Raw genomic sequence first — 227,246 nt, forward strand, 5'->3', positions numbered from 1 at the left:
CTCCTCTCCGTCGGTTGTTCTTGTTGGATCGTCTCGTCAACATGTCGCGCCTCTCGCTGCCTTGCCCTTGTGTTCCCTTGCGCCTCCTCGTGTTCCCTGGTGTTCCCTGGTGTTCCCTGGACTTTGTTCTAATGAACCTGTTTTTTTACAGAAATGGCTGAATCGGTGTTTGGGTCCACCCTGCATAACCCTGACATGTATTCACAGTGAACACTTCCTGCTATTAAGTGCCAGAGAGCTAATGTGCTCAAAGATTTGCACAGTCAATAATTGGAGCATTAAGGCAGTTGTAGGAGCCATTTTATGGGTTTATTGTTTATTTCTGTTTGTATGTGTCCTTCTGATGACTGGCCATTTGTTTTGATTTTGTATTCGCCCACTAGGTGGAGCTAGGGCAAGTTGGAGGTTATAAAGCCTCCACCTAATCAATGCCAGGTGTGCAGGACAGGGGAGCAGACACAGTTTTGAACCGTTCCAGGGAGACGTGTCAGGGAGAGTGGCAGTAGGTAGGAAAGATTAAATGTGGACCATAGGAACTCAGTATTGGGCTGAGTGATTGATGACAGGCATCAACTTTTGGACTGTGGAAACCCTCAATTAAATAAATGGATTGAAATATCCTAAAGGAAACCTACGCATTGGTCCTGATCATTGTTGCCTCTGAACGTGTTCGAAACAGTTCGCCCGTCCTCACCAGAGCAGCACCTTAAATAGGTTAAGGTGCCGCTATAGCAGTGATTATGTAATAAAAAACACAAGGGGTTCACCGCTACAGGCAGCTTCTTTGATGCACACATACTTTCATACTTTGTTTACACAAAAATATCAATTATAGCTGTGAAATTGTGTTAGATAAATCAAGGATTAAAAACATTCCAAAATGCAAGAAAAATGTTGCACCTTTTAATAAACAAAAATGATGAGTATCAGTGAGCGGCACCAGATGAAAAATGAACGAATTAGACACTTCCTGGGTGATCTATCCACGATACTGAGACTCTTTGCCATTTCTGAAGATTTTGTTGAAACTGCTCACCGGAGTTGTAAACAAAATGTTTTAGAGTTTCGTGTTACCGTAACACACCTGCCTTTGGTCAGTCATGTGTAAAACAATGACTATTGTAACATTTGCAATAATAATGAACATTAGCTTATGCTGTCTTTAATAAAGAGTAATTACTTTGCTATTTCACTAAACTCCTGTTTACTAGAGGAGGAGTCGCTCACTAATGTTGAACTGATAACTTCCACCTGCTAGCAACATCAGTGTTTGACTGGAAATATTATGATTGGACTGTATCCAGAGGTTGCTATTAGTTTTAATCTTTCTGAAATCTAGACCGAAGAGCATCTTCCTCCAACTATTGAGCCCCAGCTGAACCGAGTGAATCAATCAGTTGCTGCTTTTGATAATTATGAACTTTCCTACCTAAATCCAAAGAAAGAGCTCGTAACTTTCATCGAGTTTAATTAACTTGCACAACATTGTCTGTAATAGTAATACAACCTGATCTTGTTAAAAGTGTAAAGCCACATTACAAAAGACCTATTTAAACTCTCAACGGTCATGACACTTCCTCTGGAAAACTATAAATCAATATTTACCCAGATTGTCATTGTTGTGATCCCACTGGAACAAAACACTGCAGAGGGCCAAAACCTCGCTTACACTGATAGGGATACACAAACATTCGAAATCACCCAATATGGCTTTGCAATGGTGATGAATATCCCTCCAAAAACACACACAAACAATAAAGAAACAGAGTTCATTCGGCAGCTTCTTTGGGATCTTTGCTCCTCTTGTCTTTCCTCCTCGCTCGGTACAGCTTGATACTCAGACTTGGGAGGTTGTAGAGCTCCTCCACGTGAAAACGCTGCCTGAAACGATCCACAAAGCTGTTCTCGGGGTCCAGACGGAAACGCATCGCCCAAAGGATCTGAGTGTCTTCCTGGCACAGGTAGTCAAAGGTCTCCATCAGCTCCTGCAGGTAAGGGTGGGCGTACACCACGTCAGCCGCCAGGATGTAGTCGAAACAATGCGTGGCACGAGGGAAACGTTGGTCCACACCCTGTCCCCAGACCAGCTCGGTGACCTGGACACAGAATTAACTCGATGAAACACTATTAAACCAAATTATGTCAAAGTAATGAAAAAAAAAAAAAAAAGAAGCCAGGATTTATGACACTGATGTTGTTTATTTGCCAATAATGGCTGGATTTTTAAAGAAAACATTACGTTCACCATGAACCCTACGATATAAAATAGGAGACCTACCAGGGGGGTATACTTGCATCGGTCCTTTGTGTTTCGTGCAACATTGTACTGCAGGTTTCCCAGGACATCTGGAAGGTCTGTAGAAGTCACCTTAGCACCTGGAGAGTGACAGTACAGCTGAATTAAAGGAAATCGGAAACAAACAGCAGCAGAGGGACACATTGTTTAAAGATCAAGTCAAAACTGATTGTTCCCTCTCAGCACCTAACAGGCTGGCTACGATGGTGACGAGTCCAGTTCCAGCTCCAAGTTCAATCACGTTTCTGTCCATCAGGCTGTATTCGTCTCGATTGGTCTCCAAGAAATGACAGAGCACAATGGCCTGTTGATAGAAATGTACAGTTTAGCAGCATGCCTTAAAACGGAGGGACTGTACAGCAGAGGAACATTAGTTTGGTTTCATGGCTGCACCGAGGGCCAGAGCACAGCCCCATAGACGTCAGTCGACTCTTTGATGCGGATTTTCAGGTCTGAAAAGACGTATCCCTCCCAGCACTCCGGGCCGAGGACAGATGGGTGGAACTGATGCGACAGTATGGCTTCGGCTAATTCTGCATCCGCAGCAGCACCTGCACAAACATCCACAGGAAAGACAAACATTCTGTTCCAGTCAAATATACAGTGGGATGTGCAAGATGAAAATACAGGCCTGAAAACACAAACTATATTATATACAAGCAGATAAATATCAAAGCATGTGATGTGTAGGTACCACTCGCAATAACTTTGGGTATATTTTAATGGCTCACTTGAATGCTAACAGAGTTATAGTCAGTTTTATCTATCTTTCCTGGTTTATTTATTTATTCTGGGCTATATACTGGGCCCGACAATGGAACAGGGGTAAACACTTTGGTCTCATTTCTCTCCTGATACCTACAGCTACAAGTCTTTTTATGACTTATGTGTTTTTCTTTATGTATCATTGCAACTGTTGTTACACAAATGGTTGTCCAAAAAGACCTGAGATCACTCTGAGAAATGATGGGTATTTATTGTATTTATGGTATTTATGATGTGGTTTATGGGTCTTTTTCTATGCTTATGGTGTTTTCTAAGTTTTTATGATTGTTTTTACATGAACGACTCATATAAATAAAGTTTCTTGAATCTTGAATCTTGAACCAACCCAGGACCATCCCACTCTAAGAACTGGGCCTAAAGGAAATAAAGACCCTCCAGCTATGTGTTAATATTCTATATGGGTTTTTGTTTTTTTTAAATCAAAGTTGTGCTGAAATCGATCAAAATTTCTTATTTCCTTGAAAACTCCCCCTTTATCATTCCCACGGGTGTGAAATAAAATCTTTAATGAGAAATAATTAACAGCCATGTGGGACTCCAGGGCTGTCGGTGGAAGCTTCTTTCTCTTTGTGCACTGTCGGATCCGACAGGGCAGCCTTTGTCGTTTCCCTCCCAGGACTCATCGCCTCGGAGTGGGACTCCAGCCATGAATCAAACAGATGAGTAATCATATTGTTTTCCTCTCATATTACATTACAGGTGCCGTTTGATCCACTGCCCCATAATACCCCTGTGATCCTGCTGTTTGAAACTCCAGCCATGTGTCACCGCTCATGGCTGCACAAAGCATGCCAACCGTAACTAAAATTTCTGTTATGTAATATCTATTCACAGGAAGGTCGGGGGTGCCCACTGTGCAACAAAAAAGTTTAACAAGGTCAGAAAAACCTTATGCTATATACTTGTCTGTGTATATACATGTTATTTCTGTCACTAACATGCGGCTAGACTTCTACTGCATTTTAACCCTTTGCTGATTTAATTTTCATGCATGCATTTACTTCTTTCGCTGACAAATCACTATTCCCATACTGACTCCACTCCTTTTATTTTTTTCTGCTTAACAACCACAACCTCTCACCTTCTTGTTTGGTCCTGGAGTCCTCCATGGCCTTACACTGCTGATCGTCCATGTGTGAAGGAGCAGATCGAGCATGAAGGAAGCAATGAGCCAAACAGGAGACCTATATCAGCCAACAGCAGCTCTGTGTGCACAGTCCAAAATAAAGTCCTGTGGCTTTGGGTCACTGTGGATGCTGATCTCGCACTGGCACTGAACAATCACCTTCTGTGGTTTTATGTTACACACAAATAAGAGTGCTTCCCCATCGTCTTGTCCAACTGTCCCGCAGTGAGTTTCAACTCAACCTCATATTTCTGGCTCCCTCTTTGGAAATGCTTCCACGTCTATCTAAAGCAGTAAACCTGACCGACAGCCACAGCTGCCATGTCGCTCTGCTGAACTGGATCTGCAGAGGGACGGCGTGAGGTGTAATGTGTTGCAAAATGTCACGTAATGCAAAGGTTTAAGGAAAGGGTTTTTGTTTTCAGCTGAATAGGAGCCTGTGCAAAAAAAAACTGTTAAACTACAACTAGAAAGGAATTTAGTTGTCAATCATCTTTGCCAGGATCAAAATGTCTTATCACACCTCATGTGTAGCACAGCCACCCAACATACAAGATTCCTGAAAGACATATGAATCATTTAGAAGATGCACCGTGAAAGAAAATACTGAGTTGTTTGAGGAACATTGTGAGTAGAGGTCAGACTAAAATGTAAAATAGATCCTCTTGGTCTCTGGATCTGAGGTAATGTCACTATTTGCAGATTTGATCTTGGGGATTAGTGTGGATAATGTAGCTGCACGTGTCTGATGCCGTAGCAGTCTTTCCACTTCAGCCCCAGTCTCAAGCGTTTATCCATCCAGTGTTCTTAAAGGTCTTTGTGTTGCTCTGCTGTCTCATAATGTGTTTGTTGTGCCGACAACACTTTGAACAAATGACGAGTTCTTCAAAAACACAAACCTGAAAAAGTTTAATGCAAAATAAAGACACTCTTCTCACACAAGCACATCTAGATGGTAGAAAATCTTTTCAGAAGTTTCATAGTATAAATTCATGAGCTGGATGACAAAAAAAAAAAAAAAAGTCAGTTCATTTCCTATTCCTAAACATTTCAGCGTTTCTTTGTGTGTGTGGCTTCACTGTTAAAACCACAATTCATGTTTACTTTAAGGTCTTCACACCTTCTTTCCTTGACCTCTTCCTCTTGTGCTTCCTCTTCCTTTGGTGCTTCCTCTTCCTCTGGTGCTTCCTCTTCCTCTGGTGCTTCCTCTTCCTCTGTGGCTATTCTCAAACACAGACCTTGCTGTAACCATGGCAACTTTCAGACCACCATCACTGTCCTCACCAGAGCTGCTGCTGCTGCTGCTGACAGCTCTGGTCTTGACAGGCAAAGTCTGATCAGCCTGTGAAGCGGCTTTTACTGCGACGGACTCGTGGCCGCTGCTGCTGCTGCTGCCGCTGCCGCTGCCGCTGCCACTGCCGACGTCCAGCAAAGGTTTAAGAGGAGACTCGGGAGTCACCTCCGAGCCCAGAAACCCTCCTCCTGCTGCCGGCTTCTCCTCTTCCTTCTCTTCTTTTCTTTTCTTCAAACTCCCTTTCTTAGATTTAGATGGAGAAGACATTTCCTCCTCGCTGTCTTCGTCTTCCTCTTCTCCTCCTCCCCTCTCCTTCCTCTTCATGCAGGTGACGGCTCGCCGGAGTCGCTGGCTGCGGATGGCCTGCTTCTCCTGCTGCTCCATGCGGAAGAAAGAGTCTATTCGCAGCTGAGTCTGAGGAAAAGAAGAGGAAATGATGGAAAATGACAACGTTTTTTTCTTCTTATATTTAAAGAATCTAATTGAAAACATTCAATAGAGGCAGAGTTGAAAACGTCAGACAACACTGCAGCCACATACTTAAAAGCTCAAACTACTATGGTGAGTCGGGGAAAAAAAGAAGAAAAAACAGTTGTAGAGGTTTAAATTGGAATTTCTTACTCGCCAAACTCTTGTGTCTTCAACACAATTTTTTCAACTTGTATTTAAAGTGGTTAATACTTAATGTCACCTGCTGGCAAATAATTACGATTGCATGACTTTTTAAATCTGCCTACTAATATATTAAAAACTAAATCTAAGGTTTGAGCTCTAATTGTGTGTTTGATTATGGGATTTATCAATGAAAACTTTGAATCCCTTTAACTACTTCCAATAATCTATGTTTCAAACTGTGTGTTCATTATGTTTTGGGCCATCACAAATGAACTTTGTCAAGCGCGAAAACAACATTTAGGTAACTAATGACCAACTTACTGAAACTGATTCCTCATACTTTAATAAAGGTATCATTTTTAAAACTAACTGTTGCACACTTTAAGCTCTCAACTAATGTTTCAGCCATTATATATTAATATTTCAGCTATCAACCATTCTGCCTTTATTTAGGTGTCCCAACATGCCTGTTGTTGTGTTATGAATAATGATGGGCTGCAGTAGATGCATGTAATGTTATTTAAAACATAATATCTGAGTGGTCACTCGCTGGTCGAGAGTCTCTCAGTTACCTGCTGCAGGTTGAGCTGTTTAATGACCGGCTGAAGCGTCTCCTCTGTCCTCCGACTGTTCCAACCAAATCGGTTCAGGCAGAATGTAAAAAACTCAATAAGGAACAATTCACATGATCATCAAGACACAAACACACGTCGGCACAAATAGAAAAAGGATATTCTTTGATCATGTCCAGTTGTGGCCGTCCCCAGCTGAAGGAGCCGTCCGACTGGTCGACGGCGGGCTGCAGGTAAGCCTGAGCCACCGCAGGGTTCGGGAAGCCAGGCTGCAGTTTGAGCTCCTTCAGTTTCTTTTTAACCTTCGTGTAGCGAGGATCAGCCACCAGGCGCTTTTTCTCCTGAGCCTCCGACCACCACGCACTGAAGAAAATCAAAATGACCAGTCAGACAGCACCATTGCGTCAACATTCACGGACACATTTATTGTCAATATTGTTCAACATTCAATTTTCTTCTCATGAAGATTCACAGTCGAGCACCTTTAATAACACTTTTAATTAGACGCTTACTGAGGGAAAAAAAAAAACACCACACCTCAACTGTAAGAGTGGCTCCAGTCCCGGTCCTGGAAACTCGTTCAGGATCTCCATACCAGTCACGTATCCGACCCCAGGCACCCCCTCTGTGTAGTCACTTCCAAGCAGGTAGGCCAGATTTATCATTTTGGTCCTGTCCAGGCCTGGTGGAGAGAGGAAGGATGAGCTTTCCGTTTATAACTCAACCATAATGAAAACAGTCCCGACTGTGATGACAGCTGATCAGTCATCACCAGCACAGACACCCACAGCTGATATACACAGTGTGAGCTCATTGGATTCCTGTGGATGAAATGATGAAGTGTCGTTTTTAATCACCATTTCAACTGCTCCCCTGTATCGGCAAGTCACGGAAAAAATCTGAATGGAAATTAGTTTATAAATAAATTGTTTTCAATCATCTTCACATGTCAGTCTGCAAACCAGAGAAGTTTCAACTAGGGGCCAGGGAGCCTTTTGAGCTTCATGAGCCAAACCTTTGGGGGTTTTTCCAGTTACAAAAAAACAAAGGTAAAGTAGATAAACTAGACTGGAATATCCTCGTTTTGCTTGTGTGTTCGGTGATATTGATGACAAAGATGCTATTTGTCAATTTTATGCAGCATTTGTGTTGACTGACTTATCACAATAAAATGTTCTTTGTTCTCCTGCGAACAGTCAACTCAGACTTGAGACGCTTTTGAAGTTTCCATTGCGTTGACGCAGATCGGAACAAATCCAAAGTTCAGTAAAAAGAAAAGTGCTGCAAATTGTTTTTGGTAATAAAATTTGTTTAGTTGCTGTGTAAATCCTGGGAACATACCAGAACGCTCCATCCGAAGACAACACTTATCCCCATTTCCTCAACCACTGTGTTTCAAACAACAGGTACATTTACAACGTGAAGGACTGGGTAGCCCTTGTAATGGCAAATTAGCCAACATTTAGGAAAATGGTCCGTTGAAGAGAGTTTGAACAGATTAAAAGAGAATCTTTGGCAAGAAGATGCAAAGCGACTCGGAAAATGTATCTTTATACAGTACTTAAAGCTTCTAAATAAAATGGCTGTGTCCCATCTGCAAATGAAATACCAGAACACCATAAAAGTACGAGTTCATCGAGAGCACTTTCATACACTGACCCAGTTGATTCTGCAGGTCGCTGTACTGGTAGTGTTGGACGTATTTGTTCTGGCTGAAGAAGTTTTTGTAAACGTGTCGTCCTCCAAACAGCCAAACGTCTGAGTCGTCCGTGATGGTCCCGTTTGTCTGGTCGGCTCGGTCAAGCGCTGCACACTGAGCCTCGGCCTCCATCGGAGCCACCAGGTACGGCACGCCGAACAGCCGCAGCAACTCCTGGTTTCAAAACACCCGTCACTCGTAAATACAAAATAATGTATTCACACCGTCACAGCTCCCAGTCCCAAGCTGCACACAGCGGGGTTACGGTGGAACTGGGTCACATTGCTACGGGTGCTCACTTATTTTAAAACTGCGCCCTAATTGGCCGGGAATTTAAAATAGGTGTTGAACTGCGCTCACGCAATTAAAATTGCTTTCATCTCAACGGGCGCCGGGGATTTTGTGAACGCCTTTGTCATCATCCGACAGCGGCTTTTCCAATTAGTGCCTCATTATCACAACAGCTGGTGGGATTAACAAGGATCAAACAATGTGGATGTTTTGTATCTCAGGTGATTTTGGCGACACACACACACACACACACACACACACACACACACACACACACACACACACACACACACACACACACACACACACACACACACACACACACACACTCAGCCTTAAGATGTGCAGCAAAGTAACACAAACTGCACGTCAGGGTCCTGGGAATGTTTGGCAGTTTGTATATGGGTGCGACGTGAAACTCTATGGTTCGTGTGTGTGTGTGTGTGTGTGTGTGTGTGTGTGTGTGTGTGTGTGTGTGTGTGTGTGTGTGTGTGTGTGTGTGTGTGTGTGTGTGTGTGCGTGTGCGTGTGTGGGTGTGTGTGGCTTCACCTGGCTTTCCAGATACATCTGCCCGGTGACCGAGTTGGCCATCCTCTCCTGCTGCTGCTTCTGCTCCCTCAGGCTGCTCTGCTCGGCCTGCAGCGAGCTCTCCAGCGCCTGCAGCTCGTCCTGCAGCACAGACACTCGCTCAGTCACGTCCCGTGGAGGTTAAATCGATAGAGAGCGCAATCTAATCTGTGGTTGATGAATTAAAACATAGCTCATAAAACATTCAAAACGATCAGGATGCAACGGTGGACAAGGGCGCAATGATTTTGATGAACAGATATGAGTGGATTTATGTTTTTTCTACTCTGTTTATGTGAATTCACCCACAACTGACGTATAAAGCTGAGTGAGAACTATAAATTGGGAGGTTTGGCATCAATGACATAATATTCATGTCCAGCAGAGAGAAGAATTACGAGAAACTTTGTACATATTCTAGTTTCCAGCATTATTTTATAGTAATAAACAATGAATTTATGATGCTAATAAAATGTTGTTTATAGCATGCTTTCTATTCAGAAATGTTAAAGCAAATAAACAATAAATATAATAAACAATAGCAGAAGCCAACCAACACCTTAACATTGTCCACTGGGATCAGCTCTGTAAGCTTGAGTTGGATGAAGGGGTATAGAAGATGAATGCATGAACGAAAAGTAGGCAATGACTTTAAAAAGAGACCGTTTGTAACAATAAGGCATTTTGTGTCCATCTAAAGTTGTGACTTAGATGTAGGTCAGTTTGGAATAGATTTAATAAACAAGTCATATCAAGAAAGAAATATCTCAGGAGGGTTTTTTTGTGCTCAAAAATCTAAAAGAAGTAACTTCATACAAAATACTGGGAAAGACTAAAGTAAACTAGCGAAAGATTTTCTAAACTGTACTACAAGGAGGCTTCATTAACGTCAAAATGATTATTTCTCTTAAATGATGACAATTATGTTGTGAATCAATTAGTTTTTGGAATGTAAATGTCCTATGAAAGTAAACTACAGTTTCTTTTAGAACTTTTAACTACGCTTTTAGTTTGAGTTTTTTATTTTCCTCGTCATATTAGTTTTTTTTACCTTCTTTGAAATGCCTTACTGTGGCACTTGAAAAGTGCGAAATAAAATAAGATTTTAGAGGAAAATGTGACACAAGAGTCACTTTTTTTTCAAGCTCTATCAAAAACAAGGACTGTTTCTAGAAGCTTATCAGAGAGCAACTTCATGTGCAACTATTTGGATTTTTTTTTTATAATTAGTTTATCATTCTTGAGTTATAACATGTTCCTGCATTAAAGCACCGAGGGAAATACCAACCACATCAAAGTGTTCCCATTCATTGATGGCTGGTGTTTCTTCCTCCTTCAGCTCACTCCCTTCATTCTCTTTCTTTGTTTCTTCTTCTTCTTCTTCTTCTTCTTCATCTTTTGAATTCACAGAAGCAGCTGAACAGCCGGGAGCCTCTGACAAGCTTTCCTCTGACTTTTCTTCCACCACCAGGTCAGGTTTTTCTTCTCCAGCTATAGGTGAACCCTCCACTTCCTCCGCTTTCAGTTCATCTTCTGACACCTCAATGAAACTCTCTGAGAAAACACAAACAGGACCATTTCTTTACATCAGGCGATTTATAGTTGATCTACGGATCCATCTTCAGACTGAAGCAGCCGTTACTGTACCTTCTGACTCGCTCTCCTTTCCGGTCTCCGACTTCACTTCATCTGAAGCTTGGGCGGGTGTGTTTCTCGTCTGCTCCGACGCTACAGGTTGGCTTTTAGTCTGAGTTCTGAGAGGTTTCCCACATCTCTGGGGAGAGAGGCTTATAGATACGATGTTCTGACTGGATGCAGTCGCAGCCTTACCCTGCGCTTTGTGATCGGATTCTCGCCTCTCAAGCTGCCCTTCTCTCTTCTGTTGGGCTTCACTTTCTGCACCTAAACCCTCTATTATCTGTCCTTTTCCACTCTTTTCTTTTCTCTCCTTCTCTGTCTTTTGCAGCGCAGCCAGGTGGAGTGCTTTATCTCTCTGTTTGATTACTTCCTCCATATCATCTTCAGAACTACTCTCAATTAAAGCATCATGAGCTGTTAAAGTTTCCTTCTTAAAATTGGACTCTTGCCATTGTGTATCTTCCGTCTCCTCCTCTGAGCTGCTGACGACCACTTGTGGCTTTGAAAGGAGAGCGTTTGCAGTCAGTTTTGTGGGTGAGCTGTTAATACTCGTCATATACTCATCGGCTCCTTCTCCCTCCTCAGCCAGAGCCTGTCTAATTGCCAGCAGCGTACGTGGCGACACGCTCCCGTCCTGCGTACTCTTCCCCGCTTCTTCCTCATCTGATATGTCGTTCATTGCATCTTGAATTGCCTTGAGTGTCCGAGGTGAGGGGGGTGGCGCATCGGTCTGAGGCGGCTTTGAATCCGATGGCTTGGAGCCTTTTGAAGACCCGACCCATAATTTCTGCTCTTCCTCGTGGACGGGACGCCAGAGGGGCTCCGGTTTGTCCGCCGCTCGTCCTCTACAGCCTGACAGAGCGCTTCCAGTCCAGGGTGCAGCTGCAGGCTGGGCTTCCGGGGCAGCCTCGCTCTTTTTGGAGCCTGAGTGGGTCAATTGAAACAACGTTTTAGATATGACAAGAAAATCAAGCGTCAAAATGCAGATTTTCCAACTGAAATGACACCTTGTGATATTTGTTGGCTGGTTTTTTTCCTACATTTTCCAATGTGATTAGTTCTATAACAATGAAACAGAATGAAATTGAAGCTGGTGGGTTGTTCAATACATGTTCTAATGCAGCAGTGACAACAATCTTCTGGTAAACTCAGGTTCATGTTCAAAAATGCTTTATTATCCCACAAGAAACAAATCTGTGCACGTCTGCGGCAGGAAGGAAGCAAAGAGAAGTCACTGAATTGTGAAGGTGAGAGAGTTCGGCCTGTGTTATCACAGCTGTTTCAATGCATTCTTTCAAGATCCTGTATCTAGTCTGGTCCTATTCTTAAAGAACAATGTCCCGAACCAGTAAGAACTCATTCAAGTAAACACTTTCATAGTTTAATGCGAGAATAAAGAGCATCCTCACCTTTAATGAGGATGTAGTGTGAGTGATCCTCTGACACCAGCCGATGCGACTCCACGCTGCGGCTCTGCTGGTCTCCATCCTCTTGGTAAAGCTGCGGCGCCCCGCCAGCGCCCTGCTGGCTCATCTCTTTCTCCACACCCTCCAGTCGCTGGTTCAGTTTGTTCCTCTGCAGCAGGCCGGCCAGCTGGAACTGGGAAAAGTCTCCTGAATGCTGCGGAGCAGTGAAGAGAGCAGTCAGTGTTGAGAGGAGGAGGAGGAGGAGGAGGAAGCGGAGAAGATGTTGAGGTGTGCCTGACAGTGGACTGTACCTCTGGGGGTTTCTGGAACATGGTCCGACGTCTTTTGCAAAACTCTTTCATGTCTTTGAGGATCTCGTGTTTCATTTCAGGAGGCAGGCTAGCAAACTCCTCAGAGTTGATATCCACTGAGTTTGGGTTGTCGTACAACCCTCCCTAAGACAGATTGAGCAGTTATCAAAGAAGGCCTTCATGTAAAGTCAGTGTGAGCAGTACTTTGTTTAACCTCAGAGCACAACAATAAGCTAAAATCTTTCACACAACATCTTGCCTGATTTGTGAAAAACAATTTGTAAAGGAAATTGTAGTTTTACATCAGGATCCTCAACTAAACCAGTGTGAAAATCAAAATTCGATTTTCACTTTTACCATTAACATTACTTTGATACATAATCTCTTTACATGAAGTCATGACTGGCAATAATACGAGCTCGAAGAACTGATCATTTACCTGATATGAGTGAAAACTGCTGCCGATTTCCTCCCATTCACTTGGTTCTTCCTCCTTCACCACCACCTCTTCCTCGTCCTCCGAACTTTAAAGAGAAGCAGTCATATGAGAAAATGTTTCAGCGCCACGTTTATAGCTTCATCAAAAACAAAAACGTGTTATACTTTTTACGGGTTAATGTGAATTTGCCACTAATAATATTTTCCTCCTAAAGACATGAAATCTGAACTTGACTTGACTGGAGAGCTCCACATAATTTACCTTTTTGACAAAGTTTTAAAGTTGTTTGATTCTGTGCGTGTAAATACAATGAGGCAAATCTCAATGGTATGATATCATTGAAAATAATGAAAGTAAACTTTTATCATTATCAATAATAACAAGATTAACCCAGTAAAGTAAGATTATAAAAAACTATAACAAGAATGAAGTCTTTGACTACCCTTGAAAAAGTCCCACTTAATCCAAAATACTGTCTCAAATACAATTTTTTATTTTACATGTCTGACCTGCTGTTGTTCTTCTCCTCTGCAGGAGGCAGTGCAGGCAGAACATACATGTCATCCACTTCATCTCTCCTCACGTTGGAGAGGCTGGGCAGAGGCTCCTTGCTGTAAGATGGACGAGACAACCAATGACCGATGGTCTGATGGATGATAAACTTTAGAGCCAGTTGAGGGAACCACTCGGATACCTCCAAAGAACGTGTCTTACATTTAATTTGTGATCCCTCCACTTACCTGTCATCACCAAGTGCAGCTTTGATTGCTTGTCTCTTCAGAAACGTCTTGAGAAGCTTTTCATTGGTCTGTTTGGACTCAAGAGTCAACTCCTCCTTCCTCTGCCTTCTCAGGACCTGCACGACAGTCCCAGCAGAAGCACTGTTATGTTACCAAATAGATGGAAGGTGTACCATGTCTGTCAGTCTTGTTCTGGAAACATCTACTCATTGAGAATACATAAGACTCACCAGGGTCTGCTTCTTCAGCAGTGGGGCATCCCCATCAAACACAAAAACAGGCTTGATGCGAAAGAAGAGCAGCTTGCAGACGCGGTGGAAGAGAGTGAGGAGGTGGGCATTCTGCATACTGTTGCCATCACGGTCTCTCACACCCTTCACTGCCTGGTTCAGCCATATACTGATGTCTGAAGGGTTTCTGGTTAAGGTTATACATTACCAGAATAATACTGCATTTTAAATACATCTATCATCCGCTGGTTTAATATCTTTATCTAGAAAATGTGGTTGTTGTTTGAAAACAAAATCATTCTAGATATTTATGTGACTATTTTATCTACATCAGAAGTGTCAAACTTAAGACCCATTGGCCAAAACCAGCCTGCAAGAGGCTTCATAGGCTTTTATGATGGCACTATTCTACTGAACTGGCCCACTCAAGATGGAATTTAGTAGTATGTGGCCCCTGAACTAAAATGTGTTGACAGCCCTGATCTAGTTGTTCTAATAAATTTTCTGGAGGATCCAAGAGACTAAAATAGAATAAAAGGCAAATACTCATATCACAGTAATTAAGTCGTTTTAGACTAATGAGGCGACCTGTACTTTTATCATACATTTTTTGAAGATGTGCAACTTTACCCAAACTGAAATACAATTAAAACTATACAATTAATTTATTTTCTATATAAACATCAAACACACACTTAATATTAGTATTGTTTTGTTGTTTGTCTGATAGATGTCTTCTGGACGGAGACATTCTATCAAATTAAAAGTTAATCAAACAGCTCTTATTGAAAATGTATCTAAATTGGGTTAAACGGTAATTAATGTTTAGAATCGTTTATTGTGAAAAAGTACTTTTTACTATAACATGGGTATTTTCTTTTTTTTTATCAACAGCATTTCTACTGGTAACCTGGCACAATCTAAGCAATCTAACAGTAGTTGCACAAATATTTAGAATTCTTTGCAGCTCTGATCACGTTTCATGAGTTTTACACAAACATAAAGGATACCAACAGCGAGGATCTTTCCCTCCAGAGTCTCGGGGTTGATGGGTTTCCCTGTGCTCTCCAGCAGCCTCCATAGCCCGAGCACTCCCATGGTAACGACAACCAAACTCTACAGAAATACTCAAGATCTGTAGTACATTACAACAGTTTCACTGAACTGAGTTCAGTAAACTCCACAGATCTCGAGATTTGAAATAAAAAGTAGACACACACCATCACATCGGTGCATTAGTATTGACAGCCCCGCTGCGCATTAAGGTTCCGTATTTTAAAGACCCGAACAATATATTCTGTAACACAAACCGGATGCACTCCTGTTGGACTTTTCTCGAGGTAAAGTCTGTCAGGCTACAGCGGCAGCCTATTAGCAATTTTCTTCCTCAGACTTAAAATAAATTACTGTTAAATTGCAGTGTTAATTGAAAAAAATTACTTAAAATATGTTTTGAGGGAAATGTCATAAAACGTCACTCACGAGAAGCCAACTGTGTCCGGTGAGCAGGTTTAAGAATCCTACTACGAGGACGCATTATTTACGCTTACCTTTCTTCTGATTTGGCCATTTGTCGCACCACTCAACTCGTTGGTAGCAGTTGATTGGTTGTATAGGGTGAAGATCGACACGGTGATCCAATCAAAGGGAGAAAGGGCGTTTCGTTCGGTCCCCTTAGTAAGATTAGTAAATCAGTGTCGGGTGACAAAATATAGAGCCTGCTGCTCGCTTCGAATCAATCGGAGAGTTAGGATACGTTCTTTTTTACCCGGTATGTTATCAGAAATCCTAAATTTTTTTCTTAAATCAGAGTGAAGGGCGTTGCTTTAACAAAAGCTGTTGTTGAGTCTGAATTTCTAGTTCCACTCGTTGTTTAGGGGGATAATGTTAGCATGTTAGCTTCAGAGCTCTTCACCGTTATCTTGTAATGTTATCAAGGATCAGCTGTTCACTCTGACCTGTGATCAGCGAGCTGCCCTTATCAATGGGATAAACACTGATTGCGGTAACTATTAAACATTTTCTCGGATGTTTTTGTCTTCAGGTTGAAAAGAGGCTGGGGTTTTCCCCAAACAACATACTTCCTTCACGTCTACCAGAGTCTCCACCATGACTGCTGTTGTGAGAGGTTCGTACTGATATTAATGTCTTGTGTTTACTTTACACGTGTACCACAGATAAATACTGATAGATCCTTTGCTATTTCCCTTACTTTCCTTCATTTTTAAATTAACAAATATTAGTTTTTTTTTTATGTGCGTGCATATTGGCCCTGTATGTAAATGCTGCTTTAATGTAATTGGCGAGGAAATAGTTCCATCAATTCATGATATTCTTTCTATTTTACATGTTTTGATTGTTCCTAAAACCAAAAGTCACCTCACGACCTAAAGTTTGAATTGTAATGGTGTTCTCTGTGGTGAAAAGAGGATTCCACGCCTTTCTAATGAGAATTACTCCCAACAATTATCAAAGATGTTGCCTGAATGTAGTACATTATAAAACTGGATGTTTTGGTTTTGAGTTGAATCTGGAAGTATGTGATTAGAAAAGTCAAACTGGTCTGACAACATGAGGTAGAGACTGTTGTAGAGAATGATGTTTAATATCTAGTTTCATTCGCTGTTGGAAAGGTACGGTGCTTACATCTGTGTTATATGTGTGCATCTTTGATTTCCTTTGTTTGATTTCTAAGTAGTTCTTTTTATGATACTGTATATTTAAAGTTGTTATAACTTTGCTGCTAAATATCAACACAAGTATTTGTATAAAAGTGGCATTCTTACAGTTGTTTGTTTTAAAGTAATCACTAAAGAGTAAATTGTTAACGCAGCCGTTCTTTTATGTCCCAGGTTCGGCCGTTGTGCCTGTCCGAGGTCCCGGTGACGGCATGGAAACTGAAAAACCATCTCCTACTCTGGAGGTGAACACAGACACACTGCCAACAGGTCCATCCGAGGTTCCACTTTTAAAGCTCGCTAGCCCAAAGCGCAGCCCCAAATCTGCTCCCCCTGGGCCCATTACTACCCCTCAGTCGCCTGGGGTGCTCCACCTGGGGAAGGTTAATCGGGAGGCGTGTACAGAAGTAGAAGCTGTGCGGATCATCGTTCCTCGGGCCGCTATTAGCCGCAGCAGCCATGTCAGACCTGCTGAGGGGAAAGGGGAGGTCGGTCAACAGGCAGAGGAGCCGAGCTCCCCTCCGATCTCTCAGGTGGAGGACTGGAGAGTCCAGATGGAGAAGCTGCAGAACTCTGAGCGCAGATTGCTGCAGGACAAAGAAGGTCTTTCTAATCAGCTCAGAGTGCAAACAGAGGTACGGTTTCAGTAAAGCTCAACTAAAAACCACTGGGCAAACTAATAGAACTGTTTCACGTGTCAAATGAATAATTTTTTGTGTTTTAATGTAAAATATTGTGACTTTAATACTGTGTTTGTGCTAATAGTTGTCGTGTGATTGGTTCATAATAGATTATAACACTAGTGTCAGAGATAAACATGAAGGAAAACATTTCAGTTTCTGAGACATTCGCCTTTAACCAGACCCTAACAAAAAAACAAACTTGTATTCCTTTTATGTGCCAGGTAAACCGTGAGTTGAAGAAGCTGCTGGTGGCATCAGTCGGTGATGATCTCCAGTACCAGTTTGAGCGTCTCGCGCGAGAGAAGAACCAGCTGATTTTGGAAAATGAGGCTCTGGGCCGTATTTTGGCTCACACTGCAGAACAGCTGGAGCGCATGAGTATCCAGTGTGATGTTTGGAGGAGCAAGTTCCTGGCCAGCAGGTACAAAGTCCACCATGTCAGACAGAAAATGGGATGGATGAAATCATTTATCCCAGAGTCTTTATCTGCTCAGTGCAAAGTATATTTTCATTTATTTCAGAAGACAAATTGAATAAGTAGTTATTGTACTTCTTCATTAGTCTGTAAAACGTGTCATCTGGACAATGCTGATTAACTCCTTGATCACTGGTGTCACTTCAGAGTGATGGCTGAGGAGCTGACGAATGCCAGAGCAGCTCTGCAGAGACAAACCAGAGAGGCACAGGGAGCCATTCAGGACCTGCTCTTGGAGAGAGAGGAGTTCTCCCGTAACATGATGCTCACCCACAGGTAACGTGAATAACGAGGATACTAAATTAAAAGTATCGATTGTACCCTGAATGAATAGACTCGGTTTTAATCGCACATGTTAACAGCAATATGCTGAACCAGAAGTCCCTCGAAAAATGTTATTTCAGAAAGTAAGAGAAGAGGGGACTTCAGTTTGAAACCATGATGTAATAAGTGACACGTGTGTTGAAACGGTTTGTTTTACATATTTGAAGGAACTACCTTCAGCATGTAAACAGCAAGAAATTATTTAGAGATTAAAAATCAGATCAGATTTCCAAAACTCGTTCAAGACAAAAAAAAGTTTAACGCCTAAAGTCTGGTCTGCTGATTCAGGTAAAGACAAGGAAACAGTTTTACATGATTTTTTCTAAACTCTTCTGCTAAAGTCTTTTTACCTGGTTGAATTAAAAATCTATAAACGACTTCAGAATGTAGACGAACGCAGCTTCCAGAACGGGGAACTACGATTATATCTCTGATGTTTGAGCATCTTTACACGGGCACCCACTGTTTTAGAATGAAGCTTTTTCTGGTGACTTTTGAAAGTCTTGATGCTCCTTCATGTATCAGTGACCTATCAGTACATCACAGACTAAAGCGTACCTTAAGATCCTCAAGATGCCTCTTGTCTGTTGCACGTGCAACAGACTCAAAACTTAACAAAGTGCTTTTGTATTCACGCCAACAGGGCTCTTGAACAATTTGCCCGAGGAAATTAAATCAACAAATTCATTGATTTCCTTTTAAATCTCGTCTTAAAATAAACCGTTTGACATTTGGTGTTGCACTCTTAACACAAGTCAGAGAAATGATGATATCAATGTTGGTGTTTTTGTCCCGATGGCACTTTTGTTTCCGTTAGGTCTCTGGAGCAGCTCCTGGTGTCGCTGCAGTGGGGCAGACAGCAGACGTATTACCCCAGCGCACAGCCTCTGAGCACAGGAGAGCTGGCGGCAGCCAATCATAAACTTTCAGATGCCATCAACTCTCACCTGCTGGGCAACACGCGCAGCAGCAGCGTGGTGAAAAGCAGCAACGGCAGTGCGACGGCTCAGCACCCTTGCAGCACGCCGGCAGAGAAGATGGCTGAAAAGGTACGAGTGCTTGAACATGACACACAGCTCACCACTTAAAGGAAAAAAAAAAAAGTGTCTCTTTTCACCAATCCATCTTTTTTATTTTTTTTCAAGGTGCTGAAGATTTTGGATCCAATATCGTGCTCGGAAAACAAGACGGAGGCTCCCCTCGGTGACTCCACCCCCTCAAATTTTATCAACAGCAAGAAGAGCATCGGAAGATTTCACCCTTACACCCGCTATGAGAACATCACTTTCAACTGCTGCGAGCGCTGCACGGGAGACATCCTGGTGCTGTAGGCGCCGCAGAGACGAGACCTCATTGTCTTGATCCAAACACAGCCTCAGAGCTCATTCACATGTCTGCTGGTGCTCAGTGTGGAGAACTCCCTTCAATAAATGTTGAAGGGTGACTGCTCACACTTCAGTTGCTGGCAGAGTTACTGATTGATGACGCGTTTAAGATGTTTCCTCTGGATTTTATTTTTTTTTCCCTCGACTTGATAAAATGTCAATGAGACTGTGCAGTATTTTTAAAGAGAGATCATAATTTATTGAGGATAAAGTTTAGATTTTGGATGACGTTTTACAGATTGGGTTAAACTCATGGTCTATCATGTTTGTCGCTGGGCAGCGCTCAATGTGAGTCAGTGTGAAACAGGAGTCTGCTCATTCAACTTGAACAATATGCCAGTGTTAATAGTTGTATTTAATGTAATAATTCACTGAGCAAGAAGCAGCAGACATGTTTTAGAGCAAAGTGTCGACTTGAGACAAAATGTACCACCTCGGAAATACACAGAGGAGCTCGTCGTACTTGTGACTGTACACAAATCTACGTCAGGAGGCAAGGTCCGCTTCACGATGGTGCTATTGTATTTCTATTACACTGTCTTAACGTTTTAAAAGTGTTTTGTATATTGCACACTTTATAGGCTTTATTGTAATATACAGGGAGTGTTCTGGAAGTAAGCTGATGGTACAATGACAGAAATATGATGTACAGTTGTATTTATCAAAGCTCTGATTACTGTTGACATGTTGGTAATATCAGTTCCTATAAACAAACTGAAGACAGTTTTTTTTGCCTCACAATACCAATGTACTAGTAATATATTTCGTATTGACTGTGATTTGAAAACCAAGCTGTATACTAGTTTAATTTACATCGTCCTTATGAAACCTTGTTGTAGTAATGGCTCCGTTTACTTGTAAAACACACCAAATTATTTTCACATGATAGGATCTTTGTGTCTGGTGAAAGAAAATAAAGACCAAAATAGTTTCTTTTTTCAAAGTTTGTTTCATCTTCAACTGCATTCAAACTACAAAACAGCTTTTCAAACATTTTTTGCCCACTTGTGTCAGATTCACGTCTACATGAACAAATACGGCGACATTGTTGTTGATTTCACTCATCCTGCCACCACATCTTGTTTTTCCCTGAATTCCTTTTTGCTTCCATGACGCTCTTCAGTGAAGACCGAACTTTGGTCGAAGGTGATGCGTTTTCTCTTTTAGCGAACGAACCGGACACTCGGTCTCTCACACTGAACCCAGACTCTTTCCGGGGTTTGGGAAAACTTTGGTCCAACCTTTTAGGGGTTTTACTACCGTTTCTGTCTCTGGCCCACGACGGTCCCTCATTATCCTCTCTTGGTTTGTGTTTTACGTCCCCCCTGATCGTTTGCCCATGCTGCTGGTGGAAGCCGTCGTGCTTTCTCTGAGGCACAAACTTTAACGCCTCCTCCCATTTCCCCGAGTCTTTGAGGGTGAGCATGATGCGGATCATCTGGTCCAGAGTCAGATTTTTGGCTCCAATCTCCCAGTGGAGAAGCTCATCAAGAGGTAACCGGGCGGTGGTCAGCTTCAGGCGCTTTGCGTTGGCCAGCGACAGGCCTGACTGGATCGACCGGTCCACCAGGGCTCCGATAATGTACACCTTGGAGTGATCGAAGGTGCGGAGAACATTGGGCGAGTCGGCAGTGAGGTACACAAGTTGTTTTGTGGGGAAAAGCTCGACGTGCTGACGGTCACTGTCGGTGACGAACAAACGCTCCCACGTTTCTGTGCCGTAACGCTTGAGCAGCTCCTGCTTGTATGGCCCACCTGGCTGCAGGTTGCAGAAGTGGAGGTGGAAAGGATCAGTGGCACGTCGGTTCCACGCTTCCACCTCCATCAGCTGTGACACGGTGTTTTCTATCTCCCGCCTAGACATGTTGGACTCGTAACTCATGTCGAATACCAGCGGCTGACCAAATATCATGGCGCTGGCACACCTCCAGGCCAGCAGCTTGTCAAGGGCACGGCCCCAAAATTGAAGGAAAAGAGTGTTTTTCAATTTGGGTTCATCTTCCCCTTCCTCTGCATCTAACCTTTCTTTTTTAAAGGTTTCCCTCTCAACCCTTTTCCGCTCTTGCTTCGCCTTGCGCGCCAGCTTGTGACCCTCCCTGATAGCCAGGTACTTCAGGTACTTCTTTCGGCCAGACTTGGTGGTGAGCTTTGCCAGCGTTGCCACCTCTTCATCAGAGATCTCTTTGGGCACAAGCTTCCCAGCTTCCCTCCACATCACCACCAGGTCTCGGGTCGCCTCCAGGGAAGAGCCGTCCTTTAGATCGCTATTCACTTCTTGCGTATTTTCCTCATCATCGCTTTCTTCGGCTGCATTGTTCGCTTGTGTCTCTTCAAAGGCAGCTCTGGATCTCATCACAGCCTTCCACCCGTCCAGATCTAATGTCTCCGTTTCGTTGGATTTATCTGATTTCTCTTGGATAGCATCGTTCCACCGTGGGTTTCCAGTGCTCAGCAGGCGGGGAAGGTGATGCTTGGCCAAAAGGAGACTGCTGGATCTCCTCCTGACAGCACAAGACGCCACAAAATGACTGCATTCCCACAGTGCATTATAACTGTTGGCAGCAAAGAGGCGGAACATGGCTATAAAACAATCAAAACTGCTTCAGAAGGTACCGGAACCCGGAGAAAAAAACAGACGGAGTAAAAGACGTCACCCGGGTTCTTCGGGTTTTCCTAATCCGTTAAGATATGGGAATCTTGGTACATTTGTATTCACGTGTTTGAAGATTTGATGAGACGTCAAACCTCACGGAAGGTCACGTTGTTACGCGGTGTCACAGCATAACATGTCGTATAGGAAACGCAAATGGAACAAAGACTAGTAACATTTTCATCAAATATTACAAAAGAAACAAAACTATTTGAATCAAAAGAATTTTTTATTAATTATCTTTGTCAATCATGGCTGTATATATATTTTTAAGTATTTTTTAGGAATGGTGATCCGAGGAGTTTCCAGTCGGACATATTATGTGCGAACACACGGCGTGTTTTCCTCCTCGTAGGGAAGCAGACTTCTTCTAAAATGAGTTTATTTTTGCCCAAATTAACCTGCAAAAAAGACATAGATGAAGTTATCAAAGGGGTGGCGGAGAAAGTAGTAGTCCTGAGGTTTGGCAGAGACGAAGATTCCGTTTGTCTGCAGCTCGATGAGATTGTAAGATCATGCAAATTATATTTAATGAACGTTTCCACGCGTGTTCTTTACTTGGTTTCTCTATATGTTTTCTCCCAGCTGTCAAAAACTGCTCACGACCTGAGTAACATGGCGTCAATCTACATCGTCGATGTGGACAAAGCTCCGATTTACACAAGATACTTTGACATCAGCTACATCCCCTCCACGGTCTTCTTCTTCAACGGGCAGCACATGAAAGTGGATTACGGGTGAGTGAATTTATTCACCATCAAACCGGCTTCAAGACAGACTCGAGGCCTCAGAGTTAAAGACAAATCATTCATTCTGTTTTCCAGCTCTCCAGATCACACTAAGTTTGTTGGCAGCTTCAAGACCAAGCAAGATTTCATGGATCTGATCGAGGTCATATACAGAGGAGCCATGCGGGGGAAAATGATCGTGCAAAGTCCAATAGATAGACAGAATATTCCCAAATATGATCTCCTTTATCACGGGATCTAGAATTACAAGAAAATCTCTGTGTGACGTCCAAAAAGTGGTTTTCAGAAGTCGTGTTTACATGAATTGGCTGTGTAAATCCATTAGTATCTCAGAATTGTGAAATGATTAACTGTTGTTGTTGCTGTGGTGGCTGAATGACAAAGAAAATGTGTTCAAATCGACCTCAGGGACTTATATTTCACTCTGTCTTTACACAGACAAACAAATTACTTTGAAGTGTTTGTTGTTACAGAATTTTACAGTGTCCCATTTACATTTACACATGTGCATCAGTATCACATTGGTGCTAAATTAGAAGCTTGATAGGTTTTTGAATGTTTGTTAAAAATTCAAAAATCTAATTAATCTACAGACAAGCCCATATATTTGAAGTTTTTACAATTTGTCTTTCCTTCATATCCTCCATATTGCACATGCCTGATAGAAAAGATGTGAGGCTCATTTATTGACATGCAGCAACCTTACTCTTGTTTATGCTTACGAAAATGTTGAGTGACTTTTTAATGTTTCCCATGGAAAACAGCTATGATGTGTAACTTATTGAAAAGGCTTTGTTGTTCTAATAAACTTGAATGCCTAATGTTTTTTCTAAGACTCCGTAATGAATAATTTAGGTTGCAGTGACGGGTTATGTGATGAGTTTACTTTTTATTCATGCAAGTTATGTTTATTGGGAGACTTTAAATGCACGGTGTGAATGTGAGTGAAATCATAATCTATAGGTAATTATCTCTGATTACCAACAGTCCTGACCAGAGGTTGGTGGGTGATGTATTGATTTGTTACTTTTGTTCGGCAGTGTGTCTGAATGTAAAAGTAGTCAAATCACAGCAGTCACACAACAATATGCAAGTTATGAAATGACATCAATTCTAAACACTGAAAACATTTTTTTGTGTAATAAAATACAATTTATTGTAACCACAAATCACCACCTTCACAATAACCATTACCTCAAATAATTGTCATGAAGAGCTGATTTATTGCAGGGATGCATTCAGCATTTTAATCAAGGTGTTTGCTGGAAGAACAAATTTCTCATCATTCCACGGTTTATGCTCCTATAAAGTGTTTTCATGTTGGCTTCAGAGTCACTCATGCTCTGATGCTCATTGTCTTTGAATCTGAAGTCGATTTTCTCCATTTACATCCCAGTCTTTGCTGTCTGTTCTCCATACTGAGGGCCCAGGCATGGCATCTTGACAGTGAACCACATTACAAACACTGTCACCGTGCCCGCTCTTTTCTTTTATCCAGACTGCGTACAAAGCGTTGGACCTGCAGTCGAACTGTTTTGGAAACAAAGGCATGTTGGTAAATTATATTTAATACGATGTATTTACTTTTCGTTACAGTCCACACCCATGCTACGAATCAACAATAATTTTGACGTCTCACCTCTGATTGTTTCTCCTCTATCCCACCGTCTCTCTTTGTTTTCTCTAATAGGAGATGAAGTGATTTGACAGATATTTACATTTCATATTTGACTTTTTTCCTCTATTTCATGATTGTTAATAATACTTACTTTTGCATTTAACAGCAGCTGCAACAGCAACACCGAGCAAAACTACACTGAAGACACCCAGAACAGGCCACTGCCACTGGACTCCACTGTCTGCAGAGCTCTCTAAAAATCCAAAAGATTAGAGCTTACATTATAAATATATAACACAGTTGCTCATTCAATCATGCAGTGGATTTGTTTTAGTAAGGCCATTACCTTCAGCCTGTCTTGTGTTATTGTTTCTCACTCCAGAGCGATGGAGACTGTGCTCCCTGTAGTTGTAACCCAGACTCTGTGTGTCTCTGCCCCAGAAGTAGTTGTTGCTACGAAGAGGAAAGAATGGGGCCATGTAGGCCTGCGCTCTCTGCGCCGGGTGAACTTCATCATGGTCAGGATAGGCTGCTTCACTGTGGTCCTGCAGCCACCTCTCAGCAAGCCTGACACCCATTCACAAAGCACAGTGAGCTCAAACACTCTCTAATTAATGGTATCGGAAGCCACCTTGTGTGGGATTTTTGAAAAGAGCAAAGGCAGTGACTCAAAGTAGTTTGATTGGTGGAACTCACTTGTCAACGTAGCTGTGGTGTAGCATGAATATGGGGTCATTGGCTGCTGTTGGGACCAGAGACATGGTGCCATTGAGGTATCTGTGAACCAGGTTGTGCATAGAGCTGTTCAGTCGTCGAGAGTCATTTGGAATTTCAAAACCTGGAAGTACAGATAGCAACTTTTAGTAACATTCGCCAAGTACGTCCACCATTTTAACTTACACTATTCTATTGATTGCTTAGGTCTTTAAAACTCCTTCGTGCAGAAATGACAAATGTGAAGTGAATTCTATCATCTATTAGTCGTCAGCCATTTCTTTCACCTTCTAGCTTGTTTCTGAAGCTGTTTTCTGATGTCATGTCAAATGGACGTGTGTCAAACAGCTGTGTTGCCATTGTGTCTTCAACATCAACAGCAGTTGGCAGTGTTTTAAACGTTGGATCTTTCCCAGGGTTACGGATCAGGTGTGCAGGTTCAGAGGCATTGCTGTTGATGCAGATTATGCCAAGATTTTCCTGAAATGGGCAAATGGTCTGCGGTAGAAGAAACAGGCATTAGTCCAAAAAAAAGTGTACTCCAAAAATTTAGAAAGCCGTAAGAATGACGTCGAACCTTCCACTTTGAGAAAGGCGAAGCACCATCTATGTGCCCGTCTTGGCCCACCCCTCCAAAGTACTTGTTGGTACAAATGTTGCAGTGGTTGGTTCTGGTCCAGTCCCAATATGGGATGTAGAAATCTTGGTTTCCAGTGAGTTCCCTTAGCTCTCTTTCAATAAATAGTAGAAACACTCGATGCCAGAATATAAAAGCAGGACCCCGGTGTGCAGCATTATTTGCAGAATCGGCATAGCTTTTAGCTGAATAGTAATGCATCCATACATACAAATCATAGACACTTGTGTTGTGAAATACATAGTTCCCATCCACTGTTGTGTCGTTGCTTGTAAGGATCATATAACGGCTGCTCTGAGTGTGTTTAGCCAGGTGCAGGGTTGACAGAAAGGTTTCCCTCTCAGAATCAGTCAGATCTGTAATCTCTTTCTTCTCCACGTGGTGCCTTTGTAGACATTGGGGTCCTCTCCAGCCTGGCAGGCACTGGCCACAGTCAGATCCATCATAGTTTCCCCAGCACGTACACACTGAATCGTAAAAAGCGCGAGGCCAGTTCACCCGGTAGTCTACTGGTTTTGGGAGATCTCTTGCGGGATGAGGTGCACAGACTCCTCTTCCTGAGCTGAAGCCACATGGGGATCCATTCCAGAGGGGGCAACACGTGCGGGTCTGAAGAGCCTCCACTGTCGTACAGGGACGTGGAAACTGGGCATCCACTTGTTTGAGAGCAGCCATATATAGCAGAAAGGCCAGCAAAAAACATTTGAATAATAGGCCCATAGTGCAGTGGATTATAGCACTCCTATAGATCCATGAATCTTCTGGAGGCTACCACAAACTCCATACCATCTCGCTGGGAGCTTCATTTTAAAGGCTCATTACGTAAGACTCTTAGACTTTGACATTGAGGTTTCAAAGTGTAAACAAACGTCACATAGGCAATTCTGTCAGTTCTCCAACAGTACAATTCGATGGTCTCTTACACAAGACTGTGCATTACATAATTAAGCATATAATGAAGTGAACTGGTTGGAATTTTTTTCAATTGTATGGTTAATTTTTAAAGGGAATTTAAACTGAAGGGTACAACAGCTGTGTCAAGATCCACAAGGTTATTTAGTTGGGTCTTTGGCATGGTTTTCAGTGACTGTTTGCTTAGGTGCACAAACAGAAAGAGTGATATGGAAGAAACATATGTTATTGATCCAGCCAGTATTTGAACCCACAACCTCCTTGCTGCAATGCAAGAGTACTAATCACTGGTCCAACTAACATCAAATCATACTGTTGTCATTTCTCAAAGAACAACTGTAGTGGTAAAAAGTTGTCTCAGAATGTCAACACCCACCAATTTATTCAATGAAATACAATAATTTTTTTATTTCATATTTCTAAAAAAGAAACATGTTATGATTGTGGAAACTGTACTTTTTCTTTTCTTTTCTTTTTTTTTTTTTTTACCGTTTTATTGCTTGTTTTTTTTTTTTTTTTTTTTACTTTTGCGGTCTTCTATGTGTCAATTCTTATAATATAGAGAGAAACTATAATGATACGAATTTAGTGAGCGGCTTTATTTTAGTTTTATTTCTTGCGTTCATTCATTTCTACGCGTAGCGGAAACACTTCCGGTTCAGGCGGAAGTCGACAGTAATGGTAGCGACCTTGTCTGGCTCGTGTTGCCTATAACAGTGTAAATCCCCCGTTAAAATGTGTATATTAGTATTGAATTAGTATCTCGCGACGTTAAAGTTTTTTGTTTGTATAGATTCTGTTTGTCAGCATCATGATGTCCCTGCTGAAGGCTTCTGTGGGCGGACTGACCGGGATGTTCAGAGTCTACGGTCACCAACAAGGTAACATCAGCGAACACTGCTCGTGTTGTGACTTGATTTACCTGGAAGAGAGATTTTATATCCATGAACACAATCTCCCCTGTTATCTGAGGAAAAGTCACTCTTCTGCATGCATACAGGCATGTCAAAAACAATGACCGCATATAATATGCAACACATACAGTTTGAGACCTAAAGCACGACTGCATAACAACAACAACAACAACATTAATACCAATAATAAGAAGAATAATAAAGCCTCAATGAAAGATCTGCAGAAGTTTGCTTTTAGCAAGGCCATACATCGACACATTGGTTCGTAAAAGATGGGAAAAGAAAGGTTGAAGACTCCAAGTAGAAAGTAGTTTTTATTTTCATTAAACCTTTAATATATGTGGATACGTTAGAAAACACCCGTCTACTTTATAGACATCTGAAGTACTTGCAAGTTAAGAAAATTTAATTTGTATGGATCTTTTCAAGAGTATTTTAAAGACCAGTTTTCACAAGATTGTCAAAAGTACATGAACACTGTTATGGGCCATATATTTAAAGTATAATCTGGGGATTATGACATGATATTGGTTTAAAATGTGTCTGAAATTGATATAATCCTTACTTGATCTCTGCAAGAAGTTTTGATTGTATTCACTTGTATTATTTTTTCTGGTTGCTATCGGGGGCTGAGTCTAAATGCATTCCCAGAAAGAGCATAATCCAATTTTGTATTGTTTTCGGTATTACTAAAATGACAAATCAGTTCAAAAATGTTCAAATGCAACGACATATTGAGCTGCAGTGTTTAAGTGTGAAAAGATTCTTCAAATTAAAACTGCTGTCTTAATAGCAATGGTGGGACCGCGCTAAATCGTATTTGATTTAATTTCTTCTTCTGTCGGTTTACATTTGAGATTTAAAAAACTAAACCCTTTACACCGATTTTCTCTTGAAGCTATTATTTTGCAGAAATCTCCATACCTGAAAAAAACTCTGCGTAGAACGTTTGGAAAAGACCTCGTGCTAAAATGAGTCACCTGTTGTTTTTCTGTCTTTGTTAATTTATTTTTTAATTGATTTTATTCTCCTCAGGACTTTTGCACAGTCACCTGAAAGTCCTCACTGCAGGACTGAAATCATCAAGTGAAATCCCCCCTGACTTCAGTGGTAAATTCGCATTTTCTATGACTTTTAATGCAATTCATATTCCAGTTGTAAGATGTTAACTGCGTGCTATTGGGATTGGATTTAAAGCTTTGGTGTGTAAATGTAATGTCATTTCAGTGCATTAGGTGGTTGTGGGGAGTCACTACACTATGCAGTTCTTCCGAGTGATTTTGGCACTTTTTTATTCTCGCTTATAATTACCAAGAGCTCCAGAGCCTGTTCTTATTTACAACTTTTGTTGTCTGTTGTGTATTTGCAATACACAACAGGCTGTCAGGAATTGTTTTACCAGTGAATGTGGACATTTTGAAATACATTGTAATCAACAACTTGTTGTTATTTGTGTAATAAAGTGTTCTCATTTAAAAGTTTATTTTGACATCTGCTTGCATTTATTCAGTAGAGAATGAAAAGACAACAATGCTCCAAGCCTTCAGTCTCCATATAGTTTCTCTTTTTTCTTACAACCAAATAAGGAGATAATAGTTGTTTACTATTGCTTGTGCTTGTTTTCACCCGATAAGATGTGGTGATGCCAGAGAAAGTCAAGCTGAAGTTTCTGAACAAAGTGCCCAACTTAAATAAGGCGGTAAAAGAGCCGAAGAAACTGCGTGACATCAGAGGCCCGGCCCCAGGAGAGACCACCTTCACGAGTGGACAGTACGGGATTTTGGTGAGTGCAATTATTTTCTGCAGAGAAAGTTGTGTAGAAATATAGCATCTTTGTGTCATCACTATATTGGTTTGTCTCTTATATTCCTGTAGCTATTACATCATACACACTAAATTAAATAATACAAAAACATTGCAAAGTGCATGCTCTGTTAGTTCCATGTGAACTGCTGTTAACGAAAGAGACGATTCATTGTAAATGATAGAGCTCGATTTTAAAAGAACAGGGTGGATCTTGTGTTTCACAGTCAAAGTGAGGTTCTTTCTATTGTGCGCTCTTTGATGCTCAGGCCATGGGAGGCGGCTATATCCACTGGGGTCACATCGAGATGATCCGTCTGACGATCAATCGCAAGATGGATCCACGGACAACGTTTGCCCAGTGGGGCATTAATGCCCCGTACAAGCCTATCACACGTAAAGGTCTGGGTCAGCGCATGGGAGGAGGAAAGGGGGCCATCGACCACTACGTGACACCGGTCCGGAGCGGCCGACTCATCTTGGAGGTCGGAGGGAAGGTGGAGCTGGGCGAGGTTGAGCACATCTTGACTGAAGTGGCTCAAAAGCTTCCCTTCCCCGCTAAGGTGAGATGACCGATTCACTGGATATTCCCTCAATCCAACCTGAAGCCATAGTATTTATTTTACCCATAATTCCTTTTTTTTTTCAGGTTGTGAGTAGAGAGAGCCTTGAAGCCATGAAGAAGAAACAGATTGAAATGGAGCAGAACAATCAAAACCCCTGGACCTTTAAGCAGATTGCGCGAAGCAACATGTTGGGGATCAGGAAGGTGCTCAGTCCTTTCGACCTGCGCTATCATGGACGCTACACAGGCAAATTTCTACTAAAAGGTCGGGTGTGACCTCCCGGAAAGATTGAGCAGACGACTGTAACCCAACATCATTCAAGAGGAAACCAGAAATCTGAAAAGCTTCCATTTGCTCTTGGAATATTTTTCAGTAGTTTTATATTCAAGTTTTGTTTTTGTTTTTTTTCATTTTTATTAAAAGACTTGGTTTTTCTGTTAATAAATAAATTACTTTATGGTTTTCAGTTTCACATTTTGGCTTGTCATTACCTGATTAACTTGTTATTTTAGCAGAAAGTCCAATGAAGTGTGAGATATCGGTAACAAATTAAAACATTTAATTATTCAACAATCTGTTTGAATGTTAAAACTCGTCTCTGGTTGAAAGGTGCAGCTGCAAAACCTATGTGATGATTAGTTTTCTACTGCTTTGATGAATTCCTGAGTAAAAGGAGTCATGCATATGAAATAAACACATATATACCTACTGGGAGTAGAAATGCAATCCAAAAGGAATTTCTGATTCCAGAAAAAGGCTCGTAACTAATGGAGTCCATATTAGTTTCACAATAACAAAAACTTAATATGTGGAGTTAATGACAAGGCATGGCCATTTGAAAAAATAAATTGCAACGCAAAGATATTCTTTTCCAATAATTTCTTTATTAAAAAGTTAAAATCAACTGTTCAACACCCATCTATTGGTCTTGCATGCTGCCATATCCAGTTCAGTGTTACAGGGGTCAATCGCTGTTAACAACGGGCCAAGGCAGGGTACAATCACACACACTCCCATTCACACCTACAGGCAATTGATCAATTCTTTGTGCAACTCCAGGATTTAACATGCAAACTCCATAGGGTTCAGCCTGAACAACACCTGAGCTCCTTGATCGGAGGCAGGATGATAAATAACCTCTACAGTGCAGATCAGGTTAAGATTTCTTTACACAATAGGAACAATTAAAAGCAAAGCTTCATGAAAACGTAACTATTTAATCCCACCCCAAAAATAACAACCGCTGGTTCCTAAAATGTCTACATGGGACAGTTGTTGATTGAGCCCTGATGTTTGGCTTACAGGCAGCATTCGTGACGGTTGAGCATGCCGTGACTATTGTGATTTTCACTCATGAATGATTTAATTGATATATTTGATTGATATCAATATATACGTATACAGATATTATTACAGCTATTTGACCATAGTGACATACTAAGCTCTTACAAAACTTTAAAATAATGCACAGTGTGTGCATGCATGGAAAGAGTTGTGTGAGAGAGTCTCAATTTGTGCAGGCATGCATTTATCTGTGTCTGGAACATTTGTGAGTCGTTGTGTATACAGACTTGTATCTGTGCTTCAATTATTGTAAATATAACAATACAGGTTAAAACATTAGACAAGTTCTTGTAGACATGCATCCACTTTACACACGAAACATTGTTTACTCACATGCAAATGTGCTTACATCTACTTATTTGTGCGGATGCACAAATCTAAGTTTGAACTTATAAGCCATTACATATACAAAAATACTATTCAGATTCACATACTGTATGGTATATATGCACAGTTAACCTAATATTTATGCATCAGGTGTCCAACAATCATTCAGAAGGCTCATTGTCCTGCATGTTTGGTCTCTTCCCTGATGATTAATCATTAGATTGAAGTTGATTTAAGGTCTTCGGGGCTAAACACGTATACGCTCTACTTATGCAATCTTAGACGACTGTGTGGCTGCCTGACGGTCTTCGCTCAGGGTGAAACACCACTAATGCCGCGCATGCGTACTGTGGGCTGACTAGTTCAAAAACAGTACCGCGAATAAGCGAGGTGAGCCGCGGATACAAAGCACGTTTACTTCAAAGTTAACTCGGCACAATCTTTTCCCAACAGTTTATATGGTGTTTAATATTCACATCCACAGTGCTGCTGTTTTCGTGTTTCGGTAACTGACGCTATACTCGAGTCGCGCTTCGACTGCGTCGTTCCGACATGAAGCCAGTTCGAGGCTCCGGGCGCGCGCCCTCAAATCCACCTCAGCAGAAAAACAAGACAACAACTGCAAAGAAACAAACGGCCACAAAGAGTCCGGTAAAGAGCCCGGCAGTTCTTCACTCTTGTGCTGTATTTATGGCTTTCACTCATGTTTACTTTGCACTACAGGAAGAAGAACACGAAGAAGTGTTGCTGCGGAAAGCGCCTCACAAGAGGAAAGGTTGTTTTTCACTAAATCTTCTCATTTTGCATCATTATAAACGGCAAAACGTGTTATTATTTGATTTATTTGTGATGATTATTTTGAGCAAGCAACAACAAGAGCTAAGATCAAATCGTGAGCATAGAAGATTAGTATAACATTATTTTAATCCAGATTAAACTTTAAAAAACAAGATCTAAAAAAAACATCCATATAAAACAAAAAAAAAGCCAATACTCTTCTCCAATTATTGAATATAGATGCAAGGTTAAGAATAGTAACTGTACAAATCAACCATCATAAGCTCGTACTTCACCAAATTCTGCCTTCCACTTGTACCCTTTAAATTTCATTTGTCTTGTTGGATTATTAATTGTGTTCCTCATCCTCCTGATCCTGATAGCCGGTGGCGGCTCATCTGCAGACTTAAACAAAGCCAAAGTTAAGGCCAACTGGAAGCCGATGACCAGGGCCTCCATCACTGTCCTGGAGAACATGATGGACTCATCAATACTGTGAGTCCACCGTCTGGAGTTGCATGTGGACGGTGTGTACATTGATGTCTCCCAAAGGTGTTTATTGGTTCGATAGGTGACGACTGTGCAGCCCATTTTACTACAATAAGGTCTCTTCCAAATTCTACCTTATCGCTGATGAGTTCCTTGTAAAATAAAGTGCTTTATTTGTATTTGTTTATCTATTTGATAGAAAGCTTTGTGACGCCTTTCATTACCCTACTGAGAGTAGATACTGCTACTACACTGTTGTAATCAACATCATTCAATGCATAATCTGTTACAGAGCAACTCTTTCCTCGAGGTCCACGGCAAGGAAAGAGCACCAGGAACATCTCAACAAAATAAAACGCAGGTGAGCTGCTTGTCTGACACTTTCATATGAATCAATCACATGGGCCTTTTTTCTAATAATTTCATATAAACAAATCTTTTTTAGTTGCAAATTATCGATAAGAATCAGCTGATTTGCTTCACATTACACAGCATCTAATGATTCTATCTTTATTTCTTATGCATCGTGCGTGACGAGGTCACTGACCAGTGCAGCCAACAGGACACATGGCGCCCAAGTGGCACAAACGCTCTAAAGTCGTGTTACAAGGTGGCTCATTTATCAAAGGGAGGAAACACTACCCATATGCAGACACAGCGTGATAACTCTAAACTAATGTCGCGTTTTTGATCCGCTCCGAAGTGAACGCCCATCCCCTAAACACTTAGCATATCGTCGCTCAGTGTGTTATTTACACTTGCACAATTAAAAACAAAACAATTCAACAGAAGCGAAACAATAATGCAATAATTAAGTTTAGACATCGTGACACTTGGACAATGAAGAGAATGTGGTAAAAAAAAAAAATGAGAGAAGAGGAAACAGTGATTTTCATTTTTTTTTTTTTTATTATTTATTTATTTATTTTTGTCCAGCTGTGCATGAATCATTGTGAAGAGATAAGTTATGCCTTTTTTAAAAAAATTTTTTTAACGTTGAACAATCACTCAGATTCATTGACAATCAATGTGCAAGATGACACAAGCACACCGAGGGGAACAATTGAGTGTTAAAAATACTTACAGGGTTTTTATTTATTGGGGTTTGGTATGAACATGCAGATTATTCTTTTGGTAGCGTGATATTTATTACGTTTATTTGTAAATCTCTTGCCGTAAGAAGTCAGTTGGTTGATGCCAGGGCTCTGCGTGCGCATGTGACTTATTTCCAGTTAAAGTGGAGAGACTCTCATCAAACTATTGCCCAATGTGAGTTCATATGAACATGACTACAGTACCAGACATGCTGCTGAAGACAGGTCTAGCTTCCTGTTGCAAAAGAGAAACATGATTGAAAGTACTGCAGTGTGCAAAACCACGGTGACACGGAGTTCTATTCCTTCGCATTATTATTCAAGAAAATCAGAAAAACTATTCAAAAATCGACTGAGGAAATATCTTGTGATGATATTTAGTTAACTGTGTTAATTAAATGGAGAGTATTGTTAAGATTATCGTTGTAGAAATATCAACAAATGTAAGTTTACCAATATAGTAAGATTTGTTGTTTACTTAAGTTAATACAACGTATTTAGACACCATGTGCAGCCGATAGTTCACTGTGCTTTTGAAGGAGTCCGGGAAGAGCCGCTGTGGCTTTTGGCTGCAGCAAACGGAGATCTGAATGAATGAAATAAAACACTATATCGCTCTCGCTTTAATTAAAAGCTAACATTTCTGCTCCAATATAAAAAATATGGGCCCTACCATCTTTTCCTTTGAGGTTCCTCGATGAATGCAAAGAGCTCAAGGTTCCTGTGCAGAAACGGAAAGCCTTGCAGGATTCACGCTCCCGCCACCAGGAGGAGAGGGAGAAGTCTGTGGTTGGAAAGAAAACTCTGAGCACCCTGGAGGTGAGAATCACTGTGGTTTCACTTTCAGCCGGACTCTGTTACTTTCATCGTGTTGTTGTATCAAACTGCGATCCGTTGGATGGGAGAGCACAGCTGAGAAGATGCGGGCAAATAAAAAAAAAAAAATCAGGTTCTCCATCACTTCCTGCAGTTTTAGTCGCTGAACTTTCAGTATTGGGGAAAAAATTCTACAAACGTCAACACGGTGAAGTTTTTCAAATGTGTCTTGTGTCTTTCCAGAGAGACTTGAGTGCCGTGGTCAGCGCCCTGGAGAGGATGGAAGAGCAGACGGTGACTTTACAGCACCAGTGCAGCACGTTGAGAAACCAAGTGGAAGAGGAGGAGGAGAAAGCCAAACGGGTGCAAAACCATTGTGTCTTTTGGGAGCCTCTGAAATGAACCACGACGGTTTATCCGGGTCATTTCAACTCATCAGGGGCAAATCAAACATGCTCAAGTCAAGTCGATTTGATCTGACATTAGACAGAAGTATCGTTTCATGAGATACAAATGAGACTTTATTCATTTTTGGCGTCACTCCTGCACATTTCAGAGTTGAGCTGAGCCACAAACAGACATCATGGTTGGCATCTCTCCTCACAAATAAGAGGCCGTTTGACGTAAGAGAGTGGAGACATGCTGCTGATTCAGTAGTACAACATGCTGAGATGCGGCAGTCCTCTTGCATCTGGCCCAACGTCTTCCTAAAAACATGAAATCATCTGCACAGCATGTTTTTTTTGTTTTTTTTCCTCCCCTTAATGATTAGACAGGAAACGTCATTTAAACTTATTTTCACTGTGACCTTTTCTTTTTCTAATGTTCGCACAGATTTTAGAGATAACGGAGCAAGATGTTCTCAACCTTCCTTTTCACCCTCCAAAAAAAGATGAAACGACACTGGAGGTGAGATAAAGCGGTGCACAAAACACATTTACACAATTTGTAACATCTACTTGACTGTGTTACGTATCGCTTGTTTTCTCTGCTGGAGACATTCAGGTTGTCGTATCAGTTGTTTGTTTTTTGTGAATAAGATGTTTTAGTTTTCACTTCCTCTACTATGCAACAGGAAAGTCTTAACATGTTCTCTGTGGTGCAACTTCTCTGCACAAGTGAAATCATTCTTTCGTAACGTGCTGACGGAACTCGATGTTTTCTATTCTGTGTCGTCTCGGTTGATCTAATCAACTGCGGAGAAGGTTTTGTTTTTCTGTTCGGCGAACATTCTACGACTCGCTGTCAAGATACTCCACGTTCACGCCTCTTCCTTCCTTCTTAGACGCGAATGAGGCAGATAATATCGGACAGGGACTGTGAGACCACCGCCAAGAAGCTGGCTGAAGTGCTGCAGACATCGGAGATTACCCAGAATGCTCAGGTGCTGCTTCAAGAGGCACACAAATATGCAGATCAGCTCTTTAATGATTGAATCTTCATGACGTTAAGTCGCGCCTGGTTTAGAGAGAACGTAGCCGACATAACAGTTGTTGTTTTAATTCATTGGGGTTTTCTTGTTTTTTGTTTTTTCAAAAAAGGACACTGTTCAGATTTTTTTTTATTTGTGGTTTGGCGTTTTGCTGTGTGGAGTAACATGTCTTTTGTCTAAATATCACTTCCACTTGACTTTGTGGTTGATTTCTGCTGACATGCAGTGAATCGCTGCCCGGCCTGTTTCCTGTTGCACCTTTCGTTGCCCTCAATGTTTTCATTTTTCATTTTTCATTTCACTACTGTCTATTTTTTTATATGTAGCCTCAAACAACAAATACAACCTATTAAAGTATCTTACAGTAAAAAAAAAAAAAAGAAATACTTTTTTGTTTTTTTGAAGGTCTGTGTCGTGTGCAGGAATATGAACAAACTAAAAATTTATCAGACAAATCTCGTGCAAAATTCTAATCTGGCGGTGGTGATATAGTTTTATTGACGGTTTATCTTTATGTGAGGCTCTGCAGTGGATCTCTGAATAAAGTTCATGGGTGTGTTACATTCACGATGAGATGACTAGCCTCCAGCCGATTTGCTTCGTTACTCATCGGTGGGTAATTAACGGGCACTAGATAAATAATCAGATCAATCCAGACCTGCCTCAATCTGTTAATCCTTTTCCTGGGTTCACCAGATAGGAGTATCAGTCCCAGTCCGGGAACTCGGCCAGACTGAGACGACGCCTGCGTGCTTAATGGTGCGCTATCATGGAGGAATCCATGTAACAAAGGTTAGCCCGGAGGCAGGACTACTGGCATCTGTAGAATGTTGCATCAGCTTTGGTTGGTTTTTCATTACCGGAGTGTTTTCCTACCTGTGAGCCACTGGACAAGACGATTCATGAATTCTTTTTTTTATTTTTTATTTTTTTGACCAATTATGGCCCCGTCTTCAGCGTGCCCAAACAGAAGCAGGTTGTCGTCTTTAGCTGACAGCCGTGAAGCCAGATTCACCGTTTAATGACTCGGGTGCTTTTACTGTTGCACTTATAAGAGCCGCCGAATTAAAAGAGTCTCGAGTTTGAACTGAAAAATGTGTGTTGATTGATTTCAATACGAATGTGCTCGGCCACATGAAAGTGATTCTGATCCCCAAAGGAAAGTGTGTAAAAGCTCAACATCAAAAGATTTACAATTAATATCGACCTATACTCGATCCTGGATGGCAAATAGACAAAGTCGTCACATGTTAGAGGTAAGACATTTCATATGTCGCAATGTAAAAAGTTAGGATGGGATAAGAGTCTGGTTTTATTGATGTTATGAACATCATCCTTAACATATTGGAGTATTTCAACTGGTAATTAGTAAGAGTGTTGTGGTCTCAGGCCACATTAAAAGTTGATTTTCATGCCTTCTGTTCGCAGTATATTTCCAGTATTACATGCACACCGACTGACCTACTTGAGTGATCTCCCATGGAAACAGAATACTTACTGTCATGTTAACCTTTTTTCTTACTATATTACCAAAACTGTAGTAATGACACAAATGTATACATTTGTACAAATAAAAGTCAAAGACCGTCGCCATTTTATACAACTTTAACCCAGCTTTAATATCATCTGTATTTTATTTACAATGCTCATATTTCTGTACATGTGCTGAGATCACCGAGGAGAGGAATGCTTTGTGAATGAGGAAAGAAACGTCACTTAAAAAAAAAAAAAAAAAAAAAAGTTGACCCAACTCCTACATCTGTGAGTTCTTGATGGATTTTCTTCGGATGGACTCCGAGGACTCGTTGTAGAAAAGTCGTTCGATGGACGAGACGATTGAAGCTTTGATGGCGCGGCCGAGGCCTCGGGCGGCGAACACGTACAGTACGGGGTTAAGTGCACTTTTGATGTACACCATGTAGAGTGAGATGTATTTGCCATAGATTGCCGACCTGGAGAGCGTAGGGTTCTCCTGGACCAGGGCCAGCAGGAACCGACAGACAAAATAAGGCACCCAGCAGGTGAGGAAGAGGAGCATGGTGAAAAAGAGCACGTGGTACATCCTGGTCATCCTGCGGCCAAACGAAGGGCTGGAAGACGATGTAGGAGTTGGCGGGGACACTTGTTTAATGGAGAATAGAACGGCCAGGTTGCTTCCCAGGAACACCACCAGAGGGAGGATAAACCCAGCGATGGTTTCCGTAACAAATAAGCCCATATTTAACTTCCCGCTCTCCTCGCACTGGTGTGTCCCGTTTCTTTCCGTCAGGACGGCGAAGTAGATGTAGGGGGCCGACAGGATTGTGGCCACCAGCCACAAGAGGCCGCAGGCCAGAGGAACCGCCCAGGTGGGCCGCCTCAGTCGGGCCCAGACGGGCCTCAGGAGGCACAGGCATCTCTCCAGAGCCACAGCGCAGAGGAGGAAAGCGGAGGCGTACAGTCCCAGGCCTCGCAGGAATATGACCAGGTGGCAGAAGACGCGGCCAAACGGCCAGCTATAGTTCTGGATGAGGTAGCCCAGCATGAGAGGGGTCCGCAGGAGCAGCACCAGGTCAGCCAGGGCCAAGTTGAGCACGTAGACGCGGAAACTGCTGGCGGCACGCGTCTCCTCGTTGCTTCCCCTGCGCACCAGGCGGCGACTCCGAAGTCCCAGGACCCAGACCACCAGTCCATTCAGAGGAACCCCCACCTCGAGGAACAAAGAGAAGCAGCCAACTGTTTTACTTTCTCTTAATGCCTCTCCTGCCAATCCTTAGAAGTGAAAGTCGGCTCCATGCACTGACAAGAACACCCACCCACCAGCACCTCTGTAGCTCACAAAGCAACACTGTACTTCATTTGTTTTGGACGGTCTCCAGGTTATCGCTGCTCTCAGCCCCCCCAAAAAAAGGCCTAATACATAAACCCTGCAAGCGGCAGGATCAAACACACAAAGTAGAAAGTGCTAATGAGAGGGCTTTGGAGGATTTTGCGGCCTTTATACCCAGCTTTGATTTTTAGTTCTCTCTGTTTCCAGTCTTTCAGTGAAGGAACCTGATTGTTCATCTTATCTGAATGGAAAATTGAACTTCTTCAAATTGTGTACTCAGTGCTTAATAAGATCAGGGTGGAGGATAATGTGGTTTACTTGAGCACTTATGTTGCTCTTAAGCTCGTCCCTGCACCTTTAAAGAAAGTTTAAACCCCCAAACTAAAGCGTGAATCCCAGCGGTCGCTCTAGACCCCGTCCTGCAGCCCCGCTGATGCAGCCAGAGAAGATTTCTCACCAAGAAGATGAGCAGCGTGACTGTGATTTGGATTCCTCTGGAGACTTCTGTCTGCCAGGAGCCGCTGGAGGTGGACACCAGCTGGTTCACTGCTACGTTTGATCCATTCATCTCTGCCACGGCGGGGATGTCGAGCTGGAGGTGAACTGAAAAGCAGCCCACACACACAGACAGACTTCATTACATCCATATTACACACTGGCTACTCATACTCATACTTTTAACCTGAAATCTTCCACCAGAAAAGGGCAGTGCAGTTACAAACCGAGGTGGAAAATGTCTCAGACGCCTTGTTACACATGAATATGGATTTCATATGTCCCGATTGCTTAAAAACTTAGACAAACTGATGTCCACATCGCACAGCAAAGTGACACCACTGACTTCCTTCCTTACAGATGCTCAATTTTGCATTTCTGAAAACTCGTCTGTGTCATATTTCACATCGCAAAGACAAATCTGTAGTTGGTTTATCGCATAAAAGTGAGTGTCGTGTTGCAGTTTGTGTCTCATCTCAGAAACACAGCCGAGGACATTTACATCAAGTTGTTTGTTTACATAGTGACCTTTGTAAAGCTTCGAAAAAAAAACCCCTAATGATTGTGCCACCGACAAATGCGAACGTATGAGACAGTTTTTGTCCTTTGTAATAAAACACACAGTCGGTTTGTGGGATGATGTATTAGCAGTAATGATTAAAGAGAATGGAATCTGTTATTGCTCCCTGCAGCCATCACAGTCCCGGGGTCCTTCCCGGGTGTACATCTAGAACAGGCCTGTTGGTGTGCAGCTGCATGCAAAACATTCCTGCGTTAATGAACACACCTCCGCTGGTCGAGAGGCACTGGCCTGTCTCGAAGCTTAATGAAAGCATTCACAATTTACCGGTTAAATACCGATAACTACCTGAAGTAAACCAGAAAGTCAAGAAATCAGGATTTACACTCTATTCAGTTTACTGTTGGAAAATCAGTGTCATGTCATATGGACTCGACTTTAAAAAAAAAGAAAAAAGAAAAGGCTTCTTACCTGCTTTATTGGCCATGTGTGTGAATGAAATGGAACAGCAGATAAAGAAAAAGGGAGTGTCTAAACACTGTTATAACTATAATCTCTCTCTCTCTCTCTCTCTCTCTCTCTCTCTCTCTCTCGCTCTCTCTCTCTCTCTCTCGCTCTCCCCCTTCTTTCCTGTGTGATTGCAACACACCTTACAAGCTTGTTTTTAATACAGCAGAGTCATAAGTTTAGATAACACAAATTTCCTTTGTTAAATTGTACCTTCAACTTCGCCAGGTCCTCTGCACGACTAAACGGTGACTTCAACGCTATACAACAGCAAAATGAACATGAATATATAAAGTCTCAAACTGATGCCCATCCTCATCATCAAAGTTAGTAAGAATTGAAAACATTAATCAGCTATATTTCTGTGTTTCTTTGGTACAAAAGTGCAATGATCCCAGTTTGATTTTAGCCTAACAATGTTTTTGTGTCTTTTTCTTCTTTTTTTTTTTTTTAAAATTAGTTACATCTGAGATAAACACTTTAAATGAATATGCACGTGCAGTCCTTGGAACAAGTATGTTGTATTATCACACCTTAAAATCAAGTAAATATAACTTCTTGCTTTATTAAACAGAATGTATGACATTTCCTGTTATTTATTTCTCTCTGGCTTTCTTTACAGCATGTTCTAAGAACCGCAAGCCAGAAGAATAATATAACTACAGTTTCAGACTGTGGTTTTTAACACCCCAACAGTTTTGAAGAAGCTATTAGTTTTGTGGTTTGGATCATACGTCACACAAAAATTTGGCACATCGTTGCCCCAATGTTCCTTTTTATATGAAATAAATCATCTGCAAATCATGACTAATGAGTGATAATAATACCGACGTCTTAATAATTATAGACAAAAAGGGTTCGCTGTATAATCAGTGTTGTTTTTTGGCCCATGCAAATTTTTCGATCCTAATTCTGGGAAAAAATATCAAAAGGGGCTCATAATTATTTTGAGCTCTTGCAAACTTATCTCCACGAATAATTTCCCAGCCTGTATGTTTCATGTTTGTTCGCACATATATTTGCGCAATTGCACTTGCAAAAGAAAAAAAAAAAAGACATGTCAGTATTTCAACACTGATGTTTCATAAGTTTCAGAGACGAACATACAAACTGAGGATATGTTCAGACATCTGTATCACAAAGTGCCAGGCTGAATGTTGAAGACATGAGATCATGTATTCCAGCTTACATGGACAAGTTTTTACAAACCTCATGACATGTATTTTCTCAGCATGATCTGACTCTGATCCACAAAATTCCATGTGATATCAGGAATGTTTGACATCCTCAGTCTCAGACCATAATAGAAATTCAATGACGCTCATGTCAGATGACGAAAATTAAAAAGTAATTTAGCACTCATCAGTCTTTATTGTCCTTTAACTATCCGTCCATCTGTCTAGCTGGATCTGCAGGGTGGTGGGTTGCTGGAGCCGATCCCAGCCTATACCCTTAACAGGTCGTCTGTCCATAACAGGCCCTGTAATTACTCATTGGATAATTGGGAAATACATTAAATGTGTATTCATCAGTCAAGTCGTGAAAGAAATCTTTTGCCTTAAAATATTTTGGATCCTTCAACCTGCCACTGTTTGCTTCTACTTCCAGACACACACACACACACACACACACACACACACACACACACACACACACACACACACACACACACACACACACACACACACACACACACACACACACACACACACGTTGAACGTTGAGATGCTGCAATAGCAGAGATTCACCAGTAGATGGCGGTGCTGCTCATTTGTTAAACAATGAAGTCGCGTTTCCTCTCGTGATGTGCCTTTTTCTAGTATGAACAACTAGTCACACTTTACATTGAATTGGACAGTTTTTATTTCAGATAGTTTGGGGGATTCGTTGCAGATTCTGATCCATTTTTGAATTGTTTTATGGACTAACTATTTTTGGAAATGAAGCCTTGATATGATAGAATTGGGAGTTTAAAATACTACGTTCTTTTTCATCGTTTAGATTGTATTTGTTCACCACTAATTTGAAGCAAACAAACAAAATCTGTTTCAATCTTTGTTTTAATTTTTACTTAAGTAAAAAATGGCTGAATGGGTAACCAGAATTTAAATCTGAGGGTAAATTATTTCATGGTTTCAGGTCTCTGTGTCTGCCCCTGTGTGTCTCACCTCATGTTTCCAATCAACCAATGATCCTCGCCCTCTGTGTGCTCCCATCGTTGTGTTCCACCTGTGTCTACCCTGTCCCTGTGCATTTAAACTCCTCTCCCTGTGTTGTCCTTGTCGGATCGCCTTGTCAACATGTCTCGGCTCTTGTCATCGTGTTGCTCCTGTGTCCCTGCGTGTTCCTCTTGTTCCCTGGACTTTGTGTCAATGAGCCTGGTTTTTACAGAACTTCTTGAGTCTGCGTTTTGGGTCCACACTGCATAACCCTGACACATGGCAGCAGGACGAGATCTAAAAAAACTATTTTCAAGTCATATTGATTGCAAATTAATTCCTATTTTGACGTGTTTTGATGTCATTTAATATAAGGGGTTCATATACTCACAAAGCTGTCCTGCTACAATCATCTCAGCTTCAGTTTGGATCTTGTTTATTTGACCTTATTTCAGTGAAAATACTAATATTTACTACTTTTATATTCAAATGCACAATAATTTGACGAGTGGGCTACTTAAAAGACAAAAGAAGATCTGACTTGTTATAATATGAATAAAATTTGTCAATGAAGACTTCAAAGTATTTCTGTCCAATTGCTGTGATTGATAGGAACAACATCTGCTCGGCCTGAATGGCTTTCAGTTTGATAAACCCTAGTTATTGCAGGAGGGGAACCCCCTGTCTTCTGTGGGGGGGTTTGGAAGAGGGGACTGTCCTGTTTTCTTTTCACTTTTTGGCTCCTAATTTTTCAGAAAACCTATGAGTCATATCACCTGCAGAAACACAGAGATGACACTGCAGCAGTGCCATGTATGGATGGTGGACATGCTTCCAGTTCTAACAAGGAATGCAGTAATACAAGCTATAAAAGTAATACAGTGGTAAAACTAGAGTCATGAATCTTTAGGGCGTCTCTGACTCCTCAATTCTTTGGTCTCCACCTAAACAAATGGCTGTATTCAAAATTGGTACTGGACTCCTGAGCATAAGTACCCTGAGACGATCCATCCATTTCCTGTACTGCTTCATCCTTTGGTCATGAAAACAACTTTTTTAAAGTTACTCCATGTTTACTAGTATACCGGTATGTCAGATTGTTGCATGCTTTTGTTCATGTTGAAATTAATGTTATACTATCTTCCAAAACCCAGTCTTACAAAGTATATGGATATCGTAGTCTGATTTAAAAGTTATATATTCCTCTGATTACTTTTATTTCTTATTTAATTTTAATTATATGAGATGTGTTATTTGGGAAAGCTGGACATAAATGCAAATTGTGAAGTGTGAAACTTCATACTTTGAAATTTGTTTGATCTGTGACACAGAAGGACTTCTGAGTCAATGCTAGGAGGAACAATAAGCATAAATATCTCTCATAAACACATTCACAGAGGGGTCCAACAAGAATATTTTTATTGTAAAATGTGTGTTTTTTTCAAGTAATGTGTTGTTCAAACTCTAATGTCCCCTTGCAATTTCCACTTATCATCACATGTGGCATTGTATGTGTGCCCCCTTCAGGAGTATTTATATTGCATTGTCTTTGTGTCTGTTATGTTATTTTGTTCAATATACCTCGTTTCAATCCTTCATTATCCAATTCCATGCACAATGGCAGAGAGACAGAGAGATGCTCACACCTGCAGGCAATTTAGAGCTGCCATTTAGCTTTAATTCCATGACTCCCCCCACCCCTCCGTCATGAGCCTTGGAGGGAACAGGAGCACCTTAAGAAAACCTGCACACAGGGAGAACATGCAAACTCAACATAGAAACGCACAAAGTCCAACCTGGACTTCACTCCAGGGATGTTTCTTGCAATGAGGCCTTTGTGCTGCTTGTTTTGCTTTGTTTTGTTTTGTTCCAGTAAAAAAGCCATGAGATGTACTTGTGTGTTGACTGCAACGTAAAACAATTCACAGTGAGAGTAAAAAAAAAAAAAAAAAGAAGTTTTGAAATTAGAAGTTCAGAAAACTGGAATTTCCAGGTTTGTGGCTTATATCTGTGTGACGTCACATATCAGAGATCAAAGCTTCGTGTTTAGTTTTTGGTGAAGCCGATCCTTTAATACCAACCCATTATTCAAACGCGTCACTATTAATCAACCTTAAATATAAAATGAGCAGAGGAAGTGACAATATGTGCAGCACACATTTGTGGCAACATCGTGATCTATTAGTGATTTTCTGAAACAGATGATAGCCTGAGAAATGTGCAAGTATATAAACTAGTTTGTGAAATTGAATCATGACCAACATTGGTCTTTCCACCACTGACGCTCACCCACACTTCCTTTAAACATGCTAAGTTTAGACACAGGGGGTTTTAATCGGGGAAATCAAGTGCCAGTATGTCAGCATGAAAGAGTATGAATGAAAGACAGCTGTTATCATTTGTGTAGAAAGTAACCGTGTTATCTTTCAGTAATGCAAACGGTGTGTGTTTGAAAGTTGAAAATGTCTGAACTATGAAGAAAATGTCAGGCTCCGGGGCTGCACATAGTAAGACAGGATGACGGCATCAAGAGCTGGAAATGCTTTTTGATCATATCAGCTGTACCTCTGTCGGGCCTCTCATGCATTTCCCACGTATGACAGGAAAGCAAGGTGGTGAGGCGCTCCGATGCCCACATGGAAACTAAACTCTAGTTCAACTGAGAGAGAATAGAAAGTGTTCTTCTATTTCATCCCAGTAAATAAACACAAACTCTAAACTTTCGTTTCTAATTCAGAGAGTGGTAATTTTTCGAAAAAGATCGAAAGTAGTTGAGATTGAGTGGCTGATGAACATGATTGAGGAGGATGTTACAGACACAATTGTGTTCTTTGGATATTACTGTCTTTGCCCTAAAAATCCTAGATATGACGCCAATTTTCCTACAAAGAGTCAGATTCACTTTCTTTTGAAACATATATATTCACACCATCTGAAAATTTGATAATGCCAAAAGGAAACTAAAACGTCTCTAAATGGAAGGGAAACTTTGAAACTAGCTTTCTCCCTCGATTTGCATTCTGTAAGAAGTTGAAACAAAAAGAGCCAGACTGAGAGGATTGCGTTTGAAAACGCAATTGTGAATTTCCAGTCTGCGAAGAGGGGGGCCCCCCCTGCTGCATCTGCTTCTTCCCCCGCCTCTTCATGTACTTTCAACCTTTTCCCTTCAGCTACTACATCATCGATCTCGCTTGCTCACAGGAATGTCATGTACCGCACATGTCCTCTGGGTGAGGTGTAAGAAAAAGGGGATGCATGTAGCCACGTCGTGCAGACGGCGGGCCAGACGCCGATCTTGTCGAAGCAGGAGACGCCTGGGTGGGGTTGGGAGTAGTGAGAAATATCGGGGTGGGGGTGGGGGTGGGGGGGATCTGCTTTCTCGGAAGCAGAGGAGTGTGTCTTGGTTGCCACAACACTGTGCACGGTGCCGGGCAGTGAGATTCGTGGACAGTTTGTTGGTGGCATCCAAGGTCTGTAACGAGGATTGTGTGCAGAGTTACAGTCATTTAGTAAAAAGGGGGTCTCGTTCAAAATCCCCACCGGCGACACTCCTATAACTGACAAACTGAAATCCAATTCATTTCACGCCCCAGCACAGTCATAACAATCTGTGATCGTATAGCCAGCGTGATAAGAAATGGATGCTCGATATCTTTATGACTAAAGTTGCGATTCCAGAATTGAAAACCATTTCCAGCACAATTGTCATTTATATGAAGTGATTACAGACATAAGGGGCTGCTGGGGCTCAGTTTGTACAGAGAGTTGTCTTCCAATCCCAAAGTTGGCCCAATTGGTTTGATTCCCTAACTCACCGTGTCCATGTAACGACGGCTCTTTGACCAAGACACAAATCCCAATCCAGATTAAGTACATTACAGGCCAGTTTGATACCACAGGTGTGTGAATGTATGTGTGATCGCAGATGGGTGAATGTGACCATGTGCCATGTAATCATTGAGACTATTGAAGAAAATGGGCTATTTCACATTTACAAAACGTTTTATGACATCGCACCAAACAACTTTTTTATTTAATTTTTTTTTTACAAATTCTGTTGAATTTATTTGTATATCTCAGACAAACTGTTTCAAAATCAGTTGCTCCAGACATTTGTACAGGATGCACCCTAATTGCTTCAGTCATCTCTAATTTTTCTTGTTGTGCATGTAATAGTTGTACGCTCGAGGAAACATTTGCCACAATTACCAGATCCCACCACGTTAACTTGAGTCACGTCCATCCATCATTTATACTGCTTCATCCAACTCAAGTTCCCAGAGGAGCTGGACCTGATCTCAGCTGACAATCGGCGATAACATTGTACATCCTGGATAGACTGACAGTTCATCATAGGAAAATCACAGAGAGAAAGACAGTTACACACAAATTAGAATATTTCGCTTCAGGGATGTGTGAGACAACCAGAGGTCCGAGAGGGAAAAAAAAACAAAAAACCCAAGCAAACCCAGTGATGTTGCTACTGTAGACGGAGCCCAGAGGCTACCTGGTTAATCCTGCTAGGAGCATATGCATGTTTCAAAGATTAAGCCATGCAAGTCTAAGTACACATGGCTGGTACAGTGAAACTGTGAATGGCTCATTAAATCTGCTCTCCTTCAGGATGAAACAAAATCCCACAGGCGACACCTCAAGTTCTTGCTTTTCCCATGATGAGGTTATAATGTATGATACGTCTAAAAATATTTTCTGTGGACCTTTAGAACTATCAGTCTCCTCAGAAAGTAGCTGATCAGTGATTGTAAATGGCATGTTACGATACCGCATCTCCATGTTAGACAAAGGCTTTTCTCTAATTTCAGTGCGATCTCACGAGGCTGTGCATATGAGCATTGTTTTGGGCACACAATCTAGGCTCACTGGTAGCGGCATTAAATAAAGTAATCCAGGCTCAAAATAGATGGCAAATAGATTTTCACTTTTGAATGTGCTGCGGCTGGATAATAATCTCCTATAATGCAATGCACAGGGGGGAAATGCTGAGCTGCTCACAGCTGGAGACAGAAACAATAAATGTTTCTTCAGAAACATAATGAAGAGGAAAAAGTTCGGTGGGTTTTAAACTGTAAACGCATTCATTTTAACACATGCTTGAAACCTTGTGCCAAGGCAACCTGTGCACTGCAACAAGTCAAGAATGAACATCAGCATCATATGTATTTTTAGCCATAATTTAGTCTTATTTCTTAAGAAGGTATTACTAACTTTTTTTTCTGAGGAATATTTCTTTTCATTCAGTCAAACATTGTGCACATGAAACAGCACAGGCGCCTTGGACAGTTTAAGCCAGGAGATTTAGCTTCATCAGAACTTTCATGTCCTCTGCAGATTTGTTTAATATGTGATTAAGGTTAGATATATGGCCCATATTTGTTTTGGCTATCTGTCTGGAAATCACATTTAAAGTCCTTTAACACGGATGTGAGGAACGGGAGACTCGATTTTTCCACGTCACTTAAACTGTGAGATGCATTTACTCTGTTTTCTTGCCGATCCTTTCACACACTTATTTGCATAGAGTACAATCTGCCATCAAGTCATGATGTCAAACTACCTTCATATTTGTGTCAATGTGTATTGTTATCATCACAGCAGGTAATAACAGTAAATAACTGGTTTGAGTTCTAGAAATACTTTCTTCCGTAGGCAGAATTTGCATAAACAGTAAAATGGCATTTAACTCTAAATTGGTTGCACGACTTTCTTTTTCATTTTAAGGAGTCATTCTGTTAGCAGGGGATTTTTACATGAGTCATACACAAGAATATAAAAGACATGCAGACTGACATGCTGATATACTGTTCAACAGGCGAGAGACACGTACAGGAGGGCTGGAGAGATAAAGTGAACTGCTGTGGAACGGAAACAAAAAAAGAGAGAAACACCGCCTGCTGGAAGAGGAAGAGCTGTCAACGTGGAGACAGGTCAGTGCCCGACTACCATTCTAACAAACATGCACGCACAGACTGACTTCCTGGCAACCTCTCAGATTAGAATCTTGATTCGAAGCTATGGTGGACACCTGTTACATCGTGTTAGTGCACATTAAGTTTAAAAGAAAAACAAAATAGCTCTAAAACTTTGGTTCAGTTGATACCCACATGGAAATTTCTGTCCTTTGAAATTTGATGCATGGGCACTTTGTAGTTTAAAAAAAAAAAAGGTTCAAACTAACAGAAATGAGTTCTGACTTGTAATCACACATGAAAGGTTGAGTTAGAAAGAGGCATTCATGGGGCTCTCTCTCTTTTTTAACTTGAATGATTTTGATAGTTTTGATGAAAGATGTCAGCTTGAGGAATGATAACGAAATGTACTAACACTGTCACACTTCACAAAATCATGTCGTTAAAGTCTGAATTATATGTGTAGGTAAAAAAAAAAAAAAAAGAAAGTCAACAAGAAGGTGTTTGTTTATGTCTGTGCATTCATAGCTTAGATCTGAGCTTCCAGTTAGTTTGTAGCTTCGCATGTAAAAATGCTCTCTGCTATGGAGTTAATGTAATTACATTTTAACCATTACTATCATACGAAACCTTTACCTTTTTTTTTTTTTACTATAATTTCTGGATTTCACAGAAACAAAATAGTTCCCCCATGTGTGATGAAGGAAAGACATATCTAAATGTATAAAATGTCCCAAACAGTAATCAGTATCTGTCCCCCCCTGCAGGTCACCCGCAGCACCAGCACAGAGGTAAGAGATGGACCGAAGAAACAGCCTCCAGCTCTCTTCCCAGGTTGAGGTTAATGCTAATCGTGATAGGGGTTATTCATCACACACACCTAACATGTTAGCATTAGCTTCACTCTGGGAGATCTCACAGAGGATGCAAGATGAAGACCCAGCGGACCTTCCTGAGACGCACTCTTGAAATCTGGGAGAATGATGTATTATTATGAACAAAATGAAACCGTAATGGACTTTGTAGGATGAACGCTGTTCAACTGCGTCAAGGGTTTGCCTTTCTGTTTCCCATCAAGCTGTAGAGATGCTGCGGTCATGGCGCATGGAAAAGTGTCCCCGGTGGATTTTTAACAAGTGGTACTTGACTTATAACGTCTGCACATAGTTTGAAATGTAAGCACTCTGAGGCCTCCTCTCCGGACCCGGCTCCATTGACTTTACCTCCACTCTTTTATGCTTCCACTGAGTGACGATGAATTAAAAGACATTTGATTTATCACACCGAGGCTTTATTTCTCCAGAGGACTCTCAGACACATCATTTTCAACCAGAGTTTATGTAATTACATAGGCGAAGCAAATTTTGCAGCACAGGTTGATTAACCTGACAACAGGTCTGAGCGTTCAAAACAAACAAAGCGGCAATTTATATTCATGTCTCATTTTGTATTTAGAGCCGGCGCAGGATAACAGGCTTAATGGTGGGAAAAATGGAGAATATCTGCACCCTTGGCACAAATAAAATTAATTATTTTCCATGAGCTAGTGTCAAATTGGAGAAGCTTTTCTATGTTTTTCAAGTAGTAGTGTAGTTTTGACTATTCCAGGTGAGAATATTATATAATATAATACTTCTGTTGTGAATATATTGGCTCAGTCAGGCGCGTTTGTATTCAATGTTTTAGCAAATCAACCCATAGAAAGGTGGAAAATGAACTCAGTTTAGGAGAAACAAAACATAACAAGCAAAATATGGTTTTACCAAGATTTTGGTAGAATGTCATTTTACTCTTGGCTATCCAGTCAGCTGACAAACACTGTTTTTTAAGCAACTAAAAGATGAATTGTAACGGTTCTTATTCCTGAATATGTCTTGTTTTTAGAACATCTCTGTCAATTTAATTGGGATATTGAATGTGTGACATGTAAATTAAAGCAACAGAAACCATCTGAAACTTGGATGTCTGAAGTTTATTTAGTCAAAACCAAAAGTCAAACTTGTACAATTTTATGTTTACACGAGAAAACCTTTTTTTTTTTTTCCTTTTCATTTTGCCTGTGTAGTCCATGTTGAGGTTTAAATGAATTATAAATATGAAATATGCTGCCAGCACTTTGAACTCATGCGCCCCGGTTTATTCAGACATTTCTGTGGTGTTCAGTCGTCATTTGTGGTGCTTTAGTCTTGTGACAGAAGCTCGCCCGGAGTAATCTTTTAAACCACTTTGTCATTAGTTCAGACTCCCTGAAAATGAAGAGATTACTGCTTTGGCTGCTTACATGGTGCATATACAGGACTTTAGCCAGAATCCCGCCGTCCCATCTCATCCATATAGCATAAATGTTCAATGCTGTGATCCATAATGAAATACAAAAGAAATCAGAACAATTAAAGTTGAGGCTTAAGATGTAGCCTATGATTTCTCAAAGTCGGCTGGTTTGTAGACGTACTGTTTTTTTATTGTTTTTTTTTTTAAGTTCTTGGTCATCTTTATCACCTGATCTCATGGACGTCTGTGCTGCAGGTCATCACTGAGTCTCAGCATTCACTTTTCTTCACCACATCAAATAGCAAAATATGCTCAGTCACATCTGTACATTCTCGTACTGAATTTCATCATGAATTTTTATGGTCCTCCAGTTTCTCCACTGAGGAGAGGGAAAGGGATTTAAAGTATTTTTGCTCTATAAACAGGATTTATATCCCTCAACTAAAATGTATTTTTTTTCGCCTGAAATATTTATACTGCACTGTGCTGCAAATGCAATGTAGAAAACTGCCTTTAGATTTGAAAATCCAAAAATACTTTATGTTAAAATAAATATTGATACAAAAGGGAAAAAGTATGATCTAAAAATGGTTAAAGGGCTGCAGTGAGGATTGCACTCTCACCTCACAATGAGAATACCCTAAGTTTTAATCGCGACTTTGGTCCTTCTGGGCACAGTTTGCATGTTCTCCCTTGGCATGTTTTCAACAACTGGTGACTTTTGCCTGTAGCAGTGAAGAAGTGGAGCCTTGCCATGGATTGTTGACTTGTGTGTCGCTACCCTGCTTTCTTCCATAGTCATGCCACCGCCCCCTGTTCACCCTATGTTCGATAAAGACATATAATAATGAGATGGATGATAGATGCCATGACAAAGGGAACTGTAATACATGAATGGAAACCTTAAGTGGCATTTCACAGGCGTATACAGATTTTATGTTAAACAGCCTGGTGATAGGACATTTTTAAAAAAGGGGTGGAAGGAACAAATGATAACTCGTCCCATATATGCCCCCCCCCCCCCCCCCCCCCCAAGTAATTTCACTCACTTAATACAATTTATTTCATGTAATCTATTTTTTTGTAGTTACAAACCTTTTAATCCGATTTTTTGTCACCAATAAGTTTATTAATTTAACGCAGAACATTACTGCTTTATATCTATTTTTTTTCTCGAACATTCTGATATTTATTTATTCTGTAATATTGTTTTGCTGAAAAAAAAAATGTGTTTCACCGTCGATATTCCACAAACTAAATTAATGTCTGCGAGTGACAATGCAATCAACGGCAGTTTAAAAGTAAATCATATTTTGATGCGTTTTTGCGGAAACGCAACGATTTGTTTTAATTTTTATTTGTAATAATATAATTTTTCCAATTGACCGTTTTTAAAGGTTTTATTACGATCAAATACTCTTTTCCACGACAAAAAAAAACCCCAAACACATCAAAGCGTTATGAGATCATTAATATGTATTTCATTATGTTAATATGAGGGAATTTACCAATCAGTACGTCGTCCAGCGCAGTTGTTGGGTCTCTCCACGCATGAGTCTGTATATGGGCGGACCGGTCGGTCAGCTGATGACTGAAATACTCCATACAACAATCTCTGTCCTCAATACATGGATTTCGTCGCACGAATGATTTTCTAGCCAATTACGCACAATGTGGAAGGTTTCATGCAACTGCAGGAAAAAGAGTCGCAACTTGGGGGGCTTTTACGCAGGAATGTGTCCTGTGCGCGCACCTGGAGCCACCGGAGTCATGCAGCAGCAGAGGCGGCACATCTCACCCGATTCCCTCTCTGTTTTATGATACTGAGCCGCCGTGCGACCTGCCATTTATTCCTGTGATGGGGAGAAGCACATGGAGCTGCGCTGCCGTGATCCTGCTGGCCATCGTTTGCACATGTCGTGCAGTCACGCTGGAGTCCATCCACTGGAGTAGCTCCAATGCAAAGTAGGTGGGAAAAAAAAAAACCCAACAACAAGTATTTGGGATACTTTTCAGGTAAAAGCTGTGTCGACTGATTTACTAGGTTACACTGCAGAACAGAAAGAGCAATGCTGCTGCAAATCAGGAACTTTGGGGTTTGGTAAATAGGCTTACACTTCAGAGAGCTTCGTGAGATTTAGTTGATTAACAAAGAATTAGTGAATGGCAGTTTTTATAAAGGATTTATGGGAGGGTGGAGTGCAAAAATAGCTGCTGTTTTTATTTATTTATTTATTTTATTATGATGCAGAAGCAGTCCTTATTGAAGCTCTTTCCTCTGCTGAAAATTGGGGCAGATATTCACTTGATTATTGATCAGTTTTTTGCTTCTTCGAAAAGTCGTTTTTCTTGCTGTAAATTGTACTCCACCTACAGATTTTGAGTCTTTTCTCTTTCTGTCACCCTGTGACGATAACAGGTTTGCTCCAGGTCAAGGTCTGGTGCTGTTTCCTCAGATAGGAGACAAGATGGACATCGTGTGTCCTCGGGTCGATGCCTTCCTCGGGGGAAAAGAGGAGTTCTATAAAGTCTACCTGGTCTCACGACGTCAGCTGGAGAGTTGTGCCATCGACAAGACGGACACACCGCTGCTGAACTGTGACAAGCCTCAACAGGACGTGAAGTTCACATTCAAATTTCAGGAGTTCAGCCCGAACCTCTGGGGCTTGGAGTTCCTTAAAGGGAGGGACTACTATATTACCTGTGAGTTGTTGGTCTCACATGTTCACCGCAACCTTCATCTGCAGGTCTCAGTGGCCGTGAACAGGTGCAGGGGGGGAAAAATCAGTAGCACTGAGTCACAACTCGTTCCTACAGGTGGAATAGCGTTTGAATCAATGCCAGAACCCCCCCCCCCCCCCCCGCCCCCTTTAACCAGAGAGGAAGCTGCAGTCTTTGGCTCCCTCTCAATTTGTCTCTTTGTATGAGAATCAGAAAAATGTGGCCTCGTTACTGGACCGCTGTCTGTTGAACCAGCATCTTAGTAGCAAGTGATGCATGAGATAGAGAGCAAGTCTGACCGTGCAGCCTCACCCACCTCGCCACGCTCTGACAGCACACTTCGCTCTGGCAGGCCAGTGTGATTCCAAGGGCTTACATGCCCCAAATCACACAAGGCTTTTACAGCATCAGGCAGATTTGATGGGAGCTTTCATGGCAACGTGGCTTGTAGCCTGTGAGATGTTGTTATCTGACCTAAATGGTGCTAACAAGTCTGCGTGTGTGTGTGTGGGTGTGTGTGTGTGTGTGTGTGTGTGTGTGTGTGTGTGTGTGTGTGTGTGTGTGTGTGTGTGTGTGTGTGTGTGTGAGTGACAGGGGTGAATGAGAGTTCCCGCTTGTGTTTGTGTGTTTGTGTGGGCTTCCAGTGTACGTTTCGGCTCTGCAGTGGTTGTGATTTCCTAAGAAGGCTAGCTACTAAAATATTTTTACTCATTAAATTTTTTATACCCACACGGCTTCTTGAGCTGAAATGATTAGTGAGTTCATTGGCGAGCGAGCTCAACAAGAATATTACCCTTACTTTGTGGTTTATTGGGTACACCTGGTAGAGACTAAGGTGGTCCAATGCAACCGTTACATAATAAATCCTCTTCTCATTGAGGTTCATTTCATTGTTGTAGGTCTTTTAGAGATTCAACCTTGTGGTTTACTGGAGGTCGTAGTAAGTGGCTCCGTGGGCTCTGGAGAGTTTGTAGTGATCCTTTTTTTTTTTTTTTTCTTCTCCCGGCTGTTTTCAGACTTTCTATGAAATGAAATGTGTTATTTAGTTGAGCCCTAGTTACATCCTCAGTGGTGTTTTTCTGCGTATTTATTTATATATGCTGGAACTTCTAAGTTTGTACAAAGTGTGAGATTTTCATGTATAAGTGATGCAACATTCAGCAACAGAGTAAACTATCTGCAAATAAATACAAACAAAGTATGAATTGCTTGATAATCTTTTACTATGGTGATTACTGTCAACATTTAATCTAATGTTTTCCCTTTGTTTATCAGCCACTTCCACGGGATCTCTGCAAGGTCTGGATAATACTAATGGCGGCGCGTGCAAGACCAAATCCATGAAGCTGGTGCTGAGAGTCGGCCAGAGTAAGCACTCTGTGTGTGCGTGTGTGTGTGCACGTGTGTGTGTGTGTGTGTGTCCGTTTGATCAAAATACACATTATTTATTATTATACACAAATATTACTAAAGTAACAGTTGCAACAACCGTTTCATTCAGGTTATTATTCAGTTACTGCAATAGTATTATAATATTTTATCTTGAATTACTAAGTGGTCAGATAATCTCCATCATCCTCTCATTCTATTGAAGAGAAATGCCACCGCGAATCATCTGAAATCCCTAATTCAAACCCCTGGCAGCTTAAAGACATCAGTATTATCTCGCATGCGATCATCTCATATGCTCATGTCAATATCCTTTTTTTTTTCATAGTAACATCAGCATAGCAAGTTTTTTTCTTCTTCATATCACTCCTCTTCTTCCACAAATTAAAATTTAATGACGCAGTCATGCATGTTCTCTTCCGTCTTCAAAGTATTGAGGATAAATGACTGTAAAATCCTCACAGAGAAACAAGTTGTTTCAGTCTATTTAAAAAGGAAATTATTTTCTTCAGCACATCATTATTTATCATCTGGCTTGACCGTTTAAAAAGAACAAGCATTACTAGTTTGTTGTGGTCAGAGTATGCTTTTTTAAAATTTACATAATCAGGCAAATCTTTACAGATGTTGTGTTTCTGCATGTTTTTCAAAAATGTTTAGAAGCGAACCCTATTAGAGGCCCAAAATGTAATTTTTTTGACCCCAGTAATGTGAAGTATTTGTATGAATTATTTAGTTGTTCAAGCATTAGAGATGAAAAAAAAATAAAAAATCAGCATTTCGTGTGTTTCTCAACAGATCATAACTGAACATATGAAGCTGCTTACATGCTGCGTCTAAAAAAACCAGGCTGCTGTAAACAAACCTTTTATACCACCGGAAAACATAAAGGAACACACACTTAGTTGTAATCGTGTTATATATATACGTATATTTAAAGTCATGTCATTCAGTTTGGGAGGTGCCTTTGTGACAAATTTGGATTTAATGGTTGCTCTTTTTGAAACAGAAAGTCTCATCTTGTTCATAATTTCACAGACCATTTAGATTAATGTCCATGATAAATCAGTAATGATGCAGGAAAGCAAAACGGATAAGACTTAGATTAAACGGAATAAAACAGATGTTAATTGACTTGTCCGCTTGAAGTAAAAAAGTAAATCAATATAAAGACCATAAAAATTCAGATTTTGTTGCTGCTAATTCAGAAGTAACAACTTGTTTTCTTGTTTATTCATTGGCTGCTTGCACACATCATTTTATTAGATCATGTTAGACGCAGTTATTTCGACTTCTGTCATTTTTCATCTTTTTTTTTTTTTTTTTTCCCCCTTAAACTTCCGATTTGCTCAACAAAAGACAAAACTCTACATGAATAAAGTTACAAACATCTTTAGTAACAAATAGTTTGTCAATATTTTTATGAACTTTATCTTTAAGACATTGGTGGAGAAACCGAGGCTGTGTTTTAGGTCTTTCGGTGAGTTTTCACAAAGTTTTTGCAAGATGGAAAAAGGTCAGGTGAAGAGAAAATGTGATTTGATCCTCGAACACAAATGAGTTTTTGGGGATATTGGACAGCATGTTTTTATGCTTTTAAAAAATTGTAGTCTTTGAGTCTCTATTGGACCTTCCCCATTTAATTTGACTGAATTCTGTTTGTAGTTTATGTGGAAAAGGTACATTTTTCACAGGGAAATGAAGCATGATGAACGCTCTCACTTTCATACAGTTTTTTGGGAATACACAGAAAAATGAATAAATTATACTTTATTGCCCCTCAGGAAAACATGCAACTCTGCATGTCACCCATAATATTCATAGTTAAACTACAAGTAAGTGGAGCAGTAGCATTTAAAGTTGCAAACTTTACAGGCTGACACACACACAGAGTTTGCTTCTCAAACATTTAGGGAACCAGTGGCCCCTACATTTCAAAATGATTTCTGTAAAGACAGCACATCTGTTGATTTTAATTTTCTCTTTTTGTCAATTTTGTTACATTAACATACTTGATTTCTTATGTTTTCGTTTGATTGTTTTCGTTTAGCTCCATCGATTCGCTTGTTTTCTCTCAAATGAAAATCATTCAGAAGGAAAAACCCTTGTTTTATCAGCAGAAAGCGTTACTAATGTTTTTAAAGTGTTATGTGTCATAGGAACAGGTGATTTATTTTTTTTCTTATTTCATGAAAATAAGTCGTTGCAGTCCAGCATGTTTTCATCATCTCTTGAATTGAATGAAAAAGGTTAATTGTCAGACATTCTGTACAACTTCAAGATGACATATTCATTTAGTTCAGCTGCTTTCGATTTGGAAGACATTGAAAACAAGCAGAGCGCCGGCACTCCACCACCTGGGTTTCACCTTTGCGCTTTAAGAAAACTTGGTTTTCGGTTGAGTGTATTTTATATTCGGTGCTCCAACTTCTTTTGAAAACAAATTACGCAAATGAAATTGGTAGTATGATGAAAAATGAATAATTTTGCAGTTGGAAAAGTTGTCTTTTTCAGTCTCCATCCATCCATCAGTGTTATATAAAGGGTTGTGGGGGGCGCTGGAGTGAATCGCCCCTGACTTCAGGTGAAACCTGCGTGATGGTCAGGTCACCAAATATGTTTATTAAAACTACTGATCATGAGATGGTATATAAAGCTTTACTACAGAATCAAACCGATTTCTTTATGTTGCCACTGTGTTCAGTTTCCTGTACTGATCAATCTGCTTTGTGTTGCTGGATTCAGCCGAACATGGCCACTGTCAGAAATTCAGGAAGGCCCACTTTTAGCAAAGAGACCTTTGGTAAGACCACAGACACTGAACATATTCTTGTCAACAACAAAATGCATCACAGCTGGATTTGCGGCGTTTTAGAGGTTCAGTTGTCATATTTATTTTTGCAAACAATCAAACAGAAAACAACCTTGTCTGAACTCTTAGTTTTTGCAGTATTTGTTGAGACAACTGCCAGAATCCTGCAACAAGACGGACAGCCACACATACACCAAACCACAGACTATTTAGAGTCACCAGCTGTTGGACTGTGGGAGCAAAACTGGAGTCTTTGGAGAAAATCCAGGCATGCACAGGGAGGCCATGCAAACTGCACACAGAAAGGCCACAGGCCATCAGGAATGCTAACCAATACACTGCTGTGTGGGCCACTTCACTTGTGTATTTCATAAGCCTATTTTTCTTGATGGAATATAGAACTAAAGAATAATGCCAGTCATACAAATAGCCACAAATTACCCCTGTAAATTCTTTTTTCTATGGGTAATTAATGTACCTGCTCCCTTTCTACTGCTAAAATAACAATAGAAGCAGAGGCATCTTTAATGCTCTCAATTAGTATAATTTTCTCAGACTTGACTTGAGGAAATACAATTACATCTCCCAAAACCCATTTTGGGAAAACCAGTAGTTGTAGTTAATAACAGCTGCAGGTGGAAGTGTAAATACTTAGCACATGAGTGATAGCTTTTCCAGTCAAGAGAAAGTGGGAGTCCCATTGTAAGTAAAAATGTAATTCACTGGGGACAATGAGCTTACACGTTGTTGTTTTTCTGCCTCTCCTATTGATGTTTTTTTTTTTCCTCTGAATGACTGGTAATGCAAAAATAATAATACTAAAAATAAGCAGTTTTTCTTTTTTCTTATTTGACTCTGTTGTACTGACGTCAAATACAAATGACTCAAAAAAGCGCCATTCTAATTTCAAAAGGAGCATTTTGACATGGCATAACCCCGCCTACACAGTAAAACAGAGGAGAAGAGATGCATGCTGCTATTATCCATATGTGTGTGCTTTATTTTTCCAGACTCTTCCGATGCACCTTCAACACTGCAGGAGTCCCCCACCAGATTCCCACCTACGCGACCAAAGTCTAAGGCCAAGGACGCCTCCACGAACGGGAGCGATAGAAACAACAATGCTGGTACGAAGACAGACCAAAAATATTGCTTGGAATGTTAAATCGACATTTTGTCACACAATACCAGATTTTACAAATGTTTTTTGGGGAAAAAGACCATAATTCAGGGTATTTTGTGCCACTAAGCTACACTGCTTGTCTTTCTGGCGGTTAGAATGTGCAACTCATCCTGAGCAAACACAAAAGGCATACAGTAGTTTTGAAGAATGCAGTCATTGAATTTCATCATCTTAAGCTTATGGGTGTATGGTCATTAACAGAGACACATTCTGTATTTCAATGCATGAAAACATTAACTATACAAGTGTTCCAAAAGGAAATTTTCACACTTAAAAGATTAATTGTGTATTTTAAGAGAGCATTTTGTTGTTGATCATTGTTGATCACTGGATTATGTAAAGTGTTACATCCAGTCGCGTTAAGTACTAATAAGGAGCCAAATGTTACCGATTTTCAAATGCATCCGTACTGTGGGGCAGAAATGGTCACTTCTACTTTGCTTAATGTAATGTTAAAGAAGAATGCAAACTCGGCATAGAAAGTCCACCACGCCCGAAATGAAATCCTGTGCTGCTCACAAAGACGATACTAAAACTATGTAGTGCTTCATAATTATCTGCTAGTGATCTAAAGTGATCTGGGAGAAAACAGTGAAATGCAAAGAACACATTTGGGTTTTCAGCTTGTAAGCGTTCCCGTTTTGATCCATCGAAAAGACGGATTTCGTGGCCGATTCCTGGATTTCACAGGGTTCGGTATGAGTTAACAGCAGCAACTCTGAAAACAATAACAAGAAGTGACCACAGATGGTATCAAATGGATCAAGAAACTTTCAGTTCCGACTCAAACCTCTAGATTTGCTGTCATGTGTTAGAGAAAGGCGCCCAGCTGCTTCCCAGTACGACACTGAAGATTAGAGCATCTTCTCTGATGTCCGGCTTTGACCGTGTTTTCTTCTTCCCCCCCCCCCCGTGTTAACACACACTGATCAGGCTGTGCCGGGACATGAGCTGAGTGTTGTTAGATCTCAGTGTCGCATTTTTGGATTTGCTCCTTCATCTCAGTTTCTCTTCCTGTTTCTCTCCTCCGCGTCCCATGACAGACGTGGACTCAGATGCGGGGCGAACAGACCCCGGCGGTGGCGCCGAGCCGGGGCTGCTCGTGTGGGTCGTGTCTGGCTGCGTCACTCTCCTGCTGGCCGTCGTAACTGTTACAGTCGTGGTGTGGAGGTGTCGTCGGCGTCGCCGTGTCCCAGATAGGCAGCAGTCTGCCTCTGTGTCTCTCAACACTTTGGCTGTGCAGAAGCGGGACAGCATCAGCAGTGACAATAACGGCTCGGACCGCAGCGACGTCGTCTTCCCTCTGCGGCCCTCAGAGAGCATGATCTGTCGCCACTATGAGCGTGTGAGCGGCGACTACGGGCCTCCGGTGTACATAGTTCAGGAGATAACGCCCCAGACTCCCACCAACATTTACTACAAGGTCTGACATTTGCTGCTCTGATGATCGGGGTTTTTTTTTTTTGTGTGTGTTTTTTTTTTATCTGGTGGTATGCAGAAATTCAAACCACTGAGGACCTTCTTCCTGTCTGAACCCAAACCTTTTGGACCGCAATTGTGAAGACATGTGCAACTGTTCAATAATAAGGAGAGAGTATGTGATTATCTCTCATGTACTACTTTAGACAAATCAATGCAGGTCTTTGTCAGACTGCATCAATCGCACAAGATGCTTTTTAACCATTTCTTTGGCGGGACAATCAGAGAGGAAAGTGGTTCACGCTGTAATCATACATACATAAGTTGTGTATATTTTGTTTTCGTAAGATTGTCTGGATGTGTGCTCAAATGTATTTATAAGACTTCATACTAGATGTAGGCTAAATGTGTATTTAATTTAATTTATTGCTGAATTAATTTAAAAAGGTTTATTGCACCCCAACACGTCACCTTCATAAGCACTTGGGGTTTTTCACGAGTGAAGTCTGTGTTTGAAATGATGGTAAATGGACTGAAAATCATGATTTTCTGATTTTTATTAAAGTTGAAACAGTCCAAAAGGAGTGCACTTTTCATCTTTTTCATCATGTCGAATATGAGGTCAGACAGGAAATAAGATTGTTTTAACAATTTCTGTATCACACAATCACCTGCCCGCTTTCTTTTATTTTCAGAAAACTCATCAGACGCTTAGACGGAGACACACAAAAGAATAATTATAATATAATGAAATGAAAGACTAGATGCTGGGTTCTCTCTTTGTTCCTTATGTGCACAAAATTACTCAGCAGCTCAGTGATGCCAAGCAACAGTTTCCACGTTTCACATTGTTTAGATCAAAAATGTCTTTCTCTCAATCATTCCCACTGTGTTAACGTTAAATAACTAATTAGTCTCCTGGGTTGGAAGGGTTCGCATGTGTCTTACGCAGGTATTGTGCTTTTCCTCCCAGAATCTGAAAACTTGACGTTGAGGTTAACTGCTCACTCTGAATGTCCTGTTGTTGTGATTGTGAGTGTGTGTGACTGTGTGTCTCTCTGCATTTGCTCTGTGATGGATCGCTGACCTGTCCCAGGGTGTACTCTTCATTCTCCCATACTGTAGTGAGCTGGGACTACTGCAACCCTGGACTGGACAAAGCCGAATAGAAGATGGATGAATGACATTTTTTGGGGGGACATATTCTGGTTGAGTTTTTGTCAAATTAATTCTGAACACAAAACTTTTCTGAAGGTTCTTTTGGAGGGGGTGGGGGGGGGGGGGTGATTGTGTGTAATCAGGTGCTCAGCCCGTCTCTTCATTTCTCTTCTAATGATGCTCCTGGGACTGCGACTGTCATCTAATGTCAACACAGTAATTAGTTTTAAACCGTGTCTTGTGAGGTTGAATGGATAAAAACAGCATAATACAAACTGTAATTTAGTTGGAAGGTGATTAAGGATCTATTTTTATCACTTCTACAAATATCTTTTTACTCTTAAGTGCCTCCTGCAGGACAGCTCGCACTGTCACGTTTGCAGCTCGACAACTGTTTAAGGTGCGTCTGTGGGCTATGAAACTACGGATTGAACTGAGGAAAGTCTATTTACCGAAAAATACCCCGCATGTAATTGTCTCTCAGGGTCTCTTGCGGCGCAGTGCGAGGCATCCATGGGTGAACATGTTTCATGCTCCTTCAGCCACATCATGTTGCACATTTTCAACCTGTCAGCTTCCATGAGCTTCGTCTCCACCAGGGACACTGTTGCATTTGAAAGCAAGACGCCAGACTGGAGGATCTTCAGGACATGTGCTCTGTGTGCATAAAACAAGGGAACTACGCTCAGCTAGAATTAAACCGCCTCGACACAACTAGCTTTTATTCTTCAATGAAATGTTGAATTTAATCAAATACAACTTGATTTTATTTATATTCTCTTGAATGCAACAGTTTTTTTGTTCTTTTTTGGTGAAGTGCTGCAGATGGCAATAACAGACGGAATCATTCTTATCCTGCAGCAAAATGTAATTTCCCCTCAAGAAAAAGACGTATTTAAATATCAGAGGGAGAATTAATGGAAAATGTGTTAAAGTTAACGTCATTACAACTTTCCATAATTGACTTCTTTAATAGACTAAAGTGTCGCGGCTCGTTTCAATCACTTTTTTTAAAAAACCAACTGGGATACACATTTTCAATCACAGCATGTAATAAGCGATATTTGACTAACAATACTATTTCAACAAGCCACGCCGAATCTGATCACATTTCATTCATACTTTGAACTAGTCGCAGGAGGCTCTTGTGTAAGGAATTCCAAAGAAAGGCAGTGGAACACAAATTAGCTTGTGACTCTGAAACACGGCAGAGTGTGGTCGTTCTCTGTCTGCATGTGTACGAGCTCCCACCCCCTCGCTTTAAGTGATCCCTGCTCTTGTGAGATGTTTTTTTGTCTTCTGTGAAGCTTCACAGCTGAATGGGCCTTGGTCTGGCGAGGTGAGTTTGGTTGACCTCGAGGTCACAAGGAGACAATGGTTGCCTGGCTTCTATAGGAAGAACAAAACAGAGACCCCCGTGCTCATGGCCCCTGGTGTAGGAGGAGCTTGGAAATGGTAGGCCATTTTAGAAAAAAAAAAAAAAGGAGCCGAAGTGGAGCTTGATCAGAGGGGATGTTTTGGATCTTGAAAACAGACTTGAAAAGGGCGACTGTTTCCACTGCCACGTTTTCAGTTGTTCATTATAGCAGAGGACTCAACTGGTGTTTGTGTTTCTACGTGTCCTCAACTACTTTTTCTTCATATGTATCCTGAACAATATTAACTATTATTCTGAACGTGTCCAAAAATGCTTTCTGCCTCTGATACCTGCTCTGGTAGATAAATCTTTAATGATCCTATGTGCAGAGCCTGAGCTGGTAAGCGAAGGGGGAGGTCTAATAAGGACAGCCTTAAGCTTTTATCTGACCCCATGGGACGATGGGAAGTCTACAACCTCCCTGTGTCCACCCACCCCCCACCTCACTTCCATATGCAGAGGAACTACTGGCTTTGTGTGGGGGGTTGGGGGTCATGACTGAGCGGTCCCACTCCCACAGTGACCAGGGGAGGAGAGAGCGGCTATTTTGGTTTAAGGGTAGAACATTGTTTTAGTGATCGGTGAATTGAGGGGGAACTGGGGCTCAAATCTTACACTGGTTGTATCTTCTGTGCGGGAAATTTCTGACAAAGTCTTTAAGAACTCAATCTCCATCACAGAAAGTCACCTCAAAGTAAATAACTATGCTTGATATACTTAGAATTATCTGTTGCATATGAATCCCATTATTTTTGACGCTCTGTGGGATGCAAACATGATTCTGTTAAATGAAAAATGGGTTCAATGGTTTGAGAGTGACACACATTTTATTATATATATACATATAAAGCGATCATCATGCCAGAACAGTATTTAGTTTGCTAGTTCCCTCTGCTGGCCAGCTTATACACTGTAAACTGATGTGTATTTGACAAATTGCAGGATTTCTCCGGATAGTGGTGAACCCACAGCAGTTCTGCTAATGGTGCCTCTTTCTCTTCACATCTGCTTTGAAGAGATTTGAACATGATTGAGATGCAAATGACAGGGGCTTATTGTCACGCCAAGACTTTGTACTGAAATGTAAATAAACATGTTAATGTTTTTCACCAGACCTCCATTATATTCCTAATTGGTGGTTTTGTTTAATGAGCAAAGTGTGGCCATGGATTTGGGAGCATCCAAGGTTAAAGCCATCATCCCTGGGCCCTTTGTCATGAAAATCCATTGTGTCACCTACTTCAGGAATACACTTCTCTTTGTCATTATTATCACTGTATTTGCATGTTTATCTTTTCAACAAAGACTTCTTTGGGGGGATTTTCTTTTTTTACGCTTGCTGTCAAAAGTTACAGGGGGGACCTGCCACCTGCAGCTTATAGTGGTGACACAAGGAGCCCAAACTTTACACTCTAGTAGAACAAGCAGGAAAACAAAGGGAGCTCTGTGTGCTGAAACAGTACATAAAGGTGAGTTAGCAAAGCCAATTTCTCACGGTGAAATAAAGTAGATTAAAGTAAAGATAATGCACTCTGCAAATTTTGTCATGCACAAATTCTACCTGAATTTACTCTTTAATAAACTTACAAGAAAAGAACCCTAACCCCCCAACAAACGTCAATAGTTTAATTTAAAACTATTCCATATGAATGTTAATTTTTTAAACACATTTGATTTCTCTAAAATTAGAAGAGCGACATCTTTCACAAACATAACATTTTCTCATACAATCAGTTTAATCTTCTGCTCAAGAGCAAACAGAATAAAATCTTTAAAAAAAAAAGTACTGAGTGAGGGTCTGACATCTTGTGTGAGGGGCCTGAATTTGTTGCAGAACTCCACTGCTCTTCAGATGTGGTTTGGTTGTAACGTCTGTCAAACATCCAGATGTTTATAGCTTGAATTTGAGAAGAAAAAAAAGACAGAGAAAAAAGGACAATGTGAGCTTTTTCTAAGCATGAAATATTAAAACCATTTTGGTCTATATCGGGGCCACAAACCACGAAAGGCAAATGCGAGTCCAAACATTTTATGAAAGCAAAAGAAACCAGTTTTAAACTATTCTAAAATGTTTTACAAACTTCAAAGAATTGTCTTCACAAGTTGGAAACATTTCTGTTGGAAATTTAAAATCATTTATTGTTTTCATAAATTACTTTAACATATTATTTTGATTGTTTGAGTGTTCTTTTTGGGGAGAACAACTTGAATAGTTCCTGTGGAACTTTGGCCAGTTACTTCAAAATAATAAAAGTGAAGTTTTCATGGTTAGATTGATTTTATTTGTGACAATAAATTATCTAGGATTCATGGAAATCTTCATAGTTAAATGAAAAGTTGTCTGAGACATCTGAAAACCTAATTAACAAAACTGTTTAATCTTTAATGAAATTCATTGTTTGATGAAGTGCTTACAGTTTCTGGCATAAAAGGCAATTTTACTATTGTACTGTTTATGACAACACATTCATCACTTATTTATTCATTGTTCTATTGAATACTTTTCCTGATTAAATAAAAAAAACTATTATGTTAAAGTTAATAATAATGATTATAGTATGAATCCTAATTTACAAACCTCAGTAAAACATATTAAATTGTTAGATGAATTGTGAACAAAATGTATTTTAATGTCACAGTTTAGCTGTATGAAAGATAACAAATTGAACGAATTAATAAATATATGATCACGTTGGATGTATGTTAAATAAACAATTTTCCGGCTAATTTTGACAAGATTTGCAAAAAGCAACAGGTTAATTATTCGTTTTGTTTTCATAGTTGAACACACATACACGAAGTGTAAAATGCAGATCCGTTTTTTTTTTTTTTTCTTCTTCTTCTTCTGTTTGATGCATTGATTTTATTGCATATAAATAATCCCGGCTGCGGGACTCTATGTGAATCCGAAACTTAAATGTCCATTAAAGTGTTTCCCGTTATGCGCCGCATATCATTTCATATTAATGGTGCAGCAAACAGCAGCAGCACGCTCCCGTGTCCTTCCCCTGGAGAGGTGGAGGCTGCTTGGTTGGAGATGTGGGTCGGAAGTACCGTAGTTTATGTATGCTAATAGGGGAGTTGGGGGTTGTAGCTAGATATTTACGTTCAGTGGGAGCCGCCCTTCATTCACCCACATGGTTACCAACTGGTCGCCTTCGCGCCACTTTCCTAACCCCGCAATCATTTTTTAAGCGGCGCATCTGGACCGCAAATTGGCTCACGGTCGGCTCGCTCCTCGCACCACGCTTCGTTTTTGTCCGCCGTTAGAAAAGTTTTCGGGATAGTTGCGTATTTATTCGTCTCTTTTTGTCGGCGAGGGAGACACACGGCGAGCCCAAGCAAGTGAGCGAAGATGGTGGATTTCGGCTGGTGAGTGTCTGCCGAGCGCATGTTTATCGGCAAGGAAGTCAGGTTTTTGGGGCTAATTTTTAATCTCAGTTTTGGTTAAAGGTGTCCCCAGAACGGCGTTTATTGTGCTCGTCTTCGCGTGCCTTCAAATCGCGCCCGTGGGGATAGCCAGATATTAACATATAAATGATATGTTTGCGATGAAAACAGTGTAACGTGAGGCGCATGGCAGCCCCCTCAGCTTCCACCATTGAGGGAATGAGGGAGATTTGAAAAAGCTTGTTACGGAGCCCGCTCCGCTGCGCTTTTTTAGCAACTAGTTGGAGAAACATCCAGCCTCCGGGAGGCAAACCACGACTTTGTACAAACGCACCGGTCCGATATTAAGAAAAAGTTCCAAATGTGGTGAATTTGCTGCTCGGTCTCGAGTGCAGTGGTGTGTGAGTTAAAGTGCCCCCCAGAACAAAGCAGCAGCACATGGGGCAGCTTTAGGCCGCGCGTTTTAGCTTAGCAACATTAGCCTAGCCACATAAACTTCTGAGTTGTTGTGCTCGCGTTACAAGCACCAATATCACATTGTGGACACGTGCGTCTTGAGAATACATCTAAGAGACAAGTTGGAACAGCGTGGCAGGTGGTCGTTGTTGTATTTTTTTTAAAAACCCGTTTGTTGATGCTAACGGCTAATCCATGTCGTCAAACTCAAATCTCAGTTTTTATTGTCTCCTAAATAAAAAGGAGCCGGTGGTCTGCACTGAATCCACCCAAACTGACCCCATTTGCGGTTATAGTTCGGGCAGACTCGGATGTCGCTCTTTGGACGGTAGTTGGGTCCAGAAAGTCTTATATATTTTTTTTTTCATGAAGCTAACAGGAGCTAAGTAGCTGGCAGCTCGAAGCAGCGCAGCACGGCTGCAGCTAGCCGCTCCGCTCTTACACGCACGGTAGCCTTGTTTTCTAGGACGTCCCGAAAACCGCCAGCCACGCTTTTTTCCCCGCAGGCACGCAACACGCAGCTGCGAATTTCAGCGAGCAACGCCACATTTGCGTTTAGCTTGACGGCTTAAAAGTCATTTGGGCTAAGGTTGGCGCACTTCGAGGCGCCATGTTAAAAGACGGTGGGGGAGGGGTGAACAACACGGTGCCCGTGCGCACGCGCTTCGTGTCGCAGGGGAACGCGGGCCGCCGCTTGTGCCGCTCATTCATGTTTTCAGTGACCTCGTGTTGCTCTGCGATAAGCCATAACATCTCGTATCGCTCCAGCAGCCCATTTTTTCACTAGTAAAAAACTCACCAACGGTGCTGTTTAACTGCTCGGTCGGTAGGGGATCACGGGTTCGTGTTTATTTACTAAAATCGGGTTTCGCCAGCCTTTCTCAAACCGAGGAGCACGTGCACCTCCAGGGGTAATTCAGTGTACTGCAGGGGCACGTTGGGAAAAACAACAATCGTTCATCAGTCCATGTTAATCTCGTTAAGCGAGCGTTTATGTCAGATTTTACTGTGTTAGTGCAGCAAAACCTCAGTACAAAAAGAAAAACCATGACGGCATGAACTTTGTCAAGACTTCATCACATGTTTATGCTGGTGCATAACTTAGTAGTTCCCCAAAACGTTTTTTACAATGGCCTTTCTGCCCAATATTTGTGTTCCTCCACGTATGAGACTAAGCTGTAAAGCTTTCCTTCTGTTTTAACACATTTATGTGATAAGATGGTGTATTCCTAAATGCCTTTAACCTGTGTTCATTGCTTTACTAAGCTCTTCTGTTTTTCTCCACAGATTCATTGTGAGATGCAAGAGTCCCGAGACATTTGGAGCATGTGTGACCTTCTCTCCCATGAAGCTCTGATCTGTCAGTGTATTGTCAAAGTGCTTACAGTGCAGGTAGTACTATGCAATACCTACTGCAGTGGAGGCACTTACAGCAATACTCTTGACACTGGTGTGCGCCTACTCTGATGTCGCTTTTCATTTGAAGTACCATCTTTGTGCTAAGGTGCATCTAGTGCAGATAGTGAAATAGACTAGCACCTACTGCCCTAAGTGCTCCTTCTGGCATAAGGGGTTGCTACATGCGTCACCAGACATTTGTAATTTCCAATTGGGCAAATATCTCGCAGTTCACTGCTAGTTTTGCATAGTTGCACTACAAGAATAGATGAGTTGTGCAAATCTATGCAAAACTGATGGTGGCCTGCTTGCTCTCCACCTGTTAACAGTTTTGGGGGTGTCGCATCAGAACGCAACCTGTTTGCATGACACAACTGTCTTTCCTATCCACCAGGATTGTTTCTCGTCAGGTGACATCAGTTTCAGCAGTACTAAAGTGCTTATAGTGCAGGTAGTGTTTTCTTCCTATCTACTGCAATGTAAGCACTTGAATTACTTCTAACTGCATCTTTCCGAATTCAAGCGTGTCGCCGCCATCGACCAATGTGTGGATCACTGCACGGTCAGTTTTGCTGGTTTGCATTCCGCTTCAGATGTTTGCTGTGCAAATCCATGCAAAACTGACTGTGTTGATGAACGATCATCTGCTGAATGTTTTATTTATTTATTTTTTGGTTATTTGGTTGTTGTTGTTTCTTGTCCCCGGGAGATGGTCGTCCATTCCTGTACAGGTGGGGATTGGTAGCAATGCTGTTTACCTGAAGGTATTGCACTTGTCCCGGCCTGTGTAGGGAAGAGGAGATTACGGTCATCTGGATTCTGACCCAAATGTTGAAGAGAAAACTTTGCTCATCTTGGTGTTCTTCACATTCGTTTATTGATAATTTGCAGTTTTGCCTTAAATAAATTTAATTTTACATTCAGTCTTTTCTGTTTATTTTTCATTTTCTTGTTTCTGAAGCGTTTGTCTCCCTGGAAAGTTAAGGCACCTTGAGTTCACTTTTGCCTTTCACTTCAGTACATTTTCCCATTTTAATGAGACCAAAGGACTGAACTCATCATTGACAGAACTAAATACATGATTGACTTGAACTTTCGTACACTTAAGACGTCTGTCTCCACTTCTCAAGCACCTTGGATACTTTTACTCTTTCAATTTGTCATCCATACATGTTAAATGAGTAAATAATTCATATAGGTGATAGTTCTAGTCTTTGAATTCCTGATTAGCTTGAAACATCTTGAATTGAAAATCTTATCCTAATATGGTCATTTTTATCTATGATAATGTAGTAGTGAGATGTGGTTGATATCTTTAGAGAATAAAATTATAAAGATAAAGTGCATTGTATGCTCATAAGTTGTTTGTTTTTCTTCCCCCTTTATTTTGGTTACACGCTAATGTGTGGATAGAATAAGACTTCCTATGTCCCTTTTATCAGCAGAAATCTGAATCCGTTGGTACTAAACCTGACGCAATTCAAATGTATAGATGGGTTAATGAGTACAAGGATGGATGATTGTGCAGAAAAATAACATTTAGTTTGAAAACATTTTAATACAGGTGATAATTTTGAGACAAACTAATCCCTAGTGTCCAGAGAAAGGCAAGGGAAACTTACAGACCGCCATTCAGACACAGATCAACTAACTGCTTTACAAAGGGATGCATAAAAGCAAGTCATCAATGGAAGAAGACCACGAAGTGAGCTGCTTTGGTAATCATGATGCAACTAACCTTTTCTATCTTGAAGTATACATCATGAGTTGAAAGTTTACAACCGGGTATTTCCCGTGAAGGATCGATATGCAGAGGCGCGGGGTGTCCGGCAGATGGCGCTGCTCGGCCGCACTGGCGCAGCCGTGCAGCCGCGGCGGAGTGCAGGTAACGTTACGGTACCGCCTCTGCTGTCTGTCCAACCAACTTGGACAACATGCCGCTTTCAAAGAGTCAAGTCACATCGCTGCAACTTTCTACCCGCGTCTAGTTTTAGAGGCTTTAATCCGGAGCGTTTCCTCAGCGGAAACACAAAACGCCACATGGTCGCTGCGAAATCCTGAAATGTGGACTCACCTGGTACCTGGTCTGTAGGTTTGAGGAGGAACCGCGACTTTCGTACAGGCTTCACTTTTTGTCATTTTATTTTTTTGAAGGGATCATTTAGCTTGGATTTTACTACGATGGGAGTTCTGTGGACGTACTGCGTTTTCCTCCTGGCTTGGTGCTGCTGCTTTGGACATGGACGCGCAAACAAATGCGATGAAGTGCGCAAAGTTTTCCAACTCAGGCAGATTGGACCAAATCAATTACTGCCTTCGAGTCCCAGACCAGGTATGTAAATATGTTTACCAGGCTGATCTCAGAAGATACCCCCCCCCCAAAAAAAATCACAGAGGAATGCAAATGATTGTTATCTATTAAATGAATAACCAATCAACATACCAACCCGCAGAGGGAAATTCATGTATTTTTCCTGTGGAGATCATTTACTGCTTTGTTGCTGTGAACCTGTCATTTTCAGGCTTCTTTAAACACTCTTTGAAGTCTCAGTAAACGCTCCTTCTTGAACCCATTTCAAGGGTGTGTGTGTAGTTATGATAATGATACAGAGTGTGGAAGAAGTGACTTGATGCTGCATCTTATTTGTCTGACCGTTGTGTCTTTTTTTATTTATCTATTATTCATTTAGTATTCAAGTAAAAGTCGTGCCCGTTCTTGGTTTAGATATTTATTCAATCTCAAGAGTATCTGCTCAAATTACTGTTAGGCGGCTTGTTGGATTCGTGCTTCTCAGTGAAAACCCTTCAAGCTGGATTCAAGGAGCAAGTTAAAAGCGAAACTGCCTAAAAAAAAAAAAAAAGCACCACTCCCTGTCTTCATTACATTATTACCAGCAGTGCACAGCCTAAGTTATGCTATTTTAACCTCCTGACACAGGATCTAATGCTGCTGAGATTACTTGTTGGTCATGATGAAAAAGTACCTCTCCTCCCTCCCCTGGGTGTTTACAGCAGATAAGTGGCTTGCAGGGATAAACAGGAATTATTTTGTGTAAAGTTAGGTAAACTAGGCTTCACTTAGCTTGCTGCACGCCACCCATGATAATTCAGTACAAGATTTGGGGGGAATTATGGGTGTGGATGTTTCATGTTCATGTGGGCTGTCATTGAGTGGATGGCTTGCGCCTGCTGCTCCTCTCTGTGCTCCTCTTGGAAAAGTAAATCCTAATGGTGTTGACTACCATGCTGCCACAAACTGCTCCTTGTATACTTCCTCGCTCTGTTCCCCCACCGCTGCCGCTGTGAGACAGAAAAGCCTTGAAATGCCTCCTAAACCTCTAACTAACCCTTATAATGCCATCACCACTCCCGCTCCCTGAATGAGCCTGTGTGGATTTAAGTCTTTTTGCCGTTTCACTGCAGACCTGGAAAGTACTTTCTCTGAGATAACTTGTGTGCAGCGGGGGCCTCTTTTAGTTTAAGGGATGATAAGCTCCTAGGATTCAGAGGCTGCTCTCCCTGTAAAAAAATGTGTGCTACTGTTTTAAAACTGCTAAACTGCTGACCTCCCTACCAGCAGCAGACAGATAAAGGCTTCCCAAGTCCAAAAGCATCTTGAGGTGGAAAAGATGTATCATTTCCTTGATTCATTTAGATCATTAAGCCTCAGATGGAACGAGGCATAGTAGATACATCAGGGAGATTTTAGAAGTTATCTATAACTGGGTCTACTTTGGGTGAAAACTAGCCCTCAGAAATTCCAGGAATCTGAGAGAGAGAGACGCTGCCCGTCTGATAAGAGGTGCCAAACAGTCTTCAGTTCAGGTCAGAACTCAGCCGGTCAGAGGTCTACCGCCAGGGCCTAAAAAAAAAAAAGCTGCTGTCTGTCACGCTGGAATTGGGAATAGTTTCAGGAAGCTTTTAGGTTAAAAAAAAGCGAGACCCGGGGCCACTTTCATGTTGTCTTATCTGGAGGACTTTGAATTCCTCCACGTGTGCCATCGCCTCCTCTGCTCCCTCCTCGCTCTTGAACCTCGCAGGGAGCTGATAGTGTCTCTGGCAACAGCCCTGCACTCTCTGCCTAGGCATGTCTGAGAGCCTTTTGCAGAGTTTTGGTCGCTTTTAAGATGTTTTCATTGTCCCGTATGTGAGCAGATTGCTTACATTTGCTCGTAGTGGAAAACTGAAGACCTTAGTCTGAGTGACGCGATGATGCTTTGACTCTGGTTTTTAACCACATGATCTGAAGGTTTTGATTTTGCTGCTTCACTAGAGCTTTTCTTTTTAAAGTTGTGCACTGAGGAAAACACAACTATCTTTCATGTTTTGATATACCTTTATGCTTTCAAACAGTAGCTCTATTAATCTTTAACGTGTGTAATTCTAAGCTTCCACTTGTAACGTGTGTGGCCAATAAAATGGTAATTAAGGACTCGCACATTGCCTTCAAACTTTGTTTTATTATTGTTCCCAGAGGATAAAGTCTACCGACGTCAGCTTTGTCCTGATTTTATAATCACGTGCCACCATCAGCTTGACATTTATGGTGTTTTACTGAACAGTTGTCAGGTAGATCAACAAACATTTTGGTTCAAATCGTCACATTTCTCTGTTATTCATTTTCATTTACGACTACCATCAGCAAAACAAAATAAAAAAATCTCATTAAAATACATGCAAAACACTCATATTATCCCTAAATTTAAGTGTGAATGTTTGTGTTCAGCGTTAACACACAAGAACGGCAAACACCAAAATGATTCGCAGGAGTCACTGTGATAATCTTTGCTTTCCAGTTTGAGCTGAGAGCTCACATTTAGCTCACCTCTATGCCTCAGGACAGCTTCACACACATCGCTTCAGGTGTGAGTCTTGTTCCTCGGCTGATAAATCGAGGGCAACTGCTCGTCAGTTTGAAGAGTCTATCACACGGATAATACAGAAGACAGGTAGACTGAGCACTCCTTCATGCCTTTGGGCAGTTTCGGGTGTCAAATCCGTCTGATTTGCTTGTCATTGGAATGTGTGAAGGTAAGTGGAGCACACTAAAGACAGCAGGGGAATCCATAACCTTGGTTAATGGCAGCGGATTTGAGTCTTTTTGTTTTTGTTCCCCAGAAAAAAACCAATATATAGTGGTGATTATTGAAATTCGGAACGCTTCACAGGGTCTTGCTTTGAGGATATTTAACCAAATCCAAAGGATTTCTCTTTCAAAGAATGGGATACTTGATGACAGAGTATGAAAACCGTTTGACTTGTGTTCTGTTGTAATTAGTTACATAATCAAGAAAACATTGCAAATTACAAACACAGCAACTGCGGAATCTGCTCAACTGTTCATTTGACTGGACTGATTCCAATTTTTTCCAATTTTTGTGATACAATTTCATGACGACACATCACACAGACTTTTGCTGTCAAATATGTACCAGAAGTATTCTGTGTTTGAGATGGTCAGTCTCCCCCTTTACATGGAAAAACCTTTAACGGGCGCCCCATTAAATCTCTAAATTCACTTGGTAAACCAGATAAAGGAGTTGAATGGATGGCTTTTGATTTACTAGCTCTTTAGATTGCCTAACCTCCTAATTTGAGAGGTGCAAAAGGAAAAAAAAACCTTATCTTCTTTACTTTGTGTTTTATTTCTCTCTCTCGTTCACTAAGTTTTCAGATGATATTTTATCTTGCTGACTCTCAGGTCCAGACCTCCAGGTGTGCATATCCAAGAACTTGACGTGCTGCACCAAAAAGATGGAGGAGCGATACCAGCTGGCGGCTCGAAGGGACATCCAGAACATCCTCCAGACATCCAGCTCCAGCCTCAAGTTTCTCATATCGCGCAACGTGGCTGCTTTTCAAGGTGAGATCTGATTGCTCTGTGCATGTTTAGACTTCACGGTAGTGACTCCATGCACACGCGCCGGGTGCCAATGTTTGTCATGATATCATACGCGTGTAAATGTTTGTGAGTATTTTCCGAGCTGTAGTATACATTTAGGGTTTGTGTGGGTGCTCTGCAAAAACAGTGGATGAGTCAGCGTGTGTGTGTGTGTGTGTGTGTGTGTGTGTGTGTGTGTGTGTGTGTGTGTGTGTGTGTGTGTGTGTGTGTGTGTGTGTGTGTGTGTGTGTGTGTGTGTGTGTGTGTGTGTGTGTGTGTGTGTGTGTGTGTGTGTGTGTGTGTGTGTGTGTGTGTGTGTGTGTGTGTGAGGCTCCACTTCAGGACAAACAGAGTCATGGCTGTCCTCCTTCCACATCTACCGCCACCATCTGATCTCGAGATTAGATCGCTTTGCTGTTACTGTTGGAGGCTCGGCTGGCCGGCCGGCCGGGCCGTCTGGAGGGCTACATCTTTGTCCCGGATATGTTCAGGGGACTTTTACTAAAAGCTCTCTTGCTGTGTAAGGTGCCCTGCTAAATATTTTCACATTCAATCAAAACCTGAAGTTGTCCCCGTGATTAAAGAATTGGAAAACAGTTATCTCATGACAGACATATTCTAAATGGGCTGAAGTGGACATCCATCTCTGCATTTGGTGTTGTTTTCCATTCCCCTCCATCCTCTCACTCAGCAATGCTTTACAGGTAGAAACTTGCCTCGCTTGCTATGCTCACCCTTCCCAGTGTGGGATGTTTTCGTTCACTCTGATAGTCGTCATATGATGGCTCAAACGGGTGGGTGACAAATACAGAGCTTATGACTTGAACGTACAGTCTCAGACATATCATTAAGCCAATTGACTTTAACGATTGCCTCTCGGTTTAAAGACGTGGCTCTTATCCTCCGCCTAAACTCAAACGATTTCGAGGAGAGTCTCGTGTGATCACTGTGTTTTAGTTGTGGTCTTCAGGGGCAATGCCCTGATTTTTTATTTTTTTGGTCAGATTTTTTCATGTGTCTGCTCACTCCATGAAGTTGACATTAAATAAAATGACTGCAGTATTTCTTCTCTGGTTTTTAATGTGTGGCAAATCTGAAGAAGCTTTAAAACAATGTTGTAAGCATTGCTGACGTTCTGAAAGGAAAGCTCCCCCACCCCATCTGTGACACTTCTTTCCTTTACAACTAAGTTACAGATGTGTAATTTAAACTACCCAAACATCTAGTTTGCGTTCTTAAAAAAAGTGTTTATATGGTGGCCTCTTTTCATTTACAGTTCAGGGACATGCTTCACAATCTAGCACAGGGTTGGGCAAATCATTTTCCAGAGGGGACACTTAAGAAAACAAGCACTGCTGTGGCGGGCTGAACCATAAATAAAGCTCAATTCTGCCCAATACAATTGTATTCCTTGTTTAAAAGTTGCGTGTTACATGGTTTTGATAAGCTACAGCTCGGCGTTTTGGTTCAATACAGTTTCTTCTCATGAGCCTACATTTTTGCGATCGTTAGCTCTGGTTTCTAACACAGTGAAAACTGGTACAGGTAAACACAACCAATCAGTGAAAGCAGCCATTTTGAAATTATTAATCAAAGCAGTTTGGTGCACGGATCATTGAAACAAATTTTCTTTGGATTCCTAATTTCTGATCGACCTCTCTTGGGGCAGCAGAAGACAACCAGCGGCAGTATGGCTTCCAGCGATCCCCTGCTTCGATCGAGGGAGTACTTATGGATGCAGTAGGCTGAATCTGTGAACAAACTAAAAATACATCTGGGCCTACAATCATTGTTACCAAGGACGATGACTCTCTGAGGCACAGGAAAAAACGTGCACTACATTTGACTTTGATTAGACACACAGCTTTAATAAAAGGTTTCAGTCACAGTTTATTTTTATTCTTTTGAGGATAGGGAACGTACAGTATACAACTTCATCACCTTTATCCTTAGATGTGCATTCAGAGCAGACCTGGGCATTATACGGCCTTGGGTCCACATGAGGTCCACTGATTGTCACTGACCGGCCAGCGAGAGATCGAGAGATTTTGGGAGTCAACAGGTACACGATGCAAAACACTACAACTGCTTTGCTTTAATTCTGGAAATGTGTTGACCAGCAAAGCTAAAAACTTCTAATAGACTGATACAGAATGTAGGGTGTAAACATGACATGTGGATCTAACTACCTGTTTATGTTTTAAAGGTAAAGTGGTGTCGTCAATGTGTAGAGAAGAGATTGCGATATTCCTGGAATCAAATTTGAATCATCATGATCATCAGCCAAAACCCACAAAATAAATTGCCATATGCAGAACAGTAGCTTTTACAACATACTGCTTTTTTCTTGATGAATATTCACATTTTATAAAATTTTGTTTACCTTATTTCCTAGTTCCTCCTGTGGCTCCATAAAGATATAAAATTGTCCACCCCTGATTCAGGGAGCCTTTTTGTCTTCTCGCCGCCTCTGAAAACGTCTCATAACAACCACGGTACTGAGGATTTCTAAGTCAAACAAGGCATCAGGAGCCGGTAACTGTTTGAAAATGTAGTCCAAATGAGTCGCACTCACATAGCTTCGCCTGTGGAATGGCAGCCAGTGTGCGATCCTGCCAAACCAAACAGAGTTCCCTGTCAACATCGGCTCCCATCAGTCAACAAACATTGGCGGCTGCGTCAAACATCCAGGCTGTATAATACAAGTAGCAACAGAAGTTCAGTCATCCAGGCTGCGTATTGGAGCCACAGCTGCAGCCTAACGGTTCTGAATATTGAGATTATTAAACAATAATGGATCGATCCTAAGCGGCTTTTGTGAAAATAATTTTTTTGTTTCACTCAAAGAACAAGGAGACGCCGCAATGATAGGAAAGTCACATCATTATTTCAACAGATCTGAGACGCTGGCAAACAGATAATTGCTTGTTTTGTTGTTGTATTCAAATGTGTTTGCAAATTCCTAAATACAAAAAGGCTAATGGCCTCCTCTGAAGGTTTTGTTAAACACTTAGAGCCTCATCTATTAAACCCATGCGTGTGACAAAACAAGGTAAATGTGGCATTGTGGCCATGCAAGTGGAAACTGATCCATTAACAGGATACACTGCAAATTGAGTCTGGATATCGATTTATAATGTCGGGTGTGCCTTCTGGATTGTACAAAATACTGGGAAGAGTTTATAAGTGATGAATGTGCAAGGTGATTTACAAGGTCATGTAAATCAGTTCAGCCTTCAGGAGGGCTGCTGCTGCTGCTGTTGTTCTGAGGACGTTTCCTTAACTGGCTCACCACAACTTTTGTTTGTGCACTTCAAGATTTTCTGAGTTGTACTTCACATTCTGACTTTTGTGAGTGATCATCTCCCATATTGTATTTGTTTGCAAAATTCACATTTATTAGCTGTTATGCTCCAATATATTGGACAATTTGAATACATTTCTATAGCTTTGTGCGCTGATACGCTCATCTCCTCATCGTTGCTTTAGCACTTCATTTGATCACTCCATGTGCTGTGCTCATATGCAACTGAGCACAGAAACGGATACCGATTGCAGCTTTTTGTTTTAAAGCAAGCAAAGTCCCTTTTTGAATGTTCCTATTGGCAGGTGATATCGCTCATGGTGACATTCTTGGTAATTGTCAGTAAATTTTAAAGTGAAAGTTTGTGTAACCATGGAATTTAACATGCTTTGTGAATCAGGTCCTAAACCTTTCTTTTGTGCTAATTCAGATTGTCCCCTTAGTCACTTGTGACACTGAACTTACTTTTGATTCTGCGAAAAATGCATTACTTTATTTATTGGTACATTACTTCCACATACTCATCAACAAAAGTGTTGCAAGCCATACTGAAGAAAAAAAAAAACTACAACAAAAAACAAAACAAAACTGTGTGGGCCACTTTGCGGAAGCTGCAAAAACATGACCTACCATGTTGGCTCAAAGAAGCAAGAAAGCCTTGTGCTTGGAGGAGGATGGGGTGGATGTGTGGGTTATCTAGGGTACATACATAGGACACAATGATGAGACTGTAGTCAACATGTAAAGTTTGTGAAGTCAAACATTACAGACTATCTCCTGAGCCTAAATCTAACCAACTAGCACCTCTCCGATGGAAAACACATGTTTACTCTCGTTTTCTCGATAATTAAAAGCATGTGAGTTCATCTTGTTTTGACTGTAAAGTCCCATCAGAAAAGTGTTCTGTCATACATATTGTTTCAGAACCAATTTTAAATCTCAGTGTATGGCATGTGTTGATGATGATATTCAGACTGTGCGATTTGAAGCCCACTCATTAAAGCATTGTGCCATGATGCGACCAGTTGTCACAAGTTATACAGCAAGGATGAGCAACTTCGGTCATTCTGAGTGTCACAAGAATTCCAGTTTCCTGATTTTCAAACTGCTTGTAAAGTATAGGAACAGGAGCCACACATAGTCTGCCAGACACCAGTCTCTTCATCCCTGCTCGACAGGATTCGATTAACATTTCAATCAAGACATCATCCCTGAATAAGTTACTGGTGGGATTATTTATCAGAATTTCTGTGGATTGTGTATGAATACAAGCATTGATTTCATTTTGTATTCAAACCAAACCACACATTTAGACAATGTTCATTACAGCCTGAGCTGCTCATTAGCCTCTGTTGGACAATGTTTGTCCTGCTATTGAGGTAAATCTGTGCTGATGAAAGCTGATACTTGTTCAAATGTTGATGCAGACTTTTTGGCTGAGGGTTAACGTGTCTTGTTTACACACAGACACAAATGCACATACAGACATGCACACATGAACCAGTGCCACCCACGTGGCATTGTTCGTGTTGGCCGCGGATGCTTTAAGAGCCTTTGTCACCCGGAGAAGACTGGCTGTGACAGAAATGTCTGTTAAGATCTGAGAACCTCCCAGAGTGGAAAAAGGAGCTGTTTTGCTGTTCATGTGCAGACACAAAAGAATCACAAGTCAAGCATTTAATCCACTGTTCATATCTGGGGAATGCTCAGTGATGCTGAATTAATTTGAGTAAAATGTTTCTTATTTATCTTGTGTGACTGTGGGGTTTTGTTTTGGGTGTTTTTTTTTTTTTTTGGGAGATTACAATGGAAGTGGAAAAAAGCCAGCAGGTTTATCCTTGAATGACAGTAAAAAAAAAAAGAGCTTTCACTTAGATGCCCTCAACTTTTGCAGTATTTGTGTTCTGTTTCACATCAGGAACACGGGCAGGAAAGATGAATCTTTTAGTGGGTAGGTGGATGGGTTTCTTTGTGCTGGAAAAACAAGTCCCACAGATATAGTGGTATGGTGATTGGCAGCCTGCACTGTAGCTTGAGAGACAATGAAGAATGAGCAAAGTGTTTAATACATTACAACCACAGGCAGGAAGAAGGACGAGTTAAAAGGGGGTTGGCTAATGTGGTCATTTGTTATGTGCAAAGCCTTCAATTAGGCATCTTTATAGGACGTAGCTAAAGAGGGTGGGTGGGAGGGTGAAGAAATTAAAGGAATATAGCTGGATAACACTCAGGAGACATCAAGAAAAAAACCCTCAGAACACGCTATTTAAAATGTTTCATCCTAGGGAACTTGGTTCTCAAGTTTTTCTGCTCGTAATGGGGCACAGTTAAAAAAAAGAAAAATCTTTCCAGGGCATCTTTTATGTCGAAAAACCACTCAATGCTTTAATGTAATGAGAAACACAAATAAGTGAAAACAAGCGCTTGAGCTGTTAATTATGAGTGCAGCTTCAAAGCGCAGCTCATCCCGCAGCAATGTTTCATTACGTTTCTCTCTCTTCTTCACAGAAATGTGTCACAACATTTCAATATCTCGTCCTTAAATGAACCTGACCGTTGCCTTTCAAGTCATTTCACAGCCAAAAGATAGCAGGGCAACTGGGATGATTGAAAAAAAACAAAAAACTGGAGAAGACTGAGTTGAACGCAAACTGTCAGCAGACGGCCTTTGAGCTTCGCAGCACATCACTTTCTTCCCCCTCCATCCTGGTCTGTCAGCAACTCTCTCAGGACTGCATGTTTTCATTCAGCGGTTGTGAGGTTTCTGCGCTTCGTCCTCGCAACGCACAAATATGTGGCCCGCTGTGCAGGGCTTCAGGGGAGATCTTTTTTCATCCCATGCAGGTTTGTCTTACATCCATGGCAACCAACCTGTGCAATCCCAGCGCCCCGTGGGGCAGGAGTCAAATAAAGCTCAAACTTGGCCCACTGTGAATCAGCTGTTCACATTGCATGAGAGAGCGTCTGAGGAGGGCCACTCAAATTATAGGAAAATAGTTCGAGATCACCACATCAAAGGATTTCTCTCCTCCAAGGAAGCTTTGATTTGGGGAACAATTTGGAAAGCACTGTGCAGAGCAGGCAAGGGATACTGAAGTTTGAGTAAATAACAATCAACTTGTTGCACTAGCTGGGGCTGCACAGTGGTTAACACTCGTCTGAGAGGTCTGGGGAACTCTCTACAATGAGTTGACATGTTCTCCCTGTGCGCAACTTTTTCAGGGTACTTAAATCATTAATTTACAATTTAAACATTCAAGGGGTCATATTGTGCAAAATTTACTTTGTAATGGTTTTTCCAACAGTAATACCTAGGAATAAAGCCCCAGAAGTGAAGAAAATCTGTCATCTCTCTCCCTGGCTTGTTTAAATATTTAAAAAGTGTGTTGCTCCAACGAGCGAATGAGAAATCAAACCTTATATAGTGTCATCTGGGGTTTAACCAATCCCAGTCAAGGTAGGCCCTCCCTTTGACCCTCCCACAATTAGGCAGCTCTGCTCTGGCACATGGCACCACGAGACGAAGTACTTCCTCCTCTTCCCAAGATGGGCATGTAAGGGCGGAGCCAGTCCAGCTCACACAGACACAGAAGATTCTGCATGCAGCTCCTATGACTGAATATTCAAATGGATGAAAATCAAGGAAAAGCTGGATTTGGGGAAATAAACTCTGAATACAATGTTGTTGGACCAACGAGACCCATGTAAAAGTGTTGAAAACGTGTACAATATGACCCCTTTACATGTTTGTATGTAGTTGTATTATTTTTGCAGTTAACATCAGTAATTCTGGCAAATCTTGTGAGAAGTTATTTTTGAAATATGCACTTCAATTGTGTTTGTTAAATCGACTCTTGTATGTGTATAATGAATAAGAAGTTTTGTTTCATAGCTTTGTTTCAAACTGATCCCCTACATAAAGAAATCCAACCAGGGGCATGTCAAAAGCTTCAACAGACATGTGCTTTTAAAGTATAATCATGTCATCAGCACTGAATTTGAGGACAACATTAATTTACCTGCCTGTGTGGAGAAACAGCTGTTGTGACTCCGATCCTTATGTAATCATGTCTAAAACGCTCGGATTAACACGTCATATCTTGTTTATTTAATCTATACAGATTAGATATGAGTTGGGTCCTGTAATGTTTTGGTTTGAACCTGGAAGGCTGCCAGTAGAGGGTTCAGTTCACAGGCTTTACCTTTCTTGCAACTCTGTTTCATAGGACTAATGCGAAGATGTATAGAAAAACCTTAGAAATGGGTTGGGGTTAGTAAAAGTGTATTTTAAAAAAAGAATAATTCAAAAGTTGATCTCAAGACCTTCGCCAGCATGACCTCTTGAAGCGCACATTGAGACTGGCAGCTATAAATTCAATGCTCTTGTTAGGTGGATGTTTGTGGCGTGGGGCTGTTGTGACCGTTAACACCGTGTGGTTTGTGGTCTTCCTGCCAGTCAGTGTGTCATTTTGGTTTCTACCCTGGGAAGAAGAGAAATATTCTCATCGAAATGGGACTCAGGAATTCAGCAGACACAGCCAGTCATCCAGCCTTTGCTTTTTATTTGCAAACTTTGTAATTGTGAGCTGCAGTTATGTCAGGAGCACCACGGGTGCTGACGAGTGCAGGATTAAAGAGGCACGACTGGCTCCTGGTATTGCTGAAGTGGGGAGCGAGCCTGTTGTTCTCAGGACTTGCAGTTTAGACTCATAAATGCTAATTGTGTGTCTGTTTTTAAACAGCTTTTAAAAGAGCCTCTGTTTACTCTTTGAATCATAAAAGGATCTTAGTTGAATGGCAGTGGCTCCACAGCTTGACTATGAGGAGACTGAAGTCTGCTGTCAAACTAGTTCAATGCACTCTGTGCTGAAGGAGCTCACATTAAAGTGGACGTAAACCTGCTTTGATTGCTTCAGATTAGGCATGTGATGTGAGTCTTCTGTGGCAGGCTGTCCAATAATGCTGTCAAATTCCAGGAAAGTTCTCCTACCATCCATGGTTAACACCTATGAAGGCCATAAACCTCGGTGGGTCAAATCCGATGAAACTATCTTTTTGAATTTGATTGGGAAAAAAAGACAAAATGAAGATGAGACCAAAGAAATTGAGTGAAATTAGTGTTTAATGAAACAAAGTATTGTAGAACTTTTAATGACAATTGACTTTGTCACATTCAAATATCAAAGAAAGTCAAAACAAGAGTAGTTTACTGTCTTTTGAAAACAGTCAATGTAATTGTATCTGTGTCTGCTTTACCCAAGTGTAGGTTGTGGAGTTGGAGCCAATTCCACGTGGCATTGGGTGAAACGTGTGCTACACCCCAGACAGACAACCAGTTGCACTTAGTGCAAATTGTTGACTATATGATTATTAGACAAAGATCCGTCTAACCTGGACAAATCACCAGTACATGACAAGGTAGCTTCAGGTGTAGCTTCAGTTTCCTGTTCTTAGGTGAAAGGTATGGAGCTCAGTGTGGTCTCGTTCTCTGTGACCCGTCAGCTTCAAGGTTTCTCCTGTTGTGCATTCACAGATGGTTATAAAGAGTGGTTATTTGAGTTACTGTAGTGTTACTGTAGTGGTGACCAAGAGATAAGAGAAGCACATTTGAGATTTGAGGTTAGCAGGAACGCCCCTGCTAACAGGTTACCGCTGCAGTTCCCTGAGCGACGCCCTCGATCCTCTAAAGCGGCCGACCATGACAGGCCACTGGTCCTCACACATGGAGTTAAGGTTAATCATGAATAGTATTGGTCGAACGCAGACGTGAAATTTCCCCAAGGGTATTGAAAAAGTATGCTTTCTTTTTTTCTGGTCTGTTAAACGGGCTATGCAAATACATTTTGATAGATTGATTGATGTTCAACCAGTCTGGCCATTTTCCTTTGACCTCTGGTATTAACAAGGTAATTTGGCCACAAAACCTAAACCTCACTGGGTATTTTCCTTTTTTTTTGGGCCATTATTTTTAGACCCTAGAGAGGGTTAATGTGTGACATTCCCATTTTACCAGCCGTTTCTGAAACAACAAGGCCATGTTCAAAGTCACTTCAGTCACCTTCATTCATCATTCTCACACTCATAATAATCAGCAGTTGATCTTGAGCATGTTTACATGCCTAAATACTTTGAGTTCATGCCATGTGAATAACTGATTAACTACTCGTGTTAACAAATAACTGAGCACATGTACCCAACGAAGTAGCAGTTGAATCTTTCAGTTTAGTGCAGTGAGATATTAAAGGCCTGTTCATTATATGAACGCTACCATCAGAAGCACCAAGAGGTAGTTTCTCCTGGGGGTCTCAAGCAGGGCAAATTCTAAAAGGTTTCAGCTGTGTAATCAAGTGACATGTTTAGATATTACCATAGTGAACATATTGGTGAAAATACAACTGACCCTCTATTATCAAACCCATTAACAGTATTGTTATTTGCTAAATTATTTATCCTTTTATATGAAAACCAGTGTGCTAAAGAAAAAAATCATTACAGTTTCTGTTGTTATAGCTGATAAGCCAGTTCTTACTCTGTTAAGATGCACTTGTCTTTTGTTAATGTTGGCATAAAAAAAACTGAATCTCTTGAGTAGATTAAATATTTACATTCCATTTCAGCTCATTATTTTCTGTTATTGGCTCACGAGCAATTCTACCTCAATAAACTGGTGAACTGTTTCAAAGTTACTGACTTGTTTGAAAATAACAATTTGGATTGTGCAAGCTTAGGTCTGCTGATGATGACTTGTATGACTCATTTCCACTGTCGTCTGCTTCAGATGTGTTCCTGTGTCATTACCTGGGAACGTTTTAGGAGATACTGTTCAAAGCAGTGGTGGAGCAGCGACCACACTTGGCTATCCATTGCATTCCACATTTCTGAATGAATTTCAGCTTCAAAACTATAATTTCTGACCACGGATATTGTGCTCTGACCAGCCCTGCTGCAGCACTGCATCACTGACTACAGTAACACACTGTTCCCTTCCAGTAAAGTTTCTATGTTGGTCACAAATTGGCCGCTCGCCTCTGTCGGGGAAAATATGCTGCTTTTTATAGGGCTCTGCATTTTAGGATCTTTTGTCTTTGCAATGAGCATTCCTCATGTTGCTTAGCTCCGAAAAACACAACAGGCTGCCTCACATATAAGCTGCCTTATCTTGCCAAAAACAATTCCGCCGTTATGAAAGGCCACCTCATACTGCGATCTGAGAGGTCTAAAATATCAGCTTTACATTTTGGTTGTGTGCAATGACTGCGGTTTGTCTACAAAATATCATCACGGTGATGTATTTGTAGAACCGTAGGCTTTGAATGCTTCTTTCTTTTCTTTGCACTAAGCATATCAGATTTACTGGTTGGTTTTAGCTCAACCTTTTTGGGCCAGTTGAAAATATCTGAGAATGTACTGGATAGATTACGTCAATGAATGAATCCTAGTGACTGGATTGATCTCTGCCAAGTTTCTAATGACTTGCATCGAGTTGATATAGATCCCAAAGCAGTGATGAAATCCTTTGATCCATAATCCCATCGAACTTTGGGCAACAGCTTGGTACTCCCTGGACAAGTCTCCAGTCCAGATAGGAGATCACCAGAAAAAGATGTTGCTTGTTTTTGCATACCACTGAAACATTCAGTTTGTAAACTGATATAATAACTGATATGAGGTTTTGTAGGTGGTAAAGACTGCTGTACAGAACACTGTCATCTTTAAATTGTTCTGATTAATGCAAATTGCTGATCATGTGATTTCATTTGATACATTGTCACATGCAATTATACCCTTGATAAATCATGCTTATCTGATGACATTTATAACTGAAGACTATATGCTTTGTGTTTATGAGTTTACTACTCTAGCAAGTGATTGCATTGCACTTTTATTAAGAGGCAATACATTTTTCAAACATCTGCACTTTCCTACAAAATATTGTAAAAAAAAAACAAAAAAAAAAACATCCACTTCTATCTATTTCATGATAAAAATATCTGGAAAAACAAAATCAAGTCTTTATCATCAATGCAATTGGATTAATTCCATTGATCTACAAACAAAGTTAGTTGACGATCCAGGTTGAAAATATTCACATAACGTAGGGTTAGAGTATACATAGCCATACACCCCCTGGCTCTCCTTCACTGCCAACATAAGGTCCAACATGTGTGGTGCTGAGCCTACCTCTATAGTGCCATTCTTACGTCAAGATATGTTTGTCCAGTACCAGCTGGTATTATCTGATGCTTCCTGATACTCACAGATTCTTATTGTTTCTTCTCTAAATTGATCAAGTCATCCATGTATTTGGATTGGCACTAGTTACGATGCTAGATGCCCTTATTGATATATTCTAAACATTCAGAGGTTCAGAGCCGTGATGAGAGAACCACAGTGGAATTTTATGCAGCGTAGAAAAAAAAGAAAAGATTAATATCTTGTACATGACACTAACAACCGTCACATATGATGTAAATCACCAAATTGCAGTTAATATTATTTAAAATGGTAAATTCAAAACAACAACATGTAAACTCTTCACCTGCTAACTTTGCTTGTTAGTATCTTAGTGTAATTTAGATTTATAGATCAGAACACTATACTGAAACAGCCTCCCAGAGTTGCTGATATGTTTGCGGACTCAGTCTGGTGGTCCCACAACACCAGCAAACTGTGTGTCCCTACATGGCGAGTACTCCCAGGTCTAATTGTTTGGCGCAAAAAGGTATAAGCATATGTTTTTATGTGACAAATAAAAGACGGAAAGGCTTACACTGAAGTAGAAAGGCCTTATTCCCACATCAATAAAACCTTGCAGACCTTGCGAAGTGAATGTGTGATGAATAGTTGTACAAACTGAATGTATTGAGTGGTGGATGGCTTGTTTGAAGATTTCATAGGTTAACTCTCACAACTGGCCTTCAAATCTATTGCAACCTGCTCTCTAGTCCTTTGTGCGGGACCTTTTATTGAGCAGACTCTTTGTCCACCAGGTCTACAGCCGTCCCGTCTTTGTTGCCACTTTTACAAGAGGAGCGTTAGTGTGCGTGCGTGCGCGTGCGTGCGTGCGTCAGCCATCACAGGGGCCTCTCCTCGAGATTCCCACAGAATTTGAGCTTGGCTTTGTGATTCAGGGCTGGACAGTTGATCCAGGGGAGGACAGAGGGTGAAAAAGAATGCGAGGAAGAAGAAGAATGACCGACTGAAGGAGAGAAAGCTGGGAGGATGCCAGATTCTATTGAAAGTCTTTGCACAGCGTTTGAAGTCAGAGGATGAGGATTTAGAGGGAAGCAGGATTATTCAGAGTCAATACCCTTCAGCAGTCCAGGCGTTTGGGCTGATGCAAAGAAACAATGTAGTCAGACTAACTGCGGCTGTTTTCTCCTCTGTCATTTATTTTCAGCTCCTGTGTCAAACAGGATGGTTAGCATGACACTTTTCCTAATCTTGTTATGTGCTCTGCATTTGATGGCAATTGTTAGATATACAGTACTTCTTCTGAGCGGAATCAATCCTCTCCTCCTCTCAGCAAGGAAACCACTAACTACGTTTTTGACATAATTTTCTTTTTTTTCTTTTTTTTTTTTTTTTAACTATAGCTGTGTTTCATCGACTTCAGATTCTTATAGTGATTCAATTTTTACTTCTGTGACCCACAGAAACCTTAAGTAAACTGTGGTTTTATATAATCTTCTGCCATGAATAACATTTCAACAGCCTGTATCCCCATCTGACACTCAAACACAAAGCCTGGAGCGCTGTCATTGTGTCAAACGGGGGTCTAATTGCCAACTTTCTATCATTGTGGCAGTTTACTGCTGCTCTGGAAATCGATTTTTATCGACACACTTCCTCAAATCCCAGATTGGTGCTTTTCCCCAGAACTGGACGCACGCACGCACTCACGCACTCACGCACGCGCGCACTCACGCACACACACACACACACGCACGCACGCACTCCTCTGCAGCCACTCACAACATAGAGATGAGCCCTAAAAATACACACACTTGTCAGCACTTTATATTGTCTCCTGTGTGCCTGTTTGAAATGGAGATTTATGGCTGCTGGCTGTTGTCTTAAGGCCATTTTTCTAGATTAGATTATACAGCACACTGCTAAACAGGAACTCTGCATGACAGATTTACCCTTGTTCTTTTTTTTTTTTCTTCTTTTTGTCAAGTCCTGTGGAGACCAGCATGGTAGTATTTCAATTTTTGTGTGCTAAACCTGACTGTTCCTCTAAAAGAACTTACAACAGTTTACAGCCAAGACTGAAGTGACACTTATAACCTTCCACCCAAACCACGTTACTTTGAATTGGTGGTATGTTAAGTGAATGGTTTGGGCCATAATAAGCTCTTTTTCTGGAAGCAGTCTTCCTGTTAAGCCAGGATTCTTGAAAAAAAATAAAAATTAGATGTCCAGTTTAAGAGGAAACCAGACACACAATAAGGCTGTACTCTGATACGTAAGAACATTCGACTGGTGAAAATAACTTTCTTGAACTGATAATCAGGCATCCTATTGGATTTCTGCAGAAACACACAGGATTTCTGAAAACTTTGCTTGTTATCTTTGTTTTTGCAGCTCCCTTGGTGTTGTTTCTGCATTGTGCTTCTCTGTTTCCACTGTTTGGAGAAGACAAATCACTTATTCTGTCAGTCAGATGGAAGGAAGTATTTCCTAAGTTAGGAAGGAGTCTTCAGGGATTAGGCTGTAGTCGTCTGGGCGATGAAATCCTAAACACAGCAACACACCAAGCCCACTGTCTGCTCCCACTCTGCCCTCACGCTGTCCTGCTCTCCTACATGGCATATATAATGGTATAATTGTCCTGCTTATCATTGCTATCCTGAAATGAGTGACAAATGAGTGTTGTTTTTACTGTTGGGAGTCTAATGTCTGATAGCCTGTTTACTACCTGATAAGAGAGTCTGATGTAAATATTTGGATCCACCTGATTAAGATCTTTTTAGCTGATTTGAATAGGAAAAAAGGGACAATTTGAATACATTCTGTTTATGTTTCTTTTATTAAAATGTTCATTGTTACCTGTTGTGTAGGTAAAAAAAAAAGATGAAAATACTATATTATATTTATATAGCTTTCTCATAAAGCATTAAAGAAGTGACTGCACGACATCCTTCCACGTCATGGGTTTAGGAAAGATTTGATCTGCAGCAACCAGAAACATTTATCTGATGTTGATGCTACAAAGGAAGTTGGAGCACTTAATAAATCGAAGCATTTACTGGCTTCTTCCGGCTGCACTGGGAAATGTTTAATGGGTGTTCCCAAAAAAGACACAAAAGACAATATAGCTAAATGTGTTTGGGGTAAAGCACTTTATATTTCCCCCATCTTATGACGTAAGCAACCACCACAAGTACAGTAAATTTGGGGTCTGGGCCTGGGAGTTTGTGTGCTTCTCCCTTTACCTGATTGTACACCCATTTTCTCTTATAACCTATAAATGTGTTTGATGTTTAGTGGGGAAATGTGTATATGAGTGTGTGTGACGGTATATTTCACTGTGTTTTCTCCGTGATGGAATGGAAACCTCTCCAAGGTGTACCCTGCATTTGCCCAGTTAACTGGGATCAGCTCCTGCGCCTGTATGTAGAAGGTGTTGGTTGTTTGAATTTCCATCTTGACCAGTTTGACACATTTTATTGTGTCAAATTGTCCTCAAGCAGGACACTAACATCCTGGTGGTCTGTGGATGTGTTGCATGGCAGACTGGGATGGTGAATGTGACGACTCATGTAAAGTGCACCGTGTCTTGCTTCCAATCTGACTAATAATCTCTTATTCAAACAGTTTTTCTCATTCTTCATAGATGCCATTTATTTCTGTGCTTTAATTTGGGGTTTTGTAACCAAGTCCATGATGGGAATGTCGACAGATGCCCTTCAAATTGCGGCTCGGCAGATTTTTTAAATTAAAGATCTCAAAATAAACAACTATTTCTACAGCAGATGCAAAAGGTACCATCATTATAATATATAATGAGTGTGTTAGACCTCAAACTGGAAACTGACGTAGATAATGTGACATTTCTATTAGATTTATGGAGCTGTTTTTGCACAGATGAATGGGAACTATTGTTCACAAATACTGCAATAATGTCATAATTCTGATATAACTTCTCATGACTTAGATCAAGGATTGTAAATTCTGAGTGATGAAGTGACAATGCCGAGTAATTCAAAACGGTTTACAAAGTTTTCCTTGCGGTTTGTCAACAACGACTGTAATTGGAGATTTATCAATAACACAGGGCTCCTTCTTTGTGGGAGAGTCAACAGGGTGAACTCATACAGCTTTTACAGCGCCTGGACGCAACACACCATATCGTCTTTATATAAATCTAATGTAATTATCCAGTTGAATAGAGTAATCACTGGCGTGCTGTGAGCATGAGGTCCTCTTTTCAGACTTATGACAGCCCTGTTGGCTCCTTCACTGGCATCTAACAGCTCCCTGAGGCCAGCCACAGGAAACCCTCAACAGCCTCACACAGAGACACCTTTGAAAGCTAATGAAAGCTTTATTATGATATTATTATATTCACTCTGGCTCTTAAACCAGTGGCAGCTCGCACCCCCTCTTTTTTTTTTTTTTGTTCAGGGTCTATGTGTGTGTGTGTCTGTGTGTGCAGAGTAAAAAATCTTTAGAAGTCAACATGAGCTAAGCCTGATGTATGTTTCTACATGTCCGCCATGTACGCAGAGATATTTGACCTCTACCTACCCCCCCTTTCCAACCCACACAGTCACATACACACAGAGGGTCGTGTTTTCGTCATGTCACACTCATTCACATCCATTTTCTGTTGCCTCGCTCCAACTTGAACCACAGCTACTACTAATGTTACCCTGCACTCAAACTATAGCTTTTGTCTGACATTGAGTCTTTTATGTTGTAGAGAGACACATGCTTTTTGACCCTCCAAAAAAAAAGAAAAAGAAAATGAATAAATGAAACGAAGGCAGATCCCCACATGACAGCATTAGCAGATTTATGTCCTCATAACATGAGTAATACAAGCACACGCACACACGCTCACTTCCCTACAAGAAGCACTTGTGCCCCACTTTATTGACCCTCTCTGCTTCTTTTCCTGAACGGCATATTAAAGGCTATGTTCACAGCACAGCTCTGTGCTCTTTGAAGTGTTTGAGGGCTGCAACAGATCCTCAAATATTGACTTTTAAGCCTTCTGGAGGAAAGAGAGAGCAGAGGGGAAAAGATAGAGAGAGAGAGACAGAGAGAGTGAGAGAGAGAGATGGAGAGCAGCAGAGCTCATGCAGTCAGACAGACAGACAGAGAATCTTTCGCCGTCGCTCAGGTGGGCGTTGTCGGATTTACGACACGAGGTCTGAATTTGCTTTGGCTAAATACGTGTTTGTCAACTGTTAATGTGTGAGGCGAGGATCATGTTTATTGATGTGGAGGAGGAAGTACACAGAGAGATAAGGGCTGCCGGTAAACTGAGCGAAGATGGATTACACATGCCTGAATTGATGCTGTTATAATGTTGGTTTCTTTTCCTTCCCTTTCCTTTCCTCTCCTCTTTCTCATAGTTTTAACTAAATAAATCAACGGTGACCCCCTCCGTCCTTCTCTGAGAAGCCCTGAGCCAGAGCAAACTCCCGTAACACCTCCGAGCATGCGACTGTTTTTGGTTTCAAACAATGCCCCCTTTATTGAAACCCAAGACAGAAGGAAAAGGAAAACATCTCAAGGCTTTTTAACTTCTCTCAGGAAGTTTTTATTCTGTGCTGTCAGCATGTCACTGCGGCCAGTTTGTTATTTGTGGTTCTCCCGTTGCCATTTTGTTAAAGCAGCACATAATACACAAAGCCAAATCTTATGCTGTGAAACATTTCGATTTATCTATTTGAATATGTAGCTAACAGGAAAACAAGTACAACACAGAAATGTTTTGAAATTATCGTTTTTACTGGTCCACACGCATATACACATTGAAAAAACTTTTATGGAAGTGCATAATGAATATATGATGAGACAAATTTCCAGCCTTAATTATCACTAGTGTTTTACATACACTAATCTAAAGCAACATCTTTGTCTGAAAAATGCATCACTGAAATGCTCCTTTTGTGTCCCGTCAAGTTATTTATCTGTTTCTAGTTAATATAACTAATACTGATATTAATTGCGAAAAGATCCTTCATCTGTTTTTCCTTTGTGGTTTTGGGATTGCACTTATAAATATACAAAAAGGAAAGAAAGTTAAAATGATGTCTTATTCCTCCCTGTTTCCATGAGTCCTTATTTCAGAATATTTGATTACAGTTATGACATTTTTTTTAAGAACGCAGAACTATGTTTCTTCATGATGTGTGTGTATAACACCTATTTAATTTGATTTCAGACTTTTAACTATGACTTGATTCTTTTACTTCTCTCCTTCATCTCCTTCATCTTTTTTCCCCCCTCTCTCCTCATGCAAACATGCTTGCACACGCCCTCACAAACACAAACATACACACATATGAAAGGCCCAGTTTCACTCTGTGGTTTTGTTTGTGAGCCAGCGCAGGCAGGTACGCTGAGCTCACTCACTCATTCACGCTCACTGTGCTTCACCTCAATCTGCGACTAAATCAGAGCTATCTTGCAGGCAACGTTTGTTCGTCTTCGCGCCAAACTCTCAGTCATTTGCCTTATCTGGTTTCTTGTCACTCTTCCATGTTTTCCTGTGTTCATTTACCTTCCCGGCAGCTGGTGCGCTTGTTTTCTATTTGACAGGTGAGGCTGTCAGATGCTTCCTCTGCTCCAACCTGGAAAGCTCGATGTTGCGTTATGCTGTGTGATAATAGAGCCGCTGCCTTTTCGTCACAAGCGAGCACGCTTGTGTGAGAATTTGTCATGCCCAAGAAGCAAAAATAAGATTATTTAACACTCTTATCAAAAGCGCAACAGTCCTGCATAGAGTAGATTTTGATGAATAAGTGCTTTAATGTTGTCAAATGTGTAATGCAGCTCCCTGCAGAGATTACAGACGGGTTTATTTTTACGTTCTATATCCAGCAGCTTAAAACCCAGTTCTTTTTTTTTTTTCCAGGATAACTCGGTCAGACCAAACCAGCTCTTAGTTTACAGCCAGAGAGGAAGACAGGTCCCACATTAAAATAGATCTAATTTACTACCTGGTAAATCTACAGCAAGTTTGCACACAGTTTCGGGGTTGGTGATTTATATAGGAACAAAAGCTAAAATGCATTTTGAAGTTAGGCCAAAAAAGAAAAGAAAAGAAAAAACAAAAACACAAAACAAGACCAGAAAAGAAACGCTGACATAATCAGGTGGAAGCACATGTGGAAACACTTTCTTTTACGGTTCTGTAAATTTTAATCTATATTTGATTATATGCTAAGACATTTCCCAAGAAGAACTGTTACTTGATGCTGAATGGGATGGAGGGAATTTTTCTTTGTTTTCATCAAAGTAATTGCTTTTAAGTTCAAGCACATTGTCAGCTTTTTGTTTTTTGATGCTGGTGGAATGTGGGTCTTTCTATTTGGAGTTTGCATGTTTTCTTTGTGTCCGTGTGGCTTTTCTCTACACCAGCTTCCTCCCACAATCCACAAACATGCTTGTTGGATTAAGTGGTGACTTTATAAGGTCCGTGGGTGTAAATATGTGTTTGTATAATTGTCTGTTTCTTTGTCTTTTCCTCTTTAATATGGATAAAGAGGGTATGGAAGATGATGATGGATGGATTGATTATTACTTTATCATTTGCGCTGGGTTAATTTGGAACCATAAAGGTTCTAAAATGAGCTGCTATGACAGGTTTGTTTGGTCAAAAAAGATCGACTCGTCTGTTATTCTCCTCGGAGCTTTTGAGTTTTACAACCAGCCATGTTTGACCTTTTTTTTTGTTTTTCAGCCACAGCAAACATTTCTGCATAAACACTGTCATAAAACCCTGTCCTGGAACAACAAAGGGGGCCGATGCTTGTTTTTCAACCTCTAATGGACCACAATGAAGACATAGTTTTGTGTTGACTGTACTGACTGTGCCACCCTGGAAGTCATTGACTTTCATTGTGTGTCTGCTGCTCTGGGATGAGCTGAACCCACAGTGCCACTGACTCATCCTCTCTAGATGGAGAATGGCCTTTTCTGCAGCCTATCAGATGTCACCGGGCTCCTCTGTTGTGGTCGTAGCCATTCACAGAGGATGAATCACGTTAATAAAAGCCATGTTTGCGTTGCTCAGCAGCTCAGCTGAGGTCAGCTGGTGGCATTTAAGCGCCCGAAACCTGGAAACGCAGCCTTCTTCAAACAGAGGAGCTGATATTGATGTAGTGTGTTTACGCTTTACACTGCACATTTCAGGATGTGTCTAACTATGTCGTACATGCACTGCCTCAGCCGTTGAGTGTGTGCGTGAGTGACGGAGGGTGCAGCAGCTTTTGGTCCATTGTCTGCTTTAAATGGGTCTTCCGCTACAAAGGCTCATCTTATTTCTCATGCTGCTGACTGATCCCTTTTCTCAGTGACATGTCAGTGAATACAAATACACACTCATGCTCAGAAAAGAAGCTGAGTTGATGCAGATTATAAGCGGTGCTTCCTCAAATGGCTTGTGAAGCTCTTATATCACCTAAAAACATTTGAATGTGTTGAACCATAATACTGCAAAGTCATTTGTAAATGTTATTTGATGGCTTTGTTTTAGTGTGGTATTAATTATGGATGACGAGTGAACACTGTATGTGGGGCTTAGACACATTATTCTTACTAACAGGACATAAATGTGTTGGCGCCTTGAAGCATTGTGACCTTTATATCTAGTGTGATTTCAATATACTTCAATCTGCTGTGTTTCGCTTTGGTATTTGTTGATGTTTAATTGGCTGTCAGAAGACCTCAGCTTGACTAACTACTCGTACATAAAGCTGCAGGATTTTGACATGAACAGTCGACACAAATCTTTTCTCCCTCTATAGCATTGTGATCCTGTAACATCCTTCATCCAGGACTTTGACTTATTGAACAGTTTGAGTGGATGGAGGACAGCAGTTACAAATAGCATGCGGTTCTGTTTTCCCTGTTTCAGCATCATATTGATCCAGTTTGTGCACGTTGCAGTGAAAAATGTCTCCATCTTGTGGTAAAAGCAACACATTTCTTTCTCGTGCGCGTCCTCAACTCTTGAACCCTTTCTGCTTCGTCTTTCAACTACAATGGTGGCCGTCATATATCAGCATCCCTGTTTGTTTATCTGACAAAACCTTCATGAAACACTAGATGTTCGAGTAATTTTGAATATATTTTATATTATTGTTTTAGTAGACAATAGATGCGGGCTCATTCACAGTCATTTTTGGTTGATCACTGAAGACAATTCCAGTAAATTATATAAAATCTGATTAAATGACCTTGTTTTTCGAGTTGGGTACCAACTGCCAGAGGCCCTGACCTCAAGTGTACTCATTACTTAGTTAGCTACTGCCGTCACAGTTAACCAGATCATCCTACATTAAAGAAAACGAGAAGTGCTGCAATTATAGGAGAAAGGAAGAAAATGGGATCAAATTTAAAAGCCTTTTAGACATGGAGAAAAGCTCAGCTGCGGAGGAATTTAAATGAAGGGGCTTTGTGATTGGTTTCTAATAGCCAATACATAACTGAATGATAGCCAGGGGAACTTGAGCTTTCATACATGAATTGTTCATAGATCAGAGTTTACTTTCTCTGGCGGCAGGGGAGTGACAAATCCATAAAGTGTGATGGGTGGCATGCTCTAATGGCTCTAAATGATGCACAGACTGGATTGACATTCAAATATTGTTGCATTGATTTGTTCATTATTATTGAGAAATTGATTAAAAATTTGATTCAGTTCAATGTGCAGGAGATCTCATTAGATATACTGAAAGATATTGTGTGTGCTAAAAACCTTTTGGCTTTCTAATTGCTGTTAGAATAGTTCTTGTTCAGTTCAGCTGAAACTCTATTGCAATTATGTGTGCTTCATTCTTTCAAACAGAACCGTTTAACATCACCCCTTTTTTTAAATAGTCTAAAAACCTGTTTCTGAATGCATTCAATTATTTTGCTGCACTGCTGTAATTTTTTTTCAAGTTCTCACCCCTTGTACTTCTTACCAGCCCTTTAGTTACACTTTCACAATTCAATCAGCTTTAGTATAATGACTTCAGAATTCTGCCTTTTCAAAGGTGATATATAGTCATATTGCTTTAAATAATCAGAGAGGTTTTAATTGATCTCTACGTTCACTTTTAGGAGGTTTGCTGTGTTGTTAATATGGACTAATTATATTCAGAATGATTTCCAGTATTTTGGCCTCCATGTTAAAATCAATGATGGGGACAATATTCTTTTGACAATGTCTTTTTATATTGTACTTTGTCTGATAAGTCATTTCTTCATTGTCTTGCAATTGGGTTATTTTCACAATTCATTTTCACTCTTGAACTGTGCATGAAGGTTAGTTAAGGTAATAAGTTAATAAAACAGTAATAATAAGGTCATTTTCAAAAGTTCCTGTTTCTGTATTTTATAAATATCTAACATAAGCCGAAACGTGCATGCACCCGGTGTCCAGCTCCTGTCTTTTATGGGGAAAGACCAGACGTGCAGTGCAACAACAAGTCATTCTGCAGTGTCTTGGAGCATGCTGGCTCAGCGCTTTCTTGGCGTTACTCCCGTCAACAGAAATGCAAACATGTTTGCTCTTATCTCCTGGGTCATTGACATGCAGAACACACACACACGTACAAGCATACTCACACACCCAGGCTGAACAGAAACATCGTGAATCCTTATTAACTTTGTTCCTAACTGACTGAAATACGCCCTTTAAACTACATTTTTCCACTGATCTTTTAAATAACAAAAATAATATGCCACAATAGAGTGTATTATGTTGAGTGTTTGGGCTCTCTTCTTCCACAAAAATGTTTATCTAAATAAATCACCTTTACCATTTTCTTTACTTTTCTGAGATGCCCATTACCTTTAAGCCACAGAGACCCCCATATCACATTTAGGTGAAAATGTATGTATCATTACCAAAAAGGGTTAGAGGAGCTTATACAGTTGAACCCACTTCAGAGTTACGAGGTGAAAAACAAAGACGTTGAACTGAATTTGTCACTCGGGACATATATTATAATATAGAAGAAACTGTTTAAATAGGCTAAGAAGCAAATGTTTTCTTAACTTGTTGAAAGTTGGGGGCTGCACAGTGGTACCTCCTACAATTCACATTGTTAGGCTGCCTGGTGACACTGAAATGGACCTATCCATCTATTGGCTCCACTGCTTTGTGAAACTCAGTGTAATTGAGCCAATCTGGAGCCAATCTCAGCTGATTATGGATGAAGGCATGGCACACCCTAGACAGGAGGTCACCAGTCCATTGCAGGGGAAGAACAACACACTCACATTCATGTAAACAAGCAATGAAGTCACAAGTTAGTCACAGGTCCTTACATGCGTTACACACACACACACACACACACACACACACACACACACACACACACACACACACACACACACACACACACACACACACACACACACACACACACACACACACACACACACAGGGAGAACGTGCACATTTCACACAGAAAGGCCTCCCATGCCTTCCCTAAACTGCTGTTAACTTCTGCCACTAGAGTGCCTGTAGAATCAATCAAGCAGAGGGAGAACGTGCTGACACCAGAGGCCATAGTACAGAATCGAACCATTGTGTTCTTGCTGTGAGGCACAAAAGCCAACCACTACGCAAACATGTGGCCCGGCTTTTATGCTTACCTGTCAGAAATGTGAACCATATGCTTTCCTCTAATCTTCCTCTTAACGCTGCTACATTAGGCTTTTTTCTCCTCTTCTTTCCTGTCCTCAGGCTTACCCAGAAGCCTGGCTGCTGGACAAGGCCCCCAAGTGTGAGGCTCTGCTTTCCTCTCTATCTCAAACGTAAAAAAGAATTAATAAAAAATCATCATCACTGTTTGGACTTTTAGCAACTTTTTTGTGAATACAGCAGACTACTTTAAGAAACAATGAGCATTCTTTTTTACATTCAAATGTAAAATAGTGTATGTGTGTCTATGTCTGTGGGAAGACTCGCTAAAGGGTCTTCATCTCAAGATTTACATCGTGGGAAGCAAAAGAAGAGATAGAGAGATACGGCTGAGATGAATGTGTTTACCACACAGATATGCGTTATGTGATTTGACAGGTGGGATTCATTAACTCCATAATCTAATGTGGTAAACCCCCTCCATGAAGCAGGCACGCTGATCCCTGTGGGACCCTTCATAACTCTGGCGGCTTTGCTTCATACACCTGAGGGCTGTAATAATCACCGACTGTACTCTGTGTGCACATTTTTCCTCCTCTCACTGTTTCTCTGCCTGTCTGCCCGCCTGTCGTCTTTTTCAGACACACACACACACACACACAGAAATACACACAGACACACACACACTTCACACTCACAGCTGCCACTCTTGTCTGTGCTGTTCACGTTCCATGTTTTCCTGCTGCGCTCTGACCAGGGTGCTTGTTGTGTGGGAGGTGTAGCTTTCTTTTTCTTTTTCTTTTTTTGTTTTCCATTCACACATAAATGCTCATCTTAGAGTCTCTGATCTTGTTAGACCTATCACACCCTTGAAAGATCAGAGAAGATCTGAGATCTGATTCAGTTCTGGGCACCTCTGTGTTTTAATGCTGCCTCCAGAGATGGTGTGCCTGCAGGCACGCCAGACCCCTCTCTGTTCCCCCTCGCAGTCGTCCTCAACCGGGGGGGGCTTCTCGGTCAATCTTTCCACATCACTGCGTATTATACAGCATTGGACCGTCTAAGCCCTCATCACACTTGTTACCCCCCTCTCAGACTCTCAGCCCCCCTAGGCAGCTCACCCTGACTGTTGCCTCAGAACCCATGACAAGCACATGATGTGAGAATGGCCTTGGCTCAGGTATTAGCTGAGACAAAACCCTAAAAAAAAAAAAGGGAGGCAAAACCAGATTGTTTCACCAGAGAAACATTTTCTATTGTGCTGAGATTATTGTTGAGCGAGCTTATCACGTGCTCAATGAAATTTTACTGCGATGTCGGATATTACACTTCGTTTCTGCTCTTTCGACAATTCACCCAATAAAACAAGTATGGAATCCATTAACTAAATTAAGTTCCGTTTTTCAAAGCCTTTGTTTTTAAAATTACATTTCATTTCTACATCTTTGATGCAAAGCATGTTTTTTTTTCCTTGCGGATATTGCATTACTCACATACATTTCCAAACAACTGCTCAGAAAACTCACACATTGAGACACATTCACAGCCACATCTAACTAGTGGTGACAATCTTGGGTGCAGGCCAGTGGCAGATATATGAGCATATGATATATGTAAGGGAGGAAAGTCCTCCTTACATATGGGTCTGAGCTTTCTAATTTATCACACTTGTGTATGAATGTTATGTATTTGGGTCTATCCTGGATTTTTGTAATTTTCTGCATAGACTTGTGACTAGGTCACAAAGATGACCTAGTCAGCATCTATGGCAGCAGCAGGACAAAAGGCCAACATATGCAACATAATCTACCACAGGACATCTTAGATAAAATAAGAATCCAGGTTTTTCAGTCAGAGCATGGGATTTGAATCCTCCAGAGATGATGTGGAGTGATACGGAGGAAGCCATTCCCCGCAGACATCTTGACAATAGTATGGCTGAGCTTAAGCAGCTCTGTACGGGGCAGCGGTCCAAAATTCCTCCTCAATGCTGTGCGGTTCTGGTCAGCAGCTAGAGGAAGCACTTCGTTAAAGTTAGAGGAGGCTCAACAGGGTTGAGTTTAATTGTCAACCTTTCTTGTTTTTCTTTTCCACTAATACATTGTAAAGCTTTAATGGTTATGTATCGTAAAGACTTAAACTATGGCAACCATTTGATTAGAATTAATTTGGTCACGTCGCGTTCATTCTGGCTTCTCATTCAGATGCAGTTTGTCACATTCTATGACCAATTCATGAAGAGGCTGCACGTACTTTTTCTTGCTAGTTTGCTTAGGCTTTATGCGTTTTACATGTATGCAAGGATTTACTTTTATTCCAAGTCATGCTCTTCATCATAACCTATAACCTTTATTCTCTCTCATTCCCGCTGCTGTTCTGCTGCTTTGTTTAAAGTGGCTGATTTATGAAAACAATATATGTATTGTGTTTCTCTGTTCATATGATATCACAGTAGTTTCCACTTCATTGCGCTCAAACTGTCTCTTTCCTGTTTTTTTTCTTTTGTCAACTCAACGTTTGATTAGAGAACAAATTCCTCCCCTGCTCGTATTCTCCTCAGTCGTTGAGGATGCAAGACGCTGCAGCGCCTGCTGGGAACCCTGGAGACTCCTATTCTCTAAAGTAGTTTCTGCCATTATTATTACCTCATTTCTTTCTCAGGGCTCTGCAGGGCAACATAACATTGACATGATTGCAGTTCCTCTCTTAATCTTTTGCCTTTCTTTTTTCCACTCCTCCTCTCTCCCCTGTCGTCCATCTCTCAGAGACCTTCGAGGTCCTGATGCGGCATGCAGAGAATCACACCAACTCCGTCCTTCAAGAGTCGTACCACATCATGGCCAATCAGGCCGTGGGCTCCGTGAGGGAACTCTTCACTGACATTGGACTCTTCTTACTTGGATCTGAGCTCAATGTCGATGAGTTAGTGCAGCGTTTCTTCGACGCGCTCTTCCCGCTGGTGTACAATCATCTCATCAACCCTGGCCTCAGTGATATATCGCCGAGCTACGCAGAGTGTGTGAGGTCATTAAGCCGTGAGGTTAGACCGTTTGGTGGGGCGCCGGTCCTCCTGGCTGATCAGATTGACCGCTCCGGGGTGTCTGGGAAGCTTCTTCTTCAAGCACTGCACCTCGGTATTGAGGTCATCAATACCACGGACCACTTACAGCTGAGCCGAGAGTGCAGAAGGGCCCTGCTCAAGATGCACTACTGTCCTCATTGCCAGGTATGAATGCAAGGCTCTGTAGTCAGTGTATTGATTTGAATTAATGAAACTTTATTTTCCAACAGTCCTGATCTCACTGCTGTTTGCTCCACAGGGTCTAACACAGTCCAAGCCCTGCATGGGTTACTGCCTCAATGTGATGCGGGGGTGTCTAGCAAGCATGGCAGAGATTGACATCCATTGGAGGGAGTTCGTTCGCTCACTCGAGGGCCTGTCAGCAAGAATGCATGGACCACAGGATCTGGAACAAGTGCTTCTGGGGGTTCACATGCTGATTCGTGATGCCGTCAGCCATGCTCAGAAAAATGGACCTCGCCTCTCAGCACAGGTTTAGATCATGATAAGAGATTTATTATTGTCAAGAATGGCAGCTTCAAAACAATGCAGATTTTTTTTGCTTTGTTTTTTCAATCAGAGGCAGGAGGCAGAGTAGATAAACAATAAAGCATTTCAGTCCGGGAGAGATTTGTATCCTGGATATCATTGCTATTACAGCTGCCTGCCCATTGTCAGAGAGGTATGAGGCATTCAAATCAAACAAAAATTGCACAAAATTGCACATTTGGCGCACGAAAGCACGGTAGTCAGGCTAAAGAATTTTGCATTCATGTGAGCAGCTTCAGCTTCCAAACATGGTACAGGATGAATAAAGGCCAGAGCAGACACCTGCTCCTACATTTTAACCGTTTGGCTGTCTTCATAATTATAGTAATCATCATTGAATCTTGAGCAATAATCTCTTCTTTTTATTTATTTATTTATTTTGTAAATGTAGCTTTCTTTTCATGTCAATGCTGAAACGAATGCCTCAGAACTGCATTCCCTAAATGACACTGACTTTGCTGAATCCATTGGGATCCCACAGCTCCATCTTGTGGTGAACAAGAGCACCTGCTGCCTCATACACACCAGATGCGGTACACTCAGAGATGGGAGAAGATAGGCTTGGCTGCACTAATGGCCTTCGTATAAACATCTGCCAGTCAGACATCTGTTTCGACCTATTTGTCATGGGCCAATAAAGTTTACTTTAAGTTGAAAATTCTTAAAAAGCATCTTCCTCTCTCAGTGTTTAGACTCCAATTTGTGTCCATCTCATTGGTCAATAGGTGCACAAGCTTTGTGGGCCGCCCAGCAGGAAGCTGGCACAGTCAGTCAGCATCCAGCACAGCAGCAGCAGAGAGTCCATCCCTCTGAAAGCTCCTGCCAAAGTCTCAGGAGACTCGCTCGCCGTCAGGAGAAGGTAAGCAGGAGCAGGTGTGCTTAGAAACACTTTCTGATATTAGTGTGTCAAATCTACAATTGTTGCTGCTTTGCAGGGACTTTCTCAACAGCCTGCGTCTCTACCGCACGTACTACGGTGGCCTGGCAGATCAGCTGTGTGGGGGTGAACTTGCATCTGGTGATGGGCTTTCCTGCTGGAATGGAACTGAAATTGTGAAAAGGTAAGTTTTGAAAAGGAGTGGAACAAAAAACGGGGGATTGATTGGGGGATTAAATAATAAGCGACATTACATGTATAGATAAGGTAACGAGTGATCCCAAACCCTTTGAACTCAAGTTTCTCAAACTGGAGGACTAAAAAAAGGATTCCTCTGAAACATGTTCCCAGTGTGTTTAGTATGGGTGAATTCACAAACTCACTGGATTTGCTTTTATTGAGTTACTTCTGTTTTGATAAGCATGCTGGCGATTGGAGGTTGAAAAAGTATGAAAATTCCTCACCTAAATGTACATATGGTTTTTTATTGGTTTTATTAAGTACAATTTTACTACTTACATGAAGATAAACAAGTACAACCTCTGAAATTTAGTCAAAACATAAGATAAAAAGTCCTGAACATAACTTTTATTAACGTTTCTTAAGTTAAAATGTACCCTAACTACAATCTGGGGTAGAAAAAAAAAGGTTCTTATCAATGTTATCTCCTTCACTTTGAGCAGCTTTGGCTTTTATAAAACCACCACAGTCATTACAGTCAATAGAAGTCTTTTCTCCAAGGCCAAGGTCTCTAATGTTCTCTTTAGTTGTGTTGTTTCTTTTTATTTCTATCATGCATGACATGAACTCATGCACTGTGATGTTGTCACGCATGAAATTGTTGGCACATATTTGATCAAAGGGATATATTTACCTTCAGTGAGAAAAATACTCACAAAAGTTCAAAAAAGAAGCAACAATTTTCCCGAATCAACATGAGCTCCATCCATGACGAATTTTAAAACAGCTAAAAAAAAAAATAATTGTATTTGCCAACATGATGTGTTTGGTAATACTTGCAAACTCTAACTAGAAAAATGCCCATAAAAACAACCAAAATGACAAAGTAAAGGTTTTGTTGACTACAACATCAGAGGATCTGACAGATAGAAAAATGAAAATAACCACATTTTCTATATGTCCATTCATTAAGCTTGAAGTCGCTCCTGATGTCAGAAAGAAAGAACGGACATAAAGCCATTAAATTACAAATTAAGATTAAAGCTTATGCTACAAATAAGTTTCAGAATTATGAAAACGTGGATATTTCTCTTTGGATATAAAGACCATCACACATAACTCTACTTAAAAAAAGCACAAAGATTTAGTTGACCATTTTACACATACTTTATTGTACATTTTATATCTTATTGATAATATTTGTAATAATCTGATGGTATTGGGCTAAAACTTTTTCAAAAATGTAAGCATTATGTAAACAAAGTTTGAGAAGCTGAGTTATTAACGAAGGTCTCTGTATATAAATTTTAATTTGTTGATTGCCCACTTGGACAGAGTTTTATGGACGTTTGCTGGTGCTGCAGGAATAAAAGATCAGTGCAGTCCAACTCGTTGCTGATAAAATTGTCGCAATAATACTGCTTGAATGTACACACATGCGTGGCCTTTCCAATGAAACCTCACTTTGTGAAAGGTCAAACCTTTCCAGCTTCAGAGATTTCTCACTGCGTAATCTTGACATGAGTAGGCTGTTTGTACAACATTTGACCCTGGTCACATACGCCCCCCCCCCCCCCCCCCCCCCCCCCACACACACACACACGCATTACTCCAACAATCAAGATGACACTGATGTAGAATTCATGTATTTGTGCTTAGTGCTCCCAGACATAGATCTTGGATATGAATGGTGTTGAACTGGAGCAGTCAAACTGACCTCTTTCATAATATCAGTCAGTGGCCTTGTCTCCATTACATCAGAGCTCTCGATCTTACCTTTCCTGTCATCAGTCAAGGACCCCTTCATATATCGTCAGCCCGTGGTTGTTCCTCTTAACTGTCAGCTGCTGTCAACACGGTAGAGACGGTAGGTGGGCCTGTATTTCACAACCGCGGTGAGGTTGGAGTTGCCGGTTCGGGTTAGACAGTCCATTGTAAAGGATGACAGGCGTGTGGAGATTGTTTCACAGCACCGTGTGAAGGTAGGAAGGGAGGAGCGGGGAAAAGGGGAAGGAGGTCTTTCACAGGCTTTTTTAGGCACCCTAAGAGATTTACAGACTTCTTAAGAGTACGCAGTAGGTGTTGCTCATCAAAAATGGCATTACTATGGAGACGGAGTATCAAGGTTAAGTTTCACTCTGGCATTGACAATTTACTCTTTTCATCTTTCACTGTTTAGCACCACTACACCCCAAGTTCCCATTACAAAGGAGACAGCCACGGCTGAGAATAGAGATGTTTCTCATGTGCTGGAGGAAAAAGGCAGGCCACCGGGCTGCGGGCTGTCTGTCATTTCTGGCAGCTGCCTTTGGGAAATGTTTATGGTCTGTGGGCGTCTCTCAGCCATTTAACCCTCCACTTCTCTTTTCCACATTCACGCTAACACTTATTATTGGGAACTTGTTCACCTCGGCTCAGCTTTATTTAGATTTGGCTATTACCAAAAAAAAAAAAAAAAAAAGTAGACCAAGAAGCAGAGGAACTGAGAGACATTAAGAGTCGTGGGAGACGACGCTCCTCAGAGACTATGGAGTAGAGACCCTGCAGCTTACCTCGCTTCCTGCAGATTTGCAATCCTGTGCTGCTTTCTATTAGCCGACAACCATAGATGAGTGGCTGGGAGTCAACACAAGCTGAGACAAAAGCAATAAATAACCTCCTGCCTACGGGTCATAACCCAACATCCACTGAGAGAGAGGGGAATAAAATTCGGTGCCGGATGGTGGCTGATTTACAGAAGCTTATCGAGGCCTCAGAGACCTTAAACGATTGGTTTAGTTGCTGTGTGTGTGTGTGTGTGTGTGTGTGTGTGTGTGTGTGTGTGTGTGTGTGTGTGTGTGTGTGTGTGTGTGTGTGTGTGTGTGTGTGTGTGTGTGTGTGTGTGTGTGTGTGTGTGTGTGTGTGTGTGTGTGTGTGTGTGTGTGTGTGTGTGTGTGTGTGTGTGTGTGTGTGTGTATAAAACTGTACATTAGAGAGTGCACGGTTGCCTTTTATAACAGCTCTTTGTGCGCGCTGGCGCAGATTGTTTTATGGCTTTAAAGAAGTGGTGAGTTCACTAGAGCTTTGTCTTTTTTAATAAAAAAGGGTGAGCACCCACACACACATACACACACACACACACACACACACAAACATGACACAGGGGCCCGGGATTTAAGGGAGATTTAATGCATGTCCTCATCTGGGTCCCTGGTAAACAAAAAGATAAAGAACAATCAGATAAGATCGTGGAGGAAGAACACAAGCGGCTTTCATCTCAATGGCTCTCTGAATGTAGACGATGGGGGTCTCTCTTCAGGGGAGAATTGGTGAAGGCATTCATTCTCTCTCTGTTTGCTGGCATGTTGGTAGCTTATACACTCGTACTCGGAGAAAAAATAAAAACCAGATGATACATTTTCAAATAAGTATTATGGATTTCTGTTAATACGTAGTGATAATCCCACAATGGGCCTCGTGGCCATGAAACCGATATGGTGTCCAGGCTGATTATTTGCTATAGTGCCTCCAGCAAGAATGTAAAATTGATGCTGTTTAACTAAAAATAAAGACAATTCCATTTACTGTGCGGATGTTAGTTTCCGGTTTCCTCAAGGATTGTGTATTCCATGGAAATTTGTGTTCTTTATTTGAATCCCATGTAGGATTTGCAGCCTCATTGAATTATTAAACCATTTATTTATTTATTCAGTTAATTAATTTAGTTGCTGTGTGCCGGATTTAAATACATTCAGTTGTGAGGTTGCAAGTCAGACCAAAATGAAAACCGCCTCACACCACTCTCCTCTTATAACTGTCAGGGAACAGTGACGGTACTTGGCAGATTTACTATTGGCCTATTATGAGAATATACACTTATACTGAGTTTATATATCTCATTTACTTTTTTGAAATACATCCCACTAATTCCTCGATACCAAATCTCTTAGTATTTGCATATTTAATTTAATTTAGCCTATTTCAGAGTGTTAAACTCAGAGAAAATACAGAAGTGAACAACTTACAAAACCTCTGACCCCCCGCCCCCACCCACATACTGGCTGCTTGCAGTATGATCTCGACCATGTTAGTTGAAGAGACAAGCACCAGAATGACAAGTCGGGGACACAAGTGTTGCTTATTGTAATTTTTGATTGTCTTCATCATGCTGATTGTGAAGTGTTTATTTTCCTAGAAAAAAATAAAAATCAACAAATGTAAGTGTGTAACCTCACAGTTAATCAGTGATCTGAGTTAATTAATTAATCCATGTGGCTGCGACTCCAATAGTTGGTCACTTTCACAATAAACACACTTCATTTACAGAATGCAATGACTGCAGGTAACAATTTATGACAACAGAGGCGAGGTCAAGGTGATGATGATAAACTACTACTAAATCACTGCTAAAAAAAACCCCTCAAAAGTACACGCTTGATTACTACTGCATATCTGGTAGCAAATTATATTACTTCAACATGTTGGTGCAAGCATGTGAGATGTGTCATCTCCTTTTTTATGTTATAAGAAGAAGCAGAAATTTACCAAACAATCCATGATTAGATAGTCTTGTGTCCAAGGTGAGTATGTGTGCTTTTGTTTTGATCATCAAACAAAATTGAGAACTTTGCAAATTCTTCAAAAGCTGCAATATTATTCAGGTCCTCTTGGCGGCAGTGAAAACGAGCAATAAACATACTAATTGTATGGCAAGGTATAAGCAGTTATATCTTTAATGCACCATGCCACACATTTTAGATATGGCATAATTTTAAAGGCTTATGTGTGGCATAAAACTTCACCATCTGCAGAAATTCATGTGGGAAAAAAATAAAATCATGTCGTATTCAGCTATGAAGGAAGAGGGAATCACACAAATGTCACGAACGATCATAAAGGGCTGCATCGCTCGTCTTGCTGGATTAAAGCTGCAAGATTCCAAACAGCTAATGAGAAGATGTGCAAGCACAGATGGAGTTTGTTTGCAGTTATGGGGGTGTTCTTATGATATAGGTTTAATTGTACTTTTGGGCACAATCAAGTCCTACAGTAAATATACGGTGCTGAGATCCTCTGGTATGTTTATCAGTTAGTTTGCAGCTTTTCCTTTGCTGTTCAGTGTTTGAGCAGGTACTGTACATTGAAACCTACAGAGACTTTAATGCTCAAAACAGCTGTGGGCCATAAATCCAATTAGCTGAAAAATGCTTAAAAAGTTCTGCAGTGCTTGAGGTGCAGTACTGTTGTAGATAAGGTTTCTGTGGGATTATCACAACAGGCATCCACTTGATACTGTTATTCATGTTGTGCAATCATGTGCTTCAATAAAAGGTATATCAGCTCCTATTAAAACCTTACTATATTTCAAATCTAACTTTTTGAATGTTATCACAGAAGCCCAAATGCTTTTAAATGCAAATGTTTCTGATCCATATGCATCTTTTGATGTGAAGTTTGGCCGGAGAGTTCTCTCATGTTTGTGATATTGCAAGATAAATAACGTTTTTTTAAAAGATTTATGTCACTGGTCAGCAGGAGATTAAAAAAATAAAAGGTCACAAAGGTTTGAGACACTGTCCTCGTCCATGTAGAAAGGTTAACTCATTCCCACGTGCTTTCTTCATTTGTCATGGATACACTCGCACTGAGAGAATGGCAGGTTGCCATGAGCTGAAAATACCCCCCCCCCCCACACACACACACACACACACACCGCAGTAGGTTCAGATGCTTGGAAACAGACTGAAACCAGCCTGGTGTTGCCACAATCTTTTTCTTCTTTCTTGTTACTGTCAGAGACGAAGATGCATCCATCACGGGGACACAATATGGCAATCTCATGTCCAGTTTAGCTGCCACACATATATTTGCCACTTCAGTCTGACATCACATTTTAAAACTTCTTAGAACTTGTGCAAGTTGCAAATCTACTTCAGAGGGTATGTAGTAATAGAAAAATAGTCCCCTTTTCCCAATCTTCCAAGCAGTGGGTAAAAACAACCAGGAGTTATAGCAGTGCTAAAAAGTCACAGCCTCAACAAGTACAAGAGCATGATGTTTTATTCATGATTACCTCCTCTGGTGTAGGCTCGCTTTAATTCCTCTCCACCTGCAGTCTGTCTCATGGCTGCCAGCACACACCAGGTGTTTGGCGAAGTGTTTATATTTTTAAAGTGTTTTTTTAATTTTTTTTCCCCCCTAATTGAGTATAACAATATTTTTGTACTTTAACAATAATAAGGCAACTGACCTTGCACGCTGGTGAAATTTAGCACGGCGAGATGGGTACTGCAGGATGAAAGCCCCGGTATGTATCAAAAAAGACGCCCGAGGACAGGCGGGCAGATTTGAGCGTGGCCTTTCATTTAATAGGGCACCCTTCATGCCGGAATGGCTGTCTGAACGCTGACCTTTGACCTTACCCGTGTCTTTGCTGCCCGGTTAATCGTGAGAAGGTTAATCACATGGTAATAGGAGCCGTGGTGTTGTAGAGCGGACCTCTTCACGGCGTGTTGACAAGTAGCAGAGGGGCCGATTGATTCTTCTAATGCGGGCCCATGCTGCTCTGCTTGTTTTCTCTTCAGCTCTCTTCCTCATGTGACTGCTTTTCCCATTTGCTCATATATTCTCATTTGGCTCATTTTCAATTCGTTCTCACTCTAGATGTGAAGTCCAGGTGATTTGCCCTGGCTTAGCTGAAATGACAGCGTTTAAGCTCTGCTAAAAGGAATCCATTGAGGAAGCATCAAGAGATTAAGTTACCCTACACAGGAAACATACTTACTCATTTGAGGATTGTCTTAGTCTCATAGACAAATCGACATGATTTGTCATGCTTGTGGACAGACTTTTGAAAAAGCAAATGTATAAACACTAAGTTGTTCAGCTTCAAGGGGAAACCCTCAAACCAAAGAGTGACCATTTGCCATTCCTTTATGGAGTCAGATGTTTTTTTTCTTTGATATATATTAATAAAATTAAATTCTATTACCAAGCCATACAAAAATACTGGTTACCCCTGAGCGGTGCACTTGTGACTGGAGAGTCACTGGAGGTTTACATTAGGGAGCAGCTAAAGGCCAATTATCAATCTACACAAAAATATCCATAGTTTGAAATATGAGCTATTCATGTGTGTGTGAATTCAAATTTAAAAACACTCCCATGAAGCAGTCATCATAACTATAATTTCTTTGGAGACCCAGATTTTCACCATATTTGTACTTGCTTTTACGCTGATTTCCTCATGACTTTTCAAGGTCCTATGAACATGTTTTAATCACTTCACACATGTCTTATGTCTTTGTTATAGAGAGTCAGATACACCACATTCTGTATTCACATTCAGAGTCCCATATGTGTGAATTAAACCATTTTTGAGTCGAGGGAGGCGTTCTGGGTCTCTCAGGTGAGTATCACCAGTAAACCAGCAAATGCTTGTTTATGGACTTTGGGAGGAAACCAAATAGAACCCATGCACCAATTGGGAGAACGTGCACACTGCACACTCATGAAGGCGCCAAACCAGGATATTCTTTCTCTAAGGTGAGAGCACTAACCGCTACACCACCAACAACCATTATGTAAAATACTTTTAATATTTTCATATCTAACATAGAAATAAATTCATACCTTTTTCATGTATTGTCACCTCTTCGTCTAGAGGTGTAAATCACGACAGCTTCATTCAGTTTCTTCATGTTGGGTGCTAACGATGCCACAAGTGATTATAAAAATATGTAAAGATTCCAAAAAAAATAATAAAAAAAATCCAGCTGTGTTCATTTTGCATAAACAGCAGCAGGTCTTTGGAGCATTTCAGCTAAACATCAGAGCTAAGAATACTCTCAAACTCCTGCTACATGAATTAAAGAGCTCTCCAGATGTTCAGCCTCAAATAAACATAATATCACAGCTGGTTATCTTTGTTCAGTGCCCATTCTTTGCCCCCTCTTCATCCATTAATAAACCTGCCGGCGAAGCTGTGGTGTCCCATTCGGTAAAATGACTGGTCATTACAGCTGTGACTCCCAAACACTCTGTGGGGCTGCTGTGCTGCTGTGCTGCTGTGCTGCTGCTGGGCTCCCCTCACCCTCCAGTAGGTGGAGCTCTGCTCTTTAGGTTCCACACATCAGAGACATGCCAGGCTGCTGATCACTCCACTGCTACCCCGCATCAGTTTTGATGATGGATGTCGTGGAATGGCGGTTCTTATCCATGTCGTCCCTGACAGTGACAGACAGAAAACAAAATTTAAATGATAAACAGACACATTGCAGAACATCAAGTCTCGCCGCCTCCTTCCTCTGTTTACTCGCAGTGATGAACTGACCTAATTTACAAAGGAAAGGAATAACCTTTTAAACATGCACTGTCAAATATATTATGCATAGCCGTCCTCTTAGTCACTCTCATGCGAGAAAGTCTGAGAGCTAGACTCTCCAGCACATTAAAGGCTCAGAACAGTTTGGGAATTTGGGTTTAATTTAACAGATGTATTTCTTTTCTCCCTCCTGGGCACCAACCAGCTAATTTTGTGTCTTGTACAAAAACTCAGGCTCATCAAGTTTAGTGTAAATGGTCTGTTCTTTCTCCTTCTAACAACTAAAAAGTAGCAACTAGATATTTACTGATACTGAAATTAGACATGAAACAGAGGACGGAGATGGGTGGGCTGATGAGACAGATTTGATTGAGCGAGAGGGCAGAAAGATGAGCAACAGAGGAAGAGGAGAGGGGACGTTCTTGAAAAGCTCCTCCATACTGCGACAGCTGGCTACTGCAGATAACCACAAAACCACTGGAGCACTTGAGGTCTGGGTGCTGCATGGCTAGAGTTCCACTCCAACATGACCTTATATCCTGCATGGGTTTAGACGCGAGGGCTCGGTCAGAGTACCACATCCTGACGATTATCCCAAGTGACAGAATCAAGAACTCCGTCTGGCTGACTAAATTGAGTTCATAAGTCCCTCTTCTATCTGCATATCACTTTGTGCGTGTGTGTGTGTGTGTGTGTGTGTGTGTGTGTGTGTGTGTGTGTGTGTGTGTGTGTGTGCGTGTATCTGTGGGTGTGTCTGAGCAGACATGCCGGCCTCTGTATGCTTTCGCTCGGCCTTCTGGAATTATGCATGATTGCTCTGAACAGATACATTTTCAATCAAGCTCTCTAGAACAGAAAGATTTCATTTATATGTGCTCTGATTTTTATCCCCCATGTTGCTACAGTAACTGCCAGTGAGACCCGTGTGCAGAAGAGGCACTAAATTCAGAGTTGGCTGGTTGGCAGGTGGTGCGTGTGTGTGCGTGTGTGTGCATGTGCGCCTCATCCCATTCATTTTTCAGCGAGCCCACTCCCTTTTGCTTCTCGAGCACTGATTCCCCCCTTCCGCCACCACGAGTTGGATGCCTGCCTCCAGCATCTGGAGCAGATTGTGACCCTGCAGTGTGCCAGGTAGCAGAACATTAGCAGCCAAGGCCTTATTGTCCGCTGATGAGCTGTCAGAGCACACACCCTCACCCTCGAGTGTGATATCAGGCTGCCTCGCTCTCCACGGAGCACTCTTCCTCTTTAGCTTCTATATAAATCAGAGCCCAGTGGAAAAAAAAGTGGGAACAAACGGTAGGAAGAGACGTGAAGTTTAGAGAAATGTATATCCCGTCTTTAAGTGAGAGAATGTGCCACATAAGTGAGATCTATTCATTTGGTCCCAAACGATTGCCAGAAATACGTGGTTGAGAAAAAGAACACTTGCTTTGTGATTCAATTGCAATCAATGTGATATTGTTCTGATCACAACAGTGAGACTAGTAAGCAGTGGGCTAATAGAGCAATTTCTCTAATGGATGTGAACAATAGAAGTGTTTCGTGTTTTGTTTTGTGTACAGAGGTTATGTTATTGTGATTTTTATTCTGTTACTGAGACAGTCTTAATGGTGGGGTGAATACTGAATAAAAGCACCCGGCCTGACGTTGAATTCAGCACTTTTCCCGCCGTAGCTCAAAGCATGTATGCACATGAATTAGTCTTGTGTGCTCTCTTATCAAGGGCGCCTTATTCCATATCGACTCTCTGACTACATGTGGACCATGTCCATGTCGAGTTCTGCTCCAGAAAAGACTTAATTTCTCCCTCACCGGATTCTAGCTGGAAACAAAGAGTCTCATATCTTTGTATCATTGTCTCGGTTTATCTCACGGCTGCAGGCTTTTGACAGTGCATGTGGTACCGTCTGTTCCTTTTGATTTTCTCCTCATTTGTTAACTAAACATGTTTCCCATTTACTGCCACAAAGTGAAAAATGTAGTAGTCATTAAGTATTCATTACCCCCCCCCACCCCCCCATCTTCATCCACTTTCAGCATGAGAATTTTCTGAACGCATAGGTGAGACTCTAAATATTGACAGCTGTTCAGGGCAGCCTTTATGCTTTTCAATGTTAGATTATTTTATTACTTGAGGAAAAAGTCACAACAGCCAGTAGATATTCCCTTTACCCTTCATACATTGTTAAGCAGTATATTTGGTAATATCATTTCCTTATCAGTAAAAGCATGGCAGTCATTTGAGGACTTTTCTGCTGTTATCATGGAGTTTGTACCCGCAGTGGGTTCAGTGGGCTCAGCGGCTCTTTATAACTGGAAACCTCCCTTTTAGCTCTTGACCTAAGCTGAAAGCTAGGTGTGAATATGTTCTCATTAATCTCCCCTCCCACAGTAAAAGGTCTGAGTCTGGAGGCTCCCGGAAAATTAATCCAAATAGCTCTTTCATTTCTCTGACGTAAACACAAATGTGTGCAGCAACTATGTGGCACACTGCGGGATGCCCTGAGACCAGACTTTGCTCTCTTATCATTGTCCCCTTAATGTTGTCCTGCAGTTTCTATGGAAACCAATCCGGCCTTATTAAAAAAAAAAGAAAAAAAAGTTTCACCTTCCCCGAGCCTGCCCTTTACCTGACAGCCAAGATAAACGAGCGGGGTCCTGGGAGGAAGGCAACACAAACATGCATCTCTGCTCAGTGGCCCGTGCTCATTGGCTCTCTGCTGGAAGCCCTTATTTACCTTAATGCTGGGAGGAGGTGAGAACGAGGGAGAGGCATGAGGTGGAGTAGCCGCCGGAAGGTGCCCACATGTGGGAGGGGGCGAGGATATTATGATTACACACAACACCTCCCATCAACAACCTTGAACCACAGCCACAATAAAAAAAAAAAGAAAAAGAAAAAGAAGCAAACAACTCTTTCTGGAGCCCAATAATGTGCACGGGCCAGATGATGTCATATGTCACCTTCAGCTAATGAAGGTGATGATGACATGCATGAGCGCTGCATACGTTCACCATCTGCTCGGTTCCACCACGCTGGAGCTGCTCCCCACAATGCTGCAGAGAGGAGTCGAGGCACGTCTGTGGCACAGAGCGAGAGTCCCACGACGCCTGTGAAAGACCGCTGCCTGCATCCAGATGACTCGCCGAGAGTCTAATCATACGTACGGACAACAAAGCCACTAAAGTGATGAGCCTCTCCTATTGTCACCTAAACAAGGAGGAAGAGTCAGCCCATACAGACACGTTCATCCGTTATAAAACCACCGTGCATTATTTGAGCATCACCTGCTTCGGCAGCATGTGCTTATGTTGGCGCAATAAATGATGCATTAATGACTCTGGCTGCTTGTATTTACAACTCACACTTTATTTTAATCTCTCCTCTGTTTCAAAGCAGCATCTCAAAAGTCCAAAAGTCTAAGTGGGTAAGAAAAAAAAAAAAGCAGATTTAAACTATTAAAGAGAAAAAAGTAATCCCGAAATATTGTTCCAAGTATAAAGGACTGTATGGTTGTTGTTTTCTAGCATTTATATATTTTGATTCATTCCTACTTGGGAATTAGGTTGTTGCAGCTGCAATCGTCCTGACAATTAAATAATTTATGCTGTGAAATACTTAAAGAAATTATGAGTCTGTTTCAAGTAGGAAGACCAACATTATGGCGAGAGTGAAGCTGGGTGTGAAAGAAGCTGCATCGAATGATTTTATTTATTTATTTATTTTTTTTGAAAAAGCAAAAGAAACGCCCAACATGCCGTCTTCAGATTTTATTCTTTTATTTTACGTTCAACAAATATTCCTAAACATCTATGTTTTGATGAGGAGGCTATGAACCTCACAGATGCTGAAAGCAGCAGATTTTCACATTTTACAAGCTGGAACCAGAAAGTCTCCTGTAGTTTTGCTTGAAAATTATTTAAATTATCAATAATTGCAAAAACTGTTTTTTTTTACAGAGTTGGGCATAAAGAAATGAAGCATTTTTCAAATATTCATCTTTAGACATTTCAAGTTGTTCATTTTCAGAGTCTGTTGATGTTTTTTCCAGCATGGACGTAAAGACAAAAAAAAAATTATAAATAGATGTTTTTAATCAAAAGTGTAGACAGATTACTGCTTCCAATTTGTCAAATCTGAGGATTTCATTTTACAATTTTCTGAAATGTGGTGGGAATAAATTCTCTCTCTCTCTCTCTCTCGCTCTGTTTATGCTGTTTATTACTGTTCTGCTGCCTCCATAAACGCTACTTTAAACGTTACCATGCCAAGAATAAACCAGTATACGGATGTGGTGAGAAGCCGTTGTCTTTTCTTGGCTCTGAATTCATTTAAGATGTACTGAGATGAAGCCTGTTAATGAGACACAGTTCAACTGCAAGCATCTGTGATGGTGTGTAGAGACATTAATTCCTGTGACATGGGCAACTTGCACATCTGTGAAGGTTTCATTACTGTTGAATAATAATCACGTCTTTCAGAGTAACATAAGTTGACAAACCAGACAATGAAGGACAGCTTCACTTGTCTTCAGATTTTATTCCAAAGAGCTTTTCACGGTAATAATACTAAGTTGAAATTAAGATGTAAAAGGTTTCCATTGGTCTGACGAGCCTCTCCCCTCCCTAAAATGTGCCTGGGGTTGAGTGGCATTTATTATCTGGTTCTGCAGGGCACTGTTCACAATGGAGTGGTCCTCATGTGACAAAGGACGTCCACTTCTCTGTGTTTCCACGACTCTTCTAGTGTCTCTGTTTCTCTGTTCAACCTGCTGATGACACGCTGACACTCTAGACTCAGTGGACACTTCCGTCTGAGAACATCCTGTTTGAAGCCTCGCAATGATGAGGTACTGTCGTTCAGTTGTTAGGTGTTGTCTTGGTCTCATTATGTCAAAATGTGAACAGAGGAGGACTGTTTAAATACCAATTCTAATTGAACCAGGGAATTTATTGGTCTATTCATTAATCAAATACCTGAATTTTGCCATTAAGCTTCCTGTTATTGAACAGCCAGTTCGCCTGCAAAGTTTATACTGTTTTTCACCAGAAAGTCAAAAATCCCTAACTTTTTGTGAGTAGTGTTCAGTATATTCACCCACCCGAGGACGGAACAGTAAGCAAATGTGCACGTTTACTCTGGTAAATAGTCTAAACAAAAATGTGAATTATTTTACAGTCCTAATGTTATATTTATGTATTCGCTTCTTTTAACACCAATAACAGCAAGAGAACAAAGCCCATGTAGCGATGGCTGCGGGTTATGAAGACCTTGATTGACAGGCGCTTGACTCGAGCTGTTGAGTGCAGTGTAAAAGGCGAGTGTTGGTGACTGTAGATGATCTTTAGATAACATCAGATGGCCTTTCAGAGCAGCTGAAATCAGTCTCCATGGGGCGACTCTCGTGCTCTTGTCATGTCTTGATGCTTTTTTTTCTTCCTCGTTCCCTCTATTCTACCTCCTCCTTTCGTTCTCTGTCTGCTTCTGGTGAGTGGAGTTTCTGCGAGTTGGCAGACTGTATCTGATCTTGAGGTAATTTACTGGTAGCGATAAGGAAGTGGTGCGCACAGTCTTTCCTTATAGTCCTTTCTGACAAGGCAATCTGAAGCCCATAGAGGCTAAATTGGAGGGAATTTTGACTCCAGACAGAAAGGAAGCTTGTGAGGTTATTATTAAACAGATTTGGCAAGCTGCGATTGGATGGGTAAACAATCACCAGTGACTGCTGGTCTAATTTTTAGTGACGGGGTTATTTATTTGGATTTGGGAGTGAAAATAACAGCAAAGTAATGGCTGGAACAAAGAGTGAAGGGTAGAGTGGTCTGTTTTGTTGTTTGTTAATGAGTTGGCGGAGACCTTGTGGCATCAAATGAATGTTTATTTGCACAGTTTCTGTTGTCCACTTAATCCTGACTTATAATTTAGTTGACTTCATGGTGCAAAATGTGAAATAGACAACGAGACATTGACTTGTTTGCCTTTGCCTGAAGACATTGGATCAGCTTATATGTGCATTTTGAACAGAGTTGTGTGTGCGTTTCGTGTGTGTGTGTGTGTGTGTGTGTGTGTGTGTGTGTGTGTGTGTGTGTGTGTGTGTGTGTGCGCAAGTATTGTGTCCAGTCCAGTTTTGCCCAGCAGAGCCAACCCCCTCCCCCCTTCTCTCAGGCAGACCAGGGTCATTGCCTCAGGGGTGTCTTAGAGAAATGCTTCTCTGCTGTGGGCGAGTAGAAATATGAAAGAGACCCTAAATCAAGACACAGAGCCCCATGAATCATGTCAGCAGCTGGGCTGAAGAAGAGGGATGGGACCATCTGTAGCAGCATATGAATGGCTAACTGACTCACAGTGCTGTTGACACAAGCTGAAGAAGTGTGAAGAGGTTGTGAAGATTAGCGCTGGCGTTCACCGCATAGCCTGGAAACCTGCTTCAGTCAAAAATGAGCAAACCCAAATACGCTGCACGCTCCATTCGTCACCCTGACGCTTAACCGAATTGCACAGTGGAACGCTTTTGTGTGTGTGTTATAAAACAAGATGGATTCTCATTACAGGACGTTTTTAACACCTGAATTCAAGCTGTGTGAATTGTCTTTTTTTTTTTTCCCCAGCAATCTTTTTGCTTCTCTTACAGCTTTTTTTTTTTTTCTTCTCATGCGACAAGATTGTGGTGGCAGAAGACACTTGGCAGAAAAATTTTATTCATATTCATTTCAATTTGGTTTTCTTTATACTGTGCCAGATTGCAACCTAAGTGTTTTTGGGGCACGCTACACAGAAAAGCTTTTGACACCACAGCTGGAAAACTTCTGAACGCTTGTTTACATTTTTAACATAATTTGAAAGCTTTTCTTTGATGCTGAGATATTTAGTCAGTTAATTACTGTCTTGATCAACAGGAAACTGGTTTTCAGCGTCCCAGTTGTGCAAATTTGTTGCATTGATTGGTCATATTCTGTTGGAAACAAAATATATTTGGATTCGAAGTAGAGGCTGGAAAAAACAAGCAGTTTCCTTCTTGGAAATTAAACATTAACTGAATGAAGGAGATGAATGATTGTAAAAATAAATGAATGTTATTTAGAGTCCAACTTGTAATTCATATTGCTTTTTTTTCTAACTGATTGAGTTGTATCATATCCTTATCAGGTGAGATCCTAAATAAATGTCCCCAGGCAGTAGTGTTTCTTTAGTACTGGGAGCCTTCTGTGTCCTCTGTGTAGGATCACCTTTATTTGTCATTGTGTGTGGTTTTCCAATTTAATTTTTTCATGTGGGGATGAATAAGGTTAGCTGATATAATGTGAGTTTTCAGATCTAGTTAGAGTGGTAGAGTTTCTCCCCGGGTGGTGCGTCAGGTTAAGCATTGGCCTCGCATGTGAGGGACTCGGGTTCAAATCCTGGTTGTGACAGGAAGAAATTGTGGTGGAGAATTGGGCAAAGTCTGAGTACAGTGCAAGTTGCAATGGCTTGTTGAGACTGAACACAGTAACTAATAAAAGCTGCATATCTTGGGTGAGAAGATGAGGCCATTTCAAATACCTCCATAAATCAGGGCTTCGTAGTTTTGTAATGATGTGGATTTTTGCTCTACAGCATGACTAATCTTGGATTCTGCTCTTGGGGCCTTTCTATGTTGAGTTTCCATGTTCTCTCTGTGCTTGTGAAGGTTTTCACCGTGTATTAAATCTTCCTTCCACAATCACCAGATATTCAGCCGACCTGCCTGCAGCCTATGGGCTACATGTTGCCCCTGGTGTGTGTAATGTGAGTGGGTCATCTAAAAGAGCGGTGGTAGGAGGAACACAAAATATCAAATACATGCAACACTTAATACTTTTTTGAATGTAAAGGCATTGAAGATGTCTTTTATTGGATTATTTTCATTAAATAGTGGCAATTTAATGACTTTTAATTGTCTGTAAGTGTGGTGTCTCTGTGTTACAATATGAAACCAAGCAGTACAATTCAGTACTTGAATCCCCCCATAGGGAAATTACTTTTGTCCAGGTGCAAGTGGAGAAAGAAACTGAAATACAGCATTTCATACATAACAAAATAAATCATCGAAAACTCTTTAAGAAGCACCCAAGAAAGCAGAGGGCACAGAAACTATGGTAGAAATACATTTCTTTACAAACTGTACACATAGACTTGAGCACGAAGTGTGGCAGATCATTTCAGTGAAACTGTTAAATGTATATTATATAAAAAAAAAGCCTAAAAACTATTGCAACAGATTTCTCAAGTGGATATAGAATCAGCTACAATCGGTACACCCATCCTAGACTCTAAACTAGATACAGTGAACTTAGCATTGTGCAATGGTTCCAAGAGTCAGACCGTTGTTTTTAAATACACTATTGGCAGTCAGCCTTGTGGAAGTGTCCAACGTGTGTCCGTCTCCTTTTATCTTGAACTGACGACTGAGTTAAAAAGTAAAATAATTGTTCAATGTATGCAAAGGGTTCACTCTTGTGAGAATCAATTTGCCGGCCTGAAGTAACTTGTTTTGCTTTCCAGTGTGAAATAACAGCGAAGAATTGTTTTGATGCTGAAATTGCACTGACGCTTCTCTGTCATAAAAAACACCTTGTGGGAGGGATAAATTAGTCTGTTTGAGACGGAACTGAATTATAATCGCTGTGCCCAGCGGTGAGGGCATGTTGTTAAAGCACCCTAACATGACAGATGATAATCACCAAACTCCACGGCCGACCCCGGGGCTTGTTATTTTAAAATTTCACCAAGTGAATTAACCCATCAAACTATTGACATACAATCCACGCCGAGGGCTTGAAGTGGTATTTATGTGAGTGTAGATGGAGGTATTGTTAAGTGCTTCCTCAAATGGATCTGAAACCCTGAGGAGGACAATGTACAATCATTCCCAGGAAAATCATGGGAGTGTGCGCAAGAAGGCCTGCTTGTTTAAGGCTCACAGGGGTGAAATGAATTACTTTCCCCTCTTCAAATCAACAGCCAGCAAGGAAGCATATCATAGTTTGTGCTAATAAGGATCGTCTCAATTTGTGCTCCTCAAATGAATAAACATGTAACTGTAATCTTGCTTTGTAAAACTGTGAGAGCACATCGTTTAAAACCACTCAGGCTGTTTGTTGAATGTTTTGTTGAATATGCTAATTCTGAATTAGCTACAAAAGCTCAAGCACCCCCCCCCCCCCCCCCCCCCCCCACTGTACTTGTTTGTTTACCATGCACGCACATCACTTCTGTTTAACAAATAAATATGTTTAATGCGGAATTTTGTAAACGGTTGCATTGAAGCTGCGAGCACGAGAGCCAAAAGCTGCCTTTGTTGGAAATTTTCTTTAATACAAAAGGAAGTTAAACTGTAAGCTCTACCTCAGGGGGAAACATATTGACTGAATCAGCATCAAACAGAGAGAGAGAGAGCGAGAGTAAGAGATAGGCGTAATTGTAATGGACTTTGGCGGCATACAGTAGTAATCTTGAGAGCCATATTGGGGAAAGAGGTGCTGCTACTTGTATTAATCTGCCGCGACTGGCCGTACAGAGACAAACGTGCTGAGAAACGTTTCCACAGATACTCTGTGGAAACATAAACAGAGATAAGCCTATTAGAAGATGGAGGGAGACACCCTGTGTGATCAGTCAACTATAAAATTGACTGTCTCTCCCAGTGTCTTTCAAGAGAGATTGGCGATATGACGGTGAAGGAAAATGTTAAACAATGGGGCTATATGTTATCTCTGTCACTCTCGGCTCTGCTATGCACTTTGTATTCAGTTTAGCCAGATAAACACCAAACCTATTAGTTTATTAGCTGCATCGAGCTACGGCTAATGCACTCTGATACAGTAAATACTTTTTCATGGAGGATATAAATCAGAGCTGTTGTGTTAAATAAAAGGCTGTGTAAAGCTTGCCTTGCCATGCCACAGTACGCTGTTGCAGCCATGGAGGCCATGATGGATGGATATGGACCATCTGTCTGAATTTAAAAAAAGCAATCTCTATTCAAACACAGTCTGTATAGCCTTTATTATGGGTCAATGTTTAGAGTAGAGCTGTAAAACTGACTGATGTGGATATCATGTATTTAACTTACAGCTTGATAGGGCTAAACAGTTTGATTTACCGTCATGATGAAGTAAGTTCACCCATGGAAAATATGTGATATCGTTAGATAAATTACTTGTCGGTTAGACATATTGTGCTTTTTATAATATTAGATAATCAAACACAACATATCAGTCACTTTCAAAAAGTGAAACCATACACACATTTATTTCACCATGAAATCCATCCAATCAAGATCCAAATCTATATGAATGATTCTTTAAGAACTCACAGATCACTCATATTTACCCCATGAAGAAATGGAGCATCTCATATATGCGAGTCTGTTTGCAGCATTTGACGTGACGTGGCTGCATTTTTAATGCTGCCATCACTGTAAATAAAATTCAGGGTGACCGTTACAACACACGCATGGGAAAAAGATTGGGTCATATCACATTAAGCTCTAAAAGGAGAAAAACATGATTGTTGTAGACAATCGTAAATGGAATGACACACATTTTGTCTCAGTTGGTAACAGGTTGAGTCTCTGACATTATGAAGCTCTGTTGTCTTTGTTCTTAAAGTGTGTGATGTCATCATGCCAAGAAAGCTCTCCAAGGTCTTTAAGAAAGGAAAATAGATCAAAAAGAACTGGTGGTAGAGGCCTGCGAGCATGTGAGCATGTGAGGGTTTTTAAAAATGATTGGAAATAAATGAGTCCACTGTGAGGAAAATGACCTACAAGTGGCACACATTTCAAATGACTGCCAATTTGTTCAGGACTGACTGCCCCAGTAGATTTAGCCCATGAGTGGAGCAAATGATGCAAAAGAAGAAAAAAAAGAAAGACACAGAATCTCAAAATTTCATCATCTAATTTGCAGGTAGTCGGTGCGAAGGTTACATGTGCCCTCTGTCAGGGTGAGAAGATCGCACAAAGAGACTCATGATAGAAGCATATCCTTGTTTTCCTAATAGAGCTACCTGCAAGAAAACAAGTGACTGGGACTTAATATGGAGGTGTTCACACCATGTTAATGTAGGGACACAAGCCTCTCAGCATATACCCAGGACAGGTCGGACATAGAGGCAGACAACTCCCACTTACATTATTTTAGAGTCACCAGTTAACCTCAAATACATGTTTTTGGATGGACAAAGCCTATGCACACACGGGGAGAACATGCAAACTCTGCACAGAGAAGCTTCCAGAACCAGACTGGAGCCAGAAAATATTCTCACTGTGCTAACAAGTACATCGCTGTGTGCCCCTGGTTCACTTTAATATATGGACACAAACTAACTTCTACAAACTCACTCTTTTATCAGTGACGCACGAGTCAGTGGTGGTGTGACAGATATAATAACGGATGCGGTTTTTAGTTACTTCAAAATGAATGATAGCGGGGCACCTCAAGAAATGATACAAAACAGCAAAACAATACATTTTTCATTAGTAGCACATATGTAAATATTTCGAGCTCTTTTGTTTTATTCTTGATCCATCCATCCATCCATCCATCCATCCATCCATCCATCCATCCATCCATCCATCCATCCATCCATCCATCCATCCATCCATCTCACATTCACCTAAATGTATAAAATAATTGTGAGTATTACAGTTTCTGTGTGACTTCTTCATAATCAAAGTTACAGATGGCACTTTCTGAATCTGAGAGGCGGCTAACCAAGCATGCTGTTTTAAAATGTTTGCTTTCATTTGAAAGTGGCTCAGATTGGTTCTAATCCAGCTGCTTGTTAATTGTATTACAGTTTTGTTTAAGCGCTCTCATTACTTCGTCCAACCCTGCGCTGGTATTTCCTCCACCCACACGCTCCTTTGAGTCTGCTTCTTTTCAGCTGCACTGCTTTGCCTTCTTCCACTGATGACTGTCATTCTTTCAAATTTGGTCACAAACAGACTTCCTAATAAGAAGCCCCGAACACAACTCAAATCATTCTGACTGATGTTTCGCAGCCATCGTTCACCTTGGAGCTTTCGAGACCCGTTGTACATTTAGAAGCTGCATTGCCGTCAGCAGCAGTTTTTCCTTTGGCCCATTCAGCCAGTGTTACGCTGAGTGAAAAGAAGAATGGGGCTGAGAGCAAATATCCACAAATAGCTTCACAGTGGTGATTAGACTGTTGGTATTTTGGTCCCTTTTGCCAAAGTGTTGTTTACTGCTGCGGTTTTAAGGGGTTTTCTCAGAGGTGTAGTGACAGTGTGGTGAATCCCTTTGTCTGGAGCTGGAGACACAGCAGATGTGGCAACATGTTCCTGCCAGCTGTGTTAAAATAATAAGAGATGTGTGGACAAAAGCCTGGACACATGGTGCAATCTGGAGTTTTCAAACGGGGTCTCAGTGGTGTCTGTGTTGAACCTTGAATTAGTGTCTGGCATCACAAGGTGCACGCTGAGCAATGGGCTGAAACTTGCCGTGATTTTCTGTGAAGGCAATGGGCTGCTGCAGATTTGGTTGAAATGTCTCTGTAGGTTCAGCTCTACAAGCGGCCCCTTCACTGAGCATTTGAAGCATTCGCCCCGAGAAACAAAGGCTGCAGGTTTTTGCACACATTTTTCTGAGAATGCCATTTTCCCCGCAAGGGCTTTCTTCATGACCTCCGTTGCTGTAACCGATTGCTTTCTGAGCAAAGCACATTGCACGAGAGGATGACAAACCTGACCACATAAGGGGCTAATCTTTTACTTTTCGTTATCCCTCCGAAGGCTGCTTCTTTTTATATTTATACGTATTTTAGCATTTGTCCTATTTTTCTTTTAGTTCTTGGTTGTCTGTCAAGAAGTGTTACAGAGGGCGATGTGTGACTGTGGCTTAACATTTCAGCCGATTTCATACTTGACACAAGGGATTAATCGAAGTCCCACTGTAGATACCTATGGCACAGATTTCGATTTATACATGAGTGTCAGCTTTCTGTTATCTGCATCATGGCAGCGGCACGACGCGAATGGATCAAACATGATCAGACGGATGCAGTTCCCTTCCTACACTCATGTTTACATTTTATAACACTGACAAGGTGAGCAATGCAGTCTTTACATTTGTATGACCCCCCCCCCCCCCCCAGAGATTACTGAAGCCGCCTTAAATTGAAGCTTGTTTTTAATGTCCCCTAGAAACTACTGTATATAGTACCAGTTTCAATAGCTTGTATCAGAAATGATCAAATAAGCTGAAGTTATATAATCATATGGTGACTGTTTCAACTTTAAAAAGTTGTACCCTTAACAATCAAAGGAAATAAGAACAGACTATTGACCTTTAGATAAGCACTGTACTCACCCCCTTATCGGTGAATTATATTCGGTAATTTGTGCATCTCGTTGTTTCTTCTTCCAAACAAATAGTAGAAAATTCTAAAAATATTAGCCCGAATTCATGACTTTTGTGTTGTTTTTGTAATATATAAAAAGAGGGTATACTATTGTGTTGGCCCCCATGCTTTAACAAAACATTTCTCGTTCTCAGTTACCTGAAAACCTATTAATATACTGTAAATATGAATATATACCTAACAAGACTAGTAAGACATATTTAGTGTATTTAAGAATAAATAAATAAACAAGACGGTACATTGTAGAACAGCATATATACCGTTTATAACTGAAAATCATGAAATATATCTAATTTTGGTTAGTTTTAATCCACTTTAAAAGATAACAAGGCATTTGATGATGATTTTCAATATTTAATCTTTAAAGATTAAATTTCCAATTTTCACATTTTAGTTACTGCTTTATTATGGGTTGAGAACAGATGGTACAAATAGATATCTCGCAAAGTACTCATACTTTACTTGAATATATAAAGAGCAACTAGAGCATAATCCTTAGTTATGATGAAAAACACAAAACAATGAGTCAAATAAGGCTATCACTCAATAGACAACACATTCTATTTGCTGTATCATATTTTCTATTTTAGCGTTAAATTTATAATTTTATATTGTCGCGTTTATTTGCAAAGTAAGATTTTTTTGGAAACAGCATCCATCCATCCATCAATACATTTATTTAAATAACTCAGTAACATTACCATAGTTCTTATATGTGTCTTTATCAAAGTCATTTGAATTCTTAACAGCTAAGGGTAAGGATTCATTATGAAGTTATGTGTTTACACCTCATGACGTATTACATTATAGCTTCACAAAAGTAAATAAGATATACACTTCCTCCACCAGTTCAATTAATATACAGCAACAAGGATCTCTTTATTTAACTAAATCATTAGAAAACCAATCAAATTTGTTAAGTTATTCATCATTTTGTGCACTGTGCCAGCGTGACGCTAAACAGGTACGGATATGTCAGTGCTCACATTGACATGGTTTGAATTGCTGCATAACTGCTGCATTTTCTTCTCCTCAGACCTTTGAAAGTAGAGTGCTGATCATCCACAGACAGTTGAGAGATGTAACGCTGCTGAACATCAAACTGAAACCTTGCATGTAAAAACCCTGACACAAGAGTCGTGCAGACGGCTTCTTCAAGTCTTAATACGATGGTTTGGCGCTCCTTTGGCTCGACTCCTCTGCAGGATGGACACTTTATGAAACAGTGGCACTTTGAGAGGATGTCCAATCATCGTTCAAGTGTTTACTTTCAACCTGACATCCGCGCCGCATCGACTGTTTGATGGCCGTGGAACAACAGCGTGGCCTCAGGCTGGGTGATTTGTTTATGCGTGTTTACAGAACTCTTTATAAATTCATATTTGTCCTCTCACTGTTTATTCTTGACATTTGTGTGAGCCAGGTGTTGAAATCTGGATAAGTTTGGTCAGCGGATGAAGATGACAAACACGCCTAAGCCTCTTAAGTTTTTTTTTTTTTTTCGCCAGAGAGAGAAAATCTTTTCATCAGACTGATGATTTTGATAATCTGTGCTGGAATGAAAACAGAAATCGGTGGGTCAAGTTTTGCGAAATATTTATTTGTGCTGTGCGGTAAAATGTCATCGGCGGACGGGATGACACAGTGAAAAGAATCCAGCCGAACATTATTTCAGATGTGAGCGTGTTGATCACTGATGTCATAAAATGTATGATGAGTCTTTTATTGTCCACCCTGCTCTTACGACATCTGTTTAATTCTGAGCATTACTGCCCTTATGGGGCATTAACGTCTTTAAAATGTACCTCTTTTGGTGACCATCTGCTTTTATGAGGCCATTGTACCTCCTAGATAGCCAAGTTTTCCATTTGTCCTTATTACCTTCCATAAAAATCAAATATTTAAGAGGCGTTGTAAAAGTTCCACCGCTGTTTGAGGACTTCTGATATCTATTTGGCATTAAGAGCGTGCATGTTGCGGTTTTCGGGGATGCACAGAGAGCCACTTAGCTTCACAGGGAAATTATCTGTACAATATAACAAGCTCTTTACAGCTCTAATAATGGTCTCCTCTAAATGGGAGCTTGACGTCATTTGGTTTTATCATATGCTGCATCTTGTTTTTCTAACTGTGCAAAGACGTTCCAAGACTGCTGTTTATGTACACTTTCGTCTGAATTCGTGTTAATTGTTGTGTCATGAATTTGAAGGCGAGCCGTGCTTTCTGGAAAAAGGGAAAAGCATGTGGCATTGAACCAAAGGGTCTGCAGTCAATATTCATTCAGCAGCTGATGGACATTAGCTCTGCTTTCCAACACATCTGAAATGCAGACACCTCATTGAAGTTTGTCATTGAGTTTTTTTTTTTTTTTTTTTGCCATCTGTTAACATCAAAAAGTAACCGTGGTGTTAAGGGACTTGGTGGAGGAATAAATTCATGTACTGACGTGACCTCTTAAGAGTTGGAGAAACTCTCGTGCTCACACTGTGAGCTTGGGACTCATTGTCACCCACGAAATGTGTGCCATAATTACCCCAAGCGATGTGGGGTATAAAATCATGAGCAAACAAACAAAACATCCAGGATGTGCTCCACCTGACCTGTTGGGATATTGTTAAAAAGACCAAAGCTGAACCTCAAGGTAAAAATAGTGATTATATACGCAATTATATAAGTGTCAAACAACTGTTCAACATGCTCTCATCAAAGATGTTCACACACGTTGGTCTGTTTATGTGATTGTAGTGTCAGAGACGTTTTGGTAAAGTTTGTATTGATTGCTTTCAGTGTACTAGGCATTCTTCCTAATCTCTAATGTTTCAAAATCAAATTCAAGACTTCATGAATTTTCAATCACGGGACATGTATTTTAAGCTCTGCATTGCCCTTTGACAACGAAGGCAACAATTAATCAGCCAAAGGTGACAACACTAGAAAAACACAAATGATTTAAAACCAACAGCAGAGCCATAAACTCACCAATGGCGTAAACGAAGACACAGGGGATTTGAAAATGTGGTTTGACATTTCTGTGCTGCAAGTTGCAGGAAACATGCTGATAGGCAGTTCCTGCCCTTGCACACGATTGCCTGTTGTGTCGTGTGTTAAATTGAGTCTGTTGCAGGACATTTATACAGCAACATGATGGGGGAACACTTAGCCGTTCATCCATTACTCTTCTATACCTGCTCTGTCCAGGTTCTGTTTATAAGGAGCTGGAGGCCATCCCAGCTGACAGTGGGAAAAGAGCAGGTTACACTCTGGCCATCACAGGGCGAACACAGAGACACCGGCAATTACACAGACAGACAGACAGACAGACAGACAGACAGACAGACAGACAGACAGGAAAACCTGTTAACAAATTGGATCTCATGCATACTCAATACAAAGTGCTAGCCTAGAATCAAACTGAAGTATTTTCGATGTGAGGCGAAAGCGCCATCCACTGCACCGAAAGGGTAGTGCTTTGTGAATGTACCTCAGAAGATAATAAAAAAAAGTATTCCGAAACTTTAAAAAAATTTGTTCCTACAATTCTCAATGAACGCGTCACTCTCCACTGTTTGGTTAATGGAAGTGTTACAGTGGATACCACTTTCGTTTCACAGGTTGTCTTGCCTGAGCCTTCCTATGTGGATTTTGCATGTTCTCCCTGTGCGCGTGTGGTCTAACTCGCCTATATATTCCAAGAACATGCTTTTTTTGGTCACCTAGTGACTGTATTGTCTATGTATGTGTCTGTGAGTAGTTGTCTGGCTGTGACGTCGCCATTATGGACTTGCAGCATGTCCAGAGTACCCTGCCAAACCCCCCACAGCCTGCTACGGTCAGCTCCAGCTCTACATGGAATTAGTCTGGATAAAGTGACGATACAACATGAATGAGTTCAGTTTTGTGAATCAGGATTATCGCTCAGAAGTTTTCAACATGCTTATTTCTCAAACAGACAAAAGCAGAAATACAGAAATAGACCTAAACAAGGTGAGACCAATGATGATCACCTGGAGCCCCAAGGTATAATGGAGTGAAATGTAAAACTGAGGTGTATTAAAAAAAAAAAGCACAGAAACAAGTTATAGGAAAAGATTAACAGAGGGGTTTGTTTTGTTCTTGAAAATTAATCATGGCGCTTTATAAATTGTGAATAGAACATCCTGTTTTTTCAGATATGAACCCACTTCTTGACCTGCTCAACATGCAGATAGATACTAAATTGTTCACAAAAGCAATACAGACAAGCGTCAGTGACAATAGTGTTTAGTTATTTTCCATACTTCCATTCTGCCCGTCCGCTTAGTTTTTTTGCTGCTGCCCATCTTTTCCTCCGTCACCTTTCGTAAATGCTGCTGTCACAGTGCACTTAAACAGACGTTGTGGCAATTTCCTCAGTCCTGCAGAAGTTTATGAATCTGTAATTAAAATGTCTCATACAAACAGGTCATAGCATCTCGGGGACAAAAGAGTGAGTACAGATTCCTGACACAAGATGTCCATTACCCACGACCAACTGCCAGACCATATTAATTACCACTGCCACATTGCTTCAACAGCTCTGTTGGGCTAATTCCATGGTGTCTCCCTGGCGCAAGTCAAAACAACTATAGGGCTGAGGGCTTCCTCTTAATTGGAACAAACATTGCTGTAGTGATGTTTGAGCTCAATCTTTGCCGGAGGCACTGCAGGCCACTGATGTATAATTCTTTTTTGTCACAGTTCTCCATTAAAATACACAGTCCTCGATATACCTGTTCGCAAACCTTATAACCCTGATTTAGATAACCATGTATGTGCACACGCGCACGCCCTTGCACACGCATGCATGTCTTAGGATTGTAGGAAACACCCATTGTACCCCGAGAAACCCCACGCAAAGGCAGAACATGCAAACTCCACACAGAAAGGTGTGAAACCAGATTCAGACCTGCGTCGTGAGCATTTTATCATCTAAACCTCCATGCAGCTGGTCAAAAATGTTAATCCCCCGTTAAAAATTTGTGATAGGAAATTTTGTAGTATTTCCTGTAAGAAATATTGAGATCTCAATATGTCATTTGAGTACATTGATGCATCGAAACGCCAGGAGTTTACTGTTATTATTCATGTATTCACTCTGGGTTATTGTACCAAACAGATGTTTGTTTAAAGCGTGGCCCTCCTGTTAGTTTTGTACTTTTAACTGCATCTGTTTCTTTGTCCTGCCTCAAGTATTTCCTGTCCTTTTGAGCTTAAGTGAGCAGGCACTTTTGAAATGGTGGGCTCTTCCAGATCCTCTCGGTGCTTTGCAGTGAGCCAGAAGGACTTTTGTTTCCTCAGCGACAACTCAAAGGCAACAATTGCCTCCTAGTCTAGTAACCGCAGGCCTGGATTGTTTCTCAGTCAGCCGACCATGAACAATGTGTATGGTCGAACCTCCTTCATCTTCCGAGCTGCTGAACTCCTTTCACCATAACATTGTGATGAAGGCGCACTCAAGAAAAAAAATCTATTTTGGTATTCAGAGACCAGCTTGTTTTTTTTATTTGTGAGTGTGTGTGTGTGTTTTATTGCATGGAGAAGACAAGACTTTTATTCAGTGTTGAGTCCACTTTCTACTGAATGACTATCTTTGGGTCCTTGTTTTTCTTGTTATCCCAGACATTAGTAGCAAACAAACAAACAAACAAACACACACACAAACAAACAAGTCAGAAAGACCAATTGCTACCTCCCAAAATAACAATTTTCATCATCACTGTAATCGTATGTGGGAAGTCACCATTCAAAGACAGATTGTGTGCATTGCAATAATGAGCACCCATGTTACTGTGATTGATGCCTCAGAGGCGGCAGAAGCATAGTAACAGATCTGAAATAGAATGAGCAGTCTGTGACCTGCTTGTTAAAGGATGTTGTGAACATTTGGCTGCCATCAGTGAATTGCTTCCAGAAATCACTACATGGAGAGAGAGAAAGAAAAAAAGAAAAAAAAAAAGCATCTCAGTTGGTAGTTGCTTAGTTTTGATTGCACAAAAGCTTGAGATGAAGTGGAATTACAATGTCTTTAGAGATGTAAACTATGTTAAGTTATGTAAAACACATGCAATTTCTGGAGATTTACAGAGGACCTTTGAGGTTGAAAGCGCACACACATTGACAAAGAATATGACAATATAGAATGGACAACAGGTGGTAGCACAACAACCTGAATCTGCTGCTTCTAGCAGGTTTTTGAAGCCACGCAATAAATGGTCAGGCTTCGTTTCTTGTCTGGCTCAAAATGTCACTCTTTTAGTCCATAATGTGATTTTGCTTTTTGCTTTTTTTATACGAGACATAACACCAAAAACACTATATAATCTACACTGATACTGCAACATGTTCTCATTTGCACATCACAAAAACAAACGGAATATATTTAAATGCCACTATAGGATTGAAATGACAAAAGACACAGTGTGATGATATTTTGAGGTATCATGGGATGATGGGAGTGGCTGTCCTCACAGGGAATAGGAACTCAGACGAAAAAAAACAAAACAGGCAAATGTTATGTTAGTTGTGTTGGGGAATGTAATCGTGATTGTAATCATTTGAAAAATCCCGGTTTTACTCCAACTGTTATTGCAAATCTTCTTCATTATGCATTTTCCCCATTAGTGGTTCCCACAGCGCCTTCTCTTCTTCCAGTCCCTTCTGTCTCCTGTATCCTCTTTCGTCACACCAGTCGCCTACACATGCTCCCTCACTGCATCCATTGACCTCCTCATTGGCCTTTCTCTGCCTGCCATGCAGCTGCATCCTTTTTTAAAGAAATAGCTATCGTCTCTCCTCCATATATCACAGATACATCTCAACTCTCAACATAATTAAATATTCTGTTGTATTGAGTAAAGTTACACATTTTCAGGATTTTAACACTTTCGGAATATTGGTAGAACACTCTGGAGAAGCATGTTGTTTGGAAGTTGCACATTACATGTAGAGCTATTTTAGACGCCATTAAATGAACTTGACAATTCTTTCTCAGTTCATGGAGAGCTGGGAACTTTACTTTAGAACTCTTTCTCATTGTGAAAAATATTCCTCTCCACTTAATTTGTGTTTGTTTTGCGAATGCATTAGGCTCTCAAGGCCATTCAGCAAAACGTCACCCCCTCTCCAAAATTATACTTTCATCAAAATATGACAGTTACATTCAGCCAGACTCTCATCTAATTTTTCATCACAGTCCTAATTAAAGTGATACGGTTAAGACCCAGATATTAGACATGGACTGTGCAAAGGCAAGCGTCTAATCAGGCACGATAGCATGACCATTATGTTACAGTACGCTGTGCTGGCGCTGTGTGGAGAAAAGTCCTGCTCCTCGTGTGCTGTGATCAGAGTAAATTATTCTGACGTGCCAATCCTGGAGTCTGGGAGTAAAGCTAAAGAGGTCTTAGATTTCTTTGTTCCAGACGTGAATGTTTTGCACTTACCGTACACTGTAGTTGAATGAGATCGGGATAAGAGCCATGAATAAAATGATTGAAATTTTCAATCTAGGGCTGAACACAGTAGTGTGAGTAGAGATGAGATGCAAACCAAGCGTCCCTGTGGGGAGAACGATATGGATTATAGGATCCTGCTGCTGGTCCACAGAGACACATGCAATCACTCAGCTGTTTGATATCCTCCTGCTTGATGCTACTGTATATTTTATATTCACCCTAAAGAATATATGATGACTATGATCAATGTTACTTATTTATTTTTTTTACCTGTGGAACCTTTTGAGGAGCAGGACCTTGTTTTCCAGCGTTACAACCCCTCGAGAGTCTTTGTGTTGCATTTGAAGACCTGCTGCATCTTACAAGAGATTGGTGCATTTCAAGTTATAGATCCCAATGACGTATTGTAATGAAGTTCCTATTGAACGTAAGATGAGTTTCCTGAATATAAATGCATGCACGGCTGTTTGCAAGGAAAGCTATTATTATTTTATATATGTTTTTCACATTTCACAGCTTCCATATAGATGCATGCATTTGATTGTTTCACGACGTAAAACCGATCCAAGTTATGGCCGACAAGCTTTCCAAACTTGTCCGTACATTTTTTGATTGTGTGGAACTGTCCGCAGATGGCTTTGATGTAATCACCTCAATATGCTGTCAATCATACTGTACGGATAGAGAGGGGGAAAAGACAGCAGGAAAGGTCAGGAAGAGGTGGATTTTATGTGCTTATCAAAGGCTACAATGCGCAAGTAATCTTTCTTTAATATTGATTTCTCCTACTTTATTTCTTGAACAGGGGAACCTTGAACAATTTATAGACAACGCAACAGAAATCTCAATCTTTGCAGGTGTGTTCTGGGATTAAGCAAATCTGGAAGCAGGTGGATCACAGCTTCGGTGTACACAGTTCAGGTGCAGTTTGGCTGCAACACATCAGAATCCAGCCGCAGGCAGCTACTGCATCGAGCAAACAGGACCTTGACTTTCGCACTTGTGCTTGTAGGTTTCCATGCACACAAAAAGCCAAGTTATTCAAAGAAATCACGACATCCCTAAAGAAAAAAATAAAAATAAATCCAAGGACCTGGGAACTTGTTCTGAAATAACCAGGCTGAAACCTTCATGCAGCAGATGAGTCTGCAGGATGTCTCAAACGTGGTTTGATCAAAACAGAGCATCTACATATTTTATGAAATGTTACTGCCTTGCTGTGTTTGAGGAATCGTTAACCCACGATCCTACTTGTGATTTAAAAAAACATTTCAACACTTAGTGACAGTGTTTATATGTAGTTGAGCAGAAATTACAACCTGTAAAGTAACACAATTCAATGTTTAAACAGCAAGAATATCTCTGTTTGAGTCTGGGTTGCCTGTTTGTCAGTGTTTGCCCTGTGATGGACTGGATATTTCCCAGGTTGTATTCTGTGTTTTTAGCTGGAGTTTAGTGCCCCTACCACCTTTTATCAGGAGATATGCCATATTTGATAACTTCCTCATTTCTTTACATTTCATACACAGAAGTAAGTCGTAAAGGGGCAATATTGTTAGTTTATGTAGTTTTCACAATTTATTATGTTTTTGCAATCTGAATTGTTTTATCTACTTTTTTTTTAGGCTTCTATCTATTTTCTAAATAGTTTTAGTTATTTTGATATTTCAGTTTTACTGTGTATGATGTACTGACTAGATAGCACTTTTATTTTGTTGTATGATAGCAATAAAGAATCTATATTTGTAAATAATTTGACCTTAATACTCAGTAAACCCTTGCAATAATGTAGAATGGATCACATATTTATAAATTGTGTGATTTTGCTCAGTTTTACACTTTAAAGTTGGTTTTAATACATTTTACTGAACCCAAACAGATTCGCTAACTTGAAATAGGGGAAAAAAAGAAATAAAAAAACCCCTCAATCATCCTTTCATAAAACCTGATTGTTGTAATGTTATTTTCATTTGTATTTAATTAAGTGCCAAATACAGTGTTGAGTTACATCAAGCAGTATAAGAGATGGGTGAATGGAAATTAAAGACCGTTAAAATACCAAATGTGAAAGGCGCAAACAAAAAAAACCCTTTAAAGTAAGGATTGGGATTGTATGTTTTATGATCGAAGACTAGTTAACGACCCCCGGTCACCGCACTCCCCCATTTGCATAGACTCAGTGAGAGGGGGAGCATGCACACTCCACACAGAAAGGTCCAGCCGTGAGAGGTGAGAGTGCCGACCACTCCAACACTGTGTATTTTAGTACATATCTATATATTTTCTTTCTGGTAACATTTCTATCAAAAAATCCATGTCAAATGGGAAAAAGATTTGACTCAATGAAAAATATTTGAATACAATTTAAATGAGCTAATAAAGCTTTTAGACATACATTTTTATGTTGACTTTGATTGACACCACTATCTCAAGCTACCAAACAATTTCACATTTATGTATATAACTTTGGCCGTCTGGGACTGTTCTCCAAAGTACTGATGCACAAAAAAAAATAATACAGCTTTTAGATGTTGAGTTTAGTTTTACATTTTATGCCGAAAGAAAGACATCAGAGCTACAGCGGAGACGAAGAGGACAGAGGCCACTAAAAGACAAGAAAGAACCTAATAAGGAAAATATTGGCGATAACAGGCTAAAGCGCTGATAACGAGTGAAAAAGGAATTGCAGTGGCAGCTGGATTTCTGTAAAACTAACCACATTTGGGAGCTTGGATTTGCAGGATATTAATGTCAGAATTACATCTCAAGGACTGAGACATACTGACTAAATTTGAATTCTACCACTTCCCTTTCCTTTTAAATAAATTAGACTCTGACGCAACATGATTTTTATGCATTCATAGTTATTTTTTGGCTTTGACCGTGTGTTGCTTCATGATCATACTCACATTTTTGTTATTTTCCACAAAGCACCTTATTTTAGAGAATAATTGTCCTCATATTTTACTATTCGTCTTCCAAATTCACATAATCTATTTTAAAATGACCCCCCAGCCAAAACCTCGGTGGTCTTCTTCATCTGCCCTTTCGCCAGAACTGCTGCAAACACACACACGTGCAGCATACACAATCAGTGACTTTACCTTGATCTACTGGTGTGATTAAACGATATGCCCGAGATTGAGATGTGAATGAATTGTGTTCAATCGCTTGCTGCCATGGTCAGAGTCATTACAGCTGACAGACTGCACAGAGACTAAAGAGTGAGGAGTCCTTGACGTGAACCGCAGACCATTACCACGCTATAACAACAATGAACTGCTCTCAAAACAAAGATTAATGCTGTGTATTGAAACGTTTGGGCGCATCTAATAAGTTTGTGTACAGTTTACTGTACTCACATCATTGTTTCATGGTTTTATTTGTAGGAGATATTACGAAGGACTTAAGTGTATAGCTTTCATTAACTACACATGTGGTTTCTGCCTCGCTGCAGAGACACACGTTCACGTGCTGTGAATCATGTTTCCTCCACGTCGCAAATCTCACATTATCCCCCCAGTATTCCTACAGATGATGTATGCCATCACTTTTCCTTGAGGTTGGAATAATTCATCATCTTTTATTATTGCTTCTCGGCGAAAGACTAGATAATAAATTGAATTGAATTCAGTGCGAGTCCTCTGAGTTTGATATTGTGACACACTCAGGGTGTGTTTCACAATTTTCCGGTTGTATCCAGGCCGTTGAAGTCAAAATACAAAAACTGAAATATAATAATTCTCAATGATGGGCAACACAGTCGTTGTGAATGAATGAATGCTCCTCTAGAGTAAAATAGTTCACCTGCAACTGACATTGCAGAGTAATTAAAGAAAACCTGGGACTCCAGGTAATCACAAACAGTTACATACAATAAATATGTGCACAACAACATCGAGTAAATTCAGAAATATTCTGTTTCAAAATTGATAACAGGCTGTTGAATTATACAGAAGATCCATCATGAGAATGAAAGCTGTGAAACAAACGTGCATGGAGCATGACACCTTGCTGTTGCTCGCTTCTCCTCGTGATATTATTAGATAATGTTATGATATTATCCAAGTGTTTTCTTTAAGTGAGCATTAGTGAAAGTGATAATGTAAAGTGATATTTATAATGTGCTATGAACTGTAGTAGAAGTATTTAAAAATGCTCTTACCCCCCCACAAATAGGTATAATGTTTAAGTAAATGTCTTCACTGTGTGCCTGTAACTTGAATTCTTTTTTCAGACCTGAAATAGGAGGATTAATGAAACTTCTCTGTCTGTCCTCTGCTCGTCGTTCACAGCTACACCCTCCGTGTGGTCGGCAACGGGATCAAAGCTCAGAGTGCCAATCCTGAAGTCAAAGTCAAGGGAGCCGATCCTGTAATTAATCAGATTATTGATAAACTGAAGCACATCAATCAGGTGAGACCACCTTCATCCATCCTACATACTCACTGAGAATGATATAAGTTAGATGTGGATCCTTCACTTTCTACAGTTTCTTCCTCTCATTCTGCCAAATATATGGTAATTGTCTCCTGGGGCACTCCGCTAACTCCCTGCACTTCGGTTTTAGTAAGTGCAACATTAGGAATCTCTTGTCAGCTGCTTGTGAAGCTGAAACTCGTTACTCTTTTTCTTTAATTCTCAACAAACTATTTATTTATATCATCTTTCATTTTACCGGTAAGTGGCGGCTCATAGAAAACTAGTCTCCAATGCAAAACCATTTCAGGGCAAAGAATGAAAAAAAATTAAAAAATAAAATCAATCATTACACATTTAGAAATCCATTTGATCTGGTTTGTGTGTCTTCATATTTACATTTTTTTTTTGCTCTTTGTCAAAATCAATGTAGCGTTTCTATCATGGAGTCTGCTTTTATGCACGTTTGAGCTGCTGGGGCTCTTTTCATTGCTGTTTATCTCTCAGGATGATGAGATTAGAGCAGTTTACTGGAGCACTTTCTCCTCTGTAGCTTTAATAGCAGCAGCAGCAGCAGCAGCAGCAGCAGCAGCAGCAGCAGCTTCACATGTCTGTTGCTTTGGTTTCCCAAGTGGCAGGCTGAGGGCCAGGTCATCTCTCTTGACCTCATGCTGGCACCCCCCCCTCCCTGACTAATTCACACCATCTGTGGGATGTCAGCACACATAAATCTATATCATAACCATTTGCGAGCCCCTGATCCGCCTCATTGACATTCACCGTGTTTTTTTGCCTTTTTGTGTGTGTTTTATCCAGCCTCTTCATTATGCATGTGGTTTTATTTACTTTTACTTTTTTTAGTCTGTTTCCTGAGCTTGGATTCTGAGAATTTATTTTATCTACTGCATGTGAGCTACTGTAAATACCATGAAACAGATTATGATTATAAGCTCAGCACGGCTCAGCTCAGATCATAAGTAATCTGCTGAGAACATGGACGGAATCATTTCGCTCAATATATTTTTGCACACTCTCACCTGATTTTATTTTTATTCACTATACTTTCAGTTCATATGCACTTTGGTCATTTAGTGTTTCGATTAATCTCATTACCTTCAGACCTGCTCCTGTTGACCTTCATGCTCTTCGGTAACCTCTGAATTAAACTATTAACACACAGAGCAGCTAATCAAATACTTTTTTTTTTTTTAATGTCATGCTTCCAATGTTCAAAGAAATGTATTTTGTGTACGTATACATGTGTGAGACGTTGAATCATGTTACAATCAAGACTTAGACATTTAGAAAGGGGGTTGTTGCAAATGCTACCTCGACTCGATCAACAGTTAGTGACTCACTCATTGATTCCTAATAAAGTCCTGTGTGTCCCCCATCAATCAAAGAGATCAATACTAATTCCCCGTTTGACACAGACGGATAGAAATCTGCATCTGCCGAAAAAACATTTGTATATTTCACGTTGCACAAATTGATTCCGCAACAAGCAATATCAGGAGAAATAACATCATTTTGTGATGTCAATTTAACAATATCCCCTTGCAAACCCTTTCTGAGTCACCTACCCAGCAGATACAATCTACGCGTTGAATAGTTCATCATCAGTCTTCCTTTAACTCTAAATGTTGCCTCTTGGAATCGGTTGCTGCGTTTGTATTTTACCGCCATATACAGTATGTATAAGGAAGTTGGGCAAAACTGAACGTAATAAACCAAGTATTAAACACTGATGGAAACTTTTTGGTAACTGTGGTTACCGAGAGGTTAGAAAAGTGGACCTGGGAGCCGATGTTTGCTGGTTCAATTCCCACAGCCAATGGGTTCCCACTGGAGGCCCCTGGTAGGGTGGTCGGCTTTCAGCTGGAATATTGAGATTGATAAAGTATTAAAGAATTCTATTCTATTCTATTCTATTCTATTCTATTCTATTCTATTCTATTCTATTCTATTCTATACTGTTCTATTCTATTCTGTTCTATTCTAAAGTACAAAGGGAAATAAGTTCATGTGAGGACGCTGGTTTGGATGAATGATAACAACTTTTACCCTGGGCCATGTCATGATGCGTTTATCGCTACCACCAGCACACAGATCTCGAACGCCTATCGCAACCTCCAATGTTTATATGTGTTGTCAGTAACGGTCTGCTGATCTGACTAGGAGGTGGAGATATGACTCCTCCATATCTCTTGGTCTGATAAGAGCTAACAGCGGTCACTGAAATGGGCTTGGAGCATTCGAAATGAATGAAAATATTTGAGTCTTCAGCTGTTAAATGCTTCCATCTGTTCACCAGCATGTCGCTAACCGTGTCTGTAGTTTTTTTTTTTTTTTTGCTGAATACAACTGCCTGCTGTGGCTGCAAATGAGGTGCAGTCAAAATGTTGCATTCTAAGTCGGAATTTAGTTTTGATTGTCTGATGGTTTTTAAAGCCATTCGCCTTTCTTGATAAGTTGACGAGTATTAGATTATATTATAAACTGAAAAGAAAACACCAGTTAAAAAAGATGTGGGTTTTTTTCATGTACTCTAATTCATTTTGTTCACTTGGGGGGGAAAAAAGCTTTCTTTCCTTTAGTTTTTCACTGCAGTGTTGTGAAGGTTTGTACGTTTTAGCACATCATAGTGAAATTACACACTTTCCTTTCCGTTTGAAGTGGGTTGCATGTTTACCCAGTGGATGAGTGTTTTCTCCCACAGCGGAAAACATTTTTGAGGCTCGATGATGTCTGTAAATTTCCCATAGAATTGTCAGTTTGCCCTGTGATGGATGAGCCACCTGTACAGGATGTTTGCTGCTGTTGCTTATAGTCGACGGGGATTGGCTGCAACACTGAGTTTGACAAGAAGATGGACAGATGGACTTCATACCTATTTGAATATCCTCTCTCTCAAAGGTTTGCTGATCTTTAATTGGAAGGATTTTGTGAAGTAATTTGTGGCATTACAAGCAGTAATGAAAAGTGACGTTTGGATGCAACATTTTACTTGTAGCTCATCATCATGTATTTATTCCCTCATTCGAGAGGCAAATCTTTTGTGTGTGGGGAAGCTCAGTGAGATCGGTCTGATATGTCGACTCAAACTCTCTGCTCAGAATGACCTTTGGCATCATAATGGGACTTTTTATTGAACCGAATAGCAGAAAAATCTCTGGAACGATTCAACGATGGCGTCGTTTCTTTCAAGAGTTTATGCAAAGTAACATTTCATTTTACTGATGAAAATAGTCAATTATTAATGCTTGAATATAAAGAATACAGTGAATCATTGTGCATTTAGCCTTGACTCATTGGCACGTATATCCTTTAAAGCAAATCTCTCTGGTGTCAATCCACTGAAATGTAAATGCATTTACAGAATTTGTTTAAAAGACGACATTGGTGAACTGAAGGTGGGTCTCAACATCCTTTTTTCTTTTGTTTGGCGTTTTCAGTCATAATCCAACCTTAACCTAGTTTAAAAACAAACTGAGGGCTGTTGCATTTCATGGAAGATTCTAAAAATACAGAACTTCCATTTGATAATAAAGTAACTCGCCCTGTATGCAATTATGGGTGTCATTTCTCTTTAAAAGAAGTTCCCGTGGTAATGGTGGTCAGTGTTTTCAAAGTGCTTTCAGCATTTTTGTTTTTGTTCCAGTAACGTTGTGACCACAGGAGAAAAACAGTATTGATGGTGATTGTTGCTTCTTTCATCTAGAATCCAGTAGATTAGTTTCTAGCAGGTGAAATCGGAGGGGAAATGATAGTAAGTTGTAATGACTTCACGCCAGTGTTGTAGTGATGCTGCTGCATGTAAAGACAAGCTTGCATGTAGGTGTTGTGTCCGCTGTGTAAACAGCTGTATTGATTAAAATGATCATCTGTTCTGTTCGACAGGTGTAAGACAGCCGGCTGAATGCAGCAGAGTTCATCCTTGTTTGGATTCCACCTTTATCTATATGCAAGGTGAAGATGGCTGTATTGAATCTTTAAAATGTCAGACGAGTATGGCACTTTTTAACAGCACAATTGAAGCTTCCTGCTTTTCCTGCATTGAGATTTTCCAGTAAAGGTGTTTACTAAAGTCTCAGTGACAGGCGTAGGTAGAACTGTCTCTCGGTTAACCCCCCCCCCCCCCCCCCCCCCAAGCAAACTGAAAATGGTGCTAATTGCTACGAGGTAACAAAAATAGATAGCACGATAACAACTAGACATCATGTCAGCAAATGACAGTTTTTGTGCTAATCAAAGGGGGAAAAAGACACAGTGCCTTCTTACGTTGAAAACTAATCATCTTTAAAATTAAATTTTTTTAGGTGGAAAAAAATACCAGCAAATAACAAAATAAACTCTCATATGACTGTAATTGGATTTATATTTTCTAAGACGACTTCAACTTTAAATATCTGGCTGTTACTCATTATTAGTGTATTTTCTGACTGCATGTTAACATTATGCGACACCCTGAGGAATCTTGTAAACCACCTTGATGGCCAGTATATTGGCACGGAGCTCAGTTTATCTGCTTTTCCTCACTTGTTCAATGTTTACAGATATCATAGTGACACACAGCAGTGTATTGGTTCGTGCTCCCGCCACACGGCAAGATTATTGAGGATTCCAATCAGACGGAGGACCTTTCTGGTTTGAAGCTGGCGTGTTCTCCTTGTGCATGATTGTTTTTTCTCCGAGTTCTCCAGTGTCCTCCCACAGGTCAAAAACATGCATGTGAGTTTATTTGGTGACTTTAATTAGCCGAGAGTCGTGTGTGTGTGTGTGTGTGTGTGTGTGTGTGTGTGTGTGTGTGTGTGTGTGTGTGTGTGTGTGTGTGTGTGTGTGTGTGTGTGTGTGTGTGTGTGTGTGTGTGGTGTACCTGCTGTATAGGAGGTGGATGGAGGATCATCAGATACGGTTTATGTGCAACAGTTATGATATTCCTATCCTGTCACAGCTGACAGGTTTCCACAAAAGTCTAATGGCTTGAAGACTTGAAAGTGTTTCATATTTCATCAGAACGAGAAAGGACGTCGGTGTTTCTTCTTTTAACCAGTCAGTTCCACGTGATGACACTAGAGTATTATTTGATCGCAGCAAACAAACGTTTTCACCTGTAAGTGAAACATCGACCATGAGTTTAGTCAAAACTTTAGAGACATCGTCAACCAGATGGTTTTTCCACTCTAGCTTTAAGACTCTGCTGTTCCAAGTTTCTTTTTTTTTTTTTTTCAATTCAGAGTTTGAAATCGTGGCCAGAAAAAGACGAGTTGAACGTGATGACTGCTCAAAAAGCACAAATGTGGTTCTGTAGTTGAAACCCACTTGTGTTGAAATACATTTGCTCTTGTGCACCAGTACTGTTTGCCAAATCTTCAGGGTCTCTGCCAACACTGCCTCCAGCACATGCAGATGAAATAAAAATATAGAAACTGAACTGATGCTAGTGGTAACCGTCCAGATCAGTGATCGGTAAGCTGCTCCTTGTGAGCTTTTGCAAGGTTTTGTTTGAATGAATTTATATTGCAAATACCCATAAATGTCTTAATTAATTTTATGCCAAATTATAATTGGGTGAAAATGATCCTCAATACAATGTCTTTATATGTAATGTATCACCGTATCATTTCTTCACTGTTGCTCAACATTGGAAAATAGTGTCATAGAAATTGGAAAGATAAGATCCACGATAAGGTATTACATAAGGGAGCATTACAAATGAGACCAATAAAGAAGCTTCATTGTGTAAATGTCTCCAGCCCACAACAATAACACGTCCTAGTAAAGTCTGATAGTGGAATTATCATCTAATTATTTCTTGCAAATGCAGAATGTGTGTAATATAGATATATTTATTCCACATTGATAATAACTGCAGCTTGTTTAATCTAAAACAACTGTTTTGTCTGTTTAGAAGCGTTTAAAAGCAGATTTGAGGAGTAGATAAAAAAAAATCCAAACACAAAGTTCTGCCTCTACCGTAGATAAATATAATAATCTGTCTGGCTCATTTGAACATTAATTATTCTATTTAGTTGTTGGTCTTGAAAGAAATGACGTGACGTTACTTACACTCTGTTTTCCGTCACACTGACCAAGCAGTATTCTTTCCTTAAATAATTAATTACCATGTATTTGGCAGCATTTTGGAAGCCAATACCATTTTGATAGTTTTTATAGTTAACATTTTATGAGTAGATATGCTCTTGTTTAAAAATGCAACATAATTAATTTGTAATCTATCGAAAAATGTTGCAGTGTCTGTGTGTCTGTGACAGTTCATCTGGGGGTTATGAAGCAATGCCCAGTGGGTGCTGCTGAAGATATGTGCATAACTACATGCATTTACAAGATTACTAGTATCGTACTGGACGTTTTCCCCCAGAATGCTTCAGACATTACAGTGAAGCCAAATGCTGGCAGACACTCTCACAAACATACAAAAGCAGAATCCTCAATAAAAATCAATGGGCACTTTCCCCAGTCTCCTCTGGAGTCTAGAAATGGTCTTGTTTTGCTTTTATTGGACGAGTGCAAATTTAATTCTGACCACGTCTGGGCAGGCAGGACTTGAACTCGGGCGCTGCCCAAATGGGGTCATGGGCCTCAGTTTGAGACTCACTGTGACGTGAGACACAAACATATTGCAGATAAGATATAAAGCATCCGTGCGAGTCGATTCAATAGATGCCACTGATATTCTTGACACATCACAGCGTGTAAAGTAACGTTCATTTGGGAGTCATGATGACATGAACAGATGTTTGTATAATTCTAGCTTGGTTGTTTTTAGCATAGTTATTTTTAATGTACTATAACGTGTGAATGAGTGTTTTTAGAATCAAATGAATTCAATGAAATCTGAAAGGATGTTTCATAATTGGACATCATGTATTTGTTTGATCTTGTTCAGTGAATTTGTGAACAGAGCATCTAAAGTGTTTTTATTTTTGCTTCAGAGACGGGAAACATGCAACATACTGATACCAGATGCCAAACTGGCAAGGTGAACTCTTACAACTGATTCTCTGTTTCAGAATTGTAGATCTTTGTATTATACATCGGGTATGACTCATTTAGCAGCTTGTGCGTTCACAGTCCTTGAATCTAGTTTGCATGATCATCTCACTGGGACCTGATTTGCAAATAGTTATGATTGGCATCTCATTAACTGCTGTCGTGCAGCACACAAGCCAGCCTGCATGCTTGACCTGAATTGTCATTTACCATCAATTTCAAAAACATGTCCCACTTTATTCTTTTCCTGTTTTAAAGCTGTTGATAACACATGCTCTGAGAAAGGCTTCTTGTTTGTACTCAAAAGGTCCCAGAATATATAAAAAAAAAAAGAAAAGTCAAGTGTTTCGCTGACAAATGTGGCTGCTTGCGATGGAAACTAGGGCTTGAGAGGGATATGTGGGCCATGTTCAGATTTAAAATGCAGCTGGTGGTAAATGTTGATTCTTAGAAGGTATTTTTTTGTTTTCCAATTTCCGCACGTTGGATGAATATTGAATGCAAACAGAGGAGGCACAGAGTGTGTTGGTAGGTGTATGTGGTGGGAGGTTAATGGCACCTCAGTTTATGACCAGCAGAAACATCAATTACATATATGAGTGCACAGACGTTCTCCCTTGTGCACATCGGTGACTGTGCACAAGTGACGCATGCCCAAAACACAGTACATTACTCCTGTGAATTAGTGTAGTCTTGGTACTCCTGATTAATATTTTGAGAGTTCGCCTTAGCGTACACCTGTATGTGTGCATGAAGGCAAAGTTTCCTGTTTGACAGGCTCGAGAGAGACAAGAAGTTGCACAGTGAAATATGAATGATAGCAAACGGTGAAATTCCTTTACCTTTAAAGGCATCACTGTTAGGCATTTTTATGAGGATGAGAATGATGGGTCCATGCAAATGTTGATTTTTCATGTTTTTCATCTACATATCAGAAACGTTTCTTACTCTTTCCATCTATCCACCTCTGACCTTGACTAACTCGAGTACAGAAACGGCTCACAGTTTCTCTTGGACTAAATGGAAATGTCTCATTACGATTCTGCAGCCGAGACTGCAGGAAAACACTAAAGAGCAATGCAGCTATTGACAAACTCATCGCACAATCTGAGTGTACAAACTCTAGATTTCATCATCTTGCTCATCAGCAGCTCTTTCTTATGAATTATTTGTTGGCTCCTCTCCTCTTTGCCTGTCCTCTCCTCTTGATGTGGTAAAACCCATCAAGAATCTTTAAGTAGGCTCTGTCCCTGTGTCTCTCAATCAAAATCAGGGGCAGGCAGCTCCTCACCCAGTCTGCAGGCTGAATTATTTACCAGCCATTGATGTGGTGGTTGACCAGCAGTTTTGCTTGTGAATTATTCATATTCCCTCTCCTTTTAGTCCAAAGGATTAACACTTAGAATATATTCACATTTTATTTGTTGTGCTCTCACATTTGCATACCACAGCCTAACGTCTGACTGGTATAAAGTCTGGTTAGGGAGCAAAGACAATTTAATTTATAACTGCCATCCTGGTCTCCAGAAATGCAGATGATTATTTTTTAACAAAACATACGTGCGTTACAAATTCCATTTGTTTGATTATTTATTGTTTGTACAGCCAGGAATCTGTAAAGTAACAGATGTCAGTGCTGTGCAGGTGAGTGTTAAAGACAAATCCTCAAACCTGCAGCATAATCATCCATTTTCAACCTACACTTATTGTGTCAATCTTTATCCCCATGCGGTAAAAGGAGGGAATAAAAAACATTCGAAGACAAATCCTGCTATAAGCTGCATACCTTAAGATACCTTCATCTTAAGTGATTGCATGTACGCATAATTAGAGCAACATTGCCATAAGCCTCTATGTGTAATTAGCCATTTGTTGTTACATTTCACTTCTACACTATCGCAGAATGTTGTAAAAACATATTTTAATTTGCATAATGTATACATTTAAATTTCACCAGCTATCTCTCCTTTGAATTACACACTTGTGCAGTTATTTTGCCTCAACCATAAGAAGTAACGTAGGTTTATTAAAGTCAATATTGATTTTTGAGGCGACAGTTTTGACATCGGCAGCTAATATCAGACAATTTACACTGCAAACATTTGTCCAGTAGATGCTGTAGTGTCATGTATTTTAAATCTGAAATATGTTTAGTTTGCACTACTTCACTATCTGATCTCCCGGCAGTCTTATTGTGGGGTTGTTTCTCCTGCCTCCTCTCACCGGAGGCAGACGGCCTCTCACTTTAAGTCTGATCTCTTTCAGTTAAAGGACTTTGTTGCTTCCATTTGTTGCCAATTGTTTGCTCAAGGGTGCAAATGTTGAGTTTCTCTTGATAATACTGTAAAGCGAAGCCACTTTCAAGAGTAAAGTGCAGTGAGTGAACATATGTTAGGATTTGGCCTTGTAAGAGTAAAACTAGTTTGGATTAAATTGAAAGCCCGTAGTTAGAGTTCAAGATTGAGTGACCATAGTTGGAGGGCAGAACTGGCATGGTTTGGCAATTTTATATCCTCAAAAAAAAAAATCAATTTTAAATTCCCATCTCACAACACTTTCTGACTTCGAGGTCTTTATCGCTCGGTTTCATGCTTCGCTGCTTGAGAGAAGGTTTTAGATATAAATCCTAAACATCATGCATCCGTCTTCCAAACCATCTTTATTCAGACCAGAGTCACTCAGTGCTTGATCCCGGGGGACATGTTGCAGGTCCAACACCGGGAGACAGGCAATCACACACACACACACACACACACACACACACACACACACACACACACACACACACACACACACACACACACACACACACACACACACACACACACACACACACACACACACACACACACACACACACACACACACACACACACACACACACAAACACACTCACAGACTGATTCTAGAGCCAGTTTAGTGTCACCAATTAACCTAACAAGTATGTCTTTGAACTGTGGGGTGAAGCCAGCAGGCTTGAAGAAAAACCCACTCAGACACAGGAAGAACCACCGTGCTCCATATAAAACTAGACCTCCGTACTTTGCGGTAACAATGCCAACTACTACATCGCCATACCACACATCTTTGTTTGGAATGTGAAACATTTCCTGCTGATGGCCACTGTTGAAGAAACAGAAATGTTCCCAAGAACTGAATAAGTATTTTATTTACCGGGGACTGTCGGAAATTACTTCATTGTTCGTTCTGGCCTGTTTCTTGTATTTACCAGATTGCTACAACGGTGAAGTTCACTTCATATTTGAATTCCTGCTCTTAATCACTGACCCGCTGCCTCTCGCTGTGTATTTGGCTTTAATAATCACACCATCGGTGTTGCAGTGGAGGAGAGGAAGATGGGAAATGACGGCTTGCGTCTTGGGAGCCAACTCGCACCCTGACACTTTTTCTCCTCTGACTGGCAAATACGATCATTGTAAGATCTCTTCCCCGCCCTCTATTTACGGAGAACATGTTCAGGGAGAATACTAATGAGCTTAAGACCTACGCAGCGAGACTCATCTCTTGAAAGTGAAGGCGTGTTTTGCCATTTTGCCACATGACATCCTGGAGAGAGAAAATAGAAATGAAACATAATCAACAATCTGAACATGCATGGACTCTCTGGCTTGTAAGAAACAAATTTTGGTTTGAAGACTAAACAGATGTTGTTGAAATGATCTATTTCATGGTACAACACCCTCTGTAGAGGCTACACGCAACACGGAAATGACACACACGATAATTTGATCGATGGAGAGAAATGTATGTAGAAGCATTGGAACACGAAGAGCTGTCAAAAAGAAGCCTTTACGTTCACCTCCAGGTTTGAGTGCAACATAATTAGCACTGTCTCCAGGTTAGCTGATAAAGATCACTAAAGCATGTCATATGACCAAGAACTTATTATGATGACTCTTGTGCAAATGACTGAAATGCAATAGTTGATTTCAGTTATCAGGTTGTATTTTAACAAAACAGTCGAACTGGTTTGGTAACCACTGACATAAAACAAGTAACCACTGCATAGCTTTCGTGTCTCTTCAGTAGACCTGTATATCTAATGTGCACAGAGCTGTATTGTTCTAGTGTTGCAGTGACACATTAGCTTCGCTGTCAGTCTCAGTCAGTCCAATGACTAATTCCCCTCATTACATTCAGCCGAAGTTACATCACTTAGTTGACGGGAGATAGTTTATAATCTGGATGTTATCAGTTCTTCAAGTGAATAATTAATTTATTAACTAATGACAGCGCGGGGGAAACAGAAACGTACAAACAGCAGCATATTAGTAATGTAGCATTACTGTCAGTGGGACTGACTTCCTGAGGCAGTAAAGAGTAGTTTAGTCTAACAGTAACAGAGTAATACTCATCAGCTTCACCTAAAGTCTTGAAAAGTACCTCGAATATATATTTATGGGATCTCTTCTGTTATCTGAAAGACATACGATTTGTTATCATATCGTAATCATAGCAGTGTCTATAATCTACTCACCTACTCATTCATCTTCCAAATGTCACATTACCCAGTTTTCTTGCAGTTATAATTACTGAGACTCTCAGAAGTCACAGTCTGCTATGTTTATTCATTGAGCGCGATTTAAAAATAAACAGTTGAAGGAGGGAATAAAGCCCAAAGGACGTCTACAAAGTTCTCCACCTGTCAAATCACGTGCAGACATTGAATAATCAACACATTGAAAGGAAAACGTGAAAGCAGAGACAACATGAAAATGAAAAACAGGGAACGGGATATTCAATTACATGTGCGATAATGCCCTTGAACACTCGAGACAAGATTAGATGTTTTTAAGTAGCTTTCTGGAGGCTGAGTAAGATAATGTTGACAGCAGAAACTCCTTGAAGTCTTTGCAGATTTTCAACCACTAAATGTGATATTGAATTGATAGCAAGGTGCTTGAAGGAAGGATAAGTAAAGATTGCAATTTAGTTGAATATGAATGGAAGCCTGATGAAAAAAAATCAAGAGATTTTGAAAAGCTTTACAAAACCATGGAGTGGAAAAACATTGAGCTCGTGAATGAGAAATAGGCAATATGTCTTGTAGAGCTGTGCAAATGTTTTCACGTCTTTTCCCCAAGGGGATTAATAAAGTACGATTCTTCTTTTAGAGTGAGAAACCATTGTTAGGAATCTCTTCTCAATTGTGAGCAGTTTAGTGTGAAAGTTGTTGAAGTAATTCAGGTTGGAAAATAGGAAGCTGTTGGACAAAGTAAGTTGTTGATTAGAGGACAAACTTTTTGTATGTGTCGTGTAGTACTGGTATAATTTGAGGTCAGTTAATAAATATTTTTGGCCTTCTTCTGAGAAAGATTTTTTATTTTATTTTTTTTGGTGATAGCATGTTATAGAACTATTTAAAAATACATTCTAATTCACCATTCACAGCTATAATAACAAACTTAACATTGCCATGTACATCATCATTGCCATGGCTGGTATCATCAGCAAAAACAAAAAATAAATAAAAGGCAAGAATGCATGGATAAGACATTGATTTATGAAATAGAAAAAAAAAAATGAATGAATGTCAAAGATTGATCCTTGTGGAACCTCAAAGAGAATAATTGGTTTATTAAACGAGACACCATTTGAAGACTGAAGTGCTTTGTTCTTTTTTGTTTTGTTTTTTTGTTAGAAAATTGATAAACCATTGGAGGGCAACACTCGATAATAAATATCTGTTCAGCTGGGAAATGATAATATTATTATTGATTGAGTCAAATGTTTTGCATAAATCAAGAAAAAATACCCAGGGCATTTTTTTTCCTGTCTTGTGCTGATGAAACATAATTCAGGAGTTGCAGCAATCCATGCTCAGTGTAATATTTTTTGCAGAATGTATTGATGGTTTTTCTAAATAAATAAAAAAAAATTTTTTCATCAACTTTTATATCCGTAAACCTATGACATATTAAGAATGTGCACCTGTTTCTTCAAATAGTCATGACACGTAGTCATTTCATTCGCGACTTAATTTGTTTTTTGTGCAGGATTTTAAGGACTCTGTCTACTTTAGTCTGTGGTTACGAAAAGTGGCTTCAATTGTTGCGCAGGTTGGATAAACGTAGTGAAGATGCCCTTACATTTGCACGATGCAGTAATGGCAGTCACCTTGTTCCATTACTGTAGAAGCTGCTAAAGTGTAGACCTTAACGGCGTGAGGTCACAAATTGGAGTTGAAAGCCCAGAGGAAACTTAAAACCAGTGGACATTTCTAGACTGATCAGCTACTTTCTATATGCTACCTTAAAACAATTGCAATGTGTTTGTCACTGTTTTAAACTTTGCAAGCATTGAAGAAATCCATATACTTGCCCCCAAATTTACCCTAATTACTCATGCTGCCTCATATATACTCATTTGCCTCATTTTCACTTTGCGCCAGAAGAAGAGGCTCCAAAAACACACAGAATATTTAAGTGGTGTGCCTCATACTTTACAAAAGAAACTCAAAGCTGTGTGTCATTTGGGCCAAGTTTTAATGGCCACGTGTGTGCATATTTGTATGTTTGCGGGTAATTCATTATTTCGACTACCTGTGGGGAGAAATGGTGTCTGAAATTGTTGGCGTTTGATTTAATGCTTCGATAAGGTTTTCCAGATGGGAGGAGTGGAAAAAAAGAAGCGTGTGGGCTGGATGAATGGTGTCCTTGATGATGCTCTGGGCTTTACTTATGCAGCGAGTAATGAAGATATCATACCGCCATAGAGAGCCTGTGCCAATGAAGTTTCTGATGCTGGCTTTACTGTATTCTGCTGCAGTTTCTTGTCCTGCACTGTCAAATGTGCCAAACCACATACACTGCGATGCAGCCTGTCAAAGTATACTCTCTATGGTGCCATGATGAAAGTTGAGCCAAGCCTCGATTCCCATGCCAGATCTTTTGAGACGCCTAACGAACCGCAGTCATTGTTGTGATTTTCTGCGCTGGTGGAGGAAGCAGTTGGTATTGTGAGGAAGTTTGTGATGTGTACAGCGTTGAGTTTAAAAGTTTTTAATGTACATCAGATGGCTGAGGCTGCATTAAGGCTGGAAACTGGAAGTTATACTCAGGAGAAAACGGAGTGGAAATTTATGTTAGCCACTTAAATGTAATATTTGTTCCAGAAATACACTCTGCAATAAAACACCACTCAGATCTTTTTAGAAATGAATCTATTCTTGAGGATTTATTCATCACTGTGTGTGATATAGAGCTTATATTAATCTGAATATATTTCACTCACTTTCCAAATTAACCAGTACTGTATTTTCTTTTCTAAGGTTTTACTAGATATCACACACACTGTCTCAATAGGATACCGTACATACTGCAAACAAAAGTCGAATTAAATAGAAATAATCATTAACATGCACATGAATGTTGTGTCATAATTAAGCCGAGATCAAATCTGGTAGAAAAAAAACCCGTCAGTGGTGAACCGGAAGTTAATTAAAATCAGGAGTTCAGGGTTGCATGAAAAACCCTGTGCCATTTGACATAAGACATGTGTATACTGGTAAACAAGATTATATCCAACAGTGGCGGTCACTTCTATACTTGGCATTAATTCAACAGGTGCGCAATAAGGTAGAAAAGACGTTTAATTAAAACAATAGGCTCCTGATCCAGTTTTATACTCTGTAACGCGGAAACTGTGAGTTTGCTTGTTTTTGATTAATGGCTTCTAATTATATGTGTTTCAACGAAACAGATGGACTTAAGTGTTTGAATTTTCATTAACAATAAAGAGTGGCCACGGCCAATTAGCAGAGAAAATGGGAATTGCAGTAGATGTATTAACACTAAAGGATAACTCGAGCATAAAAGTCTCTCTGTCTCTCAAGTTAATGTCCAGTTATATTTGGGTTAAATCAGTTTTATGTGTAAGTCTGGGCTCCCTTGGGCCATTTTCCAAATACATATACATATATATATATATGGGAGAAAAAAACATCAGCAAGAAGAGTAAATAGTAAAAGAAGAAAAATTGCTTAAATAGGTAATTATCTTAAAGCACTGTAAACCGCCTTGTGTCTGAATGGTGCTATACAAATAAATTAAATTTTAACTGGATAGTTACCAGTTTCCCAATTTACAAAGCAAAGTTTAACTTATTGTTTAATTTTTTGTTTTTTTCAAATCAATGTTTTTAATGAGGACTATTTATAATCAAGCAGTAGTAGTGGCCTTTTCATTGTGTGTGTGTGTGTGTGCGTGCGTGCGTGCGTGCGTGCGTGCGTGCGTGCGTGCGTGCGTGCGTGCGTGCGTGCGTCAGGTACTCCGGCTTAATTCGACAATTCAAAGACGTCCTAATAGTTGTCTCGACATTACCTGTAGAAGTGAATGTGAGAAGTTAATTGTTTGTCTCTGTGTGTTTGCCCTGTGATGGACTGATGACCTGTTCAGGTCCGTCACTCAGTGTAAGCTGGGATCAGCTTCTCTTGGATAAAGTAGTTTTATAAGATTGACGGACACTTAGTTGGTTTTAGAATCATTCCAAAAGAAAAGAAAAGAACCAATTCGGGTATCATTATTCACACAAGAAATCATTACAAAGTGTGCTGTGAAGGATTTTAATTTTTGTTTTTATTACATGGGTATTGTTTTGAGAACAGTATAATTTGTGGGGTTTTTTGTGGTCATCACTGACTCTCCACACGCTGCAGAAGCAGCCAAAGGCTTGCCCAAGGGGGGCTATGCAGTGTTTGAATGAATCAAAACACCTGTCTCCCAGCCAGCATTAGACAAATCCCATGCTATTCAGAGAAGAGAGGCTAGTAACACAGTTTGGCAATCCAGGCTGACTTCATTGTGTGAGAGAAAGGGCAGTACAGCCATTCAATACGGTCAAACACAGAAGGGATTCTCCTGTAGGCCCAGAAAGGCAAAAGTAATGAGCAGCGCGCTGATTGACGGGCTCGGTCAGATATAACGGATGTGTCCGCGGCTTTGGAACAAATCAGTTAACTGTGAAATATCATTAGCTAATGAGGCTTGATTAATGAATTACTACTATTTGATGCAACTCAAGACATCTGCCATTTACTGCACAAATCAAACGCCACACTTTGGTTTGCTTTTAAAATCCAGTGTTTTGGAGGAGTCAGACCAAACCTTCTGGTTTTGGGAATAACATGTCAGTGAGCCAATGTGGTAGTAACAGATTACTATTATAAAATATTTAAAACAAAGGTTTCTGTGTTTGTTAAACTCTTTGTTGTAAAAAAAAAAAAAAAAACAAACAACTACAGTCTGTCTGTCCTGCTGTTAGTATTAACATTAGCTGAACCTTTCGGACCAAAACCCCCTGTTTACCGGATTCGAATCAGTCCTCCTGACAGCATCATGAAAGATTTACAATCGTCGGTAACATTACTATTAGCCTGTCTCCACATTAGCTGTGATGTATTTGTGGCCATAAATAAACAACTCATCTTACTAATTGCTGTCTGCTGCTGTCTACAGGTTAGTTTATCTAGGCTGTTTAGTATCTGTTTCTTCTCGAAATGGGAGTCCAATGACGATTGTCAGGTCACAAGTGGGACACTTGCTGTTGACCATACTAGACTTTGATAATGACTGAGTCAAACTGACCAAAGCAACGTGACGCGCCAAAGCGTTTGACTTCCTGATGCAGCTTCATCTACACTTAATAAGTGAATCAAACTGATCTCCACAGCACTCTCCATTAAGACATCACTGTGGATAATATTAAGACACCATATACAAGAGAGACAATTAAATGTGGCACCAGTTACTGTGTGACGTGTACACAGCACCAGTTAATGATACTAACAGAATTGTTTACTTTCACTCTTTGGGCTGCAGAGTGTTACATCGAGAAGATTCCTGTGGTGGTGGTGGATTGAACTGGCTACCTCTCCGGAGTGCTATCTCCCTTTTGACTTAGACTCAGCTGTGACGAGCTCCAGCTTCCCCTGACCTTAAGTTCAATAAAAAAAGATAAAAAAAAAAAAAAACCAAAGGGCGCAGAAGCTGGACAAATGGATAGATTCATTCAGTTTCTCTTTGAATGAGCTTAGTTTTCATATTCTGATGTCTAATAAAAGTCCATATATCATCAAAGGTTTTGCTTGGCAATATACAATGCTGTTATTGTAAAAACCCATAAAAAGATCCAAAGCTGATGGTCCTACCATACCATGCTGAACTATTTGCTCTAAAAGCTTGAGCGCTGTAGCTGTGTCTTGCCAGCTAATGGAGAAGGGTTGTTTCCACTTTATTTTCAGATGTGAGGTTATTTACAGCAGCAGGATGGTACAAATCTATTTGAGATGAGACACGGTGCCTGTGGTCATTGTAATGAAGGAACATATCTTCCAGTACACCGGGAGTTCCATCTAATCCCATCTAAATAGTTTTTAGTCAACAAAGAAGATCCACACTGCAGAGGAATGTTTGTTCTTGAGATCAGTTTTTTGGTAGTGGGGGGAGGGTGGACTCAGAGATCTTTATTATGGAGCCTAACTCATGACGTCATGTCAGAGAAAAGAGACAATATGCAAGTTAGAAAAATGTTTCAGGTTGTCAAGGTTTTATCGAAGCAGAACAGCAGGGAAGTCAGCTCTCCAGTGATTCTCCTCCTCCATCAAAGTTTCTCAACAAAGTTGTGACTTGAGACTCGACCAAAGGTCTTGCGATTGTGTTCATTTGTGTTCACGTTTAAAGGGAAACTGTTTTTTTTCCCTCCTACACACACACACACACACACACACACACACGTTCATTTATACATTTTAACCTTTCAAGTCCGCGCAGACGATAAACAGGAAAATCTTGAAGCTCTCTTTGCATATTGTTTCTCTTGTATAGATAATTATTGCAGAGAGCTACCATTTGTTAAAGCTGAAGGTTTTTGATCTCAACATACTGAAGCCTCGAGCAGTGCTCTGCCTTTTGGACTATGACACAAAAAGAGGTAAAATTCAGCGAAACCTCAAATTACCCTCAGACACCACAGGAACTAATTATTTTGTAGATGTATATAATATAATATAGTTCTGGCACTATATCAAAAGGAGAGCACATATTAAGTGAGAGGTTTCATTGCCTCAACTGTCAATTTTTCCCCGTCAACATTCAGCAGGAGACTGCAGACAGGCACTGGTATGTCTCTGCTCAGCCATGGCAGCAACCCTGACTCCGTCTCTCCGCTGCACTCAGCAGCAACTAATTAGCATAGACGCTACCTTTCTGATCAACACAAAGCATTCTCTCTTGTTTCCAGTGACGCACCATGAATTTAAATGAGCCAATTAGCGTATGCATTTCCCCTGGTGTCGAGTTCACAAAGTCTTTGATTGAGATTCTGCTGCACAGCAATACGGCAGAAAGTTTAACTGCCCTGCAGGCCACTGCAGTCACAAAGGAGGACTGTCATGTAACTCCTACTGTCATGTCTTGTTCCGGGAGTGTTCAGGATAATTGTAAATTAAATGAAAAAAAATATATAAAAATTCTGCTAAACTATTTCCCTCCATTCTTTGTCTCTATTCAAGACAAACATTTTTATTTTGACAGACAAACTAGATTAGGTGAAGCATAAATGTATTTTTTTTATTTTTTTTAATTCAAGAATGGTATGTTCAATTAAGTTATTGTGTTTGTTAAGACAAAGGGACTGTAAGTGACTGGAAAGCTTATGAGTTTTTCTTCTTAATTTAGTGAAATATATTCCATACTGTGCTAAGCATGAAACGACCTTGTTTACAGAGTCCTGTTATGAATATTGAATATGTGACAAAGACTGTTTAATTCTGATTTAAACCTTGTTGCTTTGTGGGATTAAATCCAGACTGAAAACACATTTGATCAATTTGGCTGAACAATGCAGCTACAGAGTACATTTCTTACCCATGAATGCATATAATTCTTTGTGTGTGTTTCTTTTAATTCCCAGCTGCTGCAGGGAAAGTCCATCCCGAAACTGGGCTCTCTGGACCAGATTGAAACAGGAAGTGGAGATACAGAGGGACGCTACAGCGGGGATTGCGACGATGAGGATGGCTGCAGTGGTTCAGGTGCTGGCGAGTTTAAGAAGAAAACCTCCAGAGTCTCCAAATGTAAGTCTCATACTTGATACATACCTGAAGTTTATCGAAAGCCATTACATCCACAGGCGGACAGATTCAGCATTAAACATCAGTAACATTACTTTTATTGTAGATCGTTTTAAATATATTTTGATTAAGTCCGACTGTGCAGTTTTATTCAGCAGATTAATTAATAGTCCAATGAAGTGGGACGTTTTGTGCTTTTTCACTTTAATAAGTGCACAAGTTTTGAAAAATAAACAAGAATAATAAAAAATAAATTAAAATCCATTAGAACAATTATCAGTCTTTACCAAGCGGCAAATCCAAATATTTAAGTTAGTCTGCTAACTTGATACACACATTGCTATTCATATATGCTGTTTAACTCATAAATGTAAATATCAAATTGTGCCTCTTACCCATTCATCTTTTGAAGTAGCGAGATATTAAAAGCTATTTTTTGATCCAGGAAGACATTAAAAGGTACACTCAAGTAATCCTATATTTTAACAAGACTTACTCCTGTCTCCATTTTACGACAGCAGTAATAATAGTCATTAAAGATAATGGTTGCTATGGGGACATTATTGCAATCAAGGCCTGTTACTTTAAAAATTATTGCTCCTCAGTGGATCGGTAACCCCTGATGAATCAGAGCGGCAGAGCTCTTCTCTTCGTTCGGTTACCTTCCGCGCCCTCCTCTCTGCACTCGGATTCCTTTTCTCCTCGACTCTCCATCAAACATGCTAACAGCCTGATTAATCACCTCTCTCGTTTTGCCTATGGCGACAGTGAAAGGGGAGTCGGGGGTGGGGGGGGTGGGAGGGAGGGGGTGTCATCCAAACAAGCCACTCTCTCCACGTAAATGTTGCCTCTACTGCTTGTCAGTCTGACTCGAGGCTTCAGCGGCCCAGGCAAGACACTTAACAATCGCTCATCTGAGGCTGTAGGGAGCCTCTGACATTTATCACCCATTACAGTACAGCCGCCCTTTCCTTGTCATAGGCCAGATCAACCTGTCTCCCATATTTATGATCCACTGTCTGCTGTGACCTCTGTGGCACATCTGTCCCCCGCTGCCTGACCCCTGCGCAAACACTGAGGACTCCCCTTCTGACCCACACCTGCGGTCAGCCCCGCCTGGATCCAACACTCGTTTTTAGAAATTCAATACAGCTATTTCTGTTTTCTCATTTGATTTATTGTTGTGGAATTAAAGGAAATGTAAACTGCATGCCAAGGATGTGGCAACACAGAGAATGTAATGTTCTTTTTTCTTTTGCACTCAACAAAAGAGTCCTATTCACCTTTACAAAACAAAGTACTAGAGCACTCTAATGTTTTTTTTTTTTCTTCAACATAAGCTGCTGTAAGTGCTGTCTTTTATGTGCAGGCCCATTTAAAAAAAAAAAAAAAAAAAAAAGTATAATAATGGAGGTCTAATCCAAAACACCTCTTCAATTTGTAGGAGTGAGTTAAGGTCAGAGATAAATAAACAACTCACTGTCCACTGAATCATTCTTCTTCACCGTTAGTAACTACAGATTACATAAAACAAATCCATTAAATCTAGTGTATGACACAGGCTAAAACATATCTTGTAGAGCCTCATTGGGCCAGTGAATGAAGAGATTTTCATTCCCAAAAAGACTTTTTTACTCTACCAGTTTAGCTGCAGACACTGTTAATGTCAATGTGCCACTGTTTTAGGTTTTTCATTGGCATCAGTCGGACAATACAATATCACAAAATGTGTGCAATGTGGGTTTTTTTTAATCTAAGATTGGACAATCTGCAATTGGTGACCCACAAAACACAAGTTATTGCCCACTTCCGGTCGCTAAACATGGCAGTGCTTTACACTATCCTCAGTCTATGCAATCTCAGAAGAAGTCTGTGAAACAGGAGGTCGGGATGAGAAACCTGGTAGATACGAAATAAACAATATCGATATTTCAAGTGATTGTAATTAACATACATCTTTGCCTCTGACTTTAGTGTTGCCACTAGAGCCGCCTCATAGAGGTTTTTGGATCCATCCATATAACAACTGGAAAAAATTAGTAGTTCTTGCCCGTCAGTGCGAAAATGCATTTTGTGTCGATCTGAATATTGCTACTAAATATTGTATTGAAACTATGAACATACCCGTCTAACAATGAAATAATGATTTGTAAATCATCAAGCTATTCAAATAATCCCAAATGTCTATGAAAAAATGGGAACTATTTTTTGTGAATAAATGTAAAGTATCACCAGATCTAATCCTCCGATATTAAAATGGGTCATATTTCTCTTACACTCTTGTTACTGTTTTGGATGATGAAATGAGCTCGTCTTAGTTGATTTGATCAAAGCACGTTGATACAGGAGATATCTATGAATGACAAGAAGAGAGTGTGACAGATTTAAGACACTCATAATAATCTATGGTGTTTATCATATAAATCTGTGCTCAGCCTGTCATACTAAAGAAGAACTACTCCCAGAGCAGCTCATGAAATGCCAAATACAATCTTGATCCCTAATGCTTTTGGATAATAATTATGTACGCTATTGATGTTGCTGTGGGAAGCATTTGAACACATTTATAAGAACCTGACATAATCAAAAGGCTGTGATTTTTCAATAATGAACAGTCAAATGTTGAAGGGGTACATTCCCTCTGTTCAACATGAGCACAAGGTTTTAGAACGATAACCATCGACATCTCATATGCCTTTACTCATGTGCTAATTTCTTCTTCATCTAATTTGCAGCAGAGACAAACTGTAAACCTGTCCTGCAATATATTATCGCCTCGTCTTCGTGGTCTTATGGCAAATTATATTTATACACCCAGCACATATAAAGCATTATTTTATTCATATGGGGAAAGTGCAATAATAGACTTGTAGCTCTGTCCTTGGCCTTGAGAAAAAAATATGGCTGGTTAGCCACAAACTGCTTCATGAGTTAATGACGATCACAGAATACAAGAGCAAATAGGTTCATTTCATTTCATTTTTTTTTTTCATTTTTAAGTATTCTACAATGATGTACAGTATCCTTAAACAACACCCCGAGATGGAAAACAAAATTTAATTTCCAAGTACAGTATTTAAATGAGTTCCCTGCAAAGGGTTCGCAAAGGGTTCCCATTGCTTAGGGAAAATACAGACCATAGACACGGATATTCAGATTCAATGTTGGAGATTTATAGTTCTGCAAAACCAAAAGATTCCTAGAAGCAATGGCACTCAAACAGACGAGCTACAGTTCACGGCTGTCTCGTCTGTCACTTCATTTTGATCAGACAAGTAAGTCAACCAAATTGCAATTAGCTGCACTGAGGTGTCGCCTCATGCTGCAGAGTTAACACATTAACATGGTTTTCAGTGGGCGATAAAATGTGATTCACTGAATTATATTTGCTTCTGGGAGTTTGGCTATGGGCTCGGCAAAGTTGAAACCATTCTTCCTGTATCAACAGGGTTCATAAATTGGTTACCGTCAGGCAAAATCACGGTGGAGGGCGTAAATAAAAAGTGTTTTTGTTTGAGTCTGAGTGGGGAAAATAGAAAGCTGCTGAGGTGTCAAAGTATTCAATACATAAAGCAGCAGTGAGCGCAATGACAGAGGCAGTTAAAAAAGCATGCGCAGGTGAGATGATACCCAATGTGCTAATCACATCTCACCACACACAAGAAACAGGCAGGGAACTTTAAATAATTTAACTCCCACTGAGGAATTAATCACAAGTGGCGAAAGTGGAGAGGGAGACAAACGTAGTGTGGCTGTTTCTATTTTCAGCTTTTCAGTGTTTATACAATAAAATCTGAGCTTTAAAATCTTTGACTGTACGTGAAATGTACCACGTTAAAATGACCGTGCCTCCAGCTGTCATGTCATGACAAACACGCCATTCTGTCAAAGTAAATTAGGCCCAGAGTTGTTGCTATTGTCAGTGTCAGATACAGAGCTTAAAGACCATGTATAATTTAATTTGATGTCTTTCTCTACAATTATTTATAATCCTCTCTCCTTTATGTCTTTGATATTTATCAGAACATGCTGACGTTAGATGAGTGTGATCAAATCAAATGGGATCAGCTCGATACTGACAATACAAGCCTGATTTAAGGGATTATCTCATTATGCAGAAATCCTGCCTGTGTGAAAATGGTGCCTGTGTGACAAGAGGCACTGATGTGAGCAGTGCAACCTTCTAAAATATGAAGGTTTGGCAAAAATGTAGCCTTTGCGGCAAAGTAGCATTTACTGCACTTCGCTTCAGATTGCAGCTTTGGAAAACAACAATTAGGGTGTGTGTGTGTGTGTGTGTGTGTGTGTGTGTCTGGAAGACAGAAGATTGAGTCACTTCACCCTGTTTGGGCCTGGAGATGCACCGACATGCCTCAACGGGTAACACCGAGTCAGAAAACTAAAGAAATCGAGACATAACAGCGAGAGCATGTAACCAGAGCATGTTCAGGTGTTTGCTTTCCGCATGGAGCTTTTTAATTTTTTTACAGTCAGCACACACCTGTCAGATCATTGAGTAAAAACGCTCGTTCGACTGTTCGCCCCTAATTAGATGAAGTGAACACTTGCTACTGATGAGCACCTCAATGTCAAAACTATTGAAAGATCACAGGCGTTGTATATTGCCATCGGCCACCAAGCATGTAAAGCATCATAACCAGTATCATAATTACTAATTATAGTATACACAATTGGAGTACTCATTAACAAAAGCTATAACGTACCCCATGTGAGTGCGCGAGCCTCGGTTGTCGCTGCAGGTACTTTGCGGAAGTGCGCAACTCCTTTTAAGTTCTTCTAGCACAAATTCAGACTTCAGTGTAATTACACACCTCTACATCCCCTAAATAACAGCTATGGTTTTTTTTTTACTTTGATGTTTTGAACTTAATTTCAGTAAATAAGGTGAAGCTGAAGAAGCTCAAGTAATTGGGATGAGGCAATTTACTGCTGCCGCCCTTCCTTATGATTTAGACTGATGAGACAATTATATGGTACACCTGAGCTACCTCGCCTATCGCAGATTTGAAGGTTTTTATTCTTGCACAGGGTGACATCAAGGAAATGCAAGAGCCTGAGCTAGCCATAAACTGGTGTGGTTGACATTTTTCTCTTCTGGTGCCCCATCTATCCATCTTATATTGCTGACTATGTGAAAGATCGGCTCCTCCCTGGATCGGTCTCCAGTCCTTCACATGGAAAACATAGAAAGACACACGCACCTATGGGACATTTTAAATCACTGATTAACTTCAAATGTATGCGTCTGAAAGGAAAGCAGAGAGAACACAGGAAGAACCTGCAAACTCAAACCAAAATGCCACCCAGCCTAGACTTGAAACAGACTTGAGCTGTGAGGCGAGTGTGCCACCCTTTACATCACTTTTCTACTATCCTGAATATCTTCAGCACCAGCATGATACTATGCAGTATTGGTCTGTGTCTCTTATGGTCATTAGCTTTCCTTGACTGACCAACAAAAAAAAACGGTTGCAGGCCAATGAAAAAAATGTTTTAAAGGTCATATTATTAGAATACTACCAGACAAGTATTTGAGCGAACTCTGATCTCATACTACTGTGTTTATACAATGGGCCAAGTTAGGGTACATCCTGGACAGAGAGAGAGAGCAACAAACACACTCACATTTGTTCAGAATAGAGTCGACAGTTAACCTCAAATGCATTTCTCTGTGGGATTAAACCTGGAGAAATCCCATGCACAGCGTGAACAAAGAAAGTGGTCAACAAACATGCTGTGCTTTATAAGAATCCCTTCATATTAACAACTGACTGAAGTATAAGTGCATTTTACTTTTAAGGAAACAGGCGATGGACCTCAGGTGGGCTTGTTTTTCGTTCTACTCAACTATAAATCTTTGTTTGGAACGTATCTTCCTTTAAAACCAGCGCTTCTTAATGTTAACCGTTTGTCTAAAAAACGAGAATACAAATGAGGGTTGTAGTTTCCTAACCCTAAATGAATACACACTGGACAAAAATGGAGCTGGGGGAAACGTGTGTGAAACACCAAAGAGCTCACTGTTCATCCCGGCCTTGTCAGAAACACCGGTGTACTCTATGACACTCACATTTTATAGCAATCCATGGGCTAGCTGCTGAGACATTTCATTCAGAACCACAAATGTCATCCTGAAAGGGAAGCTAAGCGAGTCCTCTGGGAGCGATGACTATCTATTCTGATTTTGTGAAAATGCATTCAAAAGATCAGAGATTTCTAACCTTATTTCCTTTGAGAACCGCCGGCGTAGAATGAAAGCTGTTCAGGGCCTCTCGTGTATTATATTTATAGTTTTATTTGTTCACATATTGCATTCAGACACGCAGCCTGATCTGCAAACCAAGTTAAATGTTGAACAAAAACATCTTAAAGCATTCTGTATCCATATGTATCAGTTTTACGTCATCATACAAAGAAAATAGTTTTGTCATTCGGGTCGCTCAAACTGGATTTCAGTCTCTCAAACTTTGAATTTTTTCCTTCTCAAATCGCTGTCACCTTCTTTACTGAATAAAGAAAATAATTTTAGGTCTTTATGGCTAAGATAGAAATCTTAACCATAGGTTTTACAATACAGTTCAGGGACAGGGTCAAATGTTGGTTCAAAGTTTAGCTGGATAATATCCGTCTTTATAGGACTGAATCTGAAAATGTATAGATCAGCTGACTTGGTGGTGACTGACAGTTGAAGATTATTTGAACCTGACCCTGTCACACTCCAATGTACCTGCAGAAAGGGCAGACATTCTTCCCTTGTCACAGTATTTTTACCCTCCCTTCATTATCCATGGGAATTGTCTCAGCCACCACAGCCATTTCCTTCTCTGCCATATACTGTACCTCTTATGCTACATTATGATGTTTTCCACTTTGAATGCTCCTGCTGTTGTTGGTCTCGGTGTGGTGAATAGCGCCTGTTGTTGTTTTCAGCTCGTTTTTTTTTGTCCCTTTTCCATTCACCTTCTGCTTCTTCTGGAAAAGTCCAACGCCACATTACCATGACATTTGATGAAGTGACATCCGCCATTGCTTTTTTTTTTTTTTCAGACACAACACAACACAAGTGAAGCTTGTCATTTACAGTGAATAATAGAAATACGTTTATATCCCAGTCCTCCCAGAAAATAGGTTCTTTTCCTTTTGCTCGTGTGGGTTTATTTTTTTTGTTAGTCATTGTCACTCTTGTGACAGCGTTGGTAGGAGTCTTATAATCTCGCTGCACTTCACTGCACATAAACAGACTTGACAGCAGATTTGCTCATTTGATCGACAACTAATTGGCAAATGTTCATTTTTATGTCAGATGGGGGAGAGAGAATGTGCGTTTGGTTTTCAGCAGGGTTATTTTGTAGTTGTAGTAGTAGTAGTCGGGAGTATTTGTTCTAGTAGTAGTAGTAGTTTTATTGATGGAAATATTACTCTGATTCCTCTATGATTAAAGATTAAAGTGGCGCACACATGGAGTGACAGCCGCCCATTCGCATTATGTGGCTCAGAGCTAAAATCGCTCGTTCTACAGGAACATTTCTTTTGTTACTTGCAGGTCACAACAAATACATTTTCCCAAAAGAACATTCAGGTTTTCCCCCAACTTACTGTTATCCAGTACTAATCTTTGAATCCTGTGACCTGTCAACAACACCTGCAGTTAAAACATCCAAGACAGTTTTTCATGCTCCAAGCCCAACAGGCAGCTAGAGGCCTCTTATCTGGCCCGGCATGGTTTAGCTGCAGACAGTGTGACTGCTTGCACCGTGAGCGCTGCGGAGCAAAAAGAAATCTGTCAGACACAGTGGCAGCAGCAGAGGCACAAATCGATTTCTAGCCAGTAAGCACAATGAAAGGAGGGGTAGCAGCTTCTTTAGCATGACTCTTATTAACTAATAGGGTCTCAGCAGGAAACTATTCAATGCTATCTGTGACGCTGCAACACAAGCCAGTGGTAATTGAGTAGTGAATGTGGATGTTGCATGTATAACTCCTCTACTATATAATGTCAAGTGATAATGGGGGAGGGGCAGCATTGAATGGAGGATGAGCACACATTTAGTAAAACCAATTTTCCATCATGATCTACTGTGTTGTATATGCTCCATCTTCAAATGAGAGATCTGAGAGATAGGGAATTACATCAGGGCCACTTTGTGGGACATATGTGCAGCAATTGAGCTTTCACTGGCAGTCGTTCTGACTTTCCCTGCCAGGCGCTGTAGTACTTGGGGGTGCCTGTTAGGCCGATCTCAATTCTCATTACAATGTGAGATCAGATTAGGTCACCTGCTGTGACTCTTGCCCTTCTCTGCACGAGTAGTAATGGGATCAACATCATTTGCAGAAGTATGGCTTATGTGCTTTTGACCATTGAGCTTCACCGCATTGACTCCTAGGTTGTCTCATTAATACAAGATTAAATTAACCCACTGCAGAAATTAATAAGTCATTCATCAAGCACTGTGCTGTCAGATAAGTATAGCGTTATAGCCATGTGAACTGTGTAATGAGTTTTTGACTGGAAGACTCTATGTACACTTTTGTTTTGTTTCTTGCATTTTCTGGACTTTGTAATTATACGGACTCTGAGCTGTCCTTGACATAAATCTTTTTAAGTTGTTGGTCAAGTTGGGTTGATTGTGATTAATTTTGTGGAGCTGTCATGCAATGAGGTTTAAATTTGGGACTTTGCCTGTAAACATGCACAACTAAATGTTTATTATATAGTAGTAATCAAGTCACTCCAAGGCTAAGTGGCTAATTGACCACCTGGAGGACTATCGCAATCCTCCACTGCAGCGGCCAGTCACCATTATGGTCTCAAATGGGCGGTGAAACGATCCACACCTACTGGTTGAAGAAACTAAGTAGTGCCGCATTAAAGCTATGCAGCACAAATGAACCAGTGACACACTCCCACCTCGGCTGCCTTAACACAAGGGACGACAGTGCTGATCGCGGAAGATCTTGACAAGGGAATAGCACCATTCATCTACTGTCCAACATGGAGTCTCCTGTCAAACATCAGAGTATTGGAGCTGAAAGGACATGTGTGTCAGTATAAGAGCAGAGCTCAGCAGGGACTTTGGAAACAACACCAGAGGCCCAGAGCAGCAGCAGCAGCAAGTGAAGACAGAGCTGTCACTGTACAACTGCAAGCTGAAACAGATGAACCTGAACGCAGCCTGGATTAAAAATTGTTCTGGAAGACATACTCAGATCATGTAACACTGTAATGTGGCAATATGCAAATGAACTGCAATCAAAATGTGCTAAAGGAGTAATTAATTTGCAACAAAAGGGCCGTGCCACAGTCTGCTGTTTTTTTCTTTCTTTTTCTTTTCACGAGCGTCGGAATAATTTATCTGTAAGTAACAAGTTAAGCTAAGTGGTGCACAGTGGTGTAATGGTTCACACTACTAACCTAAGAGAATGTCCTCAGTTCAGTTGCAGGTTGGTCTATCTTTGTGGGGATTGTACGTTCTCCCTGTGTGTAGGTACTCCCATGTCCTTATTTGTAGATTAAAAAAAACAACACATTTTATTTATTAGAAAATACAGTTATTGAAATGATTAGTTCATTGTTATTATACTATGTCAGTGAGCGTGATTTATATTTCTTAACCTTAAAGGAGATAGGAATATATTTCAACTTCAAATCCTTATACCGTGCTTTTATTTATTCTATTTTTTATACTCAACACATCATTTTTGAGATTGGGGTGTTATATGAGGGAAGTAGAATGTTCAGTTTATTTTCATTATTACACTGAAAGTTGCTTTAATTCTTCCTCCCTTTCACACTGTTTATGAAAGGATGGATACAAGAAACTTGTCATTCTATTTTGTGAGCAGGCTTGGAGTTCGCCTTGTGACACTTGACGTCACAAAACTAACACAGTGAGACACATGACAAAAAAAAAAACCACCCCGTGAAGCCTCGAACAATAAATAGCACCAAGAAGCACAGCTACCTTAAAAGAAATCTTGTCATTATGTTGATTTCCACCATCTTTCTCTGCTGTACCCTGTATGAACTTCCATAAGAACATGCAGCCCTTGTGTCTCCCATTATACAAGGTCAACAATGTACTTTATCAGAAATTTAGTGCGACTGTGGAGAAAAACAGCTGCGTTAAGTGGAGCATACAACTAAGTGACCATTATTTGTCCCGCAATACCAATCCGATGTGCCATGGTGGCTGCTGCTCTGCATGGTCTTTCAACCATTCAGATCACTGTGAAGAGTGGATGCCGGTTCACGAAGGGGGCCACCATCATTCACTTGTCTACATGCCGGCCGTCAAGTTGAATGACAAGAGGATCTACAGAAATGACACTGAGAAGCCATTTGGAGTGGAAACATGTGGCTGGCTGGAAGCAAATGGAGGGGGAATAACTAGAGCTGAAAGGGTCGAACTATCAAGAGGCTACATAATAGATTGGAGGCAGGACAGCTGCAGGAACCAGAGAGTGCCACACTGGGTGGGCCAACGTTCAGCCTACATAAATGTCAACCTACATACAGTATACCCCACAGTAAAAAGAAAAAAAAAACAAGTCCTAAACTGTTATATTTAAAAAAAAAAAAAACCAAATTTGTAAACCAAAAATAATTAGCTTGTGTGAATGAGTCCACTTGATGTTCATCACATTTTACTGCAGCTTGAGACAACGAAGGTGAGCGTGAAGGACGTCGTGTGACACACAAAGCATTCATGAGTACATTAGTAAAATGGCTCCTGTCATCAGCAGACAGATGAGGTGGCTGCCAGAGATTGCTAGAAAAAGACACCATCTGCCATTTGGAAGGCTTATGCAGCAAATGATTTAATCAGCGGTATATAGTCTTAATTCAGCGTTTTTGAGGAGTTGATCTGTCTCAGAGACAGTATTTTAATTATATCCTTACAAGTGCCGGTAAAAAGGTAGTAGACATTTTTCCAATTTTAAAACTGCCAATTTATCACGTTGGTGATGGAATTAATCACTCGGTCTCTTCTGAAAAAGTAGCTCCTGCACAACAAGAGTGAGAAGTTTGACCATCCAGGAAAGACCAGGAAAGTAACTGCTTTTCCTTCATTTAGAGCGGAAGGGCTTCGGGCATTTGATTCGGATGCCCTCTAGTCGCGTCCTTTTGGAGGTATACCAGGCACCTACAACTTGGAGAACGCCTAAAGGTCGACTCTGGTCCTGCTGTGAAATAGATCATCGACAACTCTTTTTTCCTGACTATAATTTGCAGCTAAGTATAAGTTGCATTTTCAACAAATGCATCATGAAGAGGACAAATTAGAGCTGTTGATAAATGAATTTTTCCTTAGGTGCACCATTGATGAGTCTCGACCAGCACACTGCTGTTCCAGAACCTTCCTGTGAATTTCATTCCTGCAGCTCACAATTAGCATCCTTTGTTTTCTTCACCATATTAGTTGATTGGTTCTTTGGTAGTAATAGGCATTTTCTCCAGTCCCTTTGCAAATTTCACAGACACTCCAGACGTTTTCTGATGCTCACTTTCTATTTTCTGCTTCATATGTTGTGCATTTTGCTGTGTAGCTTTTTTCTTTTGGGCGACTTGGTAGTATTGGAGGTTTTTCAGTGGTACCGAAGCAGCATTCTGTTGTCATTAGTGGTCCCGGATTAAACGCATTGGTATATTATTATATATAAATCGCTCACAATACAAGAAAAACAACTTTTTTTTTAAAAAACTACTACTCTGGATGATGTGTACAGGATGGTTGGATGAACTGACTGTTTGCTTTGTGTTTTAGAACAAAAGGTATTCAAATATAGTTTTACAATTCTGGTTTAGAAAGCTGAGCTGCAAAATTCAAAGCAGAAGAAAAAGTTTAACTGGCCTGGAAGTGATCCCACTGCTGTAATGGACCAAGGAATTTTGTTTAAACAATCAATTTGAGTTTCACACCACATCCAATCATGGTAGGAAAAAAACAGGACTCCTATATTCAGTGATTCACTGGATTTATCTGAAAAACCTGAGGTAAAATATATAATTCTTAACCCCAAAGTTCAGCAGTTATTGGCAGAGGTGCAGAATATTGCTCAAAGCACCACTGGCGGTTCTTTGCAACTTCTGCTGCTTAATAGTGGAGAAGTCTGACTCTGAACCAAGTTTGGCTGCTGTAAAACTTGAAATCTCTGGAGCAGACAAACAAAAGAATAATTTGAACACAAACAATCTGGTTTCTGTCCTGTGGGCATTCTGGCCTGAACAGCTATATATTTTGAAATACCTGCTAACAATAGCCGGCTAATATGCTGTCAAATTGGCAATGTTACCTACATTCAAAGGCATCTTTGATTTAATTTCAGGCTCAATCTTTTCCTCAAAGCTGTGGCTGAGGCAAAAGCTTTTGTGCGTTTCCTTGGTAACTTTAGATCTTCGTTTTCAATGCAGCCATGTTTTGTGTTTTACATCAATGTTGGTTTCTCAGTGAGATTTGGGATACCTTCACATGATCTAGATCACTAAACTATCTCAAACAGCATATTAACCCCACTGCCTCCTACTCATCTACAGATTGTTTGAGGTTTTCGCTTCACTGCGAGATTAGTTTATGTAATTCGTCTCCTGTGACTCATCACGGTTTCCTCCCCCGTTTGCTTTGGGCTTATCTAACTCATGTGGATAATCGTGTACCTTCTCCCGACTCGGCCTGCTTTCAGCTCTTGGAAATGATAGATGTGTGTCACTTGCTAAATGAGTTGCTGTCCAAACTGAAATTAGTGAGGGAGAGCCAGCAATACGGAAATGTTCTGAAATAACAATTTCATACACTGGACATTTTGTTGATCACATCTCTGTTATGCTGTGTGACATCGCATTCAAACTCGTATTAAACTACTGACTCACATTCCTGACAAAATTCCACTAAGACCATACATGAAAGATTTGAACAGTTGCGGTTTGTTTCAACACTTATAAAATGACATTTAATTTTTCTACAAGGACTTTTAGTGTCTTGAAAATGAGTTTTAGCCTGGATTTGATCATATTTGGGATTTGAAGTGTTCATGCATCACAGAAAATGAAGTTATTCATATCCTATACATGCAGGATGCACTTATCGATGACAGGAGAGTCTGGAGAAATGAACAAAATAAATGTGATACAGACAAAATAAAACTATACAGTCAGTTCAAGTGCAAGATTGTGAACGCATATGTATAGAAATTTCTTCTGTATACTTCGGCTTGTCAACAAGATTTATTACATTGTTGACAGCCATATATTTTGATATGAAATACGGACTTCCACCAGAGTGTTCTTCTTATCATGAAGCCAATATAAAGCACAAGTGTGAGTTTATAGTTGATTGTGAGAGGGTCACTCTTAATATGTAAAGCTGGCAGCTCTGTTTTTATGTCCTAGCGCTGATTTTAAAATAGTTATATTTGATGTTTGTTGCTGATGCAACTTGTGTATGCACCACAGGCTGGGCAGTTTGCATGTTCTCCCCGTGTGTGTTATTTCTGGGTACTCCCAGAGTCTGTGTCTGTGTGTTTGCCCTGTGATGGACCGGTGACCTGTCAGTGGTGTACCCTGGATGGATGAATGGATGGATGGATGGATGGATGGATGGATGCTCTCTGTTTGGGCAGAGCCCTATACAGTAACAGCAGAAAAGAAACCCTCACCCTGATTTGTCTTGACACGATGCTGAGTATTTTCCTATCTTTGCAGACTGTAGAGGAAAAACCCATCAGGAAATATCACCTGAGCTCGCAATTAGAGGATGAAGATATTCACTCAAGTGGATAAATTGCGGTTGCAGTGGTCACGGTGTTGTACAAACTGAGCATCCATTGGGACTAATGCATGGTTGAAATTTCCCCTTTGAAGCAGACACTTATGGCTGCCGTCATTAGTGTAGAGCTCATCGCCTGGCTGATGTTATTGTTACAGGTGAAGGGCGGCTGAAAGCAGGATGAGAGATACACAACCGTAATCCCAAATGGTCTCACGACATTGGATTTTTTTAACCGCAGCATAGCCCACTTTCTGAAATCAGGATATAATGTAGACAGAAGATAGACACTAATTGAAGCAAATGGATGTTTGATTTCTCACTTGTCTCTTAACAAAAAACACATGTAGGGGTTCACACACATACTGTGCGACCAGCCTTTCTTCCTCCTTAGAAATTCTCAAGGGCATTTTTAGTTCATATTCCCCCCAAAGCACTCTGAAAAAAGTTCAGATTTGACTGCTTCCTGTTTACAAACGGTGGGGGAGGGCTTCACATCAGTAAGCCGCAAAGCTGGGAGATGAAAGCATCCAGATTAATATCTGCTGTGTATTAACATATGGTCACAGCTCAGATTGGATTCTGTTGCAGATGAAATACACACCTAGCGTATGTGCTTTGAATGTCGTTGCCTGCTGTAAGTCAAACATGCTTGGATGAAAAGGAAATGCAATTGCTTTTTGATTTGCCACAGTAAACATAATGATATTTTTATTGTAAGATAATAGCAACCTTGCATTTTCTTTATCATTTCCCCTGCAGGTGTTTTCTGTTTTGGTTTTTTGGTTTTTTTGAGCCAAGCTTTTTAACCACAGTAAGTTGTCATTATCTTCAACGGGCACATTCCTGTTTTTCAATCAATTTCCTCATACTTTGCATGATTTAATGGCCGGCTTAATGAGCTGCGGCTTGAATGTGGAAGGACATCTCATTGTGTTAATGAACCGTGAAAAGGGCAAGCACACATCATTGTGTGAACTGTTTTAATAATCAGCTCGATGTCAGGCACACAGCCTATCTACCAAAAGTCTGCGCAGATGCTGAACTTTTCATCGGAACAACTTATTCTCTTATGACCCTTTAGTCGACTTCGACCCGCTCACTTCTCTCACTCTCCTCTTCATCGGCTCTTCCGTGTTGTTAGTAAATGTTTTCGAGCCCGTACAAACAGACTCACTGCTATATCCGCATTGCAAGCTGAAATGTGACTCTTAATGTTTTTTTGTATCAGCCTTCCCATTATGAATCTTCCTATAGTGGATATTTAATGATTTTTATATTATAGTTTAGAATGTTTAAAGAGTTCAAATTTCAAATGTTATGTTGTTAATTTGCTACTACTCATATAATAAGAGTAGGAACAATAATTTCCATCATTGCCTCATAGGCACTCTATGTATTGTACACATTCCTGGTAGATTTATACATTTTAATAGTGTTAACTTATTTATGTATCCTTCATTTCATGATCACGGGATGCGGTCTTAATCTTGCACAAGTTGGATGGGGCTCCACTTTTGTGTCAGCTGGGATTGGTTACAGCCCCCACCCCCCGCATGCAACCTTCATAAACGATGGAAGGATAGGAAAGTTAGATGACGACAGTAAAAGTCTTTAATTTTAATTCAATTCTATTTTAATCTACATTGATCCTGACAGGAAAAGGTTCTCATGTCTTAACATAATAGAAATGATCAATTTTAACACGTCAGTCGGAATAAACAGGCTCAAACTTGTTGGTTTAACAGAGAACCCGGTTGAACCTCTTTACAAACAGATGAGAACTACAAAGTACACCATCAACAAGAAGCGTAGTTAATTATTCTCATACCTGCTCCTTTTTCCTGTTTTGGTTTACCTTTTTTGGAGGGTGACAAAAAAACTTCATGTCCATCATCAGTTGTATAAAAGTGCATCTCAAGAAGGTGCAAAAAGGTTTCCATTCAGAGATGCTGCAAAAATACTTTCTGGAAATAATACTTATTTTTCAGACATTAGTTATCAGACCAGAAATGTTTTCTGGTCTGATAACTTTAAAAAAAATTAAATAATTTTTTTACTTTTATTTCACTCCCCCCAAAAACAAAAAAAACAAAACCATGTAGATATAGTTCATTATTAAGTTTAAAAAGTTACGGCTCATATGTAACATAACTAGTTCCATCCTCTTCATTTAGCAGTTGAAAAAAGGAAGCTTTATAGACACGTGTTGAGCATAATATATACAAAACCATTGCCTCGGTCGGTCATATGTTGTTTTCATTCCAAATTAAATACTTACTATTATAATTATACTTTTATTACTGAACTATACTTGTATGATCTTATTGTGAGTGTCGGTGCTGTAGTCACCACTTCGGCACATGTTGAACCCGAGCTCTGGTGAACACCTCGAACCCATGTAAAATATAGAATGTAAAAGCTTGCGTGTCAACAGAAGAGCTAAAAAAAGTGGATCATAATCACATTTTTTCACATAGTAATGTTGAAGATGAAGCTTTTGGAGTAATGAATGACTTGGTATTACAGTATTAGTATTACGGCATAGTATTACATAATGGTACCATGCTTACACTGTTTGTTGTTAGGGTTAGGGTTAGTCATTCTTTTACAGTTGTTTTATCATCATCATACCTTGCTACCTGCACATTTTTGATGAGCGCAAACCTCCATCTAGTTTATTATCATATTTAGTCACGTGGGTTTGTTTCGTGTTGATGCGTTTACAAACAGTAAGTCTGAGGAATTCATCTGAAGACAGCTATGTACTGTCACTGAGGCTAAGCCAGTGGCTGAATGGCCAACAAATCCCTCCAAGTTATACACTTGTTTCACGCAGCATCTTAGTGGGGAGGATTTAAAGCTTATTGAGCCCCCTCACATGGATCCAGGCTATGTAATAAAAGTGAAATAACATAATGCAATATCGAGTTGTCCTCTTGTGTTTGTTCCATTTGGCTGTATCTCTGGAGCTTTCCTTGTGTTTTATGAACATATCTTATTTAGGAGATGCACTGGTAGGTAAACAAATGTGTGTTTTTTTATTTTTTATTTTTTATTACAAATCACCAAACGCTACAAAGGTTAGGGTTAGGTTGCAGTCGCAAGGGTGGAAAACACAAAATGGTGCAAAGAGCATTAATTTTTCTCAAATGCAAGATGCAAAATGAAATTGTTTAAAAATGGAATTGTGTCTGATTTTGAGGAACAAGAATGAAAACATGTAGATAAAGTTAAGAACTTATTGGAATAAACTCAAAGTGCAGCAAGTTGATAAACTTGTGTGCTTCTGGAGCTGAAATAGTGTATTTATTTGTGCAGATGATATTCTGATACACTGAATTACTGTGTCAGAAAAACACAGATATTTCCCTGTATGTATTACAGAAATTATTTTTTTGTAGTATGCAGGATTAAACCTTTTATAAAGGTGGTTGAGAAGTGATTGCAACTGTTGTAAAGTCCACTTCAACTTCAGCAATCATTATTTCCTGTTTTGCCCAAATGATTCAAAACTGTAATCTTCTTTTAAGGGGAAAAACAAAACAAAACTTGCAACTGAATATTGCTGCAATCATCAGTTAGTTTTTTTTCTCTGACGGAATAGCTTACTGCAGCTTACCAGGACATAAAAGTAGACTTTTCATGACCCATACCACTTGTCAGCATGGTGACATATGACAGGCAGGTTTTGTCTCCTTCCTCTTCATGTCCTCTGAAGATTTCACTCAGCCTTCATCCGCAGACCTGCAAGGTCATCCTTAGATGTGCATCAGCAGGCCTGGCAGACCCACGTACTATTCTTCCAACATTTCTTCTCTCTGTCTGCCTTCCCTGCCGGGGTGGGGGTGGGGTTGGGGGGGTGTACACTAAGTCTGCTGCAAAAGCCCTCAGCTCACCTTCTTTTCCAATAGTATGCACACCCACAGTCACATCTATACACAAGCATGCATGGGCACACACACAATCACTCACGCACACAAGTACACTGGCTGACAGAAACACGCCAGGTGAACCGGTGAAAATCTGAGTCGCCCACCAGGAACAAGGTGTCTGAATCTACTCAGACTGATGTTGTGTGCTGACCTTCAGTGATAATGGAAGGGAAATAATGGAAAAGGCTGATATCCAGGAAGGAAACATTAGTGCTGCAGTTTGATGTTTGTCACGGTCACGAATGAAGAGGACAGGTTCCATCTGATCTTTTGGGGTTAGAGTGTGGTTGAGATTTATTGCGAAACAGCGGTTACATTATTATTAAAAACATGAATACTCAGTGGACATTTGTCTGGCTTGAAACAGATTCACGCAGATTAAATAATCTGCTTTTGATTGCTTTGCTCCACGGCTGCATCGGTGCACTAGAATAATAAAAATGGCTTTTCTGACTTTGGGGAAGCTTTTGTAAAACGCTCCATTCTAGTCAGTGTCAGACCTGGTCGCAGAGCATTTATTCTGCACATGGAACACAGACATATTGCAAAATGTGACGTGTTTTAGTTCCGGAGGTGTACATTCTCGCTATGTCTTTTAATTATTGTCTTAAGGAAAACATGTCCCCGCCTAAAAATGTTACTGTTGAAGTCAGAAAAATGTGCATGATAGATTCAAATGTATTGGTTACTGTATAAATTCTAACAAATTACATTGTTGAAAGTTCATTATAATCTTACAAGTTTGATAAGAACTTTTTTGAATGACGTGTCAAATCAATGAGAAATCTTTAAACATACTGCTGACGTTCGTTTGGTTAAACTGTTACCACGGAGGGACAGAGGCTCAAGCGCAGAAAGTCACCAGAACAGAGATGAAGTGAACCAAGGACTTTATTTAACATAAGAATAAATAATTTTCAGAGTTCTCCTCCAGAAGGGATAAAGTCTTGGGGAGAGTGGCTCACGGGTCAGGTTAGCGTTGACGACGTCGCTTCTTGTGGATTTACAGTCCCGCATCGAGTGGCGTGAGGAGCCCAGTTAAATAGTGAAGCTTCTCATCCTGAAACCACCTCCACCTGGTAACTGCAGCTGCGCCCAATCCAGATAATTACCCAGCCGGCTCTCCCCTCTGTACACAACCGCCTGGCACGCCCACCTGAAACATGCAGCAGAGAAGAGGGAAACCACACCTGCAGCCAATAACCCCTCCCCCTAAGGGGCTGCAGGAGAGCCGATCATGACATAAACATCCCAAGTGGTCAAACTAAACAGAATAATGGTTTCATGTTCGGACTAATTGTTTTCACTATTTTTGTTATTTCATTTGTAACATCTTTACCAAGAAGCTATAATACTCATCAAACAAAGAAGTTAATGTTGCAGTTTGTGACGACCAGTGAGGGTTTCTTTCTTTACTTACAAATCACATTGGTTTCTTTGGCTTTTTTATTGGTCTTTACAAATCATACATCAATAATTCAGGAGTTACTTTGGAAGAGCTTTCAATTCCATTCCTTAACTGATAGCATTATTCATCTCCTGCAAATATAGCCATCACACATCGATGCTGCAAACCTCCCACTGCAGCGCAGAGCTTTTCTGCTGCGCTGATCTCTGGTGACTCCAATGCCGCCGCAGTGGACTGAAGTCATTCTCACCTTCCAGGAAGTTTCTGGAGATAATGGAGGCTTTGTAACATCGTCCATTATCCTGCTGGAGGTATTTCTTTTGAAAAAAGGTTATATACTGTGGCCACGAAAGGATGCTAGGAATGGTGTGGCATTTAAATGATGTTTAATTGGCATCAAATGGCATAAGATAAGCCAAGAAACATTACTGAAAGAATTACACCACCATAACTGGCTCATTCCAAGAGATTATATCTGCACAAAGCTTTCTACCACAAATGATTGTTCTGGATCAATTTGTTAACATTTTTTATGCTTCAATCATTTACTTCTGGAGAAAAAAAAGAGGCTTTTTTTTTTTTTTTTAATTCTCTTCATTGAATCGGGTCAGGGCTTTTAATATTGCATCTTACACGTTTTCAAGGTTCAACGGGATGCGACAGTGAACGCTCCTCTGTACCTCACGGTCGTTCTGCACCTCCATTCATTAGCTAGTAGCCTCGACAGTTTCCTTGGACCTCATCTATTGATGAAATGCTTTCACCAAGCAAATTGCAGCTCACTTCACACAGCTCTTTACCATGTCGGTTGCTTTAAACTTTGGACTACGTGTGTTGCACTTGCTCTATTTACTGTAATAGAGCATGTCCTTCCTTTTATTCTGTTGCAGTCAGATGATTTGTTTCCACTATTTTTACAGAAACCCGTTTATTTTACTTTGATCGTCTGGGATCAGAAAGATATTCCGATCAGAATTTACAAAACGCTGCTTTCAGACTCTGAAACAAGCATACTGATAACTATCTGGAACAGAAACTGTACCTGTGTCAACAATATTGCAACCAGGCGATCATATCAGTCAGATATCAGAGAGCATGTGTCAACGATCTGTGATCCCCCTGTGGGAGTCTTAGTTTTTTCCTGGGTTTGTCTCCTCAACACCCACAATTACTCTCTTCCCACGTCAGAGTGATTGAATGTCACAACACTGCGTGCTGCTCTCAAAGATTGAGCTTTCTCACTTCTCAAGAAATCACAGTCATTTAATGGGCAAGACGAACAACAACACACTGACACATGCACACAGACACACCCTACACGCACAGGGTATTAACTACCTTCTCGGGATATTGCTTTGACTAACATTCATCTTTTTAAGACTTATTCCCACCTGCTTGATCCCATTCATTACTCTGACATTGATCCAGCATCATCATCAATAACAGCAAGAATTATAAAGAATCTCATCACGTGCAAACTGGAGTATTCAAACTAGTGTTTTGTGTGCATTAAGCCCTGATTACTTGAATAATGTGTTAGAAGCTGTATCATTTCTGTGTCTTTGATTGTGTTCACCATGGAGTATTTCTAATGGAGCGCCGAGCGCCTACAAGCAGAAAATGAAATATGAAAAATATGGAGTCTGACATATTGGCGGAGGAAGTTATCAAACATATCAGAGTGTCACAGCACCTCAGTCTGAATTGTGAATAGAAAATAAAGAATACAAGGTGGGAGATTAGGAGAGATGATTTACATTCATTTCATGCAGAATACCCACACAAAATACTACTTGTCTTACCATAACTTCGGTCTAACCTTTGATAAAATGTCTTAAAAAAAGTCTCAGATTTAAGTCTGCACATTTGTAAAAAAGACAATCCTCATGTATGTATGCACAGTGAGTCAGTCACTGGCGAAATGCACTGTTGGGGATACTCACAGACTGAGATGAGATGGTGACTATAAAGAGAGTCCAACATTTTGATCTGAGAGAACATTATCTGTTCATATATGTGATGTATTAAAGCTGTAAAATACTGAAACTGAATTACTGAAATATTTGATTCAGTTAAATTTGGTGCAGTGCATTATTTCCTGTACCACAAAACACAAACTCAAATAGGAACTCCGCTGTAACTAACATTGGGTTTGATACAGTATTTATAATTATGCATTTAATCAAGTGTGGTTAATAATGTGTCACTACAAGAAGAACTTTGTATTCTTTAAGCATTTGCTTTTTTGTGTGTGTGTTTGTTTAATTTAAGGAATAAATCCTCAAAACAGCACCTCGTTGCTGTGATAAACAACTGCGAGTGAATAGGAATCAGGCATGAATTGTAGCAAAATATACACCTTATTTTGTGTTGTTCAACTAATTGGTGATTTATGACTGCCATCAATTATATATGCAAGGCTTCCCTCCCACTCGTGTCACCGTCTGCAAGCAGCTTTACAGATATATCTTTTTTATAGATGCTTTCCGATTCAACCACCAGTCTGGAAACAGATTGATGGAAGTTTCAAAATGCACTCCTTAACTGGAGCAGGAACCAGTAAAATATAAATATACATATAAATAAAAGGAATAAATGTATCTTCCTCCACTGCTAACTGCGTTTAGTGCGAACAGACCACAGTAACCTTCACCTCGGTAAAGCGAGGACTTACATCACGACCTTGGTGCACGTACAATCCGGTTTTCTGTTTTGCCTTGATTAAAACAAAAGGGTCATGTTTTTATAGCACATGTTGGAGGAACCACAGCTCATGCTCAGCAAAATGTTTTTGCAATTCAACCAATTTCATTATCCAATGTGCTGTAACAAAGCAATCACGCTGAATAAATCATGGAGGGTTCATTTCAACTTGTTGGGGTAAAAGCAATTCTCTCAGTCGCTTTCACACTGTCAGTTTTGTTCACAGCCGTGAGAAAAAAAATCTTCATCTGCGAAAGTCGTTATTCAATTTGGCATACATATGGGTGGAATCCAGACAGCAATGCTTAAATCACAGAGACTTGTAGGATTGAATTGCGTATTATTCTCATAGTTCTCTCCCACAGTCGTATGGAGCAGACGGTGGTACGACAGCTTGCAGTTGTACCTTCATAAAGGTTTTGTTTAAAGTAAAGCTGCCATATGGTTTAGGGTCTTTTTTTCTGAAAAAAATCTTTTGTTGTTTTGTTTGTTCTTGTTTTCCCTCAATCACGTTCAGTCAGGTCTTTTTGTATACGGTATGTTTTATTTGTGAGTACTGTACTGGTTTACATTTGATAAAATTGTGGATTTAGGTACAACATTACCGTGCAATTTCATGTGAATAGGAATCCTACCAAAGTTGAATGGCTGTTGTGTGTGAGGAGTATGTGCATCAGAAGAAACAGATGTGCCTGTTGTTCTCCCTTTGTGTACACTCCTGCTGTTTTCGTCCATTGATGTTAGTTTACCGGTGATCTTACATTACCAGCAGGTGTGATTGCACGTCTCTCTGTGGCGGCCTTGAGATGAACTGATACTCCATCCAGGGTGCGCCCCGCCTTTTACCCATTGTCAGCTGTGATGAGCTCCGGCTCCCTGCAACTTCAACTTGAATATTGTGTGTTAATGAGATGATAGAAGAAATTGATGCATCGTTCTGAAGGTTGAGTTCATAGTACAGTCATCTGCATGTTGTATTAAATATTTTAACCGTTGGGGTTTTGATCAAGAATGATCGTGTGCTCCTGTCGTAATAGCACAACAAGGTGACACCAGGACTCAAGAAGCACATGGATTGAGCCATTAGAGCCCAGAACTGAGCAGCCCAGCAGAGTCAAAGGCTTTTCAAAGCAAACTGGCTCTTTTTTAAATCAGGAAGTAATGTTTTCCATCTCAGGCCCAAAATTTTTAATTGAATACCTCCAATAAATGAATAATTGCAGAGTGAAAGGCACACAAGCCCCAAAAATGGAGCAGTTGGCACACAACATTGGTATGTGGTTTATGCAATAGGTTTTCTTTATTCCTTTTCAATTAACATTGAGGGCCTAGCACATTTCGGGAATAGCAGATCTCTTGTTTTATTTTTTTCTTGAAGACTTGAATTACCGAATGCTGAATTACTCTAAACGTGCTCGCCTCTGCCAAAGCAGTAAGAGCCGAAAACAGAGTAATAAAACAAATGCTCTGGGTGTTGGAGAAAAGCCATTAATAGGGTCAGCTTCTGCAAGCTGTTTAATGGCTTCAGCCTGGTTGCTGCCAGGGAATGGTGAACATTTACTCACCGGTAATTGTTCAATCAAACATGACAGGAAAGTGTTCTGACTTAAACACATTCCGAGTTGTAAACCAGATATACTACCAGAATGTTTGGTTTTCACAACGCTACATTTACTGTTGGCAATTTCTTTTTTCAACATAGAATTGAGTAGTATTCTTGTTGTCTCTTTTAAACCTGTAAAAATACCCCTAACATTTTGTCAGAAATATATATATATTTTTTCCCCTTTGGAAAATGTTTTCTTGTACAAAGTGAAAGTGAAACATTGTCAAAAAAGAGGTTGGGGGTGAGGTGTGAGCAATTAAAATCTCCATCAAGGCCCTGTGATAAACGTGTTTTGCAGGCCTCCTCGCATCTTTTGAATTCCACCAAACAAAGAAACACGGATTTTTAGTTTGATTACGTATCTGCTATAGCCACCTAAAGTTTAATGATTTTACATTCCACAAACTTACTTCCAATATGTACAAAAGATGTATAATGTTTAGACTCAATGCGAACTTGAGACAACATCAAAGTGTGGCTCATAACTGTTGTGGTATTTTTCATTTATAACTGGATGAAACAAGATGTGAGATCTGTTTTACCGCATGTAATTTCAGCATATTTACATATATTAAATTGGTGGAAATGTTGCCAAAATCTAAACCAGACTCGCATCACATCTAACTTTAAAGGGAACGGTATGCAGACATTGCTCTATGTCTTTATGGGTTTTCTTTATAATCTGTACTAGTAGGTAAAGAGACAGTGATAAGACATCTAAATGCTTCCTGTCTCGCAGTCTCGGAAATGATCCACATGCATCTAATTTAGTTATTACATTTCTTTTGAAGGTAAATAGTCAGGAGTTCGATTATCCACAGGATGAAATTACTAAAATGACCACATAATGGAAATTACTCTTCGTCATCAGTTTAATGGAACAGTCCATTCCTTTGTTCATCTTTACATAAACGCTGGTTAAAGTATAAGCTAAAAAAAAGATTGTGCTGCAAATGACATAAAAAGACAAGTATACAGCATCTATATAGTTTGTGACATTGTAATGGTTTATAATGTTTTAAAACTGATAAAGCAGCGTAAAGAAATTCTTGACAAAGGTATTTGAAAGTGAGCATTGAAGTGGGATTGCAACAACAAATCCTTTTTTGGGAAAGTTACTGGCACTATACGATTGCGCTTTGGTGCATGCTGTGTATTGAAGTCAGATCTACCTCCGCGTTTGACTGGGCTCATGTGCTCTGAAATGTTTGAATACCATGCTGGATTTTAGTATTAAAGGGTATACGTGTGTTTAAAGCTATAAAAAGTTATAATCTTGTGACATTATCAAGACAGACTGAGCTGGGATCAGTTGGCTCAAAAGGAATTGCATTGAGATGTTCCTATAGTCTCTCACTTCATTCCCAAAATACGTTTGTGTCTATTGACACTGTGCGAGAAGATGCTACTGTAGTGCACTGATGGTATTACACTATTCTGAAAATGAAAAGATCTATTATTTATCTAAAGATGTCAGAAGGGGGAGAAAATGTTGAAGCCCTTCAAAAATGTATTACAATGGCAACAATTGTAATGGTTGTGAAGTGGCTGTGTCCTTTTCCCTCTGGAGCTGTGTGTTCCTGTTCGAGCAGAATCTGAGAGGATGGACATCCATTATCTTTGGTGCCATGGAGGGAGAGAGAGGATTATCTGACTCCTGCAGGTTTAGCTGGCGTCCCACAGTTTGCAGACATCAAGATCCATCTCCAAACTGTCGATCAGAGTCTGGCATGTGTCTCCATTAGCACCTTGTGGCAGATGTTTTCCATCCACCATCCATTGCTTAGTGTCACACAGCCCTAATTGGGCGTGGTAATTATCCAATCACACAATATTAAGTGTCCTATTTGTGGAAATGTGGTTGCTGAAAATGAATAGTTATTGATTAGTCACACTGACATTCAACTTACTCCTTTTCTCACATTAGCCCAGCATTGATTGCTGGCAGCACTTCCTGTGTGCAATACAGAGAATCGACCAGATTCCTAATGTGCGGTCCAGGCTTGACCATTAGAACCATCCATTATCACGCTCACCGTCCACAGGCCTGTCACTGAGGCCTGGTGGGAAATCGGCAAACAGACATGATTGTGACTGCGAGGCAGAAGCAGATTTAGGTTCTCTGCTTTCTGTCAGCAAGTCACTGCATAATTAATAGACTATAGTCTATATTGCATGGGTTTTTCTGCAGCTTAGAATATGTATGAGTGTTGTTCAGTGTGTTGAAGCTTGCCCATGGTTTTGTGTCATTCACAATAAGTGCGATTTATAATACGTATACATTAAGTTTGTGGATATTGGCTTGCATATAAAGTGTTGTGGGTTTTGATGTGTCTGGCTGCAGACAGAAAATGTGTGAAATGTCTTGTTGCTCATTTCTCACTTATCTATTTATTTATTTATGTATTTATTTAGTTTTCAGTTATGACTTGTGTCTAAATATTGACCTCTAACCTGAATAGAATATTTATACGATTCATGCCAGGAGTTCATATGGATTTGCAGTGATGAAGGCCAGCTTAACGTGTCAGGGGGCCCAAGGGCAAACTTTTGTTGTTGGATCTCAGTTGAACCTCATTCACAATGTCTTCACACAGCAGATTGTATATTACAGCGTTTTATATACCCACAGACCAACGGTTTTCGCCTTTCTTCTTGGAAATAGCCAAGACTCAAAAACATTTGTTAAGGTCATAATCCAGCACACTGTAAAGATGTTTCCTTTTTTATAAAGCAACATGTCCGATTACTCATGACTTCAAAAATGTATTATTTCTTCCTGTAATGTAATACTACTTCACATATTCAACATGAGATATATTCTGATCCTCATAAGTGTTTTAAAGCTTCTGCTTCTGCCCTGTTATCAACACAAATCCCTCTCGAAATTAAAAAAAAGATGTAAACAACATCGTAATGAAATAGAATCAAAGATATCTAATAAAAGATATCAAACCATAGAAAGGCTCAGAAAAACCCAACAAAATTTCACCAAAACAGAAAATGCAAAAGCAACAAAAAAGCTCAGCTATCTGACCAATGTGTCCTCCTTTTCATGGATTTCTTTCATTCTAAACAGTTGTACTCAAATCGTTTTTTTTCATCATGAACTCTTGAAAAAACGTTTTAAATAAAGAAGTCAGGAGTCAAGCCATGGTCGCACAATTGCTCACTGAAAATGAGTGAAAGGAAAGTTTGATCCGGCAGTTTGTTTCAATCGTACAGTACTTGTGATTAATGATTCTGATTCATCACATAAAAGAAAACTGTAAGGTAATTGCAGTTCTGTGCTACTCTGTAATTTGCTTTTTTAAACCTCACTGGTGGTAACACTTACAAGCGACTTCCCTGAAAGCATACAGTCCACGTGTGTCCCACTTCATCCAAATTGTAATCCCAGGGGGCCGTAGCCAATCCCAGCTGATTAATGGCAAAGGCAGTGTACATCCCAGACATGTCGCCAATCAATCAGGCCGAATGATCGGCGGCACGAGTATCATGCAAAGTCTGTGCTTTTACTTATATCTTTGCTTAAAATACACACCATATGTACAAACTATATTAATAAAGTTCTTCAGTTTAAACAGAATTATTTAATGAGGCCACTATATGTAACACTGTCTTTGAATCTTTTGCGTGTGTGGAAGCAGTTTGAATCGAGCCTGGAAGTGGTGGACTCCCGCATTGAAAATTGTGGCTCACTATAAAAAAGTGTTATTACAGGTTATAAATATAATGATTGGCTTTTGCAGAAAAACACCAGCTTTTACCAGTAATAAACTGGGTTGCATTTCCTGAGAGTTACAGCTCGCTCTGGATGCAGCTTTGGTCTTAACGCTGTGAATTTGGTGTTTTTAAACCGGCAGGGTTCGTGAATGGGGGCAGTTACTCCATTTTTTTTTTTTTATAGCGGTTAATGCTATAAAGAGCTTTGAACATCAATTATGTGAGTAAACACAATGATTCTGTATTTTCTGAAGGTTTTCATCCACTCCACATTGGGCGAGAATTATAAAAATTACAATTACTCTCAACTCCAGTAATTTGGGTTGCCGGCTTGATAATGTTAAACTATTATAGTATTGTTGCCTTAGCTGCACTGTGAACTTTGCGATATGCAAATTACTATCAAAGTGTTTGCATTGTTAGCGTCTCATCTTTCTGTACAGACCAAAACGCCCTTGGTCAGGATTCAACCCCAGTCGACCGTGTGCAGCATGATTTCATTGCTTATGCCGGTTGTCTGCACAAGCAATCTCTTTATGTTCTGCATTTATGGGTAACCTGGGCTTGCTGGGGGTCCAAACTTTGGGGAAGATCTATCATCGTAACCCAGGTAGGCAGTTTAATAACCCTGCTGTGGACTCCTGAGAAAAGCCAGGCATTTATTTAATGTAACATGGGCAGTGTTGGGGGGGGGGGGGGGGGGGGACGGACATGGGGGGTGTGTGTGTTGACTGATGGCCCAGGCAGGAAAAATGATGTCCTGTTTCCTCTGCTGGCTGAGTTCATCGGACAGTAACCTGGGAAGGAATAAGTTACCTTCAACCTATGTAGAGATGTAAATATTAATGTAATTGAAGACATAATTTATTTGTCTGCAGATGTGAGAGCATGAACAACACACCATGCTTATAACGTCTTTAAAACATACTACTTACAAAACCATTTTAGAATCTACAGCCTGCATTATCTGAAGTCTTTACCAATAAGAACCACTTCCAAATGGGCTCGGAACGGAATTTCTCTACGGATTATATTTACTGTGTTTGTGTCTGTTCAATAATGATGTCTCATATAATGATGTTCTACTATGAATCCCTAGGGAGAATGTTTAAGTAAATGAAAAAAACAACGTTCCAATGCAACAAATGTTCCGATGTACCAGCTGTATGGAGAATGTTTGTGATAAAGTACAATAAAAAGAAAAAAGAAGAAATGCTCTAAATATCCATGGGGTGAAAATATTATGGTTTTGGTTTGATAATTAAAACCGAATCAGCAGCCTCGTCTTTTATTTTATTTATTTAATCATTCAATTATTACCAAGTATGTTTAAGTCCAATGTATGGTCATGCATCCATTGACAAAATAGCCTAACAAGGTTGCAACCAAACACTACAATGGAGCAGAAAAAGGATTTCAGTGATTTTCAACGGGGCATTGTTGCAATGGTTCTCTGGGTGAAGAGTCGCCAGAAGTCAGGGGCGAATATCCAGGCTGGTTAGAGACAACAGAAATGCAAACGTAACTTCAATATTCCAGCTTGTTACATCAAGTTTATGCAGAAGACTGCGTTTGAATGCACAGCGTTATGAATCTCAAAGCAGCACATAATTCCAATCTGCATGAGCTCCCCAGAAGCCTGAAGATTGTGGAAAATGTTGCCTTGTCTGATGAGTCTCAAAATCTGCTGCAGCAATCTCGTATTATAGTGACTCGAGCAAACTGTGGTTTGAGGTTGTTGGGATGTTGTCTTGGCACACTTTGTTCTTTTTTTTGTACCAGCCGAGCATTGTTCAAAGCAAAAAGCCTCTTTTAGTAATTGTTGCTGACCAGGTCCATCACTTCATGGCCACATTTTCTCCATGTTTTGATGGATACTATCTGCACAATATCCTACTGCTGTGTCACAGAGCTTTAATCTCCTTGTCATGTTCCAAAAAAAACAGTTTGAGGAGTTTGCTTTAAAGGGTTCCATAGTCATCAGATCAACCCAATCGAGCACCTTTTGGATTTATATCAGGCAAATGTTGGCAACAAGAGAGCAGTTGCTGTGTGATGGAATTGTAGTATTGGTCAAAATCTCTGAGGATGGCAATGAATGATATTTTTCTTAAGTGCATTAAAGTTGTTGGCTTTTTTTTTTTAGTTATTTGACATATTGTATAGAAGAAATAAAAGATGAATGACTGTTTTTTTGGGGGGGGACTACTTTTTTAGCTGATGTTGACAGAGTTCTTTCTTTGCTGACTAAACATTGTTTTGTTACATCAAGTGACATGGAAACCTTTTCCTCACCTCAACTTCAACTTCACCATTCCCAAGGGAACAATGCTTTTTGTCGGCCAGTGAATCAGAGGCAAGCCTCGAATACAAAAAGTTGATAAAATATGCACATAAAAAAATACGTGTTGGGGAAACGTATGCTAAAAGTCATTACACATTCAGACATGAAACAGTGCACATCACTGACAGCATCACGCAAGGTCAGACATCATCGCAACGCCAAGCCATCAATAGTAAAAACCACATTACCATCATCACACTGAAATTTGGCAGCCTGATCATCAGTCAAATACTTTCATGCTTGTAGTATTAATACCCTAACATTGGCTGAATAATTCATAATAGGTAAAAACTAATAAACTGTGTATGCCCTCGTGGCATGAAGAGATGCCAGAGGAACAGAAAACAATCACTGAGGACTTTTTCTTTTTTTTCATATTATAAAGATTATTTAAGTAAATAATGATTGTGAAACAATTACATCTCTCCATCATTCAAACTGGGAATTTGCCACAACGTTTTTGGTTTTAGTTCAAAAAACACCAGATTCATCTTCACGAAGCGTCTATATCAATAAAAGAGGAGGTTTTAAAAATAGCTTCTCTTGCTTCCCAAAACAAAGGTGTTTATGCCGTGCTTCGCCTATAAATATTTAAATGACGTTACAAAGTCCTTTTAGCACACATCTTCATCTTAATGCCGTAACATCGAGAAGTGAGATTCAAACGGCTTTACATCCTTTTACATTTGGTTGCATTTTGTGGTGTCGGGTGTATTTGGACTGCACTGATTGAAATATTCTGCATGTTGCCAACGTCCACATGGCATTTGTCATGATTTGCAGAGTGTTGCCCCAGACTCCTTGCTTCCTCCATGCGCTGGCTGTGTACACCACTTCACAGTGACGCTCCGTATTGCGTGGAAAGTTTGCTGTGGCAAGAAGCCCGCTTGTAAATCATGCATATTGGATGAGACATGCAGCAGATGAGCCCGGGCCCTCCAGTCAGGCCTAGCATTAATTAAATATCAATTGGCCCTGCTTCCGCACCTCATTTCATGGCACATTCACACCTTGTCTGGGCTTGTTGAGGGAAAGTTAAAATGAAAGTTGTGGCCTTGCAGCTTCGTACAATTCGCAGCTCTGCTCAAGTCAAGTGTCGTGGTCTTATGAATTTTGACTTGATTTCAATGGGGATTGCACAAGGAAAAACTAAAATTAGTAATGGAATTTATACACAGTGAAAATTAGTTCCGTTGGGGGAGAAAACAAATCATGACAAGTTATTGCTGAGTCAATGAATGAATGAATGAATGAATGAATGAATTATTTGAATGACATCATACGAGGTGCGTGACGAAAGTGCGTGACGTTAGAGCTTCGCTTCAATAAAAGTAGACATGGATGCTTAATGTATTAATGATACTTTATTTTTACAAATATCAATTCTTGAATTATGTAATTACTGTAAATCATGTGATCACGGTTAATTAGTGTTCTCACGACAACACAGTTACCCCATGTCAATTTTTTTATTTTATTTTTTTTCCAGATCGGAGCAATTTGTGAAAGTCATTTGGCGTGGCTGTGGCTCGGTGATTCCCTATTTGTCCAAATATCAAAGTGTCTTTGAGGAAAAACACTGAACCCCAAAACTCCTCCCAGTGGATGTACTGAGAGCCTTGCATGGCAGCTGCCTCCATTGGTGTGTGAATATGTGTGTGAATGTGATTAACAATGTAAAGTGCTTTCATGGCTGCTCATGTGGTGGAAAAAGCGCTATACAAGGGAAATTCATTTACCATTTACCATTCTGTATGAATTTCGCCCTTATTCAGCATTTTTTTAAAGTAGATGGAAGGGGGGGGGGGCATAATTTTGTGTCTGCATTAGCATTTTTAAGCACTTACTGACTATATTCAGTTCTTGTGTTAGTTGATTAGAAAAAGCTTCAGAAACATGCTCATATTTCAATTGATTGATTGGCAATTTTGAAACAGCTAATCAGTAACAAGACTGTCTTCATCTTTCCAGGTTGGTATTGATGTTGGTCACCTTGTATTTGACCCTAAGGTATTTCTTGAGAGTGGCCTTAAAATCATAGATATATGACCAACCTTGAATTTGAGCTGATTCGCTGGAGTTGCTGTTTCTTTCCGTGATACTCGATAGAAGTCGGCAGCGCCGTTCACCTTGGAGTTCCTTTGATGATGTCTGAGGGATTCCCCTAATCCTCTGAGGGTAGGGTGGAGGGCACTTTCTCCCTGCTGAGGGGATGAAGCCACTTAATGGATCACAAAGTTAATCAACCGCAGGGACTGAACTGGAGGAATAGGTTGAACCATTAGATTGGAGTCCTCTGAGACACACACACACACACACACACACACACACACACACACACACACACACACACACACACACACACACACACACACACACACACACACACACGACAGCAATGCACATGATTGTGAATGCACAATCGAAAGAAGTGACAATGTAAACCAATATGATCAACTAGTTTCAATATTTGCAGTAAAGACGTATACATTTTAAATGTTTAATATCACCAAGTGTAGCTCATGAACTATGAGATGAACAGAATGTAAATGGTAACTTTAGAGATGATGGCACAGCCGTTATGGGACTATATTATGAAGAGTAAAGATCATTTATCAGGATCACTGTTGCATAACACTTTTCGAAAAACAAAAACAAGGGTAAAATAACAGGAATGAGATTGTTGGATAAATTACTGCACTGTTAGGAGCACTGTAATTAAAAATCAGTGGTAACGCTTGGCTGCATAGTGTGAAATTTAACGTAGATAATAAAATTGCCATAGCAGGGAAAATCACAGTGAAATGCTCTGCAGTTTCACAGCTGTATTGACATACACAGTTTGGGGAATCTCTCAGTGCTTCACACAAATTTCACTTTTATTCAGTGATCAAGTGGCTGCAGGCTTAGTGTTGCCAAAGTATGGGAAAAAACAACTACAAAAAAACTAATCAAGTAAATACCTATTTGCATTCAAAGCTGTAGGATTTGCATATAATTGCTATAATAGTGGATTTAAAGATGTGCACATCTGTCCCATCAAGCATGAAATTTGTTGCCAAATATAAGAAAGTTCTCATGGGATCAGAAGGCCCTCTTCTTTTCTTTTTTCACTTATTTATTTCTCCACTTGCTCGGCTGCTTTAGTACCAATTAGTTTTTCTTCTTCTTTGCACTCCTTACCTGTCAATTCGTTCATGGGTCTTCTTCTTTGACACAGTTCACGCGGGCTTTGACGCGCAAACATGAAGTGGGCAGATGTCAAATACATCTGGTTCTCATCCACGGTGAACAAAAAGAAAAGTGAGGTGGCGTTAACTGAAATGTGAAATCTGACATCTCATCAGCAAGCCGGACTCTTCCTGGATGGTTTGCAAGCAGAAGGCAGTGAGATGTGATTTCACACAACCAACCCATTTAGTCTTCATCGCTTCAGTCTTCGCTCTAGAATAATACAGTTTGAAAACAACTCTGATAACTTTCGATTGTCAACCTGCTAGTGCAATTTTAGTGTGGAATGAAATAATACCTCCCAAGCTTTGATTGACTCCCTTTAAAGGTTTTTGTACATTTGTCGCGTTTTTGTGCCTTGACAGTAGCAAAAAAATGGCACCGATGGAGGCAGCCATGTTTGTTGTTGTCATACAAACAATATAAAATGAGAAAAAGGAATTTCCCAACTGGAAACTCCTTTGGACAACAAAACGTGTGTGTCTTTTTGAAGTTGTCATTGTAGTCATTTCAGTTTGTATGCTAGTGGTCCACTTTAAGAGGTTACAACTTTATTCAGTTATTCACCTTTAAATTAGTTGGAAAAGTTGTTCCAACTTTCTATATTTAAATATTTAGGCTTGTCTGAATACTGTTGGTAGGCTCAGGTTTAATTTGTTTGTCATGTCATGGTTTTAGGAAATTGTTTGAAAAAACCCAGAGGAGAGTCCGTGTGTTAGTTTCTTTGCTCTGGCACTCACTTGTTATAATTAATTTCTTTTTAAGTAAGTTTTAAGACATAATTAGTTTTTGCTACGTTTTTGCAATTTGCTTTATTTCCTTAACTATTTTGCTTATCGCTTCCTTTGGCGTGGTCACTTTTATATCAGAGGGCGAACAAAGACTAAATATAGAGGGGAAAAAAATCATCCAGAGCAATCAAAGCTTGAATATCATTGGACTGAATATATTTTAGAAACTCAAAGGGCACTCAGAGAGCACAAACCTCCGCCAAGCAAAATCATCCACTTCTCTATGATATGCAAATCTCAAAGTCAAACCACTACAAATGTCTGAATATATTTACAACCTGATTAGATTTATCATAACAGAATATGCTGGTGCTGCAGACTTACATACTTAGTCATCATTTCTTTTTCTCTTTTTTTTTGATTTGCTCATGTTTTGCTACTATTGGACATCACAGCCTTCTGAAAGTTTTTTTTTTATATCGTTTTGGTATGAACTTAGTTAAATGTCCTGAATTGCAATGTTCTAACACATATAGAAGTTATTTGTAGATACGCTCCTCCCTTTACCTGATACATTCCTGCTGCAAGCTGCAAAAGAAATCTGTGCTTCCTTCTCCAGTATCTGTGGACAGACAAAAACAAAGTACAATGAAAACACAGCCGCCTGATTAGTGTTAAAAATAACATCAAGGAATCACTTTACTGACACAAAGTTCAAAATTGTCTCCATCGTTTTCTCTTCCCATTTTGATTCACCAATCACATAAAATTACATGTGTGAGGAAAAGCAACAAGGACTCTCTCTACACTCTTTTTTTTTTTTTTTTCGCAATCTCTTTGATCGTGGGCAGCTTCTGCGAGATTTTCATCTTCTGCAAGGCGAGCAGCTATCAGTGGCCTAATCACCCATAAGCAATTCCACAGCTGGTCTGATGAATTTCGGCCAAGGTTTTTGGTGTGTGATCCCAGGGAATAATGCTCCGGGCTGCTGATGTTTATCTAAAGGTTAATGGAAGGTTAATAAGAGAGGGAACGGCGCAAATTCAAAAACGTGATTATGCAAATAGTGTTTTCTGAAAAGAGTAATATCTGCCTGTGATGTGGCCGCGCTAATTAGCAGATTGTCTCCACATTGAGTGAAGCAGCGCCTCCTCTGAACGAGTCGTCTGTTAGCAAAGTGCAATAATTTATGAAACTGACATGATGTGATTACTCCCACTGTAAAATAAGCCTTGATCAAGGTGTGTCGTAATACCTATTGAGCTGGCAATGAGCAGCTCGGGCTCTGCGATCCTTTCCTCTCTTAATCAAGTCCTTCCTGACTGTGTGTGCAGGCTTTGTTATGTACACAATTTAAATGTGGACCAGTGTGTTCCAAGTGGTTACTGATGCAGTTAACATCATGCAGAGCTCAGCATCTCACCCGAACATAATGCTGCGAGGCTGAAGCGCCGTGCACGGCGTCCCTTTGATTCTCATTTGTAGTCAACAAATAGAACCAGATGGGAGGTATTTACACATCTTCATCTCATGAACCCAATAATAGTTGATGGATAGTAGCGAAGGATATTTTTCATCATAAAGGAACTATTTTTTCAAGCAGGGCTGCATTCATTCCAGTTATAAAAGGTTTTATTTTTTTCGAACCATATTTAAAAGTAACTTTAATTGAAACTAAGATTGAATGCACTTAACTGCTCAACCAGGCAATCTCTACAGTTTCATTGCCAGTTATTTTACTGCATGATGACAGTTTCGTCAGATTTGATTGACCTCAACACGAAGGAAAATCTTTTTTGCAAAAAAAAACTCAACCTGAAAGCTGTATAGAATTTACTGTGCATGCGGGACTCCTTTACTTTAAAGAAGGTGAATGACGTTTTCAAGGGCTTTAATGTCTCTGTTCATAGTTGAATACATTTCTGAACCCAGAGATAAAATAGCTGCCTGACCTTATGCCGCTGTTTTTACGGCAGCAGAGGAGTTTAGCTTGATGTTGCATGACGTTGAGGGTTAACACTGAAGATTCGAGCCGATGCTCATAAAGACAAAGAGGAGGGAAGATAGAGGAGGGCAGGTTTGCAGAGACCTTTACCAGCACATGTCAATTTGATCAGGCACGTCTGCTTTGCTTTCCTCCGTGGAAAAAAAAAGAAAGGAACTGCACATAAAAAATTTAGCACAGCCTTTCCTGTTTGTTAACACTGTCTGACTTCACCTGCTCAAATAATAACCGAGTTGTTTTCAACTTGCACTTTATTGCTCACAAGGACTGAACGCACTGAATTAACTTGTTTTATTCCCTTGGAACAATTGTGTTGATACAATTCAGTATCAACGTGTCTCAACCCAGTGATGATACAAAAATAGACCAAAAAATAAAGGTAAGAAAATGTCAAATAACAAACATTTGAAGGTGTAATAACTGAGATTATTATAACTATGTTGAAGACAACTGGACTTAGAATACCTTTAAGGAAAGAAACATGGTCAATAATAAAAATGGAAGAAAAAAAAGATATACAGTAGATAACTCAAGATAAAACCAAATCTAAAATTAAATTAAAGATAAAATACTATTGTGAAAAAGGGAAGATGAAATGAATAAAAAGCACAAATGTGAAAAATTTGAACCAATTCTTTCTATTTGATCAAACTCTCAGGTGACCGTAGTAAACTAGCTCACCACACTCATTCACAATATGACTTTTTCATAATTGATTCACCTCACATTTGCTGATAAGGTTACAAAAAGTAAATGATTTGTGTTTATTTTCAAGAGCTCAAACTCATGTGATCTAAATTTATTAAATGACATTGTTTTCCTTTTTTTTATTAGAATATCAGTCACAAAGAAAAGTAGCAAATCAACTGTTTTGTTAGGTTGGAATAGTAGTTATTAGTATTTAATTCTCATAGTGTTTCAGTTGTACTTTTATATTCTACCCACAGTAACATTGAACGCTCGTGATCATCTGTATTCATATCAATGATTAAGGCGTTAATACATTCAGCCATGCCCTGGCCATGCCACTCCGCCTCACACTTTTATACTGTGCAAAGTGATTTGGTGCCTCATTTTACACTTAATGGATGAGGTTTGCTTTGTGACACATCAAACGTGCGAGCACACCTGGCCAGATGGCAGTGCGAGGAGAAGAGGTGTGCATAGAGAAGCTCCCGCAGAGCTTTGAGTTTTCCGAGCAGATTTGTATTCTGCCTGTGTGTGCAACCTGAGAGTGACTGACTGGCGGTCAGAGCCCGGTATTGACTGCTCTGAGGATGTAATAGAGGCTGGGGTGATGGGATCCTGGACATGAACACTCTCTCTGTGGCATGTGCAGCAGAGCCATACAGGATATAACCAAGGCACTTAATCATTCTGCTGGCTCCATGCAGAGATGCACTGGCCACTGTGTTTTAGAATAATGCTTCTGCCTTAAATTAGATCCCATTGATCCCTCTTTTCTCTGTAATTGCGCCAACAGGATGGATGCTGGTTTTATTGGGGGTCAGTCCAGACATTTGGAATACTTTAGCTTTAAGTACTGGAGGTAAATTCAATCAGAGAAAAGGCAGGCTGACCCGATCCATGGTGATTGGACACGGGAAGGATTGTCAAATGATGTTTAACGTTTCATGTATTTCAAATTTTTTATTTCAAATTACTTGATTAAGAATTTGAAAATGTTCCTTTCTTAATGTATTTACTGAAATGTGCAATAGTGTTTTAATGTCTTTTGCACAGTGTAGTCATTACAGTGAGAAGACAGCCTCAGAGGGCAGAAAGAGGAGATCAGCTGATGTTGTCACTATTCAAACAGCTATGCAATGTGTGATCAACAAACACGGTTTGTTTGTGTTTACTAACCTTCCCAGTCTTTGATTGAATTTCAGTATGGGTTCAAGAAATGCACCAAGTCCACTATCACAGAGTCCATGTTTGCTCCTAGACAAAGAGAGTTAAACATGAATCTTCACTTTTTGTTTTTATTTTGCAAGGCAAGGTTGTTGATGTCTTACGTTTCTCTGGAAATACCATGAAAAGAACCAAACTGACACTGAAGATTTCTTATGAACATCTGTTTCTCAAATAAGGCATATTTCTTCCTCTTGTTGTAACAAAAAGCTCATATCCACTCATGAACAAAGCGGTTATCTGAGGTCATGTTCTTTCATTACAACAAACAAGCACTTTTTTTTTTTTTTTCTTCAACACTCATTAGTGCACAAAGTGTGTATTAATCAGCCACTAGGAATAGTCCAAGACACTATCTTCACCTAGTTTAACAATGTGTGCTAAAAATGGCACTACAGTTAGAGCAATTCAGTGGTCTTTCTAAAGCAACCCACTTTAAACATGTACTTTGAAAGATTTAGAGTGGATTAATGGGACTGATGCTCACTGCTCAAGACAGGAAACAAAAACTAAGAAGAGCTGGGAGGGGGAAAAAATCTGCATTATAAGTAGATGGATCTGAAAATAGAATAGAATAGAATAGAATAGAAGTGCCATCTCATGTGTGCATCATTTATATAAAATCAATCAATAAGGGACACAACCTGGAGACTCTTGTGACCTCACTAATAGCCACACCGGCGATCCAGTGGCATCCAGTCTTATCGCTTTGAAATTTCACTTGCAAAGCAAAGTAAAACCATATAAGCAAACTTTCTGCCCATTGCTGTGTGCTAGTCTTTGCTGCTAAAATCTCAAGTGGTGAAGCTCGTTCTGTTTGTGATGCTGCCACTTTACTACGAAATAAAAACAAAACTCCTGAGAATAACAAGACAGTGAAATGTTGAACGGTCATGTGTGCAGACCAATAACATTATAATGGCTAATAAAGTAATAACTGCCAGTAATGTAATAATTTTGGCCATTTTGAATGTGATAAAACCAATAACAGGATATATTGCCAATGATGTAAATTAGTAGTGAAATATTTTTTACAACCATAATTGAGAGAGAGTTATTCCATAGTATGTATCTTCAATGAATAAACATGACAACTATGCCATCCACAAGACATATTTCTGAAAAGCAAACTGCACAAAACCTGCAAAACTAACTTTTATTTCCATTTAAATGCAGTGCATTTTTTATGTATTATTATAATTTCGGCTACAGTCATTAAGTTCTAAAAGGATTTTTTTTTTTTACATCCAACTCCCTCAGATAATATCTAATAAGATTATTGGCAAAATGTTATTACAATAATGGCTCCAGTATCCCTATTACAGGTAATTGGCTTTATTATATTTGAAATAACTAAAATTATTACATTATTGGTTACTAAAATCATGCTATGAAAGCTTGGAAATTGCCAAACTCAAGATTTTCAAACACAAAAAGGAAAAAGAAAAGCTCAGGCCATCTAATAGCTGAAGCCACAAAAGGCATTCTCAGGTCGAGGCTGGAGGTAAACTCACAGGGTTGGTGTGAGTTGAAAGACCAACCCTCATAACACCTAAAATCTCCACCCATCAATCCATAGCAGACCCATCAAATAGTTCACAAGACATTTCAGTCTGGACCAAAGAGTTGGAAAAATCAACTCACCATAGGAGGAGCAGGTATGGCATGATAAGGTTTGGATAACAAGAAGAAACCTGTGACCGTTAAAAATAAATAAAAAAACATTCATTTCGCCTGAAAATGTATGCAGTTTATCTTATGTTGTAGGTGCTGTAAAATGCAGAGGTGGTTTTTATAGTGCGAGTGCCCCCTGATTTGGAACTGATTCTGCTTCTTCAATGCACTGATCGAGATGCCAACTACCAACGCGCGACTTCTCATATAGTGAGGACACGTGGCCGATGAAAAATGTATGAAGGGAACATTTCAGCATTGTCAATGTTAACAGAAACAATATGGGGGAAGTGCGGGCTTCAGTTCACCATGGATCAGTCGTAAACTGGCTGTTCACTCCCCACTGTAATTCTACAGATGATGTACATGAATAAAATTTCAAAAATCTAAATTATATAATATTTTTTTTTGTAGTTAAAGAGTTAATGTATTTCATTTTCTGTGGGTGTATGAATCTAATTGAAGGGGGATGCCATCTCTGGCGCAGAGCTATATTCAATTGTTCTGTTTGAGAATGGGAGCACTCAACCTTCTCTCCAAGAGGTCCCAGGTGGTTTCTCTTCATTTAGCTTCTCCCCTTAGTTGATCTCATTCTTCTGTAAACAAAACAATTGTGGGGGTGAAAAGAACAAAAAAACAAACAACTGGCTAGAAATCTGCACATGTTATAATGCTCCACATGCCATACATGAAATGGGCTGACATGTGTAATTCATTAGGAATGGGTTAACCGAACAGTCGCAGAGCATGCACGTGAACTGAAAATGGGCTTGTCTGTGGGTTTCACAGTGTGAAAAGGCTAATTAACTCGTTTCTTTTCCAAGCCATCCATTGCAAATGCACGGAGGGCGTGAACAGAGGCGTTTCCTGCAAGGCTGTTGGGTTTTCAGAGTACGACTGATGATGTGAAGCTCAGTCAGGGGAAATGTTCAGCCACACCAGCGGCTCAACCACAACACGAGCATCTGCACAGCACGCATCCGCATCCTGCTCTCTGGTGTGATAGACAAGATTGGGGACATTTTCTTTGGGCACAGGCCATTTTTCTGTGTTTGTATCAAATGATGGCAGCTGGTTTCAGAAATAAGGCTTTTTTCTTTTTCTTATTTTTCCTTTCGTGAAAACGCCTTCATGAAAAAGATAAATGGAGAAGACAACAACACAGTGGAGGTTGTGTCAGGTAAACTCCTGAACACTGTGGATGACAGTTTACAAATTGAGCTGCGTCAACACGCCTTAACATCACGCAGTTAATATCACCGGGAATGTTCCAGAAGTTGTTTTAAAACCAACCACATATTTCAGAACAAACGTGAAACACTCAAATGAAGAGCCCCTCTCAGCCCCTCACCCAACTATAACTTAAATGGGTGTATCAGTGTGTTGTACAGTTAAGCTTTGGTAAAGTGTGAAATAAAAGGCTGTTGGTCATTCACTGACCTAGAGGTTGGCGGTTTGAGTTTCCTCCTTGCATGGCAGCACCATCAACACTGGCGTGTGAGGATGAATTGGGTGATTATGATGTTATAAGTCCCTTGAGACTACTTGTGAGAACAATCAATAGAAGTGAAGTTAATTTATTATTTCTGTCTAATTCACAGTTTTTCTTTAGCGATTTGGAAGATAAAACATTTTTTTGTGGAGCCTTTTTTTTCTTTTAATATCTTTCTAATATCTTGTAATACAAAATAGAGGAGACCTTCACTTAGTGTAATTTGGCCTGAGAGATGTATAGTTTGTAACGACCTAAATTTGAATCATATCCATATATTATCAAGAACACGTTGCATATTATACATTTTAAAGAACATTGCACATTTTTGGACTTGTGCGAGGAAACGTGGGAAAACCTATGCCTACACAGAGAAAATATGCAAACTTCACACTGAAATGCCTTCAGGCTCAGTCTGAATGGGATCTAAGGGTACTAACCACTTCTCCACTACGTGGCCATTTTACAGGTATAAACATAAAAAAATAACCTAAGGCTTCACGTAACATCCTCATCGACTTGTGCTGAAGATTGTCAGCGATGGCGGAGTAGTTTGAAAGTAGCATGAGGATGGCTGTTTGGAGAGCGAGTTAGTTTGTTGTGGTCTACATACAAACCCGTCACTGCACTAACAGGAGATTCCTCAAGCACTGAACCAAAGAAACAAGCACTATGTCATCTAGAAAGTCAATATTGTAGCATAGTATCTTTTTAATTAAGTTTGTTGGAAGTATTCATGATGTAAATCAATTCGGACTCAAAAATAAACTAAACGTTCTTCAGAGACACATTATGCACCATGTGTTACATCACACCATGGTTTTGTCGAAGCTGTTTAATAAAGGTGTTTATTTAACTTGTGACTTGTTTTCAAATTGCTGATTTCCAGTTGTGTGTGTGTGTGTGTGTGTGTGTGTGTGTGTGTGTGTGTGTGTGTGTGTGTGTGTGTGTGTGTGTGTGTGTGTGTGTAATGTATTGTGTGATTATTTCATGGAAAGTGTTTCTAATATTTTGTCTGGCTAGTTATGTTCACTTAAAACAGCCTTTACTTTCAAGGTCCAAAGCAAACATTTGCGTCGCACAACTCTGTAAAGTCTGCTGGAGGTTTTTCGCCACCGTTCTGGCCAGTGCGAGTCTGTGCATGTACGACCCAGTGAAAAAGGTTATCGAGCAAATGGAGCCTCTATGCCAAAGCAATTCAAAGAGTAATGATCCCTGTCTGACAGCTTCTGTGTCACATGTGTTCCCCATGCCAGACCTTTTTTCTCCCGCTCTACTTTACGCAGCGGAAGTATTTTCACAAGCGCTTATTGTTCTTCTGCAGCCTGAAGTTCTCTTGCCGATGTACATAAATGCATTTGCCAAGTAACAGTAAGCAAAATATTTAGTGTTCCTTTGAATATGTTACTGATGTCATAATATATTTGCAACCGAAGTAGCTTTTCTCATTTGCAATTAGAGAGACAGAAGCAGCTAAGAGACAAGACAAACCTGAGAGTGGGAGGCATTATCGATCTGAGCCGGGCTCCTCTCTGTGATATCCTCTTCTGTGTTTTAATGCAGCTGAATTCATGATACACTTGTTCTCAGTTTCACATTTTTTTCTTTTTCTGTTGTCAGATAACGGAACTAATGTGCAATATAATCATGACTCATAGCAGAGATGCATGAATAACAAGGAGTCATTACTAAGTTGGTAATGAAATGATGACATTGCTGACAGAATTTACATAGATGTTTAAATAAACAAAGTTTGCTGCAGAAAATATCACTGGGAGGTTGTAAACTTTAACAAAAAGTAATAAATACAGCATTTGGTATAATATTTATTTGTTATAACAATTCTTCTTGGCAATAAACCGCACGCCATTTAAATTTTTAACTACTTTACATACATATTTGTCAAAAAAAAGGACAGAAACCCCTAAACAGAAACCCATCAAACATATTATGTGGATGGAATGTCACTGGTTAGATGTGTACAATGCAGATGGTCAAATCTATCACCATTTGTCATTGCCAAGATAAAAGTATAAAGTGGAAACTCTGGCTGGGAGACATATATGCTCTGTCATTACAAAGGGCCACAACACTGTTAGTGTTGAGCGTAAATTCTAAAACTGTAGTATTTAGCGATACTTTTTACCAAGATGTCTCTCAGACAGTCAAATTATGTCATTTGTGAAAGGATCGTGCATCTGGCAGACATAAAAAGAAGCAAAGTCGTCTTAGTGAAGGTCAAAGAGCTTCCTTTGCTGTTGCTATTGACTCTTGTCGTGCGCTTCGCGTACCCCCACAGCCCACCATCCCCCCGTTAACTCAATCCCATTGAATACTTGTTGGATCAGCTTCAGCGTGCTGTTGGGGCCAGACTGACCAACACAACCGCATTGGCTGGCAAATGCTGGTTGCCGAATGGGAAGCCATCCCGCAGCAGTGTGTGACCAGCATGAGAAGGAAATACCAGGCTGGTGAAGCTGTATGTGGTTCACATACACTACTGAGATTCTAGATAGATAAATACATTTTGACATTGTCATTATGCTTTCTTTCTTCAGACTTTGATAAGATGTCATCTTATCAGTGAAACTCAACCAAAATAGTATCCACAGATTTATATCTTTTTTTTTTTTTTTTTATGGGTACAGCTCAAATACTCATCCTATAAATGAAACCTAATTGTAAATGTGGCACCTTTTATTAGGGAAAATTGACAGGATTTCCAAATGTATCAGATTTATTTCCAGGAAGCATTATTGCTACTAAGAAAATATCTAACAATCACAATTTCTGTCATAATTCGTCACAATATATTGACCGTTATATGTTTAAAAACAAAAGTGGGAGGCTTAAAAAGTTACTTAGATACAGCCACACAGAAAATAAACCAGCTACAAAGTCATTTTATTGCAAACTTAGTGTCTGTGAATTTGAAAAGATTTTGTAGTCCAAAAATACACCACAGCTATAATAGCCTCAGCAATCAGTTTATTTGTGAACACACACTTTGCCTTTGCTTCTCATCTCTGACTCAAATGAAAATGTTAATAACACAACCTTTGAGTTTTGAAAACATATAGCCTCTTCTGTATTCAGTGCGTTTTCTTTATTCCTCGCATATTTTTAAAATTAGCATGTCAAAAGATTAACAGAAGAATATACATTGGAATGAATATCATAAGCAGACAAGTTTTCTTACCATCATGAATCATTATCAACAGCAGCTGCCTCTCGACGACGTGTTAGCAATATGTGACCTGGTTTATCAAACAGTTGCACCATAACATCCCCCCCCCACACACACACACACACACCCCCCCACCCCCACCCCATGCTCTTCAGTTCCGTGAAGCAGTAGCATTCACATGTTCTTCACACATTTTACTGTTATCTGAGTTAAATTTGAAAAAAACTAAATACCATTGGCATAATATGAATTTACAAAATGGGTGGTTGGCTGCAGCTTAAGTTTTTTTTTTCCACCTCGAGACAAAGTGGCACATTCCCAAAACAAACCAAGACGTGCAATTTGTGTCAACACACTTTTAAAACAGAGACACCTGTGTTTCAAGTTTCATACAGGAGAGAGCGCATGTTGAGTTCTCTGCTACTAATACAGGAATGTTTACATGAAGAAAAAGTTGTCACACTTTTTTTATATTGGATCTTTATACATGGTCATATTTTACCCAGAAATCTCCTTTAGTCAGCTTATGGCGACATTTAGGGGGGGAAAGTATTAGACAATGGAATATTTGGCTGTTGCTTGTGTTTCTTTAAAAAAAATGCTTCTGTAGTCTGTCGAAGTGTACGTGTTCACAACAGGCTGAAAAGATGATTCAAGGACCTCTCTGTTTCAATTCCCAGGTTTATTTCTGGCAGCAGGCGGTCTAATAACACTGTCAAATAACACAGAAATCAATGTGGTTAAATAGAGGCACAGCCTCTAACCCAGACAAGAGTCGACAGCCAGCTGAAGTGTCTTAGCTCGATTTCAACTTGAATTGTTGGTTGTGAAAACAAAAAAACACCAGCTGAAGCTTTTTCATACAGAGTTACATCATCTCGTATCAAAGATTGGAGCAGAAAACAGCCACGAACCCTTCTTGATTCAAGTTCAAACTTGGCATGTTGGTGAATAAACACTCTTTAAATGGCATGATTGCCAAATGGCAATAAGTGGCAATTAGTCTGATTACTTTACTGGCACACAGTGGATTACTAACATCTGGCCAACTTCATAAAAGGAGGCGAAAACATTCCCTACATTAATACTTTATGACTGCTCTTTCATGTCAATTTAAAATGCACTGAAAATTTGGTGGTGAAGATTGTCTCTCAAGTCTCCTTGCATCTTCTCTTGCGATGCGTAATGTATGAGGATCACTATAAACAAGGCAACTTTATTCATACATGTATCTCATCAATAAACATCAGTAGAAAAATTGGAGAACAATACCTAGAAATGACAATGACAACATTGAAGGATAAAATGTCACTATTATAAACAGTGAAATATAGCAATATAAAGAAATCATAAAATAGTCCAGCATTAAAGGAGAGTTTGCTTCACTGAAAGGCAGCAGCTCACAGAAAAGTCCTCAACCTCCTTTTGAAAGTGCTTGAAGTTGGAGCGGTCTTTGCAATTTTAGTTCAATATGTTTGCCTAAAATAAACTACAAGCAGCTTTTTCTTATTTGGCTCTGACATTGAAATTGATCCTGAGAGGTTTGAAAAGAAGATGAGACATTTTTAATGGAATTGAACCATTCAAGGCTTTGTGGACCAGATGCAAGTAGTTTCAGGTCAGTTCTCTTGAGTGACAGGAAGCCAGTGCAAAGATCTAAACACTGAAGCGATGCGGTCGATTCCCTTGGTCTTTGTGAGGACTTGAGAAGCAGCATTGTGAATCAGCTGGAGCTCTCTGATACAGTTCTAGGAAGGCCAGTGAAGACCGCTTTGGATGATGCTTCACTGAAGGGGAGACGGAGCTGGAAGCAGGTCGCTCACCCCAAAACAGCCCCAACACCTTCTCGCAGGCAACAACATATTAAATGCTACATTCTCACCTAATGTGAACCTGCTGCTGTCGTGTCACTTCGTCGGCACTTCTTTGTGTAATGACTCTTGTAATTTACTTGTTACTGGTGTTTTCAGCAAGAACTTCAAATATCGGGAAGTGATAGCTGAGGTGACCGTTTTTTCAGCTGAGGTGATACTTTGGATTTGTTAGAATTAGGAAATTGAATGAAAATAAGCTGCAACAAAGTTTGGTGAAAATGAATTATTCATAATAACATGGTTACTGAATACTGAAACATATACTGGAGACATGAAATTATGAAGACTGACCCTCTTAACACACAAGGAGGTATTTTCTAAGACTACAGTTGCTGGTATATATTTTTTTCCCTGTTGCAATTAGCATGGTATCGATCATTGTTGGGCCACGTCCTCAGGAATCAGCTCGTATTGATTTCACTTCAGATGTAAGCCTCTCTCTGACCTATGTCTCTCTCCAGCCTCAGCACCTTTTCCAGCATCCTCCTGCTGAGAGTTTACTAAAACATGTCATTACAGGAGCATTTTCAATAGAAAATTTCCCAAGTCAGCTCAGCTTGGATCCTAAAAAAAAAACAAAAAAAAAAAAATACACCATTATAGCTCTTTATGGCCTTTTGCTACAGCTTGAAACACTCCAAGAGAAGCACGGCTGTTATATTCTCCATTGGGGAAGGAGTTGTGCATTTAGAGGGCTAATATGCTGCCTTGCTTGGACCTTCATTATCATTCATAGAAAGAACCCATTTATAGCCAGAAGGCCCAGCCGTGATGATGAAGGTATTAATAGCTGCAGTGCAGTCAGTCAATATCGTGTATGTGCATATGGGCTATTAAGTGGCATGTATTTGTCTGTTTGTAACTGAGTATGTCCGTGCTAAATGAAGAAATGTCAATTCGTTACCTGGTATTTGTGCTCACGTCTTTTGTTTTTTTATTACTCCCAAGACATTATTTGGGAAAAAAATGATAATAATTCTTAATCAGGCAGTAAAAGTATGATTTTCCTTTTCTTTTTTCCCCAACTTTTGTAAATCTCAACCCTTTGATTATCTAATGTTAAACTACTTTGATTTTTTCCCAGGGACATTTTTTTTTTTGAACAATCACATTCAGTCTTGTGAAGTAGATGTATTCTATAACATATCATGTTATCATGAACAGCTTTTCGTCCTAAACTTTTTAGAGATAGTTTTTTTTTCCCATATAATGTTGCTTTTAGAATGAATGTGACATATAACTTCCATGACAAGGAACATCAGAATAAAGGAAAACAGCCACTCTTCAACATTGTATATATGAAATGACAATACAAACATAGAGTATGTAAAAGTACAATCTAACTAAGAGAGATTTAAGTTTGAAGCAAGAACGCTGGCACGATAACTTCTTTTGTCAGTGTTCTCCAAATTAATTACTTCACTGGGTAATAACAACTACCTTGTTAGGGTTGACAAATGTGTGTTGTCATGGTTACAGTAATATCCATGTGCTGAGCGTGAGAAAGTAAATAAAAGCAACAGGTGACAATGATCAGTTGCCAACAGAAAACAAACAATATGGTAAAGTTTGGCATTTTGTTTTCTATTCTCTCTAATCTTCCCTCCTCCCCGGAGGAGGGAATCAGCCGACATCCTGATTCTGCTCCTGATGAATAAAGACTCTAAATTCCTGCATCTGCCGAGCAGCTTTGTTCTTGCAGGATTTTCCTGATTCTGATGTTAGTTGGTCGGGTCGTGTTTAAAAGGTTGTTTCCGTTGCTGTGTTCAACCTTTAAACAAGACGTCGAATGAATCAGTTGGACAAGATGAGGTTCTGGAAAGTGGTGGCTTCAGTTGTGACTGGAAGTTTGCAGATTGGACCACTCGCCACTCTGGGTTATTGAAAGAAATGTCCTTAACCTCCAACTGCTCAGGGGTGTAGTCAGGAAGGTGCATCACATCATCCGTTCATCATCAAACATATGTAACGCTCATTTGTTGTGAAATATGATGCTTCATATGACAAATAATGGAATTCACTTTATGATAGGATCTGAGGTCTACTAATGACAATGTGGAAGGCAAAGCAGAAGCATAAATGTTTTGGTATATTTATTCTTTTAATTTATAAAGTGGCGAAATGGATTCTCTCAAATTCCTCATAACTTTTCTAAAACTACCTCAGTACTATATGCAACATATATACATTGAATATAAAAATTATTTTCATAGATGCCCTATAGAACTGAGAATCATGGTTTTTTTTTTTATTCTTTCATCCCAATACTGTTAAATACTTTTGTTTAAAAAGACAAAGCAGATTTCCGTTGTTATTGTTGCCTTTTTTTCCAGCCTCTCCATGAGCTCTCTGGTGCTCACTCTGCAGGAACAGGGTTGCACAACTTTATTCATCAGGAAGACATTTTGTCATTCTGTCTGCAGCTCGTTAATGTGTTAGAAACCTTGAAGCCTCAATAAGAAGAATTGATTCAGGTGTGGAAGTTTAATGCTCTTGGGTAAAGTGACTATCTGTGAGGTGTCTTCCTCCAAATGGCTGTCCTGGGGAATCCTAGGCAGTGAATCAATAAGCAGTTACTTTCAGACAATTGTAAGCATTCATAAAACTTTATATGTGTTCCCTTATGTTAAACACAGGTGTAACCAGTAATTATCAGAGACTGTTGGTGTTTATAAAAGCAGGCTCAAAACCCACTTTTTTTAAATTTAGCTTTTAATTAGTTGAATATTTTGCTTACTTTTTTTTATTATTATTCTTTTTTCTAATGTAGTCAATGTTTTAGCTTAATTTATTTTTATTTCATTTATCAATTCATTTTATAAGCTCCTATTTATTTAGAATTTTTTGGTTGTTTTATTGACTTTTTTATTTTTCTTATCTTTTTGATGTAGCCAATGTTTTAGCTCAATTTCTTTTATTTTAATTTATTGATTCTTATTTATTTTACCCCAGTGTCTCCTCATGGGTGCCCTCCGCATCGGGAGTTGAGTCTGGTCTGCGTGTGTGTGTGTGTGTGTGGGGGGGGGGGTGCTCTGCACTGTGGTTCACTGACCGTGGTGTGGGCTCCTGACCGGCTGGGTCGGGGCGGTCTGCTGTGGCGGGGCCCCCCCATAGCTGTAGGCTGTGGCTCCTCTCGATGTGGTCGGCCCCCGAGGATGGTGTTTTCTCTCCTGGATCATCAGTGCCATCGATTTTTCTATATTTTGATGCGGGCAGTTGAGTGTGGTGGTGTGTGTGTTTATTTTTCTTTTTATAGTAAGTGAAGCACTTTGTGCTACAACCTTGTATGAAAAGTGCTATATAAATAAAGTTTGATTTGATTTGATTTGTGCATTTTCTGTCATTTAGAAATAATTTAAAAGCCTCATAAAATGCATAGATTTTAATTGAATTAAACAACTGTAACTTATTGTGTCATAATGTATTGTTGAAATAAATTACATTCAATTAGAGCCATTAGATCATAGATTTCATTTTGAAGAGCACATAATTGTTGTGGATTCTGATATGGGAAAAGGAATTACAGACTATTTCTGCTGCAACCATAAAAACTGGAATTGAACCCACAGAGTACAAATAGCCTCCGCAGCTGGCCTTATTTTTCTGTTAGTAAGATAAACTTTGATAGCACAGCCTTTACAGACTTTGAAAGGGTGTGGGTTAGACTAATCCTGCCCACGACAGACTTATGACCTCCGGGCCTAAGTGAGAAACTTGAAAGTCTTAAAGAAGCTGGTCATCTATTGAGCTTTGGCATTGCTCCTTCCCTGTGGGGATGAACCGGGATGGAGTCTAAGGCATCCTGAAGTAACATTAACAGGGTAAAGAGGATGCTCTTCTTCACCCGGCAAGGGACACACAAGTATCCCCGACCCCTCAACACTTAAGGCCTCCAAAGAGATGTAAACAGCAAGATGGATGTTGACGGCTGGCCTGCTGCAGTTGTCTGAATTGATATTGGTTAAGGTGTAATTTCAAAGGTGTAGACACACGGAGGGGTCGAGCTCAAGTTCAGACAATCATATAATGTGAAAGTTAAGAGGGGAAACCTGTGCAAGAGAGTTGTTTTTCCGATTTACCACACTTTCTTATTTACTTTATGTCTAGCACCTAAACTGTTTTCGTGACTCTCACACGTTTCTTTTCAATTTAATCTTACTGGATACTACGTTGGGTTCACTTGTACGATACAATCTTGTACAACCGCTCTGCAAGAGATTCTTTATTTACAAATGATATTCTGTTTTGATCGAGGTTGTTCAAGGAGTTACATTTTAACTGTTTGCTTATTTTAGGTTATTTTCACTGCTGAGCTGAATTGCAGTGTATTGAGAGCTGTACATTTTTTCACAGGTAGAACATTAAAAACATCCCACAATACAGATCACATTAAATGTTTCAAGAGCATCTAATAAAGTAGCCAAATAAAATGTATATTGAAGGTGAAAAAAATAGCACATCCATCCATCTTCTGTATTATTTGATCAAATTCAGGGTCGTGGAGTACTAGAGCCAGTCCCAGCTGACTAAGAGAGAAAGTAGTCCATCACACACACACACACACACACACACACACACACACACACACACACACACACACACACACACACACACACACACACACACACACACACACACACACACACACACACACACACACACACAAACACATACACACACACCCTCACACACATTAATGGGCTATTTTTAAGTGATCAATTAACCTCTCATGTCTCTGGACTACGGGAGGGATATGGAAAACCAATGCATGCACAGCGAGAACATGCAAACTCTGCTCAGAAAGCGAGCACCAAGTGGTGCTCCTCGTTCTGTCTCAGAGCGAGGTCCAGCCTATCTTACAATAAGAATCTGTGACATATGACGTTGTCACAAATGTCTCTTCATGCAGTCTTTCCTCAATTGATCAACATTTCAAATGTACAATGTTGAGATCGGTTCCCACAAAGATTATACAACAGAGACCTATGACACAAACCAACAATGAAAGAATGTAATATGTCAAGACTGCCATCATCAGCAAACAAATGCTGGGGAACAACATAACAACATGAAATAAACACTTTCAAGATTCAAAATACTTTATTTATGCCCTCGGGGCAATTTGAAACAGCCCACACTGAGTCATGTAAGCACAGGGGGTCATGGGGTTGGGGCGCTGTGTGAGCAGGGTGACAGTGGGTCATTTTGAACTAAAATATGGAATGAATGGAAAAATAGGTTACGGTCTATTCTCACAATTGTTTGAAGAAACAGTGTGATGTGATTTGACAGAAATGTTACCTGAAAGGAAGGTTGTCTCAGTTAAAACGTTTGCAGAAGAAAGTTTGATTTCTGTATCAATTTCTGAAAATGGAAAGGTGCATTACATCCTTTTCCTAAGATGGAAATATGAATGAACTCGATCAACATTAGTCTGCATCCATCTTCTGCACCACTTTATCTAACTCAGCATCCCAGCAGGGATGGAGCCGATACCGGTTGACTTGTGGTGAAGGTTGTGTAAACCCTGGACAGGTTGTTTGTCCATCAGGGGAGAGACATAGACGGCAGACATTAAACAAAACGTTTTGTTACCAAATGTGGAATTGTAGTCTGCTTTTCTAAAGGTTAATGGAGAAACCAAGTACATTATCATTTGCTGTCAATCTCCCACTAACTCTTTTTTTTACCCCATTTTTTTTTATGTGTATCTCGTCAAACCTCTGATGTAGGGACGCCCTAAAATCCAAGGGCAAGTGTCCCCTAAAGACAGGTGTCAACTCTTCAGAGGTCATGAAGACAAATTGTAGAACCAGTTGATATTGATTGAACCACACACCATATATGTTATGGAAGAAGCATACTTTCATTTAAAAGCACACAACAAATGAATACAAAAAAAATGTGCATAATAAAAAATAAATAAATAATGACACATACAAATATTTAGCCCTGGAAACAAGACAATATTATACTACCGTAGGTCTGGAAAAGAAAGGAGACATTCAAATAGTTATCTAATAATACAATGTTGTACAAATGTAATCCTGAAAAGAAAAGAAACATGCAAAACAGAAACCTGCCAAAGAAAAACAAAAGATGCAAAACAAAATATTTCAACAATAATGTTCCAATTCTAGTCCAAATGCTTTGTTTTGCATGTTTGTTTTTGTCATAGCTTGCCAGAGATAACATAACATAGGAAATATGCATAATATAGGAAAATTATCACATTAAAAACAACCCCACATCTTATTTAGATCACAATTTTCTACAGTAACAGACATATCATAAGGAGTTAAAGTGAAACAAACACTGTTTATCAGTCAAACATTCTGACACCATGTTGCTTTACCGACTGTGAACCAAAGAAGTCTGGGATAGAAGATACTCGTCCCGGGACACAAATCAATAGATTAAGTTTCGTGACTATTTCAAAATGTTAGATAGCAAAAACAATACATATTTTAAAAGCTGCCAATGGATCCTTTAAAGCGTGCACCACTCACTTGTGAGTAGTTCCAAAGCTCTAACGTCAGTTTAAAAATAATGTCACATCTGTCAGTATGTTCATTGTTAAATGTCACACTTTCCTGAAAGCGAATTACAGAAAAATATATGCGAAATTAGAAGCTCTGCTCAGGGGAGGAAAACTATATTCTGGTAATCCACCTGATGGTTCAAACTATTTTTAATAGTGAAGTGTGTAATACCTGTGTGCGCGATCAGCTTCCAGACCTCGGCATGAACACACTGATGGCTGTTGATCACAAAGGAGCACACAAGATGCTCTCTGCTGCACCTCGGGGAGATCGGATGGGGACTCGCGGTGCCCGATAGTTGCATCAGCTTTACTATAAATAGGGGAGTGGAAAAATCAACAAACTCCCCTAATGGTTCCTCGGGTTCTCTCATGTATTGCAGCTCATACAGATGCGTGACACATTGTGCAGTTTCACACGTGTTTTCACACATTTAGAAGATCTTGGGAATTTCTGGAGCATTCAGGATTGACGATGCAGTTTCACTTGATTTCATAATTTCAGTGGGCGTAAATAAGGTTGAGCATGTTGTCGTCAGTTAGTCCTCTTTTTTTGATAATTTTACAGATTACAGTATTACAATATATACACTACAATTTAGTAGAAATGCTCAAAAGCACCAGTTTTGAGAGTAAAGATGGCGGGGTCTCGACCTCTCATCTTGACCAGTGATCGCCTGCTATGATTGCTTGATTGCCTGTTGTGGCATCGACTGCTGTGTAGGAGGATTTTTTTTTTCAAGTAGTGTTCGTGAAATAGAGCTTTAAAGAAGCGAGCTTGTGATTGGAAGCAGAAAATCCACTGCTGACGGGTTACCGGTTTGGGAACAGCCCACTGCGCCTACTATGAAGAGCGAAAGGTGAAACTATGAATGGGATGAGTTAAATGCACAGGAAAATCCCCCCGAAAGGGAGAAATTACATCATAAATTCAAAACAACTGATCTGACATAGTTTTTCAATTTTAAGTATAACCCTGGCAATTTCACATTTTGGTTGTATCATCAAATTCCCATACAGAGACTAAAGCCATTGCTAAACTAATGCCTCTGCGCTGTAGGTATGTCATCTTAATTCGATGTGCAGAACATATCCAAACCCAAAGCTTCCAAAATGGGAAAATAACCTGCCTCCTCTTTCTTTGCAATGAATGTTGAAATAGAGGCTTGTTGAGCTGGTTGTAGATGCACCTGTGCTGCTACCATTCATCCTTTGTAAACACTGGATGCCCCCAGTAGATTTACTGGCTGCTCTTAACGCGGCAGACACTATTACATCTCCCATGATGCTGGATTGAAAATAATCATATTTCTAACTGGCATGTTGGTTTCTGCTCTCTCCCCAGTGAGTCCAGATGTGACCGGTGATCACAAACATCATCATCATCATCATCATCACCACCACCCACCTGCCGAAGATTCCAAAGTAGTGGGCAGATCCTGGAGCTTCAGATTGACAGGAGCCATCTGGGTCCTGGTATTGCCCTGTTTACATCTGGCCCTGGCCTGGTAACGGCTGCCTTTTGTTGCAGCATGGAACTTCAGGACTTGATTTCAAGCTTAATCATTCAAAAATGAAAGTGAAAATGAATGAAACGAGCCTCAATTTATCAATGAAATCCTCTTCCACACAGTGCAGGACACAACAGGGACAAACACTGTGGATCGTGTGGAAAATACAAGACTTTTTTTTTATACAAAAGAATATGATGACTTTTTTTGTTTGTTTCACTTACCTGGTATTCAACACACTAACAATGATTTATTTAAGAGAGACTATGTTAAAATTAACTACAGCAATTGTTGTAAAATGTTGCTATTAATTTAAATGTGGAACTGCAAACTCCATTTATGATCTGTAGATATCTAAGCAATAGTTTGCTTCCGTATATCACACCACGCAGTACAGTTGCTACTTCTTTTAATGCTCTTCATAAATCGTGCATTTTCATTATTTGTACAAGTTCAAATTAAAATGTCTGTTATTCTTTACCTTCACCATTTGGGAAATCTTTTCTGTATACAAACAAATATGGGTTTTTCTTTTGGAGGCGGGGGGGGGGGGGGTTACACAGTGCCTCAATTTGAGCTTTAAATCCTTGTGTCCCACTAGGTTTGTACTCCATGTCACACAATTCACCAATAACAAGAAGGAACTTGAGACATTTGCTGCACTTCAACTTGAATAGCTACCTCAGTGCTCAGTAACCATTTAATTGGTATATTTCAATTGGGAAATTGACTTGTAAAGCCACGGCTCAAAGAAATGGTGAAAAAAAAGAGAGGTGGGCAGGTGAAAGTGGGGGGCAAGTAGGAGAAATCATCCTCCTTTCTTCTTTAGAAATAGATAAGTTTCCTCGGGAGTCTATTATCATCTTTCAAACTCAATCCTCCTTCACTATCGCAGGCCTGGATGGAGGCTGATAGCTGCTGGAGCTACTGGTGAGGAAGAATCAAATTGCTTCTACCTGCATCCTGCCGGTGTGTCGCAGACAGGCTTTTGGTGCAGAGAAAAGTGAAGTTTGTTTCACATATGTCATGCATGTCTGGTCAGCGGTTGAGAGAGGAAAGTACTCGCCAGCAGTTGAAAATTGGTTCTTTGGCTCAAATTTGCTGGGGAACAATTTGTCGAGCTGAAAAATCCTCCTGTGACATGCTGCAGACGCTGAACATATACATTTTCCAACCGAACGTTCATACTCAAGACATTACTAACCAAGGGGAACATTGAAGCTGATACTGTAAATAAATCACAGTGTCATCGAGACATTCCTTCTATCTTGGTTAAATTGTATGATATCTGCTCATCGTTATACTTTATTAGTTCTAACAAATTGTACCGATGTACACATAATCAAGATTGTTTGACTCTAATTTATGAAGCTGTATTGCAAATTAATTTGTATTTAAAAGTGTGTCTGCTTGATTTTTCTGTTCTCACAGTGAAACAACATCAGAAATTAGATGCAACCTTTGCTCTCACCTGAAATTATTATTTCATTTTTACCCAGACAACGGTGCGATTTCCTCTGCTATTGTGTTCAGCGTATTATTTTAAAACCTTGGTGTGGTTGTGTTAAAGCTGTGCTGCAAAGGTGTGAGTATCTTAAGGAGCTTTTCTTGCCTTTTGAATGTGATGCCTTATATCCATCGTTTCTCACACCGTATTTAACGTCCTTTGTTTCAGCTTTGGAGTTGGGTTTTAATTCCCAAATGACAACAGTGGATGCTTTGATAAGCTTAATGTAGTTCCCAAACCACTTACAACGTCGCCGCTGCTCCCCTGAACCAGTTATATGAGCGGCTGCCACGATCAAATTCAGTGCAATTGTCATTGAAACAACTGTGTTAATGGCACCATTCACCTATAGTGTTCAGTCTGACGGTAAGGCAGGTGCATTGAGGCTACTCATAAATGGCAAGTTATACTGGTCCTCCTCTACCTAATTGTAGGAGATTAACTTGATGTCATATTGATTATTATTGCTCCGTAAGAAGACAGCTATCCAGAGGAGGAGGAAGGAGGAAGGCTGGGCGCTCAGTGCGGATGACGGTGCCAATTCTGCTGCACCCACATCTAGAGACGTGTCGCGCTGCAGGCATCGCAGCATGTCAGAGCCTCTTAAATAACATGTTCGGTTTCTAACATCCTCTTCAGAGATTAACTGTGTACTTTGCAAATAAGGTCTGTGCAATACGTCTGGCGAGATTTCCCCTCAGTGGTGTTTAACATGAAATTACCGTTTTATTGCTCAGGCTGATGGAGTTAGTCTGTTATAATGTGCTACTCGGTGAAGAAAAGATCCAGGAATGCAACTGCACTGCTAAAATAGGTCAGATATGTGCAACAAGTACAAGTAGTTAAACAATGAGAGACGCCGTAAACAAACCTTCAGGCCAGTACAACTTGCCTGGACTAGAACCGGAAGACAAACTGAAGTGTTTTTGGCCAAAATTGGTTCAAACTAATAGACCAAGTGGTAACTTTAACTTTGACCCAACATCCTTGCCATAGCTGAGCAGTGTTTTTCTTTGCTTTGTGTTTGTCTTTAGGTGTATCTTCTGAGTAAAATGTTGGCTTGTTTACAGCCGTGTGTTTGTTGCTCTTTTGGACCTTTTTTTTTTAACACGGATATTCCCAGTCTTTTTTTTTTTTTTTTTCAAAGTATGTGGGTACTTCACGTCTCCGTCCAGGAAGCATTCCGAATTAGTTTGTACTTATTTTCGTTCTGCTTGCAATTGATTTTAGAATGAACTTCATGCCAGTTGTGTTTGAGTTTGGCCTCCATACATTTTGTTTTGCCCCCGATGAGGCTCAGAGTGGCTTCAAGTGGCCGGCAGCAGCGCAACCACCTTTTTTTTTCTCCTCAGGCCTGCTGGGACATGTAATCCAGGGTCTCATATTTTGTAGTGGCTTTTACAGGATTTTTTTTTTTTTCCCCTCCAGCCAAAATCATTATTTTTATTTTTTTTGCTCAGACATTGGTGAGTTCTTACTGTAACACGTATATGGTTTATTTTCTATATTTAATCATGAATCTGCGTTTTCTGAGCTTTGACCAATTCTTTAGCAAACACTTGTTTGATAAAATAATGAGCGTAAAGATTGCACAAGAGTTTCTGATGATGCTCTAGTTCGCTTTTTTTCAACGGCTCACAGAGCAGATTTGTGGAGGTTTTCATCCGATTGTTTTAGTGGATTTACAGCATGATCTCGGAGCCTCTCGCTCCATAACACTGCAACACCGTGCCCTCACGTCGGCACCTTGAATCTGTGATCTCACGCTTTGGTGAGCAGTCGTGACTACAGCCGAGAGTTGCAGCAAGGATTGTGTAGAAAATTGATAACGCCTGATTTACGGCTCAGCTCTGACCTTACAGTCCTTTCGCAACCAGCATCTGTACCTTGAAGCTGATTTCACCGTCCTCAATACGATCGGTGCTGAAGAAAATAGCAAAGTGAAGAGTCTTGTTGAACTGAGGTTGGTTTTTTTTGGGACATCTTTACCAAGTCATTTATTTGCCACTCCAGGTGGCTGCACGTATTCATGCACAACTCACTACCATTGTCTTGTTACTGCTGAGCGGCTGACTGGATCACATGAGTTACTATTAATAGACTGTGTGTCTGGTTGAAGCTTTTATGGTTGTGGCTTCAATCCACCAGTTATGAAAGATTATCTCACCACCAGGTTTTAGGTTCACTGGAGGGCTTTCTTCAGTGGAAATGAAACACATGACATTAGTAAAACATGTTTTCATGTAAATACACTTTAATGAATACATGTCAACATGCAGAGGTTGTCCAAGACATATTAGTCATACATGTAGATTCTTGAGTGCTAACCTTTTTGGACACCAGGGGACTGATTCACTAAGAGCCGGCATGAAGTGCATTGCATGCTCAATCAAATGGATTGCACATTCAGTTTAGGTGCATTTTGCAGGGGGTCTCTGAAGAATGACAGTGTGAATTACATTGCATGCAAAGAGAAGCATTCCAATGAGGCTTTTTACATTAGACCCCGTTTACAAGACAAATTGTTGGAAACAGTATTGTTTCTGTGATCGAGTCCTTCGTGTCGATGGCAGAAGTTATCAAACATTTGAAAATGTAATGAATAAATCAGAATTTGAAAAAAAGGCAGAAAAAAAACGCAATTTGAGAGAGAGGATCTGTTATGAAGTCACAGCTATTAGAGAAAGATTGCAAAAACTTTTTTTTTTACATTTAAATATCTTTTAAGACCACAAAAACAAAAGTCATTCAGCGGCAGCGAGGGCAAATGTGGAAGTAAGTATTTTATTTCACAAGCATGGTGGACCTGTCTATTTTTTTTTTTTGCTCAACCCGACTCAAGAAAGACCCATTGGTAAACCAAAGAATCCTGAAAATAAGTCTCTGTGTGAAACCTATGGAAAAAAAAACCCAAGAAATATTGTGTCTTCAAATAAGTATTTTGAGTTTAAATGAGCTTTGATCTTGTTTGTATATTTGTTTATGCTACCATGCCTTTGAAGCTCATTTTCTTAAATCATGATAAGAGGATGTTTTTACCATAAGATAAGAAGATAAAATATTTTTCATAAAGACTTAAACACCATCAGTAAAATCAATGCTCTGTAATCTCAGATTTTTTTTGTCAGGAACTCAAAGTGAAGTTATTCCTTGTAGAAACTCAGCCTCCTTGCCTTTGGCATTTTTCATTACCGGTAAGTAGGTGTTGAAAAACCTGGACAGTAATAGGATAGTGTTCCCTTCATACATGGAGACGAGAGACTAAGAAATGAATAGTGTTATTAATGAAATCTTGCATTTTAAAACAAGCTTGAGCAGATATTTCTGAAAAGCTTTCACTGGAGCCGTTTTTCTCCACTGAAGTGAGTCCAATTACAATACTCTTTGGTGCCTTAAAAATTACTCAGAGGTAAAGCTTTATATGATATGAACTGTTGTCTTTGGAGCCTTTTATCTGTGAATAGTGAAGAGGAGCTCCTGGGACCTTCTCAGAAGAATAATGCTGAGCACTGCTTAAATGTATACAGAGATTAATTTCAAATTCCCGGTGAGGTTTCGCTTTCACTCAGAATTATTACTGTGACCTTGACGATGCCTAACGTTTGGCCTCAACTTCGACAGGAGCTTTAATCATCACAGTGCAGACGCAGACATCGCCATGTGTCATTGTTCAAGCCGTTCATGATATAAAGACTATTTTTACAGGCTAAAATCTGAACACAAGACCTATTTTAATAGAATGTGGGGTGAGATTGCCAAATGATAATCATTAATATTGGCCTCATTATAATGGATGAATGATTTTTTTATTTTTTTTTTTAAGTCAAAGTTGCAAATTGGCCCAGGTTTATATATTTCTTAGAATTGCAAAATTCTTAGAAGAAGACTAAACAGGGATTAATTCACAAATTGAAATAGACATCTTTTCAAATCTCCCAGCAATTTGCATCTTTAGTAGTTTAGTGTTTTGCAGTTATTTATAAATGGTAACAGTTTGGCGATTTTAGTAACGATTACTGCACGAGTAAGTAAGTGAAAGTAACTTTCTGACTGTCCAAATATCTTGCCCATGTATAATTCAGTAGTGGAAAAATGTATAGAACATTGTCGATCAAGTACAAGTACTGTTGCATTGCCTACACTGTACTCAATTACCTGTGAAACTACTGATTAAAAAAAACACTCAAGATTATTATTTTAAATAATAATTTTTTGTGTGTGCGATTGCATTTTTCACATTCATTACCTCTGAAATTTAATCTCCCTTTATGATGAATCTCACAGTGATGTCCATGTAAGGAAATTAACAACTGGAGGGACAAGGTGTTTTTTTTTGTTTTAAATCATATAAATTTAACCATTGCACCATTACAAAGCACAAAAAATGTGTCTTGTTCCAGCCCAAATTCTTCTAAAGCTAATGGTGTTCTCATCGACCCGTTCTCTCTGCTTGTTGATAATTACTAACTTTAAAGAAGTGGTCTTTAACTCTGGTTCTGGGGAGTTACAGCCCTTCTCCCTGCTCCCTCACACCTCATTCAAACAAATGGGTTGTTATCAGGCTGCCGCAGAGCCTGATGATGGCCCATTCATTTAAGCTAAGTGTGTTGGTGCGGGGAGACATCTTAAAACAAACTGGGCAGCAGCTCCCCAAGACACAGGCGAGAGACCACTGCACCAAAGTAAGATGAGTCGATAATATACCTGCAAACATCGGCATGTCAGTATCAGGCTGAAGCACCTGTGTGAGAGGCACAGCTGCACGGAGCCACTGGCCTGGCAGCAGTAGCATCTGAGCAGCCGTCGCAGCTAATGAACTTGTATTCTTCGATTTCCCCAAAGATGGCGCACATCACAAACACACAAGTTTGAATCCCAAGTGTTATTCGGTTTCCATTCATCCCAGTCTGCAGTGTGCTTACACTTTTTGAGGTCATTTGTGTAAACTCAGGATTTTTTATTTTTTTTTTCCCCTCCCACACAAACACTTGTCTGTCGACTATGCCCAGGCGAGCAAAAATACAAATAATTACCACGAGAGCCTGAAGCGCAAAGCTGTTCTTCTCATATCAACAGGTACGGCTCAGGTCAAGTGCTGCTGTTGACCCACTCAGTGTAAAAATACTACGTCATTATGGGTGAGAACAGGTATATTGGACTGAACATTCACAGCTTGGATTCAACAGTGAGGTTAAGAACCTACATTTATTCATGACTGTGCTTCATTTCTATTATTCATTCATTTCACTTCTTATTTTCAGACAGAATGAGAGCAGTCAGCGCCAACGAGCACCAAACTGAGCCACCCTGCTGCCCCATAGGTACTTTTCACATTCCTTGATGTGTATTTTCAGATATTAATGGTTGCTGAAGGCCCGGTCTAATGGGGCACACATACATACCTCTCCTGCTTACACACTAGTTTTCTGTATTCTAGCTTTTTTTTTCCTGCTTCTTCTTCTTCTTCTTCTTCTTTAAGAATGGGGTAAACAGTTCCATCAATATAGTGTTTTCCCGCTGTCTACCCACCCACTGCTGCCAGATTATCAGACAGGACTGGAGCACAGGTTTCACAATAAATCTTCTCATTCCTTTTCTCCTCCCTGGCTTTCTTCTTCACTCATTTTTTTTTCTCATCACTCTGTCACTCCTCCTTACTCTTTCACGGCTTACTTTTGCACTAAAATGTAGTTTAGTATCACACTTAAATATTTTCCTTTCATCTTTCATTTTCACAAGCAGACGTAAAGTGACGTTATGCTGTTATGGAAGGATCCCATAAAAATCTGGAACACATTGCAGATATTTAATTACATGTATATCACATAAATTTATCTCAGGTGTCACGGCATCAGTAATAAGTTGTCTTCTGCTTTGACCTGAAATCAAAATTCTCTTGTGCACTCAATTTATTCTTCATGAGCTGAGAACTGGGATCAGGTGTGTGAATAAGTGACCATAAATAAGCTTGAAATATGTGTGCAGGAGTCCCACTTTTCTGAAAAATGCTCTGTGATGTACTGCTGTGATGTCAAATGAACCTGCTGCCTTGTCAAAAAAAAAGAAACTATTTGCAATCTTTTTAAGATCCTTCAACAAAAAGAGATGCATAAGATAAAGCGATGCTGGAAGAACATGAAAAAGAACATATGGAATGATAAAATGTACGTGTGATCACAAAACATGAACTAGTAGTAAATGACATGAAAAAAAAGGTTATTTTACAGATGTGCAACAAAAACAACTTTTCTTTCACCTTTTATGATTTTCAAAGCAGACATCGTGTTAAAAGAACACTCCAAACAAAATTTTGCCCTTGACGTAGCAGTATCTTTGTAAGACAGACGTTATTTGCATTATCTTTATCGTCTTTATCGCCACATCTGCTCGTGGAAGGTCAGCTGGCGTCTGGCCACGTAAAGCAATGTTGCAGACGGCGGCGCACACAACAGAGGGCTAATTTGGCACACAGCGTGAGGATATTGTCACTAATCCTGAAGGTGTGAAAAATCACATTTGCCATAAATGCGTTCCGGTTTAGAAGAGCAGAAAAGATTTTAATTGATGTTCTCCTTATTTATGGCTATCTCCTAAAACAACAAACAAAGAAAATTACCAACACGTCACAAGATTTACTGAAATATTCCGGCTTTCAAACACTAAACCCTGATTTTCCATCCATGCAGCAGGTTTAGCGTCGCCACCGACGATGTTCCAGGGAACCACTTTCATTTTATTTACTGACCTACTTATCACAGCCCGGTAAAAGATGGCTACCAACACTAAGACCATTCTCACTGCTCCCCATAGGCGCTGACCCATTTGCAAGAGACGCCTACCCTTAAAATTTCTAATTTTCAGATCACATAGGTCATGCTTAAATTTCTATCTCCATATTTTCTCCTATTGCGGCTCGCCACCACCTAACAGCCGTGCTCTTCCAGTTCCCTCCCACCTTCTTTTCCCATCGTCCTCCTCCGCCTGCAAGGTGGGTGTCCTGCTTAACATCAGCTCCTGAGTGAAGTCTGACACATCCTCTCTCTGCATCCATGGTGGATGAACTACCAGCTCCATTTATGACACATACCGATTTATTATTCATGCCTCTTAATTACGCAGTGAAGCAGCGGATTATACGAATGAGACATTTAGCAGATTGTCCCACTGCATACACAAGCAAACGTGATAAGAAATGGCACTGTGACAGAGGTTGAACAGGAGGAAGTATTTTTAGCTGCGGGCAATGATAATATGATCATTTTAAGAAAGGTACAAATGAGTACAGGCTGTTCATGAAACATCACGGTACACCGAGTGAAGCGCACCTCAAGGATTATGAAAAATATACAAAAGAGACAAAGCACCTGAAGACACACAGATCACATTGACAAACTGAATATTTTCCTTAAACTATACGAAAATATATAGTGGTATTGTTAAAAAAAAAAAAAGTGGTATGAAAGTCTCTAAAGAAGGAGGATTTTTCTTTATTTTCTGGGCACGCTACAGCTGGTGTACACTACTAATCTTGTTTTATGGTTAAAGTGAGAAGAGAAGCAAACCACAAACACCACACACTGCACACATTTCTGGTCTTGACAGAGTTTGGATGCAAATAGAGATAACAACTGGTCAACATGAGATAACACATTATTTACATAATTTCTAGTATTGACTTATTCACTGACAGCCAAAAGAAGTAAAATAGCATTTAAGGCACATTGTTCACTGAAGATACTAACTGATTGATTGCTGCTTGGATCAATGTTTTGTTATCACAAATAAATGCTTAGGAAAAAGTGAAAACTTTCAAATATACAACACACTCATTGGTGCGGTTGAAAAGAGAAAAGCATATTTTTTTCACTTTACTTGTTTGTATCTATTTCAAGTATTGACATTTTCAGTTCCTTGTTACTCGTATTTTGAAATACAAAATAGCATTTCACATCCCAAAAACCATTACTTTTTGCCATATAAAACAATTACAACAAGATGCCATATTTATACTTGATGAAGGACGTAAATATATGAATACTTCATACATATGAATTTTCAGTTTAACTTACAATACAGCACTGACTAAACTAAACTATTCATAATGGGCAGTTATATCGGGCACAAATGTTCTTCCAAAGCTGACAGATCCAAACGGCTTTTGAAGTTAAGCCGTTTGATTTTCCTCCTGTCATTGAGAAAAGGGCTCCAGACTGTACCTGTTGGCAGTGACTCCCGCGTGCCTCTGACATGGCAGCATGCAAAGCCGCGTTTCCTCGCTCACTTCCTGAGCACAGATCAGCGCGGTGACAGGCCGAACATCCACTGCATGGGCTCACCGGATTCCACTCTTCCTCGAGTCAAGTGGTGGGTCAAAAGGGATAAAACCATTTTCTTTCTCTTCTCTGATGCATGCTAATGCTCAGTCTGTCAGTACCGAGGTGGCAAGGCCCTCGGGGAGGGTTTTACACTGAACCATTTCTTGTCTGTAGAAAGATCAGGGAGGGTAATCTCTGTCTCCGCTATCCAGGGCTGTTCTGCTGTGTAATTCAGGCTTTATCCTAAATCCAAAGAGAGAAAGGCGACAGCGAGAGCGACAGAGGGAAAGACGGGGGGAGGGAAAATTAATTTGGAAAGCTCTAATCTATGAAAGAATTAAAAAGAAAAAGAAAAAAGAAAAACAGAAGCATATTTGCACATGATTCCAAAGGCTCAGGGCAAAGACAAGCGGGCACTTTTTCAGATGATGTTCAACGCAGAATCCAGGCTTTCTTTACAAAGACCAAAACAGAAGCACGTACTAAATATATTTTGGTTTAAATCATCCAAAGCTGCAGGTGTGAAACGAGCCACTGAAGGACAATAAGCGCTGCCGACCAAGGTCACATCAACATTACTGGAAGGGTCCAGGTGCGTTGGTGTACTGAACTGGCAGCGTTGGTTTTGAAGTGCAGCATAAACACACAGAGTGGGTGTGAAAACATCTGCATCTGAAGCTATTTGTTACACCACTGCCACATGAAAGAAAATGATCCAAGAGAAAATGTGCAACCTCAGAATCCTTTTTAAACGTATTTATGTATTATTATACAGTACCGGGTTAAATCCATTTAATTGCTCAACTCTTGTGGGAGTGAAAATTGAAAACCAAGGTTTAATTTCATAGGTCTCTATTTTCAAGGGACTTTTTCAGCGTCTCCAAAGCCCTCGCACTATTACTTGTCATGTAAAAAGCAATTACAGCCCGTGCCTGGATGAAATGTGTCATCAGAGAATCCATTAACAATGTCCTCAGACCTTAATATTTACAGTCACCACCCTACTTTCAGGGGTAACACTGAGTTTTATGAGTTGTGAAGGACAATTAAAAGGCACTGGTCTCATTGTCAGATCAGTTGTGCTAAGCAGTCTGTTTAAGGCAATTATGAGTTTACAATAGTATTTATTGCTGCATTATTGGATCACATAAAATTCTACAAGTGTTACTGTTGTGCCTCTGCATCCAAAGTGGAGAAAATGCTCATGACTCGTTCATTGTAATCAGTAAATTACACTACACTAATTCTTTTGCTTGGCGACAGGTCTTTTAACGCCAGGAGGGACAGAATGTATACAACAGTTATGTCTCCATAAGTTAATGATAGACAAAACAAACAAAAAATCACTTTTTGCTTCATATTATATGTTAATAAAGTTTAAACTAAAGAGTACATTTCAGTTTAAATCCATAGTTTGTGACTCATATTTATAGATAGATAGATAGATAGATAGATAGATAGATAGATAGATAGATAGATAGATAGATAGATAGATAGATAGATAGATAGATAGATAGATAGATAGATAGATATGTGTTTTGCACTCAAAACGCATAAATGTATTGGCAGAGAAACTTAAGGCATTTCACACGAAACTAACACTTTCATTTCTCACATACTTTTTCTCACACTAAGTATATTTCAAGGCTTTTACATTAAAAGGCACGGTGGTAACAGTGATACTGGGTTTAATGTTTCAGATGCTTGAAGCGCTCCATGCATTCTTTGCTTGCCCACTGTTTGGTGTTGCTTGTTATCTGTAGTGTGTTTGAGCTCAGTTAGAAATGGTATATTCAAAATAGAATTACATTTTTTAATCCATTTTGCACAAAATTTCAAATTTTCTAACATTTCAAACTTAATTTCCTGAACAGTTGAAAAATAAATGTGTTTTCATGGAACTATTAAGTGGTTTTACTCCATTTGTTCCTTTTATGTCCATTCTTCTCAAACTTTAGAAGAGAGAGCATTTCAAAAAGGCAAAAGCCAATTTCATGTGTCACATGTATTATTCCTTACAAATTTGGAGGTTTTCACGCTTCTCAAACCTCTCACACACTGGGTCGAATAATTTGCATTAGTAAGAGAGAAGAATAGGATGCATTAAGTTATCCACTAAGTATGGCAATAATCCGTCACATGAGCCAGTATGCAGCTTTTCCCTGCCTTGAATGCAGCTTTGGTACGTACATGTTAAAACTCTGCTCTGTACAAAGGCACTATAGTAAAACCCCTCGTCAGTGTATTGAGACTGAAGGTGTTTATAACAGTGGAATCCTCTGACTGCTCAGTTAATTCTGGAGAATATGGAGGACTTTCATTAAGGATGGCGTTCGTGGCCTCAGACTCTGTGTGAAAACATGAATGCAAAATGTGAGAAAGATGGAAAGAAATTACACAGGTGTGTAACAACTGCTGAAGATTATTTGTTTCTACCTTTCATACCGCAGACGCTACAAGAAATTGTTTTAAATGGTTTAAAAGGGCAAACCAAACACTAATTATAACACAGGCGCTGTTTTTAAAATCCGAAACCATCCAAACCTAAGAGAAATGCAGATTGGTTATCTTGCCTTTGAAAGAGGAGAGACACTCACATACGATGCGAGCAGTTATAGTGCATCTGAAACAAACTGTTCAAACATCACAGTAAGACTTACACAGTCAAGGAGCTTCTATCTCCTCTTCAGTGAGTTGGCTGTTGAGCTGTTAGCTCCTCGCCTGAAGCTGAATAAAAGTATACAGACTGCTGCATAAATCTTCAATGAAACAATAGGGGGAAAAAAAAGTGTTGAAAAATTCAAATGTTTACCAGCACTGACCAAACTGCTCATATTATGGACTTCCTGCTCAAGCAGCCATTTTTTTTTTGAGGGGGGGGGGGGGGGGGTTCAGTTATGTAAAATGCTAAACCAAAGAATGAATGGAAAACTGTCCACTTGTGTGACCATTATTCAAATATTCTGGAAGCAAAGATAAAGCATAGAGCAAATGGTTTCAATTATGTTTTTCCTTTTGAATATGCCACTGGATCAGATGGTACAGCTGCAGTCAGAGTGCTCGCACTTTATTTCTCCGGCAGAACAGAAAAGCAGAATTAATTCCTTTTACAGTCGCTGGGATTCTGCCAAGAGCAATCCAGAATTATCAAGTGGATCCCGCAGAAAAATAAATAAATAAAAAAATAAAAAGCAAAACCTCATCCCTGTGTTTGAAATCTATAAACTTTTTGTATTACATCTGGAGTGGCCCTTTCACACAGCTTTATCCATAATTAAAACACATAAATAATTGTACAGACAGAAAGAGAGATTATGATGAATAATTCTGGTTCGGATGTGAAGCGGTTTCGTGTTGTCCCCATTTTTATTGTCGCGTGAAAATGAACAAATGGATGTTTGTGGGGACCGACTAAGACATCCTGAATGTGGCACTGCAGTAAAGCTTTTTTGTTTCTTTCTCGTCTTTCTGCCAGACGCTCTGCTGCATCCCCAGACAAAATGTGACACTGAGCCAAGTTTGACGACTGCTGGCGTACAGGTAACAGTAAATACATTAATTTCATCTGTGCCCAACGGAGCTTCACGCTACCTGTTCCTCGTCGGATTGTCTTTCTTTTTCCACAAAAATCTTTTGTCGGTGGTGGATTACTTGGTGGGGTCGGGGGAGGGTATTTGCATTTTTTTTAAATTTCCAGAAGTCTGTAATCTGTTTCAAAAACGGTAAACACCTGCATCCACGTCATGAGTGGGAATGTATGACTTCTTAAAGAAAAGGAAAGGGTAAATTGTTTGACTAATTTATGTACGGGGTATTAATTTGCGTACGTCTCAAATTGCTTTGATATTTCTGCGAGGACATTATTATTTCTGTCATCAATGGTGTCTTATGTGACACATCACAGTATAACTTATAATTCAGTTTGAATGGTAATGTTTCAAAGCTGCATTAATTACAATTATTAAATCTTTCTTTAAAAAAAAAACAACCACTTTCTTGCTGCTGCGTAGGAATTTGTCAGAGAATATCACACTGCCGAGTTAGGTGAGAACAAAGCACGGAAGCAAACTAGGTGAGAAAAATGAATTAGTATCAAGATGATGCAAATGACTTCAAAGACGAGCCAGAAAAGAGCCTGTTTTTATTTTAAAATGGGGTTTGTTCGTGTTCATTAGTTTTCATGCCGTTATAATTTTTTTAAGGAGAGATTCATTTCATAAGCAGCGGTCTGTAATTTAGCCTCAAACTATAACAGCTCAGCCTCGCAGTTCACTTTCTATAATGCATTAACATCCAAAGTGGCGCCTCAACTATAATCTGGTGTTTAGTCGAGACAATGAGTCTGAAATTTGTTGTCCTGCATTACAATTTTCTCACAAATAATTGGGTGTGTAAGTATTTTTCCACAGATCTTATAACAATCTGCCATCCCAGAGGCAACACTAGGTCTGAATACATCACGTGCGCTTCAATGGAATACTTTTTTAAGGCTTAAACTAGTGATCTTTACATTTACGAGAGGTTTAGTGTTACGCAGTTTTTTGGTTTTTTTTCCCCAGACACCAAGGTTATCATTTAAGATAATAAGTCTGCGTTTAAAATCACAAGACAGATTTGAGTGAGTGTGTAAAGACGTTCATAACAGGGTGATAATGAAATGTCAGATACTCAGAGAATTCTCATCTGACTCTCTCCAGGGAGACTTTAAATAACCATTTAAAACCTGTGTGTCACAGAGAAGGCTTCCTCTGACCAATATTCATTAGTTACATAGGACACACTGAGATGAGATGCGTTTATGATGTTCGACTCTATAAATCATACAAGATATTCTAATAATATTGGGAATACTTTGATGTTCTTCCACATATCAATTATCATTTTTGCATCCAAGTCAGCATGACGTTCTCTCTTATAAACACATAGAAAAAAAAATAATTACAGGAACACCTTTTTTCTTTTTTTTTTAATAAAATGTTTAATATTACGATTGTATTATTTTCTGTATACAAGAATGTGTAACAAAAGCCAAATAAGCAATCCATTTTATTCTTTTAAAAAATGGTAAGGCATGTCTGCTTGTATAACCATAAACTTCAGTTCCCCCAAAACACTTTGAACAGCGTGCACTGACAGCTCTGAAAATCTTAATGTGCTCCTTAGTTATCTGATTTTGCAAATCACAACGATACCACACTCACAGCATATGTTTAGCAAAAGTGCAGCAAACGATCAACATCAAAATGGAGAGGACTTGCATAACACATTTTCTTCTAAACATTCTTAAAAAACAAAGAAAGAAAAAAAAAAAAGCAACAATAGAAAAAGAGACAAACAAGTCAGCTAATTTTTTTTTTTTTTTTTTTTTTTTTTAAATGTCAACAAGAATGAACAAGATGAATGGAGAGAAAAAAAAAAAAGAGGGTATGAACAGAAACATAATGTTATGTTGGGCTCACAAGCAAAATGTTACACACTGAGACGTTTTCAACCATTTCATTCTGGGACGTCTTTGTCCGGCGCACCTCAGCTTCTAAGGAGTGATTCTAAAGGCAGTGGAGAGTGGGAAACATTTCTCCCTTTGTAATGAGAGCGAAGAGGGTTTTTTTTTTTTTCCTAGGGATATGAGCACTTTGGAAAAAAATGTCATAAAGTTCAGAAACATTCTTGTCCTAATTCCCTTGCTTTACTTTCAGGAACTCCAGCAGAAGCCCATGTTTATCCTCACTCATCCACAACTCTTGTTGCGGCAATCCCAGATTTTGTTGAGGCTCTAATGGGTGCATTCGACCTTCGTATGGCTGCAGATGCTTTCTGGGTTTTTGCACTTAGAAAAAAATAAAAAACGTAGCCGTTAAGCTTCAATGAGGAGGAAGCAGAGCCAAGTCTTAAAACAATGCCAGTGTCTGAAGCCACACGGCTAACTTTGTGCTCTATTATCTGGCGTGCACACGGCACTGATTGTTTCACCTCCCTGCTGGCTCGACTATCTGCCTCCACAAAGTTTTTTCAATACCTAAAAACTGAGTAAATGCGGCTGTTTGACTGCAGTGACATATAATGTGCTCACTTGCACACTCTGTTGACTTCGACTTCCTGTTGTATGCTCTTTAGCAGGGGTGTCCAAACTTTTTTCAATGATGGCCAGATTTGATGGTGCCAAAGTGCCAGATTGCTGGTTACATTATTCGGAACAATAAAAAGTATGTGATGACAGCCACTCAGGGTTTTGTTGCAAAGTATTATAAGCTAACTGTAGGTGAGGCAACGATGTGTTACGCTATTAAATGTGTTATGCTCTTAGCACAACATAGAATTCAATGCAGGCAGAGGGATTTTGTGTTACTCACTTTGCTTGTTCCCAAAAGCGAAGGCTTTGAAACTTTGAAACTTTGGACCCGTCTCTTCTAAAGCATTTATCCAATGTTGAAATGATAAAAACCAATAAAGCGCAGAAACAATGAGACTTTAACTTTGTTCCTGTGCAATTGAAAGTCGATTACTTTTGTAATCGCCGAGAAATGTAAACATCCAGAACTATATCGTTCATGATAACCATTAAACAGGTCCATCTAATATTTGTATGAAAAAAACCAACTAAACAAACAAAAATGAAAACCACCGCAATTACCTTATATGCAAAAATAATCACATATCAGGAAAACTGGTACTGCACATTAAGACTGACAGCTACTTAGTTTAATTGTATTTAATTGAATAATCAGTTGGTTATAGATAGTTGTGTCTGGACATCCTCTCACTTGCCTAATCCCTTGGATCCACAGAAAGAACAGCAACGAATTCCCTAATGAAGTGGACATTTGCTTTTTCCCACACATTTGGATGACAGGCTCTGTATGCCCATATAAATATACCACAACCTGACATGAACAACGCAAAGAATATAAGGACAAGTGTAACAGAGTCTAACCTGTGTAGCCTCTGCATAAACACTTGAGACGGAGGGTCTATTGTATTTCTGTTAAGATTTCACCGCTCCTCTGATTCTCTCTTCTACAGGCTTTAACCTTGAAAGAGCTCAACAGGCTTGCTCACTCATCCTTGCAGTGCGCACTGAAATTTGCATGTACTTTCTCAGTCAATCAGATATGATTCACTGATCCAGAGCTTTAAAACGCTCCAAGTGTGCACCTGTCCACCTACACTTTTCTTAAGGTCCTCCAGGCCCTCGAGTTACAACACTGACCTAGAGATGGAAAGCAAGAAGGTCTCTCAAGTTCTTTTTTTTTCTTTTTTTCTTCTCCTTCTCTGAGTGCTGCCAGTGAAGACCAAAGCATGTCTGAAAAGCACCCCTGTTCTTTCACCACCCCCTGTCTAATGGTCTTTTAATAATTCACTCAAATAGTGAGCAGTAAATTATGATTTCAGACACTTAATAATCATCGTAATTTTGGGTCACTCCTGTCTGCTATTTAACCACGCAAAGGTCACTTTGGCATCTGTAAAATGTGGCGAACTGCATTGTGGGACTGTTGGCATTTCTAGAAATTTGAGTGCATCATATAAGTGGATAACAAATTCAGAATGTGGACACTCGCATAAAATGGCAGACTGCAAACAGTGAGGGCTGTGTGATAAATAGAGCGTGATTTCAGTCACACAAGCTCAATAGATCCCATTTGGCAAAAAAAAAAGAATATCTAGTTAAATGTTGATGCTGATGGAGCGCACTCTTTAAGTAAACTTTTCAAGAAGCCGCCACAAAATGTGTCTCCATTTCCATCATCCTTGAGATAAATTGCTGATTAAAACTGAAGTTGACGGAATTAGTAGTTTTGTTTGGAGAAGGCCTCAATCCTCAAAAGATGCAAAACCCATGTAGAAACCATGACGATAATATGGTGTTGGTTTACGTGCTTGTTTTAAGTAGTAAATTGAGGTTTTCGGTTTGTTTCCACTCATTTCCATTTGACAGGTTCTGCAACGGAAAGAAAGCTTGAATGGATCGGTAGTGTCCCGTCATTATTTTACTGGCATTGGACGGTTTGACTCCCAGTAATACAGTAATTACTGTACCTCGGTGTTATCTTTACACAAGCATTGCTTGGATAAAGGCCTACTGCTTCCCACCACCAAAGTTTCTACATCGCTGGTTTAATTGCACCATGCCGATTCTGGTGTGCGGCAGCTGTTCAGGCTCCTTCTCCTGAAGCAATTTTTGCAAGGAGAGAGGTGATAAAGGTCAACCGTTGTGCACTTGAAGCTCCCTGTGCTGCTCGGAGTCTTTCTTGTGACTCATACGAGTGCACCGAGGACAGATTTCCCTAATGGTGTTTTTTGTGAAGACAGCCACAATGTTGGGACTGACCCCCCCCTCTTGTTCCTTCATGCAGGTGACAGGAGGGAGGAAACTCTTACCCTACGCTTGCCTTAGTATGCTGCATAAAACAGCTTCCTCGAGATGCTCAGAGCAGCGATTAATTTGATTCAGAAAAGGATTCCAGGGAGGTAGCTGCTGAGATAAGAGACTCGTGTATTTTGAAATCATTGCAGTTACTTAGAAACTGATCCTCCAGGCACACTCAACTATGAGGGTGGCTGCCTCAGAGGCTCTTTTTCATGCAGCATTTGTGACCATTAACTTCTTTTTCTCTCCAGCCCGAAACAGATGTGAGAGTCGCTTTTGCGCTGACCAGAGGTCAACGCCATCGTGTTGTCTTGGTGGAGTGCAGACTTTTAACTTTGCTCTCTAAGCCTGCAGGTTCTATTTAAGGTTGAAATCTGTAGGAGTCAAAATGAAGGTTAAGAATAGTATTCCCGGTTCTAACAGTACAGTCACAGCAAGCTCACCTTGACACTCTGCTTTTTTTTATCTAAAAGTTGCCGACACAGCACCTGTCCTGTAACAGTACACGACCACTTAAACCATGTAGTCTGTAAAGGTGATGAGTCTGTTCTCGTTGGCCAAACAGCAACATGCAAATTTCAG

At 40.1% G+C, this 227,246-nt stretch overlaps 11 protein-coding genes across 16 annotated transcripts; 6 read left to right on the top strand and 5 right to left on the bottom strand.

Moving 5' to 3' along the window:
* Positions 1 to 764: 764 nt before the first annotated feature.
* mettl21e (methyltransferase like 21e) lies at positions 765 to 4,453 on the bottom strand. Its single transcript, XM_080489005.1, has 5 exons — positions 4,164 to 4,453; positions 2,690 to 2,847; positions 2,483 to 2,600; positions 2,279 to 2,376; positions 765 to 2,096 (listed from the first exon to the last, which is right to left on the bottom strand). Exons 1-5 carry the CDS (start codon positions 4,213 to 4,215, stop codon positions 1,770 to 1,772), a joined length of 753 nt encoding a protein of 250 aa, XP_080345131.1. The 5' UTR covers positions 4,216 to 4,453; the 3' UTR covers positions 765 to 1,769.
* Positions 4,454 to 5,094: 641 nt separating this feature from the next.
* On the bottom strand, positions 5,095 to 15,280 carry ercc5 (excision repair cross-complementation group 5). The gene is made up of 15 exons (XM_080458227.1): positions 15,021 to 15,280; positions 14,011 to 14,186; positions 13,781 to 13,896; positions 13,550 to 13,651; positions 13,041 to 13,125; positions 12,602 to 12,745; positions 12,294 to 12,504; positions 10,894 to 11,808; positions 10,535 to 10,800; positions 9,229 to 9,348; positions 8,349 to 8,562; positions 7,227 to 7,371; positions 6,852 to 7,052; positions 6,690 to 6,774; positions 5,095 to 5,916 (listed from the first exon to the last, which is right to left on the bottom strand). The coding sequence occupies exons 1-15, from the start codon at positions 15,106 to 15,108 to the stop codon at positions 5,323 to 5,325; spliced, it is 3,462 nt and encodes a 1,153-aa protein (XP_080314353.1). The 5' UTR covers positions 15,109 to 15,280; the 3' UTR covers positions 5,095 to 5,322.
* A 423-nt stretch (positions 15,281 to 15,703) lies between these two features.
* On the top strand, positions 15,704 to 20,495 carry blzf1 (basic leucine zipper nuclear factor 1). The gene is made up of 7 exons (XM_080458229.1): positions 15,704 to 15,781; positions 16,055 to 16,138; positions 16,863 to 17,323; positions 17,593 to 17,792; positions 17,994 to 18,122; positions 18,988 to 19,219; positions 19,316 to 20,495. Exons 2-7 carry the CDS (start codon positions 16,120 to 16,122, stop codon positions 19,499 to 19,501), a joined length of 1,227 nt encoding a protein of 408 aa, XP_080314355.1. The 5' UTR covers positions 15,704 to 15,781; positions 16,055 to 16,119; the 3' UTR covers positions 19,502 to 20,495.
* On the bottom strand, positions 20,480 to 22,133 carry trmt10c (tRNA methyltransferase 10C, mitochondrial RNase P subunit; the record flags this gene model as incomplete). Its single annotated transcript, XM_080458228.1, has 1 exon — positions 20,480 to 22,133. The coding sequence occupies one exon, from the start codon at positions 22,131 to 22,133 to the stop codon at positions 20,613 to 20,615; it is 1,521 nt and encodes a 506-aa protein (XP_080314354.1). The 3' UTR covers positions 20,480 to 20,612.
* Positions 22,134 to 22,157: 24 nt separating this feature from the next.
* On the top strand, positions 22,158 to 23,782 carry txnl4b (thioredoxin-like 4B). 2 transcript variants are annotated; one of them, XM_080458230.1, is made up of 3 exons: positions 22,158 to 22,712; positions 22,791 to 22,942; positions 23,030 to 23,782. In XM_080458230.1, the coding sequence occupies exons 1-3, from the start codon at positions 22,581 to 22,583 to the stop codon at positions 23,193 to 23,195; spliced, it is 450 nt and encodes a 149-aa protein (XP_080314356.1). In that variant the 5' UTR covers positions 22,158 to 22,580; the 3' UTR covers positions 23,196 to 23,782. The 2 variants fall into 2 exon arrangements, with proteins under 2 accessions (XP_080314356.1, XP_080314357.1); XM_080458231.1 differs by having other exon boundaries at positions 22,538 to 22,712; positions 23,060 to 23,779.
* A 983-nt stretch (positions 23,783 to 24,765) lies between these two features.
* LOC308106356 (tyrosinase-like) lies at positions 24,766 to 26,598 on the bottom strand (the record flags this gene model as incomplete). The annotated part of the gene is made up of 5 exons (XM_080458054.1): positions 24,766 to 24,825; positions 24,950 to 25,139; positions 25,269 to 25,410; positions 25,574 to 25,766; positions 25,864 to 26,598. 5 exons carry the CDS (start codon positions 26,596 to 26,598, stop codon positions 24,766 to 24,768), a joined length of 1,320 nt encoding a protein of 439 aa, XP_080314180.1.
* Positions 26,599 to 27,489: 891 nt separating this feature from the next.
* mrpl16 (mitochondrial ribosomal protein L16) lies at positions 27,490 to 30,580 on the top strand. 2 transcript variants are annotated; one of them, XM_080458476.1, is made up of 6 exons: positions 27,490 to 27,553; positions 27,629 to 27,716; positions 28,785 to 28,859; positions 29,384 to 29,532; positions 29,822 to 30,115; positions 30,202 to 30,580. In XM_080458476.1, the coding sequence occupies exons 2-6, from the start codon at positions 27,647 to 27,649 to the stop codon at positions 30,391 to 30,393; spliced, it is 780 nt and encodes a 259-aa protein (XP_080314602.1). In that variant the 5' UTR covers positions 27,490 to 27,553; positions 27,629 to 27,646; the 3' UTR covers positions 30,394 to 30,580. The 2 variants fall into 2 exon arrangements, with proteins under 2 accessions (XP_080314602.1, XP_080314601.1); XM_080458475.1 differs by having other exon boundaries at positions 27,496 to 27,516.
* A 1,549-nt stretch (positions 30,581 to 32,129) lies between these two features.
* Positions 32,130 to 37,998, top strand: cenpq (centromere protein Q). 4 transcript variants are annotated; one of them, XM_080493427.1, is made up of 9 exons: positions 32,130 to 32,179; positions 32,274 to 32,440; positions 32,513 to 32,564; positions 32,950 to 33,061; positions 33,348 to 33,416; positions 34,839 to 34,968; positions 35,209 to 35,328; positions 35,800 to 35,874; positions 36,251 to 37,998. In XM_080493427.1, the coding sequence occupies exons 2-9, from the start codon at positions 32,342 to 32,344 to the stop codon at positions 36,398 to 36,400; spliced, it is 807 nt and encodes a 268-aa protein (XP_080349553.1). In that variant the 5' UTR covers positions 32,130 to 32,179; positions 32,274 to 32,341; the 3' UTR covers positions 36,401 to 37,998. The 4 variants fall into 4 exon arrangements, with proteins under 4 accessions (XP_080349553.1, XP_080349555.1, XP_080349554.1 ...); XM_080493429.1 differs by having other exon boundaries at positions 35,209 to 35,259; XM_080493428.1 differs by having other exon boundaries at positions 32,161 to 32,440.
* LOC308128283 (C5a anaphylatoxin chemotactic receptor 1) lies at positions 37,689 to 40,857 on the bottom strand. The gene is made up of 3 exons (XM_080493426.1): positions 40,693 to 40,857; positions 39,664 to 39,809; positions 37,689 to 39,086 (listed from the first exon to the last, which is right to left on the bottom strand). Exons 1-3 carry the CDS (start codon positions 40,706 to 40,708, stop codon positions 38,151 to 38,153), a joined length of 1,098 nt encoding a protein of 365 aa, XP_080349552.1. The 5' UTR covers positions 40,709 to 40,857; the 3' UTR covers positions 37,689 to 38,150.
* Positions 40,858 to 52,714: 11,857 nt separating this feature from the next.
* LOC308106539 (ephrin-B2a-like) lies at positions 52,715 to 61,186 on the top strand. Its single transcript, XM_080458349.1, has 5 exons — positions 52,715 to 53,050; positions 53,505 to 53,788; positions 55,082 to 55,174; positions 59,018 to 59,134; positions 60,234 to 61,186. Exons 1-5 carry the CDS (start codon positions 52,944 to 52,946, stop codon positions 60,617 to 60,619), a joined length of 987 nt encoding a protein of 328 aa, XP_080314475.1. The 5' UTR covers positions 52,715 to 52,943; the 3' UTR covers positions 60,620 to 61,186.
* Positions 61,187 to 70,335: 9,149 nt separating this feature from the next.
* Positions 70,336 to 209,889, top strand: gpc5a (glypican 5a). The gene is made up of 9 exons (XM_080491254.1): positions 70,336 to 70,760; positions 74,130 to 74,291; positions 100,198 to 100,658; positions 100,753 to 100,986; positions 101,768 to 101,901; positions 101,978 to 102,103; positions 135,577 to 135,697; positions 154,646 to 154,808; positions 208,309 to 209,889. The coding sequence occupies exons 1-9, from the start codon at positions 70,610 to 70,612 to the stop codon at positions 208,473 to 208,475; spliced, it is 1,719 nt and encodes a 572-aa protein (XP_080347380.1). The 5' UTR covers positions 70,336 to 70,609; the 3' UTR covers positions 208,476 to 209,889.
* Positions 209,890 to 227,246: the final 17,357 nt, after the last annotated feature.

Source organism: Lipophrys pholis (assembly GCF_963383615.2).
Source record: "Lipophrys pholis genome assembly, chromosome: 2".
In the NCBI taxonomy this organism is placed as follows: Eukaryota; Metazoa; Chordata; class Actinopteri; order Blenniiformes; family Blenniidae; genus Lipophrys; species Lipophrys pholis.

What these genes read in the sequence shown, in the direction of transcription:
- LOC308106539 (XM_080458349.1), top strand. Translation starts at nt 52,944, where the DNA reads ATGGGGAGAAGCACATGGAGCTGCGCTGCCGTGATCCTGCTGGCCATC. An exon ending in GAGGGACTACTATATTACCT is followed by an intron (nt 53,789 to 55,081) that starts GTGAGTTGTTGG and finishes TTTGTTTATCAG; the next exon opens with CCACTTCCACGGGATCTCTG. An exon ending in GGTGCTGAGAGTCGGCCAGA is followed by an intron (nt 55,175 to 59,017) that starts GTAAGCACTCTG and finishes TTATTTTTCCAG; the next exon opens with ACTCTTCCGATGCACCTTCA.
- txnl4b (XM_080458230.1), top strand. Translation starts at nt 22,581, where the DNA reads ATGAGTTTATTTTTGCCCAAATTAACCTGCAAAAAAGACATAGATGAA. An exon ending in GTCTGCAGCTCGATGAGATT is followed by an intron (nt 22,713 to 22,790) that starts GTAAGATCATGC and finishes GTTTTCTCCCAG; the next exon opens with CTGTCAAAAACTGCTCACGA. An exon ending in CACATGAAAGTGGATTACGG is followed by an intron (nt 22,943 to 23,029) that starts GTGAGTGAATTT and finishes TCTGTTTTCCAG; the next exon opens with CTCTCCAGATCACACTAAGT.
- LOC308128283 (XM_080493426.1), bottom strand. An exon ending in TCACGCTGCTCATCTTCTTG is followed by an intron (nt 39,087 to 39,663) that starts GTGAGAAATCTT and finishes TTGTTCCTCGAG; the next exon opens with GTGGGGGTTCCTCTGAATGG.
- gpc5a (XM_080491254.1), top strand. Translation starts at nt 70,610, where the DNA reads ATGGGAGTTCTGTGGACGTACTGCGTTTTCCTCCTGGCTTGGTGCTGC. An exon ending in GCCTTCGAGTCCCAGACCAG is followed by an intron (nt 70,761 to 74,129) that starts GTATGTAAATAT and finishes GCTGACTCTCAG; the next exon opens with GTCCAGACCTCCAGGTGTGC. An exon ending in GGAACTGAAATTGTGAAAAG is followed by an intron (nt 102,104 to 135,576) that starts GTAAGTTTTGAA and finishes CGTCGTTCACAG; the next exon opens with CTACACCCTCCGTGTGGTCG.
- mrpl16 (XM_080458475.1), top strand. An exon ending in AGTCTACGGTCACCAACAAG is followed by an intron (nt 27,717 to 28,784) that starts GTAACATCAGCG and finishes TATTCTCCTCAG; the next exon opens with GACTTTTGCACAGTCACCTG. An exon ending in GTGGACAGTACGGGATTTTG is followed by an intron (nt 29,533 to 29,821) that starts GTGAGTGCAATT and finishes TTTGATGCTCAG; the next exon opens with GCCATGGGAGGCGGCTATAT.
- mettl21e (XM_080489005.1), bottom strand. Translation starts at nt 4,215, where the DNA reads ATGGACGATCAGCAGTGTAAGGCCATGGAGGACTCCAGGACCAAACAA. An exon ending in GGGCTGTGCTCTGGCCCTCG is followed by an intron (nt 2,601 to 2,689) that starts GTGCAGCCATGA and finishes TTCTATCAACAG; the next exon opens with GCCATTGTGCTCTGTCATTT. An exon ending in GATGCAAGTATACCCCCCTG is followed by an intron (nt 2,097 to 2,278) that starts GTAGGTCTCCTA and finishes TTCTGTGTCCAG; the next exon opens with GTCACCGAGCTGGTCTGGGG.
- cenpq (XM_080493427.1), top strand. Translation starts at nt 32,342, where the DNA reads ATGAAGCCAGTTCGAGGCTCCGGGCGCGCGCCCTCAAATCCACCTCAG. An exon ending in CTCAACAAAATAAAACGCAG is followed by an intron (nt 33,417 to 34,838) that starts GTGAGCTGCTTG and finishes TTTTCCTTTGAG; the next exon opens with GTTCCTCGATGAATGCAAAG. An exon ending in AAACTCTGAGCACCCTGGAG is followed by an intron (nt 34,969 to 35,208) that starts GTGAGAATCACT and finishes GTGTCTTTCCAG; the next exon opens with AGAGACTTGAGTGCCGTGGT.
- blzf1 (XM_080458229.1), top strand. An exon ending in AGCTCAGAGTGCAAACAGAG is followed by an intron (nt 17,324 to 17,592) that starts GTACGGTTTCAG and finishes TTTATGTGCCAG; the next exon opens with GTAAACCGTGAGTTGAAGAA. An exon ending in AGCAAGTTCCTGGCCAGCAG is followed by an intron (nt 17,793 to 17,993) that starts GTACAAAGTCCA and finishes GTGTCACTTCAG; the next exon opens with AGTGATGGCTGAGGAGCTGA.
- ercc5 (XM_080458227.1), bottom strand. Translation starts at nt 15,108, where the DNA reads ATGGGAGTGCTCGGGCTATGGAGGCTGCTGGAGAGCACAGGGAAACCC. An exon ending in TGTTCCAGAAACCCCCAGAG is followed by an intron (nt 12,505 to 12,601) that starts GTACAGTCCACT and finishes ACTGCTCCGCAG; the next exon opens with CATTCAGGAGACTTTTCCCA. An exon ending in AAAGGAGAGCGAGTCAGAAG is followed by an intron (nt 10,801 to 10,893) that starts GTACAGTAACGG and finishes GTGTTTTCTCAG; the next exon opens with AGAGTTTCATTGAGGTGTCA.